Here is a 243,793-nt window from a genome sequence, read left to right as displayed (position 1 = left end):
TACAAGTCAAGAAAATTGCCCCGTATCACAGAATTGCCCCAATACAGTTAGACTTATTGTTTCTCAAACATACTGGATGACTTAGTCCAGAATAGTCTCCATATCTTCACATAGATATGCTGAGCTGGAATGTCACCCCCTCATAGATGTCTTCCCTCTCCACCCTACCCTAAAGTAGAATTGTATGTGGCACTGGCATATAGTTGGTGCTCAAAATTTATTGACTAAGTAAAATATCCCATAAACATCCTCATCCCCCCAAATTTGCTTCTCCCATTCCCAGAGTCCAGAATATTTTCTCTGCTGGCTCAAGTCCTCTCCCCGACTCCCTCCCATGGCTACCTTCTCTGAGCACATACAAGACTCTTAGCTCTCACCTGTTGAGCTGTTCCAGTGCCTTCAATCCTGGAATAATCCTGCCTTTCATGCCAAAGCTAACAATTGATTTCTCCTTTTGCACATTCAACAACCAATCTCTCTTGAGTCTCTACTCCATTATGTTAGGTATGTAGGAAGGGGATGAATAAGATGCAATTCTACTCTCAAGGGACTCTCCACTGGCAGATGAAGCAGATGTGTAAATAAGCAAATACAAAGCAGTGGGAGAAGTGCAAAACAAAGACACACGTGATCACTGGGGCAACACAGTAACCAAAAATAAAGAGATGCATATGCAACACTTGGGGGAGACCCAGAAGAGCAAACCCAGACAGAAGATGCTGCTGCCACAAATGAATCAAAATTCACCATCAGCGTATTTTTTTTTTTTTTTTTATAGAGGCATGCTTTTTATTTATTTATTTATTTGTTTGCTTCTTTTGTTTATACATGCACTGGGTACAGTCAGAAGCACGGGAGGGTGGGAGAATTCACCAGAGCCAGAGCGGGGAGCAGAGCAGGCAGAAGGACCGAAGTACACTGCTGAGGGGAGCAGCGGGCGGCAGGAGAGGTCTGCGCGCCATGTGGGACCCTCCTCTGGTGGCCGGGGAGCAGCCGGGGATCGAACCGGCGCCGCAGAGGCTGTGGGCAGCTTCGCAACCCAGCGCTCAACCGCTGCGCCACCGGGGAGGCCCCCACCATCAGCCTATTTTGAAAGATGTGTAGTGGTGCGTTCACATCCTGGTTCCTTCATGTAGTAGCTCCGTGACCTTGGGCAAATTACATAACCTGTGAACCCCTAGGGGAAATAATACCTGCTCCAGAGTGGTGCTGTGAGGATTAAATGAGACAACACCCTTCAATGTAGATACTTAACCAGTGATGCTTTTAAATTGCTATTAAAAAATTGAACACAGGTCTCCCTGGTGACCTAGGGGTTAAGTGTCAGTGATAGCAAGCTATTGCCAGCCACTGCAGGATAAGTTCAGTCCCAGCCAGGGAGCTACCCACATGACGCAGCGGACCTCTCCTGTCTCCCTTGCTGTTCCCCTCAGCAGTGTATTTCAGTCCATCTGCCTGTTCTGCTCCCTACTCTGTCTCTGGTGAATCCTCTCACCCCCCTGCACCTCTTGTCTACACCCCAGTTCTTGTATGCATAAATAAATAAAAATAAATCTTCTTAAAAATCATGCAAACAATACAAAACACAACAAAACAAAAACACACAATTATAAATCAGAGACATCCTGCAGGGGAGGAGGAGGGAGAGGGATCAGAGGGAGGGAGGGAGGAGCACAGGGGACTGAGGTGACGGTGCATTGGGGAAGGAAACTCTACAGAGACTCCACCTGAGGCAGGGAGGGAAGCAAATATAGGTTAAAAATGAACAATGATGTAAAAAAAAAAATTTAAAAGTTGTGCAAGTGGCGTGTGCTTCGCTATGTAAATACATCCTGAAAGTCCCTGGGCCTCTCCAACCTGTGGGCTTACATGGACCGTATTCATCTTGTACCCAAATTTCACCGCCCCATTGCCCCCATCTGTTTCTGCAGACCGCTGAAAAGGGACCCCTAGGGAGCAGCGACAGCAAATCTGCACCACCTCCCACCCCTGCCCCTTCATGCTCATATTTGAGAGGCACAATCACATTTTCTCCAGGTCTTTGCCTTTGGCAGTCATTCAAAAAGGACACCCCCTTGCAGGTGACCTGCTTTTCCTGAACCAGAGAGGTGAGACTTGCGGTGCTAAAACTGGGAGAGTCCTTGGCAAACTGGGATAACTAGGCATCACGGCCCATTGCACAGGGTACTCTCAAAGTTGCAGGATGTTTATGTTCCCAATGATAGCTTTAGCTATCTCAGCTAAAGCCAGGCTGTGTTCCTCCCCACCCCAGGACTGGTGGATTGCACGAGGGCTGGGTGAGTAGGATGTTTGTGTTTGAATTTGGGGAACTTGTTTCCTGGGTACCCGGGTGGTAAGAAAACTAACCAAAAGGTTGCCTGAGAAACAAGTCATGTGCACAGGTCTGGACCAGAGAAGCTGGTTAGATGCTGCTTTGTGAAATGTGGAAATTGCAGTCCCCAGGGTGGGCTCCAGGTTCCAGGCAAGCAGGACAGAAACCTGGGGATAATGACCCCGAGCCAACAGGGAGAAGTCAATGAGTCCTCCCCAAACTGAGGCAAGTAGCCAAAGACATGGGAGCAAAACTAGGATTTGATGTTTGTAGATTTGGGGATACAGTTTCCTTAGTCAGTCCTTGGTTTTCATTCAGCTAAGCCTATCCCAAGCCAGTATTGATACTGGTTGATCATTTCTTTCTCTTTATTTTATTTTATTTATTTTTTATTTTTAAAAGATTTATTTATTTATACAAGCACTGGGTCCAGTCAGAAGTGTGGGAGGGTGAGAGAATTCACCAGAGCCAGAGCGGGGAACAGAACAGGCAGACTGATGAAATACACCGCTGAGGGGAGCAGCGGGCATGACAGGAGAGGTCTGCGCGCCATGTGGGACCCTCCTCCGGTGGCCGGGGAGCAGCCGGGGATCGAACCAGCGTTGCAGAGGCTGCAGGCAGCTTCGCAACCCAGTGCTCAACCGCTGGGCCACCAGGGAGGCCCTCTCTTTATTTTAAAGATTTATTTTTATTTATTTATGCATACAAGTTCTGGGGTACAAGCCAGAGGTGCGGGGTGGGGGAGTGAGAGGATTCACCAGAGACAGAGTGGGGAGCAGAACAAACAGATCTACTGAAATACACTGCTGAGGGGAGCAGCAGGGAGACAAGAGAGGTTTGCTGTGCCATGTGGTTAAGATCCCTGGCTGGGGGTCAAACTCATGTTGCAGATAGCTTCATGGTGCTGAGACTTAACCCTTTGTGGCACCAGGCAGGCCCTGGTTGATCGTTTCCTATATCATGTAACAGACTTTTTTTTTTTTTTTAAATTTCTTTTATTTATGCAAGCACTGGGTACAGTCAGAAGCACGGGAAGGTGAACAGGCAGACTGATGAAATACACTGCTGAGGGGAGCAGTGGGCGCACCGTAAGAAGTCTGCGCGCCAGGAGGGACCAGCAGCCGCGATCCGAACCCGGGGCGCTGCAGTGGCGGCAACCTGGCGCGCTGCAGCGGCCAGGGATGCGAACCTGGCGCGCTGCAGCGGCCGGCCGGGGATCAACCCGGCGCTGTGGGACCCTCACCAGTGGCCGGGGATCGAACCGGTGCTGCCGAGGCTGCTGGCAGCTTCGCAGCCCAGTGCTCAACCGCTGCGCCACCTGGGAGGCCCATGTAACAGACTTTTTTTCCTTCCAGCTCTTGAAAGGTAGGTGACTCCCCAGGCTCCCTACGAGGTACCCCTTCTCTCTTCCATAACAGTTTGCTTTATCCATATACCCACCATTTTCATCTCAATGTGACTGGGTCTAGAATTATATCTCCAGTGTCCATCTCTCTAGAGCTTCAGTCCCATTACAGACCGTCTCCTAGACATCTCCACCTCCTTATCCCATCCATCCTAGCAAATTCTGCTTCCCTAAATACGGAACACAGCAGGATGTAATCACAGACATTGTTAGCTTCGGGACAGTGGAGAGGACGTGAATGGGAGACATTCGCAGTCAGAGAGCCGTGGCACACACCAGCGTGTGGTGAATGAGAGGGGGGTGGATGAGATGTTCCTCTTTCCAGCCCTCAGGGTGCTGGACCCTGCGTTGATTACAACCTCATCCCCTGATGACCCTAAGAGAGTGGGTCTGATGGTGAGCACAGGGCCATGGCTGCAGCTACCTGCAGGCTGCCTAGAGACGAGGGCCTGGAGGAGTTTGTGTCCTGGGTGCCTGAAGGAATGATCTAGATCTAGATCTAGTGTGCAGACAAGAGTGAGAAAATGCGGGTGAGTGTGTGAAGGGCGTTCTGGTGCAGGCAGCTTGGAAACTCCACACATACTTTCAGTTTTTTATCCTTGAAGAAGTTTTTAAATAAAAAGATAGCCCTCCTATGCTTAAGGCTGCTAAGATCTTAAAATCCATCATATATTACTTGACTTTTTACCTTGACTTAGGATATCTTTAGCCTCACTGATCTGGGCTGCTCTGTAAGGAGACCCCCCTCCTACATCTGGGTGATTTAAAAACAGAATTTGTTGGGGCCTCCCTGGTGGCTCAGGGGTTAAAGTCTCAGCACTATGCAGCTATCACCAGCCACTGCAGCATGAGTTCGAACCCTGGCCAGGGAGCTGACCCACATGGCGCAGCAGACCTCTTCTGACTTAACTGCTGTTCCCCTCACCAGTGTATCTCAGTGGATCCACTGTTCTGTTCCCCACTCTGTCTCTGGTGAGTCCTCTCACCTCCGCACCTCTGGCCTACACCCCAATTCTTGTATGCATAAATAAATGAAAATAAATCTTTACAAAATAATAAGAACATAATTTGTAGGTAAGTATCTCTTATTTTTCCTCTATGGGCAGTAGGGCTTATGCCTCATATTAAAGCTGCTTCCCTTTTTTTTGTGACATTAGGGTCAAACCCACCTTAGTAATGGACAAGACTGTAGGCAGATTTGGGGAGACTTTGAAACTCTTGTTTTACTTGAGGTTCCATATGCTTCGTGGCTCACAAAACAAAATGGCCTGCACTTCTGCAGCAGCAATGGTCGGTCTGCCCAAGGGCGCCACTGCGCTGACCTTGACCTCCCTGCCTCTACCAGAGTGAGGTTTGTCTCAGCTCAGTGGCCACAGCCACCAACCCCACGTGGAAAGCACTGCAGCCACCAACGGCAGGTCCCAACCTCCCAGACATTCACATACTTGGGTGATTCAAGAGGTGTGGAAAAGTGAGGTGCACAGTCCAGCAGCACCTGGCTGTTCCGTGAAGTCACACTTTGCCGTGTTTTTTTTTTTAAGATATATTTATTTTATTTATTTATTTATTTTTTTAATAGAGGCATGTTTTATTTATTTATTTGTTTGTTTGTTTGTTTTGTTTATACATGCACTGGGTACAGTCAGAAGCGCTGGAGGGTGAGAGAATTCACCAGCGCCAGAGCGGGGAGCAGAGCAGGCAGAAGGACCGAAGTACACTGCTGAGGGGAGCAGCAGGCGGCAGGAGAGGTCTGCGTGCCATGTGGGACCCTCCTTCAGTGGCCTGGGAGCAGCCGGGGATCGAACCGGCGCCGCAGAGGCCGTGGGCAGCTTCGCAACCCAGCGCTCAACCGCTGCGCCACTGGGGAGGCCCTTTATTTTTATTTATTTTTTTTTTAATTTTTTTTTTTATAGAGGCGTGTTTTATTTATTTATTTGTTTGTTTGTTTGTTTGTTTATACAAGCACTGGGTACAGTCAGAAGCGCGGGAGGGTGAGAGAATTCACCAGTCAGAGCCGGGAGCAGAGCAGGCAGAAGGACCGAAGTACACTGCTGAGGGGAGCAGCGGGCGGCAGGAGAGGTCTGCGCACCATGTGGGACCCTCCTCCGGTGGCCGTGGAGCAGCTGGGGATCGAACCGGTGCCGCAGAGGCCGCAGGCAGCTTTGCAACCCAGCGCTCAACCACTGCGCCACTGGGGAGGCCCTATTTATTTATTTTATACAAGAACCGGAGTACAGGCCAGATGCGCGGGAGGGTGAGAGGATTCACCAGAGATAGAGTGGGGAACAGAACAGGCAGACTGACTGAAATACACTGCTGAGGGGAGCAGCGGGCAAGTCAGGAGAAGTCTGCTGTGCCATGTGGGTAGCTCCCCACCGACAGGGATTGAACCGGTGCCGCAGAGGCTGCAGACAGCTTCACAGTGCGGCACTCAACCGCCTGCGCCACCAGGGGAGGCCCACTTTGCCGTGATTTTGACATTACTAGGACTATGAAAAATGCTAGCAATGAAAAAGTATGATTGGATCCTGAATCCACAAGAAATTTTATAAGCACCTTTGTCAATGAAAGAAAAGCTCTAAATATAACTTAACTATAATTTCTGCCATTGTCAATGTTTGAGTGGTTATAAAAGCTTAATTTCTTAAAATCACCTACTCCTGCAAACAGTTTCTTGTCATTTAAAGAGATCATTGTTCAAGAGTCTTGATCAGGAATTGCAGGAGCTATTTAAAACCCAAAACTGAGAAAAAAAGTTAGGGACCAGGATTCCAGTTCAAGTTTTTTTCTTTTTTTTTTTTTTAAAGGGCTTTTTAGAAAGTATTACAAATTCACTGTTCTTTTCTTTTTAAGATTTATTTATTTATGCATACAAGAACTGGGGTACAGGCCAGAGGAGCAGGGGGTGAGAGGATTCACCAGAGACAGAGTGGGGAACAGAACAGGCAGACTGACTGAATATACTGCTGAGGGGAGCAGCAGGCAAGGCAGGAGAGGTCTGCTGTGCCATGTGGGTAGCTCCCTGGCTGGGGATCGAACTCATGCTGCAGCGGCTGTGGACAGCTTCACAGTACTGTGCTTAACGCCTTGTGCCACCAGGGAAGCCCACCAATTCACTGTGGGACATCTTCTCTAATGCTATATATTTTAATTTTATTATAATTATATTCCATAAAGAAAACTTTGTTTTTTATACATTATTATGCCCTGTCATTATTCTATTACACATTGTCCCCTCTCGTTATTCATTTAGTATTTACTCGGTGCTATAATGTGAAACAGCAGATCAAGGTACAGATCTAACCCAGCCCCCTAACTGATTTGTGAGGAAACTGGGGCTCAGTCAAGGTTGAGTGAACTAAGGTCCAGAGCTAGTCACTTCCCTCCTCACCAGTCTTCTGTCCTGCTGAGCCCTCTGGGCAGGTCGTGAATTGTCCTGCTCTAGGGGACCAAAGTGCAAATCACGCTGACTTCTGTGTGTGTCTTACCACAGCCAGTCCATGTTCCTGCCCAAGCTGAGGGAACCTTCCACATGGTGACCTGAAGCACCAGGGACTCGCCATCCTGGCCTCCGTGGCAGCTGGATGTGCAGCCACATCCAGCTTTAGACTGGAAGCCAGCTTTAGTCAGGCTTTAGACTGGAAGCCAGCAGGGTCACGGAGCCGTCACACTGTTGGTGGTGGGGCCAGGCAGCCCAGCCGCCATGCTGTCATTACTGGTTCAGGTCTGTAGCCTGCTCCCCTCAGCAGTGTACTTCGGTCCTTCTGCCTGTGCTGCTCCCCGCTCTGGCTCTGGTGAATTCTCTCACCCTCCCGCGCTTCTGACTGTACCCAGTGCTTGTATAAATAAATAAATAAATCTAAAAAAAAAAAAAAAAAAAAAAAAGAACCCACACACTAAAAAAAAGAAATTTAGTTTTCATGGTGCTGGAGGTTGGAAGTCTGAAATCCATGTCATTATGGTTGGTTCTGGAGAGAGCCCTTTTCTGGTAACAGACTACCAGATACATGCATAATATTTAGCTCTCTGTATAGGACACACACACACATAACATGCCTACCCATCTATATCTATCTATCTATCTATCTCTATATCTATCTATATCTATATCTACATATATATAGATGGGGGCACACACACAGATCTTGGGAGCACAGAGGGGAGGAAGCAAGAGCTCCCTTTATTTTAAAGGGACATTGATTCTAGTCATGGGAGCTCCACCCTCATGATCGAGCTCATGTAATCCTAGTTACCTCCCAAAGGTCCCAGCTCCTAATAACCATCACATTAGCAGGTAGGGTTTCAACGTATGAATTTTGGGTGGTATGGGGGAGGTCGGATATAAACATTCAATCCACAGGAGCATCTAACCGAGGTACTAACTTTACAGCAAAAGAAGAAACTGTTGTCCTAGCAAACCCCAACAACCAAAAGCAGTTGATCTACAGAATAACGCAATGGCCCGTGGAATACAGTGCTATGGAGCCCGCTGGACTGAGAGCTTGGATCCCTTTTATACTCGGGACCAGCAACTCCAGAGGCGTCCGCTGCCGCTTCATGAGTTCCTTTTCTGTTGAAATGAGTCTGAGTCAGTTTCTGTTCCTTGCAACTAAAAACTCCAACACAGGGCCTCCCTGGTGGCCTAGGGTTTAAGTCTCAGTGCTATCACCGCGATGGCCTGAGTTCAATCGCCAGCCAGGGAGCTGACCCACGTTACACTCCCCACGCTGTCTCTGAATCCTCTCACCCCCTGTACCCCAGTTCTTCTATGCAAAAATAAATAGTAAAAAACTCCAATACAAAAATCTCTCTCCTGGTGGCATAATCTATTGTGATTTATTTTTTGCCAATGGGTCTCCTCCACTATTAGATTATCAATTCGGAAGGCTATGAACATTTTTAAAATCTTTGATTCCCTGGAGGACACAGCATTGTACACAGCGCTGGACACATGTTGCAATCTGGTAAACTTTGGGCTACATCTGCATTCATTTTGATCAATCTGAAGTGTTTTTTAAAAATTCCCTTAGTTGCCAACATTCAAAAATCAAGAGATTTCAGGTGACACACACATTTTCACCTTCTCTAGAAAAACTGGAAGTTCTGGCCTTTTGAGGCCTACATCCCCACATTCCTCATAAACAAAACACAGGCACTTCTACTTGCCAGTCCTCACCTCGCACACTCGATTGACTCCCCTAGTACTTACCTGATCGCTGATGCCATGCAAGCGTGCCCCCCTGTACCTCAATCGAATTATATCCAATCAATTCATTTGGCAACTAGTGCCTGTAATTTTCCTTTCTCTTATGCGTTCTAGCCTGCTAAATAGATTGTAATCAGCCACTTGGACAAAATCAAATTAGCTATTTTTCTTTACACCCCCGTTTGGCTGTCACGGATTTCAGGGGCTGTTAATATATTATGCTTCCAAGCCTCTCTCATCCCCAGAGCCGACCTTGACCACCGAGAGAGAGTTGACTAACCCTGACTGAGAACAGGGCAGCCTGAAATTTCATCACATTTGGGTCCCTAGGCTAAGGTGGGCCCTGATGGCTTGTGAAGAAACTAGGGTTCTCTCCCCATCACACAACACAGCACTTGTGGAGGTGGGCTGAGGTGGGCAGTCTCTCCACTGCAAACGCGCAATTTGCTGGTGGTCGAGTTTCCAGCTGGGACTCTGGGAGGGGTGGAAGGAGACTGGCAAGTGGTGGACTGAGGGAGTTTCTCCGAGGTTTCTGGGGGGGCCCTCAGTGCCGGGAGCCCGGGGTGACACGCCTCAGGGTCCGGCCGCCGAAGGCGTGGCTGCTGGCACCGCCGGGACGCTCGTCACCGGCCTCAATTTCAGGGCGCTGGGACCAAGCGTGCTAAGTTTCACATTTCAGGGGGCTCGGCCGCTCCCCAAGTTCATCTTCCTCCGTCGCCCGAGTCGACCCCCCGCGACACCCTAACTCTCTTCAGCAGCGATTTCCCCAGGGGGACGACGGGGCGCGGAGCTCGAGGGCGCCTCCCGCCTCCCCTCCGAGCCCGGCGGGGGCGGCGCGGGAGGGAGGCCCCGCCGAGCTGGGGCGTCTCCCCGGGCCGCGGCGAGGGGCGCGCTAGGCGAGGGGCGCGCCCCGGCGGTCCGGACGCCCGGACGCGGCCGCGCTCCGCGGCGCCCCGGCTCCCCGCCCCCGACCCGGCGCTCCCGCGCTCCCCCTAGCGGCCGCCGCGCGGCCTCGCTCCGTCCCCGGCTCGTCGGCGGCGCAGCTCACGTGACCGCGCTCCGGGCCTGCGGCCGCTGTCGGTTCCCCCAGTCACCGAGCGAGAGGGAAGAAACAAGATGGCGGCTGAAGGCGATCCGGAGTGGGGCCCCAGCAATTCGGCTTGAGCCTTCTCCCTCCACCCGCTTCCGCCGGCCGGGCCCCTCCCGCCCGGCCCCGCGGGCCTCCCCCCCGGCCCCGGCGCCCCCCGCCGCCCCCCCTCGCCCGCCCCTCCCCCTCCGCTTTCCCTTCTCCCCCCGCCGCGGCTCCGACATGAGGGGCCGGCGGGGCAGGCCGCCCAAGCAGCCCGCGGCGCCCGCTGCGGAGCGCTGCGCCCCGGCCCCGCCGCCGCCGCCGCCGCCCACGTCCGGACCCATCGGGGGGCTGCGCTCGCGGCACCGCGGCAGCAGCCGGGGCAGGTGGGCCGCCGCCCAGGCTGAGGTGGCGCCCAAGACGCGGCTGGGCTCGCCCAGGGGGGGCAGCAGCAGCCGGAGGAAGCCGCCGCCGCCGCCGCCGGCCCCCCCCAGCACCAGCGCCCCGGGCCGGGGGGGGCGAGGAGGCGGGGGCGGCAGGACGGGGGGCGGGGGCGGCCACCTGGCCCGGACCACCCCGGCCCGGAGGGCCGTCAACAAAGTGGTGTACGATGACCACGAGAGCGAGGAGGAGGACGAGGACGAGGAGGACATGGTCTCGGAGGAGGAGGAGGAGGACGGCGACGCCGACGAGACCCAGGACTCCGAGGACGACGACGACGACGGCATGGACGAGGACGACGAGGACTCGGACTACCCCGAGGAGATGGAGGACGACGACGACGACGCCAGCTACTGCACGGAGAGCAGCTTCAGGAGCCACAGCACCTACAGCAGCACCCCAGGTACCCGCCCCGCCGGCCGCCGCGGCCGCCCCTGCTCCCCTCCCCCGGCCCGCGCCCTCGCGGGGCGCCCCCCGCCCGCCCCCCCGGCGGGGGGGGCCGCGACGGCGCGTCCAGGGGCGAAAAACTGCATTTAGCGAGGAAAGAGGCGCATTGTTCAAAATGGAGATTGCATTGTTGCAGTTTGCAGGCCACACACTCGCTCTCTCTCCCCCCCTCCCGCCCCCTCTCTTTCCTCTTCAAAATTTGTGCCAGTGCAGCGGCTCCCCGGGCTGGACCGAAACTTTGGCACACGCCTCGCCACGGCCTGCGTCGCCCCCCTGTTTGGGTTTGGGTGTTTGGAATGAAAGAAGCCTCTTGTTCCGCCAAGCGCTTTGCATTTCTAATGTGGTCTCGCTTAGGTTTTTATTATATTATCTGTTCCTTAAAAGGAATCGAGGCGATAGGCGGGTTGTGGCACGCGAACTCACACACACACACACACACACGCGCACACACACACACAACACGCTTCTGCTCACACCCCTGGCTGTGTGGTTTCCAGGTTGTGTGGAGGAAGTGTAGGGGTTGCAGTGGCAGGAGCCTTATCTGGTCCTGTGTGTTTGTTTTTATTCTCGGGCGCTGATGGGCTCGTGCAACAGTTGCTGGTAAATGGCTGATTCAAAAGCAAAGCGGAAAGCCAGGCAAAACCAAAACAAATTGGGTAGTGCACCCGATCCAGCAGCGTTTTGGTCAAGTCCGGCAGGAGAGTAGGAAACCGCAGGAGCCCGTGTCTTCACTAATTTGATCCCTGTCCCCGAGAAAGGAAGTCACCTGTTGCAGGAGACGGGAGTGAGTTATCACGCAGACCTAATTGCTGCGGATGAACTTTTGGACCAACTTCCAAATCCGCAAGGAGAAGTGTCCGGGAATTTATGACAAAATGACTTTTCCTTTTCGTTCTGTCTGGAAGGATGAAAGTCCTCCCTGGATCTCTAGTGCATTTCTCCATGGTGACTCCTCCTCTGCTTTCTCACAGAAAGTTTCTCTCGGCTGATGCTGAGATGCACTTTTTTTTTTTTTTTTTTAAAGCACAACAACACACAATTACTGCTTTGTATTAAATACCTAGTTGCGGGTCACTAATTTGTGAAAAAATAACTTGTAACAACGACCTGTACGATTTTTTTCCTTTATATTTTTGTATATCTGGGTTACCTTAGAGTGCGGTTGTAAGGCCATTTACAACGTTTATGAGAAGGTAGGGTCTTAAAAGTAATTAAGCTGTGTCTCTTGTTGTTAAAAGAGACTGGGACAGAAGTGGTTAAATTTAAATGTTTCCGGTTTTTGTAAATGCTTAGCTCCTTCTTGAAGGAACAGGAGTGTTAAGCCAGATGTAAACCCACCTAGACTGCCCTCACAGAAATGAAAAAGGTAATTAATTTTGCCTGACAGAATATCAGCCTGGCTTTGCAGGGGGAGGTTGGCAGAATGAGGGGATGAATCAAGTGTCCTGTATTTATTTCTTGTAAGTGGAAGGCACTACACGTCAGTTTTCATTTCTTGCCAACTTAATTTAGTACATCTTTTATAGTAATAATTTTGACCTTAAATCACAATCTGATCTTTTCTATCAAGAGTAAAGAATTGAAAGACACCAGACTGGAATGACACTATTGGAGGAAGTTTTTTTAGGGTAGACTGAGCTAAGGCATTTGGGCAGGGCATTCAGCTAACTTGAACTCTTCTTTGAAGGCCTAGCAAATAATACTGAGGATGGGTATGTGGGCATATGCTGAATTAATTAAGTCCCAATTTGTGGCTAGGTTTCCTTTTAAAAAATGGAAGTGTTCAATTCTTTCCATGACTTTTTTTTTCCTTTATGAACTCATCTACTGTGTGTACTTGTTCTATTTTAATATTAAATTAAGGGTTATATTTTTTTATGTTGAATTTATCTTCTATTCCCTGCACTTCCTAGCAATGTCTTTACACGTTGCAGGTGCTTATCAAAGATTGGTTGGATAAGTGATTGTTAGTAAGTGAGAACTTGTCAGAGATGAAGTTCTGATAATTCTACAGTGGATGTCATAACTCCTAAATATTTTGGATTTGGGAAGCTAAAAATTGGTCTAATTAGATTTTGTTAGACAAACAATAGAATGTTTTTAGTAACAGAATTACTGTGTTTTGAGCCTGCCTGCCAGGTATTTTTCTTTCTTTCTTGGATTGTGTTAACTTGTTGAATGTTTTACTTTTTGAAACAATTTATTTCATAAGATTAAGGTAAAAGATGATACATTTTGTATTCTAAGTTTTCAGAATATGTCCACTTGCCTAAAATGAGTAACAATTTGTGACACTGAGTTGTTTAAGCTAGACACCCATTTCATGAGTTTTTTGTTTGTACTTGCAGATAGTAAAGGCTGGGAAGAAGCCTGTTAGCTAAATGTGCATGTATGTGTGTATGATTTGGAAGAAAAAAGTTCTAGGACTGGTTTAAGATATCTCAGTACCTTGCTCATTTTTGGGCAGTACCTGGAGAACCCTGTTGTAGCACGTAAAATATATGATTGGTGGATATGAATAGTGCTGCACTATGAAGGCTGAAAGAGGAGTGTACTTTGTTGATAATTTAGAAGCTTGCTTAATTTTTGTAGACAAGAATGCCGCCTGAAATTCCTATTATAAAAAAAGAACTCATCTTTTTATCTATTGAATTCTCTGTAGGTTATGTGACTGTGGATGATGCAAAGACATTGATTACTTACTAGCCCAATTTTCTTTTTTTAAGATTTATTTATTAATGCATACAAAAACTGGGGTACAGGTCAGAGGTAGGGGGGTATGTGTGTGAGAGAGAGAGGATTCATCAGAGACAGTGGGGAACAGAACAGGCAGACTGAAATACACTGCTGAGGGGAGCAGCCGGCGAGACAGGAGAGGTCTGCTGTACCATGTGGGTAGCTCCCTGGCCAGCTGGGGATAGAATTCGTGTTGCAGAGGCTGCGGGTAGCTTCACAGTGCTGTGCTTAACCCCTTGCACCACCAGGGAGGCCCAGCCCAATTTTCTAAAGTCATAGATTAAAAATATTCACTGGAGAGTAAATATTTTCCTTTTATGGAGAAAAGTTTTAAGTACTTAAGTATTCACATGCAAATATTTCTATAGGACTGACAGCGCATTAATACAGAATTGAAATAATCTGGTTTTGCATAAGCTAGAGGCATTTGGCTGAATCACGTTTTTTGTTTATTTTGTTTGTTAAAATTTAGAGTTATTTCAGTGTACAGGTTTTGTGACATACTTTTCCATTACATTGAGAAGAATTCTGTAGAAACTTTTGAATAGACATGTGTTTGGTAAAATTCTGACAGCACTTTGAAACTAAATTTTTGTGGATTAAAAAATTAAACCTGACTTGAGACAGAATGGTTCTTAACTAGTGTGGAACTTCTGAGAATACTTACCTAGAATTTTGAAATTTGGAACCTCTCATGACCCCGAGAGCAGAAGCTCTGGTGTTACCTTGGAATGTCAGTGATTTATGCCCTCTAAGAATAATGACAGTGGAGATCAGTGGCACAGATTCCATGAATGAACTGTAGAATTCTCTAAAGCAGAAGTTGTTACTCATTTGGCAATGTTTATTCACACCAGTGTCCACCAAATATCTTTTCATTATATGTGTAATTCTGATTGCTACACCTGAGGTACAAAGTACGTTGGAGATTGAAAGGAGGGCAAGGAAGCGAGTTCCCCGTTCGGGGGAGTTGGTGTGGGTGTCAGCTTCCGGAATGGGCATTTGGACAATGAGGATGGATGAACACAGGGAGGAGCTGCATGAACTAATGTACTGATAGTAAGGTGTGGGCAGTAACCTGGTTTAGCAAGAGCCTGAGTATGTGCATAGGAAATAAATTGCAAAGCTCCATTGTTGGGCAGAGGCTGGAGAACCATGTTGTAGAGGATTTGTATCTCCCCTCCCTCCTCTGTCCAGTAAAGTTTGTACTGGAGTGGTGATCCTGGTCACTTCTCTCTCCTAGACTTCCCAAAAGATAAACTGTGTTTCCATTAGCACCATGCGGGAGCAGTGCAACCAAACCGTATCAAATCATGGGAATACTTTTAAGCCAGGAGTGCAGCCACACCTCCTCCTCCCCTACCCCTCACCCCCGCCCCCAATTTTTGAAATTTACCTCTTTCAAATGTAATTCAGATCGGTTTCATTTGTGGGTATTAGAGATCAATTGGAAAATCTGGAAACAAGTGGAAGATGATTTCAGTGAATGTTAGGAAATTTGGCACAGCTTCTGTTCTGCAGGATGGATTGGAAGAGGATGAGTTAGCTGCTAGGGATCTGGTTCAAGATTTTGTAGCCCAGGATGGAAAATCAGTTCAGGTGGGACTTCAGAGTTCTCCAGGTCTTGACAACATCCGAAGTGTTGACAGACAAATGCCTCAAATATGTTTCTTTAAGACATGCTTTCAGGAGCAATGGGAATTCAAGATAATGAGGGAAATTAATGAGATCTTTTTTTCAGGTATCAGTACCTGATGTGGTTAAACATGAGAATTAAAAGAAAGAAAATGAGGACCCCAAAGCATTATTAAAAAGTTGGGCAATGTGACCTGTGAGTAGTAAAGAGGAGTGTCTGAGGTCTGCAGTAATAGTCTTGCCCACAGTTCAAGCTCATCCGCTTTTCTGGTGTGTACTTGAAAATGGAGCTGTGTAGTGAAAGGTGTGTGCGCCGCCGGGTTTGAGTGTTAAGGTCAGCCGCTCTGGTCTCTCCTGTTAGGTCCTCCCTTCCCAACACCTCAATACCTGCATCCTCCCTGTCATCACAGATCCAGGGAGGGAGAGTGGAGGAAGTGAGAAGATGGTGGAGGTGGAGATGGTGGAGGAGGAACAGTAATCCGGGGGACACAGACCAAGCAAATCCTAGCAGATACCCTCTCTGCATTGAATCGATTCTTCCCTCCCAGACTCAAATCCCGCTTTCCTGGAGCTGCCTTTCCAGAGAACTGTCACTCACCGTGGTCTTTTTGAATGCCTGCTTCTGGCAGATAACTTGAAGTCTTGACTGCAAACTTAGCGCTGGTTTAGTTCTGACCCCCTTTCTAATTATTTTCATGACTTGCGCCCTTTAAAATGACAAATCTCAGGAGGCAGAATATTATTTGCAAAATGCACTTTAAAAGATTGAAGGTAAAATCATACAGAAGGAATTAAAATGCATATAACTAAATATAATCACAGTGTTTTGCCTACTGGTATATATATCATTATATTTTATTATTCAACTGTTGCTTGCTGAATGATTTATTTTTTTAACATTTATTTATACATACAAGAACTAGGGTACAGGCTGGGGGAGGGGGGCAGTGAGAGGATTCACCAGAGATAGAGTGGGGAGTGGAATAGGCAGATTGACTGAAATACACTGCTGAGGGGAGCAGCAGGAGAGGTATGCTGCGCCATGTGGGTCACCTTCCTGGGCAGGGATTGAATTGTTGCAGTGGCTGTGGACAGCTTCATAGTGCTGTGTCTAACCCCTTGTGCCACCAGGGAGACCCCTGAATGATTTTTGTTTTTAAAATTTATTTATTTATGCATACAAGAGCTGAGGTACAGGCCAAAGATGTGGGGGGTGAGAGGACTCACCAGAGACAGAGTGGGGAACAGAACAGGCAGATTGACTGAAAACACTGCTGAAGGGAGCAGTGGGCAAGACAGGAGAGGTCTGCTGTGCCATGTGGGTAGCTCCCTAGCTGCTGGGGATTGAACTCGTGCTGCAGAGGCTGCGGATTGCTTCATAGTGCGGTGCTTAAAACCCCTTGTGCCACCAGGGAGGCCCCTGAATGATTGATTTAAATGGTAACAATAATAGCTAACATTTATGGGACATCTGAATTACTGAGTAACTTTCCAGCAACATTTAACAAAAATTCAGTTTTTAAAGTAGCAGCTTTATTGAGATATAATACACATACCCATAAAATTCACCCTTTTAAAAGGTGACTAATTCAGTGGTTTTTAGTATATTCACAGAGTTGTGCAACATCACCTTACCTACTTCCAGAACATTTTTATCACCTCCCACAAGAAGCCCCCTACTCATAGCACTCCCTCTTCTCACTCTCCACTCATCCAGCCCCTGGCAACCTACTTTTATTGTCTATTGATTTGTCCCTTATGGACAGTTCATAGAGATGAAATCACACCCAATGTGACCTTTCTCACAAGCATAGTATTTTCAGGGTTCATGCATGTTGTGGCAGGATCAGTACTGTATTTAAAGAATGTTCCAAATTTATATGATCATATCACATTTTGCTTCTCCTTTGATCAATTCACAGACATTTGAATTGTGTCCACATTTTGACTGTTATCACTAGTGCTGCTGTGAACATTTATGTATAGTTTTTTTTTTTTTTTCTTTCTGGACAGCATGTTTTTATTTCTCCTGGATATAATATCCGAGGAGTGAGACTGCTGGATCATTACAAATACAATTTTAATAGAATCATTGTAACCAAACTTGTTTCTTGACAGTTTTAACTGGGAAATTCTCTTTAGATAAACAAGAACTGTGTTGTAAGTCTCCAAAATAGCTCTGATTTTTGGATTGCCTTAAGAAAGCTTGGGCAATTTATTCCAGAAAGACTTTTTCAGAGAAGACCTGGTGTAAATGCACTCACACCATTGATCTCCACACTATCGGTGTAAAGACGCATATCAGTTCTTTTTTTTTTTTTTTTTTTAAGTTCTATTTGTTTATGGGGTGCAGGCCAGAGGTGTGTGTGTGTGTGAGGAAGAGGATTCACCAGAGACAAAAGTGGGGAACAGAACTGGCAGATAGACTGAAATACACTGCTGAGAGGAGCAGCAGGTGAGTCAGGAGAGGTCTGCTGCACCATGTGGGTAGCTCCCTGGGCCGGGATCGAACTGGTGCTACAGCAGCTGCGGATAGCTTCATAGGTTGCCTCTTAACCCCTTGCACCACCAGGGAGGGCTTCATATTAGTTCTTCTTCTTTTTTTTTTTTGAAAAGATTATTTATTTTATGCACGAACTGGGGTATAGGTCAGAAGCGCGGGAGGGTGAGAGAATTCACCAGAGCCAGAGCGGGGAGCAGAACAGGTAGACGGACGGAAGACACTGCTAAGGGGAGCAGCGGGCGAGACAGGGGAGGTCTGCTGCGCCATGTGGGGTTCTCCCTGGCTGACGGGGAATCGAACCAATGCTGCAGAGGCTGCAGACAGCTTCACAGCACAGCGCTCAACCGCTGCGCCACCGGGGGGGGGCCCATATCAGTTCTTTTAAAGGGGGTAAATAAAACTTTGAACGTCAAGAATCTAGAGAAGTAGAATATAGTATAAAATAGGTTTAAAGACTGGAGCGTTTGGAACCTCACTTCATGGGTTTAAAACTGCACTTTGTGATGATGGGCAGTTTTCTCAGCTCTGGGACCCCACTTTCCTCAGTTACATTGAGGTATCATACTGCTTAATTCAAGGTGTTGTGAGGGTTAAATGGGTTAATACATGTGAAATACTTAGAATGCCTGGCACAGGGTAAAGAGTTCATAAATGTTAGGTATTCTTGTCTTAATTTGGCCCAGAGCTGAGGATGGAGATTTCTGTGGAGATACAGACTTGACCTACAATGTAATGGGGTGCTGTTTTATTCTGTGAAAAACTCTCAGCTGACTCACAAACAATAAAATTATTTTGAGGTGCACATGTAAGTAAAAAGGCACAGTGAAAGTTTTGTTTCTTCCCCTTAAAAGAACTATTGAATGTTTTAACTTACCTTTTTAAGAAATTTAGTTTGATTTATTCTAGAGCTACACTAAGTAATAAACTTACTTCAGTTATTTATAATGACCATTTAGGGAAAGCACTCTTGGTATTTCTGACTCTTTTGGTAAGTTCCTCCATGCCATCTCTCTCTGCTGCGTCTTTAAAAGCCAGTTTTCCAGGTTTTTAGACCAGCCTGTATCCCTTTCACTGTCTTCCTCCTTCCCCTGAGAGCTCATCTAGCTCAGGTTGTTTTTAAAAATTGCAGTGAAAAATTATAAAAATAGTGCACATTTACTCTTTTGGGAAAATACACATAATAGAACAATGAAAATCATCTGTAATCTCACCAGCCAAAGATAACCACTGGAAATGCATGTGTTCTGAAAATTCCATTTTCTGGAATGTGTTTTTAGCTTCATATTTTTAAAAAGATATAACTAGGATCATATTAAACAAACTGATTGTTTTTTACTAGCTATATAGCAAGGTTTTCCCATATTACTGTTTCTACCAAAGTAGTACGTAAACATGGGGAAATATATTAGAGTAGTATTAACGGTTCGGAGTGAACAGAAAACAGTTCCCTGCTGAACCTCTTTCTACCCTGAGAGCTTTCTAGAGATACTGGCTTTCAATTCTTACAGCTGTTTTTTTCTTTCTTTCTGGTATTTACCACAGTATTTTAAAATAATATGCTTTATTTGATTTATCGATTTTTAGACTTTTCTCTTGACTTTGTTATGGTAGATGAGGATTTAGTTCTAATATAATTGGTATAATTAGAAAGTATTCTGTTTATCCTCCCATTATAGTTATTGCTTGTTTTGGGGGTAAATCTTGGGGATTTATTATGCTATTAAAAATATGTAAATATAACTCACAATCAAATGAAAAGTGTACTATATTATGGGTTGTTTTTGTGTTTTTTTCTTTTTGTGCCTGGCCAGTGCACTATCAGGTTTGTAAACTATCTTATCATTTATCCTTTTCCGAAAATGTAACAGTTACTTTTTCTCCTTGTTGCTCTCTCTTTTCGACTGAGCCGGGCTGGTGGTTCTCTAGGTCTTCTGGACATCATACGGGACTTCTTTTTGATGTTTTCCCATGTTGATTCTCTTTCTTGGATCCTACATCTGTCTTTTTCTTTTTCTTTTTTTTTTTTAAGACTTATTTATGTATACAAGAGCTGGGGTACAGGCCAGAGATGCGGGGGGTGAGAGGATTCACCAGAGCAGAGTGGGGAAAGAACAGTCAGACTGACTGAAATATACTGCTGAGGGGAGCAGCGGGCTTGAGAGGAGAGGTGTGCTTCGCCACGTGGGTTGCTCTCTGGCCGCCCAGGGATCGAACTCGTGCTTGCAGGGGCTGCGGATTGCGTGGTAGTGCGGTGCTTAACCCCTTGAGCCACCAGGGAGGCCCTGTCTTTTCTTTTTCAACACAACCTCTAGTTGCTCCTAAGAATGGGTGTATGAGCAATAAAACTTCCCTTCTGTTATCATTACATGTCTAAAATGCCTTTTTCAGTTGTAGTACGTCATAGATAGCTTGGCCAAGTATAGGATTTGAAATCTGAAACTCAATTTCACTTGAAAGATTTGTTTTATTGTGTTCCAGCAGCTAATGTTGCTGTGGAGAAGGCTAGAGACAGTGTGATTACTTCCTTTATATCTGACCTTTTTAAAAATTTCCTTTCTAAAGGGCTCTTTTCATGACTTCCAATATTACTAGATTTTGCCTGTACCATATTCCTTGCTATGGCTTTCTTTTCATTCATTGTGCTGGGTACTTGGTGGGCCCTTTTATTTATTTTAATTAAAAAAAATTAGAAGAACTGGGGTGTTGACCAGAGGTATGGGGGTTGAGAAGATTCACCAGAGACAGAATGGGGAGCAGAACAGGCCAATCTACTGAAATACACTGCTGAGGGGAGCAGTGGGCAAGACAGGAGAGGTCTGCTGCGATATATGTGGGTCAGCTCCCTGGCCAGGGCTTGAACTCGGGCCTCATTCATGATAGTGCTAATATTTAACCCCCAGGCTCCCAGGGAGGCCTCTCTCTTCCTTTTTCAGAGCATCCTCTTAGTGGATGCACCATCCTCTCGTACCTGTCTAAGCACATTTACAGTTTTTGTCTTCAGATTTCCATTCTTCTGTTTTAGTTTTTTTGTTTATGTATTGGAGACTTCATTCAAATGTCTTGTCTTGCCTAGTTGTTCATATCTAGGAGTGAGGCACTGAAGCACTTTTTGAAGGGCATGACTTGTCAACCAGAGGGTGTCACTGTAATATCGCAGTGTGCAAAACTTTGTCTTTGGTGGAAGCACAGTTTTTGTTTGTGTGTATTTTTGTTTGTTTCTCTTTTGTTCTTTTAATTTTCCTCCTGTGAGTCTGGTTTCTTAAGGGAAGCCTGAGAGCAGTATGTCTTAGGAAGCTGGGGAGGGAACGTGGTTAGGGCTATCACCTTGTTTTATTTTGTTTCCCTTTTATGAACCCTGAATTTTCTAAACCCCCATGTCCAGGGCACCCGGTACCTCCACATCCTTAGCTGGCCTCTCTAGTGAGTCAGACACCTCTCTTATCATTTTCCATATTCCACAAATTACCTGAAGTTGCCTAACTGCTTATGTCTCCTCTTTTTCTTATTCCTTCCCCCACCCCCAGTTTTGTGATATAGTTGCCAGATAACATTGTAATAGTTTAAGGTATGCAACATAATGATTTGATATATGTATATACTGCAAAATGATTGACACAGTAAGTTTAATTAGTATCCATCACCTCACATAAATATACTTTTTTCTGATGATGAGAACTTTCAAGATTGTTGAAATATACATTGTTGTTAACTATACTCCTCATGCTGTACCTTACATACCCAGAACTTACTGATCTTGTAGCTGAGGTTTGTACCTCTTGACCACCTTCACCTGTCACCCCGCCATGCCATCCCTACCCTACCTTTGGCATCCATCAGTCACTTCTGTTTCTGTGAGTTTGGTTTCTTTAGATTCCATTCATTTCTGAGAGCATATAGTATTTGTCTTTCTTTGCCTGTTATTTTACTCTGCATAATGTTCTCAAGGTTTGAAAATCCATGTTATCACAAATGTCAGGATACCTTTTTTATGGCCAAATAATATTCCATCATATGCCATATATTTATGTTTAGCGCACATTTTCTTCATTTACCTTTTGATGGACATTTAGGTTTTTTCCATGCTTTGACTATTGTAAATGATGCTACAGAGTTCGTGGGGATACAGATACTTCTTTGAGACAGTAATTTCATTTCCTTTGGATATATGCCTAGAAATGGGATTTCTGGATCATATGGTAGTTTTATTTTTAATTTTTAAAAAAGATTTATGCATACAAGAACTGGGGTACAGGCCAGAGTTGTGGGGATGAGAGTATTCACCAGAGACAGAGTGGGGAACAGAACAGGCAGATTGACTGAAATTCACTGCTGAGGGGAGCAGTGGGTGAGTCAGAAGAGGTCTGCTGCTCCATGAGGGTCACCTCCCTGGCTGGGGATCGAACTCGTGTTGCAGTGGCTGCGGATAGCTTCGTAGTGCTGAGTCTTAACCCTTTGCGCCACCAGGGAGGCCCCTATTTTTAATTTTTTGAGGAAACGCCATACCATTTTCCCTACTAATTGCACCAGTTTACATGCCCATAAACCAGTTCATAAGGGCTACCTTTTTTTCCCATATCTTTGCCAGTAATTGATATCTCAGCTTTTTAAGATTTGTTTTCATTTACTTATGCATACAAGAACTGGCATGTAGGCCAGAGGTGGTAGTGGTGGTGAAAGGATACACCAGAGACAGTGGGGAGCAGAACAGGTGGATCTATTGAAATACACTGCTGAGGGGAACAGAGGGTGAGACAGGAGAGGTCTGCTGTGCCATATGTGGGTCAGCTTCCTGTCTAGGGATCAAACTCAGGCCTCAGAGATGATAGCGCTGAGACTTAATCCCTGTGCAACCAGGGAGGCCCTATCTTATCTTTTTAATGATAGTCATCCTAAGAGGTGTGAAGTAATAATCTCATTGTGGTGGTTCTCTCTTTGTTCTGATATATTTTACCTTTTGCATTTCTTTGCCTTCGGTTTACCAAGTGTTGAGAGGAAAAAGTTACTCATGTTACAGATTTGTCATATATAAATAGAGGTATCATTTACAATGTGATTAAAACATTTACAAAAATTATCTGATAATCAGTGTGCAAGCTTAAGAACTTCAAAGAGATGCAGCAATGGAGAAGAAAGCTCTTGTTCTCAGTGGCTGCAGATAGAAGAGGGCTCTATAGAAGAGGGGCTAGTCACAGTGCATAAATAGCTGTAATAGAGGGTCGATTATGATAAGTGCTGTACGAAAAACAGAATCATATTCGGGGAGAGACCACTTTCTATTGGTAGATGAGAAATGTTGTCGTTAATAAGATTGAACTTTAGATATACCTTGAAAGTTGGGTAAGATTTCTTTAGGTGGCGGTAGAACAGGAAGAGAAAGGGGGATGCAGAATGTAATAGGTGAGAAAGACATGTCCAGGGATCACATATTTCTGGTTTGAATGTAAAGGCGATAAGATTGAAATATAGCATTATGTTAGTTTCGGGTATAGAGGTAATGACTCACTATTTGTATAGATTTTTTTTTTTAAAGATTTATTTATACAAGAACTGGGGTATAGGTCAGAGGCACGGGAGGGGGAGAGGATTCACCAGAGACAAAGCGGGGAGCAGAACAGGCATACAGACCGAAAACACTGCTGAGGGGAGCAGCGGGAGAAACAGGAGAGGTCTGCTATGCCATGTGGATATCTCCCTGTCCAGCCAGGAATCGAACCTGCGCTGCAGAGGCTGCGGAGAGTTTCACAGCGCAGTGCTCAACCTGCTGTGCTACCGGGGAGGCCATGTATAATTGTTAAATGACCACCGCAGTAAGTCCAGCTAATATCCACCACTGTACATAGTTGCAAATATTTTAATATTTTTCTCTCTTTTTTTAAAAAAAAAATTTTTTTTTATAGAGGCATGTTATTTATTTGTTGGTTTGTTTTGTTTATACATGCACTGAGTACAGTCAGAAGCGTGGGAGGGTGAGAGAATTCACCAGAGCCAGAGCAGGGAGCAGAGCAGGCAGAAGGACCGAAGTACATTGCTGAGGGGAGCAGCGGGCGGCAGGAGAGGTCTGCGCGCCATGTGGGACCCTCTTCGGGAGGCCGGGAGCAACCGGGGATTGAACCGGCGCCGCAGAGGCCGCGGGAGCTTCGCAACCCAGTGCTCAACCGCTGCGCCACCGGGGAGGCCCTATTTTTCTCTTTTGATGAGAACTTTTAAGATTTATTCTCTTAGCTACTTTCAGATATGCAATACAGTATTACTAACTGCTGGTGAATGCTTGTGCACTACATGCCCTTGACTTATTTTATAACTGGATGTTTTGTACTTTTTAACCCCTTTCACCCATTTTGCCTGTCCCTACTCCCTTTGGCAACCATCAGTTTATTCTCTGTAGCTATGAGTTTTTGTTTTGTTTTAACATTCCACATATAGGTGAGATTATAAAGCATTTGTTGCTTTTTATCTGACTTATTGCACTAGTCCATTCATGATGTGGCAGATGACAAGATCTCATTTTCTGTGGCTGAATGATATTCCTGTGTGTGTGTGTGTATACACATACATTTTATTCATTCAGCCATTGCTGGACACTCAGGTTATTTCCATATCTTGGGTGTTGTAAATAATACTCCTGTTAGAGTTCTACTGGAAAAACTAAGTTAAATGTTATACTCTCTGTATATAAATAAATTAAGTTAAATACTCCAGAGGCATGGGGGATGAGAGGATTCACTAGAGACAGAGTGGGGAACAGAAGAGGCAAACTGACTGAAATACACTGCTGAGGGGAGCAGCAGGCGAGTCAGGAGAGGTCTGCTGTGCCATGTGGGTAGCTCCCTGGTAGTTCCCTGGGGATGGAACTCATGCTGCAGTGGCTGCAGAGAGCTTGATAGGTTGAGGGGACCATATAACCTTATGGGTGTTTTGTTTTCTTTGGATAAATACCTAGAAATGGAATTGCTGGGTCATATGGTAGTTCTATTTATAGTTTTTTGAGGAACCGCCTAATCATTGAATGTTTTTTACTCGAAGATGTCATGGTGAAGCTGAAATTTTTGAAAAATAATCAGGCCTTGATGTATAGGATTTATTGTAATAGCAAGGGGCTGATAGGACTTCTAACAGTTATATAAAATTGCATGCTAAGGCTTTACCAAAATACTTAAACTATACTCTATTTGCTATGATTACTTTAGTAACTATTCTTTCAGATAAGTTTTGGTTCACATCCCTGGTTTTTTTAAGGCTTTCACAACATAGTACTGACATATAAATATTATATAACATAATATTACATAATATGTAAACTACATATTTTAATTAGATTTAAATGTATTTATTATACATGAAATGAATTATAAATGAATTTCTACCAAGAGTGTGTGAAAGTGCCCATTTCTCCAGCACTGTTTGTTTATCTAGAGCCATCTTTGCATACAATGGGAAAAAAGCTTTCTTGTTTGAATTTGCATTTCTTTGCTAGTAAAATTTCATACTGTCATGATCTCTGATCTCCAAATCTGTTTATAGTCATATTTTCTTTCCTATGTTTCAGCTCATGAATGGAGTGAACAGTTGTTGAACCCCGCCACTTAGGTGTGCTGTAGGCCCATCAATTTCAATATATTCCAAATAAAATTCATGTTTTAGTGACCACTCCCAACCGCCCATTTCCTTGTTCAGAGTAAAAATGATACTTCCCACTCCAAGGTGAGGGAAAAAGTAAACCCCTCCTTGTGCCTCCCCGTCCCCGTGCAGCCTTGGCAGCAGTCCTGCATAGCCTGTCTGTTACATGGCTCTTCAATACCTGTTGACTCATGGTCCCCTAAGTCAGGTCTTCATCCTTCATTTCACCTTTTAAAGGATTCAGTCTGCTGCTTGGCTTCTCTTGTTTATCTCCCCTCACATCCATCGTCATTGTAAGCACTGCTCTACTCTAAGACATCTGACCACGTTATGCACTTTTGTAAAAACCTTCTGTGGAAAAAACGCTTGTTTTAACGTGGTTTGTAAATAGTCCATGACTTAACTTTTGCTTCCCCTGCCAGCTTCATCTGCTGCTTTGACTTGTTCCTTTATAAAAAACAAATTAAAAACACAACAACCCAGTTGATTACTTGTGGTGTTCCAGGTACGGTCTGGATGTGGCCATGAGTAAGTCAGATATGGCCCCTGCCCTGATGTAGCAGGGAAGGCAGCCGGTGCGTCAGGGAGAGAGACTTTCCACAGGAAGCAAGTAAATATGATTTAGCCTGCAGGGGTCAGGCAAAGCTTCCTGAAGAGGTAACAGTTGGCTCAGAATGAAAGTAGCCAGTAAAGAGAGCTGAAAGAGGATTCTAGACCATAGGATCATCAGTACAATGAGTGGAGGGAAAACCCTGAAGAGTTTTAGGTAGAGGATTACGTGACCAGATTTATAGTGTTTTTTTTTTTTTAAAGATTTATTTATTTTTTATTTATACAAGCACTGGTTATAGTCAGAAGCACAGGAGGGTGAGAGAATTCACCAGAGCCAGAGCGGGGAGCAGAGCAGGCAGAAGGACCGAAGTACACTGCTGAGGGGAGCAGCGGGCGGCAGGAGAGGTCTGCGCGCCATGTGGGACCCTCGCTGGCAGCCGGGGCAGCACTCAACCGCTGTGCCACCAGGGGAGACCCCAGATTTGTAGTGGTTTTTGCCCCCAAGTCGCTCTGGCTATAGAATAGAGAATGAATTGGAGTGGAATAGAAATGGTTGAAAGAAATTAGGCTGTTGAAGTGGGTGATAGCAGTGGGAATGGAGAGAAATAATTTAAAGAGTAATTTAGGACTTAGAACGGCGCAACTCAGTGACAGATTGGTGAAGGGAAGAGGAGTCAAGGATGATTCTGAATCTCTCATTTCTCTTATTCTCATTCCTAATTCCTTTTTCTTTACCTTGAATTAAGTAAAACTGAATTCTTTGTAGTTTCCCTTGTACACCTTATATCTGTTCCCACTGTGATGGTGACTTAATCATCCTGTCACCTGTCCATCCCCTCACCTGTCCATCACCTCCGTTACCTTTTCCATCACCTCACCTGTCCATCACCTCACCTGTCCATCACCTGCGCTACCTTTGTCTCCCTTCCCTCCACTTGCTCCCTCAGTTTCCAGGGACCTTGTGCATGTTTGTTGTTTAGTTTCCAAATATTTGGGGAGTTTTCTGGGTATTTTCTCTTGTTGGTTTCTAATTCCATTATATTCAGAGAGCATACTTTGCCTAACTTTAATTTTGTAAAAACACTTTTGGAGCTTTGTTTTGCTTCCTGAAATATTGTCTGTCTAGACGAATGTTCCATGGGTACTTGGAAAGAAGGTATATTCTGCTGTAGGATGGAGTCCCACAAATGTCAATTAGTTCAAGTTCTTTATAGTGTTGTTAGGGCCTTCTGTATCCTTGCTGATTTTTCATTTACTTGTATTGCTGACTGAGAAAGGGGAGTTGAAGTCTACAGCTGTGGTTATGGATTTGTCTGTTTCTCCTTGGAGTTCTAGCATTCTCATTGTATTTTGAGGCTCTATCAATAAGTACATAAACATTGAGGAAGGATTATTTTATCCTCTGGATTTCCAACCCCGTTATCATTAAATTTGTTAAAACACTGGACTGAAACGGATTGTTAATTATCTCTCTCCTTCACTGGAACCTACTGCGGGCAGGAAAGCTCTCTCTCACCCCTTTTAGTGCCTGGCTTAGTCTCTAGTGTGTAATAGACGGCATAGGTAATTGCTGAGCTGTGAGTGTATGGCATAAATCAAAGAAAGTCCCTGGACTCTTTGCTCATAGCTCTGCACTGTCCAGTATGGCAACCACTAACCACATGTGGCTGTCTATACATCTAAATTATATAAAATTCAAATTTCCGTTTTTCAGTGATACCAACTCCATTTCAGGTGCCCAGAAGACACATGTGGCTAGTGGTTCCCATATTGCATCACATGAATGTCGAACATTTGAGTCATTTAATATCAAAGAAAGTTCTCTCAAACTAGGCTGTTGTAGTCAGGCTGCCTCTGCAGACTGAGAATTTACCTAGCATCTCTTCCTCAAGCTGTTATTTGCTCTGAATGTTGCATAGCGTGGGTCACCCTAGCATTTTGTCTCTGGTGCCCCTTTGTTGAGACTGTTGACCCAGCACTATTTGTGTATATGATGATAGTTGAATTTCTGCAGTAACACTTGGGATCATCTTGGATATGCCTGCACATCACTTGCTGTTCTTGATGGCACGGGCAAGAGTCAGTCAGCTAACACTTAGTTTTAGAAACTCTGCTATAGTTCCAATAAAATTAAGCTAAGAGTTATAGGACAGCAGGGAAGGAACAATTAAAATTCAGAGACTTTTGGTTGAGAAGCTTGATTTGATAATTTCGAAAATTGTCATGTTGTGCCTCCCCTGGTGGCGCAGGCGGTTGAGTGCCACGCTGTGAAGCTGTCGGCAGCCTCTGCAGCCACGGTTCCCAGTCCAGGCCGGCCAGCGAGGGTCCCACATGGCGCAGCAGACCTCTCCTGTCGCGCCCGCTGCTCCCCTCAGTAGTGTATTTCGTCAGTCTGCCTGTGCTGTTCCTCGCTCTGTCTCTGGTGAATCCTCTCACCCTCCTGCGGCGCATCTGGCCTGTACCCCAATTCTTAAAGAAATAAATAAATCTTAAAAAAAAAGAAAGAAAATTGTCATGTTTGTAAAAGGGTAGGAATTGGTACATGAACTGAATTGTGATGTGCTGGTGTGTCCGGGTGCCTGGGTTCCACTACATGAAACCTTTTTCAGGAACCTCTGGCAGGTTATTTCCTAATTGTTTTCAAGGAAAAAAGACCTCAGTTTTTTTTTAGTGCAATTCTTTTGTTACTTAAGTGATGTTATTTTTTTTTTAAAGATTTATTTATTCATGCACACAAGAGCTGGGGTACAGGCCAGAGATGTGGGAGGTGAGAGGATTCACCAGAGACTGAGCGGGGAACAGAACAGACAGATTGACTGAAACACACTACTGAGAGGAGCAGCGGGCAAGACAGGAGAGGTCTGCTGCGCCATGTGGGTTGCTCCCCAGCCAGCCGGGGATGGAACTTGTGCTGCAGAGGTTGCGGATTGCTTCACAGTGCGGTGCTTAACCCCTTGTGCCACCAGGGAGGCCCTTAAGTGATGTTAAATTACAACCGAAGAACCTCTGGAGATTTGCTAAGAAAGTTAATGCTGAGATATCCTCTACTTGTGGATATGATCTAGAAATCCACATACTTGAGCATGTCAAATGATCATACTGAATGGCAGTGTTCGGTAGGTAAAATTTCTATATTTTACTGCTGTGGCTTCTTGCTTGATTTCAGTATGCTAACATTGCCTCCTTTGAGGTCTCTCTGTTTATAGTATATTCTATTTATAGAACTTAAAAAGTATTTCAGAAATGCACCTATTAATCTGTGTGGAATTTCTTTTCTCATCCTTTTTTCCATCTGATGCTTCCACAATTGTATCAAGACTTCTGTGAGGAAATAATCTAACATTTAAAATAGCTAATAAAATTTTAGCCCCCTCTTGTCAGTGCATTTCCCCTGTACTAGATGTTAAAATTATCTTACATGCTCCTTGAAGTGTTTTTCACTAAATTACCCTTTTTTTCTAATTTACGACTATACTCTGCTTTCAATGTTATGCAGATAATAACAGAAGTTTTAAAAGCAGGGGTATTATAATTTCAGGTACATATTTTAACGTTGTGGTCTGAATTATCCAGGTAAAGTGTTTCCAGATTTCTCATCCTCTGTAAACTTGTCGGATGCCTTCTTCCAGATATGTTATCTGTAACTGCCTAAATATTTGAGTTGCGAATCTTCCCTGCATCCTGGAGGAGACCTAACAGTGGCGATGACTTATGTCAAGGGTCCCAAGCTTAAATGCCTATAGGCCTCAAATATGTAAAGATGCAAAGTGTCTTTTTTAAATCTTTCTTACTGCATAACTGCATTGCTGTTGATAGGTATTGTCTTAAAAAACTAACCCTATTGAAGCTGTAGTTCTTTCTTTTGCATACAGAGCTGTCCTAAATGTGCTAGAGGTGTGTTTTCGTCACCCTGGCTGGTGTTTCCACAAAGTTGATTCCTAGGAGTGGAACTGTTGAGTTACATTTTTAGGCTGAACCTGCTTATATTCCCAGAACCTATTTTTTACCTTCCCTAATTTGTGCTTACAGATTTCAGAAAAGTTTTATTTTAAGATGTAATTGACATGTATTCATTTTAGGTATACAACACAATGATTTTATATATGTGTGTATATATGTGTATGTAGATGTGTGTGCATGTATATACACACACGAAAAATGACCTAACGTGATAAGTTTAGTTACTATCCTTCACCACACGTAGTTAACAATTTTTTTCTTTTGGTGAGAATATTTAAGATCTATTCTCTGAGCAACTTTCGAATATACAATACAGTATACATGCTGTAAATGACACCCCCAGGCTTGTGAGTTTTTTAAATTTACATTTTCTTGAACCCACCAAAATTTTCTCAGACCTTTAGCAGGTGTTTTTGTATATGGGTTAGACCCAAGCTCCTCATCAATTTGTTAGTAAACATACTTGTAATACAAGTACCTGGGGTTTAGCTTCCCAAACCTTGCACGTGGGGGTTGGAGGTGCAGATGTCTGTTTTGAGGGTTTTCTAGCTAGGTGGGAATGGAATTCTTTTTTTTTTTTTAAAAAAGATTTATTTATTTATGTATACAAGAGCTGGGGTACAGGCCAGAGACGTGGGAGGTGAGAGGATTCACCAGAGACAGAGTGGGGACCAGAACAGGCAGATCAACAGAAGTACACTGCTGAGGGGAGCAGCGGGAGAGACAGGAGAGGTCTGCTGCACCATGAGGGTGGCACCCTGCCCGGGGATCGAACTTGTGCTACAGAGGCTGCGGACAGCTTCATACACTGTGCTTAACCCCTTGCACCACCAGGAAGGCCCCGGAATGGAATTGTATATTGATGCTTAGCTTAAGTTTGACTTTAAAGAAGTCATTCTTCTGTGGGTCTCAGTTTATTAGGCTGTAAAGTGGGCTAGATGATTTCACTTGGCAAACTTTAAAAGAAAGTATTGGATAGTAAATATTTTAGGCTTTGTGGGCTAGACTGTCTCTGTTGCAAATACTCAACCATTGTAGTGTGAAAGCAGCTGTAGACAATAAACACATGAGTATGGCTGTGTTCAAATAAAACTTTATTTATAGAAACAATGACTGACCATAGTTTGCCAACCGTTTTTTGAGCACTTGACATTATTAATCTCTGATGTAGATAATTATGTTAGGAAAAGAGCTTTGAGTTTTAAAAATAATGCTTCTGAAAGTCTGGTAGTAATTTAGTTTTATTTTTGCTTTTCTCCTTTTTTTTTAATAATTTTTTTATAGAGTCATGTTTTTATTTATTTGTTTGTTCGTTTGTTTGTTTATACATGCACTGGGTACAGTCAGAAGCGCGGGAGGGTGAGAGAATTCACCAGAGGCAGAGCGGGGAGCAGAGCAGGCAGAAGGACCGAAGTACACTGCTGAGGGGAGCAGCAGGCGGCAGGAGAGGTCTGCGCGCCATGTGGGACCCTCCTCTGGTGGCCGGGGAGCAGCCGGGGATCGAACCTGCGTCGCAGAGGCCGCGGGCAGCTTCGCAACCCAGCGCTCAACCGCTGAGCCACCGGGGAGGCCCATTTTCTCCTTTATTAGGAAAGAAATATAGACAATCTAGAAAACTCAGAAAATAATAGAAATATTTGGATTACTCTTCTTTGGTGGCCATGTGTATACACCAACCATATACACATGAATGTGTGTATGTGTATATGTATATATACTTGTGAGAATGTGTATATACTTGTGAAAGACTATTCACGTGTAGAATATACATTTTCTTTTTAAAAATTGAATAATGCATACTTGATTTTATGCATTTTTTCCCATATGGCATAAATTTTTTCTATGAAAATTGTATCTAGTCTTTTTCTGATTGTTTTCTAGTTGTTTCTATTGTTTTTAAAAAATACTTCTTTCTTTCTTTCTTTCTTTCTTTCTTTTTTTTAAGATTTAAGCATACAAGCCAGAGGTGCAGGAGGGTGAGAGGATTCACCAGACATAGAGTAGGGAGCAGAACAGGCAGATCCACTGAAATCCACTGCTGAGGGGAGCAGCAGGTGAGACAGGAGAGGTCTGCTGCGCCATGTGGGTCAGCTTCCTGGCTGGGGATTGAACTCATGCTGCAGTGGCTGCCGATAGTGTCATTGTGCTGAAACTTGAACCCCTTGTGCCACCAGGGAAGCCCCCTTTTTAAACTTTTTTTTTAATATTTATTTATTCATTCATTCATTCATTCATTCATTCATTCATTCATTCATTTATTTTTATGCAAGCACTGGGTACAGTCAGAAGTGCGGGAGGGCGAGAGAATTCACCAGAGCCAGAGTGGGGAGCAGAGCAGGCAGAAGGACCAAAGTACACTGCTGAGGGGAGCAGCGGGCGGCAGGAGAGGTCTGCGCGCCATGCAGGACCCTCCTCCAGTGGCCGGGGAGCAGCTGGGGATCGAACTCTCGCTGCAGAGGCTGCGGGCAGCTTCGCAACCCGGCACTCAACTGCTGCGCCACCGGGGAGGCCCTCTCAAACTTTTTATTTATTTATTTATTTATTTATGAACTTTTTTTTTTTTTAATAGAGGCATGTTTTATTTATTTATTTGTTTGTTTCTTTTGTTTATACATGCACTGGGTACAGTCAGAAGCGCGGGAGGGTGAGAGAATTCACCAGAGTTAGAGCAGGGAGCAGAGCAGGCAGAAGGACTGAAGTACACTGCTGAGGGGAGCAGCGGGTGGCAGGAGAGGTCTGCGCGCCATGTGGGACCCTACTCCCGTGGCCGAGGAGCAGCCAGGGATCGAACCTGCGCCGCAGAGGCCGCGGGCAGCTTCACAACCCAGCGCGCAACCGCTGTGCCACCGGGGAGGCCCTTTTAAACTTTTTAAACACTCTTCCCAGTGTTAAGTATTAGTTGTAATAATAGATGTTAGTGTGTGCTCCAGATTTTGTGAGGCTGATGCTAAAATTTCATTGTTGTTAAGCTGGCTATTGGTTTGAGGTCTTTAATTGTGTTGAACATATGTGTTTCCTTTTTTCTGTTTGCATTTTTCCCCTTAATCATTTGTGGCTGTTGTGTTTTGCCACTTGTCTTCCTAGCTCATTTTCAGATGATTCTGTTTCTCCTAAGTGCTACATATTAATACAATCATATTAATAGATTTCATGATATAACCTCATTCTTACGTTACTAAAATGGACCTCTTATTAATTTTTTAATGTACCATTTAATTTATTAAAAGGTATTTTATTTTTTAATAGTTTATATACTCACAATGCATAACGTATTTGAGATATATCTATATTGTTGTATTAGTTCTTTTTATTGCTGAGTAACAGTCCATTATATAATGTACTACAGCTCATTCAATAGTTGACATTTGGTTGTGTCATGTTTTTGGAAATTATAAATAAAACTGCCATAAGCATTTGCATAATAGTCCTTGTACAAACTTTTTATTCTCTTGGGTAAATACCTAAGAGTGGGATTTCTGTGTGTTGATAAAGAAACTGCCAAATCATTTTGCATTCTAACTACTAGCAAATGTTCCAGTTTCTCTACATCCTGCTGCTTAGCACTTGATAGTCAGTTGCTCTTTTCAAATTTTAGCTGCCTTATTAGGTTATAGGTATATTTCATTGTGGTTTTAATTTCATTATCCTACTGTTGGTACTGGGCATCTTTTCATGCGTATTTTTTTTATTTCCCATTTGTATATCATCTTTGATAGAAATATACTAAAAACTTAATTGAGGATGTTTTAATTTGGTTGCTTTCTTATTATCAAGTTGTAAGAATTCTTTATATATTTTGAATATAAGTGCTTTATTTTTATTGGCTATGTGATGTGCATATATTCTAGTTTGTGGCTCATGTTTCATTCTCTTAGCAGTGTTGTTCCCAGAGCAGTTTTAAATTTTTATGATGTCCAATTAATAAATTTTTTTCTGTAATGTATTTGCTGTTTAAGAACTTTTTGCCTAATCCAGGGCATGACAGACTTTTTATGCAAATGGCCATCTAGGTATTAAATACCTCAGATTTTATGGGCCCCATTGAAGCCCCATCATTGTAGTACAAAAAGAACTAGAGATAGTATGAATTGTGAGTGACAAAATGAATAAGAAGGGGTGTATTCCAGGAAAACTTTATGGACATGGAATTTGAATTTTCACATCACGAGGTATTATTTTGGTTAGTTTTTTCAATTACTTAGTACTGACAGGTTATAGTTTGCCCACTCTTTGGCCTAACTAACTCAAGGTCACAAAGATTTTCTTCTTTGGTTTCTTCTAGAAATTTTACACTTGTGCCTCCCCTGGTGGCGCAGCGGTTGAGCGCTGCCTGCCGCCTCTGCAGCGCCGGTTTGTTCCCCGGCCGCAGGCGAGGGTCACACCAAAAAAAAAAAAAAAGAAGTGTTACACTTTGGGTTTTATATTTAAGTCTATCATTCCTGTTGAGTTAATTTTTTATAGGATATAAGATAGGAGTTGAGGTGGGCCTCCCCGGTGGCGCAGTGGTTGAGCGCTGGGTTGTGATGCTGACTGCAGCCTCTGCGGCGCCGGTTCGATCCCCGGCTGCTCCCCGGCCACCGGAGGAGGGTCCCACATGGCGCGCAGACCTCTCCTGCCGCCCGCTGCTCCCCTCAGCAGTGTACTTCAGTCCTTCTGCCTGCTCTGCTCCCCGCTCTGGCTCTGGTGAATTCTCTCACCCTCCCGCGCTTCTGACTGTACCCAGTGCTTGTATAAACAGAACAAAAACAAACAAACAAATAAATAAATAAAACATGCCTCTATTAAAAAAAAAAAAAGATAGGAGTTGAGGTTCTTCTTAAGGGGTAGGGTGGCATGTGGGTGTCCACTTGTTCTAGTATTTTTTTTTTTTTTTTTTAATCGTGAGGGAAGAGAGGATGTTCTAGTATTTTTTTTAAAGATTTTTTTATTTATGCATACAAAAACTGGAGTATAAGGCCAGAGATGTGGGGGTATGTGTGTGAGGATTCCTCAGAGACAGAGTGGGGAACAGAACAGGCGGATTGACTGAAATACATTGCAGAGGGGAGCAGCGGGCGAGGCAGGAGAGGTCTGCTGCGCCATGTGGGTTGCTCCCTGGCTGGCTGGGAATTGAACTCGTGCTGCAGTGGCTGCAGATAGCCTCATAGGGTTCATCTTAACCATTGGCCACCAGGGAGGCCCTACCTTCTATTTCTAGTTTCGCTGAGAGGTGTTTTGTTGTTATCAGGAATGGATGTTGAATTTTGTCAAGTGCTTCCTCTGCAGCTATGATGATTATATGGTTTTTCTTTTGTAGTCTATTGATATTGATTGATATTTTGAATATTGAGCAATTTCTGCATTCGAGGAGTTGAACTTTACTTGGTTGTGACTTACGGATTCCCTTTTACAGATTGCTGAGTTTTCGTACATGGTGTTTTTTGAGGGTTTTTATTTCTGTATTCATGAGGAGTATGGGCCTGTAGTGTTCTTTTCTTGTAATATCTTCATCTGGTTTTGATGAGTAATACTGGCCTGAAAATGTGTTAAAAACTGTTGCCTCTTTTTTATGTTCTGCAAGAGATTGTGCAGATTTGTAACTAATTCTTCCTTGGAAGTTTGGTAGACTACTCCAGTGAAGTCATCTGGGCTTAAAGTTCTCTTTGTTGGAAGATTTGTAACTGTGAATTTGCTTCTTTAATACATCGAAGGCTATTCTAGATATAAATTTTTTTTGAGAGGAATTTGGTTAATTCATGTCTTTTAAGGAATTGGTTTCTTTCATATAGACAGAATATATGAATATAAAGTTCATAATACATGTTCTTTAAGTATTTGTAGACTATGGTAAAGTTATCTCCTTCATTCTTATAATTGAAATTTATGACTCCTCTTTTTCTCTAGGTCAGTTGGTCCACAGGCTATCAATTTAATTGATCTGTTAAAAGAAGCAGGCTTAGGGTTCATTGACTTTTTTTTTTTTTAAGATTTATTTATTTATTTATACAAGCACGGGGTACAGACAGAAGCACGGGAGGGTGAGAGAATTCACCAGAGCCCAGAGCGGGGAGCAGAGCAGGCAGAAGGACCAAAGTACACTGCTGAGGGGAGCAGCGGGCGGCAGGAGAGGTCTGCGCGCCATGTGGGACCCTCCTCCGGTGGCCGGGGATCGAGCCGGGGATCGAACCGGCGCTGCAGAGGCTGCGGGCAGCTTAGCAACCCGGCACTCAACCGCTGTGCCACCAGGGAGGCCCAATTTTTTTTTTTATTTTTTGAGGGGAGGGTCTATAGTTTTTCTCTTTTCCATCTCATTGGTTTTTGTTCTGCTTTTTATTTTTTCCCTTCTGCTTGCTTTGAATTTAATCTGTGCTTCTCATTTTGGTTTCTGAAGGTAGAAACTTATCTTACAGTCATTGACTTGAGACTTTGTAAACTTATATATTGCTCTAACTGCCCCTTTATGCACTTTTTTTAAAAAGATTTTTTTCCATTTATTTACGTATACAAGGCAGGGGGTGGTGAGAGGATTCACCAGAGAGAGTGGGGAGCAGAACAGGAGGATTGACTGAAATACACTGCTGAGGGGAGCAGTGGTCAGGAGAGGTCTGCTGTGCCGTGTGGGTCAGCTCCCTGGCCAGACATTGAACTCATGCTGCAGTGGCTGTGGAGTGCTTTATAGTGCTAAGACTTAACCCCTTGTGCCACCAGGGATCCCTTTTTTATGCACTTTTAAACAGAGACCAGGAGACCAAAAAAATAAAAATAATAGTGAAGTGATAGCCAAACAAGATTTTCCCCAGACTCTCTGGCTCACAGGGGACGCTTTTCTAAGTCTTCTGCCTGAAAAGCAGATTTGATCTATAGATGAGATAATGCTTGTGAACATGCTCTGCATAATTCCTGGCATGTGGGAAACCCTCTGTGAAAGCTAGGAGCTGTTTTTCATATTATTACCTCTCATGAAAAGACAGGGATAGAGACAAATGGAATGTACTCACTTGAAGAGCAAAACCTTATAATAACCTTAAAACTAGAGTGAGGCACTCACTGTTTTAGCTCAAAAGAGAAATCCTTATTACTTTTGACAAATCAGTTTAATAATTTTAAAAAGATGATTAAGTTCTTCATAGTTTACTTAGTTTTGTTGTGCCATTCACTGTTTATGTGCGTGTAATTATAGATTAAAGGATTAAGTCTAGAGTGTTAGTGTCTCTGGAGAATAGCTTCTCTCACTCCTTATATCAATACTGAGTTGTCTATCTTTCTGTCAGATACCAATTAGAGAGGGATAGTTACATTTTCTCAGTAGAATAGAAACAGTTAATACATAAAGAATTACACGTCTAGAATTCTGAAAACATTTCATAATATTCCATTTGGAATCAATACAATAAAAATTTACCGGCCAAACTGAAAGATCTGCAGTGACCTGTGGGTTTTAATTTTGCTATGACTTCACTCGTGGACTTCCACCTTCTGCGATTGTTTTTACTTTTGGATTTTGTTAGATGAACAAATAGTTTGCAGTTACTATGGTAAGCCATAGTCTGTTCTCTGGAGAAGTTAACAAATGAGCTGGGTGCACATGAGTAACTGCTCTTAGTATAAATGTACTTGCTCCATGATGGGGAGCTTTCCAGAGTGTCAGAGAAACACAGTGCCCGGAGTCAGGAGAGGACAGATGAGGGGGCATTTGATGAGGGTCTTGAGACAGGTCTAGGATTTCTTGCAACTTCATCAAATTAAGATATATTTGTTTAAAATGTGTATACACACGTGGTTTTTTTAGTTGAAAATTTTAAATTAGACAAATGCAGCTTGTGTCCATAGTCCACATTTTAAAAAACCCAGGCACATAGGAAAGGACTCTGAGCAACTGATAACATTTGGTGAGTGCCAGTGACCAGATCTTCCAAAGAGTTCCGAGAAGAGACCATCCCTGAAGATCCTCCCTTCCATTATGGAATATAAAAGAGTGGACTTTTTTTTTTTTTTAAAGATTTATTTATTTATTTTATTTTATACAAGCACTGGGTACGGTCAGAAGCGCGAGAGGGTGAGAGAATTCACCAGAGCCAGAGCGGGGAGCAGAGCAGGCAGAAGGACCGAAGTACACTGCTGAGGGGAGCAGCTGGCCGCAGGAGAGGTCTGCGCGCCAGGTGGGACCCTCCTCCGGTGGCCGGGGAGCAGCCGGGGATCGAACCGGCGCTGCAGAGGCCGCGGGCAGCTTCGCAACCCAGCGCTCAACCACTGTGCCACCAAGGAGGCCCTAAAAGAGTGGACTTTTGCCTCAACAATTGCCGTGTCATTTTAATAAAATATCTACATACGGTAACGTGGACAATTCTTCTGTTCAGGAAATAGCTGGTCAGGTGGGTTGGAATACTTGTTATTTAGTCAAGACATTCTCTCCCTTAATCTAGACTTTAACGGAAATTCATTGACAAATCCTTGTTCTTTGGATCTCTTCCTCCCTGCCCCCCACATCCCCGTAGATCCTGCAGACTGCCTTCCATCCATAGCATTTTCTTTTTGTAGACTTATTAATGTCTCTGATTAGGCATCAGCTTGTATTTGCATTGGTCCTATTCTATAATAATATGCCTTCTGGGCCTCCCCGGTGGCGCAGCGGTTGAGCGCTGGGTTGCAAAGCTGCCCGCAGCCTCTGCAGTGCCGGTTTGATCCCTGGCTGCTCCCTGGCCACCGGAGGAGGGTCCCACATGGCGCGCAGACCTCTCCTGCCGCCCGCTGCTCCCCTCAGCAGTGTACTTCGGTCCTTCTGCCTGCTCTGCTCCCCGCTCTGGCGAATTCTCTCACCCTCCTGCGCTTTCTGACTGTACCCAGTGCTTGTATAAATAAATAAATCTTTAAAAAAAAAATATGCCTTCTGAGGCGGCCTCTTATTTCTTCTGCTTGCTTTCCCATAAAAACTTAACTTTCTGCTTCATAAGGAAATATCGCAGTTTTGTAATGCAGAAGTTTTCAAATTTGACTGCACGTCAGAATTATCTGGGGAGAATGATAAAAATACAGGTTACTGAGTTTCACCTGGCTTTTGCTAAATTTGGCTTGTGTTTTGAGATTCTAGTTTTAACAGCTTGCCATTTGATTTTGTTGTGCCTCCAGCTTTAGGAAAGACTGATTCAAGGCAGCTTGTCATCATTTGATGAGTATATGAACCACCCAAAGGTTTTGAGAAAGTGTAGATCTTAATTTTGTGGGCCTGGAGTGAAGCCTGAGATTCTGGCTGATGCCAGTCACTTTTTGAGTAGCAAAGTTTGAAGACAACTTTTGGAACTAGTGAATTTTATCTGATGTGCTAGTTTTTACTAATTAGGATCTTAAAGGTATACCTTTTATTTTTTATTTTATTTTTTTTTTTTTATAAATTTTATTGTTATAGTTGTAGGGCTGTGCTCCGCAGAGTGTGGTTTTCAAAAGAACACAATTAGCATCATCTGTTAAGAATGCAAATCCTGAGCTTCTATCCTAGATCTGTTGAATCAGAAGCAACTTAATTAGAATAGTCTCTCTAAATGGTCCTACTGCAACAGACCAGTGTTCTGGGAGTTCTCAGATTGTCTTCACTTACATAGGGAGGATAAAAAGATATTCCTAACACCTGCAAATAACAGTGGACATTTTCTTGTGTAATCACATAGGTAAGCATTTCAGAGCTACTAATTCCTTTAATGTTTATTAGTACTATGTGCTAGCCACTATTCACAACATAGACAAAACAACATAGACAGAATCTGCCTCCCCTTCAGTAGTTATCTAGTGGTGATAATGACTCGTTCATACATACATACATCCATAAGCAGTGGATAAAACTACTTCGCGAGTTTCAAATTGTTTATCCTTTTGTAGCAGTTTTTTGTTTTCATTGTTGAGATTGATCCATACTGACTGACGTAGTTACTCAAGATTGCTCTGTAGAGGGCCTCCCCGGTGGCGCAGCGGTTGAGCGCTGGGTTGCGAGACTGCGCGCGGCCTCTGCAGTGCCGGTTCGATCCCTGGCTGCTCCCCGGCCACCGGAGGAGGGTCCCACATGGCGTGCAGACCTCTCCTGCCGCCCGCTGCTCCCCTCAGCAGTGTACTTTGGTCCTTCTGCCTGCTCTGCTCCCCGCTCTGGCTCTGGTGAATTCTCTCACCCTCCCGCACTTCTGACTGTACCCAGTGCATGTATAAACAAAACAAACAAACAAACCAGCAAACAAATAAATAAAGCATGCCATGAAAAAAAAAAAAAAAAAAAAAAAGATTGCTCTGTAGAATTCTATCAAATGAATATTCCAGAATTTAACCTTTTCTCTGTTGGTGGACATTTTGTTTCCAGCTTGCCCTTTTTTTTTTTTTTTTTAAGATTTATTTATGTATGCATTGAAGAACTGGGGTTGGTGGGGGGCCGGTGAGAGGATTCACCAGAGAGAGTGTGGAGCAGAGCAGGCGGATTGGCTGAAATAGACTGCTGAGGGGAGTAGCAGGTGAGACAGGAGAGGTCTGCTGCACCTTGTGGGTCAGCTCCCAGGCTAGGGATTGAACTCCTGCTGCAGTGGCTGCTGATAGCTTCATAGTGCTGAGACTTAACCCCTTGCACCACCAGGGAAGCTCTCCAGCTTGACTGTTTTTATAAGCAATATTGAATGACACATGAACAAGAGAAAGTTTCTCTGGAGAAGTGTTTTTCTAACTGAGCTGCAACTAGCTAGTTTTAAAAGCAGAAATAGAATAAAGGTATTAGTATAGGTGGGAAGATGTTAGTATAAGGCATATATAATATAATAAGAGTAGTGTTTTGTAGAATTTTTTTTTTGAGGGGGGAAGGTATATGTGTGCTGGATTGAGATGTAAAATAATGCTCTTCTGGGTCTGGGCAAAGTTTGTAAGCTGATCCCTGGGTTATATATGCACAACTGTAACCTAATTCTACTACTAAATTGCTCTTCCAATTGGTGGTACCAGTTTACAGTCCCATCGGTGATAAACTGATGTATCCCTTGTTCTTCCAATATGGTTGATTGAACTTATAAACCTTTGTCTACTGATGAGAATAAAACAGTATCTCATTGCAGGTTTACTTTGCCCTTTCCTGATAGTGAGGTTGATGTAATCCTTTTTTTAAATTTAATACAGGAAACTTATATAACTTACCTGCTAGGTAATTAGATCAGTCTTAAATGATAATGAATATAACACTCAGTGGCATGTAATAAATACACTTCTATGAGCAGTTGAAATGACTTGCTAACATTACTGATTGACAGCTGAGGAGCTTAAGCGTTTATATTTTATGAGTTTTTCTTCATACATTCATTGTATTCTATGCTCAAGTCTGTAAACCTGAATCTTTGTGTTTTTGGTTTTTTTTTTAAGATTTATTTGTTTATTTATACAAGCACTGGGTACAGTCAGAAGTGCAGGAGGGTGAGAGAATTCACCAGAGCCAGAGCAGGAAGCAGAACAAGCAGATGGACGAAACACACTGCTGAGGGGAGCAGCGGGCGCAGCAGAAGAGGTCTGCGCGCCAAGTGGGACTCTCCTCATCCAGCGGCCAGGGAACGAACCGGCGCTGCAGAGGCTGTGGGCAGCTTCGCAACCCAGTGCTCAACCACTGTGCCACCGGGGAGGCCCTGTTTGTTTGTTTTTTTAAGATTTATTTATTTATGAATACAAGAGCTGGGGTACAGGTCAGAGATGCGGGGGGTGAGAGGCTTCATCAGAAACAGAACAGGCAGACTGACTAAAACACACTGCTGAGAGGAGCAGCAGGCTAGGCAGGAGAGATCCGCTGCACCATGTGGATTTCTCGCTGGCTGGCCCGGGATTGAACTCGTGCTGCAGAGGCTGCGGATTGCTTCACAGTGCGGTGCTCAACCCTTTCGCCACCAGGGAGGCCAAACCTGAATCTTTTTTTCTTTTTTTAAAGATTTATTTATTTATTTATACAAGCACTGGGTGGGTACAGTCAGAAGCGCAGGAAAGTGAGAGAATTCACCAGAGTCAGAGCGGGGAGCAGAGCAGGCCGAAGGACCGAAGTACACTGCTGAGGGGAGCAGCGGGCGGCAGGAGAGGTCTGCGCGCCATGCGGGACCCTCCTCCGGTGGCCGGGGTGCAGCCGGGGATCGAGCCGGGGATCGAACCGGAGCTGCAGAGGCTGTGGGCAGCTTCACAACCCAGCACTCAACCGCTGCACCACCGGGGAGGCCCAAACCTGAATCTTTTAATTTGATATAGTGAGCTTATATTTATATTCATAAGAGACCATCAGTAGTCACTAGTAATAGCATCATTTTATTGATTTGACTATTAATATTTGTTTGCATAGAAACCTGCCCTATTTTTTCTTTTAAAATATTGTAATAAGGATATGTGCATGTGATATTAACAAATGTAAAAAGGTAAAAATGTTAGTCTTCTCCCTCAGTTTTTCTCCCTAGGAGCAAGTACATAGAAAAAATTCCTTTTAATACGCACACCTGAAACTTATATAATGTAATACACTGTTACTTCAGTTTTAAAAAGTGATTCATGTATTATTGAGACATACATACTTTATCACTGTACCCTTTTCTCTTTCTTTTTATGGGTTTCTAATTTCTGTATTCATATGACTTCATTGTTCTGTAACTGGCTTTTCCTCTACTCAGTAATACATCTTAAATCTTCTCATTTTAGCAGATGTGAATTTTACTTTATTTTTTAACTGCTATATTTGATTACATTGTGTCATAATGTATCATAATTCATTTCACTACTGATGTATTTTTTCAGTTGACAAAGACAGAAACAGCACACATACAAAAAAATTAATAGTTTTGAGAAGCTATAGTGCATTAAATATATTAGTACTTAATGCATGTGTGCCTATATCTGTAGGATAAGTTCTGGGAAGAATTGCTGGCTCAAAGAGATATGCAGATCTTTGCCAAATTGCTTTCTAAAAAATTGAATACTTTTATATGCTCAATATTGCTTCATAGTGAACTGACCGGCATTTATGTTAATTTTCAGAAGTGCTCACATTGTTCAGTGCACACAGAACAGCAGATTGAACAGAGGCTATGTTGTGGCTTCCAGCTAGACATCATAGAATGTAGAACTTTTTTGCCTTTCTTCCTTTAATCTGTAAAATCGACAGAAAACTGGCAGACTACAGCTTAATGAAAGCTAAATGAAATGTTAAAAGTTAGAACAGTACACAGGTTATCCAAAAATTTTGAGAATATATGACAGCTGATACTTTCAGATTAGACATTAGAAGTAGATTTTTAAACATTCACTGCTTTCATTGATAGTCTTTAAAGACTCATTTGCCATGTGTCTTGTAATAAAAAGCCTACTCTGTACAGTGTCAGAGACTGTTTTAAATCACTACTCTTTAACTTTCAAGTGACAGAAAACCAACATGTCACTTAAAAGGAGAGTCATTTTGGCTTAGGTGCTTAGGAAATTCAAAGGACAGACTGCCAGGATTCACATTATTAAGACTGTCGCTTAGGGCCTCCCTGGTGGCTCAAGAGGTTAAGACACAGCCTATGAAGCTCTCCACAGCCACTGCAGCACAAGTTCAATCCCAGGCCAGGGAGCTACCCACATGGCACAGCAGACCTCTCCTGACTTGCCCCCCTGCTCCCCTCCACAGTGTAGTTCAGTAGATCCACCTGTTCTGTTCCCCTCTCTGTCTCTGGTGAATCCTCTCACCCCTCACACCTCTGGCCTGTACCCCAGCTCTTGTATGTATAAATAAAAATAAATCTTTCTTTTTTTCAGATTTATTTATTTATTTATACAAGCACTGGGTACAGTCAGAAGTGTGGGAGGGTGAGAGAATTCACCAGAGACAGAGCGGGGAACAGAACAGGCAGACTGACGAAATACACTGCTGAAGGGAGCAGCAGGTGTGGCAGGAGAGGTCTGCACGCCATGTGGGACCCTCGCCAGCGGCCGGGGATCGAACCAGCACTGCAGAGGCTGCAGGCAGCTTCGCAGCCCGGCGCTCAACCACTGCGCCACCAGGGGAGGCCCCCCAAAAAATAAATCTTTAAAGAAAAAACAAACAACAACAACAAGAAAAAAACTACACTATTTAAAAAAAGACTGTCGCTTATCTCTCATGTCTGCTTCTCTCTGCCTTCCTTGTTCCCTTCTTTTCTCGATGGAGGTGGTAGTGGGTTAGCCACAGTTAGTGGCCACCTTCATGGATGGACACAACTTCAGAGTACCTCTTGCTTGGCACCCAAATATAAAATCCCTGGCAAAGACTCTCAGTAGCCTTCCTTGAGCCATGTGTGTCCATGCCAGTGATAGGGAGATGGGCTGCTTGGATTGAGGACCTCATCAGAATCACAGGGCGTGGGGGCATGGAATTCTCTAAAGGAAGTGATGCTGGGCAAATGCTGACAGTCAAAGAAATATGCCAGATTTCCTCCTGTTTGGCATAAGATGGGGAGCTGGAGTAGATACATGAAAAGGTAAATGTTAAAGTAATAGATATGGCTCACAGGCTGCAAGATCTCAGAAGCACCTTGGGGAGTCAGAATGATCTATTGGAGGAAATGGCACTGGAGTTAAACCTCAAAGTGTTGTTAATGTTCCACATCAGTTGATTTTTTTCTCTATATGGTTTACATTTATCCTTTTGTTTGCTCTCCTGGCCACGTTTTTATCTCCTTGATACTTTCAGAAGAGGCCCTACCTCCACGGGTTCTCTCCCCCATCCATTCTGTATGCTGACGCCATAGATACCTGCCCCATTTCTTCTTTTAAAATATCATAAAGATGTGCATGAGATATTAAAAAACATAAAAAGGTAAAAAAAAAAAGGAGTCTTTTTTCCTGTTCCCCAGTTTTGCTGTACACTGGATCATTCTACTCATGTCCCTGCTCTGCTCAGAAAATCTATAGTAGCCCTCATTATAGCCAGAACAAAGTATTATACGAAACCCTAAATCTAACATGTCAGGACCTCTGCGTTTTGGTCCTGAAGCTGGTTTTCTAGCCTTTCCTTCCATAAGCCTGTACTTGGATTCTCTTTGACAGAATTTTGCAAAAACAACTGAAAGGACACAGGTACTGCACCTAGAAGCAGTTTTCTCTAGGTTGCACACTTGTGTTTCTTCTGCCTCCCGCTTCAGTCTTCCTTTTTACTCCTTTTCTGCTTTCTCTCAATTGTACTTGTGTGGGTGATTCCCAGATAATTTCCAGAAGACAGTGAAATAGACTGGATTACCCCATGATGCTTTCTAGCATGGTGTTTCTGTGATTTAATTGAATTTGTGAAAACTGCATCTGTGTCGACAGTGTCACTTTCGTGAGGCTCACCAAGATGGAACAGGCTCCTTTGTCACTGTTGAAGCTCACCAAGCAGTGTCTGGCCCAGAGTGAGCCCATGGCCTTTTTCTACAGAAAGTAAAGGGTATATTTTTATTTGGGAGATGTGTATTCTAGTGAATGTATATTGGGGATGCATCGTGTACATTAAAAAATCTGGTATTTTCTCCTGCCGCCTGCTGCTCCCCTCAGCAGTGTACTTCGGTCCTTCTGCCTGCTCTGCTCCCCACTCTGGCTCTGGTGAATTCACTCACCCTCCCCGCTTCTTACTGTACCCAGTGCTTGTATAAACAAACAAACAAACAAACAAATAAATAAATCTTTAAAAAAAAACAGAAATAGAATTTGGAGAGGGGTTAGGAGTAATCTATGAAAAGGAACTTCACTTTCATAACTCTCTGTGTAAGTACATCTAATTATAAGGTGATTTCTCATTGAGATAAATAAATAATATTGGATTTAAAAAAAAATCTGGTATTTTAGCGTATTTTTTCCCCTCGTGCCACATACCCTTTTTAGTCTGCAGACGGTAAGAGTAACCTTAGAGGTGAGGAGGATACAGGAATGGAGGGTGGGGGGGAGGTAGTCAAGAGGTCACCAGCAACCCCAATCATGATGACTAAAACTTAGCTGCACAAAAATGAATTTAATGTTAATGATCTCACTAAGATTTCTGATGTTTAAAATTACATTTTCCATTCTGTGAACATCGTTGGGGGAAATGTAATAATACAGGTACTGGAATTCAGAACAAACTTTCAAGTTTTTATATACATCAGGGTTTATTACAGACATTAGAGACTTGTTCAGAAGATGAAGTGGTATGTGTGCTTGTTACAAACTAAGCTCTCAAATGCTGTATATTTTGATACATTAATGTACACATTATATTCTTGTGCGTCTTAGGGAGTAAGGGCCTAAAGTTGCCTCACTGACTGCTGAAAAGTATAGCCTGTTGTCTGTTTCCTAGGCGAGCCCCCTTTTTTCTCCCAGCACTGGAGCCCTTTGCTTCTCCTTCCTCCTTCCTGTCTCAGGCTTGACCCTGTGCTTCATGTGGAACTCCCCACTGTATAGCTCTCAGGAAGTGCTCTGGCACAGGGGAGGGGTGCTACACCAGAGAACTTCCTGTCTGTTCTTGAGATGAGCTCTCTTGTGCCTGTTCTCTTACACGGAGTTTCTTTTCTCATATATGTCCTTCTAAATCTTTCACTCATGGTTCCCTATAACCATTAGGTAACCCCTCTGGGTAGTTGAGAGCTGATTATAATTTACAATTTTACTTTTCGTCTAAAATATAATGGGATGAATTTGAATGTACATATTCCTTAGACTTAAACATTGTAGTTAAATTACTGCTTTTTGATATTATTTTAACTTGACAGTTACCAGATAAATAGAACTATCCCTATTTATTTTTTGAGGCGTATGTTCAAATAGGAAAAACTGGGGAACCCTTAGTTTTTATAAATGATGCAGGGTATAGATTAATAATTATATCATTTCTTTTCTTACAGGTAGACGAAAACCAAGAGTACATCGGCCTCGTTCCCCAATATTGGAAGAAAAAGACATCCCACCCCTTGAATTTCCCAAGTCCTCTGAGGATTTAATGGTGCCTAATGAGCATATAATGAATGTCATTGCCATTTATGAGGTACTGCGGAACTTTGGCACTGTTTTGAGGTTATCTCCTTTTCGCTTTGAGGACTTCTGTGCAGCTCTGGTGAGTCAAGAGCAGTGCACACTTATGGCAGAGATGCATGTTGTACTTTTGAAAGCAGTTTTGCGTGAAGAAGACACTTCCAATACTACCTTTGGACCTGCTGATCTGAAAGATAGCGTCAATTCCACACTGTATTTCATCGATGGGATGACGTGGCCGGAGGTGCTGCGGGTGTACTGTGAGAGTGACAAGGAGTACCATCACGTTCTTCCTTACCAAGAAGCAGAGGACTATCCTTACGGACCCGTGGAGAACAAAATCAAAGTTCTGCAGTTCTTAGTTGATCAGTTTCTTACCACAAATATCGCTCGTGAGGAGTTGATGTCTGAAGGAGTGATCCAGTACGACGACCACTGTAGGGTTTGTCACAAACTTGGGGATTTGCTCTGCTGCGAGACGTGTTCGGCAGTATACCATTTGGAGTGTGTGAAGCCACCTCTGGAGGAGGTGCCAGAGGACGAGTGGCAGTGTGAAGTCTGTGTGGCACACAAGGTGCCTGGTGTGACTGACTGCGTTGCTGAAATCCAAAAAAACAAACCGTACATTCGACACGAACCTATCGGATATGACAGAAGTCGGAGGAAATACTGGTTCTTAAACCGAAGACTCATCATGTAAGTAAATGTGGTCGACAGAGCTGACGTAGCAGAGCTGTGCTTCTGATGCGATACATGCCTGTGTGACCTAATGAGTTGTTTAAAGAATTTCTGATTATACGAATATGTGCATTGATACAGTTTTTAAAACTGTAACAGGAAAGTAGATAAAAAAATCAAGATACACACCATTCTCGTCAATGCTTAGGATGGGAAATAGGACAGTATTAGGTAGGCTGCTACTCTCAATCTTTCCCCTGTTGTATTCCCTGTAGTCGACCTCGAGGTCATCTTTGCCTCAACTTTGGTATTAGGATTTTGTGGTTTCTCTTTTTGGTTTTACTGTGTCTGTATATACATGGAGCAGCAGGAACAGCCAGCTGTCTAAGGAAAGATCAGTTTTGCCATGACTGGTTGCAGGATCCCAGGAGAATCTAAGCTTGATATGTAGGTCTTAGTCTGACTTCAGCTCTCCAGAGGGTTTCTTTCTTTTTCTTTTTTCTAAATTTCTTTTATTTTATTTATGCATACAAGAGCTGGGGTATGGACCAGAGGTGTGGGGGTTGAGAGGATTCACCAGTGACACAGTGGGGAGCAGAACAGGCAGACTGACTGAAATACACTGCTGAGGGGAGCAGCAGGCGAGACAGGAGAGGTCTGCTGCGCCATGTGGGTCAGCTCCCTGGCTGGGCACTGATCTTGTACTGCAGTGGCTGCTAATAGCGTCATAGTGCTGAGATTTAGCCCCTTGTGCCACCAGGGAGGGCCCTCTCCAGAGGATTTCTAAGAGGCTCTTGAGGCCAGGTCAGTGGGAAGGCCAGGGCAGTGGAGGGTATCAGGCAGGGTTATAGTGTGTACGTGGCCATCCTGTAGAAATATGGTCGGAGGGAGAGGGCTACTTTATATTTTCAATTTCTAACCTTTTTTTTTTTTAATTTTAAAAAAAGATTTATTATTTATCATACGAGAACTGGGGTACAGGCTAAGGTATGGGGGGGTGAGAGGATTCACCAGAGACAGAGTAGGGAAGAAAACAGGCAGACCAACCGAAATACACTGCTGAGGGGGGCAGCGGCCAAGTCAGAAGAGTCATGTGGGTAGCTCCCTGGCTGGGGATCGAACTCGTGCTGCAGTGGCTGCAGATGGCTTCATAGGTTGTGTCTTCACCCTTTGCGCCACCAGGGAGGCCCACAATTTCTAAAGTCTTCAAAGCCTTCTTCCAGCACTCAGAATTAGAACAAGTCAGAAAATCTTTGATGTGATGAAATGAGTGTGAGAGCTGGACGTGGAGAGGGCAACAGGGATTTCATCAGTCCATGGTCAGGCCAAGCCAGGGAGAGATGTTTGTCAGCCAGGCTCCTCTCTAGTTTGTGAAGGTGGTACAAAGTAAGCAGAGATCTCCAAAATTTTGTGCAGTTGTCTTTTTGCTTTCCTGTTGAGAAATCTGAATCCTTATTCAGATCTTTGTGCATGACTGGTTTGAACTTGTGTGGGTCTGTTTTCATCCAGTGGTGTTCAGTGGGCACTTTCAATCTGGCAGTTGAGTCCTTTGGTTCTGAGAACTTCTCTTAAGGACTTCTTTCTCTCCTTTTCTAGAAGATTTCCATGTACTATTCAGTTTTTCTATTGTATCATATTTTTATTTTCTAAATATACTTTTGCTCTTAGAATCTCCCTTTTTTGTATAGTCTCTTTCTTCTAAGTTACTTTTTCCTGATACTTGTTTTGGTCTGTCTCTTTCATCCTCAGATGACTGTTAATTTTTAATTTTCTGCTCCTGGTTAACTTTGTGGACTGTACAGCTGGAATGTTTCAGATTGGAAACTCTGAGCAAGTGGATAGGTCTTACCAATATTGAACTTAACCCCTGGAGGCCTCCCCTGGGGGCGCAGGCAGTTGAGAGCCTGCTGTGAAGCTGTCCACAGCGGTGGTTCGATCCCTGCCGGCCAGCAAGGGTCCCACATGTCATGGCAGACCTCTCCTGTGGTGCCCACTGCCCACCTCAGCAGTGTATTTTGTCTGCCTGTTCTGTTCCCTGCTCTGTCTCTGTGAATCCTCCCACATCTGGCCTGTACCCTGGTTCTTGTATGCATGAATAAATAAATCTTTTTAAAAAAAAAAAAGGAACTTAGCCACTGGGTCATTTTTTTAATCTTTTATTGGGAATTCCTGATGTCACTATCTTTAGGGCCTTCCTCTTGAGCTGTTAAGCTGACCCAACGATGCTTTTTCCAGTGTTCTGCTTGGGAGCTTGAGGGTTTGGTTGGCTGAGTGGTAGTAGTGGGCTGCGCTGTACAGCACCCTGGTTTTCTGTGTAGTGCCTTAGTTCACACCCGAGCCTGGTGCTGCTAGGTAAAGAGAACCTTAATTTTTCCTCCTTTAGAGACAAACCTTTAGTGGCTTGAAGATGATGCATGGACCGGGAATCTGTTCCTTCTCTGCTGCAGATAGATACTCCCCTGCCCATTTCAGTGCTTCTCCCGCATTGTGATAGTTGGTTCTCAACTTCACCTTCTTGATTTGCCATTGGGTTTTCTTGGCTCTACTAAAAAATACACATCTGCTTTTCTTCTTACAATTTTTTTTTCTGCCCTGCTGTCTTTGTGAATTTATGTCTTTTAAAATATTTCTTTAGTGTTTAGTTTTAAGCAGGTTTTCAGGAGGGACCAACGTGAGAGTTATGGATTTGGTCTGCCACCTTATCCAGGTAGTAACGAAGCTTTAAAATGCATATTTTGTGTCCTTTGTTTTGGATCAGCTATTTATAAAAACCTGTAACTTCTGTCTTGCCCGAAGCCTCTCAGTTATCTGGCCATGGCGCTTATTGTGCCATCTCTTCAGTATCTTGCTGGGACGTGGCAGCCTGGACACTCTGGGCAAGCGCATTATAAGCAGTGGGACAACTGTCCCCATGTTTTGGTTTGAAGTTAAATGTATTTCATCTTAAGTGAAAACTCAGTGGCACTGACTGTCACTCCATCTCAAATGCCTCTAGAAAGGGCTAAGAGGCATCAGAATTGCAGTGAACAAATTAAGAAATAAATGAAATTTCTTCCGTGCTCCTAATCTGCGCTTTCCTGCTTCCCTTCCCTTTCTGCGCCTTTCATGTTCACTCTCGCCGCCCTTGCTTCCCTCCTCACGCTGCCCTTCTGAGCCAGAGAGAGACCACAGGTGCTTTGTCACATCTAGGTAGATGCTGACATCTTGTAAAAGCTTACCACACAGTAATCAGTGTTCTGGGCCTTGGCTTTAGGGGCCTGTAGGTGGAAGTAGTTGGTGATGAGCTAATAGTAACAACAGCAGCATTTGTCATTCAGTTAATAGGTGTCTCACAATGTCCTAAACATTTTATGGTTTTTAATTTTTTCTCATTAATCTGTGCAATACTTCAATAATGTAGGAATTATTTTTATTTGTGTTTTCTAGATGAAGAAAGTAAAGCTCAGGGAGGTTAAATAACGTGCCCTCAGGCATACCCAAAACGCTCTTAGGAAGTGGAACCTGGAATTTTCTTTCAGTGCCTATTTATATAATATTGTCAATAACTCATTTTGTGCAGTAGTCTAGTTCCTAGCCATCATCTTGAGATGTCTGCAGCTTGCATTTGTTTCAGCTGTTTTAATCAATGCTTATCATTGGGACGGGAGGAAGCAAATGCACTGGTCTAACCGTACTGTGTATTTCTGAGATCTTTTGGAATCTGAGGTAAAATACCAACAATGATGTAAACCAGTGGTACATCAAGAAAAGATTTAAAAAATAAAATCTGAGGTAAAGGGATTTTAAGAAAATATGAGGGCCTCCCTTGTGGCGCAAGGGGTTAAGATGCAGCATTATGAAGTTATCCGCAGCCACTGCAGCACGAGTTCCATCCCTGGCCAGGGAGCTACCCACATGGTGCAACAGACCTCTCCGGACTCGCCCGCTGCTCCCCTTAACAGTGTATTTCAGTCAATCTGCCTGTTCTGCTCCCCACTGTGTCTCTGGTGAATCCTCTCATCCCCATACCTCTGGCCTGTACCCCATTTCTTGTATGCATAAATAAATCTTAAAAAGAGAATATGAAGTAAGTGGTGTTTCAAAAATGAAAATCTGCTTCCTGATAAGTCATTATCAATATCTAAAACAGGGCCTCCCTGGTGACGCAGTGATTGAGCACTGGTTTGCGAAGCTGCCTGCAGCCTTGCAGCCTCTGCAGTGCCGGTTCGATCCCCGGCTGCTCCCCGGCCACCAGAGGAGGGTCCCACATGGCGCGCAGACCTCTCCTGTCGCCGGCTGCTCCCCTCAGCAGTGTACTTTGGTCCTTCTGCCTGCTCTGCTCCCCGCTCTGGCTCTGGTGAATTCTCTCACCCTCCCCACGCTTCTGACTGTGCCCAGTGCTTGTATAAATAAATAAATAAACAATATATAAAACAGTGCTCAGGCAAGCAGGGCGGAGCCCTTTGCATATCGTTAAATAAGTGTAGACCTTTGAAATTACACATAGTTAGCCTTGAAGCACCGTGGATGGAATTTTGATGCATTATTGATGAAATTAAATAATCTGCTTTTCTAGGTTGAACAATTATAAGAAAGAAATTTTTTTGGTCTAATGAGTTTCATAGTGCTCAAAAGAGTTCAGCTGAGATACATATGTAATTTCCTGAAAGGGAGGTTTATTACTTTATCTTCATATCATTTGATGTTATGTTCTCCGTGCCAGCTGTCTACTAGGAGCAAGATTATCTCAGGGAATGAGCAGACCTTTGCTTCCCTTGGCTTCCTGTGTCCGATCTTAGCTCTAGAGGCTGAAAGTCCCAGGCCAGGGCAACAGCGTGGCTGGGGGTAGCTCTCCTCCAGACTCTAGGCTTCACCCTGTGTCCTTACCTGGTGGAGGGCCATAAGATATGTATGGTAGCAAAACTAAGCTTATTTGCTTTAAAAGCTTTATTTTTTTTTTTTTTTAATTTTTTTTTTTTAAATTTTATAGAGGCATGTTTATTTTATATTTATTTATTTGTTTGTTTGTTTTGTTTATACATGCACTGGGTACAGTCAGAAGCGCGGGAGGGTGAGAGAGTTCACCAGAGCCAGAGCGGGGAGCAGAGCAGGCAGAAGGACCGAAGGACACTGCTGAGGGGAGCAGCGGGCGGCAGGAGAGGTCTGCGCGCCATGTGGGACCCTCCTCCGGTGGCCGGGGAGCAGCCGGGGATCGAACCGGTGCCGCAGAGGCTGCGGGCAGCTTCGCAACCCAGCGCTCAACCGCTGCGCCACTGGGGAGGCCCTGCTTTAAAAGCTTTAATTGTAGTTCTTCAGATAGTCTTTTTTCTTCTTCTTATTTATTTATTTATTTATTTATTTATTTATTTATTTATTTATTTATTTATTTATTTATTTAAGCATATAAGCACTGGGTACAGTCAGAAGCGCGGGAGGGTGAGAGAATTCACCAGAGTCAGAGCGGGGAGCAGAACAGGCAGACTGACGAAGTACACTGCTGAGGGGAGCAGCGGGCGGCAGGAGAGGTCTGTGTGCCATGTGGGACCCTCGCCTGGCGGCCGGGGATTGAACCAGCGCTGCAGAGGCTGTGGGCAGCTTCGCAACCCAGCGCTCAACCGTTGCGCCACCGGGGAGGCCCAGATAGTCTTTTTTCTTAATGCGTAATGAAGTACACAAAAAGTTAATGTGCATTTCAGCCAAAACAAATCTTTTTTTCTTTCTTTGACACTTAGATTATTTTCTTTGTGAAGTTGAATACAAAATTTTAAATAGCATTATTCACTGATAAGTGTTCTTTGTTAATAATTTGAATAAATCTGAAAGATTTTGCATCTTTTATCAAAAGTAGATTAAAACTATTTCAGTTTAAGTGCCCCCTTGTGGTAGATTAAATGTGGACTCGTGGTGAAGGTTTTCAAGCCATGTGACTGCTCAGTTGACACCATGTGGAGATTTGGTCTGTGCTCTCCCTGGAAGCCCACACTTAAAATGACTAGTCAGTGGACCTGTTGCCCACCCCGGGCATGCCTTAAACAGGATGGGGCAGTGTTTTTCCATTGTTGGTTTTATTTGTTTGATTCTCATTTAAAAGTACTTGTGTGGATTAGTGAAGCATAAAATAGAAGAAATGTTTTTTTACGTGAGCTTACCTGAGGACCAGAGTGATACAGCAAACATCCTCAAGAGCGCGACTTTTTCTTCTTTTCTTTAAAATGTTTTTATTGAAGGAACATTAGCTGGTAACTTTATATAGATTAGAAGCCAATTTTAATCCAGTATAGAAGTAGGCCAGTCTTTCTTAAGATATTTCTTTTATCCTGTCAAATCTGTGCTCTGAAATTGGGAAATTTGGTAAAATAAGGATTGCCAAATTAGATGGCACTCTCCATTCTGAATAAAATTACTTTGAACACACCACTGAAAAACTATATGTAATTTTCATTTTCCAAATGATTAAATTGACCTTTAGCCTATAAGATTTCTAGCCTCACCTCCCCATTCTAGCTATATGCTACCTATGTACTTGCTGGGAAACCTCCATCTTGTAACCCTTCTGCGCTTGTCCAGTCTGTATGTCCGGCAGCCCACATTGCAGGCGCCTCAAGCACAGCGTATCTGGAACCGAATCCATCGTTTCCCCCATTACTTGGCCTTCACCTCGTGTTCCATCTTGGCAAATGGGATCACTGTTCTACCAGGTGCTTAATTTGAGACCTGGGAATGGCCTTTTGTCCTGTATTGTTTGTTACACCTTTTAATTACTGCTGAAACATTAAATCGGTTATTGTCCATTCTCACCGACCCTCCCATGATACAAGCGCGCATCATCTCCATTAGACTAGTTTAGTAGCCTCCAAACTGATCTGAATGTAGCTTCTCATTCCCCAGTTCTAGTCTCTGTTCTGCATGTAAATAATTTTTAGAATAGCAATTCTGATCAGGTTTCCTTTGCCCTGAGTTGAAAAATCTGTCAGTTGCTTCCAGAAGGTTCGTGGTTTTAAAGAAAGCTTTCAAAATTTGTTTTGTTTAATGCTTCCCACTCCCCAAAGCAAAAAAAAAGCAAACTAGAGTGCACAAAGATCTTTTGTCTAATTTATCTTTCAAGTCTCAGCCTGCGTATACTATTTCCTAGGGCATTCTTTCCCGAAACTGTTCTCCTTCATGCACCCTCAAACACTTTGCCGTTTTTTTGTTTCTTTTTTTTTTTAACACCCATCCCACTTGTAACTATTTGTTTTAAGGTAGATATCACATACTTCATAGGAGGAAAGTAATAGCAACTTTGCAACCACTAGGTGCTGGCAGTTTACTAAGCACTTTACATATTTTAACTCATTCAGTCCTCACAACAGCATTTTGACACAAGTACTTCCAATCTGTGTTTTCAAGGCAGTCAAAGGCTTTTTCTATCAAGTGCCTCAGAATTTTTACAGCCTTTTCCAATCACCTAACTCTGAAGCCATTCCACATTTTTAGGTATTTGCTATAGCAACACTCCATTTCTTGGTACCAAAATCTGTATTTGTTTTCTAGGGCTTCCATAACAAATTACCATAAATGAAAACAACAGGAATGTATTCTCTCACCCTTCTGGAGACCGGAAATTTGAAATCATGGTGTCAACAAGCTATTTCTTTTTTTTTTTCCCCCAAAGATTTATTTATTTATTTTATATAAGAAACAGGGTACAGGCCAGATGCGCGTTAGGGTGAGAGGATTCACCAGAGACAGAGCGGGGAACAGAACTGGCAGACTGATGAAATACACTGCTGAGGGGAGCAGCGGGCACAACAGGAGAGGTCTGACCCTCCATGTGGGACCCTCGCCGGCCAGGATTGAATCGGTGCTGCAGAGGCTGCAGACGGCATCACAATGCGGCGCTCAACCTCCTGCGCTACCAGGGGAGCCCAACAAGCTATTTCTAAAGAAGCAATTCCAATATAGGACAGACTGCCATATGAAGTAGTGAATTAAAATGAAGAGTTCTTTGTTAAGGTGAACATTCTGCAGATGCCAGTATGGACTAAGTCAGCTTTTCGGGGCCCCTTCAAAAGTCTTGCTTGCAAAAAAGACAGAATGTTCATTTAATTAAATTTATTCCATAATATCTCATTTCATGTTGAAATCTTGTGCTTGTAAATTGTTTTTTATCCAAAAAAGAGAGAGAGAGAGAGAGAAGGATGTGATATAGAGTATATTTCTTGTTCCATTGATATTTGTAGATATTTCTGGGTAAAGGGGGGAAAAACAAGGCTGTCTTTCAACATCTTTTTAACAGGAGAATCCTTAAGATTGGTATTTTAGAAAATAAAAAATCAGGGCCTCCCTGATGGCACAAGGGGTTAAGCACCACACTGTGAAGCAGTCCACAGCCTCTGCAGCACGAGTTCGATCCCTGGCCGGCCAGAGAGAAACCCACATGGCAAGCAGACCTCTCCTGTCTCGCCTGCTGCAGTGTATTTCAGTCATTCAGCCTGTTCTGTTCCCCACTCTGTCTCTGGTGAATCCTCTCATCCCCCGCATCTCTGGCCAGCCCTTGTATGCATAAGTAAATAAATCTTTAAAAAAAAAAAAAAGAAAGAATCAGGTTGTCCTGTAACTCTTAAGTTCAATTAAAGTCCAGTAGGTACTTTCTGATTCGATATTGTTGATTAATTTTTGATATTTGATATGGTTAAAGCTTATTGATTAGAGGATTGACATTTTAAAAATTGCAAACAGAAACAAGACATTGTCATTACTTGGTCATAAGAAGTCAGTAGAAATACCCACTAGAAAGTAAAATCTAGAGATTTAAAAATGATTTTTTTAAATTTTCATAAAACACTTCTAACAAAAATATACTAATCTCTTCTTGCCAGATGTTTATTTGAAAGAGCAAAGCTTGATAGCGCTGAGACTTTAACCCCTGCGCCACCAGGGAGGCCCCATACCCTCTGAATTTTGAGATCCTCAGTGTATCGGGTTTTAGATATCCTTCCTCATTGCTGTACTGATTTGTCTTCCCCTACCACTACTCCCAAATTATTTTACCCTAAGCTGTTGTGAGCTAGGAAATAAAAATTATAGAAGTTGCTCAAATAAATTAAGAGTAATTTGATTTAGAGGAGATCTTTTGTGGGCAAATATTAAGCTTTAGTTCACAAACTTGGTGTGTTACCTATTTTAGCTTTCACTGGATAGATAAAATTGTCAGAATAGTGTTGTCATGTCTAATTTAGTGTTTCTGTACTTTTTTTTAAACAGAGAAGAAGATACAGAAAATGAAAATGAAAAGAAAATTTGGTACTACAGTACAAAAGTCCAACTTGCAGAATTAATTGATTGTCTAGACAAAGATTACTGGGAAGCAGAGCTCTGCAAAATTCTTGAAGAAATGCGTGAAGAAATCCACAGGCACATGGATATAACCGAAGACCTGACCAATAAGGCTCGGGGCAGCAACAAATCCTTTCTGGCGGCAGCTAATGGTGAGAGTGAAATTTTCTCATTTTACTGTATGTTAAATTTGAGATAAACTTTCAACATTAAAATGACTACAAAAATTGAAAACATTAAAAATGTTTTAAAATGGTTTATTTATTTTATGCATACAAGAGTTTGGGGTACAGGCCAGAGGTGCGGGAGGTGAGAGGATTCACCTGAGACAGAGTGGGGAACAGAACAGGCAGATTGACCGAAGTACACTGCTGAGGGGAGCAGCGGGTGAGACAGGAGAGGTCTGCTGTGCCATGTGGATTTCTCTCTGGCCTGCCGGGTTTCTCTCTCATGCTACAGAGGCTGCGGATTGCTTCCTAGTGTGGTGCTTAACCCCTTGCACCACCAGGTTGCCCGAAAACATTAAAATTTTGAAGTATATGTATTTTACTTTAATTTTATTTCATTTTCCCAAGAAAACCTTGTTCATCCCAACATAAATCAGGAATGCTATGCATTTTGGTGTCTTTTTTTTTTTTTTTTTTTTTTTTTTTTTCATTTTAGTGTCTTGACCGTTTCTTGTGGCTTGCTTAATTTAAGAATCTTACCACACCTACTGGGGAGTCCTTCCCTCCCCCACCTTTTCAATTGAGGTAATATTGTCTTACAACGCTGTATATGTTTTAGGAGTTACAGGCTAACACCTCTTCAGGTGCCACACCAGCCCCGCCTCCACAGTACTAATAACCCCCACCACAGTTCATTTGAGTCCTGCTTTTTATTATGAGAAGTAAAATTCTTCAAAAGCTTACTGTTTGCAGGCTTCCCCTGGTGGCGCAGGTGGTTGAGCGAAGCACTGTGAAGCTGTCCACAGCCTCTGCAGCACGGGTTCAATCCCAGCTGGCTGGGGAGATACCCACATGGCACAGCAGACCTCTCCTGTCTCGCCCGCTGCTCCCCTCAGCAGTGTATTTCATCAGTCTGCTTGTTCTGTTCCCCACTCTGTCTCTGGTGAATCCTCTCACCCTCCTGCACATCTGGCCTGTACCCCAGTTGTGTGCATGAATAAATAAATCTTTTTTAAAAAATGAAAGTTTACTGTTTGCTTTTAAAAAACAAAATCTTTTATTTTAGAATTTAGAATTACAGAAAAGTTGCCAACATAGCACAGGAACTCCATATTCCCTGTATCAGATTTCCTCCCTTTTTAATATCTTACATTGGTGTGGTACAGTTGTCATAACTAATGAACCAATACTGATACATTGGCATTAATTTGGATTTCCTTAGTTTTTATCTAATGTCCTTTCTCTGTGTCATGTTCCTGACCAGGGCACTAGATTCTTAAGTCTTTTTAGGTTCCTCAGGATGGTTACAGTTTCTTAGGCATTCTTTATTTTTGATGACCTTGATCGTTTTGAGGAATAATGGTCAGATATTTAGTAAATGCCCTCAGTGTGGATGGGGTGTCTTAGGTCTTCCCATCGTTAGCACGTTAGGGCTTATTGATTGGGGTGAGGAATACCACAGAGGTAAAGCACCATTCTCCTCACCATGTTATGAGCACCTGCTGTCAATGTGTTTCATCACCGATGATGTTATCCTTGATCGTGAGGTTGAGGTAGTGTTTGTCAGGCTTTCCCCCTGTAAAACTACTCCTCTCACTCATATTGTGTTTTTGGTAGAAAGTCACTATGCTCAGCCCACACTTAGTGGGTAAGCAGTCATACTCCACTTTCTTTGGCGGAAATTGGGATTTTTCAGTCCAGATAGTTTATCTAGTCTCCATCTATTTATTCACTCATTTATGTAAGTATAGAGTTATGGATTTTTTTTTCATATTTTGGGTTATAATTCAGTACTACCCCACTAATTTTATTTTTTTTCTTTTTTTTTTAATTTTTTTTTCTTTTTTTTTTTTTTTTATAGAGGCATGTTTTATTTATTTATTTGTTTGTTTGTTCGTTTGTTTCGTTTATACATGCACTGGGTACAGTCAGAAGCGCGGGAGGGTGAGAGAATTCACCAGAGCCAGAGCCTACCCCACTAATTTTATAGCTCAACTTTTTGCTTTTTAAAAGATAATAAATATGTACGGTTTTTAGCTTTTAAATAGTACAAAATTAGGGCCTCCCTGATGGCACAAGGGGTTCGGACACAACCTATGAATCTGTCCTCAGCCACTGCAGCATGAGTTCGATCCCCAGCCAGGGAGATACCCACATGGTGCAGCGGACCTCTCCTGACTTGCCTGCTGCTCCCCTCGGCAGTGTATTTCAGTCGATCTGCCTGTTCTGTTCCCCACTATGTCTCTGGTGGATCCTCTCACCCCCTGTACCTCTGGCCTTTACCCCAGTTCTTGTATGCATAGATAAATCTTTAAAAATAAAATAAAATAGTACAAAATTGAATACAGTGACGGGCCTCCCCAGTGGCGCAGCTGTTGAGCGCTGGGTTGCGAAGCTGCCTGCAGCCTCTGCAGCGCCAGTGCAATCCCCGGCTGCTCTCCGGTCACCGGAGGGGGGTCCCACATGGCGCACAGACCTCTCCTGCCGCCCGCTGCTCCCCTCAGCAGTGTACTTCGGTACTTCTGCCTGCTCTGCTCCCCGCTCTGGCTTTGGTGAATTCTCTCACCCTCCCGTGTTTCTAACTGTACCCAGTGCTTGTATAAATAAATAAAAAAATAAATCTTAAAAAAAAAAAACTTTATAAAAAAATTGAATACAGTGAAAGGTGACTCTCCTTCATAAACCTTAGTTTCATCTTCCTTTTTTTAGAGACAACCATTATTGCCACTTAAAAAAAAATGCCAGGTGACTCTGGTGAATTCTCTCACCCTCCCGCGCTTCTGACTGTACCCAGTGCTTGTATAAATAAATAAGTAAATCTTAAAAAATAATGCCAGATATACTCTGTGCATGTTTATTAAGTATTGTGTTTTCTAATAGTACTTTTTAATCATAAGTTAAATAAAGTAATTAGGTGAGGTTCTGAAATTATACTTTAACTGCCTGGTTCTGCTCTTCTTACATGTATTTTTTTTTTTTTTTAATTTTCTAGAGGCATGTCTTATTTATTTATTTATTTATTTATTTATTATTTGTTTGTTTGGTTTATACATGCACTGGGTACAGTCAGAAGCATGGGAGGGTGAGAGAATTCACCAGAGCCATAGCGGGGAGCAGAGCAGGCAGAAGGACCGAAGTACACTGCTGAGGGGAGCAGCGGGCGGCAGGAGAGGTCTGCGCGCCATGTGGGACCTTCCTGCGGTGGCTGGGGAGCAGCCGGGGATCGAACCGGCTGCAGAGGCTGCAGGCAGCTTCGCAACCCAGCGCTCAACCTCTGCGCCACCGGGGAGGCCCCTCTTACATGTATTTTGTACTGTACATATTATCATTAATTTTTCCCATTCACCGTTTGCTTAAAAATGGAATGCTTGTGGGCCTCCCTGGTGGCGCAGCGGTTGAGCGCAGGGTTGCGAAGCTGCCCTCAGCCTCTGCAGTGCCGGTTTGGTCCCTGGCTGCTCCCCGGCCACGGAGGAGGGTCCCACATGGCGCGCAGACCTCTCCTGCTGCCCGCTGCTACCCTCAGCAGTGTACTTCGGTCCTTCTGCCTGCTCTGCAACCCGCTCTGGCTCTGGTGAATTCTCTCACCCTCCCATGCTTCTGACTGTACCCAGTGCTTGCATAAATAAATAAATAAGCAAACAAATAAATAAATATTTTTTTTTAAAAAAGTAATGCTTGTATTGGATAAATGCCTTTTTTTTTTTTTTTTTTTTTTTTTTTGGTGGGAACCCTCCCTGGCGGCCAGGGAATGAACCGGCGCTGCAGAAGCTGCGGGCAGCCTCACAGCCCAGCGCTCAACCGCTGCGCCACCAGGGGAGGCCCTAAATGCATTTATTCAATAAATACATAGTTCATAAATAAATACATAGTTCAGTTGTATTCAAGCTTTTCTCACATACTCTTCATCAACATTCTCTTTAATTCACACATGTTTTGGAAGAATGATAGTTGTACTATGATATAAATGCTATTAAATAACAATATACTTTCTTCAGAAACAGGCTGATTATACTTATCTCTGGTATTTGGAAGTATTTTCCTATCAGATCTGTTTAGAAAAATAAGGGATTTCATTCATCAGGTAAATTTCAGTTGGAATTCTTTGGGGAGAGCAATTGTTGCAGTAATACAGTCCCCTTCTCATTCCCTCCCTTGCATACTATAGAGTAATAATAGGAAATTTTATTAATTTGTTATATTACTTCCCCTTTTAATTTCCTTTTGTGAATATTAGCATTAAAATTGACAAATCCCTTTTTACTCTCTTGCATCCTGATCTGTTAGTTTAATAATAAATAACCTGTCTAGTCCCCTAAAAAGCAATATGAACTATATTTTTATCAAGTAAGCCCAGTTAGATTTCTCTCTAGAGTGAGCTTTTCTGTGTGTACAATATTGCATAAATAGTGTCATCTTAATTCAATGAAGAATGAAGCCAAAATAAGAATGGAAAAATCAGAATGTTTAATCAATCTGATTGGGAGAATGTAAAATACTAAAAATGTCTGATATGGAGGAATTGTTTAATTCTATTGCAGATTATCATGTGATAGAACACTGTACCTTGGTGAATTATATAAGGTGGTATGCACAAACATTTCTTGGTTATTGATGTAGTTAAATTCTCTTCCTTTAATAACCAATTGTGGAAATAGACCAGCTTTTATAAAACACACAGCATGGTACCTATAGTTAATAATGCTGCATTGCATATTTGAAAGTTGCCATGAGAATAGATCTTAAAAGTTCTAATCACAAGGAAAAATATTTTGTAATTATGTACAGTGATAGTAACTAGACTTATTATGGTGCAATATAAACAAATACCAAATCATTGTGTTGTGTACGGGTAACTGATATAATGTTAGGTATAAATTTTACCCTCAAACAAAAAAAGAAGAAAACTTCAATTAGCACATTAGGATTATATAGTTGGTTTCCTTTTTATATTTTTTCAAATTTCCTACAATAATTACATATTTTTCATTGTAACTAAGCATATATTTTTAAAAAATTGGTTAAACCTTTGTAGTAGTCAACACAGCAGAGAGAGCTTTATGTGTTAGACTACATATATTAAAAAAGTTAGTTGACCAAATTTGTGTTTAAAGGACACAGGACTCACCTGGAAAAGTACAATTTGCCAAAGCTGAAATAATTTAAACAACAAAGTAAAAAAATGATAACATTGGCTCATTCGCCAGAGAATATTACTAATATCAGGGAGTCCGTGATGGTACTACCCTGTAATGCACACCATTGCCAAAGTATTATTCTGCCCAAGTTGAGAGAGAATTCGAGCTCTTAGGGAATTGATGAGTTGGAGAATAGTTTATGGGACTTCCGAGAGAACTGTTTTCAGATGGAGTCTTGGTTTTCTCATTTTATAGTTGAGGGCTGAAGATCAAATGGCCTGCCCTGGGTCACACAGCTCATTCATGTCAGATCTGCACTAGACCACGCTGTAGGTTTTGACCGCTATGCCATGCAGCCCATATGGCAGAGGATGTGACAGCATTCTGTAACAGGTGTCTTTTCAAAAGATAGGCTGATTTTTTTTTTTTTAAAGATTTATGTACTTAGGGCCTCCCTGGTGGCTCAGGTGGTTGAGTGCTACACTGTGAAGCTGTCCGCAGCCTCTGCAGCGCGGATTTGATCCTGGCCGGCCAGGGAGAAACCCACATGGCGCAGCAGACCTCTCCTGTCTTGCCCACTGCTCCCCTCAGCAGTGTATTTCAGTAGATCCACCTGTTCTGCTCCCCGTTCTGTCTCTGGTGAATCCTCTCACCCTCCTGTGCATCTGGTCTGTACCACGGTTCTTGTATAAATAAATAAATCTTTAAAAGGATGGTCAACCGCCTGTGCTACCAGGGAGGCCCTGATTTTTCTTTAAAAGAAAAAAAAAGCAGAACCTATAATTAGATATATTTTCTTGAAGTGAAGATAGCCAAATTGGTTTATTTCTCTAAACTCCCAGATTCTATTGCTAATCCTAATCCTTATTCCATAGTTCTAATGCCTTTAACATATTCAACTTTAATAACTGGTACTGAAACATGTACGTGGCATTAGCAGTACTTTTATATTTGCTATATGCAGCAACACCTTTTTTCTCATTTTTATTATAGAAGAAATTTTGGAATCCATAAGAGCCAAAAAGGGAGACATTGATATTGTTAAAAGCTCAGAAGAAACGGAAAAGGACAAGAATGAGACTGAAGAAAATAACTCCAAAGAAGCTGAAAAAACTGGAGAAGAGTTTGAAGACCAGACCCTCGAAAAGGACAGTGATGACAAAATACCAGATGATGTTCCTGAGCAAGAGAAGTCTGAGGGTAAAAAAATTACTTGGTTAAAAAAGAAATGTTTCATCAGCGTTTTTTATGAAATCTCCAATTTTACTTGACAAAATGAATATTTTTTTTATGATGAACAACTACTTAATTTACATTTCTAGAGAGGTTAGGATCCACTTCTCCCTTGTAACTTGCATTAGCATTGTTGAGTTTTGTATTATTGGTGAAAAATCAGTTTTTATCCCAGAATATACACCTTTTATGTGATTAACATATGTTCATTTTTTGTATGAATTACTTAAACATTATTAATGAATTCTCTAGATTATCTATGCAAAAATATCCCAGAATCTAATTGCTTCAAATTGGCCATCAACTAAAAGCAGGATTTTGTTTTTTGTGATGATCATTTTTAGTAGTTGTTTGAATGTGGCCATTTGTCCTAAAGCAATTTTAAAGGATATCTTTAAAGTTTTGTTGTGCATTTTACTGTAGAGCCAACAGAAGTTGGGGATAAAGGTAACTCTGTGTCAGCAAATCTTGGCGACAACACAACAAATGCTTCTTCAGAAGAGACTAGTCCCTCAGAAGGGCGGAGTCCCATGGGGAGTCTCTCAGAAACCCATGATAGCAGCAACATGGCAGAGAAGAAGGTGGCATCTGAGCTCCCCCAGGACGTGCCAGGTACAGAGGGCAATGTATCAATGCCTCTGTAAGGGGGGAATCCTTCCCTTTCGTAGTAAAAGCTGAATGTCACCTAAAATTATAAAGTATGTGTTCATTCATGCTGCTTGCTTACATAAGTACCATCCCTGATCGCTAAATTGTCACCTAACATTCGGAGTTTGACATATGTTCTTGCAGTTAGTGCTTGGAACTCATAATCCTCATGCTTTTTCAAGTTCATTTAACTGTTTTTGTCTAATAGACTTGTTTGTATATTTTATCACCAGACCATAGTGGTGGATATTTTGGTTTTAATTACTCACATACTAATGGCTATGTTGATTGAGTCGACCATTTCAGTTTTGTATGTACTAACAAACTAATTTTATGATTGCATGTGCTCATATAATTTTTTTTTAACATTTCAAGCCATAATGTTATGATAGAAAAACCCATGTCACAAAACATTTTTTGCAAGGTATATTTTGACATAAAAATGTAAGTTAACAGTAATTCATAATTTCAGCTATTTAAAATTAAAATGATAATTGAAGTAAGTTGTGTCACATTTAGAATGTCATTTTGTCTAAGAATGTCCTATTCATTTTCAAAATCAAACATTTGTTATAGGAGCTGTTTGTATTTTTCAAAAAGCAAAATTTAGATGAGCAGAGCGAGAACACAAACACTAGGAATCCCACCAAAAAACAGGAATTATGGTTAAAGTCTTGATAAAAGTCATTAAAGATTTTTTTCTGTGTATTACAAGAAAAGCACATATATTCAAACTTTCAGTACTGTCATTGCTACATTTTTTTTTATCAGGATGTGATTATGATGTGTGGGGAAGAAGACAATACTTGTAGTTGGAAGGCTTGATTCTAGATATGCTTCTGTCATTAAATTAATGTCATTTCATCTTTCAAGGCCTTAATTTTCTGATTTTGTAGCCAACAGTTGTGGTGGGGATTTTGATAACCAACAGTTCTGGTGGGGACTGCTTTCAGTTCAGTGTTTGGTCAGCAGTGAGCTGTTGCTGAGAAATAACATGAGGCTGCATGCAGGGATGTATGTGCAGGGTACATGTTTTATACTGAGAAAGGACTGGTCACTGAGATGAAGGAAAGTCTGGGAACTCTGCTGCTTGGAGAAGTGAATGAACAATTTTTTTAGCCTGAGAAAGAGCAGGTTTGACATCAAGAGGAATTTTGAAGTGGAAATAATATAATTGTCCTCGAATATTTGCAGGGCTGAGAATAGTGAGGGGTGAGGGGAGGTGGTTAGACTTGATCTTTGAAATATAGGGTATTAGGGCCTCCCTGGTGGCGCAGCGGTTGAGCACTGGGTTGCGAAGCTGCCCGCAGCCTCTGCAGTGCCTGTTCCATCCTTGGCTGCTCCCCGGCCACCAGAGAAGGGTGCCACATGGCGCGCAGACCTCTCCTGTGGCCCGCTGCTCCCCTCAACAGTATGCTTCGGTCCTTCTGCCTGCTCTGCTGTACCCAGTGCTTGTATAAAAAAATGAATGAATGAATGAATGAGTGAGTGAATGAATGAATAAAAGAAATAGGGTATTAAATAAATTGAAATAAAATGAAGACTATTTTGACTATAAGTAACAATTTCACATTAGAGCTGTTTAGAAAACAGAATAAATTTCATTTTACTAGATGTATTCAATAAATATGTATCAGATGATTTCAGTGAGAGTCCTTCATTGAATAGACTGGAGAAACTCAAAAATCTGTAGCTCAATTCTGTAATTCTAAAGTTAAATCTTTAGGTCCCATCCAGATAAAATATTGCTTATTCTGACTTTAACGTATTCATGATTAAAAGTTTGAATGTGGAGTATTAACCCCCAAATCATGAGTCATGATTACATTCTCAGTAAATACTTCCTAAAATATTCTTTGAATTTTTGGATTGATTGATACTTAACATAAATAAACTTCAGTCTTACTAGTGTGTTTATGCACTGGTTGCTTGTTTGGTTTTGCTTAGGTTTTGGCAGATACTGATTTTTGACTATTACTAGTTTATTAATTTCCTTGAGGTATTGTTCTTTTGTTAGTTGAGTAGCTTAAGGAGAAACTACTATTGTAGTATTTTTTTTAAAGAACGCCAAATGAAACAATATAGAAAGCACATATTAACTGCTCAAAAATGTTGATTATCATTGTTACTGCTTTATACAGTCAGCTCTGAAAGAATGAAAAAGTCTAGAAAGAAAAGACTAATAAGTGTGTGTTGAATTTTATACATTTACTGAGTCAACAGTAGTTAACATAATTCTTGCAAATGAAAACCTTTGTATTTAAACATTGCAGCTTAAATGATATTTTCATGTATATCTCATGAAAAATGTATTTAGATGAGAACCTGAACAAGCATTTTAAGGAAGCAAATAGCTATAGTCAGTAGGTGCCATCAGAATAAATTTGGGGTCTTTAGCAGGATGAGAATGTTGTACAGCTGAAGATGCTGTCCCTGCAATAAACCCAAAACCTGACTGTTAAGTAAATCATAATTCTTTTCTTGATTAGAGTTCGAAAGGAAACAAAACCTAGAAACCTGAGAGTCTTCTACTTGCTCCCAAAACATTGTAAAAAGCATTTCTAAAGACTTCTGTGTTAAACATATGTCACCACAGTTTTTTAAAGAGGAATTTGGTATTTTTATAAAATAGATAAACATTTTATAATATACCCTGACTTAATAATTCAGTGATTCCAGAATATATTTGTGGGGATATGTCCACCTACCATTACTGCCAAAATAGACAAAATCATGTGTGTCTCTGCTTCCTTCTGCCTCGGGCTCTCTTGGTGCACTTTTATTCAGCAGGTATTTATTCACAGGCTAATGCATGCCAGGTGCCTGATGGTACCCTGGGCCAATTTCTCTTGCTGCTGTTGACGACCCTGTGATCCGTAGAGAAGATGTGGTGTTAGAAGAGTTAGGGCGGGGGATTTTTCTAAGTAGATTAAAAAAAATTACAGCAGTGATAGAAGCCATCTTACCTGATTTTCCTTTCTAAAACTTCAGAATCTATTTAAACGCGTAATTTAATGCCTAAAGTTTATCAATAAAAGATACTGTCAGGTTGGAAAACTTGGTATAGAGAGAGATTTTTGATACACTTAACGGAAGTGCAACAATGATAAAGTGCACATATACAACTAGACACCTTGATGAGTATTTACAAAGTGAACACCTGTGGAACCACATCATGCCCCTTCCTAGCCACCACTGCTCGCCCCCCCTTTACTTTACCTCATTTTTTTTCTTTAGAAAAATTTTTCTTTTACCTTCAAATGAAAAATTTACTTTATGTAATTTTTTTTATAATTTTTATTTTTATATTCCCCATACATTTTATGTAATTTTTTATGCAGTTTTTTGTTTTTGTTTTTTTTAAGATCGAATTTGTGCTGCAGTGGCTGCCAGTTGCTTAATAGTGTCTTTAACCCCTGCCACCACCAGGGAGGCCCCTATCCAGCCAATTTAAATTTCCTCAGATAGCAATGTTTTGTAGCTGTTTGTTTTCCCCAATTTTGGTTTGTTTCAAATAACACCAAATAAGGCCCATATATAATAAGAAATTTGGTTTTATATCTCTTGAGTCTCTTTTCAAAAAATTTTTAAATTGAAGTAACACATGAACATCACATCATAATATTATGTAAGCTTCAGGTATACATCATTGAAAATCAAAACATATGTATTAATCTAGAGCACCTCCCCTTCCCAGGCTTTTTTCTTTCACATGCTATTGAAGAATCCCATGTTTGGGATTCTTTCTTTTTACTGTCATTTAATTTGCTCTCAAGAGTTGATTTATTTCATTTTCTACTGTTTTGGCAAGAATACCTCAAACCTGTGAGCTGGGTACTTTGTGTCATATCACATCAAAAGCCTCATGAAGTCTGCTTGATCTTCCTTTAGGAAAGCTGATTGACCAGTGAGATCAGGTTACCTCTTGACTTCTCATTCACTGATGATCTTTCCAGAATCAGGAATCTATTTGGGGCCTATTACATCAGATTTCTAATTCTGTCTTTTTTTTGGGGGGGGGGTATATTTTTAAATTGTAGTTCTGCTATTTGAGTAATGAGCAGGAATAAATGCTTGATTATTTCTTTTAAATTCTCATTTTCAGAGTCAGGAGTTGATGTCCATTTTACCTTCAATGGTGATTCATGAGTTATGGACTTTGGGGGGAGAGGCGTGGCTTTCTTAGTTTTTGTAAATAAAAGCAAAATATGCCTATAAGTATGCATTTCCCTATTCTTCTTACACAGTAGTTAGCATACTATAAGTATCGTTTCACATCTTTTTCACATTTAACCTTGGGATCATTTCATACGTGGCTATAGTGATTTCCTCAGTTCCTGTTAGGTGCATATTTCTTAGTGTGTACTATCCTTATTCAACTAGTGCCCCATTGATGAATGTTTTCCTTGTTTCCGGATTTTTGCCATTGTTAATGCTACAACAGCTAACTCTGTAAATAAGCAGCTTAGTATTTTTGCCAGTGCATTTTGGGATAAATTTCTGGACATGGAATTTAAGTTATGAGAAAATGCACGTGTATTTTCTCTAGATCTTGTTGGTTTCTTCTTCTATCCACTTTGCACTCTTTTGCATTCCCACAGCAATGATGGGAGTACCTGCTCGCCCATTGTCTCTCCAGATGAGTGTATTATGAGACTTGAGCTGTTACCAGTCTGGTGACTGAGAAGTGGTTCCCATGTAGTTTGAATTGTCAGCATGTTTCCATATGTTTAAAGACCGTTTTCATTTCCTTTGTGACTGTTTATATATACTTTCCCATTTTTTTTCTTATCAGGTCATTGTGTTTTTTCTCAAAAAAACAAAATAGGAAAAAAAAAAGAGTTCACTTTAGAGATAACCTTCCTGCTGTACTGTTAGCCACTTTTTAATTTGTGTAATTGTTTAAGAGCTCTTATTAGTGGGACAATGAAATGCGATTTAGTTTCTGAACTAGCATGGAAAGATTGAGACTTTTATTTCAAAAAAGCATTGCCAGTGTTCATTTTGGTATACTTCTATACTTTGAAGAATTATTCTATTAGTAATACTGTTAAATCATTCTTTAATGATCACTTAGGCATTCATTACCTTCTAGTTCATTTGGGGACATAGAATTTAGACAGAAAATCTTAAAGATAAGTAATCCTGTTTAATTCTATTTCCAATACTGTTTGAAAAGTCAGAATATAAATTTTAGGTTTTGAGGTATTATCTCAACAAAATCAGTTCTGCAATATCTGGTGTACCATCAGATTTGTGAGATAGTTATATCCTTTATTATTCTTCAGATTGGGGTATCTGAAAGATGTCTGCTTTGCACTATAGACTAAGGTAGTAAGAGTCTGAGTTATTAGACAAGGAGACCTAAAAAAAACATTTAGGGTATTGCTTACAGATTTTTTTAGATTATTCATACATGTGCAGCTTTTTAAAAAATCTAGCTTTCAAGTGCAGTTCTAAAACATATATGTCTTTTTCTGACAATCAGTTATTTTTTTATGTGATGTCCAGTTTAAAAATGAGATATTCTATTTTTCTAGAAGACCCTAACAAGACATGTGACAGCAGTAACAATAGTGCTACCAATACCTCCATCCAGCCTAATCTGGAAAACAGTAACAGCAGCAGTGAAATAAATTCTTCCCAGAGTGACTCTGCTAAGGCAGCTGATGATCCTGAAAATGGAGAAAGAGAATCCCATACACCTGTCTCTATTCAAGAAGAGATAGGTAAGAATACACTTCATATTTTAAGCCAGCTTTTTGATTTTTTTTTAATTTTTAATTTTTTAAGTAAAAGTTTGATGGGGTGGGAAAAATTTAGATTTCCTTTTCCTTTTTTCTTTTTAAAAAAACACAAGTAATACCAGTTGTTTTTGTCTTTAAAAAAAAATCATCATCAAAGCACAGAGGGAAAAACAAATCTTTTTCACACCCCCTTCCCAAAGGTACCCACCATCAACAGTTTTGCATCTTTCTCCATACACTTAAATTAATGTATGCATGTTTGCAAAAATGGTTTTGTTTTGTTTTTACATAAATGGGATCATTCTGCATGTATTGGTCTGCATCTTGCTTTTTTCACTCAATAATGCATTTAGGGGATCTTTTCATGTTATATATAAATTAAATTCATTCTTTTTTTAATTGCTGCATGACACTCCATAGTATGAATGAATCATGAATCATTTATTTCTCCATTATTGGACATTTAGACTGTTAACAATTTTTTCATTACTACAAATAATGGCACTTTTTAACATCCTCAAGATATATCTTTGTGTACCTATGTGAGTGTTTCTGGCAGATTAGGAGTAAGTAAGTGGAACTGCTGAGTTAAATGGTAGGTACATTTTTAAAGTAGCGATGGCTACTTCGTTATCAAAAGGGATATATGCCAGTAATTTACATACAGATGTATTTCTTCACACCTAAAGTCAACAGTATCAATCTCTTTCACTTTTGCCAGTACTGAAAAGTATTTTATTTAAAAATTTGCAGATCTCTGCTTGCAAATGTGATTTTCTTATCATGTTTGTGTTTGAACTTCCTGTGAATTCCTTTTCAAGTTTTGCTCATTTTTTCCTATTGAGTTTTCGTTTTTGTCCTTGTATTTTCCTTGATGTATTTCAGGAATGATTCAGGTATTGTAATTACTAATCTTTGATTTTATATATATATATATATATATATATACTTATATAATTATTGCTTTTTAAAAACTGCTATCTTGTACAGAAATTTTTTACATTTTTATGTAGTTAAATATATCAATCTTTTTTCTTAAGGTTTCTCTGGATTTTGTATCTTACTAAGGAAGACCATCCCTACCCCAAGAATATACATATACTTTGCAGTCATTTCACATAAGACTTCTCCAACTTAATTTTTAGTCCTTTTGAATATAATTTTGTGTGTGGTATAAAATGGAAATCTGTTTTAATTAATTTAGGACTCATAAAATTGCAAGTGACCAAAATAACTTAAACCAGCTTAAGTGAAAGAGGGATTTAATTAGCCCGTGTAATTGGGAAATCTAAGCTATTATCAGACGTAACTGGAGCTCCAGGCATCAAAACTCTGTCTTCCTCTCCTGTTATTGCACCTTTTGGATCTCTATGTGTTTGTGCGTTAACTTATTTTCTCCTAATACAGACAGGCTTTTTCTCCTAATCCAGGCAGGGAAGATGTCATCAGCGGTTTGTATGCATATCTTTCCAAGGTCTGGGACCTAAAGGCAAGGCCCCTACTCGTGCTCCAAAACAAAAGTCCTTGAGGAAGGAATTTGAGAGGCTTTTCTTGGACATATTGTTCCCACCCCTGTGGCCAGGGCAGGCAAGGTATTATGATTGATGGCTCCAGCACAAACATGATCAGAGTGGGGTAGGAATGGTTTTTGATAGGTAGAAAGAAAACAGCAAATATCCACAATTTCACCCTGTGGTAAAAACACTTCTGCCTAACATGATAATGCAAATTAAAGTAAAAACAAAAAAACCAAAAAACTTCTCTTCCAAAATTACATCTGGTAATTGTCCTTATATCTATAACCAAATCTAGGATTTTGGTGTGATATATTATTTTTAATTAGGTCTTGGTGTGTCTTATTTTGATCTCAAATTCACAAGCCAAATTATGAATTTAACTACTTGCAACACTCATTATCACTATAGTGAAAGGTTTTTTTTGCTAAATCTAGCTGCTGTTGGTTTTCTTGAATGAGGAGTGAGAAGCATATGGGAAGATCTCCTTTCTGAAGGCTATTTTGCTTTGGCAGCCTAGTTCCTACTGGCTCTCTTCAGGGATGCGTTGCTGGGGATTGCTGTAGGTTTGAATAATCACACATCCCAGTTTGACCAACTTGTAGTTTTTTTCCTCACAGTAGCATCCCCTTAATAGATTATCCAGCTATTATCTAATGTCCAGAAACTTGGAAACTTGGCCTAGGGTCCCTGGGGGTAAACCCCTCTACTTGCTTAGTTTGTCTGTTTAGTGGATCCGATGACCCTAACCCTCAGATAAAGTCTGTCTGGGCTTCTGTCTCCTGACATCATTATACAATGAGCTGCAGAGGCTGGAGTAAAGCAGCTTCGTACTCTGCCTTCAGGCTGGGTCACTGTTACTCCCTTATAGGAGAAGGAATATGGCTTTTGCACAGGGGTTATCAAATAAGTATCACCACTCTCAGCCCTGTTCCCTTTCTCTGCCCCAATCAGGTATTACTCCCATGCTAATTTTCTGCCTCCTTTGCCTTATTTGCATTCAGCTGAGCAAATGGCCATGGAAAGAATCTTAACAGTATTGGATCATTGGTTCTAAGTTGAGAGACTTCTTTTTAAAAGCACTGTGCCATTCCATTTCTGCTTCTAGGAAGACCAAACAACATCTAAAAAGTCTTTTTGTAGGACTTTATAGATGCTTGCAAGAAGTAGCCACTCTAGTTCAGCGTCTTGGCATAAAACTGCAGCATGGGTAGGCTCATTGTCTGAACTTAAAGAGAAATCTCTTGATAGTCTGACCACCTGCTTTGTTAACATACACTGAAGGTCACGAACTGTCCATCCTGGAATGGTAGGACACCCAATATACCCACTCCATCTTTATTTAGTGCCATATTTTGGAGTCAAAATCTTAAAATACTCTACTGGATTATTTAGAACTTAGTCATTGTAAGTGATAGAAATCCACCAAACCTGCTTAAAACAAAAGGGAATTTTGTTTGCTCTTATAATTAAGAAGTCCAGAGGTTGTAACAGCCTCAAGCACTTTTTTGGACCCAAGGAGCCAAATGAGGTTACCATGGGTCTTCCTGATATTTTTTCATATTTCTCCACTCCTCAGTGATGGGCTTACTGAAAATTTTCCCCATGTTATGCGGTAAACGAGCCAACTGCTAATTATACCCTTTTTGCTCACTAGTACAAAAAGCAAAACACTTTCTCCATCTCCAGAATTTAAAAATTAGAGTAGGATGGGACAGTCCCTGTGGAGAGCCAGTGCTGAGCTCCATCTAACCCATCTGGGTGATGCTCCATGAGGGCAAGCTACTGGATTTGCTGTCCTGGCAGAATCCTGCAGTCGAAATGGGGGAAAGCATCTCCCCAACAGGAAGAGAAGGGACGTTGAGCAGATATTTAACAAATGTTTACTGAATTGTCTTTTTTATTTTTCAAAATGGACAGCCAGTGTTTCCAGTGCATGTTTTTCTCTACTTAAAGTCCCATCTTAATATATAGTATAATTAATTTTCTGCTTGGTCTTTCATTTGCTAATGCCACACTATCTTAAAGTACTTAAGTAAAAGAAAAACAAGATATTGTTCAACTGTCTGACCAATGGACACTGGATTGTGACGTGATAGTTTTGGAATGTATAGGAATTTTAAGCTGAAATCAGATTCATGGGAAAGCAGAAATTGCTCTCGGCAGTTAAATCTGTCACTTTTTAAAAATAATATGTGAGTGACCTTTATTATATTAAAAAGTATTAATGTAGTTGAATTTTACATGTATAATTGGGAATATGTGAGTGACCTTTATTATATTAAAAAGTATTAATTTAGTTGAATTTTACATGTATAATTGCATACACAGATAATTATCTACCTTCCATAGGAAAAAATTCAGTTGGTGCAAGCTCTAAGCCATTAGGTATTTCAACAGAATTACAGTTGAAATCCTTTTAAAATGAATTACATCCTTTACTTTTTTGTACAGAAATCCATATAAGGCAACATGTTATTAGTGTGCATTTTGAATTATATTTATCACTTACACATTTGTAGCAGTCCTTCCTGTTTTTTAGTATGTAAACTTTGAAGCAGATAGCCTGGCATGTTTAAATTTTCTATAAACAGTAAATGGCTCCCACTGAGGTTCTGACATAACTTTCTAAGTAAAACCTTATGAGTTAATCCACACTTGCTTTGGCAATTTAAGGACTTTCTCTGTTTACATTCTAGATTTTCTTGTACACCAGATATAGATTTTGGATAAATAAATTGTTACTATGTATATGTAACTGTTAGCAATTACTTTTGACCTTTCATTTAATAACAGGTGATTTCAAATTAGAGAAATCTAACGGGGAGATAAGTGAGTCTCCTGGAGCTGGAAGAGCAACATCTGCTTCAACTCGAATTATCACCAGGTTACGAAATCCAGAAAGCAAACTCAGTCAGCTCAAGAGCCAACAGGTGGCAGCCGCAGCCCATGAAGCAAATAAATTATTTAAGGAAGGCAAAGAGGTGTGTTCTTTCTGTTCAAAACAAAAACCTCTGAATTGTGAAATTCTTGTATCTATCATTTAAAAATAGGGGTGGAAAATATATAGACCTACGTGTGAATTGAATTTTCTCTATTTCCAAGAGAGTAGGTGGGTAACACGATTAAGTGATGCATATATTGCACTCCCAGATTTCAGTCCATGTATAGCCTTGCTGTGGGTGGGTGGTTTACCTTCTTACTGTATGGATACTTTTATTGAATGTAATTCTAAAGAGATAGACATAACTTTCACATATGGTGATGAGTGGGCTATTTGTGGGCTTTACTAGAGAGTTGTAGATGACTTAACGCTCCGTTATAGTCATAATCATTTTAGGTGAGCTTGCAACTGGAGGATGGGACTTACCCCTCGAAAGCAGGGTAAGAACAGCATAGTTCTCCAGTGCATAGAACAGCACACATCCCACCTCTGACTTTGAACAAAAAGACTGAAGTGAGGACTCAGATTTCTGTCTTCCAGGTAGCCCTGTGACAGACCACTGCCATAAATGTATCCCACATATATTAGAATTATTTGCATGGCAGATATGTAAGAATATACAATATTTTTACTTAACATCATAGAAATTGCTCTGGAGCAGTGACTTCTGGGTTTTTTACTCTGACCCTCAGTAAGACATTTTTCATAGCAACTCAGTACATACATTTAATGTTTCCTGAAATGGTATTTTATATGGGAAGGACTCCGGTATTTTCTCTTATAGTCTAGTCTATTTTATTATGTTTTGCTTTTTAAAAAGCTGGCCCATTATTGATTTCACAGTCCTCTAAAGGATTGGTATCAACTGTTTGAAAACCTTAATAAAGTATCCATGGACTCTTATACTAATTTGGAATGATAAAAGAAGCAGAAAAAAAAGATAAACACCTCTTGTTAAGAATACACTTTTTGGGGAATAGTACCTGGAATGCTCTCCTTTTCCCTAATTTATATATTGTAGGCTTGAAATAATAGTAGGTGAATGATTTATACATAAAGTTTCATGTATATACTTGAAACATGTGAAAACACTTAATGTTTGACATATAGTGGACAGTTAACAAATGTTAGCATCTTTTTTGCAGAATATCTTGGTTGCTTAATTATAAACAATTAGCTTTAGCTTTTAAACTTTAAAATCATAAGATGTATCTTAACTTATTTGAACTTTAGGAATTATGTATTGAAAGTTGATAAGTCAAATTTATACAATTGATATGAATAATGGAATCTTTCTACTTCGTTGATCAGGTTCTGGTAGTTAACTCTCAAGGAGAAATTTCACGATTGAGCACCAAAAAGGAAGTGGTCATGAAAGGAAATATCAACAATTATTTTAAGTTGGGTCAAGAAGGGAAATACCGTGTCTATCACAATCAGTACTCCACCAATTCATTTGCTTTGAATAAGCACCAGCACAGAGAAGATCATGATAAGAGAAGGCATCTTGCACATAAATTCTGTCTGACTCCAGCAGGAGAGTTCAAATGGAATGGTTCTGTCCACGGGTCCAAAGTTCTTACCATATCTACTCTGAGACTGACTATCACCCAACTGGAAAACAATATCCCTTCATCCTTTCTGCATCCCAATTGGGCTTCCCACAGGTAGAGGAAACTAATGTTCATTTATTGCTATGTGAATATGCTTGATAATTTACAAAATTATTATTGCAGGCATGCAATTAAAATTATCATTACTAATGAATTAAATAAAATCAACTTAGTTAACAAAACACTGAAGATATTAGGGATATGAGTGTACTTCTAGATTATTGAACCAACACTAGTATTTGGAAGATTTCTGAGAAGCAGAATTTTCATCTCTAGATCAAGTGGATAAAGTTCCACTTTGTAGAATGTTTAAGGAGTTGGAAGCCCAACTGACCTCTGGGATTTCCTCTGGTGTTCATAATTTGTGATTCTATGAGGTAGAAACTTTTAATAGCAGTACATTTTTATCTACTTAGCTTAGAAACATATGCCCTGTAGGAGAGTCAATAATCATAATTCTTGTACTTTTAAGATGAATGAAGTAAAATATTTTTCCTATTTTTTTCCTTCTGAAATATAGGGCAAATTGGATCAAGGCCGTTCAGATGTGTAGCAAACCTAGAGAATTTGCATTGGCTTTAGCCATTTTGGAGTGTGCAGTAAAACCAGTCGTAATGCTACCAATATGGCGGGAATCTTTAGGACATACGAGGTAAGTGCACTCTGAACCTTGTGAATGGTGTAGTAAACTCGCTTTTGGAATGTTAATCTATTAGTAATGAAAGGTAATGTATTTAAAAGGCCATGGTAAAGACAACTCTTCTTGGCCTCATTTCCTCCTCTACAAGATGTAAACATGAATGAACATAAATTAGTTCTCATGATATAGAATTATAATGAAGATCAAAAGAGATCAGCATATGAAAATTAAATATTTTCTCAAATAAAAATCATTTTTATTTATTAACTATTCAATATCAACCCTAGAATGTCCAGGTACTAACTATGCCAGGCATCTCATTTATTGAGAGCTGAGGTCTGTCCAAGGATGGTGCAGCTCTTAAGTAGACCCAGAGTTATGCAGCTGCAGCAGGTGGTTATAAAAAAAGATAAATTTAGTGACTTGAGTCTACTTTTTAGCCATAATAGATTTGTTCTTTTACTTAATGTTTCAAAAAATTTATTACAAACTAATATAAGCTTATGGTAAAAAAAAAAAAAGTAAATTATTCATTGTGAAAAGTAAGACTCATTCTACTTTCCTGCCTCATAGGGTCCACTCTAAACATATAATGCTGTAAGTTTTCAAATATAAATACATTTTGTGCTGCTTTCTGTAACAGTGCTTTATCTCATAATAAAAAGTTTTTTAAGAAAAGCAAATTATACCTACTAAACATTTTTCATTTTCCTTTGGCATTTCCCCCACCTAAGTCTTATACTTTGTTTTCTCTCTTTTCTCCCTGCTATCTTAAATATAATTTCTCTTGCTGGTAGAGACTTCCGCAAGTGTGAGGAACTGAATTCTTTCTAGGACAAAGAAAGGGCCGTAGGGTTAAATTAAGGTGCTGCATCCAAGAAGAACAGTACTGAATGGGTTTCACACTTAACTTCTTATCAGTCTCCTGTTGTGGCAGATACAACAAGGAGAGCATCAGAGACAGTTGTGAAGCAGTGTTCTGTGCTTCTGGTTTTCCTTCTTGAGTTTCCCTCCAGGCTTGCCTGGCTTTCTTCTGTCCAAACACTCCCCTTGTATTAAGTGATTACTCTCAGGCCTCCCTGGTAGCGCAGGCGGTTGAGTGCAGCGCTGTGAAGCTGTCCGCAGCCTCTGCAGCCTGGGTTCACTCCCAGCCAGCTGGGGAGCTACCTATATGGCGCAGCAGATCTCTCCTGTCTTACCCGCTGCTCCCCTCAGCAGTGTATTTCAGTAGATCTGCCTGTTCTGTTCCCCACTCTGTCTCTGGTGAATCCTCTCACCCTCCCACACATCTGGCCTGTACTCCGGTTCTTGTTTGTATGAGTAAATAAATCTTTTAAAAAGATACATAAGTGACCCCCCCCCCCCCACCTCAAACCTGTGTTGGTGGAAGAAGAAGCCACCTCTGGTGACATAGATCAATCAGTCTTTGCAAACTAGAGCTAAGCTAATATTATTAAATAAAATCTGGTCTTCAAACATAATTTAAAATTACTGAATCAGACCTTTTATAAACATGTCTTTAAATAATTATTCAGTTTTTTTAAAGTCAAGGTTTTTTTTTTTCCCTTCTGGTTTGTCTTTATGACTAGTCTTCTAGACATGTCACTTACAGAGTTATAAAACTATATTATGAATATGCAAGTATGACACATTTGGTAATATACACAGAATGATTCTTTTTCATAGTATGAGGTGAGGTAAAATGGAACACTAAATGTTTTGAAATTTATAGACCATGAGTCATGAAATTTTGATATTAGTTATATGACTTCTACTCTGGCAACACTGTGGTCACATATTTCTAGGTGACAGATTTTTTAATCTAACCCTAAGGAAGTATTTAGAATTTCAACTAGATATTTTATTCATGAAATACTTGTTTATTGTGATGTTCAATGAAAAGCTTTGAGAGCAATCTAAATATCTTCATAGTTGCAGAGTATTTTTAAAATAATGATAAATAGAATCAGATTTGAGACAATTGCAAAAACATTATTGAAAATACTAAAAGAGGGCATCCCTGGTGGTGCAGCAGGTTGAGTGCTGTGCTGTGAAGCTGTTCGCAGCCTATGCAGCACAGGTTCTATTCCCAGCCTGCCAGGGAGCTACCCACATGGTGCAGCAGACCTCTCCTAACTCACCCACTGCTCCCCTCAGCAGTGCATTTTGGTCAGTCTGCCTGTTCTATTCCCCGCTCTGTCTCTGGTGAATCCTCTCACCTCCCACTACTCTGGCCTGTACCCAGTTCTTATATGCATAAATAAATAAATAAATCTTAAAAAAGAAGTAGATTAGAGTCAGTAAAAATTTGTAACTATGGAATAAACCAAAGTTTTCTCCTTTCCTCTCTCTACTTCCCCTTTCCCTTCCTTCTTTGCCTCTTTTATACGCCTTCCTTCTTCATCTGTGCCTTCTTTCTTCTGTGCTTCCCTTTTTGTCTTTATTTTCTTTCCTTCCTGATTCATTCACCATCACCCAAAATAGACTTAAGGTGAGCATTATTTCTCTCATTTATATGTCCAGTAAGATTGTGTGTACATGTGTGTGTCCATATACTACAAGTGGCTTTCCTTTCTTATGTTTACTGTGTGATAGATGTATAAGCTTTTGGGTTCCATATTGCTACAATATGTAGTAATAAAATGAACACTTGCGAATACACCATAGGTCTAAAAATAAGGATATTTTCATCATTGTATGTTTTGCACATTCCCTTCCCTTCCCTGAGAGATAGCTGTAATTTTTATTTATTTTTTTTAAATAATAAATTTTATTTTTATATTCCCCATACAATTGCAGCCCCCCCATTCTGACCCCAATCCCTCCCCTCCCGCCCCCCGCCCCCCAAAAAGTGTCTCTGGTTCATAGTTTTTTGTTGATTTTGATTTTCACTTTCTTATAGTCATTCATTTTCCTGGTCCCTTATTTAAGTTTTCTAGATTCCTGCTATGAGTGAGACCATCCGGTATTTTTCTTTTTCTTTTTGGCTTATTTCGCTGAGCATGATCCCTTCCAGCGCCATCCATGTTGCTGCAAATTGCATGTGTTTATCTTTTTTTGAATGCTGAGTAATATTCCATGGTATATATGTACCACATCTTCTTGATCCAGTCATCTATTTTTGGGCATTTGGGTTGTTTCCAAAGCTTAGCTATTGTAAACAGTGCTGGATAGCTGTAATTTTTAAGTGTGTGTACCCTTCTTTTTGTGTGGTTTCATCACATATGTATGTATCAGTAAATAGTGGATTATTTTCTGTTGTTTAAATTTTATAATGTGTCATACTAATAGACTGAGTTGAGATTAATTTTTATTGTCTTATTATTACACAATAATAAAAATGGGTTAATATGCACAATATATTTTTAAAAGTCTACAGTTTAGTAAGGAAGAAAACCCAAACTATTAAGTAGGAAAAAAGGGCAAAATAAAAATATAATTCACAGGAGACACAATAGCCATAAAACACGAAAAGATGCTTAACCCCCCTGATTTGGCAGGGAAAGTGCACATTAAAACTAGGAACTGCTGTTATTTCTCATCCATCAGATTGGCAAATAAAAATTGGAAGAGATTTCTGATATATTGCTATTAAAAGAGTAACTAGAATAAGAAAACAATTTGGTAAAAACAAAGTAGAAAATGCAGTTTTACCGCTAATTAAATACCTTATGAGGAGAGATATAGAAAAACATTCCTTATAATATTTTGTAATGGTGAAATTTGGTAACAATCCCTAAATGTCCATATTGGCATGTTTAAAGAGATTCTGTAATAGACTACCATAGGGCAGTGAAAAACAAATGAAGTCAAAAAGTGCCAGTAAGATTGACTCTCACAAATGTACGACAAAGTGAAAAATCTCTTTCCTAAAAATTACATGCAGTGTGATTCCTTTTCTGTTAGGCTAACACAATGTTACACTGTTTCTCAGCGGTGTAGACATTTGTGGTAAAATTTTAAAAGAAACGCAGAGACTCTATGCTTGAAACAAATATACCTGTAAATAAACAACAAATGCTCAAAAAAAATCATAATGGAAAATTAGAAAACATTTTGAATCAAATGTTCATGAGAGCACTATATATATTAAAAATCATGTAGTGCAACTAAAAAGTATGCAGGAGAAAATGGTAGCCATCACTGTTTACCTCAGAAAAGAAGAATTGTAAATTAATTCACTGGGCATCATCTTAAGCATTCACCCCAAAGAAAGGAAATACTAATAAATATTAAACATTTGATGAAATAGAGTACCTTTATTTTAATTTATAGCCCTATAATGAAATTTCCTGCAAAGCAGGAGGGAGGAGGAAAAAGCGCAAATGCTACTATCAAGAAAAAAGGGGGGCATGCCAACCAATATTTCTGATTCTCTGTCACTGGTACTGGGAACTTTAAACCTTCACAGAATCTATGAATACATATTCAGGCTTCCTGCATTCCTCAGAGAAAGACGCCCACCAGATTCTTCCTTTTGGGTGGGTAAAGTATTGGGAAGACCCACCAGTCTACACTGGACAGGAGGGCATAGCCATGTTCCTTTCTCAGTCAAGAAAAGAATTTCTGGTTCAGCTTAAAGAATGCCACTGTACCTGTGAGCAAGGAGGTGAGCAAGACGATGGTTTCAGAAGGAAGTTCTTAACATTACGGACAGCAATACTATTTAAATTCTTTCATAAAGTAAAAGGAGGAAACCTGACTGGTTGTTATTTCTGTTAGTGTAAAAGTTATTAAACTTGATGAATAACAATAGAAAATAGATAAATAGAAAATTTGGGCCCTGTCTCTTTTATAAATATTTATAATTGATTTAATAATTGATAGCCAAAAGATGTATATTCAAAAAATCTTAAATATTAGCAAGTGTATTCACAAGTAAATTAAGATGATAAAATGGTCTCCCCTCAGCTTGGAAGTACCTGTCCATTCTTAGGACACTGTTAATACCATGCTATTTTAAGGAGTGAAGAAAATTTAAATCATCTCATTAGATGCTAAGAAAGTGTTTGTTAAGAAGGTTTAGTTCATTATTACATCTCAGTTAAAAAAAAACAACAAAGTTAAATAGGAACATGAATAGTCCTTTTTTTGTGTGTGTGAAGATTTATTTTTAACCACATGAAAGCATATCATGCTTTTTGGCGAAACTCTTGAAGCATTCCCGTTAACATGCAGGTGAAACAAAATGAAGATGCCCACTATCACTGCTGTCCTTTAACTTTTCTTGAAACTATAGCCAATGCAATTTGCCAAGAGAAATAAAACACACACACACACACACACCAGGAAATATAAGCACAAATAGAATATGCAGTCTGTTTAATTATGAATCCAAGAAAATTGACTGAAAAAAAATCAAACAGTATGAAAATTAATTAAAGCAGCTGCTACGCTGAGCTATAAGTTTTGTGTCTACAAACAGTAACCATGTAGAAAATCTAATGGGAGTCCTGAGTTAAGTCACAAATTGAATATACACAAAAGTGAAAACCTTGTAAGCAATAATGCAAGTGGGCAAATGATAACCTACCCAATGAGAAGGTCAAAGCCCAGGTCAGTCAGGAGAACTGACCTGAGGATATTCACAAGGTACACCAGAGACACCTCAGAAGGCTTGAAGCAGAAAGCATAGAGCAGTGGCTTTGGATCCCAGCTCCACACTGGACCTGTTTACCAAAGTCCTGCCAGAGAGCTGAGTGCGGTGAACAGTCTTCCCAGACTTGCTCATGACCTTTCTGTATTTCACCAAAGGAGTCTTTTGTAAACTTGTGAACAAGTTTATTTTTACCTTCTTTTAATAGTGACAGCATTGCTTTTGCTTATGCAGCTAATTTTATTCTTGCTTCTAAGTTTTCAAACGCCAAGCTTTATTATGTGTGGGATACATGCATAGGTGATAAAACTGTAAAGAAAAACAAATGAATGAATGGTAATGACTACCTGGAGTTTTAGGACACACTAGCTTCAGATGTGGCTATCAATAAAGTTCTATTTCTTAACCTGGTAACTTTTTAAAATATATTTTTAAAAATTACAATAAAAGTAAAGATTCCGCAATAACAAAGAAACCTTGAACCTTGACTAGAAATAAATTTCACAAGAAATACTTAGGACCATGTAAAGAAATTAAAGTTTTGCTAAGGAAAGAAAGAGGTACTTGAAGAAAATGAAAAGATATATCATGCTTAGATGTGTGTATTACATTTCTTAAAAATGCCATGCTTTAAATTAATAAGTATATTAATTCAAAATATCAACAGTAGTGTTCATTTGCTTTGTGAGTAAAATGTTCCCTTCTTGGGGCACTACGAGGCTTGATTAAAATGATCTAATATTTCATCTAGAAATTTAATGTACAAGGAAAAGGAAGTAAATGGTAGGGGAAAAAGGACATAAGGTATTAGAACATATTTTGAAGCTACAGTGATCTAAATAATTTGTACTGCACAAGTAAAGCAGTGGAATAGAGCAGAGAATTCAGAAATAGACCTAAACCTTGGGAGTCTAGTTATGATAGCATCGCACATCAACAGAGGAAGAGGGCATTTTAGAGAACATGTCCCTGCATCCCTGCCTCGGCAGAAACATTTGATAAATTTGAAGATTTTAAAAAAGAACAAACTCTTAAAAACAGTAAACATTTTCAATAAGAAAAGCATGGATTAATTTATGTTTTTGTTGTGATACTTTCTTTTTAAACAGATATAAAACCCAGATGCCATAGAGGAAAAAAGTGGATATATGTTTTTAAAATTCTGAGTGGAAAAATAATAATATAATCAAACTCAAAAGACAGATGGCAAACTGAGGAAAAATATTTGCACCACAAATGGAAATTTCCTTAATTGACAAAGACCTTTTTATAAATGAAAAAGGACTAATAGTCCAGTACAGACAAGACAAAGGATTTGAACAGGCATTTTGCAGAAAAATAAATATGAAAGGCCAGTAGACATAAAAAGGATATGCTTACTTCTCATAATTAAAGAAATGTAAATCAAAACAGTGGATAATATTGCTTATTCAATTGGGCTATTTAGATAACTTGAGTGAAGGTGGGAAAGCAGGGTGACTGTATAATTGATGGGGGTGTGACGTGTACAATTTAAAGAGCAGTTTGGCACTGTCAGCTTTTTAAATGCCACAAACTATGGGCTCAGCCACCCTTCCACTGGGGAACACAGCAGGCTACTCCTAAGTTTACCAAGAAAGGCATAAAATATTGTTTATTGCAGCTTTGTTTGTAATAGCAAAACAAATACAAGATCCTGGGTGTCACATGGAAACTGGGTTGAAACTCAGCCCATATTCCTGGTCCAACTTTCTGTTAAACCTTGGAAATGTGGCAGCAACACTTACCACCCATTGCACCTGCCAGTATGGCATACCAGCCTTGTCGGCCTTCATTCCTGAGGCCTCATGGCTGCAGAGTAGCCAAGTTTTCTGCCCAAGCAGGTGGAGTTGACCTGCTTGGAGCTCACTATTATCGCTGCTGTTTCCCATAAGGATTGTTCCCATAGCAGTGAGAACAATGGAATTTCTCAAGGAACGTTAGCATCACAGATTAACCCATAACTGTTTGGCCTGAAATCTCCAGCAAAGTGAGGACTCAGTATTTAGTGATGAGAATGGAACTGTTCCCCTATGAACAAGAGCTGAGCGTGCACCCAGTTGTGACCTCCTGGAGTGTCACGGCAGTGGTGTTGTCTGTTCCAGCCTCAACCAGGGAAGATGGCTCAGATGCTGTGTCAGGCCTGTCCTTTTAAGGGGTTTTAAAGCTGAGCCCAATTTTCTCGACTCTCTTGAGAAATAATACTTGGTCTGGCGCAGGGACCTGTTCCTTACTCTGTTAGGCCTAGACTGTCAGGTTATCCGCCATGCTGTGCTCCAGAGCCTGCCTCACTCCCTGCACAGTGGTTGTCAGTGGTATCCTAGTCATTAAGTTAACCCTGATGAGAATCCACTCCCTTGCCCCACCTCCCATCATTCTAGAGCCTTGTGAGTGTCTGCTCTACTATGTATGTGCAGTTACTCTCCTGGCCTAGGGGAGCTAGATTCTGGGTCCTGTAGTCACAGAGTCACAAAGCTTTCTTAAGTAGAGATAACTAAATTAGGAGTTTTGGGTGGAGGGATGGAGATAAAATGAAATCCCATTTCAATTTTTTAGCACCTCCACTCCCCCTTCCCCAGGTTGACAAAAGATCTGTTTAATTCTTTCCAAATAGCTGTGCATGCAAAATTGGCTTTATCTGGGTAGTGTGTGATTAAAAACAATTCTCCTACCACTAATCTCTTAGAGACATGAACTCCTCTCTCCGTACCTATCGTTAATGTCCCTGCTGATGAAAACTATTCCTTTTCATGAAAGTCTAGTCTATTCCCCTTAATGTAGCACCTCACCACAGCCCATCTCCCTACTGGTAGGGGCAGCATATCTTTGCTCCCTTCCCCTCGTCCCAGACTGGGAGCCCCATGGGGTATAGGAAGCATGCATTCTTTCAGTGGACCCTGTGGGACGCTTTAAAATCTCCAGATCTAGACAGAAAGAATCAGAAATATTGGTTGATAAAATGAAAGGGATTTGTTGATCCTTTTTTGCAAGGGAAAGAGTAAAGTGTCCTTTAATAGGGGAGGGGTTCAATAAATTATGGTATGTCCTTGCAAAGGTACCTTATTTAATTCTTTAAAATGATCTGTATATTCTGGTATGGAAGGATCTAGTTTATTCATTGATTAAAAACTGACTTTGTGTTTGTGATAGAATATCCCTGTCACAGAAATAGAAAGTTAGTGTTTGTAGATGTTTTAGAAATAAGTCAGTTGTGAGGTGGGGCGCATATGAGAAAGGTAGCATGTTTTGTTTCTACCTTTTTCAACTCTTTGGTTTTCCTCTAATGGAATTGTACCTCTACTTAGGTTTGTGAGTTGGGGTTGTCATTGACTATAGTTTTATCTTTTTTATTGGTCAAATTTAAATGTAATTCTCTCTTTCTATCCTTATATTCTTAGATTGCACAGGATGACATCTATTGAAAGAGAAGAAAAGGAGAAAGTCAAAAAAAAAGAGAAAAAACAAGAAGAGGAAGAAACAATGCAACAAGCTACATGGGTAAAATACACATTTCCAGTGAAACATCAGGTAATTTTTTACTATAATCTTTATAAAAATAAATCGTAGCTATTTCTGAGACTTACTCTGTAACTTTGAGTATTTTATAATTTTGCTTTACTTTTGACACCATATTGAAATAGACTGGTAAATTTAATTAGTTTGCCTTATTGTTGATCTCGTTTGGTAAAGATATATAAAGCTACATGTGCTTTATAAGCATTCTCATCCTTCTCATTTACACCAGGTTTGGAAACAAAAAGGAGAGGAATACAGAGTGACAGGATATGGTGGTTGGAGCTGGATTAGTAAAACTCATGTATATAGGTTTGTTCCTAAATTGCCAGGCAATACTAATGTGAATTACAGGAAGTCATTAGAAGGAGGTAAGTAATCAAAGTTATTTTTTTCTGCATAATAATTCCTGATTTGTATTATTTTTTTAAACATTGGTGATATGTTGACATATTTCTGAAAATTTTAATAGAACATGCAAATCACTAATATAGTTTACTAATTATAAACTCTGAAAATTTTTAAATTAGTTTTATTCACAGGATTTTATCTGGGTTTCAGTAAAAGAAAAATAACAGAACTTAGTAAAAGGAAAAAGACTTCAGCTACCTATTTGTTCTTCTAAAATCTTTTAATTTCATGCTGCTTGAGTCTTGAGTATCTGGAAACCTCAGCGTTGTAGCACTAGCAGAACCAGAAAGGAATTGATAGAGGCTTCTATAACAGTGTCACATAAATGAAGCATTAACTCAGTGCTGTTAGCTAACATTTTATTTATTTATTTTTAAGATTTATTTTATTTGTGCATATAAGAGCTGGGATGTATGCCAGAGGTGTGTGTGTGAGAGAGAGGGTTCACCAGAGATAGAGGGGGAGCAGAACAGGCAGATCTACTGAAATACACTGCTGAGGGGAGCAGCGGGTGAGACAGGAGGGGTCTGCTGCGCCATGGGGGTCAGCTCCCTGGTCAGGGATCGAACTCATGCTGCAGTGGCTGGTGATAGCTGATTCATAGTGCTGAGACTTTGCGCCACCGTGGAGGCCCACTAACATTTTAGTATTTGGAATCACAGAACTCTAGTAGTGAGCTGCCTTTTAAGAGATCAGATATTTGAACGCGCATTACCTGACCAGATTTTTTCTTGATGAGGTTAACTGACATATCACAATTCACCAGCGAAAGTGATAGAATCCTGGCGAAAGCCGGAGACTCCTGGGCCCCATTACCTTTTTGTACTCTACCGTGCAGTCTCTCCTTTGTAGATTTTTAAAAGTAATTCTGTTTACCGTGCAACATAATTTATGGTGTGATGTATTCTTTCCTATGAAGCCTGTGCTCTAGTGCCAAATGAGTACTGTCTGCCCGCCTAACTGATTGATCTGGCTTCCTTGTGAATTTCTGATGAAACCTTCACTGATAGATTTTTGAAAATATCAATGTGGGACAGTTATTGGAGTACCTTTTTTTTTTTTTTTTTTTAAAGATTTATTTATGAGGGCCTCCCTGGTAGCGCAGCGGTTGAGCACTGGGTTGCAAAGCTGCCCGCAGCCTTTGCAGCGCTGGTTCGATCCCCGGCCACCAGAGGAGGGTCCCACATGGCGCGCAGACCTCTCCTGCCGCCCGCTGCTCCCCTCAGCAGTGTACCTCGGTCCTTCTGCCTGTTCTGCTCCCTGCTCTGGCGAATTCTCTCACCCTCCCGTGCTTCTGACTGTACTCAGTGCTTGTATAAATAAATAAATAAATCTTAAAAAAAAAAAAAAAAAAGAATGATTCTATACTTCTTACTTTGAGAACTCAGCAGCCTCTTTAAAAAAAAAAAAAAAAAAAAGATTTATTTATGAAGGGCCTCCCCTGGTGGCGCAGGCAGTTGGGTGCATCGCCGTGAAGCTGTCCGCAGCCTCTTGCAGTGCCGGTTCGATCCCGGCCGGCTGGCAAGGGTCCCACATGGCATGGCAGACCTCTCCTGTCGCGCCGACTTCTCCCCTCAGCAGTGTATTTCGTCAGTCTGCCTGTTCTGTTCCCCGCTCTGTCTCTGGTGAATCCTCTCACCCTTCTGCACATCTGGCCTGTACCCTGGTTCTTGTATAAATAAATAAATCTTTAAAAAAATATATTTATATATTCATGTAAGAACCGGGGTACAAGCCAGAGGTGTTGGGGAGGTGAGAGGATTCACCAGAGACAGAGTGGGGAGCAGAACAGGCAGACTTACTGAAATACACTGCTTAGGGGAGCAGCAGGTGAGACAGGAGAGGTCTCCTGCGCCATGTGGGTAGCTCCCTGCCTGGCCAGGGATCAAACGTGTGCTGCAGAGGCTGTATTGATTCATAGTGCAGTGCTTAACCCCTTGCACCAGTGGGGAGGCCCTGGATTACATTTTAACGGACAAAAATAGAAATTATATAAGACTTTTTATAGGAACTAGGAAATTATATAAGAGTATTTTATAGGAACTAGGAGTTTTTTGTACATAGTAGATTCTCCATAAATACTTTTAAATTTTTAAATAGAAATAATTGTGTCATCTGATTATGTTTGAGCTAAATGTCCATTATAACAAATTCCACAAGATTATTCTAATATTTTATTACTGTTTAACTTCTACAGTTACCCATATAGCACTTAGAATTATAGAGAACTTTTGTTTAATTGTGTCTGAACTGGTTTGTCCTGTGTAATGATATGCAAAGTAATTAGACATTTACAGTTTATTTTGTATCTACTTTCCTTAGCACAGGGTTTTCCAAATGCTGGGCTTTTATCCAGTCAGTTTGGAAGTTGGACTTTAAGCATCTTCTTTTCTCATAGGTAGTAGCTGGGAAGAAAGCAGCAGTGCATGTTTTTGGTATGACTTGGCTGTAGAGTAGGAATTTTTATAGTCAGAGCAGCAATAACCACCAATGTATAATCACAGAGCTATTGATCCCTATCCTCATGGCAAATCTAATCTGATTATTGATAGATGCACAGATGGGTTGAAAAAACAGAGAAATGCACTTCAGGGAACACTTAGCGACACAAGACCAGAGTGTTCCACTTGTTTGGCTGCTGACGGTTGCTGATCTCTAACTCTAACCTCTGTTCTAACGCAGGCTGTGTGCATTTGCCTTGCATGTTAATTTATAGCTTCACTAAAGGCTATTGGTCAGTATTCTTTATGTCATGAGGACTTTTAATGGGGGAACCAACATTTTAGAGTTTTCTATTTTAAATAGCAGGGTTCTTAGAAGCTATAGATGGGCTTAACCACTGTCATATCAAGCTCTTTTTGGGCAACTTGAAACCATTGAAAACATGTTTGCTCAGTTCTGAAATAACTAAGGAAAGTAATAAGGAGATCAAGTTCATTTTTTATCTTTTTGTTACCTGTGGGATCCAGACACATCCTGTCACCCTCCCTTTGCAATTGTCTCCTTCTCTCACCAGTATCCTGCTATTGTGACAGCTATTGAGTGTGGTTTTTGCATGTTTCCATTCCCTTGTCAGTCTTTCTAGAAAGAATTGTTCATTTGACCGTTTTGCGACCGCGCTGCCATACTTCCCGGAGCCTGCACCGGGGCTTGTGCTGGCCAGCGGTGGTCGCGCGGGTGTCTGGCGGGGACATGGGGCTGGTGGCCGTGGCCTCTGGTCTGGGATGAGCCGCGCTCTCAGTGGAGGCAGGAGAGCTGAGCCGGAGCCATGGCCAGTACAATGGTAGCAGCTGGACTGACCATTGCTGCTGCAGGATTTGCAGGCCGCTGTGTTTTGCAAGCCATGAAGCATATGGAGCCTCAAGTAAAACAAGTTTTTCAAAGCCTACCAAAATCTGCTTTCAGTGGTGGCTATTACAGAGATGGATTTGAACCAAAAATGACTAAACGGGAAGCAGCATTAATACTAGGTGTAAGCCCTACTGCCAATAAAGGAAAAATAAGAGATGCTCATCGACCAATTATGCTTTTAAATCACCCAGACAAGGGAGGATGTCCTTATATAGCAGCCAAAATCAATGAAGCTAAAGATTTACTAGAAGGTCAAGCCAAAAAATGAAGTAAATGTTACGATGAATTTTAAGTTCTTAGCAGTTTATGTATAAATACCAACTTTTTGAGCCCTATATGAGGGCTTTAGATCATTGTAAGTAACTGATGCAAATATAAATCAGGCTATTTGTAAATCATAAAATTTGGAGATTAATACTCAGTTATGGATAAACAAATACGATTTGAATAACAATACTGTTCATTACTCATTAAATTTTGTACCTACTTGAAGGCACAGTGTTCTCAGTAAGTTCCCCAGTCTTAATGGGAGACCAGTAAACTGGCAATGGAAAAAAAAAAAAATTGTTCATTTGAGTAAAACGATGCCACTAGGACCCAAGAAGATTCAGCTAGATAGTAGTTCTGTTTTATATGTTTAAATTCATTTTCTTATGGAATATTTGAAATTACACAAAGGTAAAAGAGAATAGAATAATGAACTTTTATGTAACCATCCTTTAACTCTAACAGTTACACAAATTCTATCATATTTGTTTCAGTTATCATTGTCTATTTTTATCCTGAATTTTTCCCCTTGTATTTAATGCAAATCCTAGAAATCATTTTGTCAAAGGTCGTTCAGTATGTAGGAAATAGACTTTCTTTTCCACAGCCATCATACCATTATCACAGATTCTCAGTCCATATCTAACTACCCACTTGTCTCAGAGATGCCTTTTTATTGTTATCAGGTAAATCAGGTCAAAACAAGGACCAGGCCCCGCACTGCCTTTGGTCACTCTTAAGTCTTTTATTCAATGATAGACTTAAGTATTCTTGACCTGGAGTCCATGGACAAATTCATGGCTGTCCAAGGACCCATTGAAATTGATTCCAGACATTTGTGTACTTACTTATTTTCTGGAGAGAGCATCATAGTGTTTATCCAATTTAATATGGTTGTGTTACACAAGGTATATTAGGAGCCATTGATACAGACTTTCTGGACAGGTTGAAATAGTCTCTCATGGGAATGCTTCAGAAGCCCATTTAAAATGCAGTCATTCTTAGGCCTCCCTGGTGGTTGAGCGCTGGGTTGCGAAGCTGCCCGCAGCCTCTGCAGGGCTGGTTCAATTCCCGCTGCTCCCCAGCCACCGGAGGCGCGCAGACCTCTCCTACTGCCCGCTGCTCCCCTCAGCAGTGTACTTCAGTCTGCCTGCTCTGCTCCCCGCTCTGGCTCTAGTGAATTCTCTCACCCTCCCGCGCTTCTGACTGTACCCAGTGCTTGTATAAATAAATGAAAATAAATCTTAAAAAATAAATAAATAAACAAACAAATAAATAAAATGCAGTCATTCCTTTTATGCTTTAGATCAGCCTAGCATGTAAGAAATGCCAGTTTTTTGTTTTTCTCCAACTTTTGTTTTTATCTTTAACAAAAAATAGTGGAGTATATATAAGCTGCTGGAAAATGCTTGATAATTCTCACAAAAGTAGATCCATTAAATTGCTAATATTCAAGATGCCTGAAATCACTATGAACTTGGTTCCTTTTAGCCAAAAATAATACGGATGAAAATATGGATGAGTCAGATAGAAGGAAAAGTCCACGAAGTCCAAAAAAAATAAAAACAGAGCCTGATTCTGAGAAAAGTGAGGTAAAGGATTCAGATACTGCAAAAGGAACAGACCAAAGTGACATGGACATTTCAAAGATTACTGAGAAGGAAGCCCGAGGTAAGGAGAGTCAGGTGTGAAGGGCAGCCTGGGGTGATAAGAATGCGCTGGATCTAGTTCTAGCAAGAAAGGTACTGTGTTGTCTTTATTGAAACAACATTCATATGCCATATAATTACCCATTTAAAGTGTAGAATTCAGTGATTTTCAGTATACTTATAGTATATTTCTGTTGTTCAATCATTTAAACATTGTCATCTCCCCAGAAGAAGCCACATAACCATCAGCAGTCAGTCCCCAATTAACACCCAACAAACACACCCCCAGCCCACCAGTCTACTTTCTGTCTCCATGGATTCGCCTGTTTTGGACATTCTGTACAGATGGAGTCATATAATATGTGGTCCTTTGTGGTTATCTTATTTCACTTAACGTAATGTTTCAAGGTTCACCCATGCTATAGCATGTATCGACATTCCTTTTCATTTCCAAGTAAAGATTCATTGTATAGCTATGCCACATTTTCCTTATCCATTCATCAGTTGATGAACATTTGGGCTGGTTCTGCTTTTTGCCTATCACAAATGATGCTGATATAAATCTTTATATACAGGTTGTTTTGTGGACGTTTGTGAACATCTCTTGTTTAATTCCTAGAAGTGGACTTGCTGGGTCATGAGATAACTCTACATTCAACTTTCTGAGGAACTTACATGGTTTTTGGGGTGGGGGGGATGTTTTTTTAAAACTAGATAATGCATGAGCCTTAAGATACAACTAAACTTCTGAACCAGCCTTTCCAACACAAATTAGGGGATTTGGGACTGATAAACTCAATGGTATGTTTGTGGCCAGTCAGTTATCAAGGTTACAGCTTAGAAGTATAGCTCTTTTTATATTTATGTAGTTTTTAATGTATTTTCCCACTGGTTTTTAGTAATTTGTAAAAAAAATTTATGATTATAAAATACTCTGCAAAATCTTACATAAACTTACTCATATATGTAATAGCTGTCGTATAATTAGTAATTTTTCACTGTGGTATTTCATCATTTTTAGCTACTAAGAATATTTAATAATTTGGAGTGTATGTGGTTTTTCAGCCTTTTATAATGTTTCACCCTGTCCATCGACCCATTTTAATCATATATCAAGAACTTTGAAATATATAGATATTTCTACTTAAGCTCTTGAGTGAAAATGAGAAAAATTGGTAGTTTTTTAAGTTAAAATATTATGAATTCCACATTTCAGACTGAAAATTGCACTTAAATAAATGTCTTTGTTCCACAGATGTAAAAGAAGTTTTAGATTCTGACAATGATAAGTCCTTTAAGGAAGAACCAATGGAAATAGATGATGATATGAAAACGGAGCCACATATAAATTGTCAGGAAAGTTCTCAAGTAGATGTGGTCAATGTCAGTGAGGGTTTTCATCTAAGGACTAGTTATAAAAAGAAAATCAAGTCATCCAAACTAGATGGACTTCTTGAAAGGAGAATTAAGCAGTTTACACTGGAAGAAAAACAGCGCCTTGAAAAAATGAAGATGGAGGGTGGAATTAAGGGTATAGGGAAAACCTCTACAAGTTCTTTGAAAAGTTTGTCTGAGTTACCAGGAATAACAAAAGCAAAAGAAGAGTGTCAAAGTGACTTGCTTGGACAAGAACCAAGCCCTAACACAAGTAATGATAAATCTGAAGACCTGATTCGTGAATGTTCACAGAGTGATTCCTCAATTCTTGGAATCAGTGATCCTGATCATACAACAAACAAACTTTATCCAAAAGATCAAATGTTAGATGATGTCTCCATTCAGAGCCCAGAGACAAATTGTCAGAAACAAAATTCTGTTGGAAGTGACCTAGATGAGAATCTTTGTAAATCTGCTAGTAAAGACCAGGAACCCAGTAAGGTTAAAACAAAAGGAAGTGATTTTCTCATTGATGAGAAACTAACCAGTGCAGATGAAATTGGTACTTTGATCTATAAGAACAAAAAACCACTCACACAGGAGGGTAATGATACCAGTGTTTCTCCTTCCCAGAGCCCTTTACTTTCGTCAGTACCTAAAAGTACTGATGATAGAGATACCCCATCTCTGTCAAAAGCCATGGACTTTGAAGGAAAACTGGGATGTGACTCTGAATATAATAGTACTTTGGAAAATAGTTCTGATACTATGTCTATTCACGACAGTAGTGGTGAAGAAGATATGATTGTTCAGAATAGCAGTGAAAGTATTTCTGAACAATTCATAACTCAAGAACAAAGCATTGAAGACTTGGAACCATTGAAGCATGAGTTTGTTTCAGATAAGTCCTCTGGAAACTGTGATGACAGGCTGCAGGGTAAGGTAACTGAAGCAAATGGCAAAAAATCAAGTCAAGAACAGAAATTAGAGGAGAGAACAGTTAATAAATGTATTGATCAAGTAAATTTAAAAAGCATCACTGACAAAAGGAATAATGAAAATCGAGAATCTGAAAGGAAAGGCCAGAAAGCAAGTTCCTTTCAAATGAATGGAAAAGATAATAAACCTAAAGTACATTTGAAAGGGGAATGCTTGAAGGAAATCTCTGAGAGTAAAGTAGTAAGTGGTGACATTGAATCAAAGGTTAATAATATAAATAATGTAGTTCCTGAAAATGATATTAAGTCTTTGACTACTAAAGAATCTCCTGTTAAGCCATTCATGAATGGTGATGTCATCATGGAAGATTTTAATGAAAATAACTTGGAAGCAAAATCATGTTCACTGAGATCTCCAGGTGCTGAAGGTGATTACCAAGATAACGTCAAGGCACTGCCTTCGACCAGAGAGTCTGTGAGCACACACACCACCACACCTCCACCCTCTTGTCCAGAAAGTAGTGCAGCCAATCAGGTAGAAGACATGGAGATTGAAACTTCAGAAGATAAGAAGATTACTCCATCGCCTATTACTTCTGGAGAGGAATCTAACCTGAGTAATGAATTTATTGATGAAAATAGTCTGCTCACCAACAAAGATGAAAATGTCAATGGAGAATCTAAAAGAAAAACAGTCATCACAGAAGTTACCACTTTGACATCCACAGTGGCCACAGAATCAAAGACCGTAATCAAGGTGGCAAAAGGCGATAAGCAAACTGTAGTCTCTTCCACAGAAAACTGTGCCAAGTCCACTGTTACAACCACCACTACAACAGTAACAAAGCTTTCCACACCCTCCACAGGCAGCAGTGTAGATATCATCTCTGTGAAGGAGCAGAGCAAAACCGTGGTCACCACGACAGTGACAGACTCACTGACCACCGCAGGAGGCACTCTGGTGACATCGATGACTGTGAGCAAAGAATATTCCACAAGAGACAAAGTGAAACTCATGAAATTTTCAAGACCCAAGAAGACACGTTCAGGTACAGCTCTGCCATCCTATAGGAAGTTTGTTACCAAGAGCAGCAAGAAGAGCATATTTGTACTGCCCAATGATGACTTAAAAAAGTTGGCCAGAAAAGGAGGAATCCGAGAAGTCCCTTATTTTAATTACAATGCAAAACCTGCCTTGGATATATGGCCATATCCTTCTCCTAGACCGACCTTTGGTATCACTTGGAGGTATGTACTTTAAAATGCATTTGGGGAAGGGAGAAACTTTAATAAGAATATCTCATTTTTTTTAAAAAAATGAGATAATAGAGATGAGATAGGGAAGCAAATATTTAATGACTGAAGTAATGGAAATAAGATAAAGTTTTGAACTTGGCCAGCTGGTAGCTACTAAAGTTTCCTTTAGGGGAAATTGTCTAAAGATGGAAAATATAAGGGAATCCTTTAGAATGAAATTCAATTTTACTTTTCACAAGACAAAAGAAACATGTCAAACATGGCTGTTTTGTGGTCTGACTTTCCAGTTATTGCCATGTATTTGCTCTGGGATCGAGATAATCATAGAATTGGATAATCACCAATTTCATGGAATGTTTATATTTTATTTCTTTTGGATAATTCATAAAAGCATAAGACATAGGAAACATGCCTATAAATCACACACAGTTCATCATGATGTGGAAAACTTCCTAATGTAATTTTTCTGCATGATAAATAATTGTTCTGGAACTCTCTGTTACTTATGTGAGAAAAGGTAGTCTCTGAGATGCTTTTTAAACCCAGAAATAGCCTTAATTAAAAATTTTCTGGGCATTCAGTTTGGGGGATGAATCATAAGTACATCGTATTGGCAGTTATAAGATCATGTAGTTGATCATGTAATATTGGGAAAGAATCTTAGAAATTCTTATCTTTTATAGATGTGTAATAATTTGCTTCTGGCCGCAGAGGGACAGAGTTAGGAACAGTGCCCGGATTTACTACATCCCAGTCCAGGACTTTATCTGCTACATTGCATTTCACATATTTGTCCTTGCTTTGTCCTTTTTTCATATTCTTGTCTTTTTATCTTTCACTCTTACAATTGAGAAAAGATGGAGCATAAACATAACGGTTCTGGGGGACATACTCACAAAGCAGGAGCCATCTTGGTTGCAGTTACATTTGATAGGATCCTGGAATGATCACTTCAGTAGTTTACTGAGCAGACTCCATTTCACTTCAGGCTTCATTTCTATGTCTTTTAATATGTTTCCAGTTTCTTTAAGTTAAAATCATACTTTTTTTGTTTCCTTTAAGTTACAATTAGCTAGTATTGAAGACCCAAAAAATGAAGTCTATGAATACGCTCTATAAAGAAATTCATTTATAAATATGACCAGAGTTGGTTTGGCCAAGTTTTTTATAACTCATCTTTTGATTTAAATTAAAATATCATCACTCCATTACACATTCAATAGAGACAGCTGAAAAGTACAATTTCTCTGCAGGGCCTGCAATGAAGGATTTGCAGAATCCTGCAGGGAATCAAGGAACTCTTCATTACAGTTCATGGATTTGTAGGATTACTCTGCACTTTTCTGCTTTCTTCATTGAGAGCGGTCCCAAAATGTATCCTTGACTGTCCTGCAGGTAACTTCTTTCCCACTGGAAAAGTTACTATGTACAAATAATTTAATTAAAATGACCCAGGCCGGCCTTTCTGCTCTCTTATATTCTGAAATGGAAGGCAGGCTCGTCTGGGAAGCACTTTTCTCTGAGCCAGTTCTCATCAAGTGTTGCCCGGGGCCCTTTTCTGCATGGCCGGGTTTCAGGAGCCTTGTACTGTTCTGTTTTAATATGACTGTGAGCACAATTTGTATCTGTTTAGTTAATTTCCTGTTTTTTAATGGAAGTAGACACCTTCCTGTACATTTTAAACATATTTGCCTTCAAATATATGCTATGGTCTTAATTTGCTGAAGTTGAAAGAAACATAATCCCCTTTCTGATGGAGGCATGGGTAAAAAAATGTCAATTATTCTGGACTTTAGAATGCATTTTAAAAAATGGATCACGATAAGAATCATGCATGTGAAATGCATTTTTATACTGACACTTGAATAAAATATGTCTGGTGCTTAGAGTGGGAGCTAAGAAAGCCAAAGGCACATGTGTGATCTCTATTGATTTAACAAGAAGGCTGACCAGTACTGAAAAAGTGAAATTTGTTTCATCAACTCATTAGGGCCTCTTTTTCCTTCCACACTGTCCATTTTCTCCCAGGCCCTTTTCTCCCAGGCCCTGATTCTGTGTTTCATTGTCACTTTGAACCGGGAGTCCTCTCCACAGTGCTGCCCCCCAAATACTGATTTATCCTGTGAATATTCTGACTGAGTGGAGCAAGCATTTAAACAGGGCATGTTGACTACTGCAGGTCAGGAAGGGGGAAAGCATTTGTCACCTGTCCATCACATCTGCCAGCAGTGCTTCCCTTTACAACCCACCTAGTGCTGAAGACATTTCAGAGACCTTGTAGAGATGATCTGTAATGCTTGTCTTTACTCCTTCCCGTTGATACAGTAGACTCTGGTTCTGCCTCCTTCTCTCATGCCAGCTTCATCTCTTGCTGCACCTCCACACCCCTTCCCAATAGCCCTTGTACACCTGACGTGGTTTCTAGAAAGAAGTGTGTGCTCTTTCACACTTTGCTCTAAGCTATTTGTATCCCATTGCCTTAGTCAGGCATCCCTATGTCCTTGTCCTTTGAGACTCCAACAAAGCTCTCCCCTCATCCCCGAGCCAAGTCACATGCCCCTCCCTGTGCTTCCCTCTCTTATAGCTCCTGAGCATACTTGACTGTGTCCCAGCTCCTTTCACACACTCTTACAGGTAGAAGGCCTCATATTCTTGTTTGAATGCATGAGGTGTGTTTCCCTACCTGTTGGTGTTTCTACTATAAAATGGGGATGCTTTTTGCAGGGAGAAGAGAGAGTGAGTATTTCTCTTTCCAAATAAATGTTCATTTGCTTTCTGCCACAAGTCCAGAGTTCCCCAGGCATTTCTATATATACATATAAAGTGTGGTCTGAAAGTGGCACTTTCCCTCTCTCAGTACAATCCTGCACTAGTTAACATTCTCCCTCCACTGTATGAATTGTTCTGTCCAGGTCCAAGGATTCACAGGGTGATCACACCACAAAATCACCGTGTCACAGTGGAGACAGGAAGTTAAGAAATTGCAACTTTTGACTTAGAGCTTTCCCTTTCACACGTTGCTCATTTTTCCTACTTAACATTAAGAATAGAAAACATTGTCTTTCAAATACAAATTATCTTAAGATTACCTTCTCCCTCTGTTAGAAAAGGAAATTACTTTAGTTTTGTAGGTTTTCTCCACACTGAAATTAACTAGAATGTTCATTTAGTGTGTAGAAGAGTCAACGAGTTACACGAACATCACTAATACAGAATTGACAGCCAAGGGCTGCTTTTAAATATCCTATGATTAATTCCACTTTAGGACATGACCTTCATTGCAATTATACATTTGTTTTGAAATATGTTTTAATATTTTTAAAAGAATATCTAAAATGTTCAATATTTAGCTTTGCCCACAATGCTTACAAAAAACCTGAACCAGATTCCTTTGTTACCTGATTAGTACCTAATACCACATTGTCCTTTTTTATTACTGTATTGTAGGATCCCAAAACTACCATAATGTTGTTAAAGTATTGTTAATATCTGTCATCCAGTAGTTCTAGTTTTGCAGAACCAGCAATTGGATACAAAATTTTCTGTCCATTTGGAAATGTCTTACTGGATTTGTGAGGTCTCTTAGTGTTTTTGCATTGCTTTTTGAGAAAATTTAAGCATTCATTTTTTTTCCCAGCAAAAATCAGTTAAGATTTTATCCTTCAAAATGATTTTATCACATTTGATAGCAGTTATTTCTTGCTGTGTATTTGCTCTTCTTCAAAATTTTTCTAACACATTTTAGTAGATTTATAAATTCTTCATAAGTAGTTACCATATCAATCTTGCAATGAGACATGCTGATTTTACTTATTTATATGGCATTTAAAATGACTGCAGACCCTTTTTTAAAAGTCATTCAGGTGCCTATTATGCCTAGGAACAAAAACTTATGTTAAAAGATACATAAGAGCCAACGTGCTTACAAAACTGTATTGTATATCTTGAAGTCATGAGGACAGGAAACAGTCTTCCAGTTTATAGAATATGTGCTTGTGTGTGCATGTGGGTGTGTGTACACATATAAATATATATATGTGGTTTTATGTGGTTTTTTCTTGGGTTTTTCTTTCAGGTATAGACTACAGACCGTAAAGTCCTTAGCTGGGGTGAGCCTTATGTTACGGCTACTGTGGGCAAGTCTGAGATGGGATGACATGGCCGCCAAGGCTCCTCCAGGAGGAGGGACTACACGGACAGGTGAGGGCTTTTTATTTCCTAGTTTAAGTTTAATTTTAAGCATATCTGTTATTTATTAAAAACATAATGCTTGTGTTTTAAAAAATACATCTTTGTATAGGCTATAAAATCCAGGGTGCCAGGAGGGAGGGTTCAAATTATAAGGTGAGTCAGCTACCTGTACCAATCTGAATATTTAAAGGATTTTTATTAGTGTGGAGTATAACTCATTTTGATGGTGGCATCTAGAATGCTGTTCTTGCTGCTACCTCTCTCCTAGGGTTTTTATTATCTTGACAAGAGTTTTGCCAATAGTAACTAAACAGCCCCCAAGGAGCATTTTGCCCAGCTTAGACATTTTCAGTGAAGAAGAAATACAGTGTTATTGCAGTCTAGCAATGTACCTGTAGTCATTAATTAACCAAATGTTTCCAAAAGTTTATTCCATGTGTGTCTCTTTTAAAGCACCAGATGTTGTACCTTTTTAGTCTCTGAATATTTTCAGTGGTTATTAATACTATGTGAATTACATCACCATAGAAACATCTGAAACTGAAATCACAACAACAGAAATAATTAAGAGGCGAGATGTTGGTCCTTACGGCATTCGATCTGAATATTGTATCAGGAAAATCATTTGTCCCATTGGGGTTCCAGAAGCACCAAAAGGTAAGGAGTAGAAAGAATTCTCTTCTTTCATTATTACCTGTTAGCTCACCTTCTAATCAAAATTTGATTATAAATATTTCCTTAACTCTTTTCTCAACTTTTGGAAAAGATATTTTTCTACTGTAGTTCTGTTTCAAGTATAGTACTTCATATTCCATTAGACACACGTTGGTGCTTATAAGCATTGGGCCATGCACAGGGACGGTGAGAAAGCTATAGTAAAACGCTTAGGATTAAGGTGTGGAGTAGTGATTGACATCACACCATCAGCTCCAGGAGGGCAGCCTTCAGATCTGCCTGCTTTTTTGTAGTCCTTACACTGCTGCACATCTGACACCTCAGTCGTCCCTGCCGGTTTGTTCACTGAAGAGTTAATTAGCTCTTAGGAAATATTTCAGTGCTTAGAGTAGAAATAATCTAAGAATCGGGCCTCCCTTGGTAGCACAGGCAAATGAGTGCAGTGCTGTAAAGCTTTCCGCAGCCTCTGCAGCGCAGGTTCGATCCCGGCTGTCCTGTGAGATTCCCACATGCATGGCAGACCTCTCATGTCTCGTCCACTGCCTGTACCCTGGTTCTTGTATGCATGAATAAATAAATCTTTAAGGAAAAAAAGAAATAATCTAAGAATCATAAAGAAACAGGAAACATTTACAGAGCTCCTACGTGATAGATACTGGGTGGTAAATCCATAGAAGATGAGTTCTCAAGGAAGTAGAGAAGAGGTAATAGTATTACAGTACTTTTAACTATTAACCTAAGTTGCAATAAAATGAGAAGGATTAAATGGTGATATTGAGGAAAAAACAAAGTTAATGTTATTTTATAAATAATTATGACTGTCCACCTAGAAAAACATGAGAAAATTTGTGAGAATCAAAGCTGTTAATGCTAAAAAGAGTTCAGTAAGGTATCCAGATTCAAGATGTATAAATAGACAAAAGTCAATAGTTTCATACATTGCAATAAAAATATTTAGAGGGGAGGGACTCCCTGGTGACCTAGGGGTGAAGTCTCAGCACTATCACCACTATAGCCTGAGATCGATCCCTGGCCATGGAGCTACCCACATGGCACAGCAAACCTCTCCTGTCTCACCCACTACTCCCCTCAGCAGTAGATTTCAGTAGATTTCCCCTGTTCTGCTCACCACTCTGTCTTTGGTGAATCCTCTCACTCCCCTCATACCTCTGGCCTACACCCCAGATCGTCTACATAAAAAAAATTTAAAACTATGGGCCTCCCTGGTGGCGCAAGGGGTTAAGTGTCAGCACTATCAAGCTATCTGCAGCCACTGCAGCACGAGTTTGATTCCCAGCCACGGAGCTGACCCACATGGCACAGCAGACCTCTCCTGTCTCACCCGCTGCTCCCCTCAGCAGTATATTTCAGTCAGTCCACCAGTTCTGCTCCCCACTTTTGTCTTTGGTGAATCCTCTCACACACGTACACACGCGCGCGCACACACACACCTACACACCTCTGGCCTACACCTCCGTTCTTACATGCATAAATTAAAAAAAAAATCTTAAAAAAAATAAAGTTAAAAACCTAAAGAAAACTCAAAGAAAAACCTATTTAGGAGGGAAGAATCTGTTAAGGGATGTGCAATTTAGATTGAAATATGCTTTTTTATTGAAGTTAATCACTTCAAACTTGAAACTTGATTGAATTCAAAAGTTCTTCTTGGAGACAAAAATGACTGAGAATGACCTTTTTGGAAAAAAACCCAATCGGGGGAACCTTAGGAAATATTAACACAACTAAAACCGTTGAACTGGCCCAAGACTACAGCTCGGTTGTTGGGCAGACACAGGCAGAAGAGTGCGCCCCTGCCCACCGCCAGCCTCTACCACACACCCGCTGTGCAGACCGCCGCGGCACCTCCACTGCCTCTCTTTGGCTCCTGTCACTCTGTAGACAGCCCAGACCTTACTGCTGTTTCACTCTCCTGCTGCGGCTTCCCTTTTCCCTGCACATATGAAAAGGTTCAATAATTGTCTCTCCCTACTGTATTTTTTCAGTCTTGTCATTAGGAGATTTTATTTATCCTTAATAGTTTCAGTGCTCTGATGGGGAGTTACAGATTACCAGGATCGCAATCCATGTTGCCATATGAAGGATGAATTAGCATTAGTCAATCGTGGGGGAAGGAGACTAGGAATGGTGCTCCAGGCTGAGGGAACAGACTGTGTAAAGGCCTTAGGCCCCTTCTATCAGGGGTCCACAAACCACTGCCTGCGAGCCTTGACCCACCTTGTTCATAAAGTGTGCTTGGAGCACTGCCACACTTCCTCACGTATTGTCTTGGGCTCCTTTCATGTTATAAAGACAGAGCTGAGTAGAAACAGAGACCATCTGGCCTGCATAGTCTGAAGTATTTACCATCTGGCCCTTTAAGAAAAATTTTGTGCCAACCTCACCCCCTCTCTGCTTTTCATGGTAAGAGAGAAGATGCCATAAGTACTATAATTTTAGGTGCTGTGTTGCTTGAAATACTCTGATTTCTTTTCCAAAGAAACACCTACACCTCAGAGGAAAGGTCTTCGATCAAGTGCGTTAAGGCCAAAGAGACCAGAAACACCCAAGCAAACTGGCCCTGTTATTATTGAAACCTGGGTAGCAGAAGAAGAGTTGGAATTATGGGAGATCAGGGCATTTGCTGAGCGGTAAGGAAATGGTTCACATGTGATCAGATATTTGAGAATTTTATCACTTCAAAATTAAGAATTACTCCTTTGATAGTTTATTCAATATGTCCCAGGTAATTTTACTCCATTTTTTTATTTTAACTACTAGCATACACAGCTTATGTTTCTGATTTCAATAATTATTATCCATTTGTCCATTTGTAATTATCTTAATTTTAAATGTTTTATGTTGGCTTTTTAAATCAAAATAATTTCATATCTTTGTATGATATGAAAGTCAACGAGATCTCACTTAATATTTGATGCCAAATGCCTAATAATTCTCATAACTTCCTTCTTTTTCCCCTGCAGAGTGGAGAAAGAAAAGGCACAAGCAGTTGAACAGCAGGCTAAGGTTAGTGAACAGGGGAAGGCAGAGGACTTCAAAGCCCATATGGAGGCTCACCAACAGGTGGGCGAGATGGTACCAGACCTACCTGGCAGTGAATTGACATTTTTAGCCAAATTCACCCCCACCAAAAGCACAGTAATTATATGTTTGTGTGGTTTTATTTTTAAGTGTATCTCATATAAATTTTATTTTGAAGACAACTCTGTGGACATACCAAGTTGTGGTTTTGTAAAAAATATTTAGAATTTCTTTATAGCACTTATTAACAAAGATAGTCAACATTTCCTATTTCAAAGGCATAACCCAAAGAAATTTATGTGTTCAGTTTCTTTGCCTTCTTTTTTGCTACTTCTAATCAGATGACATTTTTCAGTATCCAAAATAAAACTCCTTTTCTGCTGAGGAGTGAGAAATTACATGAAATGATTCATATTACATTCAGGCATACAAAAGAAACACTAAAAAACTTGGTCGTGGGGCCTCCCCTGGTGGCGCAGCGGTTGAGCACTGGCTGGAAGCTGCCCACAGCCTCTGCAGCGCCGGTTCGATCCCCGCCGCCGGCGAGGGTCCCACATGGCACGACAGACCTCTCCTGTTTCTCCCGCTGCTCCCCTCAGCAGTGTATTTCTTCAGTCTGCCTGTTCTGTTCCCCGCTCTGGCTCTGATGAATTCTCTCACCCTCCCGTGTTTCTGACTGGACACAGTGCTTGTATAAATAAATAAATAAATCTTAAAAAAAAAAAAAAAAAAGCTTGGCTGTGATGTCATTGCTGAGCAGTTTTCAACAACAGGAGACAGAAAGAAAGTTAGCATTGGAATTTGTCTTTGTATACAACTAAGACCACCATTAACTAGCTCTGTGGCCTGGGCCAGTTGCATAGCTTCTCTGAGTCCCAATTTTCTCATCTTTAAAGTCATAATACTATTGACTATTCAACTGGTCTGAGCATTAAATAAGATAATGAAGATAAAGCATCTGCCGCCAGGTTTTCAACCAGTGGCTCCTGTTGTTTTTACATGTGCCAGCTTCCACTGTCTCACTGGCAAGCTGTCAGGAAATGTCAACAGTCTATGGTAAACGATAAACAAATTGTCCTTTAGTAATCTTGACTGAAAGATTATACTTCTCTATATTAAAATAGTCAAAAATATTTTTTCTGTAAAAATGTTTAAATTGAGTAATGTAAGAAGTCTAGAAAAAATGTTTAATAATTTTCAGCTCGCTTGATTGCAGGTTTGCCAGATTGAATAGTGATGTTTAAATATTGACATGTTCTCTACAATTGGATAAATTAGCATCATAGTAAACCGGAAACCTTTTACAGCTCCCATCATTTCTGCTCTGAATCCTACAGCTGAGCAGCCTGGTGTTCTTGTCTCCAGTAAGATTACCCACGTCTCTGATTTCCAGTCTGAAAGCTTGGTCATTTATATAGCCTGGAAAGACTTGATTGTTTTCAAGTTTCTATTATGAAAAACATACTACTTTTAATAAAATATTTGTGATAGTCATAAAAATACTGCCTTTATCAAGAAATTGAATGCAAGTGTAAATTTCTGCATAATTTCAGAGGTAAAATATTTTAGAAATTTGATGCAGTTTCTTAGTCTGGGAGAAATTGTGGCTGAACTTTTTGCAAAATGATACTGTTTTTGTTTCGAACTGTTTTGGTTCATATTTTCTCTCCCTGACTTTTTAGAAACGATTGGAACAGCAGAAGCCTACAGTAATTGCAGCTTCTACTACTTCCCCAACAAACAGCACAACTAGTACCATTTCTCCAGCACAAAAAGTTATGGTGGCCCCCATAAGTGGTTCAGTGACAACTGGAACTAAAATGGTACTAACTACTAAAGTTGGATCTCCAGCTACAGTAACATTCCAGCAGAACAAGAACTTTCATCAGACCTTTGCTACATGGGTTAAGCAAGGCCAGTCAAATTCAGGTACACGGCTGTGATTAAATAAAATATTGCTTTCATTCTGGAGAAAGACATTTCAACCCTTTACCTACTTAAGTGAAATATTTCTTTAGAAAATTGTTTTTCTTTTGCAGCTAATTGAGCAAACAAGCTGTAACAATTGGTTTGTTGCAGATAATATTCATAATATTACATTAGCAAAACTCGTCTCTTACATTATTTCACTTTCAACATTTACATAATTCACTTACTTGAATGGAGAGGAATGTTTTTCTTAAAAAAACAAAATGAGCCACATTTCATGCATTGGTGCCCTTCCTAGAAGTCACTACGTTGCTGGTTATTTTAAATCTAAAGCTTATTAAATGTCTTATACCCCATTAGCCACCAGCACAGCTGCCACATCTGCTACAACCATTGCCAGCACAGGTCAGACGTTCCAAATTACAGGCAATCCAGTCACTATGGCAGGAAAAGTAATTACCAAACTGCCACTTCCTGCAAACAGCAAGATTGTCGCTGTAAATGTGCCAGCAACCCAAGGAGGTAAGGGAAATGTGAAGAGTTTTAATTCACATTTGCCAGATCATACTGTTGCCATTATTTTTCATTTCCTTTTCACTGATTTCAGTCCTCGGATCTCACATTCTATGTAGCCCACTATCAAACCCTGCCACATGTAGTTTCTCCTCAGAAACCGAGCAACACCTGAGCTTTCTATTAAAGGGGCAGTTGTTAATTACTTATTTTTTTTTCCCTAAGGTGTTGTTCAAGTACAACAAAAGGTCCTGGGTATCATTCCATCGAGCACAGGTACAAGTCAGCAAACCTTTACTTCATTCCAGCCTAGGACAGCAACAGTCACAATTAGACCCAATACCTCAGGCTCTGCAGGAACCACAAGCACTTCACAAGTAAGAATTCTTTACAGGTTTATTTTGTTTTGAGGTGTTGAACATACCAGGTTGAAGGCTTTAGAATGACCTCTTCCAGAATCAGTTCAGCTTCTAATTTTCTTCTGCCTTTTCCTTAATCTATGACAAAGTACTGATTCATTTCTTGTATTTTTAAGTCAAAAATGAGACATGACCTGTTAGCTTTTAGCATTTAATTCGTAGCACATTAGTATAGTTTATGAATCCTAGGATTTTATAAAAAAAAGTTCCTTTATATAAAACAAAAGACAACAATTAACCACCCAAGGAAAGATGCTTTGCAACTAAGAAATAGGATAAAAAATACAATCCACACCACTATGACTAGTTTGTTATCAGTTGATATGCACACATATCAGATACAGCAATTCTTTGCCATTAGTATTATGAAAAAGTTTGAAAGCCTTGAAGACTTAAAAATGTTCTGGACCTAACTGTAAAACTGAAAATAGCCTGCTGCGTAGTCTGTCCTTGAAAAAAAACTATAAAAAAAAATTCTTTTTCTGAGCTTACTCTTATAGTCTCTTGGGTTACAGATGTGAATTAATTACATTTTCTCCCCTCAAAATTCCATCTTTATTTTAATGCTTAATATAATTTAAAATGTAAAGTTCAAGAGCCTCTGATTTCTATAGACATGTTTATCAATCGACCCTTTTTAGAGATTGTGTTCTAAGTCCTTCATGCTTTAGTCTTTTACAAGCGTTTTAATTCCTTGTCCTTTGTGTCATTTATAGGTAATCACAGGGCCTCAGATCCGGCCTGGTATGACGGTGATTAGAGCACCACTCCAACAGTCAACACTAGGAAAGGCAATTATTCGAACACCTGTGATGGTACAGCCAGGTATTCATCCATCCGGCATTATCATTTTACATCTAAACAACCACTTTAGGAAAATAGATAGTTCTTGGTATTGGCACTCTATAACTAGAATACACCAATTTGAATTAATGCCTCAAAGCATACTAAATTTCAAATCCATCATGTAAATTCATCCACAGATTTTCATTTTTGGCATTGCCAATAAGAAAAATAGGTCCAAGTATGCTTATTAAAAATGTTTTGAAACCTCTAATAAATGGAATGTATACATTCAAATCATTAGAATAAAGAGAAAGGACAAAGAAAGCAATTTGATAATAGGCAGAGTTAAAATCAAGGAATCAGCTAAGAAGCATTTTTTTTTAGCATCCACTCAGTTTGGTATATTTGGAATTCTTCCTTGGGCCACACCTCTCTGTTAAAGACTCCATTTGTAAGATGAAGATAGCCTAATTGCTCACAGAACTCGGCTTGTAGTTTGTATGTTAAGTTACTCTGCCAGTTAACAAGATTGCCTATAAAGCATCAAGATTGAGATTCAGCTGCTATTAAAGTCTCTAGGGCCCAGACTAGAACTATTTTGAAGATAAGAAAAGTCAAGTAGTTGCCCCAAGGGTTGGCACTAGCCTTTGATGGAGTGAAGTCTGTCCCTTTTCAGCTGTTTTGAGACTAAGCCTTGTGTAAAAATCCTCTCATCCAACCCTGTGGTTTTTCTTTTTTTTTTTTTTTTAAAGATTTATTTTCATACAAGAATTGGGGTACAATCCAGAGAAGCAGGGGGTGAGAGGATTCACCAAAGACAAAGCAGGGAACAGAACAGGCAGACGGACCGAAGTGTACTGCTGAGGGGAGCACCAGGCGAGACAGAAGAGGTCTGTCCCGCCATGTGGGTTTCTCCCTGGCCGACCGGGAATTGAACTTGTGCTGCAGTGGCTGCGGATTGCTTCGTAGGTTGCGTCTTAACCCCTGCGCCACCAGCGAGGCCCCCTGTGGTCTTTCTTATGAAGAAAATAAGACCATTAGGCAGTAAACTGGCACATGAGGAGGACAAGAAAGAAAATAAAGATTTCTATTTCATGTTTTCCTAATCAGCTCTTTAAAAAAAAAAACAAAACAAAACACACGAAAAACAAAACCTCTTTTTTTTTTAAAGATTTATTTACTTATGCATACAAGATCTGGGGTACAGGCCAGAGGTGTGAGGGGTGAGAGGATTCACCAGAGATAGAGTGGGAAGCAGAAAAGGCAGGTTGACTTAAACACACTGCTGAGGGGAGCAGCGGGTGAGTCAGGAGAGGTCTGCTGCGCCATGTGGGTAGCTCCCTGGCTGGGATCAAACTCATGCTACAGTGGCTACAGATAGCTTCATAGGTTGTGTCTTAACCCCTTGCGTCACCAGAGAGGCCCCCAAAACCTCTTTAAATGAGGCTTTGACCTGTGTGCCAAATATGTAATAATTATAGCAATTATGCCAGAAGACATCCAGGCAGTGCATCACATACGTGAAGAGCATGCTTTAGAATCCACAATAATGGAAAACTTTTCATTCCCAAAAAAAAACGTTCCTCCCTGTTATTGGTAGTTGTGAATGTTAGCTATTTTTCCCCCATGGAGTCAAAAGGTGGATTTTTAATATAAATGAAGGAATATAAAGCATTAATTCAAGTCTCAAAGTTTCAGTACACAAGTTTTAGCAATTCAACTTTATAACAATTATAAATTAACCTGTTAAATTTTTCTGGATAATGCCAGCATTTGGTTTTTTAAAACAAGTAAATTTTATTGAAGGCAAAAAAATAAAAAATTAATCTGAGATTTTGAATGTAGCACACAAAAAGACAAGTTTTGGAAACTCAAAAGAGTTCCTTATAAAACAAAACTTCAAACCCACAGAACTCTTTCACCTCCAGCACTTTATGCCAAGTATTAGTTCTGCTTATGAAAACCCCAGCCTGAACTGAGACTGAATGACAAGAGCTAAATATATGTTTAATAACCAGACAAGCAAAGGAAATAATTCTACCAAGGAGGAAGGAAGTTTGAGAACCCAAGTTGAGGTGAACCAGGCCTTACATAGGCAACAATATGAGCTTCAGGGGGAACACATTCTAGTTGAAAGGTGGCAAAAGAGAATGCATGTGTCTCCGCCCCTCAAATGGGTACACAAAAGCAAGAAGTAAGTTGGGGTGGTGGACACATTGAAAAAACAGAAAGCCAGCGTATTTGGTTAAACTGGAAGCATCGTCATTTCAGTCCATCCCACAGAGATGTCTAATGAGGCTTCCAGGACCAGCACCTGCAGCACAGGAGAGGGCTGCTGCCGGTCTGCTGTTGTCTAGGCTGATCAAGCTATGAGTTCCCCCGGGATGCCTATGAGGTGATCCAAAGCCAGAAGATAGAAGACAACCAGAAAGCAGGAAGCGAAGATGTCATCTAGATGGGAGGACAAAGGAAGTGGGGTGAACGGGGTAGACTCAAAGTTATGCTGATGCTGAAAAAAATGTCCAGGCAGCCACTTGAAAGCCACTTGCCCTGCAGGCCTCTCTGTACCATCCTGCCACCACTGCTGAGAAATGTCACCAACCAGGGGTCTTGGTTGAGCTTCTGGCCTCTTTACAAGAATTTGACCAGCAAACAAGCCAGATTACATCCAGACAAGGTTTCAGTAGGCTTATTCTTGAGCATAAAGGAACAGCACTGAAGGAGAGGTTTGTACAGAAAGAAGAGATGGGGGGGCAGTTCGGGAGACAAAGATAGCCCTAATAATACTGGGTAGAGTAGAATTCAGTGTTTGGAAAATCAACAGCAAATAGGACAAAGTAAGTTATTTTACATCGTCTTATAGGGCAATGGTTGCAATGAAGATGCAGTCTTCAAATCTTTATGAACAAAATAAGATATCAGTGAAGTATATTAAAAAACATACTTTGAAATCAAGGAGGAATTAGGGAAGCATAGTAGAGCAGAAGCACACTGTGTATTGACTGTATACCTTTAGGAATGCATATTAGCTTAAATAGCTATGGGCTATTTGATAGGAAAATGGTCATGTAAGGAACCATAGGTAAAACTTGATGAATACCAAAAAGTAGAGTGTATGGAGGCCACATTTTTTCTATTAAGGCTAGAGATTAATACCAAGAAATACTAATAATCTTTATTTGCTTGGAGATTTAAAAACGTATATCCTTATAAGTGTTTATAGATTAAAGAAGCATCAAATATGTAATTAAAAATGTTGTCAAATAGTGACTTTAGATGATGCTGCCAAAGCTGAACTCAGAGCCAAATTCATTCATTCAGTGAATATTTGAGCACCTGCTAGGCCTCCCTGGTGGCACAGGCAGTTGAGCTCAGCACTGTGAAACTGTCCGCAGCCTCTGCACTGTGGGTTCGATCCTGGCCAACCAGAGAGATACCCACATGGCACTGCAGACCTCTCCTGTCTCGACTGCTGCTCCCCTCAGCAGTGTGTTTCAGTACATCTGCCTGTTCTGCTCCCTACTCTGTCTCTGGTGAATCCTCTCACCCTCCCGCACATCTGGTCGGTACCACAGTTCTTGTATAAATAAATAAATCTTTAAAAAAAAATATATTTGAGCACCTACTCTTGGCTTTTGAAATATGTTGGTGAACAAAATAGACCAAAAAGCCAATTTTTTTTTAAAGATTTTATTTATATGCATACAAGAACTGGGGTGTAGGTCAGAGATGTGCGGGGTGAGAGAATTCACCAGAAACATAGAGTGGGAAGCAGAACAGACAGATATACTGAAATACACTGCTGAGAGGAACGGTGGTTGAAACACAGGAGAGGTCTGCTGTGCCATCTGGCTTTGCTCCCTGGCCAGGAGTCAAACTCCTGTTGCAGTGGCTGGTGATAGCTTGATTTAGCTGACTTTAACCCCTGCCCTACCAGGGAGGCCCCCCAAAAAACCATTTTCTTAAATTTTAATCAGAAGTTAGACAAATAAATAAATAAAGCTATAAATAAAAAATGATGGGAGGAAATAGAAGTATAAGTAATAGTAGCTAGAAAAGATAAAAGGCAAGTTTATTAAAAACAAATCATTGTTTTCAAGCTTTATCTTGAGAAAAAGGAACGAAATGCTAGTTTATAGAATTAGGAAGGAGAAAGTACTATCAAAATAGGGTGAAGATATAAAGAAGAATTAATTAAAAAACTATTAAAAAAATAGGGTGAACTTAGTCTTATTAAAAGAGACTCATGTACAGAGATCCCTGTATTATGACAGAATTCTCATCCATACTTAGAAACTAAAATCTATTTGAATAACAAGTCATAATTATATACTGTGCTTGTATACTTTTCTTATAAATCTCAAAATTTAATGACTGAAATCAAGGAAAGAAAATTGTAAAGTTGCCATAGTTGCAAACCTCCTGGTTTTATGACTGAATTCTTTCAAATGGTTAGAAAACAGTTTCCTTATAAAAAGATAGTGGAGTGCATGGGGGAAGAAAAAATAAGCTCTTCCCCACTTATTTTGCAAATTTAGCATAATTCTGATATGAAATATAGTATAGTTTGTGTCTTTATACACAATACACAAGTTTTTTTAAAGCATATACATGTGTATTTTATAGACATATACACAAACCCATGTGTTCTATACCTCAGCAGGATTTATCCCAGAAAAAGTGTGATTCATTACTACAGTTAATGGTACAGGGATAAATATTAATGTTCAGTATCTATCCCTGTTTAAAACTCACAGCTGTCAGGTACTCATGTAGCCAAAAGTAAATATAGAATTAATGTAAAGGAGGGGCCTCCCTGGTGGTGCAGGGGATTAAGACTTAGCACTATCAAGCTATCATCAGTCACTGCAACATGAGTTCCACACCTAGCCAGGGAGCTAACCCACATGGCACAGCAGACCTCTCCTGTCTCGCCCACTGCTCCCTCAGTAGTGTATTTCAGTCAGTCTGCCTATTCTGTTCCCCACTCTGTCTCTGGTGAGTCCTCTCACCCCCCACACCTCTGACCTTCACCCCAGTTCTTAGATGCATAAATAAATGGAAAATCTTTAAAAAATAATACTAATAATGTAAAGGAGGAAAAAAACATTTCAGATGATAAATGGTAATGATGACAATTAGAAAATTGAAAATTCGACAGATTGCCAAATAGTACTCTAGATATATGGAATTTTTATACCTTAATAACTTCTGTAGCTGCATTTATGTGTTTCACACGCTTATATGAGTCTATAGCTTCACAGATGAGTGTGTTTGGTGTGTCAAAGCTAGGTGACCAATGAGCCCAGCAAACTCAAGGTAAGTCCCAGGAGCTGTGGTCACAGGGACGAGGTGGATTGTCAAGTGCCATGTGTGTCAGAGTGTGTGCACATCACCTTATCCCCGTTCCCACCACTTCCCTGGCCTTTCCCAGATGCAACCCATAGATTCCCTGATGTCATCAAAATGAAATTTTTAATATTTGAATTTTGATGGTAATCTGAAAATAAATGAACAGTTACATATTGGGGATCATCTAAATAACCCTCAGGTAGTTTACTCAATACCCACCCTTTTAGCCATATTAATGATGAGACGGGATCAGTACGGTACCATGTGGTCATCTGAAGTAACATCTCATGCATTGTTCCTCACACCACAATACAATGCTTAGTGCTGGGGTCCAGAAGTTCTCAGGGTACCTGACTACATATGATTCATCTTAAAGAAAAATGGATGGGTGGGGCCTCCCCGGTAGCGCAGCAATTGAGCACTGGGTTGCGAAGCTGCCCGCAGCCCCTGCAGCACCAGTTTGATCCCCGGCCGCCGGGCGAGGGTCCCACATGGCGCGCTGACCTCTCCTGCCACCTTCTGCCTGTTCTGCTCCCCCCTCTGGCTCTGGTGAATTCTCTCACCCTCCCACGCTTCTGACTAGACCCAGTGCTTGTATAAATAAATAAATAAATCTTTAAAAAAAAAAAAAAGAAAAGAAAGAAAAATGGATGGGGGCCTCCGCAGTGGCGCAAGGGTTGAGACCCAACCTGTGAGGCTGTTCACAGCCGCTGCAGCATGAATTCAATTCCTGGCCAGCCAGGGAGCAGCCCACATGGCACAGCAGACCTCTCCTGACTTGCCCTGCTGCTCCCCTCAGCAGTGTGCTTCAGTCAGTCTGTCTGTTCTGTTCCCCACTCTGTCTCTGGTGAATCCTCTCACCCCACCACCCATGCCTCTGGCCTGTCCCCCAGCTCTTGTGTGCATAAATAAATAAATCTTTTTTAAAAAAAGAAAAATGGATGAGGGCCTCCCCGGTGGCGCAGCGGTTGAGCGCTGGGTTGCGAGGCTGCCCGCGGCCTCTGCAGCGCCGGTTCGATCCCCGGCTGCTCCCCGGCCACCGGAGGAGGGTCCCACATGGTGCGCAGACCTCTCCTGCCGCCCGCTGCTCCCCTCAGCAGTGTACTTCGATCCTTCTGCCTGCTCTGCTCCCCGCTCTGGCTCTGGTGAATTCTCTCACCCTCCCGCGCTTCTGACTGTACCCAGTGCATGTATAAACAAAACAAACAAATAAATAAATAAAGCATGCCTCTATAAAAAAAAAAAAAAAAAGAAAAATGGATGAGAATAATCAAGAAAATTTTAGAAGAGAAAAATGATGACAACTTGCACTGTCAGTTGTTAAAGCATATTACAGAATTAAAAGTGTGATACCAAAGGGAACTAGACCAATAGAAGCAGTTAGAGAGTGTTATATGTGAGAATTTGCTATATGATAAAGGTGTCATGTTGAATCAGGAAGGAAGGAGTGAATTTATCAATTAATGATACTGCGGTAATCATTTTTAGCTTGAGGGGAGAGGAAATAGGTCTCTGCCAAACCTACACCCTAAGAACTTACTTGGGAGGCTAGATCTAATTAGAGAATACGGGGAGAACTTATAAACAAAAATGAAAGACTAGTGTATTTGACCACATTAAAAATTTTTTTTCCCTAGGTTTAAAAATAAAAGGCAGGCAGTGAAGCAGGAGAAATATGTATTTGGAATTTATCTCTTTAATCTGTAAAAAAAAAAAAAAAAAAACTAGGAAAAACAGAAATAGACAGTGGACAATATCACAAAAGAACTATAATTACAGCATATTTACAGTATATAATTACAGTATATTTACTGTTTTAAAGGCTGTAAGAAATTTAAGTTGAAGAAATTCAGACTCCATGATACTGTGATACATTTCTTATTGCTGGAATATTTTACTGTAGTGGAAATAGCCAGGGTTGATAAGTGTCCAGTGAAATGGGCACTTGGTTGGGGGAGTATGGGTCAATTCAGTACTGTGTTCGTACTTTGACATTGGGGCAAGTTTATCCTTTTTTAAAAAGAAAGATTATTCATTTACACAAGAACCGGGATACAGGCCAGATGTGCGGGAGGGTGAGAGGATTCACTGGAGACAGAGCAGGGAACGGAATAGGCAGACTGATGAAATACACTGCTGAGGGGAGCAGTGGGCACGACGGGGCGAGTTTATTCTAAGGAAATAGAAGCACATGAAAATTTATAAGCAAAGATTTTAGAATGGCATTTTTTGAAAAAGGAAAAGTACTGGGCCTCCCTGGTGGCGCAGGCTGTTGAGCGCAGTGCTGTGAAGCTGTCTACAGCCTCTGCAGTGCCAGTTCGATCCCCGCCAGCCTCGGAGCAACCCACATGGCGAGCAGACCTCTCCTGTCTCTCCCGCTGCTCCCTTCAGCAGTGTATTTCGTCAGTCTGTCCTGTCTCTGGCGACTCCTCTCACCCTCCGTGCATCTGGCTTGTACCCCAGTTCTTGTATATATAAAATAAATCTTAAAAAAAAAAAAAAAAAGAAAAAGTACTCCAAATGTCAGAATATATGTGCAATGATGTTAAACATTAACCATTAAAAGAAGTATATGCAGACATGGTGGGGGGCAGAGCAAATAGAAAACTTCAGAAACTGATGTTTTCACTAGTTAATGATGAATCAGGACATGGTAAATGTATAGTTAACTACAAAATAATTATTCTCAGCAGCTCTTCCACCGGGGAAAAAATTCCACCTTCCTTTTCTTCCAGTTTCAGCAGATTAAGAAACAGAAGTTTTGAGAGCATGCGGAGCCATTGCCACAAAGCTGCTCTCACTCAGCGGTTACCAGGCAGCTCTCGTGGAAGTGCTCTTTGAGTTCTTTGCCCGTTTTTGAGGATAAAGTGATCCTAGCCTTCATGGTTCTGCTACACTATCTGACAAATAGCTGTAAGAAAAGCTTGTTTATAAATGTGACTATTTCATAATTATTAGATCATTATTTTTAATGTTCTCCTGGAAAGACAGCCTTATATATGACATGTTTTACATATTCTCTTCTGTCTTCCCAGCTATTGTTTCGGCTTTAGCCCCATAGGGAAAATAATCATATTTTCACTCAGTTTCTCAGATAGGAGACACTGGAGAGGGGTTGTCAGTGAGCTGAGTGAAAGCTCACCGACAACCAGGTAGGTCCTTTGGGTGTGGGTGTGGGTGTGCCTCTGAGTGGGTCCTTCGGCTGTTACCATCCTGTAAGCCTTTTGAAGATTGAAAGTAGACATTCATCTTGAGCATTGAACAATATTTCAACTGAAAATACTACCAAGGGCAGGTAAGCATTCTTGATGTTTTGCTGTTTGTGTAGGTGCTCCTCAGCAAGTGGTGACCCAGATCATCCGAGGTCAGCCTGTCTCCACTGCAATCTCTTCCCCCAGTGCAGTTTCCTCAGCGCCTGGGCAGAAAGGATTAGCCACAGGAACATCCCCTGCCACTCTGCAGTCTTCAGCCTCACAACCCCCTCGCCCCCAGCAAGGACAGGTGAAGCTTACCATGGCTCAGCTCACTCAGTTAACACAGGGCCACGTAAGTAATGTGACTTCACTTAACTTTAGAGATGATTTTATTTATTCTTGCTTTAAGTTTAAAAGCATACTTATTTTCAAGAATTTAGAATTTACTTATTTTTAGGAATCAAGCAAAAGCATTTCATTACAATCAGAATATTATAAACCTCAACTCTAGACTCCTTAAGCCATGAGATAAAACAGCCAGGCAGATAACCCTTCCTTCTTCTCCCCCTCTTTTGCCCTCCCCTGGAAAGCCCTTTAACTGCCAAAATTTTATTAGTTGACCAGTTTCCATGGGAGCATAAAATTCTGAATATACTAAACTGCTTCCTTGCAAGACTCAGTATTATCCACTCTTCCAACAGTAATCAATAGCTTGAATACTGTTCTATCCTATCCAAAGAGATATTATGAAACGTGATAAGCAGATTTTTAAAATTTACATGGAGGGCCTCCTGAGTGGTGCAGCGGTTGAGCTCTGGGTTGCAAGGCTGCCCTCAGCCTCTGCAGCACCGGTTCATTCCCAGGCCCGTTCCCCAGCCGGTTCATTCCCCGGCTGCCAGGCGGGGGTCCCACATGGCGCGCAGACCTCTCCTGCCGCCCGCTGCTCCCCTCAGCAGTGTGCTTCGGTCCTTCTGCCTGCTCTGCTCCCCGCTCTGGCTCTGGTGGATTCTCTCACCCTCCCACGCTTCTGACTGTACCCAGTGCTTGTATAAATAAATAAATCTTAAAAAAAAAAAAATTTACATGGAAATAAAAAGAGTCAAAATCAGTGATGACACTTTTGAAGCACTGAGGATTTGCCCTTTGTGATCATCTTATGTCAGTTTTTTCACTAATCAATACAGTGAGGTACAGACCTAAGGATAGACTTCTGAACAGTGGAAGGCAGAGTGACCCCTGTATGCATGGACAGTCGTTCTCTGATAGAGCCGCTTGGGAGATCATTGAGAAAAGGACAGGTAATTTAGTAAATGGTGCTGGGTCAGGATAAGGATCCTGGATACAATCCCAGGATATAAGGGCTGCCGCATTCACTACCTGGAGGGGGTGCCATTCCCATCCTTCTCTTGGTGACCGGTGCTCCTGAAGCATGAAGTGGAGCCAGAGCCTCATGAACTCAACTCCAGGAGAGTAAGAGGCTGAACTGTGCAAAGGAAAACAATAATCCAGTTAGGAGATAAAATAAAGAAAATCTTCATAACCTCAGAGAGGAAAGACTTTCTGAAACATAGAAAAAATACACTGTAAAAGGGAAAACACTTGTAAATTCAGCTACATTAAAAATAAGAACTTCAGGGCCTCCCCTGGTGGCGCAGCAGTTGAGCACAGCGCTTTGAAGCTGTCCGCAGCCTCTGCAGCCCACAGCAAGGGTCCCACATGGCACGGCAGACCTCTCCTGTCACACCCACTGCTCCCCTCAGCAGTGTATTTCGTCATTCTGCCTGTTCTGTTCCCCGCTCTGTCTCTGGTGAATCCTCTCACCCTCCTTTCACCCTCTCACCCTCCCGCTCATCTGGCCTGTACCCCAGTTCTTGTATAAATAAATCTTAAAAAAAAAAAAAAAAAGAACTTCATCAAGCACTATGGAGTTAATAGAATGAGAGAAACTATGACTAGAACCAACCAAGGACTATTTTCTAGAATACTCAAAGAATCACTACAAATCAAGGAGGAATAAAATCCATATAGCTCAGGAGAAAAAAAACAAGTAAACTTGATAGAAGCTCTAAATTGCCACTTAATCCAAAAGCTGCTGAACTTGATTTGTAATAAGGGAAATGCACATTAAAAATATATGATTAAGAGGTTGGTATAAATTAAAATGTTGGACAGGGCCTCCCTGGTGGCGCAAGGGGTTAAATAGGACAACCTATGAAGCTATCCGCAGCCACTGCAGCATGAGTTCCATCCCCGGCCAGGGAGCTACCACATGGCGCAGCAGACCTCTCCTGACTCGCCTGCTGCTCCCCTCAGCAGTGTATTTCAGTCAGTCTGCCTGTTCTGTTCCCCACTCTGTCTCTGGTGAATCCTCTTACCCACCACACCTCTGGCCTGTACCCCAGTTCTTGTATGCATAAATAAATAAATATTTAAAAAATAATAATAATAATGTTGGACAAAACCAAAAGTTAGCAAAGACGTGGAGGAGAATGAACTCTCATGCACAACTGGTGAGTATATAAATTGGTTTAGCCGTTTTGAAAATACTTGAATATTATCTAATTGAAGATGTACATGCCCTGAGCCCAGTAGTTCTCCTTCTAAGTATTAAAAATATATTCCCTCGAGAAATTCTGATTCATCTGAGCATCAGAATATTCTTAGCAGCATTGTTCATAAGAGTCAGAAATGCTGTCTTTGATCAACTAAATAGTGGTGTGTCCCTACAGCAATGAAACTGAACAAACTACAGCCACACACGTACATTGTTGAACTAAAGAAACAATAAGCAAGCAAATGTACGACTTCATTTGCAAAATTTCAGGAACTTGCAAAATTTCAGGAACAGTCAAAATTTGACTAAGCTATTTTATATAGGGACACAAGGGCTACTGTATTAGCAACCTGGAGGGGGCACCATTCCCATTGTTTTCTGTGTGAGTGGTGCTCCTGGAGTTGTGAGACTGTGGCCCTACGTAGACTCTGGCCTATGAACATCTGTGGTAGGTAGTAATGCTTTAAAGAAATGCAGTGTCAGAGAAAAGTTAGGGTTAGGGGGGCCTCCCTGGTGGCGCAAGGGTTAAACACCGCACTATGGAGCAGTCCGCAGCCTCTGCAGCACGAGTTCAATCCCCAGCTAACCAGGGAGCAATCCACATGGAACAGCAGACCACTCCTGACTCGCCCACTGCTCCCCTCTGCATCTCTGGCCTGTACCCCAACTCTAGTATGCATAAATAAATTAAAAAAAAAAAAGAAATGCAGTGTCAGAACAGTGACAGCAGTGGCTATGTCTTGGAGACAGGGAAGGAACTAGCATCAGGGCACATGCTTGTGGCTTCTTGGGTACTGGAAGTGATGAGCAAGTGCTGGTTTTATAGGTGTTCACTCTTTGACTTTAATTATGCATGATGTTCTGTATATTTTTTTTTAAAAGATTTATCCATTTATGCATACAAGAGCTGAGGTACAGGCCAGAGATATGGGGGTAGGGGGTTGAGAGGATCTGCCAGAGACAGAGTGGGGAACAGAACAGGCGGATCGACTGAAATACACTGCTGAGGGGAGCAGCGGGGAGACAGGAGAGGTCTGCTGCGCCATGTGGGTTTCTCCCTGGCCCGCTGGGGATCAAACTTGTGCTGCAGAGGCTGCGGATTGCTTCATAGTGCGGTGCTTAACCCCTTGCGCCACCAGGGAGTATTTTTTGAATGAACGCTGTATATACGAAAAGCACAAGTAAACAAGGGGCTCCAGAGTAAACTCTACGGCATTGAGTGTCAGTCTGCAGGTTTCTGTGGCATCCATTTCGGCCATTGGGAAGCTAGGGAGGGTTGTTCCACATTTGTTCTCTATCCACTGCCATGTGCTGGTGGTAGGTTACAGGATTAATATGTCCTGGACAGGAGGAGTTTTTATTTCCAAGTCCCCATTTTGATAACTACTGGCATAATGTTGATCCTCCAGACTTGGTGTTTTGTTCCTTATCAAGAATCCTAAGCTCTTTATGCTTTAGTGCGCTCACACACGCACACGCGCGCACACACACACACACACGCAAGCCGCGCGCCCCACCCCACCCCAGCCACGCTCTTTAGTCCAAGCTCTCGGAATGAAGATTTGGTAATTTGGCAAGTTTTGAAGAATCCGAAACTAGGCAACCTGGGCACCTCACCTTTACCTTGATTTGTAGCTTTGGGCAAAGACCTTGAACTTTCTGACCTGAGTTGTTAAATTGGTAATAAAATTATAGTAATATCTTCTCTCCTGTAATATCACAAAGTCCCACTGTGAGAATCACGTGTGGCAGTATATATAAAGATCCTTCCACAATTGTGAAATAATATTAACATGATTATTTAAAAACAGAATTTAGTCATAAACTTAAGCAGCCTTATTTTGTAGACTGGGAAACTTCAATCTGGAAGGTTGAGGTTACTTGTAGACAGGTACCTTCTGGCTGTCCATTTGGAGAGCTTGGATTAGAACTCTGGATTGTTAATCCCAGTTTTTTCTTGTAATTATCAGTCATCTTAAATAAATCTTATTTTAGTCTATCTGAATTCCTCCTGGTGCCATTCTATAGACATTCAAATACATATTTTCATTATGTTAAAGAACTTTTTCAACATGAAAGTGGTATGCTTACAGGTTAATGCTTTGAACACTCTTTATATGCTGTGTGTTTTTTTTCACAGGGTAGCAATCAAGGTCTGACCGTAGTTATTCAAGGACAAGGTCAAACTACAGGACAGTTGCAGTTGATACCTCAAGGGGTGACTATACTTCCAGGTCCAGGACAGCAGCTGATGCAAGCTGCAATGCCAAATGGTACTGTACAGCGATTCCTCTTCACCCCATTGGCAACAACAGCCACAACAGCCAGCAGCACCACCACCACTGTTTCTACTACAGCAGCAGGTAGAACTTGGGCTTATCGGAAATGCTACATGTTATTCCCAAAAGTTGCTGGGCTCTAAGAGGGAAAAGAGGACCACTGTTTAACTTTGGGAGGAATGCCTCCAGTCAATGAGTGTACCATGCTCAGCCTCACAACAGATTCAACAGACTCCCTCTCATCACCACCACCACCACCACCACCATCCCCTATTAATATGTATATATATGGTACGGTTGAGAACTACAGGTCCAGAACCACTTTGTTAGCTGCCTACTGCAAATTTAGTCACTACCACCACAATGCAGGAAAAAAATGAGGGTTGGTATTAATCTGGGCCAGAAGACCCGCCTGATTTGCAGAGTGTGCATGTAACTTAGAAGCCAGCCCTCTGGAGATTTTGCAAAATGTGTGAAGGATAACCATGTCCCAGACCCAGGCTGTCCAATTTAGGAGAGTCCTATCCTAGGAGTGTCTGACTGAAGTATTGCTATACAGAATTCTCACCTTTAGCTAATCCTCTTTAACTACTTTTTTAAACCATGGTCTTATGTTCTATAATAATAGAAATATTTGATCTTTCCTTTTCACAGGTACAAGTGAACAAAGACAGAGTAAATTATCACCCCAGTCACAGGTGCAACAATCCAAAACCCTGCCACCAGCTCAGTCACCAGGTGTTTGTTCTCCTGAAGCCCAGCCACAGTCCGCTCAGCCTTCAGCTCAACCCCAGTCCCAAACCCAGCCCCAGTCCCCAGCTCAACCTGAAGTGCAAACTCAGCCTGAAGTTCAGACCCCAACAACTGTCGCATCCCACCTCCCTTCTGAAGCACCACCCGCCCAAGCACAGTCATCCAAACCCCACGTTGCAGTGCAGTGTCAGCCTCAAAATAATGCCCAAGGACAGTCTCCTGCTCGCGTCCAGAGTCCACCACAGACTCGAATACGCCCGTCAACTCCATCCCAGGTGTCTCCTGGACAGCCAGCCCAGGTTCAGACTACAACCTCACAACCGATTCCAATTCAACCACATACATCTCTTCAGACACCTTCCCAGGGCCTGCCACAATCACAACCCCAGGTACAGTCTTCAACTCAAACTCTTTCATCAGGACAAACGTTAAGTCAAGTTACTGTTTCATCCCCATCCCGTCCTCAGCTACAAATACAGCAGCCACAGCCCCAAGTCATTGCTGTGCCTCAGCTGCAACAACAAGTCCAGGTTCTCTCTCAGATCCAATCGCAGGTTGTGGCTCAGATACAGGCTCAGCAAGGTGGTGTGCCCCAGCAAATCAAACTCCAGTTACCTATTCAAATTCAGCAAAGCAGTCCTGTGCAAACTCACCAGATTCAGAATGTGGTTACAGTGCAGGCAGCCAGTGTGCAAGAGCAGTTGCAAAGGGTTCAGCAACTCAGGGATCAGCAGCAAAAGAAGAAACAGCAACAGATAGAAATTAAGCGGGAACACACCCTCCAAGCTTCTAATCAAAGTGAAATCATTCAGAAACAGGTAAAGTTATTAAGTAAAAGCAGCATGTTCAGTAGCTTGAAATATTGTGCTGTGCATTAGACTTAGTGTTTGGTTGCGTTAGGTCACCTAAATGAGACAAAAGTCACTGATACTTGGACTTATAAGCAGCACTGGATTGACAACAAATTATTGAATGACTGCTGTGGTTTGGATCTCTGTTTGATATATACAGTTAGTGCTTATTAGTAGAAACTACCTGTATTGGGGAAGAACTAAGATGGGAAAAATGGAGTTAGGAGTTTTAACTGTCACTAATCCAAAACTTGAAGGTTTAATTATATTTTAAAGTCACTTCAAGCATCAGAGCAATTTAAAGTTATCTGCAGTAGTCATTCCTTAGTTTGCATGTAGACTAAGCAAGGCAGATTAAACTATTTGCAGTTCTGAATACCAATGGGTTGGGGGTGGCTGCTCAAATAAAGAAAAAATTTTTTTAAGTTTTAAATACTCTTATCCCATAGCTTAACTACAAAGTGGCATCATGCATGGCATCTTAGTGAAGTAAGACAGTTCAAATGAGTTAGAATTATTCTACTTAAAATGAAGTCAGACATACAGCATCCTGGAACGTTACTGGAGTAAACCTTATTTGCATCCTTAGAATGTGGCTCAGCGCTAGACAGGAGTTGAAGTGTGGATTTCAAATATCCCCAAGTCGTGAGCCCTGCATTCAGCTCATTAGTCTCCCATTCGTTGTCCATGAAACTAACTTATCTCCCCTGAGCTATGTCCTCATTGAAACCTCCTCTCTTTCCAGCCACACAAGATTATTGTGATGGCTAAATAAAGTCGTGTATATAGAAGCACTTTTTAAACAGCAAAGGGATTATAAAGGTGTATAGAAATACTTATGAAGTCACTGTCGTATGTAACACTGTCGTATAACAATAACAAATGCATTATTACCCAGCTTCTAGTACTGAATTACCAGTCAATTATTACAATAGTGTCTTTAATCTGGTCAGGATTTTTAAAAGTAATGTCTGGCAAGAGCATAACATTAAAAACATGGCCTTTGAAGAATGATCGCTGGCGTCATTAACATAGGCTTACAGAGCCACACAAGAATACAACTTGCCAATCTCAACCAAGTGAATTCCCTTATGTCTCAGTATCTCATTTATAAAATTATTCCTACCTCTCAGTGTTATTATGAGGAACAAATGAGGCATTGTCAAATGCATGACTTGGCCACTCCCAGTATATGATAAGCACCAAGGCCATATAGTAGCTGCTGATTTTATATGTGTTATGATATAAAATTCTTAGTTTCTTCGCGAAACATGTATATGTGTTCAGATTTCTACTGTTACCTGTGTAACAACTTGTAGTCATTTTAAACTGTGCTTTGGGGTTTCATTCTGTCCTGAAGGTGGTGATGAAACATAATGCTGTAATAGAACATTTAAAACAGAAAAAGACCATGACTCCAGCTGAAAGAGAAGAGAATCAAAGGTAGGGAGAAATGTTTATAATCCAGTATCATAGGGGCACTTGGAATATTGGTTGTGTATTGGTTTCTTGTCTTTAACATGCACATGCGCAGAACTTCTAAGTTTACCTTTTTTTCCTCTTGACTGTAATTCACTAAATGAGAACACGTGGCACTCACTGCTCATCATGGGTTTGAACCCCTCCTTGAAACTCTCCAGTCACAGAAAGTTTGTATGTCTACTGTGGACATAGAAAAATCATGTCTAAACCTTTCAGAATGAAATGCCCAGCATTACATAGGTTGTGTATTTTTCTCCAGAATGATTGTCTGTAACCAGGTGATGAAGTATATCTTGGATAAAATAGATAAAGAAGAAAAACAGGCAGCCAAAAAACGGAAGCGTGAAGAAAGTGTGGAACAGAAACGTAGCAAGCAGAACGCTACCAAGCTCTCTGCGTTGCTCTTTAAACACAAAGAGCAACTCAAAGCTGAGATACTGAAAAAGAGAGCACTCTTGGACAAAGACCTGCAAATCGAAGTGCAGGTGAGAAGCATTTCCTTTCCTTCCGTGTTCCGTGTTTAGCATCTAAGTTTCTTTTTCCCTTAAAATCGATTAAGCTTACAATTTCAGTTTGTTTTCTAGAATTTATATCTATTTATAGAGAATAAATACAGTAAAAAAATCACTGGGACCCAAGTATTTTGAAACAAAACAGATTTTATATCTAAATGTATGTGTGACTAGCATAGGCTAGTCACTTTGAGAGGTTAGTCTACTGATTAAAACATTTGAGATCTCGCAGGATATCTTTTATTATTTGACAAAGTCTTAATAACAAGTGAAGAGCAAAGTTTCATGAGAAAGGTAAACAGAGAAACTGTAATATAACTGTTGAAAGAATAGAAAATAAAGTATGCCCATTAAATAAGACCAAAATTCTTTTTTTTTTTTTAAGATTTATTTATGCATACAAGAACTGGGGTACATGCCAGAGGTGCGGGGGGTGGTGGGGGGAGAAGATTCACCAGAGACAGAGTGGGGAGCAGAACAGGCAGAGTGACTGAAATAGACTGCTGAGGAGAGCAGCGGGCGACACAGGAGAGGTCTGCTGCATCACATGGGTCACCTCCCTGGTGGGGGCTCGAACTTGTGCTGCAGTGGCTGGCGATAGCATCATAGTGCTGCATCTTAACCCCTTGAGCCACCAGGGAGGGCACCCCCAAGACCAGAATTCTTCCTTGACTTGCAGTGGGTTTTGTAGGCATTGCTAACCCTCTAATTGCTTGGGGAAATTTATTGAAAAAATGAAAGAAAATAATCATATATTTTTAAAAGAGAAGTAGGCTATCTGTAGAATCCCTAAAGGTGCCTTCTGTATTTCAAGAACGTGAGACATTAAAATATTCATTAGCCCAAAACTGACATCACATACATCTTTTGATACATCAGAAATCTTCGGTTAAAGTAGAAGCCAGAGGACAATGCCAGAAATCAACATTGTTACATCGTATTTCTGGAAAGTCTACCTAATAAATTAAGAAAGATAAAAAAAATTAAAATAGGAGGATCAAAGACAAAATTATTGTGTATGATGTGATTATTACATCAGAACCCAAAAAGAGGGCCTCCCTGGTGGCGCAGGGGTTAAGACACAACCTGTGGAGCTGTCCACAGCCTGCAGCATGAGTTCAATTCCCCGCCAGCCAGCAAGCAACCCACAAGGCGCAGACCTCTCCTGACTCGCCTGCTGCGCCCCTCAGCAGTGTACTTCGGTCAGTCTGCCTGTTCTGTTCCCCACTCTGTCTCCAAGGAATCTTCTCACCCCTCAAAACTCTGTCTATACCCCATCTCTTGTATGCATGAATAAATAAATCTGAAAAACTGTATGAGAAGTTATTCTACCTATACACTGATAGAGAGAAATTCTATTTCTGTAGAAAACATTTATTTCTAGAGAATATTTTATCACTGTGTATCAAAAGATTTTCAGATAATGATTACCATTTAATCCACTAACCCACTAATTTCACTTCTAGAAATATGTTTAAGACACAATTAGACAGGACATATGAGCAAGGACATAATAAAGGTTAATAATAAAAATTTGGAATCAACCTAAATTCCACAAAGAAAAGATTAGTGTTTCTCAATAGGAATATTTTGGGTCCTTTTGACAGACCAGTTTTTACATACTGTAGGAAGTTCAGCATTGGGAACCAAATGCTGTAGTGTCCCTGTCATTGTATCAGCCAAAGAAAAATGTCCCTGTCCCCTTTACATACATTCACAAATACTCTCTGGAGGTGTCAGCACCGCCCTCAGCTGAGAACTGCTGAACTAAATATGTATAGGAGCGTCCACCCAAGGAATTGCCACTCTAACAAAATGGTGAGTGTGGGGTGGGTGCTTTTTGTTTCTAATTCTTGGAGAAATTTTTCAATGATAAGTGCAAGTAGCAGAATAATGTATATAAGGTGATAGAGCTATTCACTTTGTTGTGTTTTTGTTGTTTTGCATGTGATTTATTTTAAGTGAGAGGGATTTCGTCTCTGTTTCCTCTCTTGAAGCCCAGTTTGGGACCCAGTGTATAAGCATGTTATGTCAGGGCCCTCCTCCTCAGAAACTGGTCCTGCAGCTGCTGACCACTACCTGCCTCTGAGCTGGAGCCCTGCCAGCGCCTGTTCACAGTTTTCCCTTCCTCAGGGCTATTAGTCTCATCCAGGCATGGCTATGTCTTTTTAATTTTTTCTTTTTTAGATTTTACTATCATCGATATGTTCTTTTTTTTTTTTTTTTAAATAATGAATTTTATTGTTATATTCCCCATACAATTGCAGCCCCCCCATTCTGACCCCAATCCCTCCCCTCCCACCCCCGCCCCCCTAAAAGTGTCTCTGGTTCATAGTTTTTTGTTGATTTTGATTTTCACTTTCTTATAGTTATTCATTTTCCTGGTCCCTTATTTAAGTTTTCTAGATTCCTGCTATGAGTGAGACCATCCGGTATTTTTCTTTTTCTTTTTGGCTTATTTCGCTGAGCATGATCCCTTCCAGCGCCATCCATGTTGCTGCAAATTGCATGTGTTTATCTTTTTTGAATGCTGAGTAATATTCCATGGTATATATGGACCACATCTTCTTGATCCAGTCATCTATTTTTGGGCATTTGGGTTGTTTCCAAAGCTTAGCTATTGTAAACAGTGCTGCTATAAACATAGGGGTGCAGGTGTTCTTTGGAATTGATGTATCTGTGTCCTTTGGGTAAATACCTAGGAGTGGAATTGCTGGATCATATGGAAGCTCTGTTTAGTAGGTCCAGAAATCTCCACACAGCTTTCCACAGTGGTTGGACCAGTTTGCACTCCCACCAACAGTGCAGAAGAGTTCCTTTTTCTCCACACCCTCGCCAGCATTTGTTGTTGCTAGTTTTTTTAATATGTGCCATTCTCACTGGTGTAAGATGGTATCTCATGGTAGTTTTGATTTGCATTTTATCGATATGTTCTTAAAGGGGAAACCAAAGTGCTTACCCACTATACCATCTGACCATCTTGATTTTCCTAAAATCTACCTCAGTGAAGCTCGAGGTTTCCCTTTTTTTTAAAATTTTTATTTTTAAAAGATTTATTTATACAAGCACTGGGTACAGTTAGAAGCGCGGGAGGGTGAGAGGATTCACCAGAGCCAGAGTGGGGAACAGAACAGGCAGACGGACAAAATACACTGCTGAGGGGCACGGCGGGCGAGACAGGAGAGGTCTGTCGCACCATGTGGGACCCTTGCCAGCGGCCGGGGATCAAACTGGCGCTGCAGAGGCTGAGGGCAGAGCCTGCAGGCAGCTTAGCAGCCCATTGCTTAACCGCTGTGCCACCAGGGGAGGCCCTCCCTTCTTCATTACAGAAAAAGTTCAGACTTTCTCTTTAAATATGAAAGGACTGTTGAGTAGTCACACAGCTTATCTTCCAACTTACAAGATTATCTAGACTCTATGCAGAGAAGAGAGTCATTATTAAGCCCACACTATTCAGGTTTATTTGTTTGCATTTTTGTGATCTTTTCTTTCTCTTGATTTTTTTTTTAAGATTTATTTATTTATGCATACAAGAACTTGGGTACTTGCCAGAGGTGGGGGAGGGGTGAGAAGATTCACCAGAGACGGAGTGAGGAACAGAACAGGTGGAGTACTGAAATGCACTGCTGAGGGGAACAGTAAGCAAGTCAGGAGAAGTCTGCTGTGCCATGTGGTTAGTCCTGGCTGGCTGGGGATTGAATTTGTGCTGCAGTAGCTGCAGATAGCTTCATAGGCTGCATCTTAACCCCTTATGCCACCAGGGAGGCCACTTTGTGATATTTTCCAAGCTTCCTAAGGTACTAATGTAAAACTGTTACTAATGCACCTTGGGGGATGGGATTGGGGCCTACACAGAGGTGAAAGGGTGCCGGCCAGAACTGCTGCTTAGGTTTTACATATCCAGGTGAAAGTTATGTAAATCCTTGAAATGGCTTTTGTTTTTCTTTTCAGAGGCATCCACATGAAGGCTGTAAGACTTCAGAATTTATAAAACTTCTATAGATCCAGGGATTCATTAAAATTATGTTTAATCATTTATTGTAATTCATAGAAATTATCATTTGCTACTAGAAGCTGCTTTATCTCTGAATTTACTTTTTTAAAAAAGATTTATTTATTTATGCATGCAAGAACTGGGGTACAGGCCAGGGTGCAGGGCGGGTGAGAGGATTCACCAGAGATGCATTGGGGAGCAGAACAGGCAAATTAGCTAAAATACACTGCTGAGGGGCACAGCGGGCAATACTGGAGAGGTCTGCTGCGCCATGTGGGTAGCTCCCTGGCCAGGGATCAAACTCGTGCTGCAGTAGCTGCAGATAGCCCCACAGTGCTGACGCTTAACCCCTTGTGCCACCAGGGAGGCCCGTCTCTGAATTTAAATGAGCATATCTGCTGTGAGCACTGTTAGGTGTCAGAAGTCAGTATGGCAGCTCATGGCTGTCTCCCTGTGTTCTCCACTGTCTGTTCTACCAGTAAGACTCTGGTCTCTTTCAAAACCTTTACTGCCTGGGCCTCCCTGGTGGCGCAGGCAGTTGAGCGCAGCACTGTGAAGCTGTCCGCAGCCTCTGCAGTGCCAGTTGGATCCACGCCGGCCAGGAGAAACCCACATGGAGAGGCAGACTTCTCCTGTCTCACCCACTGCTCCCCTTAGCAATGTATTTCGTCAGTCTGCCTGTTCTGTTCCCCCCTCTGTCTCTGGTGAATCCTCTCACCCTCCGCACATCTGGCCTGTACCCCGGTTCTTGTATAAATAAATAAATCTTTTTAAAAATAAAAAAAAAAACCTTTACTGCCTAGAACTCCATCCAGTGTTAAGCAATTTTTTAAAAGGATCCCAACTTTGAATATAACTCTATGGTCATTGGGATAATTTTTGTTTATCTTTTTTAGCAGGAAAAAAAAAATCAAGGCTTTCCTAGAAAACTCTTTAAAGGGAACATGGGCTAACTAAATTGTACTGAAAGACTATAAAATTTGAGCAAGAAAAAATTATTATAAAGGAAATGTTTTGGGGTTATGCTTGATATTTTCAATGACTGTAGAAATTCATCAATGTCTCAACTTCTAAGAAATATTCTTGGTTATACTGTGATTTATTTATACCAACTTTGTTCGTGAATGCCAATCCTAATGGTAATCTTCATTTTTTACTTTTAGTTCTTTAAGTTGGGTTGCATGTATAGTGAGAACACACGCTTGGAATTGTTAAAGCTCCCCGGCTTTAGGCTAAACCATGTGTAATGAAACACCCTCTGGCAGAACCATGCGCTTCATAGGTCAAGTGACAGTCTGGTATTGTCTTTACTTCACCACAGGAAGAGCTCAAGAGAGACCTGAAAATTAAGAAAGAGAAAGAGCTGGTGCAGGCCACGGCAGTAGCTGCCACCTCCCCTGCAGCACCACCTGCGCCCCCAGCCCCTCCACCATCCCCTCCTCCGCCACCACCGCCGCCACACGTGGGTCCCCTGGCCACGGCCACTGCACCCACGCTGCCCGCGGCTTCCCAGAAGAGGAAGCGTGAAGAGGAGAGAGACTCGAATGCCAAGTCCAAGAAGAAGAAGATGATCTCCACTACCTCAAAGGAAACTAAGAAGGACACAAAGCTTTACTGTATCTGTAAAACGCCTTATGATGAATCTAAGTGAGTAGATCTTTTTGTGCTCCAGTTGATTTTCTTACAAGTTTAGCTGTTAAATGACCAGCTTTTAAGAAAATGAGTATGTTAGTAGCAATGTAAATGAAAGTAGTTAAAAGTCAGGGTAGACATGTTTCATCTGTGGTCTTGCAGCTGATATTCTTAACCTTGGCGCTAGGCGAGTGAACTTGTATTATCTTACATGTTCATGATTCATGTTTGTCCTTCATCAGACTCTTTTCTGTCAAAAACAAGCTTTCTGTTGCTCCTTTGCTTTCTCCTTGCGTCTCTGGAGTGACTCCCAGCCAGGCACGATGCTCTCTGAGGAGAGGTATGTTGCTCTCGCTGCCCAGAGCTGAGTGCAGCCTTCTGGAGTCTGCTCACAACCCTCTGACCACATCAGCTCCTAGCGACTATCTGGATGTGAATGATGCAAGAGGTTTTGAGTTTGAGTGGTTTGTTTTTTTAATGTTTAATTTTAAAGAATTCTGGGTTTTTTTTTTTTTTTTTTTGTATTGGAATACTATGGCTTCTTATTTTTGTAAAATTTACCACTTATTAGGGTCAAAAGTCAAAAACTGCAAATGTTGTTCTTTTACCTATTCTTCAAATATGGTACTCAAAAATTTGCTAAGCATAGCATCTGGAAGCTGTTTTTGACAGTTGGGACTTGTATTTTGTGATATATACAAGATTTTAGAGACTAATCCATAAATGTAGTTTCATTTTTTTTGTCATTATTCAACTAAGGACTTAGATTCCATTTAAGCATTTAAATATAGCCCAGCTTTTTTAAGCCATTATTAACCACAAGTATTTTTTGCAGTACCAAAAGTTTATTTGATTGTGCTAAAAAAGAAAAATCATCATTTAGAATTTGGAATGCTTAATGTCTACCTTAAGTGGATGCCTAATGAAGTAATAAAATAAAATTATGATCTCCTTAATGATATTTAAGTTACAACATTTAAACTACCTAGGTGGTGCTATACAAATTAAAACCTGATTGCAAGTGCCCAGCCAAAACTTTTTGTTAGGAGATTAAACACATAGATCAGTTTTAGGCATCTTCCCTTTTTATTGTCTTTCTTTATTACAAATTACACATAATAGAAAGAGCTGAACCCTAGCAATTGATTTTTCCCTTAGTCCTTTATACAAGTGTGCCTTGCTTTAAGCAAAATATATTAAATGATTTATAGAACAAAACAGAACACGATTTACTTTCTGTTTACTAAAAGATCTACTTAAGGAATTTCTCAAAACAGCAAGGATTTTTTTGGCCTATTTTAAATATCCAGATAGCAGAAATTAATTTGGCATACAAGTTTCCTGTAATACCTGAGTAGCATAAAATATGAGGCATACATACATGCACATGCATTCTATGCGTTCACCTTGCTGAGATCGCCTCTGTCGATAGTTCGTATTTTTCAGTTTGTTGTTATTAGCATTTCAGTATGTTTAATTCCCTCCCTATTCAAGTTAGGGCGGCTTAGTGTTTTTTTCAGGAGTATTTTACCAATACCTCTTATCAAACATGGCTGTTTCGGGAATCTTGAACTTGAAATTCAAGTCCTGAGCTTACATCCACACAGGACAACACACAGGCAACACACAGGACACCTTGAAGGCCCCACCTGTGGCAGTGAAAATCATGCGAGAGTCATAATCCCGAAGAAAAAAGTGGTAATAGGATAAACCACCTAACCATGTGTTATCCTTTATGTTCCTGAAGCAGGTTAATTTGAAGCCTGAGGACTGCTGCTGTTCCTCTAGGTGAATCTACCAAGAAACACCTTGGCAGAACCAGCGATATCAGCAATGCCAGTCTGGTTCTCATGACTTTTGCTAATTCATAGACTTTGACATAGTCAACACTTAGATAACACTATGTGTTGGTCATAGAAATACTTTTCATTTTGTCCTTTAGATTTCAGATTATAAAAACCTCGAGGATTAACTCTATGGTATTACCCATGGTTGCACATTCAAACAGCCCCACCCCCACCTTGCCAAATGCTGTAGAACCTCTCGCTGTTTTGGACAACTCCTTACATTCCTCTGCACACCACACATCCCTGCTTTTGAATGAAAAAGCTCTTTCAGAGTCTTCACGGGTTAATTAGCCTGACCTCTCTCCACCTTGTGGCACACATATTGTTACAGAAAATTACCCATGTTATAATCTGTTATAATTAAATTCCAGTGATTATTTAGAATATTTGGTGGAAACCGAATTACTACATGTACCTTCCTTAGCTTTCTTCCTCATATCTTATTTTGACCATTTATCTTCTACACCTGCTGACCCGCATGTCCTTGTAGTGTAACTTCTATTTGGTGTTTGCGCTTTGCTTTGTTTTCAAATTTAAATTATGAGATACATTTTCAAACCTATCTAATAGCCCTGAATTTGAAATGGCTTCTGTGGCATAGGTTTGACAGATGTAAGTCTTTGATTCTTTGGCTTTGGTTTTCGTGCCTGTTACAGTTTTACACACATTCATTAAGAGGCAGACATTACCATCAGTGTGTTGTTTATTTTTTCAAATTCCAGTATGTTTTTAAAGACCCATATTTCACTAAACAGTATATTTGTTGAAATTGATGTGAGTGACGTTATGTTTCCACACTTGATACAGTGTCAGATGCCGTAGTTCGCCAGAGGTTGGATGCAGGATGTTTATTTAGCTGACGCATTGTAGAACTAGTTACCCTGTAAGATAGTGAATCAGGGCAAGGAAGACAGATTTAAGTATCATGCAGCTCAAAATGACAACTACATTGTCATTTTCATTGTGAATACTTTTAGGTTCTATATTGGCTGTGATCTTTGTACTAACTGGTATCATGGAGAATGTGTTGGCATCACAGAAAAGGAGGCTAAGAAAATGGATGTGTACATCTGTAATGATTGTAAACGGGCACAAGAGGGCAGCAGTGAGGAATTGTACTGTATCTGCAGAACACCTTATGATGAGTCACAGTGAGTTCTGATAAGAGCATCATATTTAATAATTTAGGAAGCCAAATTGCTCTGACTGGTTATTTATTTTAAAGTAAAAAGCAAGGTATTTTTCTGAATATATTTTACACTTACATTACCAATTCCTTTCCAGTTTTTTTCTCTTCTTCCCTCTTTACCTCCCCTTCAAAATTTACGTTGCTTCATAGTGAATGTTTGAGATGCAATGGAAAAAAATATGGTTTAATGGTAGATTTTGATTCTTCACTGTGTAACATAGAAATTAATGAGATTAAAAGAGCCTGACTTGTTTGGACTTTTATCAGTGTTTGAAATGGTGCTTTATTGTAGGTTAGAAAAACACTAATCTGGGTACAAGCTCTCTGAGACTCTGTATCAGGATTTTGAACTCCTAGTTGGGTGGCCAGTATCGGCTTCCCACTTGATATGGTATTAGTTGAAAGATTTTTTGGCTTTACTTGTTTTGAACTTTAAAGTCAATTAAATGTTCTACCTTTTTTCTTCATATTGGTTCTCCAATATTACACAGTGTTCTCAATAAACTTTTAATGCTTGTTCTTAACATCAGAAATACTAAATTAACACATTGGAATGTCAATCTTCAAGAGTATTAAAACAATTACAATACTAAAACTACTTTATATCCCAGGGCTAGAACATTTTCAGCTGCATGTTTTATTACTTTTAAGAGTGAATCATAGTGATGTGATCTATTCTGTTTGAGCTCACATTTCCACCTTGGATCTTGCAGATTTTATATTGGCTGTGATCGGTGTCAGAATTGGTACCATGGGCGCTGTGTTGGCATCTTGCAGAGTGAGGCAGAACTCATTGATGAGTATGTCTGTCCACAATGCCAGTCGACAGAGGATGCCATGACAGTGCTCACGCCACTAACAGAGAAAGACTACGAGGGGCTGAAGAGGGTGCTGCGCTCCTTACAGGTGAGCAGCACGGTGCGCATAGCGTTTGGGGGACATCAACCCTTGTGACTTGTTGGATCAAACTTTCCTGTCGTAGAGTATGTGACTATTTACTGCATCCCAACTAGCCTGGTGACGTGTGCACCACAGACTGACGTCTTCCCAAGGCAGTGTCGTGAGGTTTTCCATGCCCACACATTGGCTCAACTGTTGTTTATTTAATGTTCTCAATTAAAAAACTTGGGGTTTTTTTTTGTTTTTATTTTTTGTTTTTTAAATATTTTATTTTATATAATTCTTACAGTGTTTTTCATTTCTGCACAATGTATGCATTTTCATTTTGGTTATATTCCCCATACAATTGCACCCCTTCCTATTTTGACCCTAGTCCTTCCTGTCCCTACCCCTCCCCGACCCCCGTAGTGTGTCTCTGGTTTATAGTTGCTTGTTGATTTTGATTTTTACTTTGTATTAATTAGTCTAAAAGACTTGTTTTTGTGACCTAAAACTTTTATCTCACCACTATAAATTGAAAAAGTTTGATTAAATTCTAGCAAAATACCATTACATACTGGAGAATTTGACCCAAAGCCTTCCCTCCTTCATTAAAAATAAAAAGGAGATCTAGATAACTCACAGGATTTTAACACGTTAGATATATTCAAGATATACAAGTGCTAGACTGACACTTTCTGCAGTTTTAATCATAATCAAAACAAGAGAAAGAGAACCATAATCTCAGTACGAGGCTGGATGGTATATAACATCACATTTCCGCCACCCCTTTAGCCACCAGTGGTAAGCATTCCACCCGGTCACAGGCATGGTTGCAGTGCCGCCATCACTTGACCATAAGAAAGCTTTTTTTTTTTTTTTTTTTTTGTGGGCCCCTCGCCAGTGGCCAGGGAACGAACCAGCGCTGCAGAGGCTGCCTGCAGCTCAACCGCTGCACCACCAGGGGAGGCCCCATAAGAAAGCTTTTTAAAAGATTTCTTGACTCCTAAGCTGGTGTTTCACCCCCACCCCCATGCCAAGTCCTCAGGCCACTCTTTGAGAACTGTTATCACAGAGGGTGCTCGTGTGAGATAATTTGTGACTTGAGCAAAATTTATCTGGTATAAGTAACCTCATCTATTTATTTTTTATTTTTTAAAGATTTATTTATTTATACATACATACATACATACATACATACAAGCACTGGGTACAGTCAGAAGCACGGGAGGGTGAGAGAATTGACCAGAGCCAGAGCATGGAGCAGAACAGGCAGAAGGACCGAGGTACACTGCTGAGGGGAGCAGCGGGCGGCAGGAGAGGTCTGCGCGCCATGTGGGACCCTCTCCCGGTGGCCGGGGATCGAACTGGTGCTGCAGAGTCTGCAGGCAGCTTCGCAACCCAGCGCTCAACCGCTGCGCCACCAGGGAGGCCCATCATTTATTTAGTTTAAAACTGACTTTTGGAATTTAAGGTTTGGTCGATATAGAAACTCAACTGGGAAACTTCAATGGAATTACTGTTCACGCTTGATAATAGTGATGCTCATTTCTCATTACAGGCACATAAAATGGCCTGGCCGTTCCTTGAACCAGTAGATCCTAACGATGCACCAGATTATTACGGTGTTATTAAGGAACCTATGGGTAAGCACTTGAATATTGTTTTTCAGAGGTCTCAGCAGATATTTGTCATCCTTAAAATTGGTATTTCATGAGGCTACATTGACTGGTGAGAGTATAAATACATGCGGTCACTTTGAAGGCTAAATAGGTATTAAATTTTATAAACATGCCTAACCTTGGACCAAGCAGTTTCATTTCTTAGGATTTATATGTGCACAAGTATGTCGTTCATTAAAGCAATGTTTGTAAGTACAGAAGAATACTGGAAAAGATAAATAGCCATCAGTAGTGGGGTAGCTAAATCAAATGATGCATGTGCAGAGTATTATCTAACTATATAAAGGAATGCATAAACTTAGTGAACAGGTCAAGGTCTTTGTGTGTGTGTGTGTGTGAAGAAGAACTGGGGTGCAGGCCACAGGTGCTGGGGAGGTGAGAGGATTCCCCAGAGACTGGGGCGCAGAACAGGCAGACTGACTGAAATACACTGCTGAGGGAAACAGTGGGCGAGACAGGAGAGGTCTGTAGCGCCAAGTGGGTCAGCTCCCTGGCCGGGGATCGAATGTGCTACAGTGGCTGGTAATACTTGACAGTACCCTTACCCCGGGGGGGGGGGGGGGGCTGAAGTTATAATTTTAAATTTCTGCTAATTTGGACAAAGAAACTAGTTCTTTGACTCTGTCTGACCTTCAGTAACTAATAATGTACTTATTGTGATTTTTTTTCTCTGTGAATTTACTGTTAGTCTATTTTGTCTCTTTTTCTCTTGGGATGTTCATACTGTTATCTCTTGGGATGTTCATACAGTTCATACTGTTATCACTGTTCTATAACGGTTCCTAACATACTAACATTTAAAAGCTTTATAGTAATTTTTTGGGATGTGGTCTTTTTTTTTGTTTTTAAAGATTTATTTATTTATGCATACAGGAGCCGGGGTACAGGCCAGAGGTGGGGGTGGTGAGAGGATACACCAGAGACAGAGTGGGGAGCAGAACAGGCAGATCTGCTGAAGTACACTGCTGAGGGGAGCAGTGGGTGAGACAGGAGAGGTCTGCTGCACCATGTGGGTTGCCCCTTGGCCGGCCAGAGATTGAACTCGTGTTGCAGAGGCTGCGGATTGCTTCATAGTGCAGTGCTTAACCCTTTGCGCCACCAGGGATGCCTTACTGACACAACTTTTTAAAATTAGTAACTACCCAGAATTCGGTTTGAAGTTGACAGTATCCTCATGTGGTGTGTTAAGCTCTGACTGTCTCCTGTAAGTGACCTGTCTGGCCTGCAGAGTAAACATACCTAGTGTTGCTTGGAATTCAGTCAGGATAGGTGCATTTCTGCAGTTGTTCTTGTTCATGCATTCTTTTCTGTACCTACATAAATTCAAACTATCAAAGGGGCCAGGTGTGGATTTGTGTGTATGTAAGAAAATATAACAAAATTTGCCATTTTTATATGCACAGTTCATTAATTAGTAACATTCCCAATGTTGTGTCTTCTAGTACATTTTATGGTTTTAATTTTTACCCCTCAGTTTTAATCCATGTAGAATTGTTTAAGCATATAGGCAAGGTAGAATTTTTTCTTCAGAGGTGTAGGCAGTTCCCCAACGCAGTATATTAGCAAGGACTTTCTCTGCTTGTTTTTGTTTTTTAAATGTCTTCAAATTTTATTTTTTGGATGGACTTTAAAATGATTTTCTCAGTTTCCAAAATAATCATTGAGGGTCTCCTTGGTGGTACAGGGGTTAAAGTCAGTGCTGTCAAGTTAATGACAGACACTGCAGCCTGAGTTCCGTCCCTGGCCAGGGAGCTGACCCACATGGCGCAGCAGACCTCCCCTGTCTCATCCCCTGCTCACCTCAGAAGTGTATTTCAGTCAGTCTGCCTGTTCTGTTCCCCACTCTTGTCTCTGGTAAATCCTCTCACCCCCACACTTCTGGCCTGCACCCCAGCTCTTGTATGCATAAATAAATAAATCTTTAAAAAAAAAAAATCATTGAAATTTTCTCTGGGTTGCATTACCTAAGCCTCTGAGTCCTAAATTGATTTGCAGTCACTTGCCTTTTACTTTCTTCCAGATTTTTATGTAAAATTGTGTATGGAATTCTCCTTCAAGCACAACTTTCTCCTAATGTTAGTTCAAGTCAAGTTAACTTAGCACATTACATCCAAGGCAGTCACCAGCTACTACCCTGTTGATCTTTGCATTTCTGTATACTCCTCATGGTTATGTACTGACATTTTTATTCATATCAGCTATTATTTTTGCCTTATGTATTTATTTTAAGAAGGCATTGTCATTACCACCATGAATGTATCCTTTATTGCCTATATAAAAGGTAACACTAAGAGCCAATAAAGAAGACAAGATGAAGTTAGTAGAGTCTTATACAGGGATTACAAAACCACAGAGATTTTGTTATTAATTCTGGGTTTCCCCCTTCTCTTTGTCCATATAACAATACCTCGCTCATTGGTTGCATAGTTTGATATGTATTGCTCATGGTGTATTTTCCTTACGTCAAAAAAATTGAAGAGTGGCTCTCTGTAGTTAACTAGATGTAAAAGAATCTTCTTTTTTTTTTTTTTAAAGATTTAATTTTATTGGGCCTCCCAGTGGCGCCGTGGGTTGAGCTCGGTGCAGTGAAGCTGTTGCACCCTCTGCAGTGCGGGTTCGAGTCCCAGCTGGCCAGGGAGATTCCCATATGGCATGGCAGACCTCTGCTGTCGCCCACCTACTCCCCTCAGCAGTGCTTTCAGTCTGTCTGCCGGTTCTGCTCCCCACTCTGTCTTTGATGAATCCTCTCAACCTCCCGAGCTTTTGGTCTGCACCCCAGCTCTTGTATAAATAAAAAATAAATCTTTTTTAAAAAAAAAGATTTAATTTTATTTATGCATACAAGAACTGGGGTGTAGGCCAGAGGTGCCGGGGGGAGAGGATTCACCAGAGACAGAGTGGGGAGCAGTACAGGTGGATTTACTGAAATACACTACTGAGGGGAGCGGCGGGTAAGTCAGGAGAGGTCTGCTGCGCCATATGGGGGTTTGCTCCCTGGCCGGGGATCGAACTCAGGCCATAGCAGTGGTAGTGCTGAGACTCAACCCCTAGGCCACCAGGGAGGCCCCTAAAGGAATCTTCTTTTTTTTTTTTTTTTTTTTTTTTTTTTTTTTTTTTTTTTTAATAGAGGCATGCTTTATTTGTTTGCTGGTTTGTTTGTTTGTTTTGTTTTTTTTTATACATGCACTGGGTACAGTCAGAAGCGCGGGAGGGTGAGAGAATTCACCAGAGCCAGAGCGGGGAGCAGAGCAGGCAGAAGGACCGAAGTACACTGCTGAGGGGAGCAGCGGGCGGCAGGAGAGGTCTGCGCGCCATGTGGGACCCTCCTCCGGTGGCCGGGGAGCAGCCGGGGATCGAACCGGCGCCGCAGAGGCCGCGTGCAGTTTCGCAACTCAGCGCTCAACCGCTGCGCCACCGGGGAGGCCCTAAAGGAATCTTCTTAACAGTAGCCAGGGCTTATATTTTAGGCATGCAATCAAAACCAAAATTGGAAAAGCATTCCTATTTTCTTTGTGAATTGCTAAATAGTTCCAGTGGTGAGCCAGCTTGCTTTTGGGACTGCTTGGGCAGGAAATGTATCTCCTTGGGTCAGAACCATGTACAACATTCCTATTGAAATAACCTTGAAACTTGAAAATGTTTTACGTTTTCTATTTTTAAGACCTTGCCACCATGGAAGAACGAATACAAAGACGGTATTATGAAAAGCTGACAGAATTCGTGGCAGATATGACCAAAATTTTTGATAACTGTCGTTACTACAATCCAAGTGACTCCCCTTTTTACCAGTGTGCAGAAGTTCTTGAATCATTCTTTGTACAGAAGTTGAAAGGATTCAAGGCTAGCAGGTGAGCAAACGTTTTCAGTGTTTCGAATTAATTCAGCTTCTCAAACTCTTCATACCGTGCTGTCTAAGGAAGCACCCAGTGCAATTTGTGATCAATTTAAACTTTAAAATCTAGATGCTTTAGAAAAAAAGAAAGAAATCAAGGCTCTAGCATTATGATATATTGGTAGGACAAGTAAACAGATTTAGTAATGAGAAATTGCTGAGTTACTGATTTAAAATTAAAATTGTTTTTAAAATTAAAAAAAAAATGTTTATCAGATGTTTACAGATTACAAAATGCTATCCTTCTTTTGAATGCCCAGACACATTCAAAAGACTGTGGTAAGACAGAGTACTTGCTCGCACTAACTTTATATAAGTATAAAAATGACTGTTCTCTAGGGTAGATTTAGGGTAAGACTTTCTCCTTAATTTATGTTTGCTATATCTTTGAAATCCTAAGCTATTTTATTTTTCTGGATATTTTTCCTGTGGACAAAACTAAACTTTAAGTCCACAGATCTTTTCTTTGAATCGCTAGTACATCAAAGCATTGAACACCTTTGCATGAGATCCAAGTACTCTCACTTTCATGCCTCCTTCTATTTCTGAACCTCAGCATCCCCTTCTCAAATCCGTAGTTTTCTTTCTTCCAGCAAAGGCCTATTTTGCTTTCCTATGATAATTACACCACTCTGTAGCCCTTGAGAATCAATATTCATCTCCCACCCACTAGTGCACAACTTTTATCATCCCGAGATACTCAGACTGGGTAGATTTTGGCTGTATTGGGGCCTGATATCTATAGTATCTAAAGAACTCCTAAGGGATTCTACTCATCCTACTGTGTTAAGAATGAGTGCTCTACAGAGTAAATTCCTTTCTTAGCAAGTTTTCTAAAGATGTGCTCTAGCAAAATAAAGGAGCAAATCCAGAAAACAGAAGACCTTGAATCTAGAAAACAAGTTCAGTAGAGCAATGAGAATTACGTTGACCCATGGTGACATTTGTACAAAAGACCTGTGCGGCAGATAGTACAAATTGGAACAGGATAATGGAGCACTCCCAAGAAGGGTATCAGATTGGTGGAAAGATTTCCACATTAGATAATTTATTTAGGAATATAAGGGGAAAAATAAAAGGCAATTAGAAACTCTATGAAAAACAAAAAGTTGTATAAGAATGCTAAGTATGCCCTGTTAGCAAAGGAGTTTGTGCTACAGAGAAAAATATTTACATGGTCAAAATAATAGAAATACTGCATTGATTTTCAATTTTTAGAATCAGCCTATAGGCAAAACATATAAAAATTTCAAAATTACAGGGAAGTAAGACTTGGACTCAAAGGGAGAATAGAAAAATGCTTTTGTGAGCTCCATTTTCATTGGTTTTAACAGGACTTAAACAATAGAAAGTTGATAAAACATAATAGTATAAGAAATCTAACTACTGAGGAAATAAAAGTTACAAGTGACTGATGCTAAAGAGCCTGAACTTCAGGTTATGTAACAAGAGGATCACAACTTATTACCCTCTCTACTTTTTTATTTATAGCTCTTGCAGTTATTTCTCTCATACATTTCTAAAATTGATTTTTTAAGTGGAAAGGCTCAAGCCTTTGGCAGTAACTGAGGTGGGAACTGGGAGATTTGAATATCCCACCCTGTTGCCCTGCTGATGAAGAGGAGGAAAGTGCCTGTTGGCCTGTGACAAAATAAAGGAAGTGGGTGGGACTAGTGGGGAAGATGCCAGAGGCTGGATCTGTCTGCACAGTGAAGGGGCCACCAGATCATTTTATGTAGCTTTTTATTATATTCAGTTTACATCAGTTTCACTAAAGAATATGGAAGTTAGAGGAGACTTTTTTTCAATTCTGCTTAAGTAAATAAAATGAAGAGATTTTAGGGAATTTGTTGATACAGTCCTGAAATTTGTTTTATTTTATACAATTCCAGTATTTCCATTGCCATATTTTCCCCATTTTTAATTTATTATCTCCAGCATTGTTTACACATTTTCACTACTGTACTTTGTTATAATTCTTCATTTATACCATCCATGTTCTTTCTTTTCTTACAGATTGTGATATCTTTAGTCTGAATTTTTAACTGGAATCAGAACTGGATGTTGGGTCACTCTTTTATTGTACCGCGTGATTACCTAACTCAAAATTGCCCCCACAAAATTTCAGATTAGCTAATATAATTTTTTAATGTTAAAAAAGATGATGTATAATAGTAAACAATTTATTCTAGCAGCCATGTTGAACACTGTATTTAAGAATTGTAAACTCCTGAACTACTGTATTTATATACACTATTGCAATAGAAATTACTTTGACTTAGTCCTGATAACTGTACAGAATTTGGTTTACTAACAAAGATTGTGAATAAAACTGTGAAACTAGAAAGGAGACTTTCTGGACTTTAATAGAAAAATGTGATTTTAATACTACTATTTCTGTTCTTTCAACATAATTTTTCCCCTTTTTCTTCCCAAATCAATGTAAATAAGCGCACAAACACACACACACTGCTTTTACCACAATGGTAATGCTTCTGTAAATGTCTCTGTCCCTTTGGCTAAAAATGTTGTAACCTTTATTAGAAAAATATATATATTTTTTTAAATACTGACTTTTTTCAGTGAACTATCATGTTTAGTGTACAGTACAGAGCTTTAATAGTATAGGTTAAAAATTTCTTATGGATTTGCTTGCCAGGGGTGAAAGAAAGAACATGGCTGCTTCCCCCAGACAGACTAATAACCTTGGCATCCACATAAAGCATCATTGTTTTCAAAAATGAAGGGTGCTTAATTGTTCCCTTTTTTCTGTATTCTGTAGGTCTCATAACAACAAACTGCAGTCTACAGCTTCTTAAAGTTCAGCGTGTTAACCTAACATAAAACACAGCAAGAATCTGGTTGTCTGAACTATTTTAAATTAAGGAGCCAGATGTTTTTAGTCAGGTTATCCTGACAAGACTTGACCTAAACTTCGTTTTTATTGGTCATAATAGTCCAATTATATTCTTGGCCAATTTGTCCAACGGACAAGGGAAAAGCAAAGTCATCGACACCATTATCTTGTCAAGATCAAATGGTTTTACTATTGTGGCAGAAGCGGGAAAACTTTGTTTATTGAAAAAAAAAAAAGAAAAAAGAAAGCAAGAAAAAAGATAATATGGGGTCAAGTATAACTCCATGGAAATGCCACGTCTGCTCTTCAGTGAAGAAGCTGGTTTAGAGTCTCACAGAAAACTTTTGACTGTATTTATTTATTGTTGCAAAAAAAGACGCTTTTTTATTGCTGCCCTCATTTGTCAGCTAATTATTTTTTCTTATAAAATCCAGCCCCGGTTACATGTAATCCATTCTGTCTCTTATCATGATTCCTGTAGGTAAAAGTACAAGACAACCTCTAGATGTCTTTTCTTTCTATGAAAGGAGCTGCTATGTACACATGTGCACACACACAACTGGGAATCAACAATGAGTTATTGTTCATGGTAGATAAAAATTAAGCTTGCATAAAGGTCGGGCTAGGTGGTCCTGGACTACAGACTCTGTTGCCTTGAATATAACAGTACAATTTGTCATTTACTCTGCACCAGGCTAAAATGAGTAAAAATCTATTTGAAGGTATCTTGTTTGTAAACATTTGTCAGATTCTAATTTTTTTCTTTTTGTATTAAAATTCAACTATGGATGTATATGAAACAAAATAAATGGAGATAATTTTTCTCCCACAGATGGTGTCTTTGAATGTTCGCTAATGATTATCTGTCAGCCTTTGAGGGGGAAGGGAGGGCTGCAAGACACTTAGAAGGCAAAGGCATCTAATTGTACCTGGCTTTTTCCAGGACAGTAGTGGCCCTTTGTTTTATCATTCCGAGCCCATTGTCAGAGAAGAATCCTCAGGGGTGCTAATACTGTTGCATCAATTGATCGTACTAATAGGAAAGGTGATGTGACAAAATACACATTGCCTTCAGCTGTACAGTGTATGATACCAGACAGGTGGTCGGTTACAGACAGCCACTTATTTTATGAAGGCCATTTTTTTTTTTTTAAGATGACTTCATTCTTGTATTTTTTTCTTTGTTTGGTTTTTTTGTTTTTCACATAAGGAAATAGTATAAGCAATAGAGGAAAATGGAACAATGGAGGAAGATGTATTTTGTTTTTCCTTTCGTTGTGCTAACCTTACACATTGTGTTACTGCATTGTAATAATATTTCTATAAAATCTGCCAGAGTCGGTTTATGCAGTTTTGCAAAAATTTCACTAAATTTTGCACTACTTCATATTAGCTTTGTCCTACCAAATTCTGGAATTTATCAGATTACTGTTTTTAAAAAATTTCCTTCTGTTTAGTATCACCCTGCTATGCAAAACCTCCCAGACTTTAGTTTCTTAAAAGAAAGTTCGCAATTCTTATCATAGGCTCAGGTGTACAGGTTATTCTGGGTTAGTTTTAACTAACGACATCCATAATCCATTCCTTTTTGTTCATAAAAGTGTCACAAACTTATGCTTACAAACTAAAGAGACTAATTGCTCAATATGAAAACAAGGTTTTGACTTAAAATATTAACATGGAAGTAGTTAAATATAGGTTATTCTGTCCTTTTACTTTTTTAAAAAATGTTACATATTGTATGCCCTGTGCTGATGCCAGAAGCCTACGTTTTAATGAATCTTAACATTACTCTGCATCTCATCCCGTCACAGTATTTCTGTATTATTTATTCACATACAGCTATATATGGGCTTAATCATTTAAAACTTGTTGCAGCAAGAACTTTCCTACTTATAGGCAATAGATTGCTATGTTTTTAACAGATTGTGGCAAATTCTAAACAGCAATTCTTTTTGTACCTGTTAGGACATTCATCCTAGAAAAATAAAGAAATGTTTTTGACAATGAATTTGGTGCAGTTTCTAATGAAACAATGGTTGGTCGGTTGGTATGTTTTCTGTAGCAGTTGGCATTACCACATTGTGCAAAAAAGGTAATTTCATGGAACTCCTCAGACCAGGAAGATGTTCATTTCGTATGTGAACTTATGAAAGTATAAAGCTTTTAATAATTTCTACCCATATAAATAACAAAGTTTTATCAACTATAGAACGTTTCTCTTTCAAAAGTAATCTTTGAGAAATATATATTATTTTTAACATGTTTCAAAATAAGTTTCAAAAACTACTTTTCTATGAGTATTCTTGAACAAGCTTTTGCTATTCAATAATATATCACAGCAATTTTGCCTTCAGTAATGGAAATCGTGGCGTGCACATTTGTAATACTGTTAGGATTTTTCTACCCAGTCTTCGGGCGTGTAAATACATTTACATCAATTTCCTTGGCTAAAGTTATTGTCGATGCTTGTTATCGTCACTTGTCAATCTTGAAACTATTTCATAAACTATTTTCATAATATCGTAAGCCTTTTTCTCCTATTCAGATCTGCAGGACTTGTGTTTTAGTTAATGTAGGTTAAAAAATGTGAACTTTCAGAAATGTTTTCTAAAGTAAACTGATTACCTTTCTATATTTCAAATGGCCTTGAGTGTTATTTAGACACTGAGATAGCTGTTTGTAATCTGCTTTCTTAGAGTCTGCAGATAAAAGGTCTTTCCTACTTCTGTTGGTTTCTATTAGGCAGACTGCCTGCATCTTTGTGTTTCTGATAATAAAGATCCAGCCAGATGGCTTTTTACATTTGCACACTTAGGGACTGAGCTAGACTGAGCCCCAGAACCACTGTAGCCTTCTTTCACGAGGGGCTATTCCCTGTTAGTCTCAGGGGTCTAGTCTTTAAAATGAGAATGAGAATAGTGGTGTCCCATGGGTGAGTAATGTCTTAAAAGTACTTGGGTTGGGGGGGTGACCAGCTGAGAAGTATTTTTAATAATTTGAAATATTCCAAAATATGCTAAGGTACTTCTCGATACTTAAGAATTTCTTTTTAGGGGCCTCCCCAGTTGTCGCAGCGGTTGAGCGCTGGGCTGTGAGGCTGCTCACAGACTCTGAAGCGCCAGTTCGATCCCCAGCCACTGGCGAGGGTCCCACAAAAGGAAAAAAGGAAAAAAAAAGACTTTCTTTTTAGAGACCAAAAAGGGGCATTTATTAGAAGCTCACAAAGCACATGTGCCTATTGGGACCAAATTCAACTAAAATATATTTTTTAAATGGCTAAAGTCCTGAAATTGAGGTGATGCACTGTAGGCAGTTTTTAAGTGTTTGCATAGATGTGTATTTGATCAACCTTAAACACTAAGGGCAAGATAAGAGTGCCAAATGATACGTTGAAAGGGCATTAAAAAGCTAGTACCAATCTGAGCAAAAGAAGTAGTTAACTAATAGGAAGTCACTAATTACAATTTCTTACAAAATTAAGACTATCTCCAGGGTACTCACTGAAGATTGAAAAGGCCATTCTTGACCTTTTCTGTCTGACCTGAAGTCGCCAGACTTAGCCACTGTCCCCTGTGCACATTCCCAACTCTCTGTCTTTCATGGCTGCCCTGGTCTTGAATGATGGCCTTAATTTGTCAAGACCGTTTCTAAGAGCTGGCCTGCTTATGTTTGTGGGATGTACATACTCAACTGTGGGATCCAAATATCACACAGATGGCTTGGTTTAAGCAACCCCTCGGAAACTGTTGTCAAATTCCCTTCCTCACCCTCAGGCTTCTGTAGAAGTGATTCTAACCCATAGCTATTAACTCCTTTTTATACTCTAACATCCAACCAATGTATCTTAGCCATTTTTAATCCCGTTACCCAAGATTACCACTTCGCTTTCTGGCATTCAAGAACTCGGCTTTGATTTTTGTGACTTGTGGTATCTTATTTATATCTAAGTTAATTTTTATCTTAACAAGAAACAAAAACCCAGAAGCTCGTCATTTGCTGCAAACTCTTGGCTCCTACCAATAACTTGTGTAATGATGTAGTTGATTCCCCTCGAAGCAATTCCACTGAGATTTTTCTATAAGTTTGTGCAAGACTCATTTTTGGAAACTTATCTAAAATTCCCTCAGTAATGTTTTACCACAGAATAGTCAAAACTTCTTGACTTTTACTTGCCTGTTTGTTGTTAGAGACAAACAAGGGAACAGTATCTCCCATGTCAATCAGCTGTTAAGTCTTCGCAATTGCTACCTGCTTCCAGATGGATTTGCTAGCGTCCTGCCAGGTACCTGGGCTTTTGCGGCCACTCAAGTTTGCGTGTGGCCTGCATCGGTTCTCCCTGAGACCAAATAGGTTGTTTTTCTTTATTCAGTGCACTGCCTTTTCTTTTTTTTTCCACACAGTAGTCTTCAACTAGGTAGGGGTTATCAGTGTCTCTGGTCAGTAAAACTAACTTCGGAAAAAAGTTGTTCATGTCAATGGACTCCAGTATCCAATCAATATTATATTCTGCTAGTGATTAAACCTGTTTCAGACCAACTGAAAAGCACTTAAAATTCAGATCCTTGCAAGCTGTCATTGAATATTGGTTCCAGGGTTTGGGGAGTAAGTTTGAGAATGGCTTTTTCCCAAACCTTTGTGGCACAATGAGGCTAAAAAAAACCAGGTGCATCCAAGATCTGATTTCAAGTCATGATTTACTTCTTTACAAACACAAACATGATACTTGGTCTTAATAGAAAGATGACATCAGATACACCCAGAAAATGTTCAGCATTGGGACAGCTTCCAGTTCAGCGCACACACACCAAAAAAAAAAAAAAAAGTAAGTTTTTAGGACAGGAAAGCAAGAAGAAATACTATCTTACATTTTGGTGCAGCAGGAACACTTGTTTGAATATTTTGCTTGAATGAAGTCCATTAAGTGTAAAACTTTAATACTTGTCTTGGGCACTGACCCTAGTGTTTGCTCTAAATGACATTTCATACATGTCTTTGCCTAGTGTACTTAACAGTATGTACAGAATTTTAAATGTGATGCTTTGAGTATAAATTTGGTTTGATACGTGATATAGACTATTCAAAGTTGTATATTTTAAATCAAGGAAATGTTTTGTGAACTATTTCTACTGAAGAATGTATTTAAATTAAAATAATTAAAAATAAACAACATGAAGCAGTGATCTGTTAACTGGACAGGTCAGTTATCTGAACCATGTGCATAAGGCACCGCCAGAGCTCAGAAGCACACGATTTAAGAACCATTTGGTAAGGAAGAAGGTGACGTCAAGGTTAGAGATGGCACTAACTATGCAATGAGTTCACAAAGGCGCTGTGTGCCCTATTCTAACGGGAAACCCCGTTACGCCATAATAGACCTTCCTTTTTTGTAGCTGAATTCCAAGTCTCCGATGATCCAAAAATGCCAGGATGGCAAGTGTCAAATGCATTGGGTGTGAACTGCACTTTGAACTTGCCCATCCCTTTTTCTGTTAAATCTCTTCACGTAGCTGCTGCTGCTCCTCAGCAGTCCATCTCCCGGTCGAAGGCGGCCTCTCAGGACCTGGAGCAGAGAGGTCGGGAGCTGCCGTCTCTTATGGTAGATGTGCCCCATCACGATGTACCTGCTGCCTGAAAAGTAACGAAATAAAAACCCGCAGAGTTTCACGCATGCCAGGAAACAACAAGATAATACAAGAAAAGTCTGATTATCCTGCTGTACATGTTGGGACTCGGACATTTACGTTGCAGACAACAGGGGAAACAGGCTGGCGACGCTCAGGGGCTCACCAGAGCAGCAGCCAGAAGAAAAGAATAAACGCAGTCTCGGCGTATCCGCAGGATTTTCCACCCCATCTCGCTAGAAAGACGTGGGAGTGGGTGCCCTTCCCTACGCGACCCCCAAAAAAGCCATTTCTAAGCTCAGTTCTGAACAGACCCCCTTATGCTCTTTCCTGTCAACGGTATTCTCGTCCTTCGCCAGCAATCCACAGAGTACCCGTTCTGTGCCCGTCCGTGCCCGTTCTGTGCCCGCCCGTGCCCGTTCTGTGCCCGTCCGTGCCCGTCCTCGACCCGAGGCGCGGAAGGGGGTGTGGGGCTCAAATCACAGTGACCGAGCCGACGCCTGTCTAAATTCTATTCGCTTTATAACCCCCCAAAAGCGCTGGGGTGACCGACGCGCGGGCCGCGGCCTCCAGCTCACAGGCGGAGGCACCCGGGACAGACAAAGGGTCGGGCCGCGCCAGTACCGGGTTTCAGCTCCGGGCACGGGCGGCCGCAGGCGGCGGCGTCCAGGGCCAGCAGGTGGACGCGGAGGAAGAAGCCGTCGGGGGCGACGTACAGGCGGCTCATCTTGTACAGCCCGTCCCGGGCCAGCAGCAGCGTCACCAGGCGGACGCCCGCGCCCAGCGTGTCCACGTCGTGCACGATCCCGTTCACGGCTGCTCGAGACACAAAGAGTTCGGACAAACGCGGAACACGCAGTTCCTCCCCCCGCCCGCCCCCCCGACGGGGCCCGGGGCCTGTGCTGCGCGTGCCCGGGCGGGGGCGCGGGGGTGGCCTGCGGGGGTCCGCGCGAGCGCGCGCGCGCGCCGAGGGCTCGGACGGGCTCGCACGGGCTCGGACGGGCTCGCGGCGGCCGGGTGGGGGCGGGGGAGGGCGGGGGAGGGCGGGGCGGGGCTCACCGAACTCGCTGGCGCAGTAGGCCTCGCGCTCGTCCAGGTCCGCCCCGCAGGCGCGCGCGCAGGGCTCGGCGCCGGGGCCCGCGTTCCTCCGCGGAGGCCCGAGGCGCGGCGCGGCGGGCGCGGGCCCCGGGGGCGGCGCGGCGGCGCGCGGCCGGTTGGGGTGGGCGGGGCCGGGCGGGGCCTCGGCGGCGCGGGCGGGCGCGCGCGCGGCGGGAAAGCGCAGGGCCCGGGCGCGCGCGCGGCGTGGGGCGTCCTCCGGCGCGGGCGCGCGGCGCGCGGACGGGCGGTTCTCGGCCTGCGCGAGGCGCGGGCTCGGCGGGCCGGCGGGCGCGCGCGCGGCCTCCCGGAAGCCGGCGCGGTTCTCGGCGGGCGGCGGGGGCTTCCGGGGCGGCGGGTCGGGCCAGGGGCCGGGGGCGGCGTCGGCCGCGCGCGGGCGCCGCGGGGCCTGGGGGACGGGCTGCGCGCCGGGCCCCCGCGTCTCCGCTGCGCTCGGGCCGCCGCCGGGGCCGGGCTTCCTGCTGTGGGGCGGCGAGGCTGTGGGGACAAGAGGGGAGACCGGGAGGCCGTCAGGGGGGCGCGGAGCTGAGGGAAGACGCGAGGCCCCGGGGCCGGGGGGCGGGAGAAGCGGGGGGGGGCGCAGAGAGGCCGGAGGGGAAGGGGCGTCTGCGGGGAGGCGACTGGGGAGGGGCGCGGGGGGGTGGGGCCGGGGGAGGCCGGCGTGGGCGGGAGACCCCGGGGGTGCGGAGAAGCGCCTCGGGCCAGAGCGGCCCAAGGGGCTGGCGAGGAGGAGGCTCTGGGGAGGGGGCGGCCCTGGGGCGCCTGGACGGCACCTGCGAGGGGCGAGGGGGAGGCGGGACGCCCGGAATTGGAGGGCGAGGAACGGGCGTTAGCGAGGAGGGCGCCCCTGTCATGGGGGGGGGGGGCCCACGCCCCCTCAGCTTCCAGAAGGCCGAGCCCCGGCCCTGTTTCCTTCTGCCGCAAAGGAAGAGGGGGCTGAGGGGCTCGCCCCCCAAGAACGAGGCCAGCTGAGACCCTTTTTTCTCAGCACTTGAGAGTCAGGGGCCCGAGGGGAACGTCTCGTTGTGCTCAGGGCTCTTCTCAGACGAGGGGCTCAGACCAGCCCAACAGCCTGTTTGTTCTAGGACTAAACATCTCTGACAACTTTGCTTCAATAACAAACTCTTTTTGCCCTTTCTTTAATATATATATAAACATCCGCCTTTTTGCTATTTACAGTTTGTTGAGAAAGTACCCAGAGCAAACCCCGGGGGGGGGGGGGGGGGAGGTCTCGTGTTACAGGTTGTCCTAATTGTTCCAGCGCCCCTGACAACACAACTATTTGGTTTTCCCATCCGTGTTTACACTGTCATCTGGGTCTGCAGAATCGAGCACTTGGGAGTGGATTTTTATCTGGCTTCTTGGACACCACTTACTGGTAAACCCCAGCTAAGAAGGATTTTTAAAGCCTGCCTGGCAGGCGGAGGCCCCTGGTTGACTATAAAAGCCCACACATCCCCTTCCATTTTTTTTCTCCTCCTCTGATGGTGGGAGAAGCAGCTCCTACAAGGCAGGGCACGAAAGATCGTTTGTAAAATTATTCATGATCTTCCCCAGCTTTGCACACAGGTTGGGGAGCGCACTTCAGCCAGACTGGCAGCTGGGCAGCTTTCCATGCCCAGTTACACAATCTCGTCTTGCCATTTGCCCGGGTCCAGAGCCCTCCAAGCGGGCACGGGCACCGGCCTCTTCTTACTCTCTTGCTGCCGTTTTAACGGCTGCGTTTCGGCATTTTCTCTCCTCTTGGGCTGCAGAGCTCGGTCCGCCCATCGGCGACTTTTGCAACACTTCATTGAAGGCGATTTATCTTGCCAAATGGACAATCCTCTTCAACATCAGCTTTCACCCAACAATAATAGCTGGTTACAGTCCGTGTTTTTGCAGAGAGGTTGATTCTGACTCATTCTGCTCGACGTCGTCCCATCCACAGCTGAATAAAGTCCTGGTGGAGATCCAATTCCTGACTCTCAACTGCTGACCTCCCAACTGCTTCCCCATAGATAGCACCATCTGTTGTCATGGGAAAGATGGCCTGATATTTGGGTTAAATGCCACTGAAGTCATTCAATTTCCTTTTGGAAAAATAACCCAAAGCCAATCGCACCGCGAGGTGCGGAAGCTGTTTTTCCCAGAGATAGTGAACCAAACACCCAAGCCCCCGGCAAACAAAACCACCTTCCCGCAGAGCAGCCCTGGTTTCTCGCTCCCGCGGTCGCTTCTTTCCCTGCCAGGCAGGACACTCGGTGGTTAAAGACTCAGGTGCCCCGAGGCATTTGCTGGGGCTGCAGGGCGAGGGGGGAAGGTCCGAGCCCGGCTCCCCGCCCTCCGCCCCGGCCGCGCACCCGGCGCTCGGGTCCCCGGGGGACCCAGCGAGCCGCCGCCCGGCTCCCGAAAGGCGCCCCGACCCCTTCTGACACTTTCCCTCGGCGGCGCCGGGGCCGCTGCTTAACATGCAAAGTTTCCTCCAGCCCGCCCGGCTCGCCCGAGAGCCTTCCAGTGGCGGGGCTGGCTCCTCTCCGAAAAGGCTGCCAAGACACACAAAATCTTGGGGACGCATTTTGCTCCTCTCGAGCAGAACATCCGCGCAGACCGGGGAGCTCCTCGGGGCGCGCGCTGACCCCGGCTCGGCCCCCCGGATCGCGCCTCCCCCGCGCCCCGGCCCCGCGCCCCGCGCCCCCAGCCTACCTTTCCTCTCCGCCCCCGGGGCCTCGGGAGCGGATCCCACGAGGAGACAGAGCAGCCAGAGAGCTCGAGCTGTCATTCTCGTAGACACGCTCCCAGACTCTGAACCCCAGCCTGGGCTCGGGCGCTTTCTCTCCCCCACCCTCCCCACACCCCCACCCCCGCTCATGCTAATGAGGGGCAGCCTCGGGGAAACGAGCATCCCTCACCAGCAGACCATGCAACAGCCCCGAGCCGCGAGGGCTGCTCCCCGCCTCGGGGGGCGCGCACGTGGCCCCTCGCCGCGGTCCCGGGGCGCGCCTGTCCCGGGAGAGCCGCGAACCCGGCGCTGGGAACCTGCGCGGGGCGCGGGCTGGGCCGGGAGGGGGGGCCTTTCGGGGGTGGCGGGTCGAGAGTGAGGGTGTCGGGGGGCCGGGGGAGAGGGTAGGGAGGCAGGAGGGATGGATTTGTCGAGATCAAGTTAACAGCAAGTAGATGAACGAGCGCTCGAGCCGCCCGGGCGCGTGAATCAGGGGATTCCAGGGGACAGAATTCACCCGGGAGCGCTGCAGGCAGCTTCTGGAGAGCTCCAGTCGCTACATCCTAAGTTTGTTTAAACTATTTTACTGTATATACAATATACTCGAGAACAAGAAGGGGGAGGAAGCCTCCAGCCAAAAGAGCTTTTCTTCGCCTTTCCTTACCCTCCCCCAGCCCAGCCCCCTGTGAATTCAGTATCTGTCAAGAGTTGAATTCATCCATCAAGCCCCTGCAAAGTGCCTTTTACCTGCCAGGTGTCAGGTGCTTGGGGGCAAAGATGACTTAGCACCTTCCCAGATCTCCAGTGATAGCTCATCTAAAGGAAGATGGAAGTTTTTTTTTTCTTTCTAAGAAAAATAAACTCATTCCCTGCTTGGTTCTGATTTTTTTTTTTTAAAGATTTATTTATTTATGCATACAAGAGCTGGGGTACAGGCCAGAGATGAGGGGGGTGAGAGGATTCACCAGAGACAGAGCTGGGAGCAGAACAGGCAGATTGAAATACACACACTGCTGAGGGGAGCAGCGGGCGAGACAGGAGAGGTCTGCCAGGCCATGTGGGTTGCTCCCTGGCGGGCCGGGTGTTGAACTCGTGCTGCAGAGGCTGCGGGTCTGCTTCATAGCGTGGTGCTTAACCTTTTGCGCCACCAGGGAGGCCCGGTTCTGATTTCTTGAAACAGCTCTGTGTCTTCGTCCAAAGCTGAGAGGACCCTCCCTCGGAATGAACAGGAACAGCATTCACCAAAGGGGGGGATATAAGTTCACCGAAGTAAACCCACACCCTCATGGACGTGTATCTCATTTCAACAGCTTCAAATCCAAAGGGAAGGGGAAACGCAGAGATGAAGCCATTTTATCCAAAGCGTATGAGCCAAAAGTGAGATGCAGCTGCTGAAAGAAATGACAAATTTTGGCTGCTCTCATATCTTAGGTCTCAGAAATAATAGTGCAAATGGACTGACAAGATTCAGGGCGGGAGGAGGAACTGTGTGCTCAAGAGAGACACTGAAAAGCTTTCTGAACAATAGGGAGAGGGCTGAACTCCATCATGCTCAAGTTCATTTTGGAGGACAAGCAGCGTAGACACATACAACATCTGTTCTATTTTTGTGAAAGAACCAGAGGTGGACATTATGAAGTGACAAGTTTAATTTCAGTTTAAGAAATATTCTAACAACCAAGATCCCCAAGAAAGTCAATTGCTTTGCAAGATTGTGTCAATGACCTCCTGGCCAGCAGAGGCATCCAAAGAGAACATCATGCAGGAATACTCTAGAACAGCTTCCTGAATGAGGTGTGACGTGGTTTGAGGAATACAATGAGGTAAATATTCTTCATCCAGTCACAGGTTTGGCGATGTGACTATAGGGGTTGCTTTGTTGGATGGTTTAATCCTCAACTCTCCACGACTTGAAATTCAATTTGGTCAATGGACCAGATTCGTAAGACTGACTCATGTGAACCAAACTCATAAAAGATAGATGCATAAACCAGAATGGCATGTATCATTTCCAAGGGAGAGGATTCATGAAAGCTGGCCGAGAGGTCCGATTATTCATCCGAAGCTTGCCTGTTGAACACGAAGTCAACTTGCGGCTGAAAGCGGGCTAATCACTTTCCCAAGTCACAGAACTATTCAGATTTTAGAGGAGCAAATTCTCTGTTTCCTCCAAAAGAGTGACTCTCTCGTGCCGCTGCCATGCTTGTGGACGTCAGAGTCACTGTCTCCGGCCTCTGACCAGGACCAGAGAAACACTGAAATTCATGTTTTTGGGGCCCCGTAGAAAAGCTGTCCTCAGATCCCCTTCTTTCACATGTTCCTTCTTTAAGTCAAGTGGAATAAAATTAATTAGGCTTAAGCTTTCTCAGTTACAACCGCATCTCCGACATACCTGCTTGAGATTATATTCAAGTCACCCAGATCCAATTTGGGGTGTTCCCGAAACTCTTCTGTTGCAGGAATGTTGTGAATGCCCTGAAGCCCACACCCTGAAATGTAGAGGCGGAGAGCTGACTGGATCTCCCACAGGCTCATAGACGCTCCTGAACTTGCCAGGATTTGGGGCTGGGTCTTGGGCAGCAGCGGGTTGACAGGCTCAGAAACTGTCCTGATGGAGGAAGGCACAGAGGGCTCGATGCGACAATCTATGGAAGCCAGAATGCCAGTGGGGGAATTTACACGTGAAACGGAGCAGGCAGGTAGGCACGATCATGTTGGCCTGGCTGGCATTCTCGTTCTATAAACAAGTCACATGGAAGCCAAACTATCATCAGGGTGCGTGGTAACATAAGCCAGAGCATGGGGAGTTCGTCATTTCATTGGAATGTTTAATGGCATGGGTTTCCCATGGTCTAGTGTGTCCATCCCCACAATAGGTATATACACCTGTCAGGGGGAAGAATCTAGGAGCCTAACTGCCTTCCTTTCCCTGCCAACTTCTGGTGTTTTCAGTGTTCTGCTTAGCAAATATTTATTGAGTATCTACTATGTGTTTTATAATAAAGAATTTGTGCAAGGTGTCTGGCAAAAACCCTTGGAATTGCTCGTCACAGAAGTACCCTGGTTTTTCATGAGCTTCGCAGTTGAACCTGAGTTTATGTGAATGAGAAGACTCCTGGATAGCTTCAGGGTGGAAACTGTGACCAGAAAGATCTCCAGTGTATTAGGGTCAAGACGTTGAGCTAGACCCACCTCCAAGGACGGGAAAGAGACTGGAGATTTTTTTCAATGATGGGGACCTTTTAAGCCAGCTGACCCACACGCTGCAGCAGACCCCTCCTGCCTCGCCTGCGGCTCCCCTCAGCAGTGTATTTCAGTCAGTCTGCCTGTTCTGCTCCCCACTCTGTCTCTGGTGAGTCCTCTCCCTCACACACACACCCCTCTGGTCTGTACCCCAGTTCTTGTATGCATCAATAAATCTTTTTTTTTTTTTAAAAGATTTGTTTATTTATTTATACAAGCACTGGGTACAGTCAGAAGCACAGGAGGGTGAGAGAATTCACCAGAGCCAGAGTAGGGAGAGCAGAGCAGGCAGAAGGACCGAAGTACACTGCTGAGGGGAGCAGCGGGCGGCAGGAGAGGTCTGCGCGCCATGTGGGACCCTCCCCCGGAGGCTGGGGAGCAACTGGGGATCGAACCGGCGCCGCAGAGGCCGTGGGCAGCTTCGCAACCCAGTGCGCAACCGCTGCGCCACCGGGGAGGTCCAATAAATCTTTTTTTTTTTTTTGAAAAAAGGTGTCCCTACTAATGAAGCCCTCATGGACACTCAGTGGCGCCTCCTGGTGGTGGTCATGCTGATCTGCTGGAAGAGAGAGGTGTCAGTCCTAGGCCAGAGGTCAGGGAAGCTGCACTTTGAGGACCCTTCCAGGTCTCCCCGTGTCTCGCCATTTGCTGGTCCAAATCTGTATCCTCTGAAAGAACACTGTGGCTGTAAGTATAACATTTTCCTGAGTTTCCTGAGTTGTGGAGAATGATCCACCTTGAGCAGGACCCAGATTTATAACCAGCTGGTCCGAAGTGAGGACAGTCTTGTCACTAGCCAGCCTCGCCCCTGTACCTAGTGGGGACTAAGAACTCCAAGTGGTTGGAATGAGAACGGAATTGTGTTCCTGCAGTGGCATCAAAATGCTGTATGTCAGGTCATGTTTGGAATGCCAGAAATGCCAGTGTAGGGTAAGGAAAAAGTATCAGGCTTTTCTGCCCTCCCGCCATTAGGATAGATGAAGGAACCCTGTGGTCCTGAATGCATGCCTGATGGCGGCACCTGCAGTGGGTCCACCTGGGCTGAGAGAGTTTATAAGGGCGGCGTTGCAGGGACGCCAGCAGAAGCCAAGAAGGAGCAGAAGCCGAGAGAAGAGGAGAAGCAGAGAGAAGGCCGGAGAGCCCAGATGGAGTGAGGATGTGCTGGGGGCTGGGAGGCCTGCCAGCCTCCTGGCCCCCCAGCACCCCGGCCTGCCGTGTGCCTGGTAAATCCCAATAAAAGACCTGCAAAAGCCACTGAGGCCTCTGACTCCTCCTTTACCCAGTCTGCTGGGTCAGAAAACCTGCTTAGTGCCCTGTTCCTGTCTTTACAGCCAGCTATAGTGAGTCTCCAAAAAAGAGCATTCTGCAATTGCTTTGATTAGTATTAGATGAGTTACAGTTACATTCTATCGATAGTTCTATTTCAGGGACACCTTTTTTTAAAAAAAAAATTTATTGATGCATACAAGAACTGGGGTTCAGACCAGAGGTGTGGGGAGGGGATGAGAGGATTCACCAGAGACAGAGTAGGGAACAGAACAGGTGGATCTTCTGAAATGCACTGCTGAGGGGAGCAGCTGGCGAGACAGGAGAGGTCTGCTGCACCATGTGGGTCAGCTGGCAAAGGATCGAACTCGTGGCTGTGCTACGTCTTACCGCTCGCTCATGCTGGCTGCAGTGGCTGGTGATAGCTGGATAGTGCTGAGACTTTAAGCCCTGCACCACCAGGGAGGCCCATCACATTAGACCTGGTGTTCACATAACAAGACAGAAGCAGCTCTGCCCCCTCCTTATACATTGTATAGAAAAGTTTGCACCCAGCTTTTGTACAATATAAATTGTTAAAATGGCACTGCCAACTTTGTCCATCTGAAGTTACTTAAGGACATAATATGTTCTCATTTAGACAAAGAGTAACTTGTGAACATTTCAGGCTATTTTCAGTGTTTGCTCTTCTAAAACTTCCTGTGTCCCTGACAAGAGAGGAACGGACCTGGTGTGACCTGGTGGAATATTGTCCAGCAGGAGCCACCACTCCTAACATTCGGGTTGAGATAATTCTTTGCTTTGTCTTGTAGGGTGTGGACTAGAGTCCCTGGCCTTATCCACTGGATACCAGTAGTGCCCCCCACCTCCAGTTAGGACAACCTAAACCGTCTCCAGATACTGCCCAATGATTAAGGGTCCCTATGTGTGTATTGGGGGTGACTCTCATCTCCTCGCCCTCGTTTCTGGCCCCACGCGCTTTCTGGCAATGTACAAGTCCAGGAACGAAGCTCTGCAGTCAAGGAGGGCAAATCCAGACCCCTGCAAGCGAGGGCCAGGCCAGGCCTCTTAATTGCCAACAAGGGATTATTGTTCTGCGTCTGCGGGTGTGACTCCCCCGTGGGCGCAGCGCCCTCTGCTGGCGGGTCTTTCCTGAGCGCTGCGGCCCGGAGCGGGCTCTCCACCTGGGGGGGGTCCTCCTGCCTTCGGATAGTTTTCTCCTTTCATCTGAGGGGTTTCGGAGGTTCGCTGGTTTCATTGATAGTGTTGTTTGTGGTTCTGCTTCTCACCCTCCTTGTTGCTTTTGCGGTATTTCTTAGAAGAGTAAGGAGAATGACATTAGTAAATAGCTGATCATATCTGGCTCAAAGAAAAGGAAAAGGAGAATTTTGTGCAAAAACTTCAAATATCTGAAGTTTACCATATTCTTGCATGTGACCTGACTGTAGTTTTCATACTGAAACCTGGTAAATGTTCATGTATGGAAATGCTGAATATTGATATTATATTTTATTTTAATATTAATGCTGGTGTATTTTCTTTTCTTTTTTTAAAGATTTATTCATTCATGCATACAAGAGCTGGGGTATAGGGCAGAAGTGTGGGGGGTGAGAGGATTTACCAGAGACAGAGGGGGGAACAGAACAGGCAGATTGACCGAAGTACACTGCTGAGGGGAGCAGTGGGCGAGTCAGGAGAGGTCTGCTGCGCCATGTGGGTAGCTCCCTGGCAGGCCGGGGGATAGAGCTCGAGCTGCAGTGGCTGCGGACAGCTTCATAGGTTGTGTCTTAATGTTATAGGGCAGGGAGAGGGGCAGCCCAAACCCCGCAAACCTGCCTATTCTAAATGGGTTCTGCCATCCGCCGCATCAACACAAAACATATGAGACTTTAATGGGAAGGAACTTTAATAAAACTAGGAAACAATACAGGAAAGGCAAAGAGTCTAGTTTCTAAATGAAGCACCCAAAGTTACCCGTCCCCTCGTGGGTAAAAGTCCATCCATATGGGAATGGCCCAGAGAAAGTCCCCAAAGCCTGCCACAAGTCTAAAGCATCTTCCAGTGGGGACCCACAGAAAAGGGTCAGAAACAACCAGACAAGCCCGGAAGGAAAAGAGCAAAATCAACATCAAGATAAAAGCTGCCATTGTCACCTCCCCACGGGTCTCACCCACATCTGTGTCACCCAGTCCACGACCAAAAGACAGTCTCTAGGCTTCACAAGTCTCTAGGCTCCACGTGCCTCCTCCAGGTCTCCTGGCTCCATCCTGCTTCCTTCCTCAGTCTCTTCTGCAGCTTCTCTTCCTGCTCAGCTCCACCCTCCCTTGGGTGGGGCAGGGAACCTCTCCCTTTCCTGGGGACCACCCTGTTACATTAACTCTTGCGCTACCAGGGAGGCCCAATGCTGGTGTATTTTCGAACATTCTTAAATGATGTTTGAAATTTTGGACTAATACAATGCTAATAAGTATTTGTATTTACCAAGACTTTAAAATTAAAATTCTAAAGTGATCCAGTACAAAAACAAGCAAAACTAATTAGCACTGCTAGAAATAAGACTCCTGACCACCGTGGGAAGTAGGGGATGACTGGAGGGAATCAGGGGATTTCTGCAGTAAGTGATGTCCCATTGCTTGATCTGGATGCCAGTTATACAAGAGTGTTCAGCTTCTGAAAATTGGAGTGCAACAAATGATGTGTGACTTTTCTATTTGTATGTTATATATCAACAACAATTACTTTTTTTAAAGGTTTATTTTTATTTATATATGCAGTGGCGATAACTTGATAGCTGAGACTTTAATCCCTTGTGCCACCAGGGAGGCCCGACAATTACTTTGAACTCAAAAGCAGAACAAACTATAATCATAAAAGAAATCATGGCATTAGTAAATATCTGATCATATCTGGCTCAAATAAAAGGAAAAGGAGAATTTTGTGCGAAAACTTCAAATATCTGAAGTTTAGCATATTTGTCCATGTATTAAGGATTCCTGTCTTTGATTCTGGGTATCTACATCTTTCTTTCAGGAGAAATGGATTTCTCCAATTAATTGTGTCCTAGTAATATACAACTAGTGGGAACAAACACCGCAGGAGTATGACAAATTCCAGCATTTGGGAACCCTGCCATGGTCTCCTTTGCTGCCAGTCTGCCTCCTTTGGTGATGCTGGGGTTCCAGAATCAAGCCCTCCACTCAGCAAGGGCCTCAGCTAGGGCCAATATACACCCAGCTCACTATGAGCATCCCCAGAAGTATTTGGAAGCACCCTTTGACCTACTCCTCACTTGGCCCCTGAGACTACTTGGGGACAATCAGGGACAATTGGGGAAACAGGGACTAAACTGTTTTCATGGCCCATTGTAGGGTAAATGATGTTATCAGGCTGTTTGGGTCCTCTGAAAGCTTGTGGGTGCCCTGGGGCTGAGGGGTGGGGGTACCTGTGATTGTGAACCCCTGGGCCCAGAGGGCACGGGCATGCGCATGTGGAAGTGGGGGCACCTGTGCCTGGAGGCCAGGGATATCAGGACTGCGCTTTGGGGGAACCACTCTGAAGCAAAAGCACAAAGATTCTGAGGCAAAAGCACAAAGATTCGTGGGGGGCTGGGGGGCTTGGCTGCCTCCCTCTCTCTCAGCCCCCCTGTCCAGTGCCTGCCTCCCTGCATGCAGCCTCCAGACCTGGAGTGCCTGTGTACCTGGTTCCCTGAGAGAGCTTTGAGGTCCTGTAAATACCCACTGAGGACTCCAGGACTCTACCCGTCTGCCCAAGTCGACAGTGAGCCTGCCCTGTGCACTCTGCACTAGACCCATCAGTAATAGACCCCTGCAGCCCTGTTTATTTATTTATTTATTTAATGTATTTACTTTTTTTTTTTTAGCAGCCCTGTTTATCAAGACTATGAGGCAGTTCCTAGACCTGACAACCCTGACATTTTCTTCCAGCTCCCTCTTTGCTGTGGGGGCTGCCTTGTGCATTGTGGGGTGTTTAGCAGCATCCCAGCCTCTACCCACTAGAGGCCTGAGTAGCCCGCCACCCCCCACCCCACATTGTGACAATTAAAAATGTCCTCAGATCTGGCCAGATGTCCGCTGAGGGGCAAAATTGACCTCGCTGAGAACAGCTCTCAGGTAAGAAAAACTCCCTTCAAGTTGATTTTCAAGAACATTTCAAAGATGTTATGGAATACACCTGAATAATTTTACTTTTCTTTTCCCCTTTAAAATAATCGGGTGCAGCTACCATGAGTTAAAAACTGGTAATGGTACTTGATGCCTTTGTCTATTAATAATGTCAAGGACTTGTTATAGAGCAACCCGATATTAAACGGGTTCCTGGCTGTGGGTCCTCACCCGCGCGCTTTAAAGGGACTTATGAATACTCTACTACAGACACACGCAAAAGGGTTAATAAAAGGTTTATTTACAAGAGAAAAAGAAATAAGGAAAATGTACAACTCAGGGAGAAAATAGGGAAATAAAGTCTTTAATGCGCCCTACCCGATCCCACGACCTGGAAACCCAGAGTCACTCTCCCCAAAGTCACTCTCAGAGCTGGCCAGACGCTGCGAGCTGGCTGAGAGCCCCAAAATGGAGAGCCCCTCAAAGCCCACGTGTCTGCCTTTTTGTATCCACCTGGCTGCTTAACCCCACCCTCAGGTCCCAGCCACCTTCCCTTTGGTGGTGATGGGATTTGGAGTTCCCAGTGTCTTTGGCTTTGACATGGGGTGGGGGTGGAGTCCACAAAGCCTATATGGAATTAGCTTTGGGACATCCTTTTCCCCCTAACAGACTCACAAGTACACACTTCACATACCCAAATATGACGAGAGTCTGAATCCTTAAAAACTCAGTCCACATCACATAAAACCCACAGTGGGGACAGAACAAGTCTATGAGCGCTAAAAATAAAATGTACAAAATCTGCGCAGAGGCAAGGTGTGGTGCTCTGCGTGCCTCCTCTTGAAGGACATAAACTTTCTTTGAAGGAATTACCTCTTCCCCTTTACGGGAAGAATTGGTGGGAGGCTAATTCCTCTGTGGCCCCATGAATCAAAAGGCAAAGGGTCTGTATCAGGGTGGTCCCCAGGAAAGGGGACCACCCTGTTACAGGTCCATGACACAAACGGGGCCAGTTACAAGCTTCTCCCTGGAACTCTCTTTCTGGAGTGAGTGGTCCTGGAGCGAAGAAAACCTTCAGAGGCACTTCCTGCAGCCCTGGCTGCCTGACTAGTGACAATGGTGACAGCAGTGGTGGCTTCCCAATGGGCATCTCTGGCTCTGCGTCACTGTGCTTCCAGCTTCTTGCTTTTGGGGGACCTCCAGTGTGTCCCTGATGCTTGCTGATCCCCAAGTCTGTTCCTCCAGCCCTGCACGCACCCCCCAACCTCTATTTAGTGCCTCCTCTCCCCCCAGGTGTTTCCAGTGAATCCCGATTGACAGGGCTGGGGTCACTGATCTCTTCCGGTTGCTGGAAACAAGAAGGAACTATAGTAATGGAGAGTGAGAAGTTCTTTGGAGAACAAGCTGCAAGCTCCAAGCTGAAGGCAAGTGTGAGCTTCCAGAAGGAAAGGCTAGTCCAGATTTTCAAATTTCAGGGTAAGCTCAAGCAAGATTGAGACTGACTGGTGTTTCTTAAACTTGCCAATTATGAGGTCACAGGGAGGAGTGTGTGTAGGGGTGAGCGAGTAGGTTTCCATGCCTGGGAGAAAAGGCGATGCTGGGCACAGGGAGACCCCTTTGATGCAGCCTGGCTGCCTGGAGACAGTCTGGGGTACCCAGGCCTGGGGCCGAGGCCAGGTCAGAGCAAAGTCAGAGAGAGGGTCTGGCCTGGGCCTGGAGGAACAAAGTCTCTTCCTCTGAGACAGGAGATAGAATAGGTGAGCTGAGGGAAGATAAAATGCAAAATTTGTGTTGATTGACATGACTCTGGGGTATTCGGTAGACTGCAAGGTTTTCTGACTTCAGCTGAATGAATCAGTGTGCCTGAGCCACAAAACCAAAACATCTGCTAGAGAGAAGAAGCCGGACTGGGAAGGAGACTGAAGGGGTGGATTGATGGGTCAGCCGGTTGAGCACCCTGTGGGCCAGAGCAGACCAGTGGAAGCCAAAGGGTAGACACTGAGACAGGGCAAGCTAGAGTTATTAGGCCTGGAATCAGTTCCTGGCTGGGAGACTAGGCCTGACAATTCCGGTATCAACACCTCCCAAGGAGTTTCCTTAGGAGAACGATCTTGCTTTGGGGGACCAGGGAGACATTGCCCCCACATGCCGCCTACAGAAGGGAGGGAGGGACAGAGCAGTTCATATTTTTTGAGCACTAGCTGTTTGCAAGGACCAAGGGGGCCACTGACTCTGAGTGACCAGGGATGAATCAGGGATGAACTGGAAGTGATCCCCTGGGCTTCTCTGTTATTGTTTTTTTTTTTTTTTTTTTAAAGATTTATTTATTTATTTATACAAGCACTGGGTACAGTCAGAAGCACAGGAGGGTGAGAGAATTCACCAGAGCCAGAGCAGGGAGCAGAACAGGCAGAAGGACCGAAGTACACTGCTGAGGGGAGCAGCGGGCGGCAGGAGAGGTCTGCGCACCATGTGGGACCCTCACCCGGGTGCCGGGGATCGAACTGGCGCTGCAGAGGCTGCGGGCAGCTTCACAACCCAGCGCTCAACCGCTGCGCCACCGGGGAGGCCCTGTTTGGTTTTTTTTGTTTTTTTTTGGTTTTTAAAAAAAGATTTATTTTATTTATTTATGCATACAAGAGCTGGGGTGTAGGCCAGAGGTGTGGGGGTGAGAGGATTCACCAGAGACAGAGTGGGGAGCAGAACAGGCAGACAGACTGAAATACACTGCTGAGGGGAGCAGCAGGCGAGACAGGAGAGGTCTGCTGCGCCATGTGGGTTGCTCCCTGGCTGGGAATCGAACTCATGCTACAGAGAGCATCACAGTGCTGAGCCTTAACCCCTTGCACCACCAGGGTGGCCCTCTATTTATTAATGTGTCCTGGTTTAAACTTCAGCACTACATTCCTAAGCTTCACAAGGGGAGTAAGGCTATCAGTTAAATTTCTCCATTGGTTGTTCAGTTTTTTTAAATAAATCTTTAATTTTGGAATTATTTCAAATTTACGTGAACATTGCAAAGATAAAATAGAGGGCCCTCCTGGAGGTTAGCATCTTACATTACCAGCTACATTTAAGAAATGAGTATTGTTGCACTAGTAGCTCAATTCAGACTACTTAGATACCAGAGTTTCCTCACTAAGGTGCTGTTTCTGTTTCAGGTTCATATCCCGGATTCCACATCGCATTCAGTACAGAGTTGTTTTTAAGGGAATTAGAGGATTATCACTGATAACTCCTACAAATTTTGCAAGAAGAGTTTAAACTTTTCAAGCCAGTCCCATTGAGCCAGTCTGAAAGGCTTAATAAATTCTTTTTATTTCTTTTATTGCGCTAATTTTCAAGACGCGCACACACACACACACTGTACGTTCTCAGTACAGTTTGTTGTTCATAATCATTTGAGAACAGAAACCATAAATTATGTTTATTATTTGTGTATGTTGTAAATGTGTGTTTGTTTTTCTATGAACCCCTTAGTACTGTAGATAAATTTGTTTGGACTTAGCATCGTGGAATGTGTGTACTCACCTCTTGGATAAGGATAAGGAGAAAGTTTTTGTAAGTGGGGTTGCCCCTCCGGGAAGCTCAGCTAGAAAAGATAAGTAGAACAATAAGTGATTCCATCTGTCCAATTAGCACTTCGGGCTTTGTAAGTGCACATTTTAAAGTACAGATTTAAAGGACAGATTTAAATCAAGAATAAATCCTTCTTGGCGTCAGATCTCACTTCCAATTGCAAGCTCACAATTACAGTTTTTAAAAGGAGGATATGCATTTCCTAACCTGTAAATACTATCACCACAGAGATCGCTGTAGAGAAGAGCGAAATAGCCACATTTCAAAATCCGCTTTATTACAAGCAGTGCCTGCCATCACCTGCCTCACCACCAAAATAACTCTGGCACGACCCAGATGGGACTCGAACCCACAATCCCCAGCTCCGGAGGCTGATGCCTTATCCATTAGGCCACTGGGTCACCACAGGATCCGGGTTCTCACACCGTCTCCTTACGTGATGCCATCATCGCGCCCCGCCCCCGCGCTCCGCGGACTAGCGTTGGGCGGTGAGTGATTTGGGAGCCGCCCCGGGCGGCGGCCACGCGCGCCTGCGCTCTCGGCCGGACTGGCGCCCGACTCCCACGCGCCTGCGCTCTCGGCCGGACTGGCGCCCGACTCCCACGCGCCTGCGCTCTCGGCCGGACTGGCGCCCGACTCCCCACGCGCCTGCGCAGTCCCGGAGGTGCGTGTCCGGCTCTGGGGGTGCCTTGTTGGGGGGCTGCTTCTCGCACGGTGCTCGGCCCTGGGGGCTCGTGAAGCTCGACCGGGGAACTCTAAGTAAAATTCTGCGCCTGCCTGCCCCCCGTTCTAGTTCTGTGTACTGGGGCGGGTCAAGGATCTCAGTCTGGAAAGTTCTCAGGTCCCGCCCCGTCGCCCCCGCGGGTCTGCGTCCTCCGCGGAGGCCCTGCCCGGCCGGCGCGGGGTCCCCGGGGTGAGGGGTCCCCGGGGTGAGCGGACCCCGGGTCGGCGCTTCTCCCCCGCTCGTCTGCTGCCCCTTTCCTCCCCCGTCTCCTCTTTCCCTCTGGACTGAAGAGAAATAGATAAAATGAGGTCCCTAACCACAAAATAGGGTGTAAATATATGTATGTAAATATATATAATTTTATATATAAAAACATAATTCTCTATATAATTCTAAAGCTACGTCTTGCATAAAGATGGAGCGTTTCTGATTCCATCCACCATACTATTGCTTACAAGGAAGATGCAGTTGTGATTTAAAGTGGATGTTGCTGAGTCTATGTGCAGACTCTGTCTCTGACACGTTGGCCACGAAATTCATAATCTCCCATTTATCAAGTACTGGCCTGGTGGGGAAGGAAGGTAATGGGTATCCGCAAGCAGTACATCACCCATCACTGAATTTTAAAGCTCGTGCTACAATAGAGTTCTTTGGGTGAACATGACTCATTCACACCCTCCCAAATCCATTCCGAGAAATCCGATTCCTTCCCCCAAACTACCTTTGTCATCAGTCCTATCTCAAATCCCTGGCTATATTGTGTGTGACTCTGTCATAAATCCGTGGTTGCAAGAGGCAGAAAACCCAACCCAAAACTGGCTTAAGCAAAAGGGAGTGTACCCAGTTATATAACTGGAAACTTCAGAGACAGGCCTATGTACAGATGTGTCTTGATCAGGGACTTAAACAGTATCGTCTGGATCTGATTTCTCTCTGTTCTCTTCTGCTCCTTGTTACTGCATTCTCAAACAGGTTCTTTCCTCACAGTGGCGAGTATTTACAATAGCTGCAGATTTTACATCCATTTCATAATTCCAAGTGTAGAGGGAGTGTATCTCCTTCCCCTCCACAGAACAGATAGTAATTCTACCTTGCAGAATCATGAAGATGAAGAAGTCCCGAACCTACTCTTATCACGCCACATTGAGTCACACGCTCCTCCTGAGCCAATCTCTGCAACCTAGGGGAAAGAATCCGCGCTCCCCCCACCCCCTGAAATCAAGGAGCTTTACTTGAGGAAGAGTGGGTGAAATCTACCTCTCCAACCACCTGGGCTGGTCTGAGTGAGCAGTGACTCCCAAAGGAAAGTAAAAAATAACTCTTTTAACAGAAAAATGAATACCGGGCAACATAAACAATGAATGCCCATTATATTGACCATTCAGACAAACTAATTTTCACTATTTGGGAATCAGATCCTCAACTCAGAAATGTACCCTTTCAGAAAAAAAAAAAGGGGGGTATCAGATGTAGCACTCAGGCTTTCACCAGTAGAGAAGTTTATCGCTCTACTTTCCTCCAGGGCAGCATCTGAGAGAAACTGTCTACCAAGAGCCGTATACTCCAGCTGATGCCAACATCACAGGCAGAGAGAGCACCTGTCTTGATTTCTGTTTTCTTCATGAACTGGTCACAGAGAATGCCCCATGAGGCCACAGACATAAACTGACGGCCTGAAGTCAGAACGCTAGGAGTGTAAGTCTTTTGTTGATATAATTAATGTCTGCCCGGAGAGTGGGGTTGGTCCAAGTCCCTCCCCTCCTCCTTGCCCTGGTAGTACTAAGCTAGCCCAACTTCATGGTTATGGGAGGTCAGATAAATCTCAATTCATGTGAGCAGCTCACAGGTCATGGTCATTTAGTGTCTGGTAGGTAGTCAAGAGCTGTTTCTCTAAAGGAGAATAGTTACGAAGAGTCAAAAGTGGCACCAAAGGTGCAGTTTTGCTTCTGAGTTACTTTTTTTTTTTTTTAAAGATCTATTTATTTATTTATTTATCTAAAGATTTATTTATTTATTTATTTATTTATTTATTTATTTATTTATACAAGCACCGGGTACAGTCAGAAGCGCGGGAGGGTGAGAGAACCCACCAGAGCCAGAGCGGGGAGCAGAGCAGGCAGAAGGACCGAAGCACACTTATTTATGCATACAAGAACGGGGATGTAAGTCAGAGGTGTAAGGGGTGAGAGGATTCACCAGAGACAGAGTGGGGAACAGAACAGGCAGAGCTACTGAAATACACTGCTGAGGGGAGCAGCCTATGAGGCAGGAGAGGTCTGCTGCGCCATGTGGCCAACAGGGGGAATCTAACTCATGCTGCAGGGGCCTCTGACACCTTCATAGGTTGTGTCTTAACCCCTTGCTCCATGGGAGGAGGCCCAGTAGTGTCTTTCAAAGGCAATTTTCATTTAATGTTTGAGTTGTTTACAGCTCACAGAATAGTTGTTGACAGCATGGATCTGGAAACAGTTAGCCTGGGTCTGAATTCTATCTCTCCCATTTGCTGGCTGTGTGAACCTAGACAAGTTACTTAACCCCTCATGATTCAGTCTTCTATGAAATGGAACCTTGCAGAGTTGTGAAGAGTAAATGTATTGATATATGTAAACATTTAGAACATGTACTCAACAGTTTCAAGCATAAGGAGATCCCACTTAACTGGTTCAGAGTTAGGGCAGGCTGTTCATCAGCACTTTCATGGTTCCTCTGCAATAGTCTTCAGATTTCTGGAACTTACATCCCTCAGTTCAATAGAACAGAGCCTGCTTTCCTACCTCCAATCATTAGAGGAAAGGCATAGGCTTTCAACCAGATGAACTTAGGTCACATGCTTGACCCTAACCAAAAGAATGTCCTGCAGTGACAGTTTAGGGGTGAATTCCTTCCACATTTTGCACTTAAGGGCATGGGATTCTGCTGATCGGGTAGGTGGAACAGCATTGGCCTGCTATGAACCTCAGGCAGCTATGCAGTGAGCAAAACTGGTATAAATGCCTGCAAGGATGGACAAAGTTCACTGAGTTTGTTTATATTAAAAGAGAAACCAATATAATTTTCTAAAATTACTTTTTAGAATGTAGAAAAATTGCACAGGCAACAAAAATCACTCATAATCCTAAGACTCTGATTACCATCTTTGATGCTTTAGGGGAAAAAAATACATGGCAAGAAAAGTGCAAACATTTTATTCAGAAATGTCTAACCCAGCACAGAACATTATTGGAACAACTTGCAAAATTTAAACAAGGACTATACGGTAAAAATAGCAGGCAAGTTCAATTGTCCTAAATTTGGGAATTGTGGTGTGGTTATATGAGAATGTCCTTATTCTTAGAAGATATTTGCTCAACTATTTAGGGGTAAAGAGACATGATTTCTGAAACTTACTTTCAAATAGTACAAATAGTATATATACACACACATAGAACTAGCAAGTGGGAAAAATGGTAACACTTGCAAAACACATAAAAATGTACAATTCTTCTATATTTGAAATTGTTTAAAAACCTGGAGAAACATGCATAATAAACCTTTTGTTACCACATTTGTGGCTTCTCTAGATTTTTATAACTACGTTTAAAAAAAAAAAACCCTAAAATGCAACACAAATCTGCCTTATTCCTCACCTCCAGAACCCCCTGCCAAGTTTCTTCGGTGTCCTATGGGGCCAGGAGGAGTGGTCAGAAATGTTTAGCAATATACTTCTGTATAAAGATTTTATTTAATTTGTAAGTTTTATTTATTCATACAAGAGCTGGGGTGTAGGCCAGAGGTTGGGGGTGGGGGTGAGAGGATTCACCAGAGACAGAGTGGGGAACAGAACAGGCAGACTGATGAAATACACTGCTGAGGGGAGCAGCGGGCGAGGCAGGAGAGGTCTGCTGCGCCCTGTGGGTAGCTCCCTGGCCGGGGATCGAACTCGTGCTGCAGTAGCTGCGCCTTGCTTTAGCGTGCTTAGAGAACCCCTTGCGCCGCCACGGAGGCCCCTGTATAATGATTTTTAAGGAGAACGATCTAGGGGGGTCGTTCGCGGTAGCGGGTGAGGGCTGCCCCCCAGGGGAAGCGACTCCCAGTCCTCGGGACGGGGGCGGGCGGGACCGGGGCGCGCCCAGCCGGGCCAGCCCTGCGCGCCGCACGCCGAGCCGCGGAGTCGTCCCACTCGCGACTGCAAGGAGCTCTGGGATCGGCCGGCCGCTCTCAGCTCTCGCGAGGCTACCTCCCTGTCTCCCAGGCCCTCTGACCTCCCCCCTCCTAACGTGTTTTTCAAATCCACCAATGGGTGCAGAGCATGGGCTCGAACCAGCCAATCGGAATGCGGAGCCACCGGGAAATTTAAATCGCGCCGGCCGGCTGCACGAGCCACACCGTCTTCGGGCTGAAGCGAGGTGGACGTTTCCCGGGCACTGACCTGCACCTGCGCCCGCACCGCCGCCTGTGGAAGCCGGGGCCGCCCGCAAGGTGAGCGCTCGGGCCGCGGTCTGGCCGGAGCGGCAGCGGCGGAGGCGTCGGCCGCGCTCGCCTCGCGGGCGGCGGGAGGGGAGGCCCGGCCTGGCCGCGGCCGCCCTGCGTGGCGAGGCCTCCGGCGCCGGACGTTGGCGCGGCGGCTGTTCGGCCTGCGGGGCTCGGGTGCGGGGCGCCGAGGCGGTGCGAGCCGCGGCGGGAGCCGGTGGCGCCGGGGGCCCCGATCCTCCGCGGGGTCGGGCCCGGGAGCCGGGGCCGGGGGGGCCGGGGCCCTCCTCCGCCGGCTCCGCGGCAGCGTCCGGGCTGGGGCAGGGGCAGGGGCCGGCCTCGGCCTGGCCTGGAGGCGGCGGTTGGGAGACGCGCTCTCCGCGCAGGCCCCGGCCCGGCCGTGTCGCAGCTGGCAGAGGGACGCGCTGGGCTGGAAAGCGAAATCGGAAGGACTTTCCTTCGGTCACCCCGGGAGGTGGCGCGCAGGCTCCCCGCGAAGCGCGGCTGCCCCAGCCCGGTGGCAGCCCCCGAGCCCCGCGGGTGGGCGCGGGCGGGGCTCCGTGTTGACAGGCCGGGCTGGGGAGGCGGGAGGACGCGCGGCCGGGCGCAGAGCTGAGCTTCGTTTTCCAGGGAGGAGGCGATGGCGCTTCGGGCCATTTCGAAGACAATGGAGCCTCCCGAGGAGGCTCCCTTAGGGCACAGATTTTAGCTGCCCGCTCTGCCCCCTCCTTTGTCTTCGGGAAACTGTTCGTGGACTCTGGAGGCCGCGGTCACCCTGTCCTGCGCGGTATCCGCCGGCGGACGTGGCTCGGGCCGAGGACATAGTGAGCTTGAGGCCCGCGTGACTTCCAGGAATGCTTGAGGGGAGCGAATGTCCGATACCGCGATTTAAAAAATAAATAATAGGTAGAGATGAGACTTTTGGTTCTGGTGGTTTAAATGAAATAGTAGTTTTTTCCACTTGTTTCTTTTTTTTTTTTTTTTTAAGCTGTGGATGTTAGGAAATTTAAATGTAGCAGCCATGACATTCCTGATGTTCTGCACTGCTCTGGAAGTTGCAGCCCCTCAGAGGGGAGGGGACGAATACTCTGCGCCACAGTCATTTCATAGCGCTGAGAAATGAAGTCCCTTCTCTTTTTTTTTTTTTTTTTTGAGATTTATTTATGCATGCAAGAACTAGGGTACAGGCCAGAGGTGCAGAGTATTCACAGTATTCACCAGCGGGGAACTGAACAGGCACAGTGACCGAAGTAGTACACTGCTGAGGGAGCAGCTGGGGAGGCTGGAGAGGTCTGCTGCCCGGCGTGGGTTGCCAGCCGGGGGATGGCTTCACAGTGCTGTGCTTCAAATGCCTTGTGCCACCAAGGAGGCCCTGAAGTTCCTCTCTTAGGATAGTGGTGTGAAGTCAGTATATGCCTGCTATTTCTGTAAGTGCTCTTACTGACATAAAGATGAAAGGAGAATTTTTTTCTCTCCCTTGTTTTCTAGCTTTTCTCCTTTGTCTCATAACCATGTCCACCAATGAGAATACTAACTTGCCAGCTGCCCGCCTTACCAGATTCAAGAACAAGGGGAAAGATAGTACAGTGAGTACCTTCTGTTGCATTCTTTTTGTATTTTTTTAAATTTCTGGATACTTGGGAAGGGGTAAAAACTTAAAGGGGATTTGAAAAAAAAAAAAGCCCCCATTTGGCACAAGACTTGGTATAATAGGTGGAAATGATCTGTTCCCAAGGAAATGAGGCGACGCAGAATAGAAGTTAATGTGGAACTGAGAAAAGCAAAGAAAGATGACCAGATGCTGAAAAGGAGAAATGTAAGCTCGTTTCCTGATGATGCTACTTCTCCACTGCAGGAAAACCGGAACAATCAGGTAAATATATTTTCGTTTATGAATTGCACTAAACCTTGAAACTCATTTTGGGGCTTTTTTTTTTTTTTAAGATTTATTTATTTATTTATATAAGCACTGGGCACAGTCAGCATGCGAGGGTGAGAGAATTCACCAGAGACAGAGCAGAGAGCAGAACAGGCAGACTGACGAAGTACACCAATGAGGGGAGCAGCGGGCGGCAGGAGAGGTCTGCTCTCCATGTGGGACCCTCGCCTGGCAACTGGGGATCGAACCGGCACTGCAGAAGCCACGGGCAGCTTTGCAACCCTGTGCTCAACTGCTGCACCACTGGGGAGGCCCTCAGTTTGGGACTTTTCTTAGAATTTTATTTTATTTTTAAAGATTTATTTGTGCGTACAAGAACTGGGGTACGGGCCAGAGGTGTGGGGGGTGAGAGGAGTCACCAGAGGCAGAGTGGGGAACAAAACAGGTGGATCTACTGAAATACACTGCTGAGGGGAGCAGTAGGCGAGATAGGAGAGGTCTGCTGCACCCTATGTGTCAGCTCCTGGGATTGAACTCAGGCTGCAGTGGCTGCAGACAGCTTCACAGTGCTGTGCTTAACCCTTTGCACCACTAAGGAGGCACTTTTCTTAGAATTTTAAATAACACTCCTAGTCTTAATTTTGTTAGCTGTCATATCTGTGAAGATCTTTTTTTCTTCCCAATCAGGAATACTAAAGGATTTACTTTTCTGCCCATTCTCTACCCACTGGCATTGATTCCAAAGTCGCCTTTAGCTTTGGTATCCTTTTAGCTTTCCTTGCTTTCCCGCTGCCAGCTTGGTTCCTTGCACTTGCCATTCTAAGGTTAACCAAAAAAGTCAGCATGTCCACAACCCACCACCTCCTGGCTTCTTTATTTCTTTTTTTGGTTTCTCTATTTTTGTACTTGTCACTAGCTTTGTTCAATTTTTTTTCTCCTGAAATAGTTGCAGTACTCTCCTAATTTATCTTTTCATTTTATGCCACACACTTTTAGTAGAAATTTTCCTAAAATAACTTTTAGACATGTTTCTCTGTTTAAAAACTTTGATTTTTAAATCCATATTCTTTAAAGGTCATTTGTAAGTTAGTTCCTTCTTGGATTTTCATATTTTATCTCTTTCAAAGTTAATGGACATTTTTCCTGGTTTTTACACATTATGTTTTCCTTTAGGGTTCTACGTTTTCCTTTTTTTTCCTTTATTTGAATATTAACTTATATTTCTGGAGTACTAGACTCAAGTCTCCTATCTTTTATAGCACTCATGGGGTCAGCCTAGCAGGAAAAATTCTCCTAGCTCAGAATTCCTGTAGCACCTGGTAGTGCACCAAAACTAGGGAGTGGCTGCTTTATAACAGCAAATGTATATACACTTGTTTCATGGTTCTCTACTTGTCTCATTTTAAGCTGTAACTGTTTTAAGTTGTAAGCTCCCAAGCAGAAAGGTACTCTGTCTTTTGTAGTTAATTGTAGCATTGATTCTCAGACCTTTCTGTTGTCATAACATATTTGTACCACTTAATATTTGCACTTAAATATAGGATTTATATTTGTGGGAATAATAGATAACAAACTGCAGCGTGAAAATCCCCAGCATATTCCCTCTTAACTTCATCCCTTTCTCCATAAAGGTATATCTGAATGTAAGTGCTTGGGACTAATAGAGTAGAAAGTGCTTTTAATTAATTCTTTAAATTAATCACAGCCACCTTTATTGTGACAAAATGCTGGCAAAGTCTATAACTTGAGTCTCCAGTGAGTCAAGACACCAAGTGTGAGGGCCTCCTTGGTGGCCTAGGGGTTAAATCTCAGTGCTATCACCACAACAGCCTGAGTTCAATCTTGGGCAGGGAGTTAACCCACATGTAGTGCAGCAGACCTCTCCTGTCTCACCCTATGCTCCCCTTGCCCCAGTAAGTAAATCTGTTTTCCCCACCCTGTCTTTGGTGAATCTTCTCACCCCCCTCTACACCCCAGTTCTTCTACAAGATGATTTTTTTAAAAGGTTTATTTATTTATGCATGCAAGAACTGGGGTGTAGGCCAGAGGTGCAGGGTAGGTGAGGGGATTCACCAAAGACAGAGTGAAGAGCAGAACAGTTGAGACAGGAGAGGTCTGCACCATGTGGGTCACCTCCCTGCCTGGGGATCGAACTCATGCTGCAGTAGCTGCCAATTGCTTCATAGTGCTGACGCTTAACCCCTTGCGCCACCAGGGAGGCCCAGATAAATAATTAATTTTTTTTTTTTAAACACCAAGTATGAGAGCTGTTCTACATATAAAATAAAACTTAATAGGCAAATGTAGGGCTAAACTTTTACTAACTAAAATATAAAGAATGTCTTAATAATGGCAAGTATGCATTTTGTTTGTGTTTATTTAATATTAAAAGTGATTTTAAGATGAAATGAATTCCACTGTTTTTATAGGGCACTGTAAATTGGTCTGTTGATGACATTATCAAAGGCATAAATAGTAACAATTTGGAAAGCCAGCTCCAAGCTACTCAAGCTGCTAGGTAAGTCTTGTTTACTATAGCATTTGATAACCTAAGAATCCACCTTTTTAGACTTTGATGTTTTTTGTTTTTCTTTTTTTTTGGCAACAAGACACAAGTCTTGTAAGCAAAGTAAAAGTTAAAGCTAACCTTAGGCCTATTTTAACTAGAATTTTCCTGTCGGTGAAAACTAATTTACTATTATTGTCTCAAATCCTGCCCATCTCCATTCTTAATCACTGTTACCCTTTTGGCATATGTTTTAAGAAAATTACAAAGTTTTTGTCATAGTGGCATTTCAAGTCTGTTGAAGGGAAAGGAAATTACTCAGTAATCATATCTATTTATAAAGGTACATTCACTTAAAAAATAAGTATATCTCCTGCCAAACATAAATATTTCTGCTATACATAACAGGATAAATAATTTCTGTGGCTTGATACTGCAGAAAAATATAAATGGCGAGTGATCATGGAAAATGTTTGACTTCACAGTAAACAAAAATGAAACTTAAAATGAGAGTGTAACTTTGTCAAATCGGAGATTTTAAAAGGTGACAGTATCTAAAGTATCAGATTTTAGGAATGCAGAAAGGAGGTTAATTATTGGTGATATTTTGATTTTTGGAAAAGGGTAGTTTAAAAAAGATAGTAAAGAATACCATGAATGGCAGCACCATGTATGCAGTGTGTTTAACTTCTTTCTTAAGTTCCAGGCTATCACAGCATTTAGTGCTTTGTCTCAGCATTTAGTGTAAAAGGTGGTTTAAAGTTCTGAACTCTTGAATAGCATTTTGAGATAGTTTTTACACAGACTTGTTTTGTTAATCACCTGCTTTTGTTTCTCTTTTTGCTCACCCTTAGGAAACTACTTTCTAGGGAAAAACAGCCACCCATAGACAACATAATCCGGGCTGGCTTGATTCCAAAATTTGTGTCCTTCTTGGGCAGAACTGATTGTAGCCCCATTCAGTTTGAATCTGCTTGGGCACTCACTAACATTGCTTCTGGTACATCAGAACAGACAAAGGCTGTGGTAGATGGAGGTGCTATCTCAGCATTCATTTCTCTGTTGGCATCTCCCCATGCACACATCAGTGAACAAGCTGTATGGGCTCTAGGAAACATTGCAGGTACTTGGATTTAAAATTCTTTGGATTGAATGTCTCTAATTGTATTAAGATTGGAAGAAGTATGTTGTCGTTACTAATAATTGCCTTTTTAAAAAAAAAAAAGATTTATTTATTTATGTAAGCCCTGGGTACAGTCAGAAGTGTGGGAGGGTGAGAGAATTCACCAGGGCCAGAGCAGGGAACAGAACAGGCACACTGACGAAATACACTGCTGAGAGGAGCAGCAGGCGCGACAGGAGAGGTCTGCTGCGCCGTGTGGGATCCTTGCCAGCGGCCAGAAATCGAACCGGCGCTGCAGAGGCTGCAGGCAGCCTGCAGCCCAGCGCTCAACTGCTGCGCCACCAGGGGAGGCCCACTAATAATTGCCTTTGTGTTCAATTTTGAGCTTACTTGCTTTCCCATGTTTATTAGGGGCAAATGTGTTACTAAAAATAGGCATCTGAGAAGTATCTAAGAAAATAATCTCCAAGGGTGTCATTTTATGTTGAGGTATCACTTTTGTACTCAGTCACTGAACACTGGTGGTTCCAAACAAGTAGATGTGATTACCTTACCCTTTTTTTTCAGGTGATGGTTCAATTTTCCGAGACTTGGTTATCAAATATGGTGCAGTTGAGCCACTGTTGGCTCTTCTTGCAGTTCCTGATATGTCATCTTTAGCAGTAAGTTTCTAACCAAAGTATGGTCACTCAGTTCTTGATTCTCATTTTTCCTGTCCTTCAAAAGACAGACTTCTCATTGCATTTTTCTTTCCCCTTAGTGTGGTTACTTGCGTAATCTTACCTGGACACTTTCAAATCTTTGTCGCAACAAGAATCCCGCACCGCCCTTAGAAGCTGTTGAGCAGATTCTTCCTACTTTAGTTCGTCTCCTGCATCACGATGATCCAGAAGTATTAGCAGATACCTGCTGGGCCATTTCCTATCTTACTGATGGTCCAAATGAACGGATTGAAATGGTTGTGAAAACAGGAGTTGTGCCCCAACTTGTGAAGCTTCTTGGAGCTACTGAATTGCCAATTGTGGTAAGAAAATAACTTTCAAATGAGAATGTGAAGTATAAAGATGTAATCAATACTATATTGACATGATGCCTATTTTTGGCCAGTTGGGCCTCTTATCAGAACTCCTAGGGAATATAGTTTTGGGACAATGCTGAAAAAATAAAAAGATAACTGCCAGCATTAACATTTTTTGTTTTCTTTTTAGACTCCTGCACTAAGAGCCATAGGGAATATTGTCACTGGGACAGATGAGCAGACTCAGGTTGTAATAGATGCAGGAGCACTTGCTGTCTTTCCCAGCCTGCTAACCAACTCCAAAACTAATATTCAAAAGGAAGCTACGTGGACAATGTCAAACATCACAGCTGGCCGTCAGGACCAGATACAGCAAGTGGTGAATCATGGATTAGTCCCATTTCTTGTTGGCGTTCTCTCTAAGGTAATAAAATCACAGTCAAAAGATTGTTGGTGTTTACAGGTGGGATTTGGTAGAGCTGTGCTTGACGTAGTCCTTAGTGCACCAATTTTGGGTTCTGCTTAGTCCTTTGCTAAACAGTAGCCAATTGCCTCTTAAGATTGGATAGAAGTAGTTGTAGCTGTTATTTTCCTAAAACAAAACTTTTTGGATTTTTCTGTTTTTTCTCTCATTCTGAAATTAAACCTGTTTCCTGATGTTTATTAGGCAGACTTTAAGACACAAAAGGAAGCTGTGTGGGCTGTTACCAACTATACAAGTGGTGGAACAGTTGAACAGATTGTATATCTTGTTCATTGTGGCATAATAGAACCATTGATGAACCTCTTAACTGCAAAAGATACGAAAATTATTTTGGTTATTTTGGATGCCATTTCAAATATCTTCCAGGTAAGTCTGTCTCTTTTTTTTTTTTTTTTAAGATACATCTATCTATGCATACAAGAACTGGGGTACAGGACAGAGGTGTGGGGGTTGAGAGGACCCACCAGAGATAGAGTGGGAAGCAGAACAGGCAGATCTACTGAAACACACTGCTGAGGGGAGCAGCGGGTGAGACAGGAGAGGTCTGCCACGCCACGTGGGTCACCTCCCCGGCCGGGGATAAAACCCATGCTGCAGTGGCTGCGGACAGCCCCATAGACTGTGTCCTAACCCCCTGTGCCACCAGGGAGGCCTCTCTTCCGGGTAAGTCTTATTTGAATTTGGGTTTGATGTTAATCATTTACTATTTAGCTTGGAGGAGGAGAGTATCTAAGTGCACACACAGAATCAAACAGATAGAGCCACAGAATCAGACAGCTTGTTACATGTTCCACATTCCTGGTGAAAGACACTCAAGGGACTATAAGAAATGGAAATGAGATGATAAGTGGATAGTGTGACCTGAATTGAATGCAAGTCCATATGTGGATACCATTCATAGCTATTTTGTCAAGAATCATTAATTCCCCAATGTCATGCTGAGTTTTGGTAAAATTAAATTTAAACGATACAGTTACTTGATTGTATTTTTCTTCTGATCCCATTTCTAATAGATCTAAGCATGCCAGCATGTAGGATGTTCTTCCTGTGATTGATGGCAGGAGGTCCTACTCATCAACTTTAATAAGCTTCTGAGTCTAGATTTTTTTGATTGTGTGTTTTTTTTTTAATTAAGGTAACATTGGTTGGTTCACAACACACTGATTTAGGGATACGGGTTCACACCTCTTCAGGTGTATGTCACTACCATCCACCACCAAAGCACCTAGAGTCCTTTGCCATAATCCATTTAGGGAGGGCGCCCCACTCCTGACCTTCCTCTGGTAGCCTCAGTTGTGTATTCAGATTTCTAGGGCTTGTTTTGGATTAGTTCTGTCTGTTCCTTTATTCTTTTTTAAAAAGATTTATTTATTTATGTATGTAAGACTGGGATACAGGGCCTCCCCGGTGGCGCAGCGGTTGAGCGCTGGGTTGCGAAGCTGCCCGCGGCCTCTGCGGCGCCGGTTCGATCCCCGGCTGCTTCCCGGCCACCGGAGGAGGGTCCCGCATGGCGCGCAGACCTCTCCTGCCGCCCACTGCTCCCCTCAGCAGCGTACTTCGGTCCTTCTGCCTGCTCTGCTCCCGGCTCTGGCTCTGGTGAATTCTCTCACCCTCCCGCGCTTCTGACTGTACCCAGTGCATGTATAAACAAAAAACAAACAAACAAATAAAGAAAGAAAACATGCCTCTATAAAAAAAAAAAAAAAAAAAAGACAACAAAAAAAAGACTGGGATACAGGCCAGAGGTGTGGGAGGGTGAGAGGATTCACCAGAGAGAGAGTGGGGACAGAACAGGCAGACTGACTGAAATACACTGCTGAAGGGAGCAGTGTGTGACATAGGAGAGGTCTGCTGCGCCATGTGGGTTGCTCCCTGGCCAGCTGGGGATTGAACTTGTGCTACAGAGGCTGTCTGTAGCTTCATAGTGCTGTGCTTAACCCTTTGTGCCAGCAGGGAGGCCCTGTTCCTTTATTTGTTTATATTCCGTGTAGGATCTGATTATGGAACATACCAAAGTTGAATCTAAAATAATGTTCCCTGGTATGTCCACTCTACACAAGTAAGTTGTTTTCTCAATTTCTCTTATCTAAACCCCCTAAATTATTTTGAAGCAAATAAGATAATCTGTAAATATTTGTGTTATCTAACCATAATACTATTATACCTAATATATTCTTTTTTTCTTTAAAGACTTATTTATTTATGCATACAAGAGCTGGGGTACAGGCCAGAGGTGTAGGGGGTGAGAGGATTCGCCAGAGACAGAGTGGGGAACAGAACAGGCAGATTGACAGAAATACACTGCTGAGGGGAGCAGTGGGCGAGTCAGGAGAGGTCTGCTGCACCATGTGGGTTGCTCCCTGGCTGGGGATCGAACCTAGTGCTGCAGAGGCTGTGGATAGCTTCATAGGTTGCATCTTAACCCCTTGTACCACCAGGGAGGTCCAATATATTCTTGTTGATATCAAAAAATTTAGCTAGGGAAATTTGCATCTATATACTATAGGCCTTATTTACCCTTACAGGCCATCCACTTTGGCTGCACTGTGAGATTATTTGGGATACTTTTTTTTTTTTTCAAAGAGGCATGTATTTTTATTTATGTATTTATTTATTTGTTTGTTTGTTCACACATGCACTGGGTACAGTCAGAAGCGCGGGAGGGTGAGAGAATTCACCAGAGCCAGAGCGGGGAGCAGAGCAGGCAGAAGGACCGAAGTACACTGCTGAGGGGAGCAGCGGGCGGCAGGAGAGGTCTGCGCGCCATGTGGGACCCTCCTCTGGTGGCCGGGGAGCAGCCGGGGATCGAACCGGCGCCGCAGAGGCTGCGGGCAACTTCGCAACCCAGCGCTCAACCGCTGCGCCACCGGGGAGGCCCTATTTGGGATACTTTTAAATAGTAATATCCTGTTCATTGCAGACCAGTTGAACCTGGATATAGTATCAGTTTTTAAATTCAGCAGGTGATTTTGATGCCCAGAACAGATAGATGATCTCTGGCTCAAAGCTACAAATGTAGTTTAAAAAAGTAAGTACAAAACTGATCACCCTGAATTTTTAAAAAATGGAAAATGGAGATAGTTTTATCTCAATAGGATTGTTGAAGGAGCTGTGACGAAACCATTCTCGTTTTTTTTTTTTTTTTTTTTTTCGCATTAAAATAGATTGTTTCAGAGGTTAGGCCAATAACTTGGAATTAATTTTTTTTCAGGCTGCTGAGAAATTAGGTGAAACTGAGAAACTTAGTATAATGATTGAAGAATGTGGAGGTTTGGACAAAATTGAAGCCCTACAAAACCATGAAAACGAATCTGTGTACAAAGCTTCATTAAACTTGATTGAGAAGTATTTCTCTGTAGAGGTGAGTAACATGTAAATGTTAACTTGGAAAGTACATGTTTAAGATCAAGCTCCATAAGATTTTTTTCCCTTTTTTTTTTAATTTAGTTTTAGTTTTTTTTTTTTTAAGATTTATTTATTTATGCATACAAGAGCTGGGGTACAGGCCAGAGATACGGGGGAGGGGGGTGAGAGGATTCACCAGAGACAGAGCAGGGAACAGAACAGGAGACTGAGTGAAATACACTGCTGAGGGGAGCAGTGGACGAGACAGGAGAGGTCTGCTGTGCCATGTGGGTTGCTCCCTGGCTGGCCAGGGATGGAAGTCGTGCTGCAGAGGCTGCAGATTGCTTCATAGTGTGGTGCTTAACCCCTTACACCACCAGGGGGGCCCTTCGCTTATTCTTTTAATTCAGTCTGTACAGTTGTTAAATATAGCAAAGTATTTGTAGGTAGACATAATGTCCATGTTAGTTCCTCTAATGTTTGACTTGATAATGTAAGTTTTTTAACTTGAGACATAAAAATAAAAAGGTCATCAATTTGCTTTCTTCTGAACACTCTTAGGAATCTTAGACTCTCCAGTAAATTGTAGGAGTTGGTAGAGAAGCAGGCCTACCCTGTAACCATACTCTGGGCCTAATAAGCAGTTTTCCTTTTTCCTACAGAAAAGTGACAGGTGAAGAAAAAAATTCAGTTTATTAATAACATTCCTTAACTTGCTCAGAACCTTCCCTTCCCAGGCATTCACAAGAAGAGCCAGTTATAGCAGTTTAGCACTGTTTGAAATATTGTACAGGATTAAAGGTGAAATAGGCAGGTGAAAATCTTCAGAGTAAATGTGAATACAAACGTCTAGGCAGATTACTGCTTAAAAATGTACCATGTTTATGAGATTATGTTAATGTCATTTAATAACTTTCAGGAAGAGGAAGACCAGAATGTTGTGCCAGAAACTACCTCCGAAGGCTATACATTCCAAGTGCAGGATGGCACTCCTGGGACCTTTAACTTTTAGATTGTACAGCTGAGGCATAAAGTTGTTTGTTGTGTACTGTTTGGTATAAGTTTGTCTTACTGTTTCTCTATTACGAACTTTTTAAATGTGGTTTGTTATTGTAGCACTTTTTACAACAAGACTATACTTGAACAGTTCCAAACTGTACATACTGTATGAAGCTTCTTCTCTCAATGGATTTCCTATTTCTATGTGGAATTTCATACCTGCAGTGTCCTGTAAATAAAGATTAAGCTCCACCTTTATTTCACCATGCCTACGTGTTGCTTTCTAGTGTGTGCTCTTAAGGCTGAACCAAATCAGTGTGACTAAAGGAGGCAGTCCTGGCTGCAGACATTGTTTGATATACAGCTTGTGATGTCATCAGCCATCAAGGGTAATAAGTAACTTCTTTCCTGCTCTGTCCTTCTGAGTCCTGACTTTGCTCTAGGTTGCTTCTCCTCTTGATGATAATGGCTGTCAGCACTTCCAGACTTCAAACCACTTCACACAGGCCAGAAAAAATTTCAGCTTTCCTCAACTCATGTCACATTTAATCTTTTTTAAGTATTCTTTTTTTTTTTTAAAGATTTATTTATTTATGCATACAAGAGCTGGGGTACAGGCCAGAGATGCGGGGGTGGTGAGAGTATTCACCAGAGGCAGAGTGGGGAGTAGAACAGGCAGGTTGACTGAAATACACTGCAGAGGAGAGGTCTGCTGCATCATGTGGGTTGTTCCCTGGCCGGAACAAAGGCTGTGTGATTGCTTCATAGTGTGGTGCTTTAACCCTTTGTGCCACCAGGAAGGCCCTTAAAGTATTTTTTTTTTTAAGATTTATTTATTTATTTAAAGATTTATTTTTATACAAGAGCCGGGGTACAGGCCAGATGTGGGGGAGGGAGAGAAGATTCACCAGAGACAGAGCGGGGAGCAGAACAGGCAGACGGACAAAATACACTGCTGAGGGGAGCAGCTGGTGAGACAGGAGAGGTCTGCTTCACCATATGGGATTCTCGCTGGCTGGCCAGGATGGAAGCCACGCTGTGGAGGCTGCAACAGCTTCACAGTGCGGCACTCAACCATCTGCGCCACCAGGGAGGCACTTTTTTTTTTTAATTTATTAGGCATTCAAGAGCCTGGGGTACAGGCCAGAGGTGCAGGGGGTGAGAGGATTCATCAGAGACAGAGTGGGGAACAGAACGGGCAGATTGACCGAAGTACACTGCTGAGGGGAGCAGCGGGCGAGTCAGGAGAGGTCTGCTGCATCAAGTGGGTCAGCTCCCTGGCCGGGGATCGAACTCATACTGTGTGGCTGGTGATAGCTTGATAGTCTTGAGACTTAAACCCCTGTACCACCAGGGGGGGGCCCCAAATTGCCTTTTATTTTAAACCTTCCCAGAACCTCATCAATTAAAACCCAAAATTGTTTCCACCAAAGTGGTACATTCCATTTTGCTGTAGTGGTAGAAGCAAAATCTTGAATTTTGTTTGGGCAACTGTAAACCTTGTGAAGCACAGGACCCCAAGTTCAGAAGGCTATTAAGGGAAGTAAGCATAGCTGGCTACTTACCTCCCTCCACTGATTTTGGGAAGCTTTTGAAATATGTCATTAGTATTGCTTCCTTTGAACATTGGGCTGTTGACCTAATTTGTGATTAACAAAAACATGGCCAAATAGCACAGCATCCCCACGGGAAAGTGTTAGAAAGTGTTTTCGTAACATCACTGATTTAAGTTTCACAATGCCAGCTAATAAAGATGATAAAAAACACTGGAACTGTCAAACAGGGTTTTGTGAGGCAGAAAAGCTATTTAATTTTGAGCATTTATATGTTAAATGGCATGTTATTGGCATAGTTTGAAAGCATAACCCTGGTGTCTACCAACACCCAGCCCAGTTCCTCCTAAATATTCAGCACAGTTTTATAACACTAGGAATTGATCATTTCATGTATTTCCTCCCAGGCTTTTCAGAATCTTCCATGTTCTTCATTCTAGTTCGGGAACGTGAGGCAGTGGAATGAACTAAGTCATCAGGAGTTCAAATCCCGAGTTTGAACTTGGGATCTGCCCGAGTTCAAATCCTGCCTCTTCACATGTTATCTTTGGACCATCAAAGTAGCATAATCCCTGGTATAAAACACTCCCACAAGTAATAGTTACTACATGACATTAGTATCCTAGGTAAAGACTGTGGCCCCAGAATAACTGTTCCCAACATTTTTATTTTTATTTTTTTAAAGATTTATTTATTCATGCATACAAGAACCAGGGTACAGGCCAGATGTGCGGGAAGGTGAAAGGATTCACCAGAGTGGGGAGCAGAACAGGCAGATCTCCTGAATTACACTGCTGAGGGGAGCAGCAGGCGCTACAGGAGAGGTCTGCCGTGCCATGTGGATACTCCGCGGCCAGCTGGGATCGAACCCACACTGCAGAGGCTGTGGACAGCTTCACAGTTGGCGCTCAACCTGCGCCACCAGGGAGGTCATGTTCCTGACTTTTTAACAAAAATTTACAGACCCCTAATTTTTTTTATTTTTTTTCCCCATTATTTTTTTTCTAAAGATTTATTTATGCATACAAGAGCTGGGGTACAGGCCAGAGATGCAGGGGGGTGAGAGGATTCACCGGACACAGACCAGGGAGCAAAACAGGCAGACTGACTGAAACACACTGCTGAGGGGAGGTCTGCTGTGCCATGTGGGTTGCTTCCTGGCTGGCTGGGGATTGATCATGTGCTGCAGAGGCTGTGGATTGCTTCATAGTGTGGTGCTTAATCCCTTGCTCCACCAGGGAGGCCCCAGACCCCTATTTTCATGCAAATTTAGCTTCCAGGCTAAGTTTAAGTATTAACTCTTCCTGGTTTTTCCATATCAATCACAGATCTAAAGCACTATGTGCCTGCCTTTCTATACTCAGTGATGGGGTTCTGCCCCAAAGCTGGACGTTTCATCAGCCTGCAGGCCTTTTATAGGCTTTCCCATAGCTTCTGAACAGTGGAACTGTTCAGCTGTTACCAGCTGTTACCTGTGCTGCTCTCCCAGTGAGCTCTGGGCTGCCTTTCCGCGCCCAGTCTCCCTTTAAATTCTGTTAGGCAGATCCCTTTGGAGCACTTCATCTAAATGCTCACTGGCCGAGAGAAATGCCACTTTGAGCTGCCGAGTCCATCTTGGTGATGATTTGCTTGGAAGTTGGTCAGTAAATAGCAGATAGGCCTTTACTTGCTAGTGACGTGAAACCCTAGAAGGACCGAGAAAACAAAGTTAAACTCTGATAAAAGGTTTAATGTTTAGAACTTGAGCAGGTTCAGGAAAAAATATTAGAAGCTTGTCCAGATAAATAAGGGAAAATGAGGAAGAATGAGGAAGAAAGAAAAATACAAAGGGGGGCCTCCCCGGTGGCGCAGCGGTTGAGCTCTGGGTTGCGAAGCTACCCACGGCCTCTGCGGCACCGGTTCGATCCCCGGCTGCTCCCCGGCCACCGGAGGAGGGTCCCACATGGCGCGCAGACCTCTCCTGCCGCCTGCTGCTCCCCTCAGCAGTGTACTTCGGTCCTTCTGCCTGCTCTGCTCCCCGCTCTGGCTCTGGTGAATTCTCTCACCCTCCCGCGCTTCTGACTGTACCCAGTGCATGTATAAACCAAAACAAACAAACAAATAATAAATAAATAAGACATGCCTCTAGAAAATTAAAAAAAAACAAAACAAAACAGAAAAATACAAAGGGAATGAAAAGTCAAAGAATGATGGATGTACAGAGGGCAGTTGCTGATTGTAGCTACAAGAAAGAGCATTTTTTAGCAGAACTGTTGGAATACAGCAGGTATGTGGGAGACCATGTAGAAATGAGGACTTTTAAAATCTGATTTAGGCCAAAATTTTAGTTGACTGTCCTCACACTGTTATCAGTCACCTATACAACCACTGTCTGTTATTCTGAAGAAACAACTTAGTGCACATGAAGTTTATTCTTTTTCCTTCTTTTTGGTAACTGTAAGACAACTTTTCATATCGTTACAAAAGTGATATTAATTTAAAAAAAAGATTTATTTATACACAGGAACGGGTGCAGGCCAGAGGTGTAGGGTGTGAAGGGGTTTGAGGAGCAGAACAGGCGGATCTACTGAAATACACTGCTGAGAGGAGCAGCAGGTGAGACAGGAGAGGTCTGCTGTGCCATGTGGGTCACCTCCTGGCTGTGACTGAGCTCAGCATAGAGGCTGTGGATAGCTTCATAGTGCTGAGACTTAACCGCTTGCACCACCAGGGAGGCTCCAGAACTAATATTAATTTTAGAAAATCTGAAAACATGGTTTACCACAAAGATTAAAATGCAGCCTAACCCCCCCCACCATTGGACTGTACATTTTTTCATAGAAGTCCTTAATCTGAGTAATGCAGCTCACAAGCCCCTGAAATTGGATGCAAGTCTTATAAAATAAATAGTTGGAGCACATGAGATTTTTTGAGAAAGAGACTCAAATTAAGTTATGAAAGGTGTAGCCACCTATGACAAATTTTGGATGGAGAACGAATTTACCAATTTATTTTCTACATGTTTGCAGTGTTTTTTTTTTTAATACATTCTGCCTTCTTTGTGCCGTAGTTTAACACCTTAGACCAATAAACTTAGCTGCAACTTAACTACAGAACTGAAGTTTAACAACTGTCAGCAAAAGGTGGCATTTGGTGAACTTTCATTCCCGAGGCATGATGAAGCCCATGAAGAATGCGGTGCCTTTGTGCCCGGAAAGCAAGATGGCAGGGTTTGTATTTGGCTCCTTGGCCTCAAGTTCAGCTTCCCTGCAGCCCCCTGAGAGTGGGCGGTAACAACTGTCCGCTCTTGGCTCCTCATCTTCCCGCTGACAGCCAGACAGTTGCCAAGGGCTGGTCCCCCACTCTCCCCCCCCCCAACCCACAGCAGGGGGGATGGCAGTAGAAAGCAGGGAGCATGGCAGCTCTGTCATTCTTTCCAGGAATTGACTTTCTTTCCAGGCCTTGTTCTTTGCTTTGGAGGTAACAATGGTCATTTTCCCCTGGAATTTCTGCTGTGATCATCACACTTGCCCTTCTCGTAAGAGACTCAGAATCTGCTAGTCTGAGTCACAGCTGGCTCCCAGATGACTCTGTCCTGTGACCCCATGGACGTCCCCACGTGCATTTGCAGGAGGTTTAGACTTGGCTTGCTGGGGCGGGAGGCCATGGGCTCCCACCCTCCCTGGGAGATTTATGGGCTCACGCTTTGGACAGAGCAAATCCCTGGAGGTACAATCAGTTTCCTTTTGCTGCATATTCTAGATTTCCACCTAAAACAGAAGTTGACTTCATTCTTACCCCACCCACAGAGTAAGAATAACTAGATAGCTAGCAAGTTATTACTGACATCGATTGCTAAATTACCTGGCAGAGAAAGTTTTCCATTCTCGCTCTGCACACACACACACATCTGTGAAAGGGGGCCTTCTGGGTCTGTTCTTTAAACCCTGAGCATGACATCAAAATGAGCTAAGAAGATGAGTCTTCGGTTCCCAGAATGAGCACATCCATCCCATTCAGGTGGAAATGGGCAGCAAAGCTCAAGCAATTTCTTGTTGCAAAGTAATTCTTCAGCGTCTATTTCCTGGAGATAATGTAGAGAATGCTAGCAGGTTTCTAACATACTTCAGCTGTTCAGGAAATACTTTAAATAATTTCCTGCTCTAGAGAATAGGAGGAGGGCCAGAAAGTTGGAAAGTATTACCCTCTTTCTTTACGGTCTCAAATGCACTTCACAAGGCCTCCTTCACTATTCACACATGCTCCTGTGGGCGCTTTGCTGGCTCTGCCCGCCCTTTTTCATGCAGGAATGTTCTTTTTAAGAGTGTGTTGAGAATCCTAGTAACCAGGACTTCCCATAGCATCCTGGCCTGAGCTTCCTAAGGCACTTCACAAATACGAACTAATTAAGCTTGGAAAGGGCCGTGAGTCCTCCCAGACCTTATTGAAATGCAGCCAGCTCTGAGGTGGACGGGGTGCAGTTTTTGCCCTGCACAGCAACAATTCAAACAGTGGAGAGGAAGTCGAGTCGACGACTGCCTGGTGCAAGGAAGAAGCAAGTTAGATATCACGGAATTAGTTGCCTCTTTAATTTGCCTTTTGCTGTACTCAGTGGGGTTCAACTCTTGGTATTCAAATAGTCACTGAGCAGATTTCAGGTTATTGCAAAGAAAAACAGATGAAGATTTCATTTTTTAAAGATTTATTTTATTTATGCATACAAGAGCTGGGGTGCAGGCCAGAGTTGGGGTGTGTGTTTGTGTGTGTGTGAGGATTCCCCAGAGACAGAGTGGGGAGCAGAACAAGTGGATCTACTGAAATGCACTGCTGAGGGGCCCCCCTGGTGGCGCAAGGGGTTAAGACACAACCTATGAAGATGTCCGCAGCCTCTGCAGTTCTATCCTGGGCCGGCCAGGGAGCAATCCACATGGCTTAGCAGACCTCTCCTGTCTCACCCACTGCTCCCCTCAGCAGTGTCTTTCAGTCTATCTGATTGTTCTGCTCCCCACTCTGTTTCTGGTGAATCCTCTCATCCCCTCACACCTCTGGCCTGTACCCCAGCTCTTGTATGCATAAATAAATCAATCTTTAAAAAAAGAAATACTCTGCTGAGGGGAGCAGCAGGTGAGACAGGAGAGGTCTGCTGTGCCATGTGGGTCACCTCGCTGGTGGGGGATGGAACCCATGCTGCAGAGGCTGCTGATAGCGTCATAGTACTGACACTTAACCTGTTGTGCCACCAGGGAGGCCCCCCCCACTTGCCTTTAAAGGGGGCAGCTGGTGACAGTGAAAGGGCCTCCTTTCTCTCTCCTCTTAACAGAATAAAAGGATCACATGGCAGCCACCTCCAACTCTGCTCTTCCTGTTTTCTCTCTTGCCCCGTCCACTCCACACAGCCTGAAGGCTTGATTTTTGATGAACCTTGCTCACCTCTACAACAGCTTCTAGATTCTTCCTTTTCCTTTGTCTTTGTTTTTCTTTTATTGAGGTAAACAGGCAGCCATGGGTATAAAGTGCTCTAATCTTAAGTGTGCAGCTCAATGCATTTTTACCAGGTAATGTACACATCCAGATCAAGATATGGAACATTCCTAGGACTCCAGAAGTTTCCTTCGGGCCTCTCCAGTCAACCGCTTACAAATCTCCTTCCATTCCACCCATGCACTCCCCTACCTGGCCCTCTTCATCGCTGGGCTGCCAAAGTAACCTCTAATCTGATTTCAATCGAAGAGGGGTCTTTTTTGGGCCTCCTCTAGTGGCGCAGTGGTTGAGGTTGAGCGCTGGGCTGCGAAGCTGCCCTCAGCCTCTGCAGCACCGGTTCGATCCCCGGCCGCCAGCGAGGGTCCCACATGGCGCTCAGACCTCTCCTGCCGCCCGCTGCTCCCCTCAGCAGTGTACTTCATCAGTCTGCCTGTTCTGCTCCCTGCTCTGGCTCTGGTGAATTCTCTCACCCTCCTGCGCTTCTGACTGTACCTGGTGCTTGTATACATAAATAAACAAATAAACAAACAAACAAACAAACAAATAAATAATTAGACATGCTTAAAAAAAAGAAGAAAAAAAAAGAAAAGGGATTAGACTTTGCTCACACATCCTGCTGGTGGCGGAGATGGCACATCTCACATGCTCACTCAGGGACTCAGGCTTCCTCCATCCATTGGCTCCATCATTTGGGGGGGGGGTGTTTCTACATCTGACCAAGTCGACTAGGGAGAGAAGAGAGCTTAAACAAGCCTGGAAGTCACAGACATCACTTCTGCCCACATTTCACTGGCTGGCACTGAATTACATGCTGTCCAGCTTCCTAGGAGACTGGGAAGTGTAGTTTAGAGGTGTGTCCAGGAAGAGGAGGTGCATAAGGGTTTCACCTTATTGTACTATAACCACAGTATCTAGAACAGTGCCAAGCACGTGAGATGCACTACATAATCATTCACGCACTGAGTGCATGTGTGCACAGATGCACACACACACTCTTCCCCAATGGGGGGCACAGATTGCCTTCATGATAGAACCAAGGAAAACTCAAGAAACCTGGGACAGTTTTTGTCAACTGTTTTGGGGATAAGGCACATATTAGCCACAGAGTCAGATCTGCAAGAAGAGACCATCTAATTCCACATCCTCTTTTGCAAATGGGTAAACCGAGGCACAGAGAAGGGGACTGTATCCAAGGCTAACTGGAGCCACAACTGGGAACGGACCCAGGTTTTTCAGTCTGTCTTCTTTGTCCATGAGGGAGAAATTCCCAGCGCTGGCATCTGGGAGGTGTCTGGCATGGTAGCTGGAGTGTCAGCTTGGGGTCCCAACTTGGCCTCTTGCTGTTGTGATCTCAGGTAAGTTACCCAACCTCTGTGTGACTCCGTTTCCTCATTGGTTGTTGTTTTTCAGTTTCCTCATTTTTGTTATTGCAGCACTATTTTTTTATTTTATATATTTTACATCATTTTTCATTTTTGCACAATGTATGCATTTGCATCGTGGTTATAGTCCCCATACAATCTCCACACCCCCTTATTTTGACCCTAATCTCTCCTTCCCTCCCCCCCAGTGTGTCTCTGGTTTATAGTTGCTTGTTGATTTTGATTTTTACTTTATTATAATTAGTTTTTTTCCTGGGCCCTTATTTGGGTTTTCTAGATTCCTGCTATGAGTGAGACCATCCGGTAGTTTTCTTTTTCTTTCTGGCTTATTTCGCTGAGCATGATCCCTTCCAGCGCCATCCATGTTGCTGCAAATGGCATGTGTTTATCTTTTTTGAATGCTGAGTAATATTCCATGGTGTATATGGACCACATCTTCTTGGTCCAGTCATCTATTTTTGGGAGTTTCCTCATTTTTAATGAGGAGAATAGTCCCCACCTCCTGGGGTTGTTGTGGAAGTCAAATGGCTAACGCAGGTGAAGTGATTAGAACGGAGCCGGCTGGGTGAAATCCCTGTTTCCGAGGGCAGGGTGCAGGGTGGGGATTCCCTGCTAGCAGGTCTCTGCAAACTTCGCACAGAAAGCTTTCCTGCAGAGGCAGGTCGTTTGGTAAAGACAAGGGAAACACAGTATCTCGGCCCTTCTAATTATTTTATTTTACTTCTCTGCAAGTTCACACCCACTTGATTCTGGGATTCTCCAAATCGCACCAGAGACTCTCCCCTACTCCCACTCTCTCTGCCTTTTTCTTGGGCTGTTTTTTGTGGCCCTCCACATTAATAGGCAAATAGTAAGGAGTGAAACCTCCAATCAAACCTTCATTCAATCCATCCCACGCAGACCCTGTCAGCTCTGCTCTAATCTAGTTAAAGGGGCCACCTTTGCTCCTAATTCCCCCAGGCAGAGGAAACCTCTCCTCCCGCCAGCTCAGCTGCCTCTCAGAACCCAACATGCAACAAAACCAGCCTCGCAGGCCAGAGTCAACTTGGGGTCCCAGCTTGGCCTCTTGCTGTTGTGACCTCAGGTAAGTTACCCAACCTCTGTGTGACTCCGTTTCCTCATTGGTTCTTGTTTTCCAGTTTCTTCATTTTTTTATTGCAGCACTATTTTTTTTTATTTTATATATTTTTTACATCATTTTTCATTTTTGCACAATGTATGCATTTGCATCTTGGTTATAGTCCCCATACAATCTCCACGCCCCCTTATTTTGACCCTAATCTCTCATCCCTCCCCCCCAGTGTGTCTCTGGTTTATAGTTGCTTGTTGATTTTGATTTTTACTTTATTATAATTAGTCTTTTTTCCTGATGCCTTATTTAGGTTTTCTCTGTCCTTTGAAAGCTTTAACAGGAAAAAAATCTACCTCCTGGACAGAGGTATCTGCAACACCGATATACACCGATATGAAGAACAAGGATGTTTCTGGAACTCCAGGGGAGTATCTACCCCAGCTCTCCTGCTCTAGGAATCAAAATAAACGAGCCCGCCTCCCCGGCCAAAACAGGGACATGCAATGGCAACCCCCCACGGCTTCTAAATGGCTTCCAGAATGCTCTGGGATTTGACAGAAGTCTCCTTGGTTTTATGTACAAAGGTAAGAAAACTTGCTTTTCTTCGCATGGGATGGAGGCAGCCAGTGGACCTTACTTGGTTAAAAAAAATGCATTTCTCTCTCATGTGGGTTCATATTTCATGCACGTTGAAAATGAGAGCACAGGATGGGGATTGCTATGCAAGACGACAAGGCGCACCCCAAGCTCTGGAGCGGGGTGCAGAGGGGAGGTGCTCGTGAAGGCGCCCGGGAGAAGCCGCCACAGGGAGGCAGCAGCGCGCAGTGGTTAAAGCAGGGACAGGCTTTAGATCTCGCCCACACGGGAAGATGTGAGTTTGAATTCAGACCCCATAAAGTGACTTCACTGCTCTGTGCCTCACTTTCCACCTTAGCAAAATGGGGAGAAAACCAGTATCTAACTCCCAGGGGTGTTTTATGGGTGGATGAGAACAAATTTACAAGTAAAATTCGTGTTTAAAAAGCAGGAGTTGGATCACTTGTAATCAGGGAAATGCAAATCAAAACTACCATGAGATACCATCTCACACCAGTGAGAATGGCACATATTAAAAATACTAGCAACAACAAATGCTGGCGAGGGTGTGGAGAAAAAGGAATTCTCCTGCACTGTTGGTGGGAGTGCAAACTGGTCCAACCACTATGGAGAGCTGTGTGGAGATTTCTGGACCTACTAAACATAGAGCTTCCATATGATCCAGCAATTCCACTCCTAGGTATTTACCCAAAGGACACAGAAACATCAATTCCAAAGAACACCTGCACCCCTATGTTTATGGCAGCACTGTTTACAATAGCTAAGCTTTGGAAACAACTCAAATGCCCAAAAATAGATGACTGGATCAAGAAGATGTGGTCCATATACACCATGGAATATTACTCAGCATTCAAAAAAGATAAACACATGCAATTTGCAGCAACATGGATGGCGCTGGAAGGGATCATGCTCAGCGAAATAAGCCAGAAAGAAAAAGAAAAATACCGGATGGTCTCACTCATAGCAGGAATCTAGAAAACTTAAATAAAGGACCAGGAAAAAGAATAACTATAAGAAAGTGAAAATCAAAATCAACAAACAACTATGAACCAGAGACACTCTATGGGGGGGTGGGAGGCGGGGAGGGGAGGGATTGGGGTCAAAATAAGGGGGTTGCAATTGTGTGGGGAATATAAAAATAAAATTTATATATATAAAAAAAATTAAATAAAAAGCAGAAGTTGGGCCTCCCCGGTGGCACAGCAGTTGAGCGCTGGGCTACGAAGCTGCCCCCCAGCCTCTGCAGTGCCGATTCGATCCCCAGCCCCCGGCGAGGGTCCCACATGGCGCGCAGACCTCTCCTGCCTTGCCCGCTGCTCCCCTCAGCAGTGTACTTCGTCATTCTGCCTGTTCTGCTCCCCGCTCTGGCTCTGGTGAATTCTTTCACCCTCACACGCTTCTGACTGTACCCAGTGCTTGTGTAAATAAATAAATCTTTAAAAAAAAAAAAAAAGGCAGGAGTTGCTGGGGCCTCCCTGGTGGCCTAAGGGTTAAGTCGCAGCTTGTGAAGGTGTCCACAGCCTCTGCAGCACGAGTTCGAGCCCTGGCTGGCCAGGGAGACCTTACATGGTGCGGCAGACCTCTCTTGTCTAGCCCACTGCTCCCCTCAGCAGTGTATTTCAGTCAGTTTCCCTGTTCTGCTCCCCATTCTGTCTCTGGTGAATCCTCTCACTGCCCCCACACCTGGTATTTTCATTTTTTTTTTTTTTTTAAGATTTATTTTTATTTATGCATACAAGAGCTGGGGTACAGGCACAGAGGTGCAGGGGGTGAGAGGATTCACCAGAGAGAGAGTGGGGAACAGAACAGGCAGATTGACTGAAATATACTGCTGAGGGTTGCAGCGGGCAAGACAGGAGAGATCTGTCTGCACCATGTGGGTTGCTCTCTGGCAGGCCAGAGATCGAACTTGTGCTGCAGAGGCTGTGGATTGCCTCATAGGTTGCATCTTAACCCCTTGTGCCACCATGAAATGACACAGGAGGCCCCTCATTTTTATTTTTTCGAGGAATCTCCATGCCATTTCCACAGAGGATGTGTTAGATCACACCCCCAGAGCGATGGGCAAGTACTTCTCTCCATGTCCTCACCACCATTTGCGATCTCCAGTCTTGTTGGTGCAGGCCATTCTCACAGGGGTGCAGGGACATCTCAGTGGGGCATTGATTTGCATTTCCCTCATAATAAGTGGTATTGAGCCCTTTTTTCATGTGTGGTCGGCCAGCTGAATGTCTTCTTTGGGGAAATGTCTGTTGTTTTTTTTCACCTTTTTTTTGGTTGGGTTGTTTGTTTTGTTGTTGTTGTTGAGTTGTAGGAGGTTTTTTTTTTTAATATTTTATTTATTTATTTATTATTTATATAAGCACTGGGTACAGTCAGAAGCGCGGGAGGGTGAGAGAATTCACCAGAGCCAGAGCGGGGAGCAGAGCAGGCAGAAGGACCGAAGTACACTGCTGAGGGGAGCAGCGGGCAGCAGGAGAGGTCTGCGCGCCATGTGGGGCCCTCGCCCGGTGGCCAGGGATCGAACCGGTGCTGCAGAGGCTTCGGGCAGCTTTGCAACCCAGCGCTCAACCGCTGCGCCACTGGGGAGGCCCTGTATGAGGTTTTTTAAAAATATTTTTTGGAAAAAATATTTAAAAATATTAAAAAAAATCTTTAAAAAATATTTTGCATATCAAATGTGTGATACGCAAATCTCTTCTCCCAGTCTGCCAGTTGCCTTCTTGTGTTTGTGGTGGTTTCTTTTGAGATTCAAAAGCTTTTCATTTGATGTAGTCTCATTTATTTATTTTTGCTTTTGTTTTCCTTGCTGTTTCATCCCCAAATACACCTCTGTGGTCCAGGAGTGCATCGCCTGTGAGTTCTTCTATGTTTTTTATGGTTGTGGGTCTTATATGGACGTCTCTCATCCATTTTGAATGAATTTTTGTCTAACAAGTTAAGTAACGATCTAGTTTTATTTTTATGTCCATTTTTCCCATTTCTCAAGTTTCCCAGTTGGTGAAGGAGGTTTTGCTTTTCATTTTACGGTGGTGACTCCTTTGTCAAAGATGAATGGTTCATATTTGTGCGGGTTTATTTCTGGGCTTTCTACGCTGTTCCACTGGACAGGCCCAGATTCTTGCCCTGAAGACCTGGCTCTGGGTCAGAACTGTGTGCAGTGGACACCCACTGAAGCTGCATGGGCCCCCAAAACACCCGGGGGCACTGGAGAGGACCAAGCTGGTTGTCTTTTGTGTACTTTAGAGGATGATGGTGTGTGACCAGGGAGGAAGCAGAGGCCTCCAGTGGCATTGATTGGTGGGGTGATGGGCCTCAGAGTTCTCCCCGGAACAAATCAGCTTTCTTCTGGCTGCTGCCGATTTTTGAAGAAAGAGCGAATGCTGAGGAGAAAGGGCCAAGTCAGGTGGTTGTAAGAGACACTCTCCTGATGAGTCTCTTCAATCCAACAATTGTTCTTTGAGCCTTTAATATGAGTCTGAGAGGGAAAATAGTGTTCACCACAAACCACACCATCCCTGACATACATTATTCCACTCAGTTCTCACAAACACCCATGACTCAGAGAACAAGGATTCCACCTTCACAGAGAAAGAAATTGAGGCTCAGAGAAGTTACGGAAGCTTCCTTGTGTCATACAGTCACCAAATAACAAAACTGGAAAGTGAACTGTAATTTGTCTGCCCCTGCCTCCTAGAGCTAGGGCTGGTACTAATTTCTGGCCTATAAAGCCTGCAAGAAAAAAGTCCTTTTTATTTTCTCTAAATTCTTTCTTTTAAACATTTTTAAAAAAGATTTATTTTTATTTATTTATGCATACAAGAACTGGGGTATAGGCCAGAGGTGTGTGGGTAAGAGGGTTCACCAGAGACAGAGTGGGGAGCAGAACAGGCAGATCTACTGAAATACACTGCTGAGGGGAGCAGCAGGTGAGACAGGAGAGGTCTGCTGCACCATGTGGGTAGCTCCCTGGCCGGGGATTGAACTCTTGCTGCAGTGGCTGCCCATAGCTTCATAGTGCTGCATCTTAACCCCTTGCACCACCAGGGAGGCCATTTTCTCTAAAGTCTTACCAATCCAATAGAAGAGATAATTCTGATACTCCAAACACCAGGAGGAACGGCAGACATTAGTCAGCCTTTCAGAAGCTGTGACTGTGCTTCACCCTTAGTGACTGTACAAGGCTGGACTTCAAGGGTCCATGAAGAGGGAATTATTGTCCCCATTTTATGGATGGGGAAACCAGGGCTCAGGGAAGTTAAGCAAGTTGCTCCTGATTCCACAATAAGCATTTGTCCCTTCCCAGCCGAGGGAAGTACCAGAAGAAGCACAAAAAGCCCGTGGTTGGAGGTAGCTCCATTTGGTGTGTGTGACTCCAGCCTCATTCTGGGCTGAGTCATCTTCGAGTCACAGAACCAGCCCCTCTGGACACACTGGGAGGCTGTTTTGCACATTAGGTGGAGTGGAGCCCAGATGATGGCAAAGAAGACAACCTTGTTCGGCCGTGTCCCCTCTGCAGGCCCTTGGGAGGTGGCCAGGCCCGGTGACCTGAGCAGGAGGTGTTGCTGGGCTCTGGTGTCCAAGCAGCAGGACTTGGCTACATCCGCTGGGCTCTGCCCAGCTCAGAAACCCATTTGTTTTTACCCTTTGATGTGAACCAGATGTGGGGCACCTCACCCTGTGGGCAGAGGCCAGTCCAGGAGGCCCTCAACCCCCCTTGTTCCTCAGTGCTTAAAAAGGGGGTTCAGAAGCAGCAGCTGGTGGCCCAGCCCCCAACGCTCCTAGCTGTGCCCCTTACCCCCACATTCCATACTCATTGGCACCCCTACTTCTTCCCTCCACACCAACAGGAAATGACACTGGACAGATCTCAAAGGCCACATGTCCTGGACAGTCTCTCTAGGAATTTTCTGGGCCTCTGGTTTGTTCTATGTGTCATGTTCTTTCCACTCATGGCATTTTTTTCAAAGGAAAAAGGAATATGAGAAGGAGTGTACTTCTCCAGTGCTATCTCCCCTCGTCATCCAGGTCAAGTCTTTTTTTATGTTGGCATGGACTTGTGGACACAATGGATCATAATCCACGACTCTTATCACTTATTTTGATAATTAAATTATTCCCAGTTGGGACCCTGGGAGCTCATTCAAGCTAGCTGCTATGTCCTTTTGCCAAGACTCATCATCCTCTTTGCTTTCTAGCACAAGATGTTCTGGGCTCATCTTGTATATTTCCTGTCCCAGCCCTGGAACCAGCCACTTCTTCAAGGTCTCTGTTTGTTTTAGTGAAAATGGTGTTTAGAAGTCAAGATCTAGTACTGGGTGTGCTCATAGCTGCTTGGGCGAGGCCTCCCGGTTCCTCTTGGTGGGCAGAGCTGGGGAATGTCCGTGTGTATCCACATACAACCCAACCCACAGTCTTTCACATCTACATAGATTTATTATTTCTTTAAATTGTGCTAAAATACACATAACATAAAATTGACCATCTTGAAATTTTTCAAAAGAGATTTATTTATTTATGCATACAAGAACAGTTAGCAGAGATGGGGGTGGGGTGAGAGGATTCACCAGAGAGAGTGGGGAGCAGAACAGGCAGATCCACTGAGGGGACAGAAGGCGAGACAGGAGAGGTCTGCTGCACCATGTGGGTTTCTCTCTGGCCAGCTGGGGATCAAACACGTGCTGCAGAGGCTGCGGATTGCTGCATAGTGTGGTGCTTAACCCCTTGCATCACCAGGGAGGCCCTCATTGCATTTTATTTTATTTTTATTTTTTTATTTTTTTTTTAAATAGAGGCATGTTTTATTTATTTATTTATTTTGTTTACACATGCACTGGGTACAGTCAGGAGCGCGGGAGGGTGAGAGAATTCACCAGAGCCAGAGTGGGGAGCAGAGCAGGCAGAAGGACCGAAGTACACTGCTGAGGGGAGCAGCGGGCGGCAGGAGAGGTCTGCGCGCCATATGGGACCCTCCTCCGGTGGCCGGGGAGCAGCCGGGGATCGAACCGGCGCTGCAGAGGCCGCGGGCAGCTTCGCAACCCAACACTCAACCGCTGCGCCACCAGGGAGGCCCCCTCATTGCATTTTAAAGAGGAAGAAACTGGGATTGCAAAACTGTCAACTGCCTAAAATCACACAACTAGCCAATGGCAGAGGGAGACTGGACACTGGGCCATTCTGCGCTTTGTCTCTAGTTTCTTAGGGGAAAAACTGGTCAGTGAAGGAGACAACAAAATGCCCCTGGTGTTGAGTAAAAGGTGGGAGATGGGGAGACTTTCCACCCACATCATGTCCATCAGCCATGGCTGATTTACCGGCAGCGTCCTCTTCCCCAGGGCCCTGTCCAGCCCTGTCTTAAATTTCCTGTGTCTGGTGCAAGCAGCAGTGAGGGCTTCTCTTTAAATAGATCTGGCAAAACCATCTTTTGTCCATTAGATGACATTGTCTGGTCTTTGTGCCTCTAGGATAGGGATGAAAATAATCTGATGATTCAGAAAAGATCCATTTTTCATGAGGGTTCAAGTTATACAAGAATCCTATAGCCAACCCAGTTAGCAGTCACAGAGCCATCTCTGCTCACCCCCAGGCCTTCAGCGGTCCTCCTGTCATGGCCCCTTGCAGAAGAGGTATCTGAGTGGAATTGGCTTATAAGGGATGGTGATGCTGGCTTTCCTTTGCTTGTTGTTGACTTCTTTGCCTTGTTATCAGCAAAATCACTGTCACTGCATCAGACACTCTGGAACAGTCTGCTGTATGAGAGTAGATATTTCAAGTATATCCTCTGGGTAGTGACCAACCGGCATATGAGTTTTGTCTGGCACGCACTTAATTAAAAAAATTTAAAATTAGTTCACAAAATAAAAAAAAATATAGAAGCTCATCATAAAAGTCTGCATTTTGGCTTCTCTTGGAAAATCAGATGTAGCAATAGATGGTCCACGTTCCCATATGGCAACAGAGGACCAGAAATGGGTAGTGGCTGCCCCTTTAGATGAGGTGCACACACTCCCAACTATTATTTTTTTTAAGATTTATTTATTTATGCATACAAGAACTGGGGTACAGTCCAGAGATGTGGGGATGAGAGAATTCACCAGAGACAGAGTGGGGAACAGAACAGGCAGATCTACTGAAAAACACTGCTGAGGGGAGCAGCGGGCGAGTCAGGAGAGGTCTGCTGCACCATGTGGGTCACCTCCCTGGCTGGGGATCGAACTCATTTTGCAGTGGCTACAGATTGCTTCACAGTGCTGAGCCTTAACCCCTTGCACCACCAGGGAGGCCCCAGTGTGTAACTTTTTATTTGCAATGAATGGATAGGATTTTGTATGAACACAGGTTTTCATTTCTTTGGCATAAATGCCCAGAGACACCATTTCAGGGATTATGATAAGGGCATGTTTAACTGTCAGAATGTTTCCTTGAATGGCTGTCCCAGGTTGCATCCCCACTACTACTCATTTTATTATTTTACTATACTAGTTAAATTAACTATTGTGGAAATGGGCTGGCATTTGGGAGACTGGTCATGCAGGCCTTTTCATCACTTGTGTACAATCATGGTTATCACACGCACCCTCGCTTTAATTTTCATATGTGTTAGTCACACGCAGAGGTCTGGAGGGGCAGAGATTGAGATAACAAACCTGACTACCTCCGATTTTCTTGGCTGGTACCAGGTCTTGCCAGGACTTTGAATCAGCTGGGAGCAGGGTAGGGTCACCAGGAAACCCAGGCCGCCGGATTCGACAGGAAGTGTGGACGCAGCTTACTCTGAATCTGGTTTGTGGTCTGCCTGGCTGTGCACCATCAGGAAAGGGCTGCGGCCCTTTAAATCCCCCCACCCCTGAAAAAAAGCTCATAAACAAGGAAGTTCTGAGCCACTTCCTTTGAGAAATAGCATCTGATAGTCTGGAAGAAAATCCACTTACAGAGCAGTTCTGACTGTGTGCCTCAGGCTCCACTCCCCATAACCCATAAGACAAGTGGCTTTGGGTATTTGAAAAAAAATTTTTTTTTAATTTATTTATGCATACAAGAACTAGGGTATAGGCCAGAGGTGCGGGAAAGGGGGTGAGAGGATTCACCAGAGACAGAGCAGGTCGCAGAACAGGCAGATCCACGGAAATACACTGCTGAGGGGAGCAGCGGGTGAGACAGGAGAGGTCTGCTGTGCCACGTGGGTAGCTCCCTGGCTGGGGATCGAACTCATGCTGCAGTGCCTGGCAATAGCTTGATAGGGCTGAGACTTAACCCCTTGTGCCACCAAGGAGGGCTGACTTTGGGGATACTTTACCTGGGGTTCTTTACTGATGCTGAATACATGACCTTCTCCCACCTGCTCCGCACGCCACCTCCCCCCCCCAAGTTAACATGTATGGAAGAATTTATCTCGCTTATGGTATGACCACCTAATACTGTAATTTGAACACATTGCATCTGGGTGTGGATATAAAGATTCTGTCAGACATCACAATGGCATGAAACTTTAGTCTTACTGTGCTTCATGATAACCCTATGCCATCAGCAGGTGAACTGTTCAATTTTTTTTTTTTTTTTTGGAATTTCCTGGGACTAGGATTGAGTCACAGGACTGGAGGCACTTTCTGTAGCCCCATCACTGTAAGTGATAGAACTGGGTCTGGAAGCCAGGGATAGAGTGCTGGTTCCGGGCCTGCCCCTCATTCTAGCTCAGAGCCACCCAGTCCAGAAGCCTCAGGTCACAGGTGGCCTCTGAACCTTGAGATGCAGAGTCCGGGATGAAAGTCCTGCAAGTTCTTTTGAAGGTTTGGTAGGGGAAAAAATGACGGTAGACTATCTCAATGATTTTTTATATTACTGACAAGCTGATATGATATTTTGGATATGTTGGGTTAAAATATATTTTATTAAAGATTTATTTATTTAAGCATACAAGAACTGAGGTGTAAGCCAGAGGGGTGGGCAGAGGGTGAAAGGATTCAACAGAGAGAGTGGGGAGTAGAACAGGTAGATCTACTGAAATACACTGCTCAGGGGAGACAGGAGAGGTCTGCTGCATCATGTGGTTGCTCCCTGGCCTGCCAGGAATCAAATTCGTGCTGCAGAGGCTGGCGATAGCTTGATAGCATTGTCTTTAACCCCTGTGCCACCAGGGAGGCCTTTTTTTCCCCTTTCTTTTGACTTTTTTTTATTATAGTAAAAATAGATATCATAAAACTTACCAGTTTAACCATCTTAAGTGTATAATTAATTGACATTCAGCACGTTTATCACCAGGTCCCAAAGTCGGAGCAGCTTTTTAAGCCACCCCATTCACTCTGAACTCATTTGTTTCCTGCAGTCAGGCCTGTGTTTTCCTTGGCCACAGGAGAAAATGGCAAACGTGATGCCTCACGGCCATCGATAACACCGGGCCTCTGACCCGGGCCCCAGTTTCGTTTGCTGATGTCTTCGTGGGAAGAGAAGCGGCTGAGCAACCTCCTAGTCACACTCCCGCAGGCCGCCCTGAGCCTCCTCCAGGAGACGGGGAGGGGTAAGACAGTCACAGGCTCCAATGCAGGCTCTGCGGTGTGTCTTTTAAAAAAAATGGACACATCATTCATGTGCCATAAAATGAATCCTTCTAAAGTGTGACTTCACCCCTGTCTTTCAAGGCCATGCCTGCGTGAGATCTAGAACAGTGGTCACCGACTTCTTGCTGATGCCAGCACAGCACTGATTCATCCAGAAACCAGGCCCACGGGCTCTTAATCCTCCTTGTTAACTGGTCACAGGGAAGTGGCCACGAGCCCGCAGGGGTGATGGAGGGAGGGGTAGTGAAGCGGCAGCAGCTCCTTACCGCCTGCTCATGCAGCTTACTGCTCTCCGGGACCTCTCGGGCCTGGATCCAGACACTGCACTTTCTGTGCAATGCCGGAACACCTGAGTGCAGCCGAGCACGTCGCCTGGTGGCTCATGATTAGGCGTTCGCCTCTACTGGGACTCAGTGGCCAACGGGACTCAGTGCATTCAAAGGGAGCACAGTCATTGGCAGAGAGGGCCTGACCTTTCTCCATCTGTCATTCTCTTGTTGGGACTTGTCGGTGCTGCTATAGCCACAGACACCCCTGGTACCCCTGGGTGTGCTGGGTCATAAGGCTTCATGGCAGGGCAGCCTCAAATAGGAGGGCAATCTAATCACAGGATTCTATTTTTTTTTAAAGATTTATTCATTTATATAAGCACTGGGGTACAGTCAGAGGCACGGGAGGGTGAGAGAATCCACTAGAGACAGAGCGGGGAGCAGGACAGGCAGAAGGACCGAAATACACTGCTGAGGGGAGCAGCGGGCGAGACAGGAGAGGTCTGCTGCGCCATGTGGGTAGCTCCCCGGCTGGGGTGGATATCGAAACAGCGCTGCGGAGGCTGCAGACATCTTCACAGCACTGCGTTCAACCCGCTGTGCCCACCAGGGAGGCCTTATTTTTTTTTAAAAAGATTTCTTTAATTTATGTGTAGGAGAACTGGGGTGTAGGCAGAGGTGCAGGGGGTGAGAGGATTCACCAGAGACAGAGTGGGGACCAGAACAGGCAGATTGACTGAAATACACTGCTGAGGGGAGCAGCGGGTGAGACAGGAGAGGTCTGCTGCACCATGTGGGTTGCTCCCTGGCCAGCCAGGGATCAAACTCGTGCTGCAGAGGCTGTGGATTGCCTCATAGAGCGGTGCTTAACCCCCTGTGCCACCAGGGAGGTCCTAGGATTTTTAAAAAAAGATTTATTTATGCATACAAGTGCTGGGGTACAGGCCAGAGGTGTGGGGGGGAGGGTGAGAGGATTCACCAGAGAAAGAGTGGAGAGCAGAACAGACGGATCTACTGAAATACATTGCTGAGGGGAGCAGTGGGTGAGACAGGAGAGGTCTGCTGTGCCATGTGGGTTGTTCCCTGGCCAGGGATAGAACTGGTGCTTCAGTGGCTGCGGATAGCTTCATAGTGCTGAGACTTAACCCTTGCGCCACCAGGGAGGCTCTGAAAAAGGTACTGTTAATGGTATGCCAGGCTAATGAGCCAGCCTGTCAGTGGCTGGAGACACCCCAGGCTAGGTGCTGCCCAAAGGACCGGGGCAATGACCCTGTTGGGATAACTTGCAGTCCATCTGCCCCGGATGTGGCCGCGATGCCTATATTACAATCTGTGAAGTATAAGGGTAAACGATGTACTCAAGTCCCAGCCTGTCCCCTTAAAGGAAAGGTGACTGTTCCTCTCTGCTTTCTCCTCTTTTGCTGGAATGTGCATGTGGTGGCGCTGAGCCATCTTGAACCATACCCTTGGGATGAAAGAGCAATGAGCTAGAAAGAGCCTAGACCCAGCCAGCGAAGGGCTGTAGAAACTTAGCTTGCTTGAGTCTTTGTTATTCTGTTTTTCTGACACGGCACTCAAATCCATTTCCTATGTCACACACCACGCCGGTGTATGTCCACTTCACTTCATTACTTAAAACCCTCTTTTATGTGATGATTATCTTTAAAATCATAAACAATGAAAAGCAGCCGGGAGTGAAGTGTGGGCCCAAAGCCTGCAGTTCCGAGACCTTTGCTGATAAAGCCTGGACACTGCAGTCACTCGGCCCTGGGTTCAAATCCTGACACCGCTAATCCCTACCGGGATCCTGGGTGAACTGTTTCCCCTCCTAGAGCTCCGTATTCTCTGTGAAATGCTCTGGGGACTGACAGCTTGAGAAGCAAATCCCCCAGCCACGTGCAGTGGTCCAGAGCAGGGCGTTGGCAAACAGGAGCCGAGGTCACTGCCCTCTGTCCCTGGCTTGCCTCTCAGCTTCCTCTTTGCCTCTCTCTCCCCCTCCTGTTCCTGCTGCGCTTTCTCTACTTTCACTTTCTGGTTTGCTGCTGCCCTGAGCACTACTCCTGGGTCACCTGCGTGATTAATCCACAGGAGGCCAGCAGGCCGCTACCCATTATTTATTCTCCCTTCTTCCCACAAAGGTGCATCTTTGGCCCCTAAGAGATTGTCTCTGTCTTTCTTTTCCATGAGACCATTGGGTGCTGGGGATCCCCATGGGTCATGGTGACCTTCCTTGGCCATCCCTCCTATGCAGTCCCCGGGGGAGCCCAGGACAGGAGCCTGCATCCTGGGCCACCCAGCCAGGGGTGAGGCATCACTGGCAAGGGGAAGAGCAACAGGCCAGGAGCATCCCAGGCTTTTGATCCGTTTGATCCCGAAGAAAAGTCACCCACTCTTCTCCATGTTTCCATGGGGGCTTCTTCCTAGGGGCTTCAGTGCACACTGAATGCTTCCTTGGAGAATGTATAAGAAAAAGAAAAACAGAGAGGGAAGGAAACAGAAATCACAATGCTACCTTTCCCGTGAGGGAGCGGGGGTCTGGCTCCGAGTCCTCCTTTTGGCAGTGGGGAGCCCCACTTCCTGTGATGGCCTCATTCTCAGGCTTGGGCTCCACCCCACCCCAAAGGTCCCAGACCTCCTTACCCCTCCCTGAGAACTTAACCTCTTGTGCAACCACATAAAGGTAACCAGTGTCTGGTGGCTTGATGGGGCAGACTCGGAGGGACTTCCTGCCTTTTGATGCCTGTCATCCCCTTGAACTGGGCTGGGCCTCTGAAGATGAGAGGACCCTTTCGACTTCCTGAGTGTCTCAGCATCCAGGCTCGTGGGGTTTGTGGTCTGAGACGCTGGCATGAACATTGTGTTCTGTAAATTGTGCCCTCTGGGTCCTGTAAAGCAAACAAGCAAAGCTTTGTGCAAACCACCCCATAACCAGACTGACCCAGAGGGTCTGGAAGGCCCTTGGCCTGGCTGCCTCTAGCAGAAAATGAGTGAACAGCAGAATGGATAAGAGGATGTGAGGAACTGCCTAGGTGAGGGGGTGGTGACATGCCTCCCGCCCCACACAGTCTTTCCCAAAAGTAACCAGATTTCTCCAGCACTCTGAAATTGCGAGGGCTGGGCAGATATCCCTGCATCCTCAACCTCTTCCCATTTACAGATGAAGAAACTGAGGCTCAAGGACTTTTTTTTTTAAGATTTATTTATTTATGCATACAAGAGCTGGGGTACAGGCCAGAGATGCAGGGAGTGAGCGGATTCACCAGAGACAGAGCGGGGAGCAGAACAGGCAGACTGACGAAATACACTGCTGAGGGGAGCAGCGGGTGAGACAGGAGAGGTCTGCTGCGCGATGTGGGTTATCTCCCTGGCGGCCGGGATCTGAACTCATGCAGCAGAGGCTTCAGATTGCTTTATAGTGCGGTGCTTAACCCCTTGTGCCACCAGGGAGGCCCTCAAGGATTTGCTTTTAAACTTCCTTTTTTTTTTTTAAAAAAAAGATTTATTTATTTATTTATCCAAGCACTGGGTATAGTCAGAAGCGCGGAGGGTGAGAGAATTCACCAGAGCCAGAGTGGGGAACAGAACAGACAGACTGACGAAACACACTGCTGAGGGGAGCAGCGGGCAGCAGGCGAGGTCTGCACGCCATGTGGGACCCTCGCCGCTGGCCAGGGATCGAACCAGCGCTGCAAAGGCTGCGGGCAGCTTCGCAGCCCAGCGCTCAACCGCTGCGCCACCAGGGAGGCCCCAAGGATTTGTTTTTAAAGATCTATTTATTTATGCATACAAGAACTGGGGTGCAAGGCAGAGGTACAGTGGATGAGGGGATTCACCAGAGACAGAGTGGGGAGCAGAATAGGCGGATCCACTGAAATACACTGCTGAGGGGAGCAGCAGGCAAGGCAGGAGAGGTCTGCTGCACCATGTGGGTCAGCTCCCATGCCCGCTGGGGATGGAACTGGTGCTGCAGTGGCTGGCGACAGCTAGATATTACTGTCTTTAACAACCCTGTGCCACCAGGGAGGCCCCTGAGGCTCAAGGATATTAAGTGATTGCCCGAAGGGCACACAGAGCGAGGGTTGGGACTCAGAACCAAGATCTCTCTGTCTCACCAGACAGCTTCCCCCAGGGTGTCAGCAAAATTGGGGAACAGGACAAAACGCTTGAAAGCACTTGACTCAGGTAGTGCTTGTCAGGTCTCTCTGCTCGAAAGTTCTTCTCCCCTTTGCTGGTGGAAGGAAGCCACAACACAGCCTGAGCCACAGGACCAGGGAGTTCTGTTCCCTTCCTGGAGGGTGGATGATCTCCATCAATTTGGAGTTCTTCCGCCTTGGAGATTTCTCTTTTCTCCTCTATTTATTTATGTAGTCAATCATTCATGTTTTTCATTTGTAAACAATATACTCATTATATTTTCAGGTAAAGTGCCTTTAAATTGAAATTACAGGTCTAATTGTTTAAACTGCAAAAAAGCTCAACAAATTTAGACCATGGAATGTCCAGGAAGCCTGGAGGCACAAGGAATGTGGTGTGCTTGTTGTGCATTTCCAGATTAATAATTAGACCCACTGGTTGACAGATAGAGGCTTTCTCCTGGAAAGGTCTTGGGAGGCTGGATTACAACATGTGGAATAGATGATATGCAAACGTTTCCCACATATTGCTTAAACATACGTCTGTCCTGGTCTCGGGACTTGGCGGAGCCATGTCTCTCTCGGAGATGGAGTGGAGTCTGCCCTGCTTGTGAGGGGCTCCTCTTTGGGGGGTCTGGCCTCATTCCCAGGTGGAGCCTCTTCCTGATCCCACAGGCTGGGGTGGGGGGGGGAGCCTGGGAGCCACTTCCTTTAGGGGGTCACATTGGGCATTAGGGAGCAGTCCTGGCAGGTTTCAGAGGCTGAAGGCTTTGCAGAACGGCAGCGACCACATCCTCGGCCTCCCCTTTCCTGGTGACTGTTCTCTGCCTCTCAGGCATCCATCCTAACCCTGGCGACTGTTTCCGCGGTGGGTGTGGGACCTAAGCAGCCCCAGTGAAGGAGACTCCCTATAAATGTGCCTTCTGGAAACTTCTTTTTTTTTTTTTTTAAAGATTTATTTATTTATACAGGCACTGGGTACAGTCAGAAGCGCAGGAGGGTGAGAGAATTCACCAGAGTCAGAGCGGGGAGCAGAGCAGGCAGAAGGACCGAAGTACACTGCTGAGGGGAGCAGAGCAGGCAGGAGAGGTCTGCGCGCCATGTGGGACCCTCCTCTGGTGGCCGGGGAGCAGCCGGGGGTCAAATTGGTGTTGCAGAGGCTGCGGGCAGCTTCGCAACCCAGCGCTCAACCGCTGCACCACAGGGGAGGCCCGCTTCTGGAAACTTCTGACCTGACCTTGGTGGGACTGTGAAAAGGGGATCTCCAGCAACTCAGTCAAGATTGATCATACCCCCGATCCCCCTCCCCCCATGATTCTGGGAATAGGATCATCAACCCTCTGGTTTTCCTGGGGCGATCCTAGTTTTAAAACTCAAAGTCTCACGTCCCAGGAAAATCCTCACTGGGGCATTCAGGAGGGCTGTTGACCCTACCAGGGAGAAAGGTTTCTTTACTTTGCTTTTTTTTTTAACTTGGCATCAGTGAAAATTTCATTTTCTTAAGGTAGCTGACAGCTCTCTTGACCTCAGCACCACCTTCTAGAAGCCTCCGTACCATGAGAGCCAAGGGAGGAGACTCAAGGGTGTGGGCTGAAGCGCAAAAGAAGAAGCTGAGGCAGTGGTCCAGGCAAGCTGCTGGCACCGGTGGGAGCCACAGAGCAGAGATGAGAAAAAGCAAAGCCAGGGTCGCTGGTCCACAGGCTACTGTCTAGAACCGTCTCCATGGAGCTTGAGCATCTACTGCCATCTGATGGCTGAGACCACCTTTGAGAGACTCCTCTGGCTCCTACCCAAACAGTCGCTTTGGTCCTTTGCCCTGTGACATCCCCAACTAGTTCTGTTTCAGTTGTGACTGGATGTACCACGTGAACGACAAATCATCCTTTCTGCTATTTTAGCTGAAGAAAAAAAAAATACTAGACAAAATTGAAACTCTGTGAAAGGCTGAAGTGTTATCTTGCTCTTTATACTAGGAGCCAATATTTAGTCATTCAGCAAAAACCGATTTGCCTACTTGCATGCCAGATACTGTTTTAGATCTAGAAAAATTACAAACCAGGTTCAAGGCTGCAGAGAAAGTAACAAAGCCAGAACAACTTTAAAACTAATCCAGATGCTGGTTTGTTATTTTTTAAATTGTATTATTTTTATTGAGGTGACAATGGTTCATAACACTGTATATAATTCGGGGCTATAGATTCACGCTCCTTCAGATGTATGTTACCTCACCACACCCACCACCAAACACCCACAATCTTCCACGACAGTCTAGAAGGTCTCCTCCCTTTTTCACTTCCTCTCTCCCCCCTACCCCCAGTAGCTCAGTTCTGCAGCTAGATTTCTAAGATTTGTTTTGGTTTTGATTCTCTGACCCTTTGTTTTGTTTCTTTATATTTCACATGAGTGAAATCATTATTTGTCATTCTCCTTCTGATTTATTTCGCTTAACATAGCCCTCTCCAGTTCCATCCGTGTTGTGGCAAATGGCAAGAATTTGGTTTTATAATAGCTGCATAGTATTCCATTCTATGTGTATACCTCATCTTCCTGATCCATTCATCTGTCATTGGGCCCTTAGGTTGTTTCCATAACTTGGATGTTATAATTAGTGCTGCAATGAACATAGGAATGTGTATGACCCTTTGAATTAGTGTTTTTGCATGCACAGGGTATGTTCCCAGGAGTGGGATTCCTGTGTTGTATGGTAGATCCACTTTTAGTATTTTGAGAAAACTTCATGCTGTTTTCTGTAGGGGCTGGACCAGTTTATGTTCGCACCAACAGTGTGCAAACATTCCTTTTTCCCTACAAGCTCTCCAATATTTATTGTTACTATTTGTTGTTGTTTTTTAATATGGTCCGGTCTCACAGAAGTGAGGCGTTTATCTCATTATTGTTTTGATTTGCATTTCTCTGATGACAAGTGATGATGAACATTTTTTCATGTGCCTGTTGGCCATTTGGCATCCACCTGTAGGATATTCCACAAATTATTCCAACTCTTCCACACTCCATATCCCTCCTTCTCAAGGAGGAAGACCCTTTGCTTTCTTAGTTTATAGGATGCATATAAAAGGATGTAGATGTTTACATACTAACACGAAGAGATGTTCTCAATCCATTGCTTAAGTGAAAAGAGCAGGCTGGGGCCTGCCTGGCGGGCAAGGGATTAGGCATCAGCACTATGAAGCTCTCCGCAGCCACAAAAGCATGAGTTCGCTCCCCAGCCAGGGAGCTGATCCACATGGTGCAGCAGACCTCCCTTGTCTCCCCCTCTGCAGTATATTTCAGTCAGTCTGCCTGTTCTGCTCCCCACTCTGTCTCTGGTGAATCCTCTCACTGCCCACACCTCTGGCCTGTACCCCAGTTCTTATATGCATAAATAAATAGGGCCTCCCTGGTGGCGCAGTGGTTGAGCGCTGGGCTGCGAAGCTGCCCACAGCCTCTGTAGCGCCAGTTCGATCCCCGGCCACTAGGTGAGTGACCCACATGGCGCGCAGACCTCTCCTGCCGCCCGCTGCTCCCCTCAGCGGTGTACCTCGGTCCTTCTGCCTGCTCTGCTCCCCGCTCTGGCTCTGGTGAATTCTCTCACCCTCCCGCGCTTCTGACTGTACCCAGTGTTTGTATAAATAAATAAAATAAATCTTAAAAAAAAAATAAAGATGCTTGGTTGAGTTTTCAGAGAGGAAGAAAAACAACACACAGCTTTTATTATAATATTCATAATGCTCGTAATAACATTCCACACTTTGAGCATCTCAGCTGCATTTTACCATAAACATGAGGCACAGAACTTGTCTGGAGATTGCTGCGGTCACAGGGAGTGTGGAGAGAACTTTCTGGTTTTTTCTGTTCTGGGAACTTAAAGTGATGCGTCTGCCTGTTTCCATGCTGAGCCTGTGTTTGTGGTTCTTCAACAGTCAAGTTGTTTTTCATGAAAAGTTTCCTGGTATGGGTTTTATAACTTTAATACCCTTTGGCCAAATTTTTGGAACCCAGAGAGGCAGAGAGTCTGTAGGAAGGGTTTTGGCTTCCTGCAGACAAAGACTTTGGGCCACAGCCACCATGTTCATGAGGCTTTTACCAATTTGGTGATACTGGAAGATCCCCTTGCCAGGGAGCCAGCACGTGAGGTCCCAGAGTTTGGTCAGGCTGAGCTTGTCTTGTTGCCCATTCCTGGGGGAGATACAGAAGGCGGGTTTCCTGAGAGACCCTGGGGCGATGACCTTCTAGACCTCTGACCTCAAGTCAAGGGAGACTGATTGGGTAACACCACTTGCTAGAGAGCCATTCTCTTGGGTAGTTCCTGCAGAACCTTGAACACAAGTGTTCTTTTCTCTTGCTAGCACTAGTTCTTCTTCCCTGTGGGGCAGACACAGCACCAAGACCCGGTGCCTGGCCAGGTGCTCACTGCCCCATCCTCATCATCCCCAGGGAGCATGGCACAGGGGCAGAGGAATCGCACAGCCCACCGAGCTGGCTGTGGGTCTGGCATGGGCACCCTCTCCCCTTCAGTGTCCAGTCACCCAGGCTGGGAACCACAAAAGAGGAAACACCTGTTCGTCCTGTCTTAGGGACTGGCTGCGAATTCCCCGAGATACAGAGTGAGTCACCATGGGACCATGGAGCGGATTTTACTCATCCCCCAGGAATGGATCCTTGGAAGGCTCCAGAATGACTAGCCTCAAGTGTTCTGTCTCAGGCACAGGGCATTCCCTCCTCCCCCCCTGCTCCTGTCTGCAGTCACTTCCTCTCTGGACACATCCTGTTTCTGGGAGCAGGCAACTTGCCAGGCAGATCGCAGCCTCGGCTGCGGGGAGCAGACGGGCGGAGACATCCTTCCTCTAATTTCTAGTACCTAATCCCATCTTCCTTCCCAGTCAGAGATATGGATCAGCATCTCCGCTGTTCCCAGTCCCTGCACGCCAGGAAGGGAGCATATAGAAGGAACATGTTTCTATTGGCAACTCCAACTTATTGATGGTGCTTAGAAGCCACTGCTGATCTGTCATCAGCCTCCCAGGCACAGGTGATCAGGAAGGGATCTAGAACAGGGATCCATCCAGCCATTTAATAAAGATTTATTGAGTACTTACTATGTGCCAAACCCTTTCCTAGGTGCTAGGTTACTGGGGTAAACACAACATAAAAATCAATATCCTCACAGCAATTACATTCCACTGGGAGGGACAAGTGATAAGCAAGATAAAAAATACTAAAAATTATGCCACATAAGATATGATAAATGTGAAGCAGAGAATACAAAGCTGGGAAAGTAAATATGAAACATTGCCCACGGGGGACAGTATGAAACGCCAAACAAGGTGGCAGGGGAAGTCCTTGTTGGGAAAGGGAATTTTGGGTAAAGACAAAGGAGGCAAGAGAGCAAGCAATGGGGAAGAGTTGTCAAGGCAGAAAGAATAGCAAGTGCAAAGGCCCTGAGGTGGGAGCATGTCTGGACTGTGAACTGGAGAAAGGCCAGTGTCCCTGGGGTGGAATGATCAGGGGAAAGTCAAAAGAGTTAAAGTCAGAGAGGTTAAAAAGGACCATATCCTGCTGCAACTTGTGAGTGGTAGTGTGGACACTGGTTTGCACCATTGCTAGGGGAAGCCATAGTGGGTTTAACTAGAGAAGCGACAGTTTATGTTTCAACAGGATCTCTGGGGAAGTACTCGGAATGTAGCCTGAAGAGGGCGAGGACAGCGAATGGAAGCTGGAGGTCACTTAGGAGGGACCTGCACCAGCCTAGGGGAGAGCTCATAGTGGCTTGGTAGTGGCAGGGGGCATGGTAGGCAGTGATTCTGGAATATTCTTAGATAGAGCTCTCAAGCTCAGTTGATAGACAGGATATGGGGGTAGGATGAGAAAATACGAGACAAAGATAACACCAGTATTTTCAGCCCAAGTAGATAAATGGAAGATGAAAAGGAACTTTTAGAGGGAGCTGGCCTGAGGCAGCTGGTTTTGCTGTCTGGTTTTGTTCCTAGAATTTTTTTTTTTAAGATTTATTTATTTATTTATACATATAAGTACTGGGATGTAGGCCCGAGGTGTGTAGGCCAGAAACAGAGTGGGGAACAGAACAGGCAGATCGATTGAAATACACTGCTGAGGGGAGCTGCGGGCGAATCAGGAGAGGTCTGCCGCGCCATGTGGGTAGCTCCCTGGCCAGGGATTGAACCCATGCTGCACTGGCTGCGGATGGCTTCATAGGTTGCATCTTAACCCCTTGTGCCACCAGGGAGGCCCCCCACCAGGAGAATACTTTTTTTTGATTCATCATTGTGTGTCCAGTGCTTGAATTGGAACCTGGCACACCACACAGGTGGTGAATGAATGACAAAACTAGCAGCAAATATGACAGACGTGTTTTCTGCTGTGGTGGAGAAGAGCATGCTTAGATCTTTAAAAAAAGTTTGAAGAGTCTAGCTAGCTCTGAGGTAGGGCTTGTATTTCATTGTGTCTAGGATGGGGACTGATCTACAGAGAAGATTTTCAATATATAATGGTTATAGTCTGGGCTCAGAAGCTCTCTCAAAGAATGAGATGACTAACTGATGGAATATTTTTAGCTCCGTCTGGGTTCCCAGCCATAGCAAAGAGCCTGGATTCATGCCCATCAGTCAGTTCTGAAAATCAGGTGTGTGTGTCCCTCTTGAGTAGATGTCTCTGCTGACATCATCAGTTCACCGGAGGTCACTAAACTGTGGCACATTTCTACATCTTGACAAGTGCATTGTATTCTGAGCATCAACATGGGAGCATCTCCTGGTATGGAGATGGGACATGTCTTGATAAGTAGGTGCAAGAGAGGGCAGCGAGTGGTACTAAATCAGAGTTAAGACAGGACTAGGAGGAACAGGGGTTCTGGGTGGGTGGGGACCAAGAAGAACATGTCACTGGTGTTAGAGGAAGTAGCTGCCCAAGAACGTGCCTGGGCGGGCGTCCCGGCTGAGAGTCTCACACCCATTGACGCCTTCACAGTTGGCCAGGCTACCCTGTTCTTACAGTGACGCGAGCCACTGCACAAGCCAGCATGAGGCTGCACCTGCAGCAGCCCTGCTATAAAGCCCCGTGCCTGATGCAGGAGAGGATCCCAGGACCTAAAGGGTTACATGCCTGGTAATAACCTCCTCCTTTCTGTTGGGTCTTTTATCCCACCAGTTCACATACCTTCTCAAGCAGTAATTATCCCCGCAGCCCCGAGTGGAAGCTAGAAATGTAAAACACAGTGTTCCTTGTTCAGTTGGGAGAAGAGAGGCTTGAACTCTTCTAAGTGTCTTGGCTCCAGGGCACACACAGTGAGTCAGCAATGTCTCCCAGGAGGGGAGTCTGGAGTCCTGTCCACAAGTGACATGTTTTACTTTAATCACCACCCCACCCAGCACCTTCTGGTCGCTTCCTTCCAGCTCTGTGGTGTCTGTTACCACTCCTCCACCCGCTTGCTCACTCCCAAAAACGTGCTGGAATTTTTCAACCATGAGATCTTTTTCTTCCTTTCTTTTCTTGTTTTTGTTTTTGTGGATTTGTCATCTTTTTATTTCTTTGCTAGCATTTTAGAGAGGCGGAGAAGAGCCATCTGCCATTATTAAAAAATAAAAATTTGAAAATTGTACTGATACAGCTGCTTTACGGAAAATTCTGGGGAGAAACTCTTGCCTCTCATCCCAACAAAACCACTATTATCCGTCCTGGTGCATGGCTCATGTGATTCTTGGCTATGCATATTTTCAGAATGTGATCATATTCTTGGTTTGCATAAAGTTTGTATCCCTCCTTTTTAATTTGCATCAGAAGCAATTTTTCTAAGTTTTGGCATAATCTTTGTAATCCTTGTTGTAAAGGCTGGACAGTATTCCATCAGGGAGATATAAGAGAATATGCTTTCATCAGAATTCTATTGTTGGTCTGTTACTAAATATTTAAGGTGTTCCTCGTATTGACTCATATGTGTGTCCTGGGGTAGGGAGTGACTACACCCAGTAATTTTTTAACTAGAGAAAGCTGTCTGAATGTTGCCATTGAAATTTAATGTGTGATAAAGGTGTATACATTAATGAGAAAAAAAGATAATTTAAAAAAATAGTGTTGGGAACGTGGGAGAAACTTGGATTCTTATCTTTCACTAGGATAAATTCCAAATGTACTAAATATTTCAATGTCAAAACAACTATAAATGTACTTGAAAAATCCATTGGAGAATTTTTTGGATTATTTCATAAATGGAATTCTATCCAAGAATTCATCAAATAAAAAAATGGATAAATATGATTATATTAAAATCTAATTTCTTCATGGCAGAAACCACTAGATATGCAGTCAAAAGACAAATGTAAGCTGGGAAATACATTTTCACTTCCAAATACAGGAAGGACTAATTTCTCTAATAAATAAAGAATTCCTACAAATTGTTAAGGAAACACGCCAATAACCTAGTGAATAAATGGGCAAAGACTACACTCAGACAATTCACAAGGAAGGAAACACAAACCATTCATGAACATATGAAAAAAATTTACTTTCTTTCATAGTAAGAGAAATTTGTTTGAAAACTACCTGGATAGAACCAGTTTTTATCTCCTAGATTGACAAAAAAGACAAGGGCAGCTTATCTCAGTGGTTAGGAGACTGAATTCTGGCCAAGCCGACCTAAGCTAGGCTCCCTGCTCTACTGCCTATGACTTAGGTGAGTTATTAAACTTCAGTGCAGAGGAAATCAGTTATACCTACTGAATTAAAAGAATACACAACCTTCAGCTTGCCATTTCAATCATCTTGAGTAATGATGCCCCTTGCCTGTTGATTGAGGAATAGCCTCCAAAGCCTAGGGAGAGAAAGGGTGATTACAAAAGAAAAAATTATGGAATTAACTATAATTATGGAATTAACTATATAAAATTATGGAATTAACTATATAAAATTATTTTTTTGACTTACACAGATCCAAGAAAAATGGACGCAAAAGTAAAAGAAACAGCCTGCATGCTGTTCCACGATATGATTAGGAAAATTTTAATATATATATACATACATATTTTAAAAAGATTTATTTTTATTTATTTATGCATACAAGAACTGGAGTCTAAGCCAGAGGGGTGGGGGTGGGGGTGAGAGGATTCACCAGAGACAGAGCAGGGAGCAGAACAGGCTGATCCACTGAAATACACTGCTGAGGGGAGCAGCGGGAGAGACAGGAGAGGTCTGCCCTGCCATGTGGGTCGGCTCCCTGGCCAGGGATCGAACTCGAGCTGCAGTGGCTGCAGATAGCTTCATAGTGCTGAGACTTAGCTCCTGACACCAAGGAGGCCCGGCCGGTGTATCTTCTGCCAACTCAAACTACTGCAGACACCTGCTGTCATCAGGTCTGTCTCAGAATTCCACCCTAGCTCCTGGTCACGGCTCCTGCCTGTGAAACAACATGGAACAAGTTTAATTCACCCGAACCTGACAGCTGTGATGTCCCTCTGGGTTTTCCTCATTAGCTTCTCTGCATGTTCACATGGGACATGATTTGAAGGCCCCTCGGCCTTGCGATTCCTTTCCCCCTTGTTCCTTTTACAGAGCAGCGCCAGAACTGAGAGTATTGCTTGTCTGAGGGCTGACAGCTGCGTGTGGGGATGTTGTTGTCCCCTCCCCCTGGGATCCTGCTATGTATTCAGTTGAGGGGCCCACAGCATTGGAGTGACTGACTCGTGGGGAGCCATGCAAGCTTGAGTCGTCCCCAACAGGGGCTGATCCTGATTCACGTCCCTCTCCATTTCTTCTTGAACAAACAAATCTTTGGACTCAAGTAACCCAAGGGACTCCCTGTTAAGTTCCAGTTTTCTCACTTTAATTTGCACAGCAGTGTCTCTGTCTCGGAGAGGTGTTGTGACCACAGGAAGGGGGCGGTGTTGTGTCAGGGATCCCACCGCTGTGGAGGGACCTTGGCCCGAAAGGCGTCTCCAGTAATTGCATGTTACACCCTTATCAGCTGCATCCAGGAATCCTGCTACTGACATTCAGACATTTCTGAAGAAGGAATCTATAGCAGTTGATGATAATGCAGCTTTTATATTTAGTTTATGGAAGTGACTTTTCTCCTGTGTAAGCAAGCATTTTCCTTCCCTTGCCCATTTATAATATGTAATATGTAAAAGCATATGTAATGTGATTTTCATTTATGCTCTTTGTGGAAAATTTAGAAAACATCAAAGTTAAAGAGGAAAATGAAAATTCCCTGTAATGCTGTTACCTAATGACAACTGTTGTTGACATTTGGTATATTTCATTCTTTCTTATTTGCATATTTTCATATTGCTAAAACCAGGGCTGTAACTGTTTCATTACATGAGCAATATTCATTACAGAAAAAAGTGAAAAATACCAATATGTGAAAAAAGAGAAATAAAATCCCCATTATCTAAAAATAACCTCTAGTTACATTTTGATGCTTCTTTTAAGATGTTTACATCTGTAGCTATATATTTTTTAAAATTTATTCATACATAAAAGAACTGGGGTACAGGCCAGAGGTGCGGGGGGTGAGAGGATTCACCAGAGACAGAGTGGGGAACAGAACAGGCAGACTGACTGAAATACACTGCTGAGGGGAGCAACGGGCGAGCCAGGAGAGGTCTGCTGCGCCATGTGGGTAGCTCCCTGGCCGGGGATCAAACTTGCGCTGCAGCGACTGTGGATGGCTTCATAGGTTGTGTCTTAACCCCTTGCACCACCAGGGAGGCCCTGTATCTATATTTTTTATTGGGAAATAGGGTTTATACAGTAACACAATGTTATGAGTTTTTTTTCACCTGATAGCATGTTGGAAGCATGTTCCCAGGTCAAGAAATATACATGTCAACAATATGCACATATTATGTATGCACTATATTTGATGTAATAAACAATTATTTTTAATGATTGCATGTCTTATAGTATGAATTACTGTAGTTTATTTAATCATTTATGGCTAGCTATTACTATAGCTTAAAATTCTTGCTGGAATACAAACCTTTTATTTGAAACAGACTCACTTCTTGGGTTATGCTTCTTAACCTCTTTGTTTACACATACCACTTGAGAATCTGAATTCAATGTGCTTGAACATTTTTAAACAACATTACGACAAATATGCATGTCAATATATTAATATAGTTTACCTCCTTTCATTTTGATGGCCCATATGAGAGTCTATTAGTTGAATAGATTTATGGATTGCTTAATTATAGCATAATCACAAATGGCACTTCAGAAATGGCTGTTTTCAAGAAGAAAATTGGCCTCCCTGGTGGCGCAAGGGGTTAAGACACCAATCACTGCAGCACGAGTTCCATGCCCCACCAGGGAGCTGCCCACATGGCACAGCAGACCTCTCCTGACTCACCTGCTGCTCCCCTCAGCAGTGTATTTCAGTCAGTCTGCCTGTTCTATTCCCCACTGTGTCTCTGGTGAAAACTCTCACCACCCCCCACCTCTGTCCTATACCCCAGTTCTTGTATGCATAAATAAATAAATCTTAAAAAAATTTAAACAACTTTATGACAAATATGCATGTCAATATAAATATATATATTTTAAAGATTTATTTATTTATTTATTTAACATAGTTTTACCTCCTTGCATTTTTTTTTTATAGAGGCATGTTTTTATTTATTTATTTATTTATTTATTTATTTATTATATTTGTTTGTTTGTTTTGTTTATACATGCACTGGGTACAGTCAGAAGCGCGGGAGGGTGAGAGAATTCACCAGAGCCAGAGCGGGGAGCAGAGCAGGCAGAAGGACCGAAGTACACTGCTGAACCTCCTTGCATTTTAATGGCCCATATGACAGTCTATCAGTTGAATAGATTTATGGATTGCTTAATTATAGTATAATCACAAATGGCACTTCAGAAATGGCTGTTTTCAAAAAGAAAATTGCCAGTGAACAGTACAGTAATGTGTTTTTATTTTCTGTAGGAAAATAATTTTTTATTTTCTATATTCATATCCATGAGTATTTTCTATTTTTTTCTGTGTCCATGTCTCTCCTCAAGCCAATAAAAGCTGAGATAACTCAAGTCAATAATGCCTTCTCATTTCAGACCCTCTGGGTAGGCAGAGTTCAGCCTGATTTACCCCCAGTTCTCTAGTGTCTTCTGCATAACTGTGTAGGAAAGGAGTCTCGCCTCAAGCTTCTCCCTGGTTCAATCCCTTCTTATGGCTTTGATTCTATGGAAAATGATTTTAGAGAACATTTAGCAAACTTACCCTGTGTGTTTTCACATTGTGAGGACTTACTCTACAAGAATATTATTCCACCTGTATTTAGGGAAAGTTGCTTGTTTTGGCAATCCTTCCTTTGTTTTAAGAATTCACATGAGGAGGCCTCCCTGGTGGTGCAAGGGGTTAAGATGCAGCACTATGACTCTATTGGCAGCCACTGTAGCACAAGTTCAATCCCCAGCCAGCCAGGTAGCTGACCCACATGGCACAGCAGACCTCTCCTGTCTTGCCTGCTGCTCCTCCCAGCAGTGTATTTCAATCGATCCGCCTGTTCTATTCTCCCACTCTCTCTGGTGAATCCTCTCAATCCTACACTTCTGGCCTGTACCCCAGTTCTTGCATGCATAAATAAATAAATCTTTAAAAAAAATTAAAAAAAAGAATTCACATGAGCCAAATTCCACTTTCAGAAATGTTGTGGGCCATGTTTCATGCTGTGTAAGTTCATGCCTAGAGACTCTAAATATCTGAATGGGTTCATCAGATGAAATAGAACTTACTGTGCTCACTGTCTCAGCTTAGAAATGAATTACAGGATGCTTTAAATGCCTCAATACAGTCATAGATTTAAACTGCTAGTGATAGCACTGAATGAATTAATAAAAAAAGACATATCAATATTTTCATATCAGGTGGATTAGACCCTGTGCTTTATCATTTTGCAAATAAAAAATTCTGATCCTGGACCCCCTGGTGTTGCAGGGATTAAAGTCTTAGCGCTATGAAGCTATCTCCAGCCACTGCAGCATTAGTTCAATCCCCAGCCAGGGAATTGGCCACATGGCACAGCAGACCTCTCCTGTCTTGTCTGCTGCTCCCTTCAGAAGTGTATTTCAGTGGATTTGCCTGTTCTGCTCACCACTCTGTCTCTGGTGAATCCTCTCACCCCACTCACCACTGACCTAGACCCCAGTTCTTGTATACATAAATACTACACTTGATCTTAGCCAAAAGGCTGAGAAGTGATCTCTTATATACATAAATAAATAAAATAAAATAAAAAAAATTCTGATATTGAGAAGAAATCCTCTTGGCCCCTCTAAAGATTACACATGTCATTTTGAAAGATATTTTTCTTCTTTATAAGCTATTTTTTTGCTTGTTTTTAAAAATGAGGTAACATTGGTTTATAACACCGTATATGATTCAGAGGTACAAATTCACACCTCTTCAGCCAAGGTAACCATAGTCTCTGAAGGATGTTTTTAAAGACAGCAACTTGAAAATTAGGTAAGAATTTCTTTCATTTCAAGTTTGACAGGGTTTGGCACAATATTTGTTGAATGAATGCATAGCTTATATATACTTTAGCAGCATAGTAGAAAATATGACTCTGGTCTTTTGATTACCATATGGACTATGTTTTGCAAGGGATAGCAATTGGGTATAGGTGTGGCAGACCTCTCCTGTCTCACCTGCTGCTCCCCTCAGCAGTGTCTTTGGCCCGTCTGCCTGTTCTGCTTCCCGCTCTGTCTCTGGTGAATTCTCTCACCCTCCTGCGCCTCTGACCTGTACCCCAGTTCTTGTATAAATAAATAAAATCTTTTTTAAAAAATGGGTATAATTTTGTCTTTGGGTTTAAATATTTGGTTTTCAGATTCTCTCCTTATGAATCTTTATCCCAGTCTCAGTCCACTGACCATGGATTCTAGCTGACCCAATTCATTCTAACTCTGTACTAAATCATGTCTCACTACTTGGCATCATCTGTCAGCTCTGGTGAGTGCTTGTTTTCTGGGAGTCTAGGTGAGGTTGGCTAAAGCTAACCTATTAAATACACCCTGACCTAAAAACATGGGAATGAAGCAGTGTTATTGCATGAACATGTTGTAGCATCAATTTTTATTTATTTATTTTCTTTTTCTTTTTTATAAATTATTTTATTTTATATAATTCTTACATCATTTTTCATTTTTGTACAATGTATGCATTTTCATTTTGGTTATATTCCCCATACAATTCCCACCCCCCCTTATTCTGACCCTAATTCCTCTTCTCCCCCCTCCACCCCCCCCCCCCCACTGTAATGTGTCTCTGGTCTATAGTTGCTTGTTATTTTGATTTTTACTTTATTGCAATTAGTCTTTTTCCTGGTAGCATCGATTTTTATGAGGGATGAGAAAAGAAAGTCACTTCAGTTAAGTCTCTAATCAAAAAGCAACTATTCTTAGATCCAAGAAAGGACTCAGGAGGCCTTCCATGGTTCCATTCTCCTCAGCACTCTGCCCAGGCTCCACGTGAACAAGTACAAGCTTGTTTGCTGGAGGATGAGAGACCACGTGGAGCAAAGGCAAGCCATCCCACTGGAGGCCATCTTAGATCAGCCATTCCCCCCCTTGATGTGCCAGCTAACTGGCAGGTGACCAAAATTGCATAAGTGAGTCTGAGACCAGAAGCCCAGCTCAAATTACTGACCCATGTAATTGGGAGCTAAATAAATTATTGTGGTTTTACATACTGAATTATGGGGTTGTGGGTTAACTACGAAAGTTAAGTAGTACACCGTGTTAGGGAGGTCTGGTCCCTACTTGGTTTAATAACTGGCTCAATTTACTTGATTTTGAGAAAACTTTGGAGCGCTCCTGCTTTTCCCTAACATCCTCAGCCCTACCACAGCACTTTGGTGTAGTGAATGAGGTCTTGGTACTGTAGTTACAGACCCGAACCTGAACTTATTCTCTTCTACTTATTAGTTGTGTGACTGTAGGCAAGTCCTTCTTCCCTCTGCATTTTATTTTCCTATCTGTACTTTATGAAAAATAATGTCATTTAGCAATATTGCTTGTGGTTGTTTATCTAATATCCTGGGCCTTATACTTCCTAATAGAAACCTGATTTTCATTCAGTTCTTTGTACATCCCTAACCTGTATATCTATGCATCCTCTACATTGTTGTCTGCATTCTCTACATAGCCTTGATCAGTTAGTGATTCTTGATTAGTCCCAACTGATCTCGGAAATTCTCTTCCCCTTACCAATGAGACATGATGGATAATATGCTGGTATCAAAGAATATCTAGGAAAGATTTCTTCACTCCAAAGAAGACAGAGGAAGATATGATCATCTCTTTCTTCTTCTTCTTTTTTTGATTGATTTATTTATACATACAAGAACTGGGGTATAGGCCAGAGGTGCAGGAGGTGAGAGGATTTACCAGAGTTAGAGTGTGGAGCAGAACAGGTGGTTCGACTGAAATACACTGCTGAGGGGAGCAGCGGGAGAGATAGAAGTCTGCTGTGCCATGTGGGTCAGGTCCCTGCCTGGGGATTGAACTCGTGCTACAGTAGCTGGGGTTTGCTTCATAGTGCTGACGCTTAACCCCTTGCACCACCAGGGAGGCCCCCTCCCTTTCTTCTTTGAAGATTGCTTGTTCTGCACACAAGGCCTGGAATTATAGTGGCCATCTTGTGTTTATGGAGGATGTTGCTTGAAGGCAAAGCTAAAGCCCCAAGGAAGGCAGAGGCATGAGATGGAAAAAACCTGGGTCCTTGGACATATCCTAAACCACTAAAACTCCAATCATAGGATCAATCCTATCTTAGAGCTGCTTTTTATATGAGATAATACATCTTTATTATTTATATCTGCTTGAATCACATTGTCTGTTCCTTGTTAAGCGAAGTACCTGTCCTAAAAGATAAATCCCTTAGCATAGTATCTAGCACATAGTAGCCCCCAATAAATATTAGCTCTTGTTATAGCTGCATTTGCTTTTTTCTCAGCTATTGAATGTCTTCAGATTTCACAGTAAAGTGGAAAAACACTTTACTTGAGCCTACTGACACACCAAGTATGGTACTGCTTTTTTCACTTCTTATGGTTCTAGATCTAGACCAGGGGTTGGAACTATTTAATGGACCAGATCTAGCCCATTGCTTACTTTGTAAATAAAGTTTTTTATTTAAAGATTTATTTATTTATGCATACAAGAGCTGGGGAACAGGCCAGGGGTGTGGGGAGGGCAGCGAGAGGATTCACCAGAGACAAAGTGGGGAGCAGAGCAGGCAGACAGACTGAAATATACTGCTGAGGGGAGCAGCTGGTGAGTCAGGAGAGTCTGCTGCGCCATGTGGGTAGCTCCCTGGCCGGGGATCAAACTCGTGCTGCAGTGGCTGTGGATAGCTTCATAGGTTGCATCTTAACCCCAGGGAAACCCCTGTAAATAAAGTTTTATTAGAACACAGCTACATCCATTCTCCTGTGACTGCTTCTATAGTACCACCCCAGAGTTGAGTATTACAATGGAGACCCCATGGTCTATGAACCCCAAAATACTTACTCTCTGGCTCTTTACAGATAAAGTTTGCCAGTCCATGTTCTGAAGCCAATTCTTCACCTCCTCAGTGAGGATTCACATGGAGACCCAGCTGACAATGCAGACTGCAGTGTCCATTTCAGCAGTTCTTCACTGGATGTATTAGGATTTTTGTGGTTAAGTGACTGAAAATTTAGGAATGGCTATATCCAGGGTCTCAGATGGGACAAGCAGGATCAGATTGTACTGCCTTTATCTCTTGGTCCCTCTTCCTCTGTGTCGACTCCAATCTCAGACACTGTTGACAACTGAAGACCATGATATGGCCCTGCATTGCCTGTCTTAGTGTGTCCAGTTGGAAGGACAAACTTTGTCTCAGATTTTCATTAAAATTTTGAAGAATCACTGTGACTTGACCTAAGCTTTGAAAATGTACTCCAGAGCTTAACAGAATATTCCCTTTTAACCCTTTCTATTTTATATTTTTGCCCTTTCTATTTTATGTTTTTGGCTATCTGTCTTGTTGATTGTCTTCCTCTACTAGATTATAAGAACAGTGGTCAGCAGCTGGTATATGCATAGTCAAATCACTTTGAATGAATGAATATGCATTTATTTAAAAATTGGAATTGGGATCACCCCTGATAGGTTTTTTGTTCTCTGCTTCCTAAAAGTTTATGCTTTTATTCACAAATATTCCTTCATGTCACAACTGTTTAGATTGGATTCTAAAGGCAATAGGCAGTCATTGAAGGTTTTTAAACAATGACCCACTGGTTAATGAGCCATGTTGATCTCATTCTGGCCCATATTCTCTGCATTACCCATAAAGACTGCATCATACAAATATTTCCACGTCTCCTCCCATCTTGCCCTTAGAGAATCGTGTTGTAGCTACTACAGTTCTTATTTTGAAGATGATTGGATATGACTTTTTTCTGAGTTTGTCATGTTGCTCAGTTGTCCAAAGTAGTTGCTTTTGAGTGATGCGTCCGCTCCCTTTCCCCGGGGGCTGGGACTGCTACCTCATCTTGAAAAGATGTGTTGCTTCACAATATCAGCTTACAGCAAGCCATGCACAGATAACTTTCAAACATTTCATTGTAATACTTCCATGCTTAAATCATCAAATTGGCTTTGGAAAATATGCAATCTCTTCAAATTACATTCTTTTTAAACTCACAGTTCACAATATAATAGGCCAGTCTGTTTACTGTAGGCATTTGAAAGGGATATATAGAAATGGCCTACATTTACAGGATTTCCTATTTTTTTTTAAAGCACAATGTGGTAAATGCAACAAATAATAAAAAGTAGCTATGCAGTGAGCCTTGCCTGTGTATTAGGTAGTTGGTTGTGGAAGGAACTTAGATGTGTTTGTTCCTAAATTTCCTGTTACAAAGTATCACAAACTGGGTAGCTGAAACAAGAGAAATTTCTCTTGCACCATTCTGAAAGTTGGAAGTCCAAAATCAAGGTGTCGGCAAGGCGATGCTTCCTCTGACACTCTGGGTGGAATCCTGCCTTGCCTCTTCCCAGCTTCTGGTGGTGGCCAGCAATCCTTGGATTTCCTTGGCTTGCAGCTGTGTTGCCCCAAATGCTGCCTCTGTCCTCACATGACATTCCTCCTGTGTGTCTTTGTCTTCACATGATATTCTCTTCTTCTGATAAGGATAACAGTCATTTTGAGTTAGGACCCACCCTAATGTCCTCATCTTAACTTGTTTATATCAGGAAAGGCCCTATTTCCAAATAAGGTCACATTCACAGGTTTTGGGGGTAGGTGGGTGGACTTTAGGATTTTGACATATTTGGGGGGCAATTCAACCCATAGAAGATGTCATCTAGTCCACCTCTCTACTGGACAAATCAATCTGTTGTACACAATTTATTTAATCTGAAAACTTAGGCACAAAGCCATGATAGTCAATTTAAGTTAAAATCAGGTAGATGGGGAGGGACAGGAAGAGAGCCCTGGCACCGTATCTCCCTAGTCTCAAGAGGGTGACATAGTTGTTGAACTGACCCAGCTATGGAAATTGGTTGGAGAGCTGGATGGGTAACAGATAATCTAAAGAGGGATGCAGGGGCCTCCCTGGTGGCACAAGGGGTTAAGTCTCAGCACTATGAAGCAATCTGCATCCAGGAGCTGACCCACCTGGTACAGCAGACCTCTCCTGTCTTGCCCGCTGCTACCTTCAGCAGTGCATTTCAGTCAATCCACCTGTTCTGCTCCCCACTCTGGTGCATGTCTCTGGTGCATCCGCTCACCCTTCTGCATCTCTGGCCTACACCCTGGCTCTTGTATGCATAACTAAATAAATCTTTAAAAAAAAAAAAAGAGTGATGAGGGAAGGTCTGGTGCTGGGCAGAGCTCAGAGCCCACCGCTGCAGAATCTAGCTGGTTGCAAATTTTGGGGGTAGGTGGTCATCATCACCCTCTAGACCACCTCTGTTGAACAGAAGTATAATGCAAGTCACAATTGTAATTTCAAAAATTTTAGTAGTCATGTTTAAAAAAAAGTAAAAAGATATGGGGAAATTAACTTTAATACTATATTTAACCCAACATACCCAAATAGTATTATTTCAACATGCCATCAGTATGAAAAATAGTAATGATGTTTTGGCTTCAAAATTCATTGTGCAATTTTTACTTGTCATCCATCACTAACTATATTTCAAAAGTACAATAGTCCTATGTATTAGACTCCTCTTGGTTCTAAAAGTGCTGCTCATGGGTGGTAGGATCCAAGCCACAGGCTGAGAATAGGTGACTCCATTCTCAGGGAGAACACGGGCTGGAGCAAGGCAGGCAATCAAGGGCGCTTGGGGAAGAGCTTAGAGTGGCCTGAAGAAGAAAAAGTGTTCCAAGTGGGAGCAAAGTGAATGCACCAGGGCCCACCTGGAGAAGCAGGGGTGTGGCTATTCTGCAGTGAGATCCCTTGGAAACCAATTGTAAGAAATACATCTGGACCAGGAGTATTGGAAGGGAATCTTCAGACAAACACTGTCGTTGTCTCTTTCTCTAGAGTTAGGAAACCTCTTCTCTACTTCTCTCTGTTGGTCTCATTCTATGGATGCATAACCTCTTATTAATTGGCCGTGTTTTACCTTAAAAGGTACAATTCTAGTTGCTAATTCTAGGACCACTCAACTCAGCTGCCCTTCCTTAATTCAGTCTCCTAGTATTCCATTTCCTGTTCCCAAGCAAGAAACCCTGATGGGCATAGTGGTCAGCCACCTACTTTTGGCTGTCAGCTGAGGTCAAACTCACCAAGTTTAATCAAGGTAACGCAGGTCCATCCCTGCTGTAAGGCAGTGGTTCTCAAAGAGGGTTCTCCCCACCAGCAGCATTTGGAATGCAAATTCATCAACCTCAGCCCAACGATTATATCAGTGTTTGTGGGGTTGGAGTTTAGGACACTGTGTTAGAGCAATAGATGAGGGTAGATTTTCTGAGAAGAGGGCATGGATAGGGACTACTGTTTTAGTACACCAAGGCAGAGGCTACGAAGCAAGTGGCATGAGCAAGAGCTGAGGCCTATGGCAGGGCTATCTAGACCTGGAAAGATGCAGGTCCAGGATGCGAGCTCAGCTTCCACCTCTGCAGACCAGGTTTGCTGGGAGGGGATCTCAGAGAACAGCTTAGAATGTGACTGATTCCTAAATCCAGTGAGGATAGGACTGTATAGAAAGGCTTTTAGGGAACCCAACTTTGATGACCTCTCTGTAGACGCAGAGAGAAAATGAGTGGTAATGGGGGAGGAAGATCAGGGTGACGATAATGGGAAGTCCATGTGGCTGTGCCTGGCTGCTTTAGCTGATTTGGAGGAAGCTAGAACTAAATATGAAATTAAATTAAATTGAACTAATCACATTTTACATATTAAAGAAAGTTGAATTTTAAGCAGTGCTATTAACTGCTGAGTGTCTGACGCTTGCTTTTTTCCCATGGTACATAAACTGTATTAAATTTAAAATTTAAACGACAAAAATAGCTTCACAGGAGTACCATTATTAACATAACCTTACCTCAGACGGATTTTTTTATTACTGGAGACAACTCTCCTATGTAAAAAAAAAATATTAATGGCTGGAACAGAAGAAAAATACCAACTACAGATGGTAAGCATTTTCTTGCAAAGTCACATCAAATTTAACATTAGCCTTGGAAAACAGAAACATGTTTTAAACAAAAGGTTTTACATATTCTTATAACCATGTGTAGATTTTCACCTTTGGTCTAGGATACCATCATAAAGAATGCAACTTTAAGTAATTAGTAAATTAATGAAAATGCTAAAAACTTTGGTTCAGAATGCTTTCTAATGAATTGTCGCAGTATTTTCATTGGAAGATTCTATTAAGAAGCATTTATGGAAAAATGTTGCTGGTATGAGATTGGTTGCCTTACCATATTTGAGACAGAGGCCTGAAACTATGATTTGACAAAAGGTGCACAATTCTACAGAGAGCAAATTAGAAGCCATCAGGGAATAAATAGGTTTTGAAAAGATTTTCTGCAATTCCCATACCCATTAGGTACAATTTACACCAGAAGTGGTGGATTTCTAGGGAAAAAGAAAAGGGTGAAGGCTTCCCTGGTGGCACAAGGGGTTGAGTTTCAGCACTATGAAGCTATCTGCAACTACTGCAGCACGAGTTCGATCCCTGGCCAGGGAGGTGACCCACGTGGCGCAGCAGACCTCTCCTGTCCCCCACTGCTCCCCTCAGCAGTGTATCTCAGTTGATCTGACTGTTCTGCTCCCCACTCTGTCTCTGGTGAATTCTCTCACCCTCCCCCCACCTCTGGCCTGTACCCCAGCTCTTGTATGCACAAATAAATAAATATTTATTTTATTTTATTTTTAAAAAAGATTTATTTATACAAGCACTGGGTACAGTCAGAAGCGCGGGAGGGTGAGAGAATTCACCAGAGCCAGAGTGGGGAGCAGAACAGGCAGACCGACAAAATATGCTGCTGAGGGGAGCAGCAGGCGTGGCAGGAGAGGTCTGCGCGCCATGTGGGACCCTCGCCGGCCGCCCGGGATGAACCGGCGCTGCAGAGGCTGCGGGCACCTTCGCAGCCCAGCGCTCAACCGCTGAGCCACCAGGGAGGCCCTGAATAAATCTTAAGAAAGAAAGCAAGAAAGCAAGAAGGAAGGAAGGAAGGAAGGAAGGAAAGAAGGAAGGAAGGAAGGAAGGAAGGAAGGAAGGAAGGAAGGAAGGAAGGAAGGAAGGAAGGAAGGAAGGAAGGAAAGAGGAAGGAAGGAAGGAAGGAAGGAAGGAAGGAAGGAAAGAAAATGATGAGTTCCTTTGGAATCATTATTCCTCCCTTTGTTCTCAAAAATATTGCAAGATGAAGTAAAGCTATGAATCTAATGCTGGAATTTAATCTAGTGAAATTTCAGCTCTCCTTAACAGCATGAATGGATTTAAGTTTTATTCTTATCTGAATCTTTCATTTTAAACAATGGGATTTAAACTTACACACAGGCAAGCCTAAACAGAATCCTCCTGTATATATTATGCATGTATGCATTTTTCTGCCCTGTCACATATTTGAATGTACAGCTCAAACTTCACAACAGGCAGTTTCCCCAGCTCCCTGCTTATGTTCTGAAACCCTAATTTCTATGACCTAATGCAGAGCTACCAATTATGTTAGTGGGTGGTTAGGAACAAAGTGTGTATGAATATATCAGTTTGTTATGTTTTATTACCATTCTCCATCCAGTGTCTTAAATTGTTACAGCAGCTATTGTTCAAATTGATTAGTGTATCTTTAGATCTTCTGTGACACAAAGAAGCATTTCTAAAGGACCTTGTTCCCTGCTTTGTACACGGTAGCACTCAATTTATTGAGTGAATTTCTAGCATTGCCCTCTGAATTTATATAATTTTTGGATGACTTTAATTGTAGAGCTGTATCCAGACTGAGAAGGTGCTCTTGGAGCTTTCTTCCTCTGGAGAATGAAGTGATATCATTGCTGAATTAAAATATACTGGACTTTATTAAATGTTTAAAACGGCACTAATATTATAATAGCCCGAAGCAAAACTCACACAGCACACAAAAAAAATCCCACCCACACTGTTATCCTTAGTTTCATTGTGCTAGATACTTTTGCATACAACCACACAACTTTTTATTCTAGTTTTAAACTTTGATTATGTATAAAGTCTTCCATATTATATGATCTTCATAACTATCATTAAAAATGGTTGCCTAAAAATCCACGCGGCTGATGTAACGTAATTCACCATTAGGCTGTTCTCTCATTCACGTTTGTTATTCCAGAACTTTGCAAAGAAGGTCTTCTGTATTATTACTCGTCAAGAACAAATTCCTAGGTGTGCAGTCACGGGGTCAAAGAGTAAGGTACACTCACTTTTATTTCATATTTTATTTTTCCTCCTGAGATAACGAAATACCGTACTGTATGAAAAGCTTTTCACACATTGCTCTCCAACGTTCATCTTGTTAATAATCCTTGAAGGCATGATTACCACCTGCTACCCTTGCTCTACAGCTGGAAAAAGAGCTCAAGCAGGCAGGTAACCTGATCTAGTTCACCAGGTGAGTCCTGGGTGGAGGTTGGCAACTAGGATACCAGGAGCAAAACACCCCTGGGGATTTGCTGGAACCCTGGATATGGGAATACTCTCTCTTCCCTCGCCCGAGAGACGCTAAATTCTCGGAGGACAAGGGACTCCTGTTCTAACCTTGCTCGCCCCCGCCTCCCAGAGCGGGTGCACACAGTGGGCGTCTAATAAATGCAGCCTGCCTTGCACAGACAAAAGCTCTCCAGCCGCTCCTGGTGCCAAAGGGGTCCGCGCTGCCACTTTGTGCCTTTGCTCGCTCCTTCCTCAAGTTCTGCGTGGGACCCCAGCGGCAGCTCACCACGCCGCCGACCGCCGCAGCCCAGGCTGAGCCCGGGCCTGGCGCCACCCGCGGGCCCGCACCCTGCGCACGCCCGCTCGGCCCCGCCCCGCCCCGCCCCCGCCCCTCCGCCTCGGCCCCGCCCCCGCCTCGGCCCCGCCCCGCCCCCTCCGCGGCCCCGCCCCCGGCCCGGCCCCGCCTCCCGTCTCCTCCCCGCCCCCCCGGCAGACGAGTGGCGGCGGCGGCCCCCGGACCCGGCTCCCTCAGACAAGAGGGCGGGTGGAAGAGGAAGCGGCCGGTCCCCGAGTCTGCTCCGGCGCCGCCGAGCACCGCCCGCCTCAGCCGACCAGCCGCGCCGGAGCCTGGGCCGCGCCGGGCCGCGCCGAGGGCCGGGCAGAGGCGGCCGCGCGGGGCGGCGGGCGCGGGCGGAGGCGGCGCGGCGGCCGCGGCGGCCGCTTTGTTGTGCGGCCCGGGCCGGCGGGCGGGAGGAGGGGGCGCGCGTCCCGCTCCCTCCGCGGCTCATGGCGACGCCGCTCGGCACATCCGGGACCCTCCGGCCGCGGCGGCCGCGGCGCCGGCTGCTCGGGCCGCAGCCCCGGCCGCTGTGGTGACTCCGCCGCGCGTCGCCGTCGCCCCCGCCCGCCCGCCCGCCCGCCCGCAGCGCCGGCCCCGGGCCCCGCGCCGGCCGCCCCGCCGCCGGGGACATGTCCAACCCCGGGGGCCGGAGGAACGGGCCCGTCAAGCTGCGCCTGACAGGTGAGGCGGGCGCGGGCGCGGGCGGGGGCGGCCTGGCGGGGGGCGGCGGCTCCCCTCGCCCGCGGCGGGGAGCGCCCCGCGCCGCCCGGGGCCCCGGGGGTCTTTGTTGCGGGGCGGGCGCGCGGGAGGCCGGGGGCCGGGTGCGAGCGCGGCCGTCGCGGGCCTGGGGGGCGCCCGGGCGGGGTCGCGGGGGGCGGCGGGGTCCCGCGGGGGGCGGCGGCCGCCGCGCGCGGTAAACCCCCCTCAAAGATGGAGCGCGGGCGCGGGCGGTGCGCCCCGCCGGGGAACTTGCTCGCCCGCCTCGCCCGCGCGCGCCGCCTCCCTGCCCGCCGCGCGCACCTGAGCCCCGCGGCCTGGAGGGCGGCGGCCCCGCCGCGGTGTCTGCCCGGCCCGCGGCGCCGGCTCCGGGAGGCGTGAGGTCGCGGGCCGCGCGTTTCGGGCTGTTCCCTGTAGGCCGCGGCGCGCCCGTCTCCTTGTGACTCTTGACCTGCTTTGAAAACGCACTTTTTGGGGGTTCGTTGGCCGCGGTGCGCGCGGACAAACTTGGAAGCCAAGTTGCTCTCTCGCCCCTCACCCTCCGCCCCTTCCCTTTCCTCAATGGAAAAGAATGTCTGGAGGGGCTGCTCGGTGGAAGACGCCTCTGCCACGGGGTTTGATTCCAAGGGCGCTGACGCTTTCACACCGCAGGTACTTTGTGCCCTTTTAAAAGGCCATTTTTGGTATTCTGACAGGGTCTTGTTATCCCATTTTAAGGGGACATTATTTTTAGTTTGAAAAGGGTCATTGGAACCGGTGCAGCTATCCTAGTGTCACTCTTATTAGAAGTAACTTTTCAATGTTGATATTTGGGTGTGCGGCGGGTTGGTGTCCCCAGAGGGTCTGTGCGTGTGCGCGTGTGGGTGCATGTGTGCTCGTGTAAGAGCAGACGCATTATGTTAGCTGACACTAGACTTTGAGGTTTATGTGGACTGATTTTGCAATTGTGTGCTTGTGTGTCAAATCCCGGTCCACTGGCTGGACTTTTGGGATAAAAACTTGCGGTGAATTGGGTAGTTGAGAATTTAGCCTGGCTGTGTATTCGCTGCAATTTAAAAAAATATCTTACTTTTGTGACAGTTTTACTTTCCCTATAGGGAAAATTGCAAAGACGCATTGAGTGATTCTTACTGGAAAGCCTGGATTGGGGGATGCCTGTCTCTCCAGTGCCCCCATCCACTTTCCTTACTTTCTTAAAGATTAATGGACACCTTTATAAGGGATCTTTGTTGCCTTAGAGTTTATTTGCTGTTGTTCCTCTCTGCCGTCGGTCCTGTGTCCATATCATGGGAAGAACCTGTGACTCCAGGTGTGCAAAAAGCATCAGAAAGAGGCTGTTGGCCGTTTCTTTTACCTTTTGTACAAATGAGAAAATGACGGTGAAAACAGGGATTTTGATTTCCTGCAAATAAAATGACTGAGGTTTTTAGTGTGACTCAGTGTCTCTGAAAGTGTGTATTTGTGGTTTCTTTGCTGCATATGATACATTATAAAAATGCAAGAGAAAATATTACATTTATTTGGGGGGGTGGGAAGAGGGAACAATGGAGTAAATTTTCAGGGTGATTTTGCACTTTAAGATATTTTTCTGAGGAACTTTAATTACACTGTGTCCCCTTAATTGTCAAAACAGCTTGAGGCACTCTCAGTTTCTTAAGGCCATTGGGAATTTATCTCTGTCATAGTCTGAGAGAAAACTATTAATATTAAAATCATTACACTCTCCCTTTTGGGTACATGTGGTGGATTCTCTTCTGTTTTACCAGGAAAGTTAACATATATTTTTTCCATTTTTGTTAATTTACAAATTAGATGGTATAGAATTTTAACAAATAGATTTCAGTGGCTGGATTCAATTAGCAGCTTTTAAGGACATAAACATTAAAGGGTTAGATGGAAAAGATTGTTTTGACTGACTGGATAAATGACAGGACTGTGTTTGATGTGCGTCCAGGAATTGGTCTGGAGCTGGTGCCCAACTTTTCAGCCCATCTTGAGAAGCCAAATAAAATATTTAACCTAGGCTTCGTTTTGTTTAAAAAAAAAAAAAGTTGATTCTTTGTTAAGACCTTAAGAAATGTTTGGCATACCTTTAGACTAAGTGTTTAACAGTTCATTTAGATCCGGGTTCCATAATAGAGGAAAAATGTCTAAATAAAGGCAGATGCCACAGTGAATATTTGTTTGGTTTACAATACACTTGGGTTGTAAGATGCTTTAATACTACTGTGCTTTGCTTTAAGTTACTACCATGCTAGTGTTTTCAGTTTTATTGAGTGCCTTTGATTCCAAGGTACTTTGTAAACTGAAGTTACTCAGTTAAATTGTTAATGTAGCGTTGCCCCTTTACCAAAAGGTGTAAACAATTTTTGCATGGTGACACACATGTGCACTCTGAAGGAGAAGAAATATTTGAGCCATGAGATCTCTGGCCACCACACATATTAGACTTTCCCACATACCATTTGTCAGGCCACAATCACCGAGTGAATTGTTTGGTGTTTGTTGATGCTAAGAAGGCAGGGCTAACTTAATTCCAAATTTAAGATTCCTCAGGCCATTGGTGGTTAAAATCTGGTTTGGACCCTTAAGCTACTTCCTTAATATGTGATCATTAAAATGACCAATATGGTAAAGCTATCAACTTCAACTTCACCTTACATTTCTAGAACAAATTGATTATAAACTATAACATTTATATCCATTATACTTATGAGTATCTGACCTAGGCTTTTCTTACAGGGGTTTGGATAGAAACTACTTTGTATTTGATTATAGTAAAAAAAATTGGGATAATTTTTTATATCATTGTTTTTGAAAATTAAGACTAGAAAAACAGTTTAGTAGTATTTTTAGTGTTTGAAAGTCTTTGAAGTGGAGAAATCACAGATTACTTCTCCAGAACATTTATTGCACACCTTTTTGTAATTTAAACATTTTTGTATACTGCTCCTTATGTTATTAATTTATAAAACCCTTGGTAGTAGTGATGTTAACCTCATCTGTAGCTTAAAGAAAATTGACTTCAAAAGTTTCACTAGATATGCTGCTATCTTAGTAACGTTTTACTGCATAATTTATTGATTCAAGCCTTCCTAAGTAGGAATGTGTCTGTGTGTCACAGTGACTTATTCTAGAGGAGTTAATGATTTCAGTGTTCCCAATTCACTTTATTTATTTGTCTTCTGAGGAAACCAATGTGACATAGCTTTTTCCTTTTCTCTTAAGTAATTTCTTCTAGTCAGACAGGCAGTTGAGCCTGCCTAGGTGCTTCATGTAATTTTTTTCATTGGTTAGTACAGTGTGTGAGTTTGTATTTGAATCATGGCTTCTTTTTTCCTGTCGGTTGAACTGCAACTGTCACAACATCCTAACACATTTATTTAGCATATAATTTAGCATGTGACTCAGTTGTCAAAGTAAGTGAAGGATCATACTTCAACAAGAGCTTTATTTTTTAAACTTGATAGCCCCTTTTACAGGCCAGAGGTGTGGGGGGTGAAAGGATTCACCAGAGACAGAGTGGGGAACAGAACAGGCAGACTGACTGAAATACACTGCTGAGGGGAGCATCGGGCGAGTCAGGAGAGGTCTGCTGCGCCATGTGGGTTGCTCCCTAGCCAGGGATCGAACTCGTGGCTGCAGACAGCTTCATAGACTGTGTCTTAACCCCTTGCGCCACCAGGGAGGCCCAAGATTTTTATTTTAGTCACTGTGATGAAAGTCTTTTAAATATGTAGTATGTTCAATTCCTTTCAAAGAGAACATACTTAACCACTCAGTATTTTATTTATGATTCAGTATCATTATGAATATAAATTATTTTACTGTTGTAATGTCTAGTGTGAGGATGTCATCATGGTGTATAGAAAGAACTATTTGACCCTGTGTTAATAGTTTTTTTTTAAATTTTAATAAAGAATTACTCCTAGATTACTTTATTTTCTTTATTTATTACACTTTACTTATTTATGCAAACAAGAGCTGGGGTGCAGGCCAGAGATGTGGGGTAGGGGGGTATGTGTGAGAGAGGATTCACCAGAGACAGAGTGGGGAGCAGAACAGGCAGATCAATGCACTGCTGAGGGGAGCAGCCAGCAAGACAGGAGGTCTGCTGTGCCATGTGGGTCAGCTCCCTGGCCAGGGATTGAACTCGTGCTGCAGTGGCTGTGGACAGGCTCATAGTGTTGTGTCTTAATCCCTTGCACCACCGGGGAGACCCTTGTAGTGATGGGTTTTTTAGCTCTGTTCTTACTGGTTTTTCTTACTTTGTCTTCATTTTTGTTTTCTCTTATTTACGTTTTCTGGTCTAAGAATGCTGGACACTGGAAATATACTGTTGTGATCAGCATTATGATGTATTTCTGTATAATTGAAATGTGTTGACTGCTTTTTAAATGCCCCGCCATATACTGTCATCACTTTTAGTTCTCATAATGGTTCTAAGTGATAGGAGCAACTGAGACTTGGGGAGGTTAAATGCATGTCAGAACCTAGGTTCTTTATTTACAAACTTTTAAGAACCTGGGTGGAAAAATAAAATAAATACGTTCCATTTATTTGAAATTACCCTTCCTCCTTTACATCTTTGCTCATCCTTTAAGGCTCAATTCAAGGATTACCTTTATCCCTAGAACTTTCCTTGACCTGAATTGACCTTTCTTCTCTGACTGAGACGCTTGTAGTAGTATCAGACCTGACTCACTGAAGGGCATTTGTTTATGCTGTAAACTCCACAAAGGCAGAATCCTTGTTTCGCCAAGGGTTAAGAACTCTTTGGCATTTTAGTGAGTAAATGCTAGAGACATGTAAGTAGTTCTGTGTAGATCTGTATATTTTCTTCATGGCTACTGTCACTCATTCCTTTTTTTCCCCAAGGAGTGGGAACCATGGACGGATTTCTGCTTTGATCCATTTGCAGTTTAGAAACATTCCTGGGACAATAAGAAGGGGGACAGGAATAGGCACTAGGAAGGGGGACTGGGAATAATGCTTTTAGGATAACCATTTAAGAGGATACCATCATTGATATTTTTTTCTTGTGTTAACTTTTAATTTATAAACTTTTGCTATTGTAGTAATTGCTGCAAGCATCTTGGTATAGATGACTTTGATTTCTTCTTTAAGGATTATTTTCGTGGGATAATTCCATCAAGGATAATTCCATCATAAGCATGCTAGTGAGTTAAAGGGTGTGAATCTTTTTAAAGTTCTTGATTAAAGTTCTACGTAAAAAAGAATCATGTCTATTTAGAGCAGCAGTGAACGGATAAGTGTTCCTTTTACTATATGTTATAAGCACTGGCTCTTTTTTTATGTTTTTTACTAATTTCATGACCTTTGGTATTTAAACATTATTTGTGAAGTAGATTTTCCTGCCTGTTTGTTGACTTGTTTGACCTTGCCCTAGTTATCTGTTAGGACCTTAGTGATTTGCCTGAGAATTAAAAAGATATTAATCTGTTGTCATATTTGCTACAAACTTTTTCCATGGTCTGCTTTTTGTTTTTTAATTTTGGCCATTTTTGGACATGCAGAAATTTATTATTTTAGAAGTCAAATCTGTTCCACTTTTTATTTCTATTATATGTAGGCCTTTTTCCTCAGGAGGCTTAGTAAATACTTAAGTACATTGTATTTTAGTTTTAAAAAAATGGGTTAAGAAGTCATTTTCCCCCAAATTGCTGTTCAGTTGTAATAATTTATAACCAATTCTTCCTTTCCATAGTGATGTGATTACCTTTTTAGTTATGTTAAACTAGTTACATAGCGTCAGATTATCACTTGTTTATTGGTGTTTATTTTCTAAGTGTCAGTATTTGGAATTTTTTTACAGTTGACTTTACATTTAAAATACTGATTTTCTTGAATTTTTAAAAAAAAGATTTATTTGTTTATGCATATAAGAACTGGGGTACAGGCCAGAAGTGTGTGTGTGGGGGCGGGGGTGAGAGGATTCACCAGAGACAGAGTGGGCACCAGAGACAGAGTGGGGAACAGAACAGGCAGATTGAAGTACACTGTTGAGGGGAGCAGCAGGCAAGACAGGAGAGGTCTGCGCCATGTGGGGGAATCAAACTCATGCTGCAGAGGCTGCGGACAGCTTCATAGATTGCTTTTTAACCCCTTACTTAACCCCTTGCGCCACCAGGAGGCTCTTGAATTTTTTTTTTTTAAGATTTATTTATTTATGCATACAACAGCTGGGGTACAAGCCAGAGATATGGGGGGTGAGAGGATTCACCAGAGACAGAGTGGGGAACAGAACAGGCAGACTGACTGAAATACACTGCTGAGGGGAGCAGCGGGCGGGCGAGTCAGGAGAGAGGTCTGCTGCTCCATGTGGGCTGCTCCCTGGCTGGCTGGGGATCGAACTCATGCTGCAGAGGCTGCAGATTGCTTCAGAGTGCAGTGCTTAACCCCTTGTGCCACCAGGGAGGCCCCCTATTGAATTTTTTTCACTAATGTATAATTAGTTCAACAAAGTGGGAAATTTCATGCTTGTTACAGAATAACTTCTGAAGGCATTGATTACTTTTTAAAAAATACATTTGATATGATAGTAAGTATCAAAACGTATGTTGAGTTGGGCAGTATGGCTTAGTTTCTTACTGAAAATTGACAACAGACGTAGTAAGTTTTAAATTAAATCTTGGTGATTCATTTGGTGAATTCTCTCACCCTCCCGCTCTTCTGACTGTACCCAGTGCATGTATAAACAAAACAAACAAACAAAATAAATAAAACATGCCTCTATAAAAAAAAAAGATTTAAAAAAAAAAAGAAATTAATACCTAGGTGATTTGAACAAAGGGCATCTCTTTCTTCCCAGAAAGTTTTCTTATGTCCCTTCTTAGGCAGTTTCCTTCTCCCATCCTTAGTTCTTGGCAAACACCAGTCTGCTTTCTGTCACTATGGTTTTGCTTTTTCTACAATTTTATGGAAATGGAATCATACAGTATGTAGAGTCAGGCTTTCACCTAGCAGAGTGATTTTAAGACCTGTTTAATGTTGTGTATCACTTGTTTGTTTCTTCTAGTTCCTGAGGAATATTACATTGTACACATACCTCATTTTGTTTACCCATTCATAAATATCCAGAGACATGAATAAAGCCACTATGAACATTGGCGTTCACATCTCTTTGGAAACATGTTTTTACTTCTCTGGGGTAAATGATTAGGATTCTTGGTCTTGTGGTAGATATGTGTTTAATTAAAAAAAAATCTGTTAAACTGTTTTTCAAAGTTGTACCAGTTTCCATTTCTACTGGCAGTGTATGAGAGGCCAGTTGCTCCCAATCCTAGCCAGCACTGCAACACTTGTTATTGTCAGTCTCTGATTTGAGCCATTCTATTTGGTATATGGAGATATTTCTCTGTAGCTTTACATTTCCTTAATGACCTACATTGTTAAGCACTTTTTTTATGGACTTGTCATCTGTGTATTTTTGGTGAATATCTGTTCAAATCTTTTGCTCATTGTTTTAAAATTAGGTTGTTTTCTAATGAATTTGAAAATCTTTTTGTATTCTGCATATAGGCCCTTAACAGATAGGTGTTTTGTCCCTGCCCCCTAGTCTCAAGGAGCAGAGTTTTACATTTTGATTAAGTGCTGCTGCTCACTTTTTATTTATGATTCATGCTTTTTATGTCCTGAGTCTTTTTTTTAAATCTATAGTCTAAAATGATTTTCTCTTATGTTTTCTTCTGAATTATTTATAATATTAGCTCTTACATTTAGAGCTATGATTCTTTAAAAAATTTTAAATATGATATAAGAGGTAAGGGTCAAGGTTTACTTTTTTTCCTTATGGATGTTGATTTTCCCAGGACTATTTGTTAAAATACTTACATTTTCTTCCATTGAGTTTTCTTGCTCCTTGGCTGAACATCAGCTGACAATACAGAATGTAGTTGTATTTCTGGACTCTATTCTGTTCCCTTTCTCAGCAATTCTGTCTTTATAAGTTTATCCTTTATAGTCCACACTTTCTTGATTACCTCAACATAAGCCTTTTGGTTTCAAACTTTGATAAAGAGCTTTTTGTAAACATTTTATAAGTATAGCTTTATAAGCATTTAATCTTTACTTTAGGATTCTGTTGTGGTTTAGGATCAAATTTTTACATGTGCTATGTACACTGATAATTTTTATGTAGTACTATGAATGGACATAGAAATCATGAACTCTGATGGGCTTTATATTTTTCTTTTAAAAATTTCTGTTATGGATTTAATTAAAATAAAAACAAATTCGGGTCTCCCTGGTGGTGCAGCGGGTTGAGTGCAGCACTGTGAAGCTGTCCATAGCCTTTTTCCTCAGTGCGGATTTGATTCCTGGCCAGGGAGATACCCACATGGCATGGCAGACCTCTCCTGTCTCGCCTGCTGCTCCCCTCAGCAGTGTATTTCAGTCAGTCTGCCTGTTCTGTTCCCCAGTCTGTCTCTGGTGAATTCTCTCATCCTCCAGCGCTTCTGACTGTACCTGGTGCTTGTATAAATAAATAAATAAATCTTTAAAAAAACAATTTATATAGTTAAATTAGCTACTATATTACAATTTTTTTAACTTTATGATAGCCATCATTTAGACAATTAACTGCATTACTCACAGTCCCTTTTATTTTTGATTAGAAGTAAAAGAACTTTGAGGAATATTTGGAATGACTCAGGTTTTTGCAGGATTTTGATGGTGGGGGAATTGTTTGAATCCAGGTTTTAATGATTTAGTACTTTTCCCTATAGCTTGCCAACCTTTCTAAAATAGCCTGTAGTTTTACCTCTTGCCAGCAGATGGAGATATTTCTGCACAAGTAAATATCAAGAATGAATAAAGGTCTGTAAAAATGAAACCCAAAGTCAAAATAAGTGTACATGATCTTGCTTTCAGGGAATTTGCAGTGTAAACAAAGAGAAAAGACTTGAGGGATGTAAAAAACAAATAGTGCTAGAGTTAGTGGTGCATACGATGAGGGTAGAATGAAAGAATGAAAGTCCATGGATATTTTAAGGGAGCTCACTTTCCAGATTCCAAAATTCATTAGTCTTTCATCTTTTCTTCCCTCTAGTTTACGAAAGAAATATACATCTCTTGGTTATCCCAAAAAGTACATTGTCCTGTTGTAAGAGGTCTTCCAGGGCACCAAGGAGACAAACCAGAATATGGTGAAGTTGTTGGGAGGACATTGACTGTAGTGACTGAATAATATCTTTTCACAAGTCCAGTGGTTTCCAATCCTTAATTTTCAGCAAAATTGAAGGACCTGATCAAGTTGTTGTTAACTAATAATTAAAACTAATTTTCATTAAAAAATAGGGAAGTCAAAGAAATTCCAATGTTTTTTAGAAAGTTAGAAAATTTTGATTGTGGGCCTCCCCTGGTGGCGCAGTGGTTGAGTGCTGGGCTACGAAGCTGCCCGCAGCCTCTGCAGCTCCAGTTCGATCCCTGGCTAGCGGGCGAGGGTCCCACATGGCGCGCAGACCTCTCCTGCCGCCCGCTGCTCCCCTCAGCAGTGTATTTCGTCAATCTGCCTGTTCTGTTCCCTGCTCTGGCTCTGGTGAATCCTCTTACCCTCCTGCGCTTCTCACTGTACCCAGTGCTTGTGTAAATAAATAAATAAATCTTAAAAAAAAATCCTTTAAAAAAATTAAAAAAATTTTTTTCATTGTGATTTTTTTGCATATAAAAATGAAATTTGATGGCATTACTGTATAACAATACTCTTTAACTTCTCATTTATTTTATTTTATTTTTTTAAGTTTTTTTTTCAAGATTTATGTATTTATTTATTTACTTATTTATTTATACAAGCACTGGGTACAGTCAGAAGCGCGGGAGGGTGAGAGAATTCACCAGAGCCAGAGCGGGGAGCAGAGCAGGCAGAAGGACCGAAGTACACTGCTGAGGGGAGCAGCGGGCGGCAGGAGAGGTCTGTGCGCCATGTGGGACCCTCCTCCAGTGGCCGGGGAGCAGCCGGGGATCGAACTGGCGCTGCAGAGGCTGCAGGCAGCTTTGCAACCCAGCGCTTAACCACTGCGCCACCGGGGAGGCCCTTCTCATTTATTTTATATTAATGTTTTCTTAACACTTATATTTATAAAAAGGAAAAAATAGACTAGAATTTATGTTGAACCCTTACTCATTTCAGCAGTAGTAACATTCACTTGCAGATACATGAGCTAATTGAAAATAAGAAAAACCCCATCCATCTGATGAAGAGATGTGTATCCATTTTTCTTTCCTTTTCTTTGCATTTGGTTAATTGATTTATTCAAATGAAGATGCAGAAAAGGTCTGCTCATTGATTTTTGGTTGATATGTCTCTCAGTTCTCTTTTAAATTCTAGTCATCTCTTCCCGTTCACCCCCTATCCTATGACTTTTTTTTTTGCTTTAAATTTATTATAGAAACCAGATCTATTAAAGACCTACATCTAAAACTTCTTTATGGTTTGGTTCTAGCATTGTTTTCATCATTCCTGTCTTCCCATGATATTCCTGTGCTCTGGCACTCTGAACTCCAGACCTTTTCTTATTCTCTTCACAGTCTCTTGTATCTCATGCTTTTGACAGTGCTGTGTCCTTAGACTGTTACTTCCTTACCTGTGTAGTCTTCCTGCCTAATTATTTAGCTGAAGCATCATCCCCTGTGGAAGTCTTCATAGACCTCCCTAGGCTGAGTTAGGTGTCCCTCTCTATCAGTTAGGGTCCTTTTAGGAAATTAGGTAATAATGTCACAGTAGGTGAAAGATGTCTTGAAGGGACTCCAGTGTATGGGCGCAGGGTTAAGGGAGTTCAATAAGCACCAAAATACTAGCAATGATAGAAAATTGCACCATCTTTAGCCCAGCAAGGTCAAAGTATGGGGACCCCGAAAGACTGTTGCTTCTAATAAAACCCAATTGAAACCAGAGGTCAAAAGAGCTTATTTATGTGGTTCATAGGTAAACCCCTTAGAACACAAAGCCTGGAGTAAAGGATGGAGAATGGATCTGGAGGAGGAAATAGAGAACATTCAGCACAACCTTATTCACCCTACGCAATATTTTAGCATTCTTCATTGTTCATTCATCATACTGATTTAAAATTCATTTGGTTATATTGATGTTTTCCCCCATAGTGCTGTGAACTCCTTTGTAGTGCTGTGAATGCCTTTTTAGCTCCGAACTATCTCTTATTTGTATTTGTGTACTGAATAGATACTTATTAAATGAGTAAAGGTTAATAAACACATAGATGAGATTATAATTTAAAATGTCTTTTTTAGCGATGATATGTGGAGACTTAGTTAAAAGAGAGTAAAATCTAATAATTTTGTTTCGTTTGGCAGTTTTGAGGCCTCTGTAATAAACAATTCACTTACTTTGGTTGAAGAGAGGCCAGGGATTAATTTAGCCCATAATAGGCAACTGCTATATTTAGAAGGATTATAATGCAAAACTCTGAGTTGCAAAACTCAGTGAGCTGGTAAGTATATTTATTACCTACTTTCTTTTGCTGTAGGAGAATGTGATGCAAGGAAAGAATCTATAGACGCTACAAGGTCAGGAGGAATGTGCCTTAGCAGACTTTCTAGGGAGGGCCTCCCTGGTGGCGCAGGCAGTTGAGTGCAGCGCTGTGAAGCTGTCCGCAGCCCCTGCAGCGCAGGTTTGATGGCCGACGGGGGAGATACCCACCTAGCGCTGCAAACCTCTCCTGCTCACCCGCTGCTCCCCTCAGCAGTGTATTTCAGTTTGTCTGCCTGTGCTGTTCCCCGCTCTGTCTTTGGTGAATCCTCTTATCCTCCTGCACATCTGGCCTGTACCCTGGTTCTTGTATGAATAAATAAATCTTAACAACTGCTGCTACTACTTCCTTTTGTTTTTTGGGACAGACTACATACTCTTTGGTGTACTAATCTCATAGATACTGTTTCCCAGATTTTATAATTTAGTTATTTTATATTTTGCCTTTGAAGTCTCCAGGAATTTGATTGCAGAGCACTTTCCAAATGGCACTAGCCAAATTGGAAATTTTTGTGTAGGGTAAGAAAGGTAGTCAGTGGAAATAGAAGCAGACCAGTAAAAAAAAGATACTATTTGAATAAAATAATTTATGCAACCAAATGATTTTAATTCTTTAAGTCTCTGGAGTGATTTTTATATTGAAAAAATAATATAATTCAGAGCTGATAAAGAATGTTAGTACTCCCCCACTGAGTCAGTTTAATTTTCTTTTTTTAAATTTATTTTATAATAAAGTATTACGTCTTTATTAATGTAGCAGTGGTTTACAATAGTAGGTAAATTTCAGTATAGCTTCAAGCCTCAGTAAATGTATGTAGTATACTACAGCCACACCCGTCACCACAGGTCTAGTCGATCCACTGTCCAGTCATCCACTCTACCCTTTCCCGCTACCCCTTCCCCATCCCCTCTGGTATCTGCTATTTTGCTATTGAGCGGAAGGATTTGATAATTTGTTTGCTTTGTATTTATAATCCATGTGTAAAGTCAGGACCAGGACACGGTGCAGGTTTTCTGATCACATGCAGACCGGGTAAAGGAGGAGCCAGAGTCCTCAGTAGTTTTGCAGGTTTTTTATTTGGGGTTCACCAGGCATATGGCAGGCAGGGGTGCTGGCTGGGGGGCTGGGAGGCTGGCAGGCCTCCCAGCCCCCAGCAAGTCTTCACTCTATCTGGACTCTCTGGCGTTCGTTCTGCTGCTTCTCAGCTGCTTCTCGGCTTCTGCTTCGACTTCTGCTGCTGCCCCCCCCCACCCCCCCCCCCCCCCCCGTGACGCCGCCCTTAAAAGCACAGTCTTAGCTCAGCTGAATCCCATCTACCTATGCCCACACCCTATTCCAGGTGCCCGCCATCAGGCATGCATTCAGGACAAGGATCCATCATCTATCCTGATGGCGGAAGGGCAGAAAAGCCTGATATTTTCTTTACCCTACACCATGTGAATACATTTTTCTTTATATTCCACATGAGTGAAATAATGGTAATCTGTGATTTGTTTTTGTTTCTGACTCCTTGAGTTCCATCCATGTTGTCCCATCCATGTTATTGGAAATGGCAAGATTTCATCCTTCTTTTTTTCTTCTTTTTTAATGGTGGAGTAGTAGTCTGTTGTGTATTTACATGCATCTTTATCCAATCATCCATCCGTGGGCCTTTTATGTTGTTTCTATCTCTTGGCTATAGTGAATAGTGGTTCAGAAACACTAACTCCTAGATCACTCAGTCCTCTTGGTGTGATGAGTAGTGGAGTTGTGTTGGCTTTTAAAACTTTCTGATGTTTAAGGGGTAGGATTGCTGCTAGCTGCCTATTGGGCCATCTCAATCATGTGACCTCTTGCATTGCTTTTCTTTAACTCTTTAATCTGCTCTCCACAAAGCAGCTTCAAAAATTAAAGTGTGAATTGGATAATTTGTTCCTTTGCTTCAAACCCTCACGTGAATTTGCATAATACTTGAGATGAGATGTTATTTACACAACAGCCGGTATAATCTGGAAACTGCTTTTTTCTTTGCTCATTATACTTTAGTGACATTGATTTTGTTTTAATTTCTTAGAAAAGCCAACCTCTTTCGTACTTCAGTGCCTTGTTTTTCACAGGGATCCTCCTGTTGCTTATTATTTTTCTCATCATTCTATCATCTCAAGGAGTTCTTGGCTCTGTTTAATGTAACTTACACTTTCTTAATTTTGCATCCTGTTAACTTCAGGTGACTTATCACAAATTATTTTTATATTTTCTGTTTATTGTGTTTTTAATAATTACTAATAATTTTAGATTACTTTTATAGAAAATTGCAAAGATAGTTTCCATATATTCCATATCCAGTCTCCTCTGTTGTTAACTAATCTTAACATTAATCTTAAGGAATAGTTACAATTAATGAACCTATGGTGAGACATTATTAACTATTATTAACTAAAATTCACACTTTATTCAGATTTCCTTACTTTTTATCTGATGTTACTCTATGCCTTTTATCCCTGCTCGATTGGGAACTCCTGAAGGCCAGGGATTGTGTTTATTTCATTCACCTACTGTGAGGCTGCTCACTTCACAGCTTAGTTGGTCCTGAGAGAATTGACCACTGGAAAGGTGTCTGAGTTTATAGTCTTTAGTCTAATCTCTTTCCAGTTTGCTAAGGGAGGTTGTCCCTGTCTTCTCTGAGTCCCGGAGCTAGTTGGCCTCCGGCGAGGCCCAGGTCCCTGTGGTGGTGCTAGAGGTCATATGCAGAGGTTAGTTTACTATGAAATGAATGAAGCTCAACTTTCAAGTTGTGGAGGGGAAGGAGGAGGGCACAGTAGACTGTGGGGAAGACTGGTGCTTTGGTGCTGGGCGAGCTCCCACCTGACGGGGAAAATCCTGTGCTGTCAAAATACTAGCAGAGATGTAGAACAATGGAAATTCATTTAAAAAAAATTAAATTTAAAAGAGAAAGAAAAAAAAATTCAGGATCCTATCTGAGGGCCTGGGGAGCAATGAGTTCACATGGTCCTCAAAAAAAATTTTTTATTGGTATATTTTATGTACACAGAAAAAAGTACAACGATCATAAGTGTGCAGTTAAGATTGCATAAACTTAACACGCCTATATAACCAGTACCCAGGTCAAAAAACAGAACAGCTTTTGTATGGAGAGTTTGCGGATGTAAGAAATCTTAACCACAGCAGTTAAGATTGTTGTCTCTTTTCACGTGGACTTCTCCCCTATTCCACTTCTTGTGGTGGGTGGCATTTCAACAGCTGTAGGCGTTTTGAGGATCTGGCTTTGGGGAAGCTGATTTGAGGCTACATTTAGTTGGGTTTTAACGGGATATGTTTATGTGATTCGCAGTCTTTTAATTTTTTTTTTTTTAGATTTTTTTTTTTAAATAGAGGCATGTTTTTTATTTATTTATTTGTTTGTTTTGTTTATACATGCACTGGGTACAGTCAGAAGCGCGGGAGGGTGAGAGAATTCACCAGAGCCAGAGCGGGGAGCAGAGCAGGCAGAAGGACCGAAGTACACTGCTGAGGGGAGCAGCGGGCGGCAGGAGAGGTCTGCGTGCCATGTGGGACCCTCCTCTGGTGGCCGGGGAGCAGCCGGGGATTGAACCGGCGCGGCAGAGGCCGTGGGCAGCTTCGCAACCCAGCGCTCTACCGCTGCGCCACCGGGGAGGCCCCTGATTCGCAGTCTTTTCATACATAGTCAAGATATTGCTGGCCCAGAAATGTACTTTAATAGGGAAATTAAAAAGTGGTTTTTTTTTTTCCTTTTTCTAGGCTTAAAAATGTTCATATTGATACACAATCAAGGAATTTCTTAGCCTTTTTTCTGTATTTAAATTTTTTCTTACACAATTGGGAGGGGAGAAAATGAGAGTTACCTTTGAGATAGTGTTATTTGATTTGAAGTATGAAGAACAAGTCTTGGAAATTCGTTATGATTGTGAATGGTTTGAGGTGACTTGAATAAGCTATTAACACATTTTGTCTTTGCATGATTTTAGAAAGTTCAAAAACATTGAATAAGCTAAATGTATACACCCCTGCAAATTTAACTCGTACAAAGTAATGTATAGTGAAAAGCTTCATTTCTCACCTGGTTTCTTTTTCTTAGTGTGGATGCCCAGCTGTAATCAGTTACTGATTTCACCTACTTTGTAAATTGCCAGCTGGTGGGGTAGAGGATGCTGGTAGTTTTTGCCAGACTGTGCAGTCCCCCTTCTCTTGGTAACTTTTAGCGTGTTTTTCCTTTTGGGTGGTTGAGGGGGTGGATCTCAGGCTAAGTAATTCCCGTGGTCTAGACAAACCCACCACCTACACTCACACTGTTTTAACATCCAGGTGGAGAGAAGCATGAGCAAAAAGCCAAGTATATAAATTATCAAGTTATATGTGTGTGTTTGTGTGAGGGGGGCGCTGGTAGAGAGGAATAAATACCTTAGGACAAATTGTACACACTAAATGATAAACTAAGGAGTCTGGATTCTATCCAGTAGGTAGGTAGGTAGGAGTTGATAAGTGTGTCTAATTAATTTTGGATTTATAATTAATTCCCCAATTCCCCCTGCTCAAT

At 42.8% G+C, this 243,793-nt stretch overlaps 5 protein-coding genes across 8 annotated transcripts in view; 4 read left to right on the top strand and 1 right to left on the bottom strand.

The window, feature by feature from the left end:
• Positions 1-10,252: 10,252 nt before the first annotated feature.
• Positions 10,253-141,312, top strand: BPTF (bromodomain PHD finger transcription factor; the record flags this gene model as incomplete). Of its 2 annotated transcripts, XM_084237061.1 has the most annotated exons (30): positions 10,253-10,856; positions 46,730-47,552; positions 56,760-56,983; positions 63,127-63,333; positions 63,790-63,978; positions 69,555-69,743; positions 74,072-74,259; positions 75,531-75,886; positions 76,353-76,484; positions 85,485-85,614; positions 85,832-85,970; positions 91,120-91,299; positions 92,533-94,840; positions 98,925-99,049; positions 99,569-99,697; positions 102,213-102,363; positions 102,697-102,739; positions 104,437-104,683; positions 105,422-105,573; positions 106,332-106,440; positions 115,082-115,299; positions 119,642-119,864; positions 120,435-120,922; positions 122,745-122,827; positions 123,126-123,351; positions 128,694-129,019; positions 132,754-132,946; positions 134,481-134,565; positions 138,263-138,449; positions 141,276-141,312. In XM_084237061.1, the coding sequence occupies 30 exons, from the start codon at positions 10,253-10,255 to the stop codon at positions 141,310-141,312; spliced, it is 8,691 nt and encodes a 2,896-aa protein (XP_084093187.1). The 2 variants fall into 2 exon arrangements, with proteins under 2 accessions (XP_084093187.1, XP_084093186.1); XM_084237060.1 differs by lacking the exons at positions 63,790-63,978; positions 69,555-69,743 and having other exon boundaries at positions 120,435-121,351.
• Positions 89,279-89,629, top strand: LOC311173213 (mitochondrial import inner membrane translocase subunit TIM14-like; the record flags this gene model as incomplete). The annotated part of the gene is made up of 1 exon (XM_084237062.1): positions 89,279-89,629. One exon carries the CDS (start codon positions 89,279-89,281, stop codon positions 89,627-89,629), a length of 351 nt encoding a protein of 116 aa, XP_084093188.1.
• Positions 141,313-146,790: 5,478 nt separating the features above from the next.
• LOC311173561 (UPF0450 protein C17orf58) lies at positions 146,791-150,851 on the bottom strand (the record flags this gene model as incomplete). 2 transcript variants are annotated; one of them, XM_084237595.1, is made up of 4 exons in its annotated part: positions 146,791-146,981; positions 147,599-147,793; positions 148,034-148,567; positions 150,776-150,851. In XM_084237595.1, the coding sequence occupies 4 exons, from the start codon at positions 150,849-150,851 to the stop codon at positions 146,791-146,793; spliced, it is 996 nt and encodes a 331-aa protein (XP_084093721.1). The 2 variants fall into 2 exon arrangements, with proteins under 2 accessions (XP_084093721.1, XP_084093722.1); XM_084237596.1 differs by having other exon boundaries at positions 147,599-147,790.
• Positions 150,852-169,684: 18,833 nt separating this feature from the next.
• Positions 169,685-179,665, top strand: KPNA2 (karyopherin subunit alpha 2; the record flags this gene model as incomplete). The annotated part of the gene is made up of 10 exons (XM_084239426.1): positions 169,685-169,759; positions 169,909-170,046; positions 172,482-172,570; positions 173,413-173,681; positions 174,249-174,343; positions 174,442-174,705; positions 174,890-175,123; positions 175,367-175,549; positions 178,395-178,544; positions 179,448-179,665. The coding sequence occupies 10 exons, from the start codon at positions 169,685-169,687 to the stop codon at positions 179,538-179,540; spliced, it is 1,590 nt and encodes a 529-aa protein (XP_084095552.1). The 3' UTR covers positions 179,541-179,665.
• Positions 179,666-227,643: 47,978 nt separating this feature from the next.
• Positions 227,644-243,793, top strand: part of SMURF2 (SMAD specific E3 ubiquitin protein ligase 2) — a gene marked incomplete at both ends in the record, with an annotated part of 90,511 nt that continues 74,361 nt past the window's right edge. For both annotated transcript variants that reach the window (XM_084237747.1, XM_084237746.1), the window contains one exon: positions 227,644-227,695. In XM_084237747.1, coding sequence (XP_084093873.1) covers positions 227,644-227,695 — 52 coding nt within the window. The remainder of the gene's footprint in view (positions 227,696-243,793) is intronic.

This window comes from Talpa europaea, assembly GCF_964194135.1.
Source record: "Talpa europaea genome assembly, chromosome: 7".
In the NCBI taxonomy this organism is placed as follows: domain Eukaryota; kingdom Metazoa; phylum Chordata; class Mammalia; order Eulipotyphla; family Talpidae; genus Talpa; species Talpa europaea.
The sequence above is the reverse complement of the archived record's forward strand: the minus strand, read 5'-3'. Positions and strand labels throughout refer to the sequence as shown.